A 271,565-nucleotide genomic window follows, 5' to 3' on the forward strand; every position below is an offset into this window, starting at 1 on the left:
GGCAGGCGGGCACGGGGGGCAGAGGGCAGCGTGCGGCTCCACATCCCACTCCCCCGGCCAGGACCACTCTGCCCCTGCCTGGCACCCAGCCGGTGCTCGGGCCGTGTCCCTCGGGGCAGTGACGGGCACACGTCCCAGTCCCAGCGAGCACCCGGGCCGAGCAGCTCCATCCCGGAGATGCCAGCACCCTTCCCAATTCCAGCCCGATCCCTCCTGTTGCCATGGCAACCCATGACCTCACCAAATTCCTTGGAGATCTGCCAGCATTTCCAGCGGAAACAAAGCTAATTAACACGGTTTTCCTGATGCCCTCCCTGTCTGCAGGGGCTGGGTCAGGCTTGGGGCAGGGGTTGGGGCTGGTTCCTCTGCCACCGTGGGCAGGCAGCTGCCGGTGGGCAGCAGGGCTCGTGCGCCGCCTCGCAGCCAAACCAGGTCTCAGGCGTGCCCATCGCCGCGGCATCTGACCCACGCAGTGCTCCTGGCTGCGGGGACCCCCTGGGGTGTGGGGAGCACCCGGGGCCCTCCCTGCCCTGCACAGGCTCCAGCTGCGGCCAGTGCCCAGTTTTCCCAGTTTTGCCCTGCTCGGCATAGCACACAATGCCAGGATGGAGGAGAGGGATTGAAGAGTGAGACGAAGAGAAATAAAAGGAGAAACTGGGTCCTCCTCTCTCCCACACGTGACATCTGTGAGTGGCTCCACAGTTACTGGGGTGTCCTCATGAGAGGTGGAGGGTGGGACGGCAGAGGACGGCCTCGAGGGGTGCCCATACTTCTGCATGCGGAGGGAGCACCCGGCCCGAGGGACGGCAGCGTTGGGGATCGCAGTGTGCAGGGCCTGGGTCAGCGCCACGGGCTGCGCGTGGGACTCGCCAAGGGCAAGGCCACGCGTGGGGACGTCCCACGGTCAGCAACAAGCGCAGGGGTGGACACAGGGGGTTTGTAGCAAGCCAGGGCTTGTGCCAGCCCGGGGCTGGTCTCAGACTGGGGGTCCCTGCTTGGCCTGGGGGTCACCCAGGAGTCCTGCTCTGCCTGGGGGTGCCATTTGTCCTAAGGTCCTTTCTGGCTTGAGGGTCCCTTTCGGCTCGGGGTCCCCACTTCACCCAAGGGCTCCCATCTGGTCTGGGGGTCCCACTTGGCACAGGGCTCCCACTGTGCCCAGGGATCCTGCCTGCCCTGGGGTTCCCATCCATCCCAGTGGTTCCTTTTGGTTCGGGGCTCCAGCTGTGGGCAGGGGTCCGTTCCAGCCTGGAGACCCCGTGTGCCCGGAGGTGCCTCTTGGCTGGAGGCTCCAGCTGCGCGCAGGTTCCATCCCTGCCCGGTGGTCCCGTGTGTGCCTCTCAGCTCGGGGCTCCAGCTGCGGGCAGGGGTCTGTCCCTGCCTTGGGGTGCCATATGCCCATGTGTGCCTCTTGGCTGGGGGCTCCAGCTGTGGGCAGGGGTCCGGCCCAGGGGTTCCATGTTCTTGGGGGTGCCTCTCAACTTGGGGCTCCAGCTGTGGGCAGGGGTCTGCCCCTTCCCGGGAGTCCTGTGCGTTTGGAAGTCCCGTGTGCCAGAGGGTGCCTCTTGGCTCGGGGTAGAGGTCTGTTCTGGCCTGGGGACCCCGTGTGCCCGGGGGTGCCTCTTGGCTGGAGGCTCCAGCTGCGCGCAGGGTCCATTCCTGCCCGGGGGTCCCGTGTGTGCCTCTCAGCTCGGGGCTCCAGCTGTGGGCAGGGGTCTGCCCCTTCCCCGGAGTGCTGTGCGTTTGGAAGTCCCGTGTGCCAGAAGGTGCCTCTTGGCTCGGGGTAGAGGTCCGTTCTGGCCTGGGGACCCCGTGTGCCCCTCTTGGCTGGAGGCTCCAGCTGCGCACAGGGGTCCGTCCCTGCCCGGGGGTCCCGTGTGTGCCCCTCAGCTCGGGGCTCCAGCTGCGGGCAGGGGTCTGTCCCTGCCCGGGGGTCCCGGTGCGGCGTCAGTGCCGGGACCCCCGGCGCGGTGTCCGTGCTGGCGGCGGGCGGGGCGGGCGCCCCGGCATCCCGCGGCCCGGGGGGCGGCCCCGGGGAGCGCGGCGCGGCCGCCCCCGCAGCCGGCGGCGGGGCAGGGCCAGCCCCGCACGGCGCGGCGCGGCGCGGCTCGGGCCGGCGCTGACGGGCTCCCGGTGCCGCCGCCGGCTCCGGCGTCACATGACTCGCCCCGTCTGCGGGAGACGCGGCTCCGGGACGCGGCGCTCCCCCGGCAGAGCCGCCGCCGCCGGCGCCGCGGGAGGCGAGCGCTGCGCGGGCAGGGCGGTGGGGCTCGGCCGCGCCATGAGCCGCCGCGGCGGCCGCCGGCTCCCCGGGGGCAGCGGGCGCCGCTGATGCGGGCGCGGGGGCTGCGGCTGCTCGCCAGGGACCCGCCCGCCGCCCGCCCGGCGGCGACCATGTGAGGAGCTGGCGGTGCCCACCAAGATGCAGAAGGGGATGCGGCTCAATGACGGGCACGTCACCTACCTGGGGCTGCTGGCGAAGAAGGACGGCGCCAGGAAGGGCTACCTGAGCAAGCGGAGCTCCGACAACACAAAATGGCACACCAAGTGGTTCGCGCTGCTGCAGAACATGCTCTTCTACTTCGAGACCGACTCCAGCTCCCGGCCCTCGGGGCTCTACCTGCTCGAGGGCTGCGTCTGCGACCGGGCGCCCTCCCCCAAGCCCTCCCTCTCGGCCAAGGACTCCCTGGAGAAGCAGGTGGGCGCCACGGGGGCCCGGGGCCGCCGCCTCCCCCCGCACCGGCCGCTGTCGGAGGGGGATGATGCCCCGGGGCCGCCCCTGCGCCCGCGGGGGGTCCCGGCCCCGGTCGCAGCTCCGTTTCCCCGCGGCGGAGCGGAGCGGACCTGCCCGGCGCCCCGCACCTGCCCCACGCGTGACCGGGGAGGGGGCGAGGCCGGCCGTGCCGGGGGCGGGGGGGATGCCGCCCGGGTCCGCGGTGCCGGTCCCCCGGCCGCGCTGCCAGCGCACCCCGGGGCGGCGGGTGAGTCCGTTGTGGGGGTGTCGGGCTCTGCGCGGCGCCCCCCTCCCCATCGCGGCTAATTAAACCGCCGGTAATTGTTGGCGGGGCTGCGGCGCGGGGCGCCCCCCGGCGGCCGCGGGCCGCGCTTTGCGCAGCGGAGCCCCGCGCCCCACGCGTGTCCGCGGCGCGGCCCCCCCGGCCCGGGCCAGCTTCGGGGACAGCGGCCACGGCGGAGCCCGGGGGTCCCGTGGGGCCGCTCCGTGCGTGCTGTGGCTCGGCCGTTCGGGCTCGGTGTTTCCCCGCCTGGCGCAGCCCCCCCCGTGTGCGCCCCCCTTGCGCCCCCCCGGGGTTTGGCGGCGTGCTGGGGGGCAAACCCGCCCGCGGCGTGGGCACTGCGGTGGCACACGGTGCTCGGCGCCGGGGGTGTGAAGGTGTCGCGGGGCCTTGTTTTCACACGGATTTCGCCCCGTTCCCGCTCCTCGCACGAGGGGTTCGTGCTCCTGTCCCTGACCCGGCTGGAAACGCCACGCGTCCCCTCCCCGGGCGGTGGGGAGCCGCGGAGCCGGGGCCCCCCATGCCACGCGCAGGGCTGGCACTTGTCTGCAGTGCTCCTCGCCAGATGCTAATGTCTGCAGGTGGCACCGCACTGAAACGGCAAAGCTGGTGTGAGGCCCTGGGAGATTTCGGGTCCCGCTCGGTCCCCGGTGGTGCGTGGGGACCCGGCTGCAGGGACGGCAGCCCCCGACGGGCCCGGGGGTGGGTTTCTGTCCCCTGGCTGCACCTTCCCCAGGTGGGCAGGGTGGCAACGAGCAGCGTGGTGTGCGACGCTGGCAACCTCTGGCTTGTTTGTCTGGTGTCGTTTGCTGGAGCTCGGGGGGCAGCCAGGCAGGGGAGGGGTTGGTGCCAGGAAGGGGGCTGCCAAGGGCTGGCTTCCAGCCTGGGGGGGTGCGAATCCCCGTCCATCGCTGCCGTAGCTCCCAAAATCACCTCCGGTCTCGTGAACGTGGAGAGGACCTCGTTGCTCGTGTTCGTTGCGTGGAGTGCGGCCGCACAGCCGGTGGGGTGCCCGTGTCGCAGAGGGCGCCGGGAAGCCCCTGGCGAGGAGGAGTGGGGGTGGCTTTCCCGGCGCGGGCAGCCCAGGCTGGGTGCTTGCAGGAGGCACCCTGCGTTTTGGGTCCAGCTCTGCAGGTCTTGCATAATGCCTGCCTGAGCAGGCTCCGGGGAGGTGGTGGGGAGCGCGGTGGGACAGGCCCTGTGAGGACCCCCCTGAGGCAGGGGGCTGGCTGCAAGGAAATGAGCCCCTTAATTGCCTCTGGCTACTCATGGCGTGCTCAGCACCCCAAAAAGCCCTGCTACGGGAGCGAGGTGGTGCAGCACCACCACTCCATGGCGCGTCTCCTCACTCCCGGCAGGGATCACGGCAATATTTCCCTGTTCCGATCAAAATACCCTTTTTTTTTTTTTTTTTGCGACAGCCGTGCCTCCTCGCAGCCCTGCTCCGGCACTGGAGCAGCCTCCGGCGTACTGCACGGTCGGCCACAGCAGCGAGGGAGGGTCTGCCTCTGCCGGGGGGTCACGCTGCTGTCCTGCTTTGTCAGCTGTGTCCCTTTGGGTAGCAGTGCCGTAGATGGTGTTGCGCGTTCCTGGTTCGGCTTCAATCCGCCTTGCCAGCCAGGTTTAGATCCAGCTCCCGCGCCAGGTTCTGGCTCCTCCTGGTTGTGCAGGGGGGATTTTCCACCGGGTGGGGATGTCACAGCCCCTTCCCAGTTCAAAACGTACCTGGAAGATTTATCCTCAGTGTCAATGAGGGGCTGCTGTCGCGGTGCAGGGAGATCCTGCCACACCAAATATTTCCCAGGCCGCTCATCTGCACCCATTTACCCAGCTTTAGCGGCTGGCTCATAATTTTGTATAAATCATTAGGACAAATTTAAATGAAAGTGCTCAAGCGCTTGAATGCCCGCTGCTTTGCGAACTAATTAATGGCATAGCAGATGAGAGAGGCAGCAGAATATTTATGGTGCGGATCTGCGGCACGGCGCGTGCGGGAGGTGGGAAGCGAGCGAAGGGCTCGCAGAGCCGGCAGGGCTCCCAAGGAAGGGCTGCGAGTCCTGCAAACCGGGGAAAGCGCTTTCTTCCAGCTCACCCGGTACCAGCCGTGTTCAGCAGCACCGGCTCCTCCTGCAAAGGGAAAGTGCTGAGGAAATTTCTAGCATTGTCTGTGATCACCATTAATTGTTTTCCGAGGGTATTTATCTATCTGGGCAGTTACAGCTGGAGCTATGGGGACAGTATTCCCTGCAGCAGAGGAGTTTCAGGTTTAGATGCCTTCTTCACTGGGGTGAAGCCTGAAAGGTTTCAAATTCTCCACTAAGGAAAAATTTTAAAAGGTTGGCCTTTCAAAACCCCCTCTTTTTTTAAAGTTTGCATATTTTGCTTTGCAGGGGGATTTTTTTTGCTGGGAATGCAGTGTATTTTTAGCATACAGTGCATGTGAGAATAAAGGAGCAAAGTTGTTTGAAAAACTGAAACACCGAAGAAGGGATTTGGATGCCTCCAGAAACTTTGTTTTCTGGTTTTGTTACGTTTTTCCGCAAATGAAATCTTCTTCACCCCAGTTTGATTTGGAAGATATTTAATGGTTGGGTGGGCGTCAGGCCGTGGCTGGGAGGAAGGGTCTGGGGGGCCGCCCGCCCCCGCGGGTGGGGATGCTGCGATGTGCCCTCACACAGCGCGTCTCCTGCCTCTCGGTGCCGTGTGCGACCCCCGGGGCCGTGCCGCGTTACAGGGGAGGGCGGGCAGGACGCGGGGTGCCCGGGGAGGGACTGTGGGTGGAGGGGCACAGCCGGAGCGCGATCCCGGCCGAGGAGCTGAGCAGGCGCGGGGACGTGGAGCTGATCCATCCCTGCGCTCCAGGCCGTGGGCTCCGGGCCGGGAAGGGGCTGGCGCGGGGTCCATCACACATCGGGCAGCAGGAATCCCAGCTGGGTTTGGTGCGTGGATCCAGCCTTGAGTCAGATTTGCAGACCCAGACTCCAGCGCCGTGAGTTATTCCTAACCAGCAGCCCTCTGTGTCTCAGGTGAGAGCCAAGAGGATGCTGAGTCAAGTGGTGGCACCGCGCGAAACCCTTGACTGGAGACTCGGAGGCTCTCTGGAGCCATGAGGCTTTTATTCCCGCGAAGCCTGGGCTGCTCGTGGGAGCGCGCAGCCTATGGCTGGAGAGTTTTCTTCCCCGTCTCTGAAGCGTTTGCCAGGGCTGGGTGTAACGTTTGTTGCCGGTGCTGTCGCGGGGCAGGGGAGGCTCGAGGAAGCGTTTTGTACCACGGCGCTGAGGACGAGCGGTCAGCGGGTGTGCGTGGCTGCGGTTTCCCATGGGATGGGAGGAGGCTTGTGGAAACAGTTCCCACCGGCACGTCGGGGACAGAGTTTGTCTTCCGCCTCCCTGAGGTGTGTCCAGCCCGGCTCGTTTCCCTGCATGGCCGAGGAGGGCACGAGGAAGCCACGTCTCAGCACCAGCAGCACAAAGAGTAGCGGGTGCCGAGCAGACATGAAGCACGGTCACCGCAGGCACCCTTTGCGGTGGCACCCATCCCCCAGCTGCTGGAATTGCTGGAGAGAAGCGGAGCTGGGGGACGCTGGGGCACCCTGGGGACACCTTCCCTCGCGGGGTGTAGGGAGGGAGGTCCCGGCAGCACGCCCAGCCACCCGGCAGCTCCAGCTCCCCACTGGGACCTGCCCTCTCTCTCGGCCCCGCTGACGGAGCCGTCGCTGGCGGCAGGAGAGCTCGGGCAGCGCTCCGCGGGTGCAAGCAGCTACGGGATCCAGCTCTGCCTGTCCCCGCATGGGGGGTTCACCCGGGCAGGGCTCCCGGTACCCTTGGAAAGGGCTGGATGGGGGAGCCAGGGGCAAACGCAGCCTCCCTCTGCGGGCTCGGGGCAGGCACCCGCTGCTGGTCCCTCTGAGGAAGAGGATGGTGATGGCCCTTCCGGAGCAGGCAGGCATTTGCCCAGACCTTCTCCTCCAGTGCTAGATGCGAGTGCCTTTGCTGGGTGCTGCTGTCCCAGCCCCCATGGCAATGACGTGTGCCCCCCAGACCCCGTGGCTCTTTCCAGCAGTGGCCAGAGGAGCCGCAGACGAGGGCTTCCCCTCCTGGCACCTCTGTTAAGTGCCCGGCTGGCCGCGGTTATCCAGGCCGTGCTCTGGGTGAGCGGGAGCAGCGGCAACGGCCACAAGAGCAGCTTGGAACGTGGTCGCAAGTTGAGGTGGGCAGGGAAGGGCTCGGGGCAGGGCACAGACCCCGTCCCGGTGGCAGGAGGGGACACATCCCGCCTGCAGACCAGCTTCTTGCTGGGGCGAGCAGGGCGTCCATGGACACAGCACTGTCCCCTCAGCCTGGGCACCCTCTGCTCCGCTCCGGACACGCGGGGCAGTGGGTGCGGGTGCTCCCACGCAGGGTGCGGGGCGGCCGCTCGCCCGCCGCAGCCCGGCACAAAGGCAGCAAAGCACAATCCGCAGGTTGGTGGGACAGGGCTAGCGGGCGATCCCCGCGCTAGCCGTGCATCCAGCCGCAGCCGAGTCTGCAAAACATGCTTTGCACAGGAGGGTAACGCGCTTCTCGTCTTCTAGAAAAGTCTGTTTTTTCTTCGGGGTACCCGTCTGAGCGTGCTGCTGCCCGATTGCCGTCGTTCTGATTATTCACATGCTGCTTATGCAAAGGACAGGATAATGTGGTGTGATCTGTGTGACTGATGGCGGCGGGGCGATTACAGCTGAGTGCAGGACACCTTGCCTCCGCGGGAGCTGCCTTTGTCAGAGGATGAAAAACTATTCCCCAAATTTGTCATATAAATCCAAACCAGGCAATTTCGGGGCAACACGGGCCTTCTTACCAAGTGAACAAAGGAGCCAAAGTCATGGAGTGAACTGTTCCCCCCGGCAGTACATGCACCGGGAGCGGGGGGATGCTGGGGGGTGCCGGGGGGTGCCGGGCAGGCTGCAGGTGGGGGCTGCAGCTGAGGTCGTGCCCGTCGCCGCAGCCCAGGCTGCTCCGCACTGCGCACGCCGGTGTGTGCGGGACGCGTGAGCCGAGCAGGGTGTGCGCGTTAACGGTGCTCCTCCAGCAGTGGCGGTCGGGGCTGTGGGGGTTCATAATACTGACTAACGGTTTTCCAGAAGGCTGAGGTGCGCCGTGATCGACAGCCGCCTTTCGCAGATCACGGCGAGTGCAAAGCGCGCGTCCCTGCACGGCCCCGAGGCTGGGGATGGCGACCGGGTACGTCGGGGTGTCGCGTACCCGCCTCTCCCAAGCCCCAGCGCAGGCGTTAAACGCCATCCCGAGGTTTTCCGGCTCCGGGGTTAAGTTTAGCATCGACGTCTCGGGTCCTCGAGCTCCAACTGCCAGGGTGCTCCGGCCCCCTCTGGGCAGGGGGAATCCTGGCGGAATGGTGGATGGTTGAGAAAAAAGTGGGTCTGTGCATCCCAGCTCCCAGCTGGAGTCGTGAAATAGGTATTGGAATGTTTTGGTTGCCAAAGACCGGGAGTCAGCAGAGGTTGGTGGTTTCTGATAAAGCAAAAGGGCCGAGAGCATTTTCACCTGCGAAACAAAAAAATCGGAAAAAGAAAATGGTATTAAAAAGTTTAAAAGGACATTTTTCAATATGATTTTTTTTTTTTTTTTAAATGCACGGACCATTTCTGATTAAGAGGTGTCTTGGCTGAAGCTGTTTGGCTCTTCCCATCACCTTGACTCGCTCGCTTGGGCCTTTGCCGTGGCAGCTGCCCTCTTACGTTGTCCTCTTGGGTTTTTGTAAACTCTTAATTAAAGGCTCCCTAGGCTTTTCCGAGGCTCGGGTACTCTTCCCAGGCTTTCTGCAATGAGCTGAGCACGTCGGTAACTCACCCTTCATACCAGCAGCACAGAAACCTGTGCGGATTTAAATACAATCTGACTTTTTTGAGCATAAATCACAAATGGTGAACCTAAACCTGAACTACTCATAAATTTGGAGATTACGCTGCTGATTTTTGTGTTTTAAACCTGATGCCAGTGCTTCCCCTTTACTCGCACGTTCTCATCCAACAGATTAATGAAATCTGTCACAGAAGCGGGGGGAGAGGGGAAGGAAAGCTCCCCCCAGCCCGGCCCCAGCAGCTCCGCAGCCCCGGAGGCATTTTCTCAGCGGCACACACACAGTTTGCAGATTTCTTGCATATACGAAGGTGCAGAGTCATTACAGCAATGGCAATATTCACGTGTAAAATCTGGCCGAGGTCCGAGTGTCTGATATACCCCGGGTCAGGGCTTTGGTGTAACGCCGGTTTCTTCATTAATTCCTGTACAGAGCGATGCCAGGGCTGTATTGCCAAGCCGTGGGCAGGGGGCTGCTCAGGATGCACGTACCACGCAGGCATCGCTGGATAGCACGCCAGAAAGGGGAAAAATCGATATATTTTTTTTTTATAGATGTTTCTGCCCAAGGCTTAGGGTGGGATTCACGCGGGGTGAAGCCTCCCGCTGCAGAGGGTCCCCTGCCTGCTGTTTGCTCCGCTCGCCGTCGCCCAAATCGGCTGATGCTCGGCTCTGCTGCCCGTGCGTGAGCATCCTTACGGCCCGTCCTGAGGCAGAGGAGAGAAATTGCAGCCTCTGGGATTTTTTCCTTCTTGTCAGCAAGCAAATGAGCTGCCGGAGCACCCACCTCCTCCTCTGAGTCCTGGGTCCTGTCTTCCCAGAGCACGCGCTATGTAGGTCAGGGAAGTTAAAAGCTGCCATTGCTGGCTGTGGATTTTTAGACTCATCCATCCAGAGCAGGAGAATTCTCCTCCCTTGCCCTTTATGTCAGCCGCAATAACCGTCAGCTCCGTGAGCAGGCGGCCGCGTACCTGCCTGCCGCGGGCGGGTGGGGGGCAGGCGGGTCCCGGCGCTGCAGAGGGGACGGCGGGGGGCACCTCCCGCGGAAGGGCCCCTGTGATGGCGCCACAAAACCGCGTTGTGCAGGAAGGGGTGACGGTCACCGCTTCTGCGCGGGCGGCGGCGCTGGGGGTGTTTCTGTCTCGGTCCCCTCGCCCTCCCGCAGCCCCCTCCCGCGGAGCCGGGCACCGTTGGTGACCAGCGCGGGTCTGCGGGAAACGTGCCCACCGCAGCGCTCACCGCGTCCCCAGCGGGCAGGCAAGTTCTTCAGGCTGGCAAATGCCCCACTCCAAATTTTTTAAAAAAATTTGGAATACGTTGGTTTCCCATTTTGGAGATAATGCGTCATTTGAAAGTTTATTTGAATTTATTTATTGTTTACTTAATAGAAAGCAAGAAGCAGAATGAAAGGAGCTCAGCTGGACTAGCAGCAGGGACATTGCTTGTGGCCACCCTGGCGCTGCTTTGCCCTTCTCTGGCTTTACTCTGACAAACGGGAGAATTTGCTGTTTTGTCCCCGGTGCTGCGGTGTCGGTGCCTGCCGGGGGGTCCCGGGGCACCGGGTCCTTGCTCCCTCTGGCCCCTGAGCTGGCACCGGGCGCTGGTGGGGTCTGCGTGGGCAGGGTGGGCTGACAGGGGCCAGGCGGGCGCCGGGAACTGGAGCCCCCGCGCGTGGGGAGCGGGGGGACACGGGGGGATGCTGGGGCCTGAGCCCAGCGGGGAGCCCGGCTCCCTGCACATGTGGAGCCCCACGGGAGCTCGCCGGCATCCCTGCGGAGACCCCACATGGCACATCCTCATGGCCGTGGGACACGGGGATCTGCGTCCCGGCAAGACCCCGGCATGGGAACCCCCAAGGCACAACGGCCGACGCGCTCTCTCTCGTCATCTCTCTGGCTTTTGGCGAGGATGTGGAGGATGGAGGAGCCTGAGCGCCCCAGCCACGGTGTGTGGGAACGGGCGTCAGACGGACACGGGCAAAGCACATCTTGGGGCGTGCAGGGACCCCCATCTTGGGGTCACCGGGGACCCATGTCCTGCCGTGCAGAGGGACCCGGGTCCCAGGGCGGCAGAGACCCACGTCGGGGGGTGCGCAGGCGGGAGGTTTTGCTTCTCTGGCACTGGGCACGGCAGGAGGGCAGAGCCGTCGCTGCGCTGACAGTGCCAGCCCAGGGACATCAGGCACATGGGAGGACATTTCTGGGGAGATAGTCCCTGCACATTAAGCACTCAGGTAGTCTCCTTCGTTAATTCAAAGTCATTTGTTGAGGTTCTGGAAGCAGAAATAGCTCCCGAGCAGCATTTTGCCATTGTACTCTCCTCTCAGTAAAAATAGCTGAGCTGGTGCTGGGGATTTTTGCAGAAAAAGCGACAGAGGGAGCAGAGTTTGGGGAGGGGGCTCGGGGGGGTCGGGGCTGTGGTGGGTTCTGAGCCAGATCCCTCCCCCTGGGGCCACCCTTGAGCAGAGCCCCAGGCACACGCGGCCGGGGCAGCCAGCGGCCAGCGCTGGGCATGGTCTCCTGAGCTGCCGGGGGTCCCTGGGGGAGCAGGGCATTGCCTGGCCCTCTCCTGCCTGCACCCCCTGAGCTGCGGACGTCCGACTCCTCTCACCGCAGTGCTCGGCGTCCCGGTGCGGGACTTTGCCAAACTCCCTGCTGGAGCCGAAGTTCTGCCCCGGCTGCTGGGACTGCACCGTGTCCTCCCCCAGTGAAGAGCTGGAGCAGCCTGTCGAGCCCTTAAGGTGGGAGAGAGGAGAGGCCCTGGGGGTCCCTGGCACCACAGGCGGTGTCTCACCCAGCCCGGGGGGCTCTGCACCTCAGGGGCGTCAGTAACTGCCCCCCTGGTGCCCAGCGCCTGCCCTGCGCCGCAGCAGGCAGGGTCCGAGCAGAGCCGGGCAGTGGTCGCAGGGCTGCGGCTGGCCCCGCGTGGGCTTCCTGAGTGTCACTTTGTGACCTGAAATGCTCCCGTGTTGCTCTTCCAGGAGAACTGCTGTGTCCGCCTGGCGTTTCCAGGCGTAACCCCCCCGCAGCACTGGGGTCCGGGGGGCGGTGTGTCCCGCAGCACCGGGGGACCGTGCATCCCGCAGCACCGGGGGGCCATACATCCCGCAGCAGGTGCTCAGGAGGCACCATGGAAATGGGGAAGGCTGGAAAATGCCCCGTAATGAGAGACTTTAGGAATTGCATCTGCTTAGTTTGCCAGGAAGCGGAGCGAGAGGTGGTTTGAGTGAGGGGTGTCAGTGCCTCCATGGCTGTGAGTTAACACAGTCTTCAGCCTCGTTAATGAGGTCTTCAAACGAGCAAAGGCGAGGGTGGGAAGCAGCAGATGGAAGCTGTGGGTGATTGTGCTCCGCAGTGGGCAGGGGTGGCCCAGCAGCACTAACTGCCCCGGGGGTGCCGGAGGCAGGGGCTGGTCCTGCTGCTCCCTGCCCGGTGCCGGTGGGTGGCCGGTCCTGTCCGTGGGTCTGTCCCGCTGCCGCCGAGCATCACCTCCCCCCCGCACGGTGAGTGCCGCTGGAAACGCTGCCGGGCTGTCGGGTTTGATGTGTCACTGTGATAACAGAGAAGGATCATAATTTAGGCAGAGATAAAAGGTGGTGGGAGTTTTATTATTCAAATATAAAACAACTTCCTCCTTGCAAGCGCGCTGCGCTTCCTGGGTATTGTATGGGGATAAACTGGAGTGACACGGGAGCTGCGGCGCGTGTGCTCGCAGGAACCGGATTTTAATTGCACGTGGAGCAGCCGTTGGGAGCGAACCCTCCTGGCCGCAGCCCCGCAGCGGCCGCCACAGCTGCCCCCGGGAAGCCTTCGGCCCCACATCCTCCGGCTCCGCTGCTGGCAGCCTCGAAACTGCCATTTGCGAAACCTTCAGGAGCTTCTGGGTTTAAATCAGATGAGCCAGAAGCCGCCTGACAAAACGCTTTTGGTGCTGGTGTGTCGGGAGGTGCCTCGGTGGCCCTGGTGGGCGCAGCAGGGGGAGAAGCAGGGGGGGTGCCTGTCCCACGTCCCTGCCCCGCTCCCTGCCCTTATGTTAAAATCCGACAAGTCCTGAAGCTGTGCGAGGTGCAGCTTTCCCTGAGGGCCCTCAGGGAAAATGATGCCCGGTCCTGCTCGCCCATGGGAGCACACAGGGGCCCTGCACCGTCCCCCGCATCCCCCAGGGACACGCAGCGCCCGGAAAGGGCAGCCCAGGGCTTGCCATCCCGTCCCCTCCCGCTGGGCAGGGACCGGTTTGGGGGAGCCCCAGAGGCACCTCCTGGTGTTTCTGGTCTCATGGGGACGTGGCTGAGCGCCGGCTGTCGGCATCGGTGGAGCGTGGGGCGGTGAATGCGTGTGCCGTGGCGTTGGGGCGGTTTGTCCCCACGGCACCGGGAGCTCGTGGGGGCACCGAGGCTGCGAAGGGCCTTTCCCAGCCCTGGTGTCCCTGCGGGCAGGACCTCGGGGCTGGGGAGCGGGGGCTCGGCAGTGCCCTGGCACGGCTGGTGATATTCCCGAGTCGCTGTTGAAGGGGGAGGATTTCCAGACTTGCCAATCTGACAGGCTCTTTTCAGTGCTGTTTGCAGGGGAACGGGTGTAAGAGGTGAGCATAAAGCAGAGAGGCGTAACTACCCGCACAGTTTCGGAGACCAGAAATTCCTGGTGAATTTTCTACCAGAGATGTCTTGTTGCCAATAAAAGCCTTTGGGGGTGGGAGGGAGAAGCAAAAGGGATGAGAAGCGAAGGGCTGTGGAGCTGCTGCAGCTCCAGACGTGTCCCGCAGACAGGGACGAGCTGCCGGCCCGGAGCTCTCGCCAGCCTGGCTGCGGCGGGATGGGGAAGGGGCGGGAGACGGACAATGATGTGTTTTACCATGGAGAAGGCTCCATAAGGAGAAAACTTGTCCACAGGCAATAAAAAGTTATTGCACCTAAAGGATCCTGGAGAGAAGTAAAGGAGGCGCATCTTTACAGGGTCGCAGGAACAACCAGTTGCCCCCCCCGGTTTCTGCAGGAGGGCTCTGGCATGGCCCCAAGGGCAGCGCGGCGTCCCCAGGCCCCCCCCTTCTCCTCCACAGGGCCCCCCTTTCTCCTCCGCAGGACCCCCACAGGCTGAGGGAGCTCAGAGGGCTCTTCTCAGCTGTCGCCCATTGAGACACGAGCCCTGGGTGGGCATGGTGCTGGGTGGGGGAGCTGGGTGTCCGTCTGTCCGTCCATCCGTGCTGCCTGCACCCACATCACCCGGGAGCAGCGACCGGCTGCGCCTCGGCTCCCCTGCGTCCCGGTGTCACTGAAAGCCTCCTGCGTCCACCCGCAGGTCCTTCTCCTGAGCGCCCCTGGGCCTGGCTGGGGATGGGAAGGGGGTGAGAATGAAGATGCCCGGGGAGGGAGTAGGACGGGGGAGCTGGAAGGGGCAGGGGTGGGAGATGTAGCCCTGTTTTGGGGAGGCGGCGTGAGCAGCTCCCCGGTGCTCAGCACGGGGGTGGTGATGGTGCTGGACCCCCTGGCTGTACTGGGTGGGTGCCAGCCCTGCCCTGCTGCAGCGCCCCGTTGCCCATCGTGCCTGCAGCCCGCGCCGGGGCAGGTTGCCGCGTGAGCTCCTGCCTGCCTTGCGGTGCCCGTCAGTGTTTTCGTGGCACGCCAGGGTCGGTGCTCGCAGCCGGGTGCTGCCTGCCGTCCCGGGGAGCCGGGGTGCACGCCAGGGAGCAAGCAGCTGCTGCAGGTTGGGTCTGGGTTGGTTTTTTTTGCCAAGATACCTGCTAATTCAGATCCCTCGTTAAAGCTAACAGAGGGGCAGATAATGCCAGGATGAGCTTTTTCTAGTGGGTTTCATTTTATCCCAGTTATTCCGGGCAGTATCCGGCATTGCAGCGTGGTACCTGTTTCCTAGGAGACTGCGGGGAAGCACAGGAGCAGCACAAACCCCAGCCGGTGTGGGCTGCCGCCGCGCACAATTAGCACAAATACTGTAAATGTCAAGGGAGGCTAAATATAGTCCTGCGCCGAGTCCTGTTCCAGCGCTGCCCATCGGAGCCGTGCGAGCACACGGGACCAGGGCTCTGCCCAGCGTCCAGCCCCCGGCAGCAGCGGGGCTTCATCTTGGTGCCCGAGGGCGCTCGATGCCTGCGCAGGCAGGGGTGCAGGCAGGGATGCCGGCAGGGGTACAGGCAGGGATGCCGACAGGGATGCCAGCAGGGGTGCAGGCAGGGATGCCGACAGGGATGCCGACAGGGATGCTAGCAGGGGTGCAGGCAGGGATACAGGCAGGGATACAGGCAGGGATGCCGGCAGGGGTGCCAGCAGGGGTGCCAGCAGGGGTGCAGGCAGGGATGCCAGCAGGGATGCCAGCAGGGATACAGGCAGGGATGCCGGCAGGGATGCCGACAGGGATGCTAGCAGGGGTGCAGGCAGGGGTGCAGGCAGGGATACAGGCAGGGATACAGGCAGGGATGCCAGCAGGGGTGCCAGCAGGGGTGCAGGCAGGGATGCCAGCAGGGATGCCAGCAGGGATACAGGCAGGGATGCCGGCAGGGATGCCAGCAGGGATACAGGCAGGGATACAGGCAGGAGTGCCGGCAGCCTGGTGCTGGGCCCGGCTGAACGCCCTTGCTCATCTGCCCCTGTCCCCAGGTGAGGGCTGTCCCAGGGCAATGGCCGCAGGCTCAGGCCTGCAGCCTCCTGCTCCTCAGTGGATTTAGGTTTATCCGAATCCCGGTGTTTGCCTGGAGGGGTTTCCCCTCACAGCGTTTCCCGGCCCCGTCCTCGCCTGTGGCACGGCTGCGCTGCCTCGCCAGCAAGGAGCAGCTTTTCCCCGAGCGCTGAGGGCAGCACGGCTCCGCCGGGCTCCTGCTGTTTCAAAACCTGTTTTTTTAAGTGAAGTGACCTGTGGGGGATCATAAAGCGCTTTTCTAATGGCCTTGAGCGAGCAAGCGGTAACCTCACCCTGTGTTTGCCCCCGCAGCATTACTTTACCGTTAATTTCAACCACGAGAACCAGAAGACCCTGGAGCTGAGGACCGAGGATGCCAAGGACTGCGACGAGTGGGTGGCAGCCATAGCGCACGCCAGGTACCGCGCTCCGCCCGCGCAGGCCTGGGGACGGGGGTGTCGGAGGCAAAGCCGTGCCCGGGGGCGGCTGCGGGCAGGGAGATGTTGGGCCAGGCGCTGCCGAGCACAGCACCTTTGGTCCCCAGCCCCGTGTCGGGGACCCTCCTGCAGAGCCGGAGGCCGCGTTCGGACGTGCCCCCGCTGTCCCCATGCCTGCCTGTCCCCGTCCCATCCCCATCAGGCCGCCCCGGCAGGCTGGCGCTGCCTGTCCCAGCCTGGTGCCAGAGGGACGCCCGATCCATCGTCAGGTTCAAAGATCATCAGGAAGGGTTTTGCCTGGAGTAGCAATGGGTCAGAGGAGTTTTTCCCAAGCCCGTGTTTCTCCACTGCAGCCCACGCGCTCGCTGTGGGAGAGCGGTCGGGAGCTGGCACGGCGTCACCGCGCGTCCGGCGAAGGGGGTGCCAGGCTGGCAGCCGGACGGGGCGCAGATGAGTGTTACATGCAGGAGAGCAGAGAAATATCATCTGCTGCAGCACCTTAATGAGAGCAGATGTTCCTACAAGCTTGTGCCACAAGTGTCCTCCTTCTCGTTAAACTTTTGGGACGTGGTAGGTGAGAGACGTTTGGCCTTGGCTGCTGGGGGTTTTTTGTCTCCTACCATTTCCTTAAAATTTGTGATGTCTTCTGTTAGCACCCTCACGGGGAACATGAGTCCCATCCAAATTGGTCAGTTACAAGTGGCAGCATCCCAAACTGCGAGAGCCGTCTCCCGGTTCCTCACCCTCTGGGTACCCCAGCTGGAGGGGCAAGGGCAGCGCGTAGGCAAGGGGGAGGGCAGGAGAAAACACCCCCCCCCCCCAGCAAACCGCAGCGTGCAGACACCTAATTTTGGTTGCACGTCCTGGGGAGGCCGTGGTGGCGGGGCCGGGGGAGGAGAGGTGCTCACGGCCGCGTCTGCCTGCAGCTACCGGAACCTGGCGACGGAGCACGAGGCGCTGATGCAGAAGTACCTCCATCTCCTGCAGATTGTGGAAACGGAGAAGACTGTTGCCAAGCAACTCCGCCAGCAGATCGAGGACGGGGAGATCGAGATCGAGCGCCTGAAGGCCGAGGTGAAGCGCCTGGCATCGCCCCGCAGATGCGCTGATGCTCCCCGGGGCGACCCGCGGGCTGGGGGCGGGCAGGCGGGTGGTGTTGCCGCGCTGGCAGGGACCGGGGGATGGCACACAGCAGGTGTATTTCTGCTTGTTTTAACGACATCGGGCTGGCCCCTTCTCTTGGAGAGAGGGGCGAGGGCATCACCTTCATTGGAGGTTTTTCTTGCGGGAGCCGTGAGCCCTGGCGCGGTGCGTGTGCGGGGCTCGCTGTGGTCCCCAGCGCCGGGATGCTGCAGGGAAGGGTTTGCTCCAGCAGCGAGCACTGGGGAACCGTCCCTTGGGTCCAGGAGTAGGTATTGGGGGACGGATGGAGACTCCTTGTCTTACCATTTCGCCTTCCTTATTTTCATCCTGGACACCTCGATCAGACCCCCTCTGCGTGCTGTGTGCCCGGTGGTGACATCTGCCAGGTGCTGCAGAGCCAGAGCAGTAACTGAGAAAGCACAGAGGCGTCTGCGGCCTCGGGAGGGGACCTGTGCCAGCTGCGAGCTGCACAACCCGAGTGCCTCAGGGAACTCGTGTGCACGGTGCTATAAACGCCAGGGACGCTTCGCTACGAAGGGAGCGTCTCTCCAGCGAGAGCCGCCCGTGGAGCCATTGCCCGCAGCTTGTCCCAGGAGCTCCCGCAGCCCTTTGCTGTTGGGCGCGGTGTGGCGCTGGGCTGTGGGCAGGGTGACGTGGGGCGGGTTACGGCAGACAAAGCGACAAAATGCAAAAGTGACTCAGCAGACGGTGCCGGGGGAAGCTGGCGTCTCGAAGGCGCCCGGGAGGACGATGCTGGCAGCTGTGGGGCTGCCCCGTGCCGCCCGGCCCCGGCGTCGCAGGGATGCAGCTGGCCGGGGGTACTCTTGCCGCCAGGGTTTCGCGTGCTGGTGGGTGCTGGTGCCAGTGGGCGTGGGGCACCCCAGAGCCGGTGCTGCCACCAGTACCATCCTCGTGTCTGGCAGGGAGGGTTGGGCAGGGGCTCCGGGGTGGAGGCAGCCGGGAGCGGGTCCGGCTGGGCTGCGACGTCCACCCCAAATCAGTCAAAATCACCACGGAGGAGGCAGCTGGAGAGGCAGCGAGGGCAGCAGTGGGCTGGCACATCCTTGTGGTGGTCTTTTCCTTAAATTTTGGGGGTTTGAGTTAAAAAGTGCAGGTGAATAGCAATCCCTGCCCATGAGTCGGGGCACGTTGAAGGCTGCCTTTAGTCTTGGGGGACTGGGCGAACCTTTCCCGGGAGTGGTTTCGGCACTGCTGAATTTTTGCTCTCCGACACAAATCAGCCCCAAAACCGCCCCGGCCGCAGCCCGTGGCACCCACTCAGTGCGGGGGTTCTCCTGGGGCTCTCCAGGTCCAGCCTGGAGCCGGGGCAAGCTCTGCTCCGTGGGGAGCATGGCCGGTGTCAGGGGCAGGGGGGTGAGCGGGGGGGCGATGAGCATCCCCAGGAGCTTTCACCGGGGGGTGGGAGGTGTGTTGTGAACCCTGAGGTTAGCGGAGGGCCGAGCCCAGAGGCGTCCGGCAGCGCCGCAGCCCGTCCCGTCCCCTGCGCCCACGTACTTGGGGCTTTTATCTTGTGTTGCGTTTTGGGTTTTTTGCTCTTCCACCTGCTTTGAAGCAGAGATCAAATAATCAGCATCTACTTTAAAGTGCAGATTTTGCTCACTCCATTTAAAAAAAAGAAACCGAAATAAAACCGTGGCAGCGGCAGACCCGCTCCGTGGGTCCCGGCCGAGACGCGGCTGGAGCCGGCGCAGGGAATGGCCTCGGTGCTCTCAAGCGCGTCAGTGCAGAGGGGATCAGCTGCTGGCGGTGTGACAACGTGCAGCTCCGTTACACTTCGGATTTTGTGCAAGTCGTCTCGTCTGCCTGGGCTGTGACCGTGCATCAGAAGCAGCTCCTGCCCCTGCCCTCCTCTCCCCGTTCCCTTCCCCGTTCCCTTTCCCGTTCCCCCGACACCAGACTCCGCAGGCGCGTGGTGGGCAGTGCAGTTCCTGCTGCTGGCAGCCCCGGCCTCGCTGGGGAGCTGAGTCTGCAACTGAGAAAGATCTCAACACCTTTTCTCTCCAAAACTTTTTGGAAAGTACTCTTGGAAGGTTGTTTTCTTATTTTTCTTATTTTCTATAAAATCAAAATTCAAATCGCATTCTTCCCAGTTTTCATTTGCTGTTTTCCTACCCTTTCCTGCAGCTTCCTAAATGGTGGCGGCGGTGGGGGGCAGGGACACGGCAACGAGCAGGGGAGTGAGAAAAAGTACAGGCGAGAAACAGTAAAAATTCAAATGCTCAAAGCTAACGAGATTCCGTCCAATTTGTGTTGGAAAGCTGTGACTGGATGGGAGTTTGTCCCTGTCTGCAAGTTTTAGGGTGCAAATGACTTGAGATTTTTCTGCCGCTTTCTCTCCAACTCGTTTTTTTACAGCTCGCCCATGAAGGTTCCTTAGGACAGAGGGATGCGCTTGGCATTGGGACCCAGCAGGGTTGCCAGGTCCCGTCTCTGTGGCGTGTTCGGGGGGTGCTGGGGGGCTGGCAGTGCCCTGACGGCTCTGCAGCGTTTCTTCCTCGGCTTCAGCTACCCGTGTCCGTGCAGACGGAATCAGCGCAGGGTGTCCCGCTGTCCATAGTTCAGCTGGAGGCACCCGCCGTTCCCTGGCGCCGCGTGGAAGTGGGTTTGTCCTCGGCTGCCGGGACGTGCCGGGATGTGCTGGGGCGGCCGCTCACCCCCCGCTGTGCCCGCAGATCGCCTCCCTGCTCAAGGACCACGAGCGCATCCAGGCCGGCCAGACCAGCGCGCCCAGCGACGACGACAGCGACATCAAGAAAATCAAGAAGGTGGGTGGTGGCGGCTGAGCGGTGCGGGGACGGCGGCAGCGGGGGACGGCGGCAGCGGGGGGATGGCAGCAGTGGGTCCTGCTCTCACCTGACCCCCAGAAAAGCCTCCACCGGCCCCAGGCACCCGCTGCCCCGTGCAGGGGAGGTGGGGATGAATCCTGCGGGCTTGGGGCAGCAGCCGCGGGCACGGACGGAGCTCTGGGCATGGACAGGGATGTGCTGCGGGCGCTCATTCACGTGAGGAAGGTTGGGAAGCTTTTCTAGGTGTCTTAATACACCTCTGTGTCTGTGGGTGCCCAGAGAGGTGCTGGCTCCAGGGGAGCTGTGGTGCCTGGATCCCCGGGCAGTCGGGGGATGCTGGGTAGGGCTGAGCCCCCGGCGGGCTGGGAGCCCCCGTACCCGCACGCTCCCGCTGGCGGGGAAGGGCCCGGCGGCGTGGCTGTGCCGGGGGAGGTCAGGAGCTGACACAGGGTCCTGGCTTCTCTTGCGGGTCTTCCAGGCACATCTGTCAAAGGGAAAAGGGGGCATTGTCTGCAATAAGAAGGTGCATTTAAATGAGTTATTGTTCATTTCCCAGCCGGGAGGATTCAGAGCACCAGTAACGGGCACATCGTGCGCACCCCAGCACAGAGCCAGGGAAACCTCACTGCAGGGCCGCGGCTGCTGCACTGTGCTGACCGTAGGGTGACCGTAGGGTGACCGTAGGGTGCCCGCTCGGCTCCTCATTCCGGAGCCTGACGCGGCCGCTGCTTCCCTGCAGGTGCAGAGCTTCCTGCGGGGCTGGCTGTGCCGGAGGAAGTGGAAGACGATCATCCAGGACTACATTAGGTCCCCCCACGCCGACAGCATGCGCAAGAGGAACCAGGTCGTCTTCAGCATGCTGGAGGCGGAGGCCGAGTACGTCCAGCAGCTCCACATCCTCGTCAACAACTTTCTGCGGCCGCTGCGGATGGCGGCCAGCTCCAAGAAGCCTCCCATCACGCATGACGACGTCAGCAGCATATTCCTCAACAGGTGAGTGCCATCCTGGGGGCCCTCTCCGAGGGCAGAGCTCTGCAGCTCCCTGATGGAGCTGGCAGCCTGCGGGCAGGCGCTGGTGTCCGCAGCCCACTGCCCTGCCCCGGGGATGGGTGTTGGGGTGCTTGGTGCTGGGGTCTCCCCAGGAGCCTGCAGCCTGGCCCCCAAAGCCACGGGTGGAAGCTCACCGTCCCCATGGGACGCCTGCGCAAGTGGCTTGCTGAGTGCTTGGCACTGACACGAGGAGGTGGCGTGGGGGCTGAAGGGAGCCCATCTGTATGAGGTCCTGGCTCTGGCGGTGGGGAGGACGCTGTCCTTTGGTGTCAACAGCAGCCCGTGGGTAGCGATGGATGAGCGTCGCGGGGAGGATGCGGCTCTCGGGGGAGGTGATGTGGAGGGGGAAGGCGTAGCCCCTCCTGCAGCTGCGACACAGGGTCACAGCCGCTGCAAAGTGAGCCAAGAGTGGCCGTGCCCGAGCGCTGGCAGGGACGGGGGGTGGCACTCACTGACCCCGGCCAGGCCGCGGTGGTGCCAAGTGTGTCAGCGGTACGTGCCAGGTTTAATGGCAGCTGCAACGGCTCCATCCCGCGGATGGTGCTGACACCAGAGATGTCTCACCAGCCAGCCCTGGGGGTGCCAGCCCTGGGGGTGCCAGCCCTGGGGTGCCGGCCACCCGTCCCTTGCGGTCCCAGGTCAAGTGGCGGGTGCTGGGGAGCCGATGGCACTTTCGCCCTGGCCAGTGGCACTCTGCGGGGCCGGGCTGGGACAGGGGGTGGCTCATTCCCCTGTGGGAAGGGGGGTCTGGACTCCCCTGCCTTTCAGGGTCAACTTCTGATGGGAGCTTCAGGCTGCTCAGTTCCTCCCTCTCCTCCGTCCTCGTCCAGCGTTCCCTGCGCGCCTCCGGGGACTCTCTCTGCACCCCACCTCCTGCAGCCACATCCCCAGCCAGCCCGAGGGCTCCCCGGCTCCCCCTCTGGGCTGGTGATTTCGTCTAATTACTCATTATTTGCCACTTGCTCATCTGTCTCTTCACCCCTTGGTGTATCTTTCAGCGAAACGATCATGTTTTTGCACCAGATCTTTTACCAAGGCCTGAAGGCGAGGATATCCAGCTGGCCCACGCTGGTGCTGGGTGAGTGCCTCTTGCCTCCTCGCCGCGTTTCCTTCCTGCTCGCTGCAGGAGCCCAGCCCACCCTCTTCCTCCTAATGCAACTCCCCGGGCGTTTCGCTAACCGGGGGCTGCGGGGAAATGCATTGCACAGCACGGCGGTGCTTCTCCATGTCAGTCGCGGCGGCGAGGACCAGAGCAAAAAACCCCGGAGAACCCCAGTTCCTGCGTTCCCGGTTCTGCCGGGCGGTGGGACGGGTGGCCTGGGCCGCGCACTGGAGAGACGGTGCTGAAGGGCATCGCTGTGCCTGACGAGACCCTCAGCTGGCACCACGGGGTGGCTTTAGAACCCCCACCGGGCAGCCCTGGGGCTTGCACTAGAGCAGGAGCCCTGGGGGTGCCCCGGTGGGATGCGGGGGTGAGGAGGGTCGGGAGCCGGGGGGCTGGACCAGCACGCCCACCTCCCCGCCACCTCTCTGCTCGCAGCCGACTTGTTCGACATCCTGCTGCCCATGCTGAACATCTACCAGGAGTTCGTGAGGAACCACCAGTACAGCCTGCAGATCCTGGCGCACTGCAAGCAGAACCGGGACTTCGACAAGCTGCTGAAGCACTACGAGGCCAAGCCCGACTGCGAGGAGAGGACCCTGGAGACCTTCCTGACCTACCCCATGTTCCAGGTGACCGCTGGCACCGGGATCGGCCCTGGAGATGCCACCGCAGTGCTGGCAGCGAGGGGTGGGCTGGGCAAACCCCAGCCCCGCAGGAGGCATCAGGTGGTGGGGAGGCAAAGCCTGGGTGACGATGGGCTGGGGCTGGGCCCCACATGGTCCCACGCTGCTCCTGGGACCTGCTTAGGCCATTGCTGGGCTCGTCGGTGAGGACTCTCTGTGTGAAGCTGCCGGCTTCCCGGTTACCCCGTGCTGCTGGGACAGGGACGGGCCACGGCAGAGCCCTAGGAAAACCCCACGCTGTTCCCCCTCTTCATTAAGTTTTAGCACGAAGAGCTTCGAAGCTTTCATAACCTCCCAGATCAGAGGGTCTGAGGCGCAGTGTCCCCAGCCACGGTGTCCCCGGGAGCAGCGCAGGGTGGGCACCACAGCCTCTGTGCCCCCTCCATCCCGCCCGCCCCCCCAGCCCCGCGGCTGATGCCCCGCTCCGGTCTGTTGTGCCGCAGATCCCCAGGTACATCCTGACGCTGCACGAGCTGCTGGCTCACACTCCCCACGAGCACGTGGAAAGGAACAGCCTGGATTACGCCAAATCCAAGCTGGAAGAGCTCTCCAGGTCAGACCCACCCCTGCCCGTCCCGGTGGCCGGGGCTGCGGGACCGGGGGCAGCGCTGGCACCTGGGCGGTGGGGGCTGGTGGAGGGGCTCTTGGCCGGGCTGCCGGCGTGGGGTCGGTGTGCTGCGCTTCGGGCGGGCAGGGAGCGGGGCTGGGGCGGGCAGACCCCGACCCACAGGGAGCGGAGAGGGCGCAGCGCGGACGGGACCGGGCTGGCCGGGGTGAAGCCGGTGGAGGTGGTGCCGGAGGGGCTGTGCTGTCCCGCTGGGGTGGGACGCAGGAGAAGCTCAGTCCTCGGTTCGCCGTTGGCCATCCCTGACAAGGATGAAGCCCGCCCTGAGCCGCCGGCACAGGGGGATCTGCCGGCTCGTGCTGTGGGTGCCATGGGGGGGAGCTCGTCCAGGTGCCCCTGGCTGCCCATACACCCCCCCCCAACTGCTCGGGCGCAGGCAGCGGGCAAAGGTGCTTTAGCCGGGACCCCCCTCCCACTGCCCTCGTCCTCTGCCTTTCGAAGGCTGAAACGTCCCGGTGCCATCTCCTGCCCTCCTGTGCCAATCCCCGCCGGCGGGAGGGGAGCCCGGCTGCTTCTGGCCAGGGGCTGCGTTTTCCAGGGCTCCTTAATGACGAAATCCGAGTTTTGGAGGGCTGGGACAGCTCTGAAGGTCTGGCTCCCTCCTCCTCTCTCTGGGACGGCTGGTGCTGGTGGGGCGGCCCCATGGGAAGGGGCCAAGTGCCTCCGAGGTCTCCGCAATGAGCAGCCGGGAATCAGCCGCGATTCCCTATTTCTGACCCTCTCCTTCCACAGACCGAAGCGTTCTGTGTGTCCCGTGACAGCATTTTGCGATGGTGTCAAACCCATCAGCGCTCCTTGGTCCCGAGGCCACCCATAAAAAGAGTTTTCATTGTTTGTCCTGCTCTTCAAGGAGCAGGGACGTTGGAGGGGGCTGGCGATGGGGGGTGTTCTGTCTGCCCTAAGTCTGAATTTTGTGATTTCTGAGCAAGGAGGACACATATTTCAATAATTTAGAAATCTGGAGGTGTGGTGCACGCTGATGTGTCGGTTACCTCCTGAGCGCCCGGGTCTGTACAGATCCTGGGGACGGCTGTAGTTCTCTTGGCATTCCTTCCGCTCGCGTCTCACCTCCTGCAGCCCCTCCCGCGTGGCCAGGGGCATCTGCTGGGAGAAGTGCAAATCTCAGCCGAGCTCCAGTTTCCCTCTTCTCCCTCCTCCAGGATAATGCACGATGAAGTGAGTGAGACCGAGAATATTCGGAAAAACCTGGCGATAGAGAGGATGATAATCGAAGGGTGTGAAATCCTGCTGGACACCAGCCAGACTTTCGTGAGACAAGGTACCGTGTCCCTCCCGCCGCGGGTTACGCCCAGCCCTGCAGCCCCCGGCCCCGCAGCCGCGGCGAGCCGTGACGTTTGACAATAGAACCCGTTTCTGGGTTTTCTCTGCTCCAAAGCGCTGCACCTGCAGACAGTCCCGGCGCTGCCTTTCGCTGCCGCACGGAGCAGAACGTGCTTTTAGCCGTTGTTGATTTCCTGCTGCCAGGGAAGCAGCGGGACGCGTCCTCACCTCCTGGGCACGTTGGGTCCCGGCGGGGCACCCGTGTGCTGTGGGTGCAAGGGTGGGCTGGGGGCCGTGGCCAGCGCCCGCCCGCTGTCTGGGCTCACGGGGCCAGTCCCGGTCCCAGCCCTGCCACGCCTGGGGACACGCTCGCCACTGCCCCGCTCCCGGGGACCATGCCCTGCAAAGCTGCCCCCGACGCCGGTGCCAGGGACGGGTCTCTCCCCTCCGTAGGGTCCCTCATCCAGGTGCCCATGTCGGAGAAAGGGAAGATCACGCGGGGGCGGCTGGGCTCCCTCTCGCTGAGGAAGGAGGGCGAGCGGCAGTGCTTCCTCTTCTCCAAGCACCTCATCATCTGCACCCGGGGCTCTGGAGGGAAGCTGCATCTCACCAAGGTGCGGAGGGCAGGGGGGGCTCGGCAGCCCCCGGCAAAGGGTCCGGCGGCTGCTGGGCTTGGAGCTGGTGCCGCTTCCCGGGGTGCGAGAGCACGGGGTCCTGCACGGGGAGGGGCAGAGGCTGGCACCGCGGCAGCCCGAGCTGGCTGGGCTCTCTGGGTGACACCGGGGGTCCAGGGACCACCTCGCCCTCCCCTGGCAGCAGCCTCCCGGGGGGGCCGGGCTGGGAGCAGGCGGTCGGTGGGATTTATTCCGCGTGGTCCAGACACCTTGTCAGTGATGTGCAGAGCTCTGAGTCACGGGCAAAGAGGAGAAATTGCACGTTCTCGATAAAAGAAGTTATCCTGATTTGCGGCAGAAACCTTGACAATCCATTCAGTGAGAAACTTAAATTATAGCCTAGGTTTGTACATAACGCTCGCAGTCTCCTCCTGGCCGCTCCCAAGGCTCACGCTTTTGTTGGTGGAAGTTTGGCAGTTAATTGAGCAAGAATCTTACAGAAATTGTTCATTACTGGCATTAAATTATCAGTTTGAAAAATTACAGTCCACGGCAAAGAGTTGATAATTACAACAACAGACTTTTGGAAAATTTAATTTAAAGCTCATATTAAATAATTTATAAACAGATTAGTTGACGGGTTATACAAGGAGAACCGCGATGTCCCAGCAGTCGGTAACTGCTTTTTTCCCAGTGAAAGCAGACGCTGCGCTGGCCGCGGGCTGCACGCAGCCGTGCCGAACCCCTCGCCTGCATCGCCCCGTCCCCGACCCCGGGGCGGTGGGCTGCGATGTGGGGCGGGGAACCGGGGCAGCCCCCAGCCTCCCGGAGGGGGGTCCTGCCGCTGAGCCCCGACTCCCGCCCCTGCAGAACGGCGTGATCTCCCTCATCGACTGCACGCTGGTGGAGGAGCAGGAGAGCACCGACGAGGACGGTAGGTGCCCCATGGCGGCAGAGTCCCCTCGGGGCACGGCCAGGGCCCTGCTCAGCCCCTGGCTGCGGGTGCGGGGTTGGGGGTGTCTCGTGCATCTCCCGGCGGCTGCAGCATACACGGGGGCATCTCAGAAAGCGAAGTTGCGGCTGCTCCAGGAGCCCCTGCGCTGAGGTTACCGCACGGCAGCCCAGCTCCCGCTGGGGGGTTCCAGGGCTGGCAGCGCGGTCCCCCCATTGCGGGGAGGGCAGAGCCGCGGCCAGGGCTCCAGGGAGGGGCCGGGGGTGCGGGTCCCGCTGGCGGCTGCGCTTAACGCCAGACCCTTGGCAGGAGGTTGCTGCCAACCCCTGGCGATGCCCCCCCCCGGCTGGAGGCAGCTGCCATGTGTCGTGGCTGGGGACCGATGGCAGCACGGCCAGCGCTGCCCGCGTCCCCTGTCACGGATGCGGAGTCCTCCTGACATTCCCGCCGTCCCTCCGTGCGGCGTAAAAACAAGCACAGCAAAGTTGGAGCAAATTCAGATGCTGAGTAGATTGGAGAAAGTCATGATCTACTGGCTGGATTTAATGAAGTAAATTATTTAGTGTGAACCAAGCAGATGCGTGTTGATGCCAGCCTGAGCTTCCTGCGGCAGGCAGCGTCGGTCACGGCTGGGCGCTAGCAACGGGAAAAAGGCGAAGATGCTGGGTGTCCTCGGCCATGCCTGCTTAACTGCAGACTTGTGAAAAACCACGGGCTCCTTTCTCTTGTGCTCCTGAGGAGTTTCCAGCCCACGCGGGGCAGCCGGGCTCTCCCCCGGCACGTGGCCGTGCCACCCTCCTGCTGTGCAGGCTTTACTTTGCAAACCCAGAGCCTTTGCCGAGCAAACCTGGCCCGTCCTCGCCGCAGACAACCCGCAAAATGCAACAAGCTCCTTAAAACCTTGAAAAAACCTCCGCCGGGGGAGAAGGGGTGGGGAGATCTTCTCACAGTCACTGTGTGTGGGTTTTTTTCTATTCCAAAGCAAAAGCATCGGGGCAAGACATCGACCATCTTGACTTCAAAATCGTGGTGGAGCCAAAAGATTCCTCGTCCTTTACGGTTATCCTCGTGGCCTCGTCCCGGCAGGAGAAGGCTGCGTGGACCAGCGACATCAGCCAGGTAGGACAGACCCGGCAGGGAGGAGATGTTGGGGCGCAGAGTCCCGGGGCCGAGCGGCCCCCGCGGGATTCCCCCAGGCAGGCTGCGGCGATGGCTTTGGGCACCCGGAATGAACATTTGGCGTTTGCTGTGCGGCTGCGGCTCTGCTGCCTGCCCGTGGGCTGGGCCTGCGGTGCCCCGCTTGGTCTGGCACCATCGGGGTGCTCGGGACCTGCCGCGGGCTGAGGTCGGACTGCGTGGGGCTGGTACGAACAGCACGGGAGGACCAGCAGCCCTGGGCACCCGGGGAGAGCGGGTCCACGCGGAGGGTGTCTTGGAGCTGGGGCGCACCGAGAGCCCGGCCATCGCCAAAAGCTTTTCTTGGAGAGGAAGAGGTGGGGTGGGAAGGTGACACGGGCGCAGCGGGGTTGTCCCGTCAGTGCCCTCCCTGCCCGTGGAGATGTGTGGTTTGGATATCCCCTCTGGCTCACGCCTGTGCTAGCAAATTGCACCTGCTCTTCGTTTGCTTTATGCAAATGGAGTTGAAGGTCTCTGTCCCCAGGTGGGAGGAAGAGAGAAAGTTATCGGTTAAACAGGGTTTGCCTCCTGGCCACCTCTGGGTACCATGTCCTTGTGTCCCCTTGCCAGAGGTGGGGGTTCCTGGCCGCAGTCAGCCAGCGGCACCTGCTCCCGCTGCCCGCCGGGGCCAGCCCTGCCCGCGCGGGGGTCTGCAGCCCCGCTCCTGCCCAGCAAAGCCGGGAAGGGACCGGTGCCGCTCTGCTGCTCGCTGCAACCCTCCAGCAGCGCGGGCCGGGGGGGGGGAAGTTTAATTATGGCGGTACAGGGTGAGGGGGTTTCTGGCAGTTCTGGCAATGCCTTTGTGTCTGCCAGCACACCCTGAGCCCGCGCCGGGCCCGTAGCGGGAGAGCTGGGAGCAGCTCTGGGTGAGGCTTCCCCCGCACAGGGATGCAGGACCGTGGTCGCGAAGCTCCTGTTTTCAGGCAGAAGCTCTTGCCCTTCCCCGCTGCGCGCTCCCGGCCGCGGTCTCCCATCACGCGTGGTGGATGCAGCCGGCAAGGGCTGTGTCTTGCCTGGCCGAGGCCGAGCTCAGGCTCTCTTACGGTGCGTCCGAGCCGGGTGGGCAGCGGGGCCGCCCTCGCCGCCGCCACCTTCTCCCATCTCCCCCCCGGGTCTCTTCCAGTGCGTGGACAACATCCGCTGCAACGGCCTCATGATGAACGCCTTCGAGGAGAACTCCAAGGTCACCGTCCCCCAGATGATCAAGTGAGTGCTGCCGCGGCCGGGTGCTGCGGAGGGTGCGGGGCTCTGCCCGGCCCCACGGCACAGCTCCCGCCGGTGCCAAACCCTGCCCAAAGCCCCGGCAGCCCGGCGGGGAACTGCTCTGTTCCCCAATAGTGATTAGGAGCAGTAATTAGCTGGGAGAGGGTGTTTGTCTGGGACTGTGCTGGGAGAGGTGGGAAGGTCAAAGGGGAGAGCTCAGAAAAAAAATAGTAAAAGGGGGGTGTGAAAGCCCCGGAGAGAGGGGTGCAGGGGGCTGCGGGGTCTGCGGGTGCTGGGGCTGCCCCAGCCCGAGGAGGGACACGTGGGGGACACGCACAGCCAGTGGGATGGGGCAGCACAGGGGTGTCCCCACCACATCAGCCGCCCGCACCGCTGTGGGAAGGGTCTTGGTTGACGGGTGTCCCTCAGGGACAGTCGTTCCCTGTGTTTTGCGCAAACCTCTGCCTGTTGAGCGCTGTGCAATGGTTCCGCCCAGGCTGGGGTGCGGATTCCTAGCTTTCCCCTGGAGGTGTTCCTGCCTGCCTTTGACGTGGGGACGCCCCGTTCCAACGAGGCTCCTTCGCTGCCGAGGACCCGAACTGCTTTCCGTGGTCCCCGCACGTCTCAGGGGAAGCCGCTCGCGTGAAGCGGCTCTTGGTTTCGTTCCAGGCTGGAACCACAGATATCTTGTTTCTCTGCAGGTCTGATGCCAGCTTGTATTGTGATGATGTTGACATTAGGTTCAGTAAAACGATGAATTCCTGCAAGGTCCTGCAGATCCGCTATGCAAGCGTGGAACGGCTCCTGGAGAGGCTGACGGACCTGCGGTTCCTGAGCATTGACTTTCTGAACACGTTCCTGCACTCGTACCGCGTCTTCACCACCGCCCTGGTCGTCCTCGACAAGCTCATCACCATCTACAAGAAGCCGATCAGTGCCATCCCCGCACGGTGAGGCTGCGCGCAGCATCGCTGCGGTGCCGGTGCCCGTGACCTGTCCTGCCCCTCAGGGACCGCGGGGTTCACGGGGGGGTCTGTGGCATCCCTCCTCCATCCCCTCTTCCTCCCGAGTCACTCCTCTGCTCCCCAGAGCTGCCCGGCCCCGGTGCCGCCCCAGGGCCATTCCACCTGGTCCCCGTGAGTTGTGACACCCGCGAATCGGGGCAGCAGATAAACCGGAGCACTGCGGGTGTCCCTGCTGCTGGGAGGGCCGAGCGGTGGGAGCGGGGCGGTGGGGGCTCTCGCTGGGGCGCTCCGGAGACCCAGCACTGCTGGAGCTGCCGCCGGGGATCTCCAGGAGCTCTCAGGCAGAGCAGGGGCAAGTTCAGGCTTTCCCTGTCTCTCCGCCAAGGTCCCTGGAGCTGCTGTTTGCAAACAGCCAGAACAACAAGCTGCTGTACGGCGAGCCCCCCAAGTCCCCCAGGGCCAACCGCAAGTTCTCCTCGCCTCCCCCCCTCTCCATCACCAAGTCCTCGTCCCCCAGCCGGCGGAGGAAGCTCTCCCTCAACATCCCCATCATCACGGGAGGGAAGGCGCTGGACCTGGCTGCTCTGAGCTGCTCCTCCAACGGCTATGCAAGCATGTACTCCTCCATGGCTCCCTTCAGTAAGACCACCCTGGACATAAACAAACTGTACGTGTCCAGTAACTACCCCAATAAAATCCCTGACGAAGGAGAAGCAGCCGCAGAAAAGCAGGAGGAGCCGCTGCCGAGCAAGCAAAGTAAGTCGCTGTGGGTTTGCAGCCGGGTGGGCAGGGAGGGGGCCGGTTTTGGTGGGTGCTCTGCAGGGGGGTGCAGGGATGGGGAGGGGGATTGCGCACACCGTGCCTGGGGGCTTTGCAGCAGCCCGGCCCCGGGCTGGGGCAGGGACCCGGCTGCATGCTGGCGAGGGGTGGGCGCGGGGAGCCCCTGCCCCATGAACACACACACAGCGACCCCCAAGTGCTGGGGAGACCAGTGGCGGTGGTGGCGGCGGCGGTGGCGGTGCTGCTGGCGATGCAGTGGCTGCTGTGGTGTGGCCTCCAGGAGGCTCAGCAATGGGGTACTGGGGGAAGAGAGCCGAAGCCGGGTGAGTGAGGCACCGCAAAGGCCACAGGTCATTGTCCCCTTGAGCATCCCTCTGTCGCTGCGGGTGGCCTGAGCCCCTTGTGCGCCCTGGTGCCGAGCAGGGGCTCGGAGGAGCGAAGCCGGTCTGTGGGCTGCGGGCGAGGGCAGAGCACAGCCCAGCCGGAGGCGGTGGGACAGGCTGCCCCAGCCCACCCCACAGCCCTTCGCTGCGTGATTCCCCATCCCCTGCCCCCTGCGAGGGAGGTGCCGCATCCCACCCCACCACGGTGCACGGGGTGCAGGGGCTGGAGCTCACCCGCGGTCGGTCGCTGTCGCCAGCCCCGGGCAGAGCCTCCGAGCTGGCCGTACGTGTCCCACGCACAGCACGGAGAGCTCCTGCTCCCGTGGATTCTGTGCTGCCTGAAAGCTGAGTAAGGTGTAATAACAAAAAAAAAAAAAACACACCAAAAAACCCCAGAGGAATCACAGGGCTCTGTACCTCTCTTGTTGGTTGCTGTGTGCCCAGCTGGAATGATTCAGACTTTAGGAAAATCTGGAAGAGCTAAAATATGGCTGCAACCTGCACGTGTCCCGTGGTGATGGTAACGGGGTTCCCTGTTCCTCCAGGCTCAGAGGTATCGGTCAGGGAAGAGTCAGACACAGATCCCAACCAGAGCGATGACGCAGAAGCTGAAACTTCCCCAACAAAATCTCCGACAACTCCAAAGTCCATCAAATGCAAAAATTCATCAGGTAACAAGTGAGCCGATACCTGTCCCCCTGGGGGTTACGCAGGGCCGGCTGCTGCCCCGGGACCTGGCCGTGCAGAGCCGCTCAGGGTGCGGGCGTGAAGCTAAAGCAGGTGTGAGAAGGAGCAGGAGTTCACCCCTTATTTTCCTGCAAGGGGAGAGGGAAATGCCGGGCTCTCTGGCCCGTATCGCAGAGCAGGTCTGCGCGTCTTACCGGCTCTTCTCACTCCTTTCCTCCCCTCCCGGGGCTGGTGTGGTGCTTTAGGAGTGAGTTACGCTGCTGGAGACGTGAGCCTGGACTGGCATCAAGCACTGATTTATCTGCTCGAGTCTCCCCCGTAGCTGTCGTCCCGCTCTCTGTAGCAGGTTGAATTCCTGCTAAAGCTGTGCTGGATAAATTCTTGCGCATGGTGGCATCCAAAGCTGCCCATCTCCTTTGCCCCAGCGCCGGTGGGGTGGAATCCAGCTCTCCGTGGGGAGCAGCCCCACATTGGCCATCTGCACCCACCTCCTCCATGAGCCCCGTTCCCATCCTGCCCCAGCCCGGGGAGAGCGGCCTGTGCGCCGGGGGGCTGGCGAGGGGTGTCCGGGGCTGGGGGAGGGGACCCGGCTGCGGCGGTGGCCTGGAGTGGTGTTGGCTTTCTTCTCCCCCACAGATTTCTCGTTGTTTTCTTACAACAACGGCGTGGTCATGACGTCCTGCCGGGAGCTCGACAGCACCCGCAGCGCCCTGTCTGCCGCCTCCGCCTTCGCCATCGCCACGGCGGGAGCCAACGAGGGGACCCCCACCAAGGAGAAGTACCGCAGGATGTCCCTCGCCAGCGCAGGTACCCTGCCCCGGGCCGCCGAGAGCGCGGGGATGCGTTTTTGGGGTGCCCTTTCTGCTCTACTGGGCTGGGTTGCCCTCGGCTGGGGGCAGCCCCCGCCAAGAGGCAGCTTAGGGATGCTTGGGAAGATGGGGCTGCTCCTTCCAGCAGTCCTGAAAATACCTGCAAGCGATTCCCAGCGGAGCTGTAGCTGCGCTAATGGATCACTGGCAGTTTCAGGCTTCCCGACGGACCAGCGGAATGGAGACAAGGAGTTTGTGATCCGGAGAGCGGCCACCAACCGGGTCCTCAACGTGCTGCGGCACTGGGTCTCCAAACACTCGCAGGTGGGTGTTGGGGGCCGGGGGGGGGTCGGTGCGGCAGGAGCCCTCCCTCCCCGCCAGCGCGAACTGGGCTGCGTGCCGGGTGGCTCAGCCAGGCTCCAGCTGGAAAGGCAATTTGGCACTTCTTTTTTAATTAAGCAAATGAGTGGACGTGGGGAGGAGATGAAGAGTGTGAAGCGGGGGAGCTGGGAGCCCCTGGTGCACGGCGGGGGGGCAGGCGTGGATTGCGGTGTTGGCGTATTCGGTGTGTGAAGGAAGGGAGCCGGGGGCCGCAGTCATCCCCCAGCCGGGCTCGGTGGGAATGCAGTAGCTGGGTTTGGCTCCTCGGAGGGGGCTTGAGGCTGGGGGCCGGGTCAGGAGACCGCGTGGCTTTCCCTGCTGCCACTTTCCCTCTGCCGCTGGTTGCCAGGAGCACTGGGAGCGGTGCCATACTGGTTGGCACTGGGAAACCCCTGCGCCTCTCCTGGGCCGGGTGATGCCAGTTCAATGGTACAGAATGAGCCCGGTGACTTCCCAACCAATTCCCGTTTGCTGGGCGCTGCAGGCTGGGATTTCGTGGGCCAGAGGCAGCTGAATTCACCGCAGGGCCATCGGGCCGGGCCGGGTTCAAACGGGCAGGGAGCGGAGCTGCTGGGAACCGGAGTTACTCGCGTTACAGCACATTAACACCCTGACTGTGCCGGCTTTGGCAGGACTTCGAAAGCAACGAGGAGCTGAAGTTCAGGGTGATCGGCTTTCTGGAGGAGGTTATCCACGATCCCGAGCTCCTGACCCAGGAGAGGAAAGCAGCTGCCAACATCATCAGGTGCGGAGCCGCGGGTGGGAGGCTGCTTTCCCTGCACCCTGGGCCGGGCTCCCGGCGCTGCTTCCCGCTGCCCTGCGGGATGGATGCGGTGCAGGGTGTCCAGCAGGGGCTGTGCCCGCCGGCGGGGCCTGGGGCACATCGGGACCTGGTCGGGGGCCATGGGCGAGGTGCGACCCCCACCCTCGTCCCCACGTGCGGGGCCAGCTGTGGCCTTGGTTAAGGGCTTTTTTCTCTTTAAAGCAGGAGATGGGACAGAAGTGTCCTCACGCACGCCGAGTGTTTAATCCGAAAACCCACGGAGTCGTGCTGCAGCCCGACCGCAGGGTGCAGCGCTGCTGCTCTCCCAGCTAAAGTAATGCTGTCTTTTCGTGCCGTAGGACCTTGACGCAGGAGGATCCCGGAGACAATCAGATAACCCTGGAGGAGGTCGTACAGATGGTAAATACCCTTTCCCTTCGCCCCTCTGCCTGGTAGCTCGGCGTGGCGGTGGGGGAACAGTTAAAGATTCCCACGCTCCGGTGCAACCGGCTCAGCGGAGAGCAGTTCTCCAAGCCCGCTGTCGGGGCCACAAAGCAGGGGAAGGTTTTCCCGTGACGGGGCCAGCTGTGAGCACAGCTGGATCTGTTACGGGCAGAGGCAGCGCTAACCCAGCCCCGCCGGCTGCTTCGCCCTCCTGCACCGTGGCAGGATGGCCCGAGCGGGCATGGAGATGCCTCTGCCAGCACCTGCCCAAGAGACACAGGAAAACCCCGGGCGTTCCCACCGTGTCCTCTGTGTCCCCAACCCTGCGCCAGTGCCACCACGTGCTGGTTCCAGGTGCCGGGCGCTGGCCCAGCTGGTGTCAGCGTGGCTCCCCTGGGAACCCGCGGTGGATTTAAAACCGTCAGGGTGGCTGCAGTGCGTTTGCCACCTTCCTGCGTTTAAAAAACCACAAAGTCTGCTCCCAGAAAGAACCGGGAGCCACTTTAAATTGGCCGGGTGCACCTGAAACAACAGCGGCTCTGTCCCCTGCTCTGCTGGCCGGCTTTGGAGGGGCTGGGGCCTCTTGGCGTTTTTTAAGCTTGTGTCCGTAACCAAGGGTGCTGCCAGCTTCCCCTGAAGAAGACAAATGAAACCGGAGGGTTTTGCTCTGCCCCTCGATCGGAGCAGCAGCGGCCTGCGGTCAGAGGGACACGGGGAGCCCTGGCTTATGGGGTGATGGGGGTTGTGGGTTTCCCGGCCCCCTCCTCGTGAGCTGGGGGTATGTGTTGTGCTGACCCCTAGGCTGGGGTGTCCTCCAGGGTGCTCCGTGCCCTCCCGCTCGGCACCGGTGCCGCTGAGTGCCACCCGTGCCACTTGCCCACCCAGGGTTTGCTGTCAGCAGCACCCCGTGCTCTGGCAGGGTGGCCCCAGTGTGCACCCCCCCAAACCCCTGCAGCCTGCACTGCCCCCCCAGTGTGCACCCACCTCCCAGTTTGCACACACACCCCGCCCCCAGCAGCCTGCACCCCACAGTGTGCGACCCCCTCCCCCCGGTAGCCTTTCCGTGGGCCCTTGAGGAAGCCCAGCTGGTGTTTGCTCCACAAGAGCCGCTTTCGCAACCCCCTTCCCACAGCCAGGAGGGATTTTGCAACAGGCTGATAAGTAGTTCTGGCCCGGGGGGGCGGTTTCCTGGGGCCAGCTCACCCTGGGGGGGCTGGAGCCGCTCTGCTTCACCAAACTCCTGCTTTGCAGAAGGTGCTGGAGGGAGGCGATGCCTCTTCCCGGGGCGAAGCAGCACCCCAGAGCAGGGGGCTCAGCCATCCCACGGCATTGCCTGCACGTCCTGCACCCCCAGGCACCCCACAGTGCTGGCCCCTTGCACCTCTGTCCCCGAGCACCGCTGGCTCTGGCCAGGGGACACCGCAATGGCAGCTCCTGTTGCAGTGCGGCATCCCTGAGGAGAACGGGGACAGGGCCATGCCATCCTGCAGGAAAGCTGGGGAGGGACTCTGGAGCAGGGAGGGGAGCCATGGGACGAGAGGGAACGGGTTTAAACTGGAAGAGAGGAGACTGAGATGGGATATTCGGAAGAAATTCTTGGCTGTGAGGGCGCTGAGCCCCTGGCCCAGGTTGCCCAGAGAAGCTGTGGCTGCCCCATCCCTGGAGGGGTTCAAGGCCAGGTTGGACGGGGCTTGGAGCAACCTGGGCTGGTGGGAGGTGTCCCTGCCCAGGGCAGGGGGTGCCACTGGGTGGGATTTATGGTCCCTTCCCACCCAAACCATTCTATGATTTGCTGTTTGCTTCCAGGCGGTGCTGGGGGGGCAGCGAGGAGGGTCCAGGCTGCCTGTGTCAGTAACTGGCCGGACTGGAGGCAGCGCAGGGCACCTGCACCCACCCTGTTCCCACCGCCCTGTGCACTCTGTGCTTCGCCCTCGGCCCTCACAGCTCAGTCCCCGGAGCCGCCTGCGGTTCCCGGTCGTGCTGTTCCATCCCGGCATGGTGCCAGCGTGGCCCCTCTTTCCCGCGCGCCCCCCATGCTGGGAGCTGCTCCATCCCCTCTCCCGGGACCCGGACAGGAGGGATGCTGCCGCTCCTTTCCAGGAGCAGGGATGCTGTGGCAGGATTTTAGACTGTTCCCTGCTGGGAAAACCCTGAGTTCGGGCTGTGTTTGGGCTGAACAGCGAAGTCCGTGCACACTCCGTGCAGGTCTGGGGCCGAGGCTCTCGCCATCAGCCCCGCTGGCTTCAAGCACGGGGCACCCCGAGTCCCCCACTGCAAACGCCACTCGGCCAGAGCCAGGCAGCAGGGACGGGGACTGTCCCGGTTCTCCTGCTTTTCTGGGCATCCCTTGGAAGAGCCGTCCCGACAGCAGCAGGGCCAGGAGCTGCCAGCCCCGGGGGCGCTGGCGGAGCAGTGCCGCGGCCGGGCAGGGGCAGCCGGGCACGGGGCAGTGGCTCAGCAGCACGGCTCCGGCTGGGGTCCCCTGGTGCTTTATTAATTAAACACACGTAGAGCAAAAAGGCAGCGGTTGCAGAAGCCGACGTAGGGGGATCCGTTCCGTAGCTGACACCTAATTACTTAAATAGAGGAGACGAGTTAATTTTGTGTCTGTACGTCTGCTGGGATGATAACGTAATTAAAACCATGGGGTTTGCAGGGCTGTGTGAGGCTGGCACTTCTCAGCACTGGCGGGATGCGGGATGCGGTGCCTCTGGACCGTTGGACCAGCGCGGCACCGCACACGCCAGCTCTGATGGGGAGAAGCCTTTGGCTTGGGAGTCCGGCTTTGGCTTTGATTTTGTGTGCAGGAAATGTGGAAGCTCTTACTGTGGTGTTAACTAATGAGCCCTCACCGTTGCCTTTGTCACTCAGGCCGAGGGAGTTAAAGCCGAACCTTTTGAAAATCACTCGGCCCTGGAAATAGCAGAACAGCTGACGCTGCTGGACCACCTCGTCTTCAAGAAGATCCCGTATGAGTGAGTGATGGCCACGAGTGAGGACAGGCTCTTCTGGTGGCCCGGGGCTCTGTGGCCACCCGCTGCCCTGCATCCAGCCTGGCCTGGGCTAAGCCCAGATGGTGCAAACCCTTCCCAGCTGCCGCCAGCTTCGCGGGTAGCCCGCGCTGGGCTCAACTCAAGCCCAGATTTGAGGCCTGACCCTGTGGTTCATCTGCTGGTGTCCCCGGGGTGACCGGCTTGGGGGGAGCCTCCCACATCCATCGCACTGTCAAGCCCATCCGTGTGGTCCCTTTCCGGCAGTGTGGGGGGCAGAGGCCCTGGCATCTCCGTCCCGTGCGGGTGTGGTGGAGCTTGCAGGGCTTGGGTGTCCCAGGAAGAATGGGAAATAAATGTTGACCTGAATGTTGTCATTTGCAGAGAGTTCTTCGGGCAAGGCTGGATGAAGCTCGAGAAGAACGAAAGGACTCCTTACATCATGAAGAACACAAAACACTTCAATGATGTAAGTGCAGCAGCCGCGGGGGACGGGGAGACAGGTCCCGGTGTCAGGTGGAGCATCTCCCGGTGCAGTTGCTCCTGCTGGGGCTGCTGCAGTGAAGGGAAATCTTTTTAAAAAACGCTGTGAGGCTGGAGGGCGCGTAGCTGTTGTCCAGAGCTGTCCTAACACATGGGCTGGGACCGGTGTCTCCCCGAAGGTCAGTAACTTGATAGCGTCGGAGATCCTCCGGAACGAGGAGATCAACGCGCGGGTGAGCGCCATCGAGAAGTGGGTGGCGGTGGCGGACATCTGCAGGTGCCTGCACAACTACAACGCGGTGCTGGAGATCACCTCCTCCCTCAACCGCAGTGCCATCTTCCGCCTGAAGAAAACCTGGCTCAAGGTCTCCAAGCAGGTAGGGGCGCGGGGGGGACCCGCTGCGGGCGGGCAGGGCAGGGCAGGATGTCACGGGCCGGGTGTGATGGTGTTGGGGTGACAGGAGGCACAGGCATTGAAAAAACAGTTAGAAAGCGGAGTAAGGTTTTTGTGGGTCTCCCCCAGGAGGGAGGCGGTGTGTGAGCAGCTCACCCCCTGCCCCGCTGTCGGGTTTGGTCGTCCTGCGGCTCAGATGTGCAGCTAGAGAAATCTTCTCTAAAGAGTCACTGTAGCTGCGCACACGCGCACACACACAGACACTTCTTTACCCTGGTTTTCTGGGCTTCTCAGACCAATTATGGCTGAGCAAAACGAATTCTTGTGCTGAGCTCCGTGGTACAGAAATAGCTTGGACCTGCCCGGTGCAGAGTCTGATGGAGGCCAGGGGCTGCCGAGCCAAACCGCTGCGTGGGCTCCTCGGAACATGGAACATGGTCTTTTTTCCTGCAAAGTGACAAATCTGTAAATTAAAACAGGCTCTGGCGAAGGTGGGAGGCGGGGAAGGGGGAAGGAAACAAGCACATAGCCTGTCTTCATTATGTGTTGGAGGAGCTTTACTTTCACGTGCTTGCTCGGCTCCTCTGGACGCCACCAGGAGCCAGGTGACGGCCAGGGCAGAATTTGTACCTGCGAAGGTGTCGAGCAGCCAGAGGGGGGGATGTGCGGGATGGGAACCACCCTGTGGCTCCACAGGCTTCACCCCGCCTGGCCGCGGGGATGGGGGTTCCTTCTGGGGCCTTCTCCAAGCGACGCTTTGGGTTTCTTGCAGACGAAGGCTCTGATCGATAAGCTGCAAAAGCTGGTGTCGTCGGAGGGCAGGTTCAAGAACCTGAGGGAGGCACTGAAAAAGTGAGTGACCGATGCTGCTGCTCCTGCGGCTGCTGCTGCGAGGGGGCTGCTGACGGCCAGACAGGCCCCCCCAGTGGCAGGGAGCCTGCATCCCACCCCGGCTCTCGCGCTGCGGGCTGCGGCGTTGCTCACAAGATGATTTCGGAGCCCGCACTAAGGTGCATCTTGTGCAGCGGGCACCAGGCAGTGGCTCACAAAGTGATCCCGAGTAATGAGCCGCTCCTTTGAGCAGTGGTGTGGAAAAATGTGAATAAAAGGGATTGTAAAGAGCCAAATCACTGCCAGGCACCCAGAAACTTCCCCCCCGCCTCCTGCCAGGCTGATAGTTTAAACCCCAAAGTGTGCCAGCTTTAGCTGTGGTTTCCCACCAGGCAGCGCGTGTCACTGCAGCCAGCCGGGACCTTTCTGGCAGCACAGGGGGTGGCTGCGAGTGAGGGCTCTCTTCAGCCGAGAGCGGGCAGTGCCGCAGCGGCCGCCAGCCCCGCGTCCTCCCGGACACGGCATCGGGATTCTCTGCCAGCGCACGGGCTCCCCAAACCGTCGTTGCCTGGTGTTCCCAAACCGTCGTTGCCTATCGTTCCCAAATCGTTGTTGCTTGGTGTTCCCAAATTGCTGTTGCTTGGTCGCGCAGTCGAGGAGCCCGGTGCCGTGGGTGCGGGGGGAGCGGGTGCCGAGCTGCCCTGGAGGGGGCTTGTGCCTCCCGGTGCCCACAGACCCCCGGGCTGTGGTCATCGGCAGCACACAGGGATCCTGCCTGGGGGCCGGGGTGGGGGGTGAAGGGGGGGGCGATCCCAGCGCCCGCACTGTCCCCAGCTCTCGGCGGGGTCTTGCTGGCTGCGGGGCCCGAGGCTGGCCCGGGGGAACCTTTAAAAGGTGTTTCCAACTCTCTGCCAAAGCTGCCCCGGAGTCACCTCCTGCAGCCTGCGGCTTCGTGCGGGGCATGGCCGGGCTCGTGCACCTCCTGCCCTGCCCGCAGGGACGGCGGCTACGGGGTGAGGTCCACTAGAGCAGCAGCCCTCCCGGGAGAGGCTTCCTTCTGGGGGCTCTGTATATTAGAGAGAATCCTTCAGGTTCTGCTAACTGGAGTCCGACCCTCCTCCCACTCCAAAGCCCCGGAGTAAGGCAGTTTTCTTTATTTATTTCTGGTTTGCTCCCAAAGTTGTGACCCTCCGTGTGTCCCCTACCTGGGAATGTACCTGACCGACCTGGCGTTCATCGAGGAGGGGACCCCGAATTACACGGAGGACGGCCTGGTGAACTTCTCCAAAATGAGGATGGTGAGTCTCCCGGCCGCGCTGCGGTGGGCGTGCGGGGCCGGGTTGAAGCGGTGTGGCTCGGTGCTGCGGTGCTGGCCTGGTCTGTGCCTGCCCCGTGCAGCCCCCGCAGCCAGCTGCCATCCGCACAGCACCAGGCAGCCACGCGTGTCCCCCTGCACGCCTGCGGGCAGCCAGCGTTGTCCCTGGTGAGGGATGGGGCTGGAAGAAAGAAGAAAGCCCTTTGCACCGTGCTCTGGTTGAAAGGTGGGGACGGGGTGTGCTCCGCCGGCCGCCTGTCGCCCTCCCAGGTGCGGGGACGCGGTGCCCGTGGGGGTGGCAGTGCTGGAAACGCTCCCGTGTTTTATCTCCGGACAGATTTCACATATCATCAGAGAGATCCGCCAGTTCCAGCAAACCTCCTACAAGATTGAGCACCAGCCTAAGGTACGGCCTTTGTCCGGAGAGCCACGCGCTCGCTCTCCTCGTCTCCCACTCCAGCTGCCGGGTCTAAGCCCCTTCAATTTCTGGCAGCTCCTTCGGGGAAGACGGGATGCTCCTGTAAGAAATGTAACACTGAAAATGCCAGCAGGACCAGTGCGGGTGTGGGGGCTTGTGTCAGGCAAGGCGTAACGGGGGGGGACGGGCAGGGGAGGTGGGTAGCGACCTCCCTGCTCCTCTGGGCACGCGTGTGCCCCGCCGTGCAGCCCGTAACGAGCCCCTCGCCCACGCAGCACTGCCGGCAGGGCAACAGGATCCGGCTCCCGCCCGCCCTCCAGGCTTTGCCCAGAACAAGCCAGCGCTGACCCTCTTGGTCCCCAGCTTCGCTGCCGCTTCTTCCCAGCAGACAGCGCTGCCCTTTCGCTCTGGTTCTTGCTACAAGCCACTGCCATCATGGGCATGGCGGGCAGCAGCCCGGCACGGTCTTGCCGAGCTGGGGCTGGCGTGTGGCCGCGGTCAGGCAGTGAGGCAGGGAGCAGCCTGGACAGGCTCCCGGGGCGCGGGTGGGTTCTGGGCATGGAGCCATCCTCCGCTGGGAGCCGCTTTTGGGCAAATGTCAGCCAAAGCGAAGACCTGCACGCTGTGAGAGCGTGGGTCTTGCTGTGGATGTCCCCGTCGTGCGGGAGAGCAGCTCCAGAACTCAGCCGGAGCCGGTGTTTTACCTGCAGGTGGAACGAGAAGCTGTACCTTCCCCATCCCTGCGGCCCTTCCATGGGAATGGGTAACAAGTGTCTGTGGCCCCTGGCACGGCCGCCCTCGCGCCCTGCGCTCCCTTGCCCTGTGCTGCCCGTCCGCGGCAGGAGCGTGGCGGGTGCCTCTGCGCCGGGAGCAGTGCCTGGGCCTTGCTGGTGGCTGTCGGCGGCGGGGCAGGGGACGGAGGGCACTGCAGCGGCTGCAGCAGGCTCCCCAGTGCCCCCCCGGCACGCTGCGGCGGAGGCATTGCTGCAGACAGCAGCCGTGCATGGACACAGCGGCCGTCGGCCGGGCGTGCGGCGTGTGGACGGCCAGAGCGCTGCTGGGGCTGCTCCGCCCGTTTGTAAAATGCAGGCGCTGCTCCTTGCCCGCACAGCCGGGACGCGGCGCCGGGGCCACCCCTCCGTCAGTGCCCCCCTTCCCTTGCAACAGAGCAGGGCCAGACTCTGCGTCCCCCTGGGTCGCTCCCAGCAGCTGGGTTATCCCAGAACCGGCAGAGCCCACCCGGCAGATGCTGAGGAATAGCAATTGTGGGGCAGCACCCCCTCCCCCGGCTGGGGCTGCAGGCTGGGGGCAGAGCGTGTCCCAGTCTCCCCTGCAGCCTGGTGCTGGGTAGAGTCTGCCTCGCGGTGGCCCCCACACGTGTGATGAGCTGAAAGGTCTCGGCCGCCCTCGCACTTCCTCTGCGGCAGCACTGCAGAGCCACCCCGGAACTGGGCTGGTTGCTGTGGGGGTTTCCACTATCTGCAGCGCTGCTCTTCTCCAAAACAGCAAACCCTCCTGCCCCGCAGGCATCTGCCAAACCTGCCCAGCGCCCGGCTGCTGCATTGCTGGCCATTGGGCCAGGGTAAACTGCCCTCCGATGACACCAGTGTCCGTGTGAGGTGGCAGGAACAGCCCCAGTCCCTCTGGACCATGACCCCTGGCTGGGCTGGCAGAGGTCGGGGAGCCACGGGCTTTGGTTTTAGCCTCCGCGGCACTGGGCGGCCCCAGCCCTGCCCTCCACACTGCCGGAGCAGGGCTCGCTCCGCAGCCTTTTCCCAGCGGGGCACAGCGAGTGATGCTGCCTCCTCCCGCCTCTCCTGCTCCAGCGTCTGCCAACGCAGCCCCCTGCTCTGGGAAACCTGCCTGAAACAGCCAACACCGAGTGCAGCGGGGAAGGGTAGCGCAGGTGGGGCCGTGCATGGCCGTGTGTCGCCCTGTGTCCCTGCAGAGGGGGGACACAGTCTCACACAACCTCCCGGACGCTGTTGTGGCTGGTGGGGTGAAGCGCCGTCCGTGCTGCTGGCCTTTCCCGGGCAGAAGGTCTCCTGCCAGCGGCTCCCCGCGCCCGCTGGCTCCGAGCCCCACGCGCGGCGCCTTGCCCTGGCACGGGCTGTGCCCATCTTCAGCATCAGCTGCACGTGCCGTGCTGCTAGCGAGGCCAAAGGTGCACTTGGGGAAAATTCTTGCAGGAATTGCAAGCAGGTTTTCTGCTAGCACTGGAGCAGATGTCCTGCCCCGTCAGCGGCGTTCCTGCAGCAAGAACGTCGTTTCCCAACTTGGGTGGTGCCTTAATTATCAGGGTTTTGTGTTCTCAACGGGAGAGAACTTTGTAGCTGATAAAATAGTACCAGAGAAGAAAACTAAGCAAGAAAACCAGAAGAGCAGCCGAGGCAGGAGCGCAGCCCAGGAGGAGATAAGCGCGTGCAACGCCTGTGTCGGTTGGCGGGAGCTGCAGCCACTTCTCTGCGACTTGTTCACTGCTCGGGCCTTTAGCATTTCCTAATTTTGGCATTTATCGTTGGCCGCAGCAGAGGTGAGTCCTCCCCGCTGACCCTTTGGCTCTCCTTGTTCCAGGTGACGCAGTACCTGCTGGACCACTCGTTTGTGATGGACGAAGAAACCCTTTACGAAGCTTCTCTGCGAATAGAGCCCAAACTGCCTTCCTGAGGCCGGAGCAGTGGCCGGTGGCCGCTGGTGTACACAGCTATACCATACTGTATATATCTCCTCTTTCTCTCGGACGCCCTGGCGTGACTCCCACCTTGTGCTTCTCCAAGCAAACCGTCCCCCTCCTTCTTAGCCCGCAGTAGACCTTGCGTAGGATTTCCCACATCGTTTAAGGTTTCACGCATCGACACTTTGCTGGAGTCCTGGTTTCTTTTTCGATGATGTTATTTTTGTCATTTGTTCTTCTCGAGGGGGCTGGCGGTCGGGCAGGTGAACCCCCGCGTTCCCCCGGGGCGCTCAGGCGGCGCGGAGCAGCTCTCGCTCGGACTTTATGGGCAGTAACATCCCTGGGCGAGCTCCGTAAGGCGGGGGAAGAGAACGCATTAAAGCTTATCCCTCCGTGCGAAGCTGCCCTCTCTCTGTGTGCCGCCCCCCGCGCTGGCCTGGCGCCGGGGGGGCCCTCGGCCGCTGCCCCCGTCCCTCCCAAGTCGGGAAGATGGAAACGTCCCTTTGGCTCCTCGCTGCGTACGGCTCATGACAAGCTTCTGTTGAAATGCTTTAGATCCGTATACCTTGTGACCACTATGAGTAACATGATGTAGAGTTAGAAAAAGATGACCGAGTGTTTTTATTACATATACTGTAATCCTGTCTAACCACCTTCTAGCAGGAATATAGTAATGTAGTGCTTATTCTGTGAATATTACCATGTATTTTTTACATTGTACAGTATATAAACACAGTTTAACTTTACAGTGGCAGGCATGCTCCACTCTGACAACCAGAACACTTTTGCTGTAAGCAATACCTCGTGGTATGAGAATTCTCTTTCAAAGCCCTAAAACTATTTCAACTTACAGCTTGTTTGGAAGGAAAAAAAAAAAAAAAAAAAAAAAAAAAAAAAAAATTATTTCCTTTTTTTTTTTTTTTTTTTTTTTTTTTTGTAAAAATATATGTTTCCTGATTACCTCTTGCTAATAAATCTATTCTATCTCAGGGTGAACCGGGGCTCGGCATGGTTTTTATCGGCGGGGCAACGCCGCTCCCGCGGGTACGCGTCCCCCCCCCACCAAGACCCCCCCCCCCCGCCCTCACCGGCCCCAAAATGGGGAGGGGCCGCCCGTGGGTTGCCCCGCCCCCTGCCCCACCCCCGGCGGCGGCTCGTCCCAGTTCATCGCGGCCATGCACTGGGGCGCTTTACTGGTTGCGGCCGCGCTCCTGGCGCCCACCGCCGCTTGGGAACCCACCGAGGAAGGTAAAGGGGTACAGGGGATGGGGGGGGGGAAAAGTTGGGGGGGGGCTCGGCTCGGTTCGGCTCGCCGTCCCGGGCGCTCGGAGAGCGCCCGGGGCGGCGAGCCGAGCCGAGCCGAGCCAGTCGCTGACTCCTCCCCGTTCCCCCCCCCCCCCCCGGCAGATGAGCTGCAATTCAAGGCCTGGATGTTGCAGGTAAAGCTCGGGGATGGGATGGGGACCCCTCGGGAGGGGTAGGGGTGTGGGTTTGATGAGTTTTTCCTCGCCCCCCCCCCCCCCCCAGAACAACCGGCGGTACGATGCCGGAGAGTATCCCCGCAGGCTGAGCATCTTCCTGGACAACAAGAGGCAGATCGAGGAGCACAACGCTGGCAACCACAGCTTCCAGAGTAGGAGCCGCTTCTTTCCCAGACCACCCACCCCCCTACAACCCCCCCCCCGCCCCGCATCCCGCTCTGGCTGGGAACTCCCAGCCTTAGCCAGCAAAACCTTCCCCTTCCCTCCTCCTCCTCCTTCTTCTAGTGGGCCTGAACCAGTTCTCGGATCTGACCTTCGCGGAATTTAAAAAGTTGTACCTGTGGAGGGAGCCCCAGGTGAGTCACGGGAGTGTGGGGATGGCGGGGGGTCCCCGAGCCGTGGGGGTCTCTTCTCCATGCTGCGCCGGGTCAGCGCCCCATCCCTGTGCTGCCTGAAATCCACTTTGCTCCATGCCCTGTCCCACCGGGATAAGAGCGAGGTGAACCCCCACGTCCCCTGCCTTCCCAGCTTTCAGCTGCCTCTGGCTCTTGACCCGGGCTCTAGCCAAACCGTCACTTCTGCTTTCAGCTTTGCAGGTTGGTCTGCATTTTTATGGGTAGACCCAAGGCCTGATCCCGGCTCTTTGGGGAGTTAAGAGCTCCCTGAGCAGCTCCGACACCGCTCCTGGGGGGTGCGGGCTGGCAGTGCCCTTCCAGGGCTGGCCCAGGTCTCCCAGCTGGTGTGGCCAGCACGCAGAGGGCCATGGTAGTCACTGCTCCCTCCACCCCGAGGAGGGTGGCTGCCTGCGGGCCACTGTCCCCCAGCATGGCGGCTGGCCACAGCCCTCCTGCCTCGCTTGCAGAACTGCTCAGCCACGAAGGGGAACTTCCTGCGCAGCTCGGGGCCGTATCCAGACTCCGTTGACTGGAGGAAGAAGGGAAATTTCGTGACGCCTGTGAAAAACCAGGTGAGGAGCGTGTGTCATCGGTGATGCAGCAAGAGGGTGAGGGGGGAGAGGGGGGCGAAACGCTGCAGGCAGGGCCCCGTGCCGGAGGAGGAGTGCGGGGTGCCCGCTGGGAAGCAGGCTCTCCCAGGACCCCCTCCGTGGCTGGGGCGAGGGTGGCCGGGGCAGGGGACAAGCAAGAGGCGAAGCCTGGCTGTGGGCAGGGAGTGGAAGCGCCGTGGTCCCGGTGTGCCCTTTAGCCCCGGCCCTGGCGTTTCGGGGAGGCCGGTGACCCCCGCGGCACATTATGGACTGTCCCCTCTCCGGTTCCTAACGCAGGGCCCCTGCGGGAGCTGCTGGACCTTTTCCACCACGGGGTGTTTGGAGTCCGCTATTGCGATTGCCACGGGAAAGCTCCTCTCTCTGGTAAGAGATTTCCCTCTCCTGCGCACTGACGGCGAGTCCTGCCTCCAGTTACCTGCCGGGGCAGCCAGCAGGGCCGGCCCGCTCCTGTCCGGGACAGCCGCTGGTGGCTTGTTCCGAGTCCGGCTGTACTGGCTGCGGTACTGTCAGGCACCCGTGGCCCTGCAGTGCCCGTGCAGCCCTTCGCAAGCCGAGCAGAGCTGCTGCAGGAGGCGCTGGGCAGCGCGGCCGGGAGCTCTCTCTGCCTCTTGCCATCCCCTCTCGGGGTCCGGTGTCCCGCTGCCCCGGGCTTGGGCAGAGCCCTTCTTGGAGCAGGACAAAACCGGAGGGGCCGGAGGCTGACGAATCCTGCCGCGGGGAGCAGGCGTGGATAGCCGGAGCCGTGTCTGGCACTGCCGGCTGGCAGGAGCTCCCTGCTGCGGAACAGCTTGCTGCAAGCAGCACGTTGTGAGACGGTTTATTTCTAAACTGCCAGAGGGTTTATATTCTTGAAGAACCAGAAAGACAGTAGCCACTTACACAACTTACCAGAATAGCTGAGGGCTGGGTGTAAGTGTTAAAAACAAACTTGACCTTTGAAAGAGATCCCAGCCAGCGCTCCGGCAGGTGGGACGGTGTCCCGGCAGGCGTGAGGAGGAATTGCCTCTGCAGCCCGAGCATCCCGGGCTGCCGGCTCGATGTCTTCCTCGTCCCACTCCTCGGGATGCGGAGCCGTTCAGCCGGGTGATTCCTGATGGCAGCGGGTGAACAGGCAGCTGCATGGGTCAAACCAGCGCTCTTTGGTTGCCCACTGCGCCGGCTGCGTTCTGTCTCACTTGTTCTGAACGCAGGTGTTGAATACGTGCTGACTCAGACCACTTTTCCGTAGGCAGAACAACAGTTGGTTGATTGCGCCCAGGCTTTTAACAACCACGGCTGCAGTGGGTAAGTAATATCAAGTAATAAAGAATAGAAAATGATTGACAGCCTTCCTCAGGATGTAGTGTCAGGATCTTGGAGTGGTTTTTGTTGCCCCTCGGCTGAGAGGTGTCAAGGAGAACAGTTACGGGTTGGGTTGGGTTTGGTTTGCTTATTTTAATTTCGCCCTCTCTAGAGGTTAGAATGTTTCACTGAATCTCCAGCATTTCCTAACCTCTGTTGTTCCTCTTGTTTATTAGTTTTTCTTCTCATATTTGTTTTGTTACAATGTCTTCTGATACCGCAGTCACGGGTGCGATGTGCTAGGCTTTAACGTGCTCAGGGAAAACAAGGGGAGTTTTATCTGTTGCTCTGCTCGCGAGTCACGCGCATCTCATGGTGCTTTAAGGAACCCACAGAAACCTCGGCTTCCCCTTTGGTAAACTCCTGCTGGCATTGCTAGAGAAGGCAGAAAATAAAGCTTTCTGAAATCTTACGTTTCCTGTAAGATAAGTGGTCCCCGAGGAATGTTCAGAACGTTGAGCAGAACCACTCTGGGTGCTTTTTATTTCTCTCGTGACTCCTCCTTAGTCCTCTCCCTGTGAGCACGCCCTGACCGCGCTCCCCTTGGCTCCCTTCTGCGAGATGCGCTCCCTGGAGGTGGCTGGGGAAAGAAGCAGCCCCTCGCTGAAGACGTGGGTCCCTCATCCTCACCCGTGCTGTGCCACCGGAGACCCCGGCCGGTCTGGGCAGAGGTCACCAAAAAACACCTTTTAGCGTGCGAGGCTGCAGAGCCGAGCTGGCCCAGCGGGCGCTGTGGGGGCGAGGTGACGTTCTCCCCCGGGGACTGGGCACCCCTGAGATCTTCCCGTGCCTGTGGAGGACCATCCCAACCAGCGCGATGGGCTGGGCCCAGAGTGCCGGCCGGGAGGATGCTGCAGGCACAGGCTGGAGTTTATGCCTTTAGAGGGCCTGGGACACGCACTGTCCTTCCCTTCCCCCTTTGCGGGAGCAGTCTGTAGGATGCAGGGGGGGCTGACGGCTTTGCTCCGCAGAAGCTGCGGCGTTACCCTCCGAATTAATCTGCTTGCTGGCTGTGTTGTCTTGCAGGGGCCTGCCAAGCCAAGCCTTTGAATACATACTGTATAACAAAGGGCTCATGGGGGAGGACACCTACCCGTACCGGGCCAAGGTACTTCCAGCGCAGCTTGGACGCGTTCCTGCGGCGGCAGAGCAGGGTCCCCAGCAGGCTCTGACACCGCTTCCTTCTGTCCCCACAGAACGGCACCTGCAAGTTCCAGCCGGAGAAGGCTATTGCGTTTGTCAAGGATGTTATCAATATCACCCAGGTGAGGCCGCAAGGGTTGTGTTTCCCAACAGCCAGGGCTGTGCCAAGCCTGCCCGGGGAGGTGCTGGGGTGCCCCGGGGTGTGCCGGGCTCCGCAGCGCTGCGCGGAGTGGAGCGAGGGGCTGGTGGGCACGCTCCTCCTCTCCTGCGCACCGCTGGCGCCCTGTGCTGGAGGTGGCACCGATGAAGTGCTGTGGGCAAGTACAGGCACGAGGTCTCTGCCTGCTTTCCACGGTGGGTGCACCTCCAGGCTCTAAGAAAGTCTTGGTTCTCATCTTTCAATGCAAACAGCGCTCGTTGTCCTGTCTGCGAGCAGAAAGCCAGGGTCAGCCATCCCCACTGCGCCCCAGCTGCTGGTCCAGCGATCCCGACTGGTCCCAGTGTAATCGGGACATAAATGACCCTGGGTTCTTCTTCTTGCAGTACGACGAGGATGGCATGGTAGAAGCTGTGGGGAGGCACAACCCGGTGAGCTTTGCGTTTGAGGTGACGGGTAACTTCATGCACTACAGAAAAGGCGTCTACTCCAAGTGAGTGTTTCTGAGCCTGGGGGTGAGGGGAAGGTGTAGGGCTGGAATCACTCCCATCCCCATTTCTCCTGCTTTGCGGCACTGGGCGCAGGGACACTGAACTGCATTCTTGCATTTTCTTTTAAACCGAAAATAGAAAGCATGAGTAAACTGAGCCTTGATATACCGATTTCCCAGGGGGATGAGAGCGCAGCGCAGGGAAGAGGGAACAGTGTGCTTGCAGCCCATTTACTGCTCAGAACCAGTCCAGCCTGAGGGCCGGGCTGTATTTGGAAGGAAGCTCAGCCATCAGTGAGCTCAGGAGGTGCCGCAGGGCCAGGGGAGGCCGTCCCAGGGCTGAGGTGTGTGTCTGAGCTGGGGGTGGTGGCGGGGACAGCCCTGGTGTTGCAGCTGGGACGTTTGCAGGCAGGGTCCCTGCAGGGCAGGCAGGGCCCGAGCACCCCCTGCCCATCCCACTTGGTGCTCCCCTGCCTCTGCCGCCGGAGCCGGACGGGGAAGAAAAGCGGCAGAGATGAAACAGTAGTTTGAGACATGAAGTGACCTCGCAGGAGGAGGTCTCAAGTGTTGCGTCAACTCTACAGCCAAGGCAAAGAACAACTTAAAAGGATGATTGTTGTATTTTGGAAAGACTACGGAAGCTAACTGCCGCAGGGTAGATTTCTATTAGGCAAGAAATGGGAAAAGTGCGTGTTTGGAGAGAACTAGAAAAATACTTTAGAGTAATGAATCCTCAGTCACGTAGAACTGCAGGGAAAATTAAACTAAGAGTCTAAGCATGAGTGCTCTGCCCCCGGGAGCTGCAAGGGAAGGTAGCAGGCAGCACCGTGAATTGGAGCGGCTTTGCTGTCGCGAGAACGACAGTAGTCTCAAAGGTAACTGCCAGCAAGAGGCAGGTGTCAGGGTGAAAGCAGGCAGATGGGCAAGATGCTTTGTGGTAGGATTCCAGTTTGAGGAAGAGACACCGAGTAAAGTTACCCTGTAGATTTGTAGTCTAAGGTAGATTTAAAGTCAGAGCCTATGGAATAATTGATGCTCCGGTGTTTTCAGCCTCTGCTCCCCAGACCAACTCAACAGGTTCAAGAAAAGTAAGTCTGTTGTGGGGATTATTGATCTTTTAGTTATCTGCCATTTGAAAATGTTTAAAACTAGGTGCTCTAGAGATGGGAGCTTGTACCTTGTGTTAGCTTGTTTTATACCACAGGCAGCAACTTTCATCAAGTGCCATTTAAAAGCTGGAAATTCAGAGGAAATACAAAGAAATGTGTATTTAGGCTGAAGAACTCGCTGTTCCCTGAGCAGAATGCGGAAGAGTGCCCCTGAACTTTGGGGCAGAACAAACCATTACTGGGATGTACTAAGGGCTTCTTGTTTTCATTGGAAACATTCTTCTGCTCAGTTTTTTCATTGTAGCTCGTTCTTGTGTGACAATGTTGATGTTAACTCTGAACAAAAGGCTGGGCCAGGTGCTCAGAGCGAAGGTCCACGTAGCCTACCAGCCTGACTTCAGATACAGCTGGTAATAATTCCTGAGGGAGAAAACAGAGCGGCATCTCCTTTTCCTGCCTTCTCTCCCTGCTCTCCACAACTGGAAGTTCAGAGTATTCATTAGTTCTTTTTGCAGCTGGAGCACGATCAAGAATGCCGGCTAATCCACGACTAATTATAGACTGTGTTTTTCATGTAACGAATCTGCATTATTTTTCCCTTTTCTTTGCAGCCCACGGTGTGAGCACACTCCTGACAAGGTGAACCATGCTGTCCTCGCTGTGGGGTACGGGGAAGAAAATGGAACTCCTTACTGGATTGTGAAGAACTCCTGGGGCCCGCACTGGGGCATGGACGGGTAAGGAGGTCCCAACGCTGCCAGACCCACCACGGTCTCCCTGTACCTGTACGAGGGCAGTGGTGTGCGTGGGCTTCCACCCACCCTCAGCAGCCCCCAGATGGCCCTTGCGCTCTCAAGCTGGTTCCGCAGCTGGTTCCTACTCTGGAGGGGCAGGGGAAATCATCCCAGCCTCGGCAGCAAAGGAGACGTGGCTCTACAACCAGTCCTGGGGTGACTGGGTAGGGCAGACCCTTAGGTCAGCAGACGTGCACGTTGTCACCAGGCGCTCGGCTGGTGTCTGCAGAGCTGCCATACCGCTGGCTCTCCTGGTGCCAGGAGAGCTCTGTGCCTCTTCTGTGCCAGGAGAGGAACGGGTTGTGCCGGGAATGAGTTTTTACTCCAGCTCTGCGAGTATTTCCAGCTGCAAGTGGAATTTTTTAGAGTCAGGTGCTAACTCTGCTGGTTTGAGATATGAGGGGGACGGGGAATAGCATTGTCTGGTGAAGTACTGGCGGTAACAGCTCTGTCACAGGTGTTTGCTCCTTGTGCAGGCAGGAGAAAGGAGCTTGCACATAACGAGCAGTTGCCTTACGCCAGCATCTGTCGTGGTGACTCTGACGGAGTAGGGGACGCTCACTCATACACATCTCTTCCTCTTTTTAGGTACTTCCTTATTGAACGTGGCAAGAATATGTGTGGCCTTGCCGCTTGTGCGTCTTACCCCGTTCCTCAGGTGTAAGAGGAGGGAGCAGGCTGGGGAGAGCGGGCATAGGAAGATGAATTGCATATGACTTTCTGAATGCTAAAAACCAAGGAAGTGAGAACCAGCTGAAATGCCAGCCTGCTGGAAGTCATCGCCCACAGGCACCTTCCTCGGCTCGCACACAGCTTCACGCGGTGGGAAGGCCCGTGCCTGCTCTCCCCAGCCAAAGGCAACTGTGCTCCTGCGCCGAGCGCCCGACTGCCGCCGTCTCCTCGTGGCTGCAGTGCCTCGCAGTGTGCCCCGCTCGCCTGGTGCCAGCCCAGGACCTGCGGCTCCGCTGGGGCTGGTGGCAGACGGGGCCACCGCTCGGAGCGTGGCAATGCCCCGCCGTTACCCAGTTTGAAGACGCTGCCCCAGCAAAGCTCACCCCTTCCTCCAGGCGGCCGCTTCCCAATCAACAGATGTAACTTCCTGGGATCTGAAGAAGGTTTTTCCTTTCTAGAGAGGAGTGCTGCGATTTGTACACTTTATCTATTTTGATGAAATGTTTTTAGTATTTTTTTTGTATTAAAAGGTAGGGTATTTTAATGCAAATAGAGAAGAAATGGATGATTTTCTTTTATGAATCAATGAAGCAAGCAAGAAGCTTATTGCTAATAGTTCATAAACAGGCGACGGTGAGAGAAGGCTGTGTCAGCTGGGGACACTTCTGTTGTGTGTTATTTCACGCTAAAACGGGCCACTGGCTGAATAAAGGCGGCTCGTCACGGGTGTGTGTTGTGCTCTCTGCGCCCTGCGTGTCACCAGCACGGTCGGGGCTGGGGGACGTGGCCTGAAGCCGGCGCTTTCCCACCGTAGGGCCGGACCCGACCCGAGGGTGCCTGGCGGGGGCACCCCCCCTTCTGACAGGGTTCCTCGACAGCCGCAGGGGGCCGCGCCGCGTTAAAACCTCCCTGGGGTTGCGCAGCTTGCTTTTATAACCAGCTTCAACACCTCGGGACAGGGCGGTGGTGCTCGGGGGCTGCCGGCCGCCGCTCTCCGCCCCGCGGCCCTGCCCCGCCGCCGCCATGTTGCGGGGCTGTCCGGGTGCCCTCCCCTCCCCGGGGCGGGGCGGAAGCCCGCCCTTGCCACGGAAGCGGAAGTTGCAACGCCACTTCCGCCGCGTCCATCCAATGGCGGGGCGGGCGGCGGTTTGGCGCTGAATGTGAAGGGAGCGCGCGGCGGCGGCGAGCGCGCGGTGAGCGCGGCCCCGCGGCGCCCCCTGCCGGCGGGGCGGCCCCGCCCCCTCCCGTCATGGCGGCCGTGCCTCAGAACAACCTGCGGGAGCAGCTGCGGCTCCACTCGGCCCGCGGAGCCCTCAGCGCCCTCCGCAACCCGCCCCCGCCGCGGCACCGCCTGGCGTGAGTACCGGGGGCCTCGGCGGGAGCGGGGGGCATCGGGCGGCAGGGCTTCACCCGGGCGGGAGGCGCTAACGAGGGGCTTGTCTCTTTCCAGGGGCTTTACCTTCAAGAAGACTTCTCCGGCCGGCGGCCCGCCCAGGGAGCCCCGGGGCCTCGTCGCCGCCTCCGCCTTGAGGGAGAAAGATGTTAACACCTCCCTGTCCGCGGTCACCTCGGCCCTCCCTGCCGCCAAGGACAAGAATACACAAATCCAGGATTTTTTTCCAGTGGTACCTGGTGGATGTGGTGTCCAGCCCGGTCCGGCGCTCGCCAGGCCTCGGGAGGCGTCAAGAGGCCCCGCGGCCTCTAGGCAGAGGAGCGTGAGTGAGGGGCTGCGCGGGGCCCCAGCGCCTCGTCCTGCGGCCGCCCCCGTCGTCGCCATAGGAGATGACTGGGATGACATCGACGACTTTGATTTGTCGGGAATTGAAAAGAAATACTGCAGGCCGCCCGTCCTGTCCCCCAAGGGTCAGCGGGCCACCCCCAAGGCTTCCCAGAGGCCAGACCCCCGCCTAGATGAGCCGACCGGCTCTTCCCCCGGCACCGTGGGCCAGGACACGGGGCTTCGCAGCCGCGGCTCTCCGGAGCACGGGGAGACCTCTCCAGCGGCCGAACAACAACCCTCCTCGCAGCAATCGGTGATCTGCCTTGAGGATTCAGCTCCCTGCAGCGGTAACAAGGCTGCGGGTGAAAGCCTTTGGGAGGATTTATCTGCTGACGTGATTTTGGATGATGACAGGGAAGAGGGTCACCCAGGTAACAATTTATTTCAAAGTACCAGTGAGATAGAGGAAAATATGTTCGTGTTTGCACGCAGAGGGCTTGACTTTTCAGAAATCAGAGGGAGCTGTATGCTCGTGTCTGACAAGCAGTTGTGGGTGCGTGGATTTTCCTTGGGTAACCAGCAAAATTTGTAAATGGTGGAGCATTGTCTCTGTGGCAGAAGTAGCAGCTGGTCGCATGGTAGTATTGGGAGCTGCAAGACTTCCCATAAGGCATTCCAGAAATGAAGAGCAATAGTCTATAGGGAAGTTATAGAAAGAAATGCACTTTTAAAATTCATACAAAAGAGGCATAAAAATCATCTTATGCCTAAACGTAATGATGAGAAATATTAAACTAGAAAAAGAGATATTTCAATTTAAAACAAAACAACAAAAAAAAAACTACCAAAAAGCTTCAACCCTTAATTATAACCAAAAAGTTTGTGATTATCAGTCAGAGTGCTTCCTTGGCAGCTCTGTGTTCCTTTGAAAGTTTTGATCTTCATTTGTGAAATTAATATGTTTATGCAACTGAATGATATTGAACAGTGTCCTGTGATGCTGCCGTTACACTAAATGGTGAAAGGCTTTGTGAACTGTATTTTTCTTAAGAATATTTTATTACCTTTTTCCCTCATTCTGTGAAATTAGTTTTAATATATTAATGATATTGGTCTTTCTTAGTGAGATTTGTCTTATAGGCAGTATACATGTAAATTTACCTTCTAGTTCCAGAATAGGGACTATATTAGTTGATGAGCCTACACTCTCTTGAAGCTAGTCTTTAATATACAATAGTTTTCGATAAAATCTCTTGTAGGAAAATATACCTCTTAAGGTTTTTCTCTTCTGACAGGGAGAGGTAACTACAGGCAACCTATGTAACTTTTCCACTTAAAAGAGGATTTGTGCGGGTTTTGTCTGTTTGTTTTTAATGGCGGAGAAAAAGATAGCAGTAATAATTTTATTATTTTTGTTGTCCTTTAAAAGTCAGAAACTGTATTTAACGAGTGTTTTGAAATCTGGCTATTAATTTTTTCCCTCAGTTCAGTTGCATTTTTGTTTATATCCAAATGAGTTTACGGTGTTACCCAACAGTATTAATACACTTCTCTTTCAGCTGCTGGCGCTAAAAGCGGAGCGAGCCAGAAGCCAGGCAGTGATGAGCAAAACAGCCCCCCAGAACTGGACGAGGTCGATGTCGAGCTGTTTGCAGGCACTGAGCTTGAAGAGGATGATTACTTAGATGTCGTTCCACCCTCCCCTGAAGAAGAGCTGCCTTCCTTCTTGCCTTCTGTAAAAAGCATCAGGTAAAACAAAGTTCATTGATAAAACTCTCTGTCTTTAGGATGATTTTTAAAGGTACCAAAAAAGAAATGAAACTAGCAATTGTTAAAAAGGTACAGATTGAGTTGACTGCGTCTGTTTGTTGCTTGGCAGGTTAGCAGTTGACAGCTGCTCTTAACGTTTTGTGAAATACTTTTTGGTTTATGGCCAATGATTAAGGTGGCTTTTGCTTCAGAAAAAGCAGTTATTTTTCCTTCTGTAATGGGAGGAAAAAAATATTATTGAAACAAGTCTCTGCACCTTGGCACATAGGATAAGTGACAAAGTGCTCAGCTACCTGTATTTTAACCGGGTTTTCAGAAATTTCATTGTCTTTTACACTCATCTTAAATGTTGTTATTCTAAAAGATAAACTTCTTTTATGGAAATGCCTTGATTTACAGATATCTGTATTTTAATGACTTTTTATTTTAATATTAGTAATATTTTGAAAGAATCTCCTACTGGTGGAAGATCCGCAGCTAGCAGCATTGAGTCCACGCCTGGGACGGTTGCCACAACGCAGCCTGGTGCTGAAAGTGATCCTGGTGTGGAGGATGCAGGTGCACGAAACATTTTGAAATTTTATGCCTCAGATTTTGGGGATGGTTTGCAACGAGTTGTTCTCCTGTGTACCCCATGTAATACTAGAGCATTCACTAACAGTGACCGATGGGGACAGGGAAGCAGGGGACTATCTCATACAGGATTTTCAGGTGTTGTATACACGTTGTGTAGGCGCGGGGGTGTTGTCTGATCGCGATTCTGGGTTTCTCAATACCAGTCTGGGGTACTGCACAGACCTCCTTTTCAGAATGTAAAAGCACAGATTGACCAAATTGATCCCAAAGTCACCTACGGCACAAAGACACATCACTGTAAGCTGGAGCTCTGTCAGTGCTTCATTTGCTTCCCAAGATGCCAGCTTTGGGAAACAGTGAGCTAAAATGTTTCTGAGATTCACTTGCAGGATGAAGAGTTACTAAGTATAGGTGTGGCACAGCCTGCCTTGGAGGCTGCAGGTTCAGACTGTTCTCCCAAGATACATAAAAATGTAGCTTATGGTACTGTTCTACGGTGTCATTTAAAATGTAGTGTTTATAAATGCTCAGAGCAGTATTTTGGTGTTCGTGTTTTAATGATGCTGTTCTGGAAATCAATTTAGTCAGGCTCTATCTCGTTGTACAGTAGTATGTCTATAGCACACGTCTGGGCATCGGGGATGGTTAGGTTGGTCCAGGAGGCACCCTGTGGACCACTGGGTAAATCGGTGTTCGGCAGCTGCAGCAGAGGCCAGCATTTAGTCTGAGGGATCACAGCCTGGCAGCAGCCTGAGGTCCGGTGCATTCGTTGGCAACATCCAGATGGTTTGCAGTGGTACCAGATTTGAAAAGGAAGGTCATGAGGTGACAAATGCCGACTTTCACCTCTGGGACATTTTCTGTGGTACTTTCTAGACTAGAATTGCAATGTAATATTTTATTTTGATAAAATGTGTTTCGGTGTGTTTGGGGAGGGGTTATTTGGGATTAGCAAAACATGTAATCTTGAGTGGTTTTTTGGAAATAAGTTTGAAAGAACTGTGGTGAGGTTTGGAAAATATATAAAGATGGATAATTAAAAGGCAAGGGCAAAAATATGTAGATTAGCTCAGTCTGTGCACACAGAAACAGTTTCTTTATGTGAACGGACTTTTTAAAAATATATTGAAAGTAAATTATTTAGACTTATTTATTGCAATTTACTGTCTTGTTATATATTCTAATAAAAAACTACTATTACGGCATGCTAAAATACACTCCATCTCACAGATAAGGGCTTGCATTTGGAACAGCAACTCTACGATGTCATGGATGATATCTGTAAATTGGTAGATACCATTCCGCTTCAGGAGCTTCAGTCTCTGTCCTGTGCAAAAGAACTTCTCCAGCAGAGAGATCTCAGGTACGCGTTAATAAGCAGCCTTCCACGTATCCGTGCTCTGTGTGAAGCAGTGTCATGCCTGCAGGTGTCTCCATCACACTGAGAAGATGAAACGGAAGGATTTTTTTTAAAACCTTAAAATTACTGACCAAATGAAGAAAAACAAAACCCTCAAAACTGCTGAAAGTGTTAACGATCACAGTGTTCTGCCAGAAGAAAGGGTCAGTTCCACATCCAGTCTGAGGCCCAGGTAGTCCCGTATCTTTTCTCTGAAAGGTGACTAGAACCAGATGCTTCCAAAGCAGCAGAGTGATGCAATATAACCTGCCAGGTGTCATCCTGATTTCTTGTAACCGGAGGCGTTAATTTAATATTCTCTCTATGAGACTCGCTCTCACTGACTACAGTGATTATGACTTCTCCTAATATGTGTGTACATGCCATCTCTCAGTCTCATCATTGCTGCTGCAGTCTGCTTCCTCAGCTTCTGCATAGTCTGATGACACAATACATAGACAAATTATTGTGATTTGGGATTTACTGGATTGGATCTATGTGCTTTTTCTGAACGTTCTCAGTAAAACTACTTTATTCCATTTCCTCTGATTACTGTAGTCAGACATAGTCTTTAGAAAGTACATAAAAACATAATTTGGTTCAAGCATATTTTTACTTTTTTAACTTCAGGTTTATGCCTCTCGAGATATTTTTTTTTTTTTTTTAACGCTCTACCTTGCCTGGATCAGTTCCTTGCTATTAAGAATTCTTTTATTTTATGTCTGCAGAGAAGATGTTGTAATTTTGTAATTATTTTGTTCAACTGAGTTCTGGTATTATTCTCCCTTCCCTAGATTTGTTTGAAATATCTTTAAAATATAGTGACACGGAATACGATGTAACCACCATATGTTACTATTTTTAATAGGACAGAGACTGTTTAATGTGTATTGTAGAACTTGATCAATCATTGCTTGTGACTAAATATTTTTTTTTTCTTCTTCCTTTCCTTGACGTCTCTTCCAGGAGGAAATTGCTAGCTAATTCTGTCACTTCGAACAAAAGTAGCATAAACAAGACTTCTCCTAGAATCTGGAAGGCGTGTGTGGAGCGGGGCCCTCCTGCGTGTCCTGGTGCTGCAAACCGGAGTTTCGGTTCTGACAGAAACTCGCCACAATCCCCAAACCTCCCACCTGTGCTTTCTGGGACTGTTAATTCAAAAAATTTTTCTACCAAAAAAAATCAAACCTTGGATACCTCTTATGCTTCAAAGCAAAGTATTGAGGAGATCACCTGCCCAGAAACTACAGCACTGTCTTCTTCCAAGGGAAATGGCAGAGATGGAGCTTCCCTCAGCCTTTGCTCTGAGATGTCCTTCGACAGCAGCTTCTGTGAGAAACCAGGGGGGAGAAACGGGGGAAACTGTCACCTGCTGGAGAGGCCTCTCACCAGCACAGCTCTGAAGGGTCAGAGCAAGGCTCCCACCGGCATTCCTGCAGAGGATGGTTTGGGTATAAATGATACGGACTTTGACCTTGATCACTTCGATATTGACGATTTTGATGAGGACTGGGAGAATTCGGTGAATGACTCAGCACCTGAGACTCCATCTATGCCGTTGTATCAGCCCGTTAAGGAAGGGCCGCCTGCCAAATCGCTCTTGTCAAAGATAATGTCCAGAGCCAAAGGATCTGCCGTTGTATCAAACCCTGCGGCTCCGAAATCCAGCTTCTTGATGGCGACAAAGAACCGCTCAGGTAAATTGTGCTCATTAGGATTACTGTCTTTCCCTTTCTAAATTTTTATTTACTTATTTTTATACCTAAAACCAAGTACTTTCCTGTAGGTTACATCAATGCCTTTTGTTTCTGGGGAAGTTTCTTTCGGTTTCTTTTTCCAGTCATCTTCTGCTTTTTTCCCTCCAAGTGATGCCAAACTTGTTGAATATTCATTTGCCATGCAGGTGGTGGGCTGTTGGGAAGATGAAGCTGCTAAAACTGGAAACTAGAATGTTTCTGCATTTTAATTAAATAATGACTCTGCAGTTGTTAATTCAAAGCTGTGCAACAGTTTTAGCTGTTTATGCAAAATGTTCAAAAACGGGCACTTGTTGAAGCAAACCTAATCCCTCTGGGGCACGGGGTGGGTCAGTATTACTTGGGGTTACTGTAGGAAGGGGTTGGTAAAGGGGGAGGTGAAAATGTTAACCCGTTTCACCAGCCTCTCTGTCACTGCTTCAGCTAGCACCTAGTTTTAGGTACCCATGAGCAGGGACCCTGTTAATAGTTGTTTGTGAAAAACGGAAGTTTGTCAGTGTAAGACATTTTATACAGTCATGGGTAAGAAGCTTGTTTCCAGAGATTTGCATATAATCAAAATTCACACTTTAGCTGGTCTTAAATTCTAGATGAATGCAATTTTTATTAGTAAGTCATGATTTGAATTGCAAAGGTTCAAAGGGCTGAAGTGGTGGCTAAGCCATGCGTTACAGTGAGGCAGTTTTATACCGTGAGGCAGGAGGGATAGCGCAACTTCACATTGTAACTTAGTCCGTTTTCTTTGCCTACTAGATCCTCCGGCTAATAACCCTGCACTAGAACGTTTCAGGGGCATGAAATTTTCCCATTCTGAAGGGATGATGACTACATTTCACAAGAAGTTTGGTTTGCACTATTTTCGGACAAATCAGCTGGAGGCCATCAATGCTGCTCTTCTGGGTGAAGACTGTTTCATCTTAATGCCCACAGGTAGGTGTCTCCACGCGCAGCCACAGGCTACTGAGGTCTGGCACAGGCTTGAGAAATAAAGACCTGAAGCTCCTTTTGCAGGGCCGTTGACAAACTTTTCTCTTTCTCTGTGCCTTTGTGGAGGTGGTGATAAATTGTGCTGCTTGAATTCTGTGGCTGCAAGATTTCTGGAATATTGTATGCTCTGTGGTATTTTGAATGAGGGGATTGAATTTCTGCCTGCCGTAATATTTCACATGCTATAGCTCTGCTTTATCCTACAGGTGTCATATCAAAGGCAGTCACTGGTAAAAGTTCATTGTTTCTGAAAGTGCTGTAAAATGGGAAATAAGAAATAGGTCTCCCCTCTTCCGCTCCTTCTCCACAGTCTCCCTTTCCTCTTGGTATCTAACGTTTGGTGTGTTCTGTTTAATCCTTGCAGGTGGTGGTAAAAGCTTGTGCTACCAGTTACCAGCGTGTGTCTCTGCTGGGGTCACTATTGTTATCTCTCCATTGAGGTCGCTGATAATAGATCAAGTTCAGAAACTGAAGACTTTAGATGTAAGTTCAAACAGCTTATTTTATTTAGTTAAACTGCAGAGAAGCCAACTAGAAATCTGGAATGTTACAGTAAATCTTATGTCTCAAATATAAATGGCAAAAATTGATTAGCTGGGAAGTGCAAAAGGCAGACGAAGTTGTTTAGGAAGAACTAAATTAGATGAACTGGACTATCTTGGCAGTCCAACTGCTAAACTTCCTGATGCTTGTGTGTATTTGTTACTGGAGCTTAGTTTTCACGTACAGATGCATATACTTTTTTTATCTGGTTTATAACTAGATGTAGGACTATATTTGGGGATGCTTCTGATTTGTGCATATTAAAACAATATTTTTTTTTTTTTTTTAAATATAGATTGCTGCCACATATCTGACTGGTGATAGAACAGATGCTGATGCTTCAAAAATATATACGCAATTGTCAAAAAAAGATCCTGTAATAAAGCTTCTGTATGTTACCCCCGAGAAGGTTTGTATTTAATTTGAATTGTAAAATCCTGAAGGCAACAAGAGGTGGATTACTATGAAGTATTAAAGGGGAAATGCTGAATTTAGAGTAGGCTTCTGGGGAAAAAAATTGTTAAATATTTTTTTGATAATTCAGTAAGACTCTGTACAGATGTAACTAATTTCAATTGGTAATTAACCAAGAATGAGAACTGAGTATGTCTGTACAATTTAAATTCTTAAAACAAAACCCCCATGCCCATCCATTTCAATATATCTTACAAGATATTAGTGGCTAATTACTGTCAAGTAGCTATTAAAATCTAGACTACTATGAGTAGGATAATACAGGGAAAAAAATGTAACTGTCAAGGTAATAGGTGATTGTCAAAAGATTGCCTTGTACTGAATTATATGTTGCCTTTGAAAATGCTGTTATTCCACAAGAGCTTTGTAAGAGGGCACTGTTTAGCGTGCTGATTACATTTCTCTCTTCAGCATTGTCTTTTCTTGTCTTTGGTGACATAAGTCATTTAAATTTACTGAGATTGTAGGACCTCTGGATGGATGATCCTGGAACCTTGTGGTAATCCCACGCCAGCTGCTTCGTTGCCAGTTAAAATGAAGCTGATTGCCATCTGCTTTATGCGCTCAAGCTTCACCTGTGCAGTCAAGATGAGCCTGGCTGTACAGAACAATCGTTTCTGTATTCTTAGTCAGGTAGGGTGAGGCTTGGCTCTGTTAGTTTGCTCTCTTAATGCCGCCGGTGGATGTGTACCTAGGTTTGTGCAAGCGGCCGGCTGATGTCAGCCCTGGAAAATCTCTACGACAGGAAACTCCTGGCGCGTTTTGTCATTGATGAGGCCCACTGTGTCAGCCAGGTAAAAACCTTCATTTGTTTTTCAAAATGGCAAAAGACTTAGTTGGAGCATCTTACTCAGTTACACGTAAATGTTGTTTTTGAACTAGTGGGGCCACGATTTTCGACAAGACTACAAACGGCTGAATATGCTCCGCAAGAAGTTTCACTCTGTTCCCATGATGGCTCTCACTGCCACTGCGAACCCCAGAGTCCAGAAGGATATTCAGAATCAGCTTGAGATGCTCAAACCACAAGTGTAAGTTTTTCAGCAGTTTCCTGATACAATTTGTTTGTGCTGCAGGAATTTGAGTGGAAAACTTAGTAAAGTAAGAAAAGCGTTACGGGTCCATCTGGAATACTTAGGTAGTTGTAGCTGATTACATGAGATTGTATGCATGGAATTTATGGTGAGCTATACGCAAAATATTAAAGTAAGAAGAAAAAAAACTTACTAAACTCTCCTGCATGAGCTGTTTAATAGAAAATAACATCACTGACAAAATATGCAAGTTGTATTTTAGGATGCTTTTCATGAGAATGCTGCAAAACTGAAAAGCTGGAAGTGTTTTTTAATTAGCGTTGGCAGTAATCTAGCTAATGAGGCACCTTTGGGCCTAGATTGAATTGTAGTGTTTTCATGGTACATGATGGAAAAATAAAGCATTCTGTTTGGTAGAATTTCTTATTTTAGCAATGTATTTTAGGGTGGAAGGAGGGAGGTGACACGTTATTTTGCAAATTTGATCAGTCAAATGTGGATGCAAGTATTCCAAAGGAAAATGAAGGCGAGGCAAATCACTCTCTGTGTTTGGTTTATGGGCATTTCTTCCTTCTACATAGTGCCGTATAGCTTTGTGTTTTTCACAGCCACAGGAAAAATGTAGGAATTTTAGACCCAAAGTATGGGGGACGTGAATCTCCATGGGCATAGGGGAACAATAATTCCTTTGCAGATAGTGCAGACCAAGTAGTAGTTAGTTGAACGTGGGACATTCCAGTCAACGCCCAGCTGCTGAAAGTGTTACTGCACCCATAAAGCTGACGAGCACCCATGAACTGTCATGTTTTAGGTTTACAATGAGCTTCAACAGGCATAACTTGAAATATGATGTGTTGCCCAAGAAGCCAAAGAAGGTGGCAATGGATTGCTTGGAATGGATTAAAAAATACCACCCACGTGAGTACTGAGCAGCATGGTGTGCCTGCATGTATATTTATGAACTACTATTTAAGGCAGGAAAAGCTTTTATAATGCTGTAAAACCCCCAAACTTGTGCCTTTCTGTAAGCGACTAATAGATTTACAAGAAAAACAAGTTGGAGGCAAAATGGTGTTATTGATAGTGGGAATCAGATTTATGGGAATCCTAAAGTTAAGAGTTCAAATTAAGATGGAAAAGTAAATTATGGTAATGCCCTTGAGTAATTGTTCTGGAGGCTGCCAGACCTTTTAGCATTTTGTCTTCAGAGCATAAAGATCATGTAATATCCATACCTTTTTAATTGTTTAATTCTCTTGGTCTCCTTATCTATGCTTCCCCTTGGAGATATCTTCAGAGATTCCTATCTTTCTAGTCTTTGTTTCGGAGTCCTGCTGCTGGAAGCTGGCTGCCCCAAGCTCCCTTCATGGCTCGCCTCGTGCTGTAACCTGGTGCATCACTGGTTAAACTGCTCTAGCTCTTCATTTCTGTAGTCCTTTACTCATGTATTTTAAATCCTAAGATTGCATGGTATTGAGCAGGAAAACTTTTCTTGATTCCACCTTACCAAAAAACCCCAGGAAACTGGGTGAGGAGAAACTAACAAAACATCTGATATTAATAGAATTACTTTTCTTTATTATTAAGCAGTTACTGCGTTACACTTACCAACCTCTCCCTGTTGGAATAAATGGATATGCTTGACAGGATGACTGTTAAGCAAGTGAAAGGGAATAAAGCTGTATTGTAGCACAAATCTCTTTATATGTTTGCAGATGACTCTGGAATAATTTATTGCCTTTCACGTCATGAATGTGACACAACAGCGGCTATTCTGCAGAAGGAAGGTCTTGCTGCACTCGCCTATCACGCTGGCCTCACTGACTCCAACAGAGATCTTGTACAGAAGAAGTGGATTAATCAAGAAGGATGCCAGGTAAAAGAAAAGCAACTGGAAGAAAAAAGTGAATAGTGCTTAGAGCGCCTTTATCCCTCTTGGCCTAGTAAATGAAAGCAAAGTTGTGTAACGCTATTGCCAAATCAGATGCAGTATTAAATAACTGATCCAGACAGATCTGCCAAAACAAACACATTAGCCATCTTTTTCTTGGGAATTTTATGAATCAAAGACTGCAGCACTGCCCCAAGGTATGATAGTCCAGGAGGAAGGAACTGAGCAGTACGAGGCTTCTGAAACAGTGCTAGGCACGCTGCTGAATCGTATATTGAGACTCAAATTTGGAGTTTTCCCTTTGTCTGGAATAACCCTTCTGAGAGGAGAGGTGGTTTTGCTATTTTGTACTCCTCGTGCAGGGTTACAATTGAAATTCTAGGTCCTGCAGTTTCATAATCCTGATCGCCGGTCTATTTTCGGTGCAGAGTGCTGCACGAATAACTTTCATAACTCTGTGTAACAAATTATTATCTCCTTCCTAGGTTATATGTGCAACAATTGCCTTTGGAATGGGAATTGACAAACCTGACGTCCGCTATGTTATCCACGCCTCTCTTCCTAAATCTATAGAAGGTTACTATCAGGAGTCTGGCAGAGCTGGGCGAGACGGGGAAATGTCTCACTGTCTGCTCTTCTACAGCTACAGTGATGTAACCAGGCTCAGACGGCTGATACTGAGTGAGTTCTCGTGTTCCTAACTTCATGGGGACAACATTAAAGCAGTCACTCGGTCACTGATCTCCGTTTCATTTAGACTGTGTTATTTTCTCGTGCAGAGGTGCCATATATAGTATGGTATTGCCAAGATGGGAGAACTGGGCGTCTTCACCTGAATGGTTCTCTGTAATGCAAGATTTTTGTCACTTGTACTTAATTTTAGCCAAAGCCATTTTGCTTCTTACATATCCATCTCTTGATTCTTGTCATTCTAGTCCTCTTTCTCTTCTCCAGTCTTTAAAATTTTAAAGGTAAAATCTGTCCTAGATTAATTCTGTCCTAACCTACTCAAAAAGAACATTGTGTTTTGTCTATCTGATAATATATAAAAATGCAGAGGTGCAGATTTAACAAATTCAATTGAATTTATTGTATTTCAGTGGAGAAAGATGGAAACAGTCACACAAGACAGACCCACTTTAACAACCTCTACAGTATGGTTCACTACTGTGAGAATTTAGTCGATTGCCGAAGAATTCAGCTTTTGGCCTATTTTGGGGAAACTGATTTTAATCCCACCTTCTGTAAAGATCACCCAGAAGTAACTTGTGATAACTGCAGTAGAAAGAAGGTAAAAATCATAGCTCTTATTTATAGTGTTGTTAAACTGATTTTGCGTTTAGCTGTGTTTAAAAAATGGTTACGTGACATTTGGGAAGGCAAATGGAGAAAATGGATAAGATGTCTCGTATTTATGTGATACTGGATGCTTCAAATTATTTCCAGGGATTAACCTAGAGTAGAATTACACGGACTATCCATGGACTATGATGCTCCTATTTCTGTCAGAGGAGGACTAGTGAGGTGTAAGGATGTTCCTTCGTGCCGATTTTCTTGGCTACAGTGCTTATAGGAGGCAGGAGCTGATAGAAGATCCGCAGGAGCGGCTGTGGGGGAGTCCCTTCAGCTGCCTATTCTGATGTTTTCGAGGCAGCGTTGTGCTGCCAGAGGAGCAAGTGCCACGTTAGGAGGTGCACGCTGCCTGAGGGGGCCCGAAGGCTAGGATTTGTGTGGCAAGGACTGAAGCAAACTTGTCAGTGGCATGAAGAGGAGTAGAAGAGAAGACAGTCATTGAAGCAGACAGGGAAGGTTACCGGTCTCTCCAGACCGGGTCAGTTTTATACCTGATGATATTGCTTCTCAGTCCTGCGTTTGAAGCGTTACCCTACATAGCTGCGATTGTAACCAAATTTGACTAGAATAATGCATGTTCAGTCCAGTCTCCTCATTTCAATGCATATTCAAAGTGTAAGTTCTAGTGCATGGCAGCAGAATAATTATGGAAGGCTTTCCAAACAATTTACCTTGATTACCAGTATTCACACAGCAATCTTGCAGCTCACTCTATAGACTTAACACAATAGAGATTATATATAATCAGTTGGTACGTATTATTGCATTTTTCAGAGTATTATCAAATGCAGAATGCCTATGACTATATTGTATCACTGTGATTGTACCAACTAGAAAATCATTATTTCTCTGTTTGGAACAAAACTAATTTATGACTGGAAAAAGCTCAACAATGAAAAATAAGGTTTTCGGTAACAACTTGCATTAGGACAGAACCCCATGACGTTATTTCCTGATCGAGTCTATTTTAATAGGATTACAAATCAAGAAATGTAACAGATGAGGTGAAGAGCATTATAAGATTTGTACAAGAGCACTGTGGACAAATGGGACGAATAAATGCAAAGAGAAATACAGGTTTTGGAAGATACACATTGAATATGATGGTAGACATTTTCTTAGGTAAGTACTGTTCTTCCAGAAACAGCACCTAGATAGACTCCGTGCATAAATTCCTGACTAAGCATCAGGAGGTCTGCGCAATACTAGCAGTCATTTAAAAGAAGGCATATTTTACAAAATTATTCTTCACAGGAATCTCTCGGTGGTAAATGATCCAAAATAAATGAAACTAAAGCTTTAATCTGTTTCAGGTTGCTATAGTGATAATATTAGTTTTCTGGTGGTGCTTGGAGTTTCTGGTGCTTAAATGCATTTATTTTTTTTATGGGCATAGACTATGGAATACCCTTGGGAATCTTCCACAGGTCTGTGAATACACACGTACGTAGGCTTTCTAATCACAGGCTAATCCCGTGATTTCTGTTGCACAGGTACAAAGAGCGCGAAGATTCAGACTGGAATATTTGGGAAGGGGGCTGCCTACTCAAGGCACAACGCTGAAAGACTCTTTAGAAAACTGGTCTTGGACAAGATTCTGGATGAAGACTTGTATATCACAGCTAACGACCAAGCGGTGGCGTATGTCACTCTAGGACAGAAAGCTCAGGCTGTGCTCGATGGGTCGCTACAGGTGTGTAACAGTTGGGTTTTTCTCTAACGTATCGTTATAGGGGACGTGCTACAGTTTTTCTGTAGCATATGCCCTAGCACAGTTTAAACATAGTTGGCCTACCAGCTGAAGTGCAGCAACTAATCTTTAGCAGATGCAAGGAACAGAATCCAACAAGCACGATTTCTAGTCCGGTACTCTAATAATAATGTTGTGAGGCAAAAGGTGAGTTTGAGAGGATTGGAGAGCGTTAAATCTTGCTCTTCTTCCCCCATCCACCTGATTCCAGCTTGGCAAGAAAGGAAAGTTATGACCAACACAGAAAAAGCTAGCTAAGAAGAAAAGAAGGAACAGCGCTACCTTCTCCTGCATCTTCTGCTCTATTTTTTTCCAGTCATTGGTGAGCTCTGATGGAAAATGCACTTCAAGAAGGTCATGGAACCAGTCCCAGAAATTCTTGAGGCAATGTCGCCTCTGCATGAGTGCTGTGTTTGGAGCAGAGAAGAGCCCTCAGCATTAGGCCTAGCGACCTTTGGGTTCTCAGGGTTTTTCCCTGTTGTGCATATTCTGCTAGTTCTTTGTAGAAGAAACTTAAGGATGGTTAAATACCCCGTAAAAAAAAAAATAATTTAAAAAGCGTATCCTGGGTAAATAGCTTTTTTTGGTCCATCAAAGAATACTTTTCGGTTTCCTTCCTTGTTTTCCTGTGTTATCAATCAATCTTCTCATGGTGGCTCTGCAGCGACTGCCCTGACAGAAGTTATTGCTTGGCTTGTTTTAACAGGTGGAGTTTCATGAAACAGAAAGTGCCAGTGCCATCAGAAAGCAAAGGGCTTCCGTGGCAAAAGTGTCCCAGCGGGAAGAGATGGTTAAAAAGTGCCTTGGGGAACTCACAGACACATGCAAAACGCTTGGGAAAGTCTTTGATGTGCATTACTTCAATATTTTCAGTACTTCAACTCTAAAGAAAATAGCAGGTAATGTCAGCTTCTCGTGTCTTGGAACCCCTGTCGGCAGTAGACTGCACGTGCAATTGTAGCCTTTCTGACAGAGAATCTACAGTTTCTCACATTTAGCGAGAAGAGGTTTAAGTACGTGTAACAGAGCGGGTCCTGGGGAAGCAGCAGACACAGCGCGTGTTCCTTGGGGCTGCAGGTTATGCTGTAGCGGTCCTGCTGGAAAAGTACGAGAGCTACCCAAGTAGTGATACTGCTAAACAAACTGTGAAACGTTTCAGAGAAAACTTTCAGACTAGTTTTTCTGGTAACCAACTAAAAGCAAGTCAGCTAGAAAAAAGGCTTACTTCCTTAAGGACTTAATGCGTCGGGTGGCGCTAAAAGGAATTAACTTCCTCCAGAATGCTCTACTGTGATCTCTCTTCGAAAAAAGTTAGTTTGTTTGACATGTCTAATTGGTACTTTGTTACATTACAGAAACCTTGTCATCTGATGTGGAGGTTTTACTGCAGATTGATGGTGTCACAGAAGATAAACTGGAAAAATATGGTGCAGAAATAATTAAAGTGATGGATAAGTACTCTGAATGGACCACACCAGGTTTAGTATACTCTGTACCTAAACGTGTGCTGTCCTCTTTAATACCCTTCTCTCCTCCCCATCAGAAGTTTCACTCAAAAGTTGCCTTGTTTTAAATACAAATAACTAATTCTTGCCACTTAATAATTACAAAAAGGGAGCAACTGCACATTTTCAGAATATACAAAGATCTTTGCTATCTTCTCACTCGTTAAATTCAGCATATCTCTGAAAGGCTAAAAGAGGAAAACGAGAACTAAGCAGACTGCTCTGCTCCTAACCTATTAGTTATTGGGATTTATGTAATGTGCTTAGTCATAACAAGAATTCTGACCTTAAAGTTAAAGGTCTTGCACCTCCTGCATGTTTTTACACCTGCATGTAATACGTATGGGGTAACGGCATAGCCTGGCAGAAAATCGATAACTGCTACCTTTTATTTTTCATAGTAATTGAGGTCAGCAAGTTCAGGTCTTCACCGACTAGCTCTTGCTCAAATGTGAAGCACTTCGAAAGCTCGGCGTAAAAAACACGATCGGGTTGGAAGGGCAGTATTGTACAACGCCTTTGCACAGCTCTAACCTCATATACAAAGTTCAGCTCAGTGGAGAATTGAGCCCCGAGACTGGTAAATCTGGTAACTTCACCTGAGCATAGCATGTAGCCTGTGTTGTAGTTAGACTATTTAATACAGCCTGGCTATCAGATGAGACATTGGGGCCTGCAATTTTAAAGCGGTTGATGTTTACATTTAAGGAGGCTGTGCTTTCATACACTGCAACGTGAATAAATGCACATCTACAAACTAGATTTTTTTAAAGTATTTTTTTCTACTGCCTGTGCAAAGAATCACGTCCCTCTTGATCGTGACTGATTGAGAAGGAGCTCTTGGCTCCCTGGGCGTTTCAGTGTCTCCTGAGGCTGTTTTTAAAAACAAGTGTCAGATTTGACTGTAGTATTTATGGTATATTCCATAATTCTTTCCAGATGACATGGGGAAGGGAGCATAACGGCAGAAAGCCCAGTGTTACCAAGATAGTTTAGACAAGAAGCCAAGCTAGAGAACATAGGACTGCCCGGTATTCGTGTATGTCATGAGGAGGCAAGGACAGAGGCAGGTTTGGTTTATGCCAACTTAGGAAACACCTTTAGCTGAGCCTGGAGCATCACCAGGATGAAGGCAGTGCCAGGGAGGATCTGAACAGCAAGGAGAGCAGTTTTGGCACAGTCGGTGTGTTCTGGCTGAAAGTTCTGACTGGCCCAGGCGATGCCTTGATTTCATTAGTTTTAACTCACTGTCCGTCTGCAGAAGACGCTGCCTGCCAAAGCCTGGACACCGCTACGGGCAGCACGGGCACACCTGAGAGCGATGAAGAAGCAGAAGATGTAGTTACAACCTCAAGCTATTTTTGCAATAACGCAAACCAAAGAAGGAAAAGGAAAAGGCTGCCAAACTTCAGAGACTCAAAGAGGAAAAAGACAAGTAATGGTGGTACCCAGCAGTTTCATCCCAAAGGGTACGTTGCTTGTGGTAATTTGTATCTTTTCTCTGTCCAGAATAGCATAATGGTGATCCCAGAACTGCAGCGTTATCCTGCTGCGTTTTCTTGAGTGAGCATGGGCTTTAAGAACGGCATTGAAGTGATGCAGGTACCTGGTAACAACTGCTCTGCTTTGGTTTCCTAGCGTTTTCTGTTGAAAAAGCTCCTGGTGAGGAAGGGTATTTAACAGTTGTTCTTTGTTTCTCACTCTTGACTGCCACAAGCTAAGTAGTGACACTAAATTTCAGTGTGCTGCCGTAACCGTCATTAGCAGAATGACTGGATTCTGGGCTTGGAAACATAAAGACAGCTTGGAACTCCAAAGATTTGATGCAATGTTTGAACTTCAGTTCCCAGTCCCCAATAGCAGCAGTTTGTGCTGAACGCCTCTGCTTCAAAACTTGATGATTAATCGGCCCTGAAAGGGAACAAACAAAAAAGGAGAAATGGTTGGAGAAATTCTGCCCGCCCCAAACCCTCTTTAAAAATGGGGAGGGGGTGTGTGTGACATGAGAAAACTTGAGCAATAAGTTGTTGTTTGGGTTTTCTAGTTGTGCCTTTTAAAGGTTTGCTGTGCTCATAGCTCGCCTTGCACAAAAAGGAAGTAAAGTTCCCTCACTGTGGTATGGTCAGGTTACTTAATCCCTCCGCCTAGAGATTTCACCTCGCTTGGTGCAGGAGATAGAGAACATGAGGTACGAAAGAGCAGTTATGTGAACAACCCATGTCTTGCATTTCTGAAATAATTCTTTGAATGGGTTTTTATTTGGTCTGTAAGTGTCACAGAAATCGTATTATCTTTCAGCCGGGAGGAGTTCAGGCCATGCGGAAGAGTCGGTCTAAATGGTACTAATGTGTTCTCCAGAACATTCTGTAAAGTCCCCACCTGAATTTTAAATGCCTGAATTTTAAAGACTGTTAGGGTTTATTGGTGTATTAACTGCTTATATTTTACTGCTTTAATATTGCGTTTATCACCAAAGAGAAGGCATGGTCTGCCTTATTCAAACTCATTGCTTTCTGCCACTGTCTGTTCTTTCCAAGGATGTCTCCACCTCTGCCCTGTTTTTCCTCATTCCGGTCTTTGTTTTTTGTAGCAAATACAAAAAATTTCCAGCTCTGCAGGTTTTACTCCCCCCCTTTTCACCTTCCACTCTGGTAAAATATTAGTCGTTAAATGCTGTTGACCCTGAACTGTCGCTTAATGTTGATACTCTAATTGGATTAATAGGAGTCAGGTTGGTTCAGCATTTCTGTCCCTGTTTCAGGCTGCTGCTTGCCCTTAGGCAGATGCCAGAGCAACAGCTACACTTGATTTACATTCCAAAGGTATTTTTGCAGCCATGCATATTAAAAAAAAAAAAAACTAAAAAACCAAAAACACACAAATAAACCAAAAGAAAAAAACAAAAATCTTTTTAAAAATGAAAGCATAGTCTTCTAGAATATCTATATGTAAGTATACTACGGGCGTAGGGAACGGGGCAAGCGAAGCAGATGTCTGACCCGTACCTTCCCTCTGCCCCTTGCAGTGGCTACAGCAAGTACCGCCGGCCCAGGAGGCAGCCCCGTTCCCAGGCTCCAGCCTCCTCTGGCTCCGCTTCAGCGTCCTACACGGGTAGAGCCGCGCAGGGAGCTGCTGGAAAGCTGGGGATTATGGCACCACCCAAACCCAAAACCAGACAGTTCCTTCAGCCTTCGTATTCAATACTGTAACTAGGAGAATGTAAATACTGTATAATAGCAAGCCCTGAAGATGTTTAATAAACCTTTGTTTCATTTGCTAAACCATCTGAGACTTGTACATTTGTCAAGTACGAAAACCTCACATTAAATAAATGTTTTTAAACTCATAAGCTTATTTGGCCCTTTCTACTGTAAACAAACCAGAGTTCTGACTGGCTCTAGAAACCCCGCTATTCCAGTGGAAACGATCAGCTACGATTACAGCTACCTCAGGGATACGCTTGAGACCATACATCAGAAGCGGTTGCTGGAACTGCGCATCCCAAAGCCGTGGTTGCCTCTGTTCCGCTCCCTTGCCACTTGCATAAGTACTTCAGAGCTCGAGAGCTGAGCTGCTCTTCTGAAAACGTAAGTCTCGGGATGTTCTCCAGAGATAGAAAATATAATTAATGTTTGGAAGTTTCAGATTTTATTCCCCAGGTACTGGGGCTGGAGAGCGGGTGCAGAGCCTCCTGAGAGCGCCCAGGCCTGCCCCAGGTGTGCTTTTTTCAGTTGTTCATTTTTTCATTATTTTTAAAACCTGTGATCTTATCACAGCCATGCTGAAGGGCATTTGAGCTGCCCTCGGCTCCCAGTGCCCTGCCTTGCACCAGGCAGGCTGGTGTGTTCAGACGAGGGCTGCAGAGACGCGCCTGTTGGTGCACGCACGTCCCCTGCCATGCCTGGCAGCGCCGGGCCAGGACCAGCCCTTTGCTCGCTTGACTGGAGCAGAGGATTTCATCAGCTATTTCTGAGCAACAACTCCACGAGAGCTGGTCTTGGGGATTTTATGACCCCTCTTTTGAGCCTTCAGGCCGTTTCAATTAACCTCAATGTTAAAAATGTTCACTTTTTCTCTCCTGAGCATGCCAAGCTTAGCGCTTATTTGGGGAGCATAAACACATCACTCTTCTCTGCTGGCCACAGTCTGTTGTAGAATCACAGAATGGTTTGGGTGGGAAGGGACCATAAAGTCCCCCCCCCAGTGGCGTAAAACCTCCCACCAGCCCAGGTTGCTCCAAGCCCCGTCCAACCTGGCCTTGAACCCCTCCAGGGATGGGGCAGCCACAGCTTCTCTGGGCAACCTGGGCCAGGGGCTCACCGCCCTCCCAGCCAAGAATTTCTTCCTCAGATCTCACCTAAATCTCCCCTCCTTCAGTTTAAAACCGTTTCCCCTCATCCTTTCACTCCGTGCCCTTGTAAAAAGTCCCTCCCCAGCTTTCTTGTAGGCCCCCTTCAGACACTGGCAGGGGCTCCAAGGTCTCCCCGGAGCCTTCTCCAGGCCGAACAGCCCCAGCTCCCTCAGGACTGTGCCCCCTCCCGCCGCAGCCCTGGGGTGCCGACGAGCGTGCGCTGGTGCCCGCGCGGGCCCCGGGCTCTCGAGGCGAACACGGCCTCCCGGGGCCCGGCGGGGCCGGACCGCGCGGCCGCCCTGGCGGGAAGGCGCCGTGGGCGGGAGCCCGCCCGGGCCGCCCCTCGCCGGAGCGGGAAGCGGCCGACTCCGCCCCCGCGCCCGGCCCGTCATGGCGCTCTCGCAGACCGCTACATCGGAGCCTGAGGAGGCTTCGCCGAGCACCTGGCAGCGGATGCAGGTCGGGGGCCGCCGTGAGAGCTGCCAGCCCGGGGCAGCGGGGAGAGCGGAGAGATGGCGGCAGGAAGGGGCCGGGGTTGTGAGGAGCGGGGCGGCGGGGGGAGCGGGGGCTGTGAGGAGGGGGGCGGGTCCACGAGGAGAGAGTCCGTGGGAGCCGGGCTGGGAGGAGGGGGGTCCGCAGGAGGCCGTGAGGAGATGGGAGGACGAGGGAGCCGGGTCCGTGAGGAGAAGGTCCGGGGGAGCCGGGGCTGGGAGGAGAGGGGACCGGGGCTGCGGGGAGAGGGACCTGGGGGGGACGGGGGCTGGGAGGAGAAGATCTGTGGGAGCCGGGGCTGGGAGGAGGGGGATCCGGGGGGGAGCGGGGGCTGTGAGGAAGGAGCCTGGGGGAGCCGGGGCTGGGAGGAGGGGGACCCGGGGGGGGCCGGGTGTATGAGGAGAAGGTCTGGGGGAGCCGGGGCTGGGAGGAGGGGGACCCGGGGGGGCCCGGGTGTATGAGGAGGAGGTCTGGGGGACCGCGGCTGCAAGGAGAGGGGTCCCGGGGATCCCGGGGCTGTGAGGAGCGGGGCGGGAAGGCGGGTGTCAGGCGGGGCGCGGCGGGCGCGGGAAGGGCCCTGGCAGCGGCTCCCCGCCGAGCTCCTTCCCGCTCTCCCCCCGCAGGAGTCCACCCCGCCGGGCACGGCCGCGCTGCGGCTCAGCCCGGGGAAGGGCGAGCGCCGGGCCGTGGCGACGCGGCAGCTGCGGGTGCTGCTCACGCCGCTCGCCGTGGCGGGCCGGCGGCTGCCCCAGAAGCGGTTGCTGAGCGCCTACGGCGGCGCGGAGGGCACGGCCCCGGCCGGCAAGAAGCTCTGCCCGGAGCCCAGCCCGCGGAAACCGGCCCCCGCCTCGCCCCCCGCCACCCCGCCCGCGGGCAGCCCGGCGGGCAACGGCTGGGACGGCGCGTGGGATGCGGAGAGCGACGGGAGCGATGCGGGGACGGACGCGCCTCCGGTGAGTGCCCGGCCCGAGCCGCTGCCCCAGCGCCGGGAGCTGTTGGCTCCTTGGCCGCAAACAGGCGGAGGTTTTGTTTATCCAAACCACAGGATGGTGGTTTTGGGGTTCTCGAGACACACGTGTATTATGTCTGTAGAAGTAAAGTTTGCACGTATCTTTCCTCTCTAAATCATCTTTCTTCCTGTTTCTTTTTAACCACTCTGACTGGCAGTATAAAACTTCATTTTACCCTTTCAGAATGTCTAAGGGATGAAAAAAAATGTTCTCGCTATCGGTCTGAGTATATAAAACCCGGTAGCAAAAGCACAAGCGTGTTCTTGTGCTGTCAAACCACCTTCCCGACGTTTTTACGGATGGATACTGTCATAAGATAGGAAAGTTTTGTCAATGTTCCTTTATATTTAAATCATCATTTTAACTTGTGAAGTCCACCTTCTCCTCTGTGAAGGATAAAAATGATCTAAGACCGTATTGTGTTTATGTGCAGTATTTAAGTTGTTTATTGATTCACTTCAGTGTTGTTTTCTTTCTACCAAGATTTTGATGATCTGACCCTTTTTGTAGAATTAATGCTAAGGAGTAAGTTTTGTAATGCAAAACATTGTATGGACGAGTTTTGGTATTGACATAGGATCACACCAGTTTGTATGGCTTTTTTTTTTTTTTTTTAACAAGTCTGTTGAACCACTTTAAAATGATTTAGACAATCGTTTTAGAGACTCACTTCCCAGAAGCCTGGGATGTCTCTTGCATGCCATGGAACTGTACATGGCAAGTACGGTTACATGGCATGTACAAAAGAGTAATTGGCTTTTCTTTTTGTAGGACGGACACTCGCAATTATCAGCTTATGAAAGGAAAAGACTGAAGAACATTACAGAAAATGCTAAATTCTTTGCTGCTTTAGAGCTGCATAAGGTTTGTATAGATTCTAAGTAGCTTCAAAATGTATTTCTCCAAGTGTGATGATAATTGTACTGTCATCCCTCTTGTTGTGAAGCCCTTCCCTAACAGTAGCAGGTGCATGAGGAAGGCCCTGAAAATGTTCTGAGACATCAGGACTGCCCTGACTGGGTAAAAAATTGGGAGTTTGTTCTGCTGGTTAACTTTTTCCAAAGGCAGGGGGGCATTGGTTAAACTGATAAAAAGTGAAGAAAGCAAAACCGCGCTGACACAGTATTCTGAACCAGTGGCACCCAGTTGTGTGGACCCACCCAGGCCAGATGAGGTGGCCCTGGGGTAAAATGCTCTCATGAAGGTGCTTGTTTGAGTGTGGTACACGCACCGTCCTGCTCGCTTGTGTAATGTGTGCTCCTTCCTGTGCACCCGCATTCCCCATCGAGGGCATTGAGCTCTTGTGTTTTAGACGCAGCGCACCCAGGTTATCTAACGGCAAGGCACCAGGTGGCAGGTCTGGGGCTGGTGGAGGGTTCAGCTCCCTGTCCGGTGCAGGTCTGGGGCTGGTGGAGGGTTCAGCTCACCGCCCGGTGCTGGAGAGGCTCCTGGGAAGAGCCCGCAGGGTGTGTGCTGCTGGAGTCCTTCCCCATGTCCTGTCTAGTCTGGGCCATAGGGTGGACGCAAGTGCATTATAGTTCTTCTCATGTTGGAGAAGTTGTCTAGAAAGTTAAGGTAGTGGGATTTGAAATGCTGTCACGTGAGTAGATCCAAATCTTTGCTCTTCTTTCTGCACTCTTTTATTCTCTCTTTTTTTTTTTTTTTCCTGTTTTCCAATTCATAATCTATCCCTTTTCTGGCAGCAGTGAGTGAATTACCTCCTTCAATGGCTGTGTGGTCACTGTACCAAGTCACAAGACGTGGGTGGGCCTGTCTGGTAGGCAATAAGACTTCTTACCACCGAGACTGAAACCTGAGTGAAAATAACTCCTTTTCTTCCAGTTACTCTCAGAGAGGTCGGTATAGACTAGGCAGTCTGACTGGAATTGCAGCACTGCCCACAGAGTAGCGGAGACTGGCAAAAGGAGCTCAGGCCATCTCTGTTACCGTTAGCCCTGGCCATTGTGGGCTCCAAGCCCAAGAACAGGTACCTCTTTTGCTGCCAGGGCTGGTGCTGCGTGGGCTGGAATGGTAGTGGAGCAGCAAGCGGTCTTAGCGGTGAGCTGGACGTGTGTAAGCTTTTCTGGAGTCCCAGTGAACTCAGTGCCTGTCTTCAAAATGTAATGGAGAAGAGGCTGTGAATGGAGGCCTCTGCGGTGACAGGTTCTGCTTTAAATGTCCTTCTGCGCCTGGTGCGTCGCGTTTGGAATATTTGATTTGTTCCATAAAAAGAACGGCTGCAGAACATCCAGACTGTGCTGTGCTGCGTCCCGTTCACAGCAGTCAGGGAAGTCTTGCTGGTACATGGAAGCAAAGCGGACACAACACAGCTCAATGCTTAAAAATCCCTTTTTATTATTGTGATAAATAATTGCAATATAGTTTATTGCAGCCTTTAGATAATTGTATTTACACAGGTTGATCTTTTATGCTTGTTATATATACTTTTAATCTTGTTTTTTTCTCTTTTAAGTCAGCTGCAAGACTTCACCAAATTGCAACTAAAAGCCAATCTCATGCCACCAAAAGGTAAAATAACTTTCTATGAGACTTGTGTCACTGTTCCTTCATCGTGTGTTTGCTGTTTTAGCACTTCCATCTGCTGATACTGTGAAGAGGGAGAGCTAGTGAGGAGTCGCCCTATAAAGCTAAATGGGAATAACTGGTTATCTTAAGCTGTGTGAATTCAGGAACGGGTAGCTCCTCTAGGCAGCGCCTCTCCTCTGCCTTCTTTGGAACGAAAATGACAGTAGTAATACCTTTGCCGTCAAATTACCGAATATGTTCTTTTTGTGATATTTGTATTAAGGTATTTCAAGACCATTTCTTCTTTCTGATGGTATTTTTGCACGATGGCTAAAGAGAGAAATGTTAAATGATAAAACAAATGATGGGAAAAGGCGTGGGAAAGAAAGGGGAGAGAGCTAGGTGCAAGGGATAGAGTAACCAATTAGCGTAGAAGAGAAGACGTTTGGCAGTGCCAGGCAAAGCAGGAAAACGAGCTTAAGTGCAAAACAAAGAATAAGATATATGATGAAAGAAAGCAGAGAAAGATGACTAGATCAATGAATGGAAGGATGAATTATAAATAAGGAGGGCTGGGAAGAAAAGTGACAGTGGCAGGATGTATTACAAGCAAAACTAAAACGCAGTACATATACATGCCTTGCGAAGTGCTCTTCTTGCTGATCGTTGCTGTTGCTGAAGGCAAAAGTAATCCCAGCCCTCCTAAAGTGAATCCGAGCGAGTTAGGCTGGAAGTCTGGGCCCAGGTGTTAGAGCTGTACGTCTGAACCTACTCTGTAGTCTCCTACTTAAATGCAGAGGGCTTGTCTTACTTTCCTGTGTCTGTAATTTTGAAATGTTTTAGTAGTTCTAGGGCTAAGCCTAAAAAGGCAGAAGATGAAACAGTGCGGCGAAGATCTATGCGCTTGCAAAGAGTAGAGCCATCGGGAGCTCCAATGCCGGAGATGCCTGCCCAGCCAGAAGCAGAGGAATATGTAAGATGGGGAGGGGTTAGAGATGTGTGCGCGTGTATACACAGCTTTATGAAAATACTGCTGGTGAAGCTGACTGATAACACTCGTCATTGCTGAGCTTATCGTAAAAACCTTCAGACATGTGGGAAGGTGCATTATACAGTGGCAATAATAAAAGGTCTGTTCTTTCACCCTCGAGCAGCCTGACTAGCAGGCTTCCCATGTCCTCGCTGAACGTTAGTCAATATTCTGTGACTGGGCTTGATGAAATAGTGCAGTTTTGGATGATCAGAAGGGTCCTGAGGTAAAATGTTACGCATTTTTCAACAGCCCATAGATTTGAGCAGATTTAAATTCAAAGTTTTATTACTCTGTTTTAATGTTGCTTCACTGTAACTTTTGATCTAGTTTATTTTCCTTTGCGATATTTACTACCTCTTTGAAGTAGTTATATAGCAGTAAGTAAAAATTCTATTGCTCGGAGAGATGGGAATTTAAATCTTCCATGGTGCCGTAGAATAAAGCTAAATCTCTGTAATATAGTTCTTGAAGATCAACCTCGGTGGGGTGTCAGAAAGGAGAGGAAAAAACATGAGGTAGCTGTTTGTCTTTGCTGCTGTGTTTACTGAAGTTCTATTTATCTTTTTAATAAGATTTGATACAAACTTTGTTGTTGTTATGTTTATTTCTTGTATTATCATAGGTGTGTTCTCAGAATATCTGCTGTGTGGAAAGTAACGATTCACCTTGTTTGTAGTTTTAGTTGATTTGAGTTATGGAAATTGCTAATGTCATTCCAGCCTCAGGTTCCAGCCGGACCTTTGCCAATGATTCCAGAAGATCAGATGGAGAATGGTAAATTGACAGAAGAATTATTGACTACATGGATGAGGATAAGCGAGGTATTACTAGTTACAATTAGTTATTTTTGGATAAAGTCATTTAGCTTGAGTTCTATGTAATCTAATTCGACTAAATATTTCCTTTCTGTCTGTAGATGAAAGCTAACGATACCGAAGAGCAGACGTGTGACATGAAAAGGTAATCTGAAGGCAGCAGCTAAAAACTGGGTATTGTCTTGTTCTCCTTCTTTCTTCTCTTGAATAGCTAACGTTTTAACGATGCTGTCTAGATACCAAGGCAGCCTGAACAGCATGGGCCTCAGTGAAGATAACGTTAAAAAGGTGGTGAAATACCGAGTGTGTTCTATGGCAATCCATCCTTCCGAAAGCATCATCTTTGTGGCAGCTGGAGACAAGTCCGGGCAGATCGGTCTCTGGAACGCGGTGAGCTGTTCGTGTGCTCTGCACCCGGCAGAGCTGTTTGCTGCAGGATGGGTGCAGATGGGGCGCAGCCTGGGGCGTTAGTTTGTCAGCCTCGCGGTGGTATTTTACACTTTCCCCATTCTTACGGATAACACTGGGGTGTCTCTTAAATTGAAGCTCACCAGAATTGCTTGAAAGGTCAGTCCTTGGCAAGGCCAGCTTTAATGGGAGGAAAGGTTGCTCTGGTAATTTTGGGGGGCAGAGCAGAAGAAAATGGATCACTATCTGAAACAATTTTATCAGTGAGGGTTAAAATTCTATTTTGCTGTTGAGAGATTGAGATTCTAATTCCAGTACCCTTGTAGCAATACCACAACTGAGTTTTGGAGAGTGAGACGAAATGGGTGCTCAAGTACTTGTGTTCTGAGTTTGTAGAGGTTTTGAGTAGCTGCAGTGAGTCACTGTTTTTTCCCAGGCAGCAGAGATGAAATTGCCATGCCAATATATGCTGGCACGTATTTACTTACGTTGTCTGGAAAACAGCTTAGCATTTGGTGCTTTGAAAACTTTTGAGGGCTCTGCAGATCGTCTCACCATCATTTCTGAATTGCCTTAATTACTCCTGCAGCGAGAATCTTTATTCATGCCCTTGACTTACACCTTTGTAACCTTCTTCCGCTTTGATCCCACGTCACCCAAGCCAGCTGCTTGAAGTTCACACCATGCAGGCTTTCTTCTCGTTTTTCGCAATGCCGTTAACCTCTTGAGTTTCTCTCGATCAATTTCTGCTTTGACAGCTTCAGGAAACTGATCAACTAAATTCAGCTCTGAGACTCTTATTCAATTATGAAGAAGTTTAAACTGCTCCGTACGATTCAGCTCTGACTGTGCAGCTGCATTACTGCCTGTCGAAGCGTGTGAGCTGGTGACGGGGAGGCTGAGGGCTCTGAGTGCTGCAGGCTCTCCTCGTGGCAGAGGAAGCCCAGAATTGCTAAATCTACTCTTTTCCCTTTTTTTTTATTCTCGTGAAGTGGGTTGGAATTGACCAAGTCTGGGAGCAGAGTAATCTTTGTGGAATGAACTGGTACTTGTTCCAAATGACCTATTCAGTTTCTTTTAAATTATCAGCTTGAATGATGCCAGAATTAGAAGAGAAGTTATAGGAGATTATGCTTTACTTTCAGTTTGTGTCACTATAGCTGGAGTTCAAAGTAACCTGATCTGTACGTATTTTGATGTAAAAGGCATAAACATACATTTGGTCCCCAGCAAGGTGGTGTTCAGCTGTGGTAACTGAGAAACCAGTTCTGTCAGTAAAAAAGCCAGATATTGATGTGCAGATACAGTAGTGATGGCTGCAGTCACAGAAGTGCGCTTAAATTACAGCAGGAAATGGCAGCTCTTCCTAATTAGGAAACACTTCTGAAACTGAGAGTAAATTCTTAGTGCTCTTTTGAGCTACGTTACTTGTATGGCGGTGAAAATGGTAGTGGGAGGGAGGCCGTAGCCTGGCGGCGCTGTGTCCGTGTGAGGGCAGTTCTCTCTTCCAATGCGAGCTGAGACTCCCTTTGTTGCAGTAAGACGTCAGCCTGGGCCAGCTGGGCCCCCGGGCGGGCTTGCTGCCTGTTACCTGTGCCGATGTCTCCACACATCAACACCCTACTGCCTCCTCCATACAGTTGTCCAGAGCGGACTGAGAGCATTTGGAAAACAGAGACTATTTTGAAAGTTGCAGTAATTAACAGAAATAACTACGGTGATTAGCACCTGTGTCCATTGAATCTCAATTGTTTTCCAGAGCTGTAAGTCCGAAGAAGGAGCGCGTGTCTTCATTCCGCACAGCTACTCGGTCACCTGCATGCATTTTTCTCCGTGCAATCCTGCTCACTTGCTGTCCCTAAGCATGGAGTCTCTGCGCTGTGGTGATGTTACCAGAGCTGTCTTCGATGAGGTGGGTGCTCCCGCGGTTGTGCTGCAGACGCCTTGGAAATCTCTTGGCGTGTCCTGCTGTGAGGCTTTAGTCTCCTTGTACCCAAGTCGTTGTGTGCTGATTGTTTTGTTAACAAGAGAGTTCAAGATTCCGTTTCCACAAGGACAGATGAAGTAACCTTTAATTAACATCATAAAAATGTGGAGATGCTTCTACTCAATTAAACATATTAACAACTTGGGCACTCCCAATTTCCTTCCTGGAGAGGCAGTTGCAGTTGTTGAATTTAATTTCATCTTTGTACTTAAGCAATACGTGTGTCTTTACAAAAGCAGTACCTTTTAATGGTGACAAACAAGAGTGATTTAAAGAACTAAATCTTAACAAAAAAACCCCCACCCAAATAAACGTTGTGAAACAACATAAAGCACGAGTTGACTTTGCTTTTCTCAGTCTTGAAGTGAGCAAAATGCTGTGACTGCCTTCCCGGTGAGCCAGACAGCTGAACGGAGGAGCTTCGTGAGGCTTGCTTGCTTTGCTTATATTTTGACAGATATGTCTGCATTGATCAGGTCTCTAATGTTGGAAAGTATAACGAGCCACAACAGCATAAAGAGCTTTTTTTCCCCAACCCGTACAAGCAGCGTAATTTTGGTGGGGTTGCAGGCAGGCCAGATGCGTGGGAAGTATCTGCAATGGGTCAGTCAGGAGGCCGGAAGGTCTTTCTTTGGGACAAAGGCTTGCAAGAATGTGTCTTTAGTGGTCGGGGGAAGAGAAAGGCCGTTCTTCTGCTCCATTTACCTTATGCCAGCTTACACGGCCTGGTGATAACCTCTGGGAGCGCTCCTGCCGTTGGGAAGAATACAGCTGCTGAGGAGGAGAGCCTGCGCACCTCCGGGGAGCTGGAGCAGGGAAGCTTTCCTGCAGCATTGTCCTTGTGGCTAATTGCTGCTGTGAGGGGAAACGTCCGTGGGATAAGATGGCCTGACATCCTGACCGATCTCCCAAATTACAGGAAGCCAAATTCGCATTTCTGCACCCGATCAAAGGTTTCCGTAGGGTTGGAGAAAGGGGTGCAATCATTAATCCTCACGTGCTCAAGGATAACAGCCATTTGATTACTGGAACGCAGAGGTGATAGCGTCTCCGAAGAGTTTTGACAGCATTCAGAGTCTGTTGTTGCCAGTTTGTTTTGGATGGTTAAATATCTGCTCTCTGGAAAGCGTACCAGTCTTACAGAAAGGTTACCTACCTGGATAGCTGAGGCTGGAGCTATCAAACTAGGTAGTTCTCATTAATTATTTTTAGTATATTAAAAAGGAAAAGCGTGAAATCTACAGCCCATAGAGCGTTGTGGGTATTGTGAATAACTCTGTGTATTTTGTTGAATAGTTTCAGTTACATTTGACCTTTTCTATGCTCAGGTATGCAGAAGTGAAGAAAACTTGTCTTCCTTTGACTTTTTGGAAGAGAATGGCTCCACTGCAGTAGTAGGATACTGGGACGGTGGCGTTGCTGTTGTGGACAGACGGACCCCAGGGACATCTTCAGAGCTTTCTGCAGACATTGGCTTCAAAAGAACGAGGACAGTCCACGTTCACCCAGTGAATAAACAGTATTTCATTGCTGCTGGCTCAGCGTACGTAGCTTAAAACGAACTGCATTATTTGGTGTTTTCAGTGTTCTCTCTGCGTCGATGTCTGAAGTCAGCCATAAATGGTGCGGCTGGAGGGCAGGAGCAGCTGCTGCTGGGGCAGTTTGTCAGCTTATAGTCAAAGCTTTCGTAATCTTTTTAGAAAACAAGTTTTTTGTTCTCAGTAGGATTTAAAATGCGATACACTTTTGCCTTTCGCTTTTGGTAACGGGTACAAAATGGTCTTACGACAGACCACACTGTGGAGGGGCTTTAATGAGCTGTTGCTTTGGGCTGGAGCCACTGGCCGTTTGAGTGAATATGCGCCGCCGAAGTCAACTTCTGAACACAACTTGCATAAAACCTGCGGTGTCTCGAGCATTTTTTGGTAAATGAAACATAAGAGTATTAGTTATTTAACTGTCACCTTGTGAAGTGTTCTCTGTGGTGTGTTCCAGGGACGTTTGTATTTATGATGTTCGATACCTGAAGTCCAACGGGAACAAGCCTGTGAGCTCTCTTAAAGGACACACAAAAAGTGTTGCTTCTGCCTATTTCTCGCCTGTCACTGGGAACAGAGTCGTGACAGTGTGTGCTGATGACAAGCTGAGGTAAGGTGGTGTGGGAAGGGATAATCTTTATGGAAAATACCAACTGGTGGGTTTTATTATTATTTCTTACCTGCATTGCCTATCATTGAGAGCTTCCTGCCTTTATCACCTTTTTTAAAAGTGACAAAGATTTACTTCCATTGGCATTTCTAATGTTGCGTGATTTTTTTGTGGTGGCTTTTTCCTAATTCTCGTTTTCCTCAAGAATATTTATCAGTGAACAGTAAAATATACAGGTGCTCTTAGCCTTTAAAACAAATGAACAAAAAAAAACCAAACCACAAACAAAAAACCCCAAACCAACCAAACAAAACGCAGCTGAAAACCTGGCTCATGAATACAAAATACTTAGAAACTGAGTTTATTTTTAGCTCCTGGTATATTAAAAGTATGACAATAGCAGCTCTTTTGTAACTGACTGCCGTTTGTTAGTTTTGACAGCCGTGAGTTGTGCTGCGTTCGAGATCTAGTTTTTCTTTCTACCTTGTAGTTTTATGCCCATAATTTAGGTAGTCTATCCCTGTAAATACCTGATCGCATCTGCATATTCACGGGGTACGTGTTTCAGAGTCCTCAACCGTGTCAAAGAACAGCAGGTACAAAAGGGGGGGCCCAGTGAAGGCCAGGCTGAGAATCGGGCCTCTGCTCCGCAGATTGTGCCTGTTTGTAAAAGATGGGTAACTGCATACATCCTGGGAGGAACCCGAATGTGGCGCAGTTGTAACGGCATTCTGTATTTTGTCCGGAAACCTGATTTTCTTTCTTCCCCCTCCACATACCCAGGAAAGAGTTCTTTTGTGTGCGCTGCTGTAATGCCACTTTTCCTGTGATTTAGTTACTGTAGGTAATTGAAGATTTGTTCTCCAGGTAGGCTTTGTTGTGAACGTTGTAAATCCTTGGTGCTAACAGAGCAAATGTCAGAGTAAAAACTGGATATGAGTAAACCAGAATATTTCTGCTCGACAGAATGGAGAAACAGATACAGGATCATTTATTCGCTGCCTCCTCCAAAGAAAAAAAAAAAAAAGCAGCTTTTAACCCAGCAGCTTTTGAACTTTCTGCTGTAGGGTTTTTGAGATCCTAAAAGTTCATTGGGGGTGAAGGAGAGCCCAGCACGGGAGAGCCGCTGATGGTTTCCCTGTCAGCACCTGTGCCTGCGTGAGGGAGTCCTGGCCCTGGAAGCTGTTAGTGGTGGGATTTCACCCCTGGCGCATCCCGTCTCTTGCTGGCGTGTGTCTCCTCTGGCGTTCTTCCCCCCGCAGCCGCTTTGTGCCGTGACTGAAGGGACAGGGCACTGGGGACGGGAGCCTCTGCCTTGTCCCAGCAAGCCGGTCGTCATCTTTTCTTAGAAAGCTTTCAGAAAGGGTGACCTTCGATTCTAGTGAAGAGCAAATCCAACTCAAAAGGCAAATTTAATAATTGCCAGTTGGGATGTTGGTACCTGGGAGCTGGGTGTCTGTGCTCTTCCTAACTGTGTTCCAGGCTCGTGTGGTCTGGCCTGTGCTCATCTCTGCGAGCTGCTTTAGGAGGAAAGGGCTGCCTTTTGTAACACGCGTGCGTTTTACTAACACGCCGTTCTGTGTTCTAGGGTCTATGACACCACCTCTTTGCCACCGACCATCCCAGTTCTCAGTACCATCAGGTGAGCTGAACACACCGGGGCGAGGACAGCCCTGGCTATGGCTGTTCTGCTCCAGGTACACTTGTGTGTGCGCACTGGGTGCGCGGAGGCCACGCGGCGCCGTGGTCCCAAACAGCCCCCGGGTCACCGGCACCTGTGGGAGCGAGCGCAGCCCTAGCGCCCTCCTAGCCCCAGAACTCGCCCTCGTCCTCGCGGGTGCCTTCTGTTCAGCCAGCACGACCGGGGCGTAGCCTGCTGTGCGTCTGCAGGGAAGCTTTCCTGTCGCCTTGACAGTAAAGCGCGTGGTTGTGGGCAGAGTCTCCACACTTGTAAAACACGTTTGTGCTCCAGAAGGGCGAACCACTGTCGGGGTTGGTTTGCTGAGGAGCTGGAACTAGATCAGTGACTGGCTTGAAAATTCTTAGTTTGCAGTTTATTGAAAGGCTTTATGCAGGTTTGTCCTATTTTTACTGACGTATGCAACCTTGAAGCCTAACTACTTTGACGAATAATCACTTACATCAAAGTACCCTCTGCTTTATCTTCTTGCTCCGTTACATTTTTTGTCCCATCCCAGCCACGCGCTGGGTGGAGCGGAGCAGCATCCACCCATCCAGTATGTGAATGCTGATGGTTTAGGAGGCGAGGAAAATGGGTTTAAGCAATCTGACGTAAATGATGATACTTAGGAATGCTGGATTCAAGAAGAGAAATGTTTATCTCTCCTTTTGTGTTTTTTTTTTTTTTTCTTCTCCCCGTTTGTTTCTCTGAAGACATAACTGTAACACGGGACGCTGGTTAACGAGGTTCAGAGCAATATGGGACCCTAAGCAGGAAGACTGCTTCGTGGTGGGCAGCATGGCGCGTCCCAGGCAAATACAAGTCTTCCAAGACACGGGAAAGCTGTTGCACTCCTTTTATAACATTGACTGCCTTAGTTCCGTGTGTTCCATCAACGTCGTTCATCCCACTAAGAACATCTTAGTGGGTGCCAACTCCAGTGGCCGCCTTCATGTGTTCAAAGAATAAAAAAAGTGGCTCAGATTTCTTCTTTTTTTTTTTTACCTTTTCCCATTAAATTTGTTTAATCTTTGTTAAGCTGTTTCTAAGCTAACTGTATTTTCTCAGGACAAAAGTGTATTTTAAAAGCTTTAAAATAAATCTTCTAAACTACCTTTGGCATTCACTTCTTTGATTTAAAAAAAAATAAATTAATCCTGCTATGACAGGCAGTTTGTACCGAAATAGAAATTTTTCCCCGATACTGAAGTCATTTTTCAAAAAAAGGAAAAGGGCTGGGTCAGTAGGATACTTGCTACAGGTACGAGGTGCTGCGTAATGATTGTCGTTAGCGAATGTGGAGCAGGCCTTCAGTATCCCTGTCTTCGGCAAAACGTGGCCCTGAAGATGTCTCGTGTCTAATTAAAGCCTTCCTGGAGGCAGAAGGGCGTCTCGGTGTGGGCCGATGCCGCTGCGCACAGTTTCCAGGGAAGCTCCGTGGTTCCGAGGGGAGCGTGGCGTTTTTGCGGTGCAGGCACTGCGGGGGGGGGGGTGGTCCTGCGCACCCCTCGGCGCGGGGCTGTGTTGGACCCGACCGAAACCGCTCACGTTAAAAATTGTGTCCTGGGTCAGTGACAGCAGACACGCTGCTAAACCTGACAGTGGCGAGAGGCTGGTGCTTTGATGAGCCTGTGCGCGGTGCCACGGTGCTGGCGGGGGGGGTCCTGGGGGGACCTGCCACCGCACGGCCACGGCGCGACCGAGCGGCTGCCCCACTGCAGATGGGGGGGGGGGGCTGTGTTGCATTTGCCCTGGGGTGGCAGGTTGGCCGAGTACATCCACGTCCACCCGTGTTGTTTCTGACACCTGACGGCGGGATGGGCGTCCCACTACGGCAGGACCCCCCCTCTGCCCCCAACAGGAACCCCCTTCAGTCCCGAGCCGGGGCTGGGGGCTGCTCCCTGGCCGCTGCTGGCGGTTTTGGCTCAGCTGAGCAACGAGAGGGGATTTTATCGGTGGTGAACAGCTGAGCGGAGCCGGGCTCAGGGGCAGACGGGGGTGTCTGTGTCTGGTTCACCTGGTGCTGGGCCGTGTCCGTGACCCCCCCGCAGCGATGCATGTCCGTAAGGCACCGCGCAGCCCCGGGTCGCTCCCCGCCGCGCTCGGGACGGGAGGTGACGCGGAGCTGGGGTGAGCCGGCTGCTAAAGGGCCAAATTCCTGCCGGGTTTTGAGCCGAGTTTTTAAACGCCGGTGACAAACCGGTACTGACACCATAAATACTGAACAAATCCCACACCAACGCTGGTGTTCATGATATTTAAATATTTATTTAAATTTAAAAATACTTTTCATGGCACCAATGATTTTATGCTAACTAAGATATTGACTATGTAGAAAAGGTACATTTTTGAAGGAAAAAATGTAACTTACAGTATTTGGCACATGAAAGGTTAATTTCTAGATTCTTTTTTTATGAAAACTAAGAAATTCACATTTTCAGGTATTTTACCGTCTACTGCTTAAAGATGCAGTATGCTATTACGAGATTTTTTTATTATTTTTTTTTTTCTGATATAAGAATCTATGGAAACAACATTTTAATATAAAGACAGGTAAAACTAACAGGTGGTGAAACACAAGACGTAATATGGAACGTACAGGAAAAAACAGACAACGAAAAATCACCAGTTCTCGTGGTTTTGCAGTAAAACGCTGGGTGAAAACTGCCGAGGTAAACTAGGGCTGGCATTAATGGCTAGTCTAGAGTAAGCCGCTGTGGAAGGTTTCCAAGGGCAGGACCGAGAGGCTGCGCTGGGGCTGGAAGGAGGACGGCTCGTGCCGGGGCGCGGGGCCGGGCACCGCGCTGGCGAGGGCTGTGCTGTCGGGACATCACCGGTACATCAGCAGTGGGGGGGGGAACACGCTGCATCTTTAACCCGGGGCGAGAAACATCAGGTTTGGGACTACCACGCACTGCATAGAAACACCATGAACTACGGACTGAGGTAGGAACACTACACTAAAAGTTAATTTTGCTATGTTGCATAAAACAGGATATCGTGTAAAAAAAAATTAAAATAAATCCATCCTCTGCCTCCTGGCAGCGCCCGTAGCGTCTCCTGCCTGCCCAAGAGCTGGGGGGGCTCCACGCCAAACCCTCCTCGGCCCTTCTGCTGGGAGCGGGGGCCACGGATGCATCCTCAGTGGTGAGACACAGCGGCTCGGGCCTTCATCCCCCCCGCCCCAACCCCGCCCGACAGTGGTTAACGAGCCCTCTCTCTTTATTGCAGGGACAGACGAGCCAAGTCTGGCCAACTTGTCGTGGGGTTGGATCGCCCACCGTCACCGTGGGGCTCCTTCGCCGGGCGCCGGCTGAGCGGCTCTGGAGCGGGCAGGAGCCGGCCTCGGCGTGGGGTGATGGATGGGGGATGCTCAGAGACAAGAACACGGAAATCAGGCTTTTTAAAACTGCAGTTATGGCCCCAGCTTGCGTAAAATCTCTCCCTGAGATGAAATAAAACTTGCTCACCTGTTTTCACCTTTTTTTTGTTAAGTTTGTCCAACTTCTCAACCAAAACTTAACAGAACTGGCTTTTATTGCTCCCTGTGTACATAGACTTCTGCTTCCCAGGTCACTGAAGGTCCTGGTGGTTATGTCACAAGTGTGATGAGTTGGTTTTTTATTGATTTTTGCTTAAGAACAGACAGGTCTAATGGTCGTCCACTGGCTTGTTCAGTGTCACCTCCACTCTTGTAGTTCTGTCCTTTTTATCGTCAGAAAAGTCACAAAATTATAGCTCCTTTCTCTATTCCAAAACTAGCAACGCGTTAATCTGGTGTTAGGCTTCCGGGCTACAAAAGCGTTTACTCCTAAACCATTTGCTCAACGTGAACCGCTTGGTACAGCGCACCTCTGTCACCCCATCCGGAAAGTAAAAAAAGACTTGATTAGATTCGATAACAAAATAGCATTTCGTTGTTAAAATAGACCTTGAAACAGTCTCTTTTTTTTTGTTGTTCTTTTTTTTTGTTTGTTTTGGTGTTGTGGTTTTTTTTTGTTGTTTTTTTTTTTTTTTTTTTGTACAAAACAGGTACGACTTTCGGAGGCTAAAGGTCTTCCTAATAAATCCGACACCGTCCCTACTGGCGACGCGCCCGGGCTTGGCCAGGGGTGCCGGGCGAGCTCTCCCTGCCCTGGGGAGCACCGGCGCTTCAAGGCTCAGCAGCCGTGAGGAGAGGCCGTGTGCGCCGCGCGGGGCGAGGGCGGCCCGTCGCTGGGCGATGCTGCGCCGCGGGGGCCGGTCGCGCGCCTGGGACCGGGCGACACTGGGCGTCCCCCGACAGCGTCACGCCGCGCATCGCCACGTAGGAGGCTCCGGGTAGCAGGGAGGGGATTCTGCAAAGCAGTACTTGGGAGGTGGCGGTGGTGGCGTGCGCCGTGCCGGATTTAATAACGTACCAGCACACGAGTGTTTAACTCAATACTCAGTAGCACCATTGCTAAAGCTCCTGCGTAACGCAGCATCGCGAGCCTCCCGGCTGATGCTCGCACGATGATGGGTGGCAAGAGTGAAATAAATTCCTCTCTTTGCTCGGTGCTTCCGCAGTCGTACGCGCGTCTGTGAGTCGGGGCGGTAGGGTGTTGTGCGGGCTCCAGGGGTGGGAGCAGCAGCGCGGCTGGGCGCGGGGAGGAGGAGGCCCCGGGGGCTGCGCCCACCCCCCCTCTTCCTCCCGGAAAGCCGCCTCCGGGGCCGCGCCGCGGGTCGGGAAGGGAGGATTAGTGAGTGTGCCGAAGGACGGCGGCGGGTCTCTCCCCAGGCCCCCGGCTAGTTACGGGCGACTCCTGCCTTCAGGTGTCAATGAGCAGGCTTACCACGGCGCGGACTTTGCAGGCAAACCATCGCCTGAGGGGACAAAAGTATTGGTAATGGAACTGCTCGAACTCGGGGGTCTGGCGGATATCACGGAAAAAGGCAGTGTCAAGGTCGGACTCGGTAAGGACGATCAGGAGGAGGAGCAAAACAAAGAGGAGTCCAACTGTCACAAGGAGCAAACGGAGGACACTTAAAACAAACTTATTCACCTGTTCGGCCTGCGCCGCCCCCAGGCCGCCGGCGCCCGGGCACAGGGCCCGCAGCTCGCCACCCGCCTCCTCCGCCTCGGCCGCCGCCGGCGTGCCGGCCTCCGACTCCTTCTCCTCCTCGATGCTGCACGGGGCTCCGTTCGCCTGCCGCGAGAGCAGCATCAGCTCCAGGCTGTGCTCGGCCACCGGCGTGGGCAGCACGCTGTCCGCCGGGCTGTAGTTCTCGTCGGCGATGACGGCCACCCGCTCGCTGCTCTCGGCGCGGCCGCTCCGGCCGGGGGCCGCGAAGGCGTCGCCGTGGGAGGCCGAGCGCACCGGGGTGGAGTGGGCGCTGTCACGCAGAGACTCCAGGCCTGGGGACAGCAGGGGAGAGAGGGGGGACACTCGGTGGTGTGGAGGGGGGGGGGGGGTGTCCCTCCCGTTGCAGGAAACCCCCCCTCGCCCAGCGCTGCCCTCGGCCCGGTGTTCCCCGCGGGGACAGGGCACGGCGGCCACCAGCTGCATTTTGTTGTTTTTGGACGCGTGGGCCGGCAGCCATAGCCTGGTGCCCGGCCGGAGCCCACAGCTCGTGACTGCAGTCAGTGACGCTCAAACACCCGCCTGACCCGTCACCGCCAGCCGCCGGCTGTCACTCTGGACCGCAGGCGGGCTGCAGGCAGGGGCCCGGGCTTGTCCCCAATCGATCACAAACACGTCCGCTGAGAGGTGACAGCCCCCCGGCAGCTGCCCGCGGTGCTTGAGGCCCCTCTGCCGTCGCGGTGCCAAGCCCTGTGCGGGAGCCACCATGGGCCGGCTGCCCACGCCGCTGCGCTGTGGGCAGGGATGAGCCGGGAAGCGCAGCCATGGCAGCGGTGGGGGGTGCAGGGATGGGATGGGGGGCAGGAAGGCACCCTGAGGGGTCTGCACTGGGGCAGACGGCGGGTCCCCACCAGCCCTGAGCTGGGGACCAGGGACGAGCTCGCCCTGCGGCACCACTGGAGATGGCTGAGCCTCTGCAGCCCACGGGGCAATCCTTAGGTGGTTATCCTTAGGGATGTACCTCCTGGCCCGCACAGACCTCCCACCTCCCACCCCAAAGAGGCGCAGTGGGGTCCCGACCGAGCCGCAGCCCAGGTGGGCAGCATGGCCGACCCCGCCGTGGGAGCCTGGGACAGGCCTCACCCGCCCGCCCTGCGCGGGGAACGGAGAGACGCCACCGGGCTGAGGAGTCTGGAGAGCGAGGGCTGCGCCTGCCCGGCCCAGCAGAGCGGGACGCTCAGGGACTGCGAGTCAGAATGCGGCACTAACAAACAGCTCTGATTTCTACTGATTCACCACCACAAAAAAAATGTTTTACACAAAAAAAACGTTTTACACCCACTGAGGCGCCCAGAGCAACAAAATCCGCACGAGGAGCCGTGTGCCAGCCCGCCCCGCTGGGCTGGAGTTACAGCCAGGCTCTGCCACGGCTGAGCACGTCCAGCAGGGCCGGGGGAGCTCCCCTCCCCACCGACTGCCCCCCCAGGTGCCAAATTCCAAGAAACCCCACAAATGTGGGACTTGTTCCTTGCAGTTTTCACAGCAAAAGGGGCAGGCAATGGCGGGGGGCTGGGGGGAGGAGGTGGTTCGGCCATTGCAGCCTCCAGCGTGCCAGGGAGGGTGTCTGGAGGTGGTGGTGGCCGGGACCAGCGGGTCCCCAGTGCCACCCGGCTGCCAGGGGGACGGGGCTGGGCACTTCCCCAGGTGGGGAGGGCACCAAAGCACCATGGCACGGTGGCACTGGCTGCCCTGGCCCCGCGCATTGCGAAGAGCCCGGGGCCTGTCCTGCCTGCGTTCCCCTGGACTTTGCAACCTCTTCCTTGTAAATACTCCCCGGATTCCTCCGGATCAGCTGGGCTTAACGCGAGTGCCGCTGCGGGCACCGAGCGCCAGGGGCAGCTCAGGCGATAAGCGCCGCAGAGGAATAAACGTGTTCTCACCCCGACAGCTATGTCTGCTGCCGGGGCACAAGACTCACGTGAACGTCCCCTCGCGGCACCCGCTGCGTCCCCGATGGGGCAGGCACCCTCCAGGGCGGGCAGCAGCCCCGCTCCCCGGGGAGGGCAGCTGATGGGGGTCCCCCTGCTCATCACTGCCATGAGAGCAGTGCCGGTGCCCCCCCCAGACCCAAACCTCCCTGCCACCTGCTTGCTCCGTGGGACTGCCATAAAAAGCTAGAGAATCTGGGGAAAGCTGGGTCCAGCCCCAAAACAAGAGCTGCTTCGTGGTAATAACGACCCCGGGTCCGGCCAGCAGCGGAGCCCCCAGCCCGCTCCCCATGGCACGTGTCCATCCCACATTCCCACATCCCCCCAGGGGCACACTCCTGCCGAAGAAGAGCCCAGACCCCGCACAGCCCCTTGGCGCAGCGTTACCTGGCACGAGGGTGTCCGCAGGGCCGTGCGGAGCATTGTGGCCGAGGCCGGGGAGAGCTGGGAGGAGCGGCAAAGCCCCCAGAGCCCGGGCCAGCAGCCGCGGCCCAAGGGCCAGCACCCGGACCCTCACCTCCCGGCAGCAGTGGTTGATGAGCCGCAGGTGGACGCTGACTTTGGTTTTAATCTTTATCAGGCACTTCACCATGGCGGCACGGGCAGCGGCTGGCCTGGCCCGTGGCACGGGGTGCCCGCGGGGACTGCGGTGGGGAGTGGGGACGGCTGCTCGCCCGCCGGCGCGGCTGACGCAAGCAGGGCTGGTGCCGCTGGCCCCCGAGTCAGGGCTATTTTGGGCTCCCACATTTCCACAGGACTCAGCTGAAGTGAGAGCGAAGAAAAGCAGCTGCCGGCAGGGCAAGAGCTGCCGGGACAGGGGTGGTGCCGGGAGCCTGCGCCAGCTCCGGTAATTTATTGTGGGAGGCTATTTAATGCTCTCGCCGCTTCTCAAGAGCACGCGTGGGAGGCGGGGGAGAGGGTGCTCACATTGACCAGGGCCCCAGAGGTGACCCTGTCTGCGGGGCTGCCGCAGCTGCCAGGCAGGCTCCCCACCCGAAAATCAGCACAGACGTCAGCCCTGGGCTCCCTCGAGGGAAAGAAATCCCTGTCCTGCTCCGAGAGACCCGTCCCTTTGGGCAGGCGGCGTTTCCAGACCCACACCCCGGGCAGCAGGACCCGCCTGGCTGTGCAGGGCAGGGGCTGGTGCCGCAGCCCGCTGGGAGCAGGGCACCACCGCAGGGTGCGCCCACCCCCTCGCTCCCGGCCGTCCCCGGTCCCTCATCCACCTCCCAGTTTCCCAAACTTCTGTTCATCGCCACATGGCCCCCGCACACGCCAGCAGCACCCACCACGCACACCGCTCTCCGTCACCCCAGCGTCACCAGGGGGCAGACACTGCTGTCACCGATGGGTGCCACAGCCAGAACCAGTGGCACAGCCACAGCCCCCAGCCTTGTCCCCAGCCCCGCGGGGCAGCTCCAGGGCTGGTCCCAGCATTTTGCCCTCTGACAACCCTCCTTCCCAGGTGCATCCCACCCTGGCTGCAGCTCCCGCCGCAGGCTGGCACAGCGATCCAGCAGACTGGCAGGCCATCGGCGGTGGCCATCGGCTGGCCAGGAGCAGCTCCCAGGTGGCTGATGAGTCCTTTTGCAGACCAGCTTGTACCCGGTCAGACCCTGCGGCTCTCAGTAACACCCTGCTCGCTGGGAGCCCACGGCCGCCGCGCCAGGCAGGTTTGCTTTGCTTTCACACCGTGGCCACGTTTGGAAGAGCAGAGCGAGGGGTGTGCGGGACCCGGCTGCCGTGGTACCTTCAAAGCAGGGCTCACTCCCCGCTCACCCGGCTCGGAGCTGTCAGCGCGACCTGGAGCCTTTTGCTGGATTTCCAATTTAATCTAAATGGAACATCGCTGAGAAATTCTCCTCTGCTTTGCTGCTGCACTGGAAACTTCTGCCCCACAACCAGCCCTCCACTTTGCCCCCAGCTCAGCTATCGATGCCAAACCAGCCCCGAGCTGCAAGAGCAACGTCTGGTGCCGTCCTGCCTGGCCGTAAGACCCTGGGGACAGGTCGGGGACCTTCCCTGCGCCGGCATCCCCACATCAGCATCAGGGGCTACGGAAATCAGCTGGGGGTGTGTGTCTGCTGTTTGTGGGTGCACATGTTTGCGTAAGTGGGGGTGTGTGCGCGCATGCGTGTGTGTGTCCCCAGTGCTGGGGCTGACCCGGCTCCGAGCCCCGGCAGTGCAGGGAGAGCGGCTCCATGCCCTACCTTCCATGATGGAGATGTGCACAGCTCTCCTCCGGGTGCGGGGCACGCTGCTCAGGCGGGGGCCGTGGGTGATGGAGGGGCAGCTCCGGCTCGGCACCAGCCCTGCCCTGGGGACGAGAACGGGGACGGTGTCAGAGCCCCAGAGGGCGCCGGAGCCCCGGGGGCACGGCAGCCCTCCTGCCCGCGGCTGCCGCGCTCTTACCGGTGAATCTCAGGGGGCTCCCTCTTGATCTTGGCGCTGGACTCCATCACCTCCTTTGCAACGCGGCCACTGCAGCAGGTGAAGAACAGCACCGTGAGGTGTGACCATCACACCGGCGAGCTGTGAGTTTCCCCCACGGCACACCGTGCCCCAGCCTGGCCCCCTCCCCACACACACGGGCCAGGGGAGTTCTCCCCACAGCTCCAGGAGAAAGCAGAGACATATCTGCTGGAAATAAGGGTGATGGGAAGAGTGGGGAAAGGCTGGGCTGACACCTCTGCCACCACGTTTTGCTGCTTCTCCTGGCCTGAGATGCTGGACACAGTGGGGTCACCTCCCCTCTGGGGGGACACATGCCACGGGCGCCCGAGCCCTCCCATGCCAGCAAGGAGGGTGCCGGCATCGTGCACCTCCCGGCCGGGGATGCGCTGGGGTCTCTCGTCCTGCAGAGATACGAGGTCCCAGGTCCAGGCTCTGGCTCCAGGCCCAGGGAGGAGCAACACCCCCCTGGAATTCAGGAATTGCAGTGCTTCGTTTCTCTCCTTGTTGTTCTCAAAAACCAAACCCCAGAGCCGCCCCCGTCCTCTCCTCTCCCCCACTCCTGTCCCTCCAAAGCTCTGCCGTTGTGGGGCTGAGGGGAGGGATGCCAGCCGTGAAACAGAGGACAACGCAGTGACGGCCTCGCTGAGGTGGCCGCGCTGCAGTGGGAGAACCTCTGGTGACAGAAGGACCCTCAGCAAGTCCCCAGACCACGGCAGCCCTGAACTGCTCCCCAAAGCGCGTCCAAAGGAGCATCCCAAAATATATCCAGTAACTGCTACTTACTGTCATTATTTACCTGTATCGGAACCGGCTTCCCTTGAAGAACAAGTTGCTGCTGGACACCGTCCGGACCTGGCTCGACTTCTCCAACCTGCAACAGCACCAAGAGCTGCGTGAGCGTCCTGCGCCGCCGGCCTGGCGCTGAGCACCCAGCAGGGCACGGCCGCCGGCACTGCCCCATGGCAAAGCCTTCGCCTGGTTTTGCGTCCCATGCACCGCGCCGGTGGCGAGGAGCGACTGCTCTGCTGATGCTGGTACAGCATCCTCCCCACCAGACGGGCCCCAGCATCAGAGGGAGGGAGCCCAGAGCCACTGGCAAACACCGGCGAGGCCAAATTAGGCGAAATTCCAGGAGCAAAGCCCTGGAGATGCAAAACACCACCAGGAATGAAGCAAGCCGCTGGCAGCAGGGGGTGCCTCTGCCTGGTGGCACCGAGCACCGGGACCATCATGGCATCACCTCGCCGCCTTCTCCGCCAGCATGGCACATCCCTGCCGGCAGCGGGAGCGTTGCCCAGCCCGCGCTCCCACACAGACCCGCTGCCAACGGCCTCCCCGGCGGCTGGAGGGGGCTCGGGCTGCAGCTCACACCGGGTCCCCCGGGGCCACCAGCGAGCGCCTGCAGGAGGGAGCTGCACAGGGCCGAGGGTCTCCGGGGCTAAACCCCTCCCCATGACCTCTGCGTCGCAGGGGTGCAGGCATCGCCCGTCCCAGGCGGGCTGGCACTCGCCGGGGCCAGTCGGGCCAGCGGTGGGTGACACTGCCGGGAGGGACAGTCCCGACTCCTCCTCAGCCCCGGGACCCCGTCCCTCACCCCGGGAGGAGCCTGGCAGCACCGCGGCCGAGCCCACGGTCCACTCCAGCGGGTGCACAATCCAGCGGTAATTTACTGACATGATTAATCATAAAGAGATTTGTAAAGCAATATCGCAATTTCATTTCATGTTAATATAATGAGAAATGAAACCTGCTGATTGCAGCTGCTGATTGCAGTATTCCCAAAGAGAATACATCACAGGCTTTATCTCGCATCTTGCTGATTAAAATAAAACTCATTACGAAGCACAAAGCAGGCTATTTTAAAGTAACAACACGAGCAGGATGCTAAAACCAAAGTGCTCCACCTGGCACCTCCCCGGTTTGCGGGCACAGTCCAGCCCTGTCTGACGGCCCAGTTAGCCACACCGGGGCAGAAAAGCCGCCTTGGTGGCCACGAGCCAGGCAGCCCCGAGCCCCGGGGGAAGGACAGACCCTTCCCCGTCCTTCCGCCCGCCGCCCGGTGACACCCCCCAGCCCGGAGGTGCCTGAAGCCGGGCAGCTGCAGGGACGCTCCCTCCAGCCACTGGCCCCAACGGCTCGCGGCCGCGGCCCAGGCTGCACGGCACCTCCCTGGTCCCCTGAATACTTCCCATGAATAATTAACTTGTTCCCAAAGAGCTCAGACACAGATTATTTCTGAAAGTTTGCGAGCCTTCCCCATTAAAAGGCAGGCTTTTCCAAAGCACCGCCGGGCACTGGCTCCACTTCAGTGGGGATTTTAGTGCTGGATTCAGCACAAACAGACCCTGCGAAGCCATTTTGAAAATCCATCCCTGAATATTAGGTCAGAAAACATTCCCTCAGTTTTGCCGGCATCCGTCCCTGCTGCCTCACGCCCCGGCCACACGCCGCACTCGCAGCTCCGGAGCATCTCCGTGTGCCGGCCAGCTCCGAGAATGCTGCCGTTAGCAGGGAAATGGTACCACACGCCTGCTGCTGCCGACAGGACGTGCTCCACTTGCTCAGCATTAAAGGCTTAATCTCCAAACAATTAATCTCCTGATTAAAGGTTTGCCCAGGGGGTATCGATGCTTTTGGTGGCTAGTGACTCTGCTGGGGCCACCGGGCCGGGGGTGCCATGCTGCCGGTGACAGCGAGTGCCTGAGCCCCCGGTGCTGGATGGAGCCCTCGGGCGGGTGCCGTGTGGGGCAGCACTGACCCATGGGGGGATGCAGAACACACACCCCCCCCCCGCCACGCCTGGGTGCCCCGGCACTTACTTGTAGAAAGCCTGGTTTTCTATCCCGCACTTCCAGAGGTGCTTGCAGGCTTCTGGCGTCGGGGCGAAATAGGTAAGAACAATTTTCTTTTCCTAAAGGAGAAAGACAAGGAATCGGCAGGGGAACAAGAGAGTGGTGCCCACCGGGCACGCGCTGGGAATGCGGACGGCGGCCAGAGCAGGAGAGCGGCGCTGGCGTGGGGCAGATCCTCCGCCGGAGCTCCTCGGGACACAGGGAGACGTTGGAGCATCAGCCGACACCCTGGCACGGCACCTCGCACGAGGGACGGGCAGCCGTGTGCGCCGGTGACCTGCCACCCACCGCCCCCCCTTACCCGCCTTTTTGAACATCCAGAAATACTTTTATTTGAAAATCATGCTCATGGCTTGCACGGGAGCCAATTTCAGCCAGAGGTTTTCAGGCTGGTTTCACTAACCAGGGCTGACCGAGCGGGATGGCGGTAACAAATCACCAGGATAATCCCAAACGCGGCACTTGGCCGTGGCGGGCAGGCACGGGGAGCAGCTGCCAGCGGTCCCGGGCTGCCCTGAGGGCAGAGCTCTCGCCACGGCACAACCAGGGGCTGACCCGGCGTCTGCAGGCTCCAACGCCCAGAGCGAGGTGCCAGCGGGAGCAGGGAGGTGACCCCAGCGCTGCCACCGAGCCGCGGCCCCCGCCACCCTGCCCGTGTCCCTGCAGCGCGGGCACAGGGCGACGCCACTGCAGCTGCCCTGTGCACCGGGGAACCCGCGGCAGCAACGGCCACGGCTGCGCTCGGGAAGTGCCACGGGAAGGGAGAGCACTCACCTCCTTCTGACTTACGTACAAATAGAAAGTCTTCCCTTCGAATTTCATTTTGGTCACCTCGTTCCTGAAAGGACAGGGACAGGCGGGTGAGGGGCGGCGTGGAGCCCAGCGCAGCCCGGCTGCCTGGCGGGGACAGCCCCGGCCGAGGCGCTTGCCGGGAGCCACAGGTCACGAGCTGGTGCTGCGGGGGGGCAGCGGGGCAGCCTCAAGACCTTGTTTGCCATCCCTGGGAGGTGCCACGGGGCCATGAGAGGAGCCCTGGCTCAGAAACCAGGAGCTGGTAAAGGGGGACGCCCTGGGGTGAAGCTGACGGTCAGCGGGGCACCCCAGAGTCACCGGGACCTCGTCACATGGGCACCGGCCGGGTGGCAATGCCAGCCCTGAGGGACACACCGGCCAAAACCTGAGACGCAGCGAAGAGCAATGCAGCCGGGTTCAGAGGGGCTGGGGGGGCGGTTTTGGGGGACTCGATCAACACATGGAGGATGCAGATTCATGTCAACAAACGCAGACAGTAAGAAGTCTGGGGGCAACAAAGCGGGAGCTCACTCAAGCACCCCCCGAGCACCCCGCGGTGACATGGGGCACTCATGGCCCTGGCCCCGCAGCACTGCGCGCATCTCGCCGAAGCGAGCCGGCCGGCGCGGCTCCAAGCGAGCAGGGCACCGCGGGCGATGCCGGGGCGGGAACTCACCACTTGATGAAGTGCACTCTCTTGTTTCCCTGCAGAACAACAAAACCAAAGGGAGTGAAGGCCAAAAACGCCGCGTTCCCCGACACGTCCTGGAAGACAACAGCAATTTCTCAGCAAAATGTTGCCAAGCCGGCAACGGTTACACACCACCAGCGGCCCCCAGCCCCAGAGGCGGGGGCGATGCAGAACCCACCGTGCCGACTGCGCCGGCGGGATGCTCCCGGCAGGTTCTCGTGGAGCGTGACCCCCCCCCCCCCCCCCCCATCAAACCCGCAGCCCAGTAACCAGCAGCTGGTCCAGCGGCGCTGATGGGGAGAAACCGCAGTACAGCTCCCAGCCCCAGCGCTCCCAGCCGCTTACTGGTGAGGAATAAACAGGGAGGGCAGTGCCTCGCCAACCCTTCTGCTAGCAATTACACCAGAAAATGGTAACAACCTGTTACGCTTGACTCCCTCAGAGCCCTGCACAGCCAGCGCGGCTGGGCGGCATCGAGACAGCTTAAAACCAATAATTAGTGTCATGTACGGAGCACAGCAGCAGTTTCACTTAATCATACCGTCTAGACTCCGGGGAAGTAATCATTAACTGCACTGGTTAACGCATGGAAGTGCACGGAAAAAACAGAGACACGCTGAATTTCAAAAATATTATGAAACAGTTGTGGCCGATCAGTAATTGTTAGACTCGCCCTGACTTTTATTTGTCTGGCAGATGTTCCGATGGCTTTCGAAGGATGCTGAGCAGATGGGAAGGTGCACGTGAGGCTCAGGATTGGTGGGGCACTGGGCAGGAAAAGCAAGGAAGCAATTTTACGGGGGCGGCTGCAGAAGCGCAATCCCTGTTTGGTGCCTGCGACGTTTCCTCGGGGGCTCTGCTGGCCCCTGGGACACCCCGTGCCCAGGATCTGCCCCACGCAGGAGTACAGCGCTCCCCTCTGCTCCCAGCTGTGCCCTTCCCAGCTTGACCGAGAGACAAGGCATCTTCTCTGCCGTTTGCTTTCCAGCCCGGGTGCCGGCTCTCGGTTGCTCTGCTGGCACGGGGCAGGGGCGGCCGCCTCCAGCGCCCGCCGGGGCTGCGCGGGGAGCCAGCGTTGTGATAAGATCTTCTGAATTTGAGCAGAGAACAAATTGGTTTTGAATCCAGATTAGATCAAAAGTCCATCTTAACCTGTCAAGGGTGAATGGCCGAAAGCAGAGCTCCCCCCGGGTCAGGGCGGGGGGGAGCTGGGGAGCCGGGTGTCCCGGGAAAGGTGGGGGATGCTGGGGGTGAGGATGGGAAGCAGGGCGTGCGGAGGCTCAACAGGGGTTGGGGATGCTAAATGGGAGACCCCCCCACCCAGGCCAGATATATTTACCACAATTGTGTATTTACGTGGCATAATTCAATTAAAAGCCCCGGGGGAGCACAGAGCAGGCACTGCCCTTCGAGTGAAAATTCTCTGTCTGCTTTGCATCCCGCATCCATCTGCATGCGATGGGACTATGAGGGACCAGAGCGAGCCAAACGCAATGACATCTACAGTCAATAAAAAGCTTTTCAAACAGAAAACTGGATTACTGGCCAGGGAAGAGCAGAGCGATAGACTCTCTCTGGCAGTTTAATGCTTGCTGGTTCCTCAGACACGTCACTGACCTTGTTCCTGCCTCCAAAGGACACGCTTTAGCAGAAGATGATCGGCCACTGTCTTTTATAGCTGTCTGCATGTGGAAACGCTTTCTTACGGCTTCCCTAAATGCTCTCTGGAAGGATTTTGAGTACTCGCCCTCCCGGCTCCCCCCTGCACACACACCCCCACCGGGGGCTGGTTTTCCAGGCTGGAGAGGGTCTGCTGGCTCCAGCGCATCCCGCGGAGCACGGCGCTGCCAGCGCCACAGCCCGCTGGTGACGAACGCCGCGCTGGGGACCGGTCACTGGTACCTCTGCAGCTTGGGACTGGCTGCAGCGAGAAATCCCGCGCAAGGAACAGCCCTCAGAAAAGCGTTTTACCTTGCAAGGGTGCGGGTCAACCCCGTAGGTCTCCAGAGTCTGGGCTTTCCTGAGGAAATTCAGCTCTGAAGTAGCTGGTGTCTGCCCACTACAGGAGGGAAAAAAGGGGGGGGGGGAAAAAAAGAGTATTCCATGGAAGACACGAAGATGAAAGTCAGCCCTCGGCTACAGGGCTTCTGTTCGCAAGAGGCATCAGTTGTGGCATATTCCCGTTCCACCCGCCAGCACCGCGGATCCGCAGCAGGAGCCCAGACCGAAACCCAGCCCTTCTCCTGCGGCCCCAGCCAGCCCCGGATCCGCTGAACCCGCGGCGCCAGGAAGGGCCGAAACCGAGGAGTATCTGCAAAACGTAGGGCTGGATTCCCCATACGGGATGCAGGCATTTCTTCACGGGGGGAGGAACGGGGAGTTTGCCGGGCAGAAGGCAGGAGCCCACAGCACGGAAGGGATGGCTCTGCCGGGTTTCTGGGAGGTTCAACCCCCTCCCCGTCCTCCCCAGGGACAGGCTCACGGCTGCCCGGTGCGACACGGCCCCCGCGGCACCGCCAGTGCCAGGCAGGACGGGGCTTTGCTGACAGTCTCTCGTGTCCCCAGAGCAGGGTGAAGGCGGGAGGGGAGATGGCAGGGGGGACCTATGGGGGTCCACCCCCCCTATGGACAGGGGGTGGTCACTGTCCCCGTCCCACTGGGGAAGACCAGGGACCCCCCCGGGCCGTGCTGGCTGAGTCAACAGGCAGGAGCAGGAGAAACCCCTTGGCCCTCCCTGGGGCAGGAGGGATCGGGGCTGATTTTGCCGCATTGACGGCGTATTTTTTTTATTTGTCTGCACTTTCTGCGGCTTGTCCTTGACCGCTTAATCACATTTTCCTTTCAGCGAGCAGAGGTTTGGCGGGACACGGCAGCTCCTCTTGCAGGGTGATTTGTTGTGACACCTCTACGCCACCAAATGGCCTGCATTCCCAAAGCCTGCTCCGCTCGGCATTTCTGCTGTCGGCAACGCTGCCCAGAGCACCGCTGGATCTGACAGACCGGAGCGGTGAGTGCTCATCCCATGGCACAGCTGAAAATCCCAAGCAGGGATAAAAACCAGCCGAGCGTCGGTAATCCCTACAGCAGCCGATGGTCCCGCCCAGCGAGGCCCCCGGCCGTACCTCAGCTCCGACTTGTGGATCTCTGCAATTTTCCTCTCCAGCTTCTCCGAGTGTTTGGGGAAGAACTGGAACTTGGAGCTGTAGCCTTCCGGGTGCTTCCCTGGGTCGTAGTCCCCGATCTCGGCTGGGGGGAGACAGAACCGGTCAGGAACAGCCCCGCAACCCAGTCCGCAGTGTGCACCCCGTCCCGGCATCCCCAACCCTTGGCAGCCGAGCCGGTGGCAACCAGGCACGGGATCAGGGCTGAGAGCATCCCAGGAATGCTGCTCCGACCCGGCTGAACTTCCCATTAGGAAGGATCATTTGTAAAGCATTAACTGCGTCCAATTAATTTCACCGTTTGCTTGGGAATCACCCGCCAGCAGATGGTCACTGTCCTGAATTTATTAATTCCTCAAGCTACTTGCCAAGAACCTGCCGGGAGCCGCGCTGGGGCCACGTGATGGCAGCCCTGCGGCCACCGGCCCCGAGCATCCCGGGGGCACCCCCAGCCCCCACCCCGAGCCCAGCTGGGAAGAAGGCAGCGAGCGGATTCTGCTCGCCCAGGGGATGTAACTGCGCCTTGAAAAAAATATAATTAGTTGGAAATCTGTAAAGTGACATTGAGAAAAGCTCCTTCCCGGCTTTACCTGCCCTGGGGAAGCGCTGCCAGGCACAGGCTGCCCCAGCAGCACGGCCCTGCGGCACGGCGGGGGGCTGCCTGCCATGGGATTGATCCCCCGCCTGGAAAACCCACCTCAAGCCTGGGCAAGCCACAAGCGCAGTGACAGGGGGTCCGTCCTCAAGCCATTCCCAGCAGCCCTGACCCCGAGCGCTGAGACCAGGGTGCAGAAATGCCCGAGACAACCCGGTTTCTGGGCTCAGCCCTGCTCTCTCCTGGGCACGGGCTGACGCAGCTCCGCTCCCTCTCCCAGCACCCGGCGGGAGCCCACAGCCATCGCCACCGCCATTTCGCTGTGGCTGGTGTCTCCCGCCGGGATTTACAGTAATCCGGCAGCCTCTGCCACTGGGGATGAAGGGGCCTTGCTCTGATTTCATTCCCTCCAGCCTCAGGCCCTGAGTGAAATGCAGATGTTGCATTCCTTTTTATGTTTCCTGCCTAATGCACTGGAAGGGGGGAAACACACCGGGCCCTGTGAAATAACTCAAAAATGCTTTGGCACTGACATTTGTCATTTTTGCTTGCTGAGGCACATCTCCACAGCTCGTCCTGGGGACACCAGGGGACTGCAGAGAGGGACCCGACAAGGTGCCGAGCCCCGCACCCCTGGGTTGGAAGCCCACCCGTGCGCCCGGCATCGCGGTGCCAACGCAAGCCAACGTGCTCTTCCACCACGCCGGGGCCACCTGGCTCCTCCAAACCTCCTGACAGTCCTCGCTAAGCACCACGCCGCAAGACGCCGGCCCCTCGGTGCTCTCCATGCCGCGGGCAGTGCAGGCAGGAGCAGGCAGAGCCACGCCGGCAGGGAAAGGGGCAGGAGGGCAGAGCAGGCAGAAGGTCTGCAGAGGTTTTCCCACCTCCTGCTCCCAACTTCATCAGCGCCTCAGTGACTTGCTGACAAAGGCGCTTTCTTCGCCGAGGGGCTCGGCAGCAAGCGCTGAGCTTGCCCAAGGCCACCTCCATCCGTCCCAGCAAGCAGCATCACCGCCGTTAGCCCCGGAGCCTCTGCGCAACTGCAAACCACAGTCCTGGCGCTTGCCGGAGCTACCGCGGGCCACGCACAGCCCCAGGGAGAGCAGTGCTGTCGCAGGGCTGCTGCTGCGCCGGGACAGGCACAGATCCAGGAGACAGGGGCTGGATTAGCCACGGGGACGCCTACGGGGATGCTGCACCCCAAATGCTGGCGGGACGGCTCGGGGAGCAGACGGCAGCGCGGTGCTTCTGCCGCGGGGGAGACCCCAACATCGATCCTCGCCCTCCGCCAGCCCAGCACAAGCACAGGCTTGAAGCAGGAGCCCCGCACCGGCGGGATGACATTTGTATGCTAGGTGCAGTGATCTGTTGTAAGTGAAATAATGTAATCAGTACTTAGCATGAAAAGCAAATTTATCTTGTCAAAAAGCATTACCTTGAAGGATATAGGCGGCCAACAAAGCAGCATCCGAAGTCTTGCAGAGGAGGCGGCCGTGGTAGAGATCCCTTTTTATCTGCAGGAAGACTAAATACCTGAGGACAGAAGAGATAGTCCATTTATTAAGCAAAGTTTAAATTACCTAAACAGGCAATTTAGACGTGGAATATCTGCCACGAGACACTTGCACTAACACTTCTCTCCCAGCAGCCCGTTTAGAAGACATTACACTTGCTAGGAGCGAACAAGGGCTAATTACCGGGCTGTTCCCCTGGCCAGGGCCGGGGCTGGGGCTCGGATCTACACGCCCCAGCCCGCTCCGGCCTGCAGGGACACGGTACCTGACCCCGGGGCTGATGGAGGTCCCCACCGGGCAGTTGCCCACCGGCATGGCCATGTGCCGCAGGGCAGAGCTGCTGCAGGGACAAAGAGCTCCCTCGGGCAGGGAGACACTGGGATGCGCGTTCCCACTAGGGAAAACACAGAAAGGAGGAAACTTACAGACAAGGAGGTGCTGGTGCCCTCGGCCCCCAGCATCCCCCATGATGCTTCACCCTGTTTTGGGCAGCACCCAAACGACTGCAACCGCCCCAGCCCATCCCAAGGCTGGGGATCCCCAGGGATGATGCTCTGAAGGGTTGTGGTCCTGAGCCCACCGGCGGCTGCTGCGCTTCCCAGGCCGGCATCCTCGCCCGGCTGCTCAGCTTCCCCCTAGTGCGATTTCTCCTTCCCCAACCTTCTGTACCCTGCCAGGTCCCCGCGTGCGCCCCCGCTCCCCTCCTCCCTGCTCGCCGACGCGCAACACGGCCTCCCCCAGCGCGAGGGACCCCCCAGCTCTGCCGCCACGCGCCAGAGCCCGGTGGAAAGATAAACTAGGTTGGAAGATCACATATTTGAATAAATTTAAACCCAAGTAACAGTTTGGGCCGAGTCCTGTGGCAATGCATTTGGGAAAACCTTTTGATGGTAAAACGCCAAGTTAGAGAGCGAAGGAGCAAAATGGAAATTGGAGCGCTCAGAAATGTGTTTAAATAATCAGACTTGCACTCTGCAATATCTCAGTCACGCTTCATTTCTCGAATCCGTATTTATGACGAGATAAACCACTAATTTTCGCAGATAAAATACATTAAAGAGAAATCCAGATACTAAAGTGCACTCGGTCCACGGGAAAGTGAATTTTAAGGCCAGGTTTCAGCTGCAGCTGCAGGCACCCCTCGAGCGGCGGCGAGCAGGGCAGCCCGCACACACGGTGGGCTCGTCCCAGTGCGCAGGGGACGCAAGGGGGACGCGAGGGGGACGCGAGGGGGACCGTCAGAGCCTGACCCCAGCCAGCCGGAGCCCGGCCGGGCTGCAGAGCTCCAGGCTCCCGTCAGCTGCAGGGCACAGAGGGGCCGGAGGTGCTGCAGCCTTGAAGCCGGGAGAATCCTTTATTCGCCCCCAGCGCCCCCCAGCACCTCTGAAGCGCTGGCGGTTGGTGGCCGGGGTGACAAACCCTGCTGCTGCCCGAGCACGGCGGGGGGGACAGTGGGGATGGAGACCTCAGGCTCGGCCGGCGACCACCGCCAGCACCTGGCCCAGCACAGACCTCACAAAATCGGTGTAACCGAGCGGGTCTAACCCTGCAATCCCCCCAGCCCCCCCGGTGTGCCCCCCCCGGAGCCCCCCTTCCCTTCGGGCCGGGAAGGTCTGCAGATCCGAGCTGGTTTTACAAACACAACCCCCCCAGCGGGTGCCACACCGGTTTGCCAAAGCCTTGCCTGTGCTTTGGAAACATCCTTGGAAAGGGGAGCTTCCCAGGCAGCGCTGGGCTGGGCGATGAGGCTGCCTTGGAAAAGGACATTGAAGAGGGGAAATACTCCTGCAGCCCCCGCGCTGGCTCCGTCCGGATGCTCCTGGGGTCCGGCTCCCCCCCTCCCTCCCAGGGCAAATCCCTGCCCTGCATTTCGATTCTCCTCACTGTGCCCGACAACTGCAGATGTTTGCTAATCTCCGATTAAAGAAAAGAAATACAATTAACATATTGTATGCGCAGCTTAATGCCCACATAATAGCTGTCATTACTCAGAGACTCGGCTTTGGCCATTTCACATTTAAATGAAGGCCTGGTGCCTGCACAGGGCCGCGGTTGCTGGGAGTGACTGTAAAATCTGCAAACTAAATAAACGCCTCTTGAGCAAAACAAGGAGATGTGTCCGTGTGAAACTATTCCTGGGCACTTCTCTGGGTCCCCTAAAACGTGTTTCTACGAAAAACCAGATCAATCGCACCCAAGACAGCTGACTGCAGCGCGTGTCCTGGCGGCGGCAGAGCGCGCGGCGTCCCGGACGCAAAGACACTTTCCAACAGGCCCAGCAAACGCGCGCGGGGCTCTTCATGAACACTTTCACCCCGACCCGCATCTCCCACCTGCCCTCACACCCACAGAACCACAACTTTCTCAGGCTTCCAAACGACATCTTAGGGTGGTTTTTAGTTCTGGTTTTTGGAAACACCTCCCCAGCCCCTGCTTCTTGGGACTGATCTGCCAAACAAACGTACAGAGTTCATTAATGCAAAGCTGAAGGAAAAAGCTGAGCCCAGGTATGTTCCAAACACGCTGCTTATCAGGCTGCAAAAGCCCAGACATCCTCTCTCATTTGCTGCCTACAGAAATAGACTGAAAATCCCAAGAATTAAATCCTGGAGTATATTTAGCTCTGTCAGTAAGCCTACTTAATTCTCGACGCGCTTAGCATGGACCCCGGCTATTCTTCGGGAATATTTAATGGCAGGCAGAGCAGGCAAATGGCGAAATGGCAGCCCAGCGCGGGAAATGGACGTGCAGAGGGATTCGGGGCTGTGTGGCTTCAGGCTGCCGAGACCGAGCCACTCCGAGGGAGGGACAAGGGCCACTTGCCACTGTTTGAGGGCATTTGGGGCCAAGACGTGGGGGGTCCTGCAGCAGCTCCAGGGGAAAAATGCAGAAACCCTCAGCAAAGGTGCCAGCCCCGCTGGCTCAGGCAGAGACCGACCCCCACGCCACGGCAGGGCTCGTTTTCAACACAGTCCACAGCCGCGGCTTGTTTTCCAAAGCTGCCGCAATTTCTCAGCGAGTGCTGAGAGTGTCCTTCCTTCTGGCAGGAAGAGCGGCATGAAGAGTCCCCGAAGACAGAAACTCGGGAGAAGCTCTGTCAGGTCTCCGCAGGGCAGTTTATCACCCGTTTCTCCCAGAGCGTTCATGCCCCTTTACGTAAAAGGGACGTGGCTAATTGCTTCCAGGGGATGGCAAGGGAACCGGAGACGCTCAAACCCTTCCCGACAGACCGAGCACACGGAACGACACCCTGAGCGGGGGACGTGCTGAGGCAGCGGCACTAACAGCTGATCAGAAGTGGCAGGAGCATCAGCAGAAATCGCTCTCGCGGGAGAGCTGCTGCTCCTGCTTGAACCCACCTTCCCGCACCAGCTGGGACCAGGGGGGTCCGTCCCAGTTGGAAGGAGAGATCTCGGAGAGCCACGGGGAAGTTCCTGGTGCAGCCCAGGAGCTGGTCTGCACTGGCAGGACGGCAGGGAAGTCGTGATGGACGTCACGGTGGGCAGCGCTCTACTGGGAGCGCTTTGCCCCGGGCACGTGGGTTTTGTGACGGACCGCAGCCAAAGCCCACGTCAGTGGGTTTAAACCCACCGCGAGCGCTCCCCGCCGGGCCCCAGGCGCACAGTGGGGATTTCTGCACTTTCCCCCCACAGCTGGGACAACCCAGAAACGTTGGGGTTGGTTTGGAAATCGACGTGGCTGTCGCTCTCCCCGGCCTGCAGCATGAATCTCGGCAGGGTGTGCTCCCCCCGGCAGGGTGTGCTCCCCCCGTGGCCCAGCCCTGGCCGGCCGGTCCCGCCGCGCGGGGTCTCACCTGGTGATCTCCTCCTTCAGGGCAGCGGGGTCCGTGGGGTAGAACTTCACGCGGAAGCACATGGTGAAGGGAGGCTGGGCTGCAGCGACAACAGCGACACCGCGGTCACCGAACGGCAGGGTTTGTCCCCTTCGCCCTCCCGGACAGCCCCGCTCGAGGAGGCGGCCAGATATTGCTGGGGGTGTCGCCTGCCCTCCCCGTTACCCCAAACGCACCCAGATACGCCGGGTAAGGAGGGAGCAGACGGGCAGGGGGCCGTTCCCCGCTGCGGTGGCCATGGGGAGAGCAGAGGTCCCCAGTAAAGCCGTGGGCAAACCTCGCTTTGCTCGTCCCAACCATTTCTGCCCCGGTCTCCGGCAGGGCCGGCGCCCGCGCGCTCGGGGGTCCTGGCCGGCTGCGACGGCAGGGGGAGCGGTGGGGAGCGATCCCACTTTCCACCCAGCAGAACAGCTTTGTGGATAACCGAAAAGGCCATTTTTTCTGGGAGATGTGCTGGGAATTGACCCCAGCGGGGAAGGGCTGGGGAAAATGGCCGTACATCTAAACCGAGGAGCACACGCTGCCTGTCCATCTGCTCGCAGCAATACTCACCCCTCATCTGCTTCACAACCGACTTGGTAAATTCCAGCCAATGCTGAAAAGAAAAAGACGACAATTAAAGTAACTCAGCAACAAATACGTTCCATTAATAATTGACTCTTCAGGGCAAAATTAAAGAAACAAAACTCCCCCCCTGCTTGAAATAGAAGCCTATGCTGAGGCGGGAGGGGGCTGCAGCCCCCGTCTGTCCCACCAGCAGCCAAGGGCCCCAGTCATTAAAATCACCCCTCACTGGTGCCACACGGGGGCACGGGCTGGGGGTGAAGAAGTGCGTGGACCGGTTTCTTGGAGATGGGATTTTTTAAAGCCTAAATCAAGGTCCTGCAGGCAAGAAGTACAGACCCACCTCCCCGCAGGCTGGCGGCTCCGGAGACCATGGGGCTCTGCCTGGGGTCCCGCTGACCCCCGTGGCGGCCGCGGGGACACGCAGCTCTGGGGCGCGGGGCTGGCCCTGCCGTGTGCTGCCGGGGAGCGCGACGGCTCCGCAGCGCCCGCTGAAACCACCCAGCCCAGCCCCAGCAGCACCCGGCACCCGTAGCTGCAGCGTGACACCGGGAAGGTTAAGCTCGAGCCTGTGTTTCTGAAATTGCACTTCTGTGCCGTCAAAGAAAAACCATCAAGCTCTGCCTGTAGCAAAGCCTCCGCAATAGCTGCTGCTTTGATCTGCCCTTGTTTGAGCAGGCGCGGCGAGGAAACAAAGTGCCGTCAGTCAAGAAACGGCTTCAGATGCCCCTGTGTTGGGAAGGGGGAACCCCAAAACACCAATACACTTCAGGCAAACACTAGCTCGCACAAAGGATTACAGACCTATAAAGACACATCACTGAAATCTGGGATTCCCATAAATATTAATGCCCACCACTGAGACAAAACCAGTCAGCGGTGGCTCCACGTGGCTGCACAAACTGGGCTGGGTTTCACGGGGGGGTTCCTGGGGTGCGTTTGGCACCTAGCGCAGATGCGCTGCTGGCAGCGCTGCAAAAGCCGGCGGCAGGGGCCGAGGGGCCCGGCATGCCCAGTCACCTGGGGTCTGCTCCCTGCCGCTGGTAACTCCTGCGACGGCACGGACGCAGCCCCCTGGGCGTGAGGAAGCCTGGGGGCATGGGGCAGCCCCGTAGGACCCCAGGGTCACTAGCGGCGAGTGGTCCCAGTGCTCCGACAGCGGTGCTGGGGATGGGGAACACCACGGGGGGCTCCTGTGGGAAACGCCTGTCCCAGTTCCAGGACCAAGGGAACCTCCAGGTCATGATGGTCCCCACCACGCTGGGAAGAAGCACGTTGTCTTTTGGACTGGGCTGAAATGGTTTGAACGCCGGCATCGGCATCCCCTGACCCAGAGCCAGCAGGGTGCTGGGACACGACGGGTAAGGAGGCAGGACTTTTTCTCTCTTTTTCTTCCCTTTTCAGCACCTCTGCTGCCCGTGGCCCTGTGATCTCCCTAGATGTGTCTCACCCATAGCAGCCCCAGGGCAGCGCACGGGCTCCTCCCGGCCATGCTTGAAAAGGACGAGTTTTTCAAAGACTGCCCATGCTGCAGCTCAGCCCGGAGCATGCCGCCGGCTGCGGCAGCCGCTCTCCTGCATCGCACGAATGCTGCGGCTCCCAGCCCAGCCCCGGGCAGGAGCAGAGTCCAGCCCCGCTCGCTGTGTGCCCCCCTGTCCCCTCCCCAGCCCAGGCTGCCATCGGGCATGGGGCAGAGCGCACTTTCAACAGGGAATATTGACTTGTGCATCAGAAATAATGGACTGAAGCGACAGCTTAGTTCATCACGGGCTTAAACGCAGCACTTTCAGCCGAGGAAATGCTAAACCCGGGCAGGTCTTCGGCAGCCGCTGTGTCCCTGAGCTGCAGGGTTGCGGCTGGCGCTCACACGGAGGGGTGTCCCCTCCCCAAGCTGTCCCGTCCTGGGATGCTCCTCAAAGCTGAGTGATGGCTCTTGCCTCAGCCCTTGTGGCCTGAACTGGATCGATTACGGCCAGGAGGAGCAAAGCATGGGTAAAAGGAGTGTCCTCGGCATCGCGCCCCTCTGCCCCTCTCCAGGGGTCTCCCAGGCTGCTGCGGCAGCCGCTGCCACCAGCTTTGGGCTGCGCATCCACGGCGCAGGAGAAGCAGGATCCAGCCCTGGGCACCGACCCACCACATGCGACTGCAGCGAAACGTCCTCTCCTTGCACCAGTTCGGACAAGACACGACCCTGCATTCTCCATCGGCCCCCTCGTTAGCCACAAGGGAATACGCTCCGAGAAAAGCCCCCCGTACTCCCCCTCCACGCAGTGACTGTGCCGCGGGGTTCCCCAGCGCGCCGCGCGGAGCTCTCGGTGAGCGCAGGCTTCAGCCGCGTGCTCTTCACCGACCCTGCCCGCAGAGACGATGCATCGTAATGCATTATGCACGGGGTTTTATTTCTACATGCGTTTAAAGAGGCGATTCACCAAAAAGCAGGGAAACAAAGAGCTGACACAAGTGGCGCGGCAGCTCGCGATCCCTCGGCACCACGCAGGAAAAATGCCACTCGCTGGCGCCGACGAGCCACCACTCCACAGCCCACGACAAACCCAGCCATCGGGTCCTGCATCAGCGTGACAACGACAGCCAGGAGGCAGGTCTGGAGAGACGGGAGACGGACGGAGAAGCCGGGAGGGAGAGAGCCACGAAAAGACAAGTTGGGGGGCACAGGTGAGGTGGGGGGCGATGGTCCAGAGACCCCACGAGAGGCAGCAGCATCACGCGCTCCCTGATGGCTCCAACTTAGCAAGGTGGGGAGGACGAGGAAGAGGAGGCTACTGCTCCGGGCGAGAAAAGCCACGTGAGTGTCGGTGGGTGCCCCTGGGAGGAGAAGGGGGAGCGAGGGGCTCAGACCGGCCCCGTCCTGCCGTGGGTGGCAGCGCGGGAGCAGCTCCCCGGCACCGGCAGCGATGCAGGGCCCAGCTCCAGCTGCTCCCTCGGCAGAGACGGCAGGAGGTGCTTCGGGGAGCAGAAATCGTTGGTTCCGGTGGCTTATACTGATCGGCAGGAAGCGCAACACAGGCCTGTTATTAATAGTTACGCCTGCGAGCGCGTTCACGGCGCTTCTCATTCACAAACCTCGAGCGCTCTAACGGCCAGCAGCGACTTCACCTGTGTTTGTGCAGAGCTCTGCTCTGCAGGCGTTGAGAAAGCACCGTGGGCAGATCACCCCGAGGAAGCGGCGGGACGCGCTCACACGACTCCTGCGTGGAAACGCAGCTCGCTGGGCGCGTGGCGGGGCCCTGTCCCTGCGGGAGCTGTGCCACCCTGCGCCTGGACCCGCTGCAGCCGCCGGGGACGCAGCGGGACCCGCAGAGACCCGTGCCGGGAGCTGCGCTGCTGGGCCAGAGCAGGTCCTGCCGCGGGGGCTCTCGGCTCCACGCACTCCCACGTCCTGTATCACTCTTCACTGCCTGAGGCAACAAGCCAAGTGTTTGGATTCTCACAACGCTGTCGCTTGCTTGGCCTAATCTTGGTGTTAAAACACATTTCTGCACTAGAAATAGTCCTGCAAACCCCGTGTCAGGAGATCTCCCTCCTTGCCTTGGCAATAGCACCAAACCCTCTCACTTTGCAAACACACGATGCTTTCGCACGCGATGCTGAGTCCCTCTGGCTCGCACACCCCCACCGACGCCGAGGACGCGCCAGCGGAGCCGGGACACTGAGGCTGCTGCTGCCAGCACCCGGGTGCACCCTGGCCCCCCCTCCCCGGGGCTGCAGCACCAGACCCAGCCCTGGCTCTGGCCGAAGAGATGGGAAGGGGCAGGGAGTCTCCCCAGGGTGCTCAGGGGGACCAGAAGTAGCTGTTCTTCCCACGGGCAAAGCAACAACCCTGTCAGGGCACCCGTCACCCGCCGGGCTTTGTCCCCTCCCAGCAGCAGGGCAGGGAGCATCGCCGGGGAAGGGCCCCCATTGCTGCCTAAACCGAATCTCACCGCAGCCATCGGCCTCGCGCTGCCGTTCCCAGCCCCGGCCAGGACATTTCTGAGAGCACCCAGCTGCAGGGACCCCAACAGCCAGCCCGGCCGGGAAGGGCTCTCACCCTTTGCTTGTCGGGGTCCACGAACCGAATGCCGAAGTAGTCCTTCTCCAGCAGGTTCAGGTGGTGGCAGAGAAGGTCGAAGAGGTACTGGCCCTTGGCATCTCTCTGCAAGACAAAGAAACTCATTTAGGAAGTGGCAGGAGGAGGCAGCGGGGCTGAGGCGCTCGGGGATGTTGAGTGGGTGAAGGGGCCGAATTTGTAAGGTGACAGCAAGGACGGTGCAAATCCCACCAACTTCCCTGGTGCTTCACCAGCAACACTTTCATCTCAGAAACCGTCTCCCATCCCACCCGAGGGGCAGCCCCACAGCAGCCGGGAGCAGGATGCTACGGAGTGCACAGGTCCCCGTCCCCGTCCCCACCCAGAGACCTGCGGCTCACGCCCCAGCGGGATGCTGAGGCCGCCCAGGACTTGACAGGAGACCTCAGCATCAGCCAAATCCCACATCTGCTTGGACAACACCTCTGTGTCCAGGCAACTCCGGGCAGCGGTGCCGAGGTGAAGCTGCCTGGACGGAGCACGGCGAGAACGCGGCGAGAACGTGGAGAGAGCACGAGGCAGGCAGCAGCACAGCAACCGCCCCAAACACCACGGAACACCCAGGGTGTTCTAAAAGCGTAAAGAAAAGGGGGACCAAGGTCAGAGTCTGCCTGGGAATCACCCTGCAGCTCGAGCGGCGCCGAAGCCCTGGGCGGGGAAGCTGTGAGCCCGGGGTCTGTTTTCAGGCCCACCAGCAAGGTGGCAGCTCTGCCTCCCGCGCCGCAGACACGGCACAGGTCACCTCAGCTCATCGCTTCCACTCTCTCCTGCCTCTGTCAAACACCTCCCCTGGTCTGGCACTTCTGCGTGAGCCCGGGGCCGACCTGCCTGGTTATAGCTTATTTTTTCGGTGCCTTTTTCTGCTATTGAGCTTTCAGGAAAAAACCTCCCCCACCTCCCAGCCCTGGGGCTGTGCACGGCCGCGGGCTGTGCCGCAGGGACTCCATGGATCTCTGCTTTCTCCAGGACCAGTCCCTGCTGCCAGACCCAGCTCTGGAGAGCACGGGAGCGTCCGGGCAATGAGAATTACAGCTTTATGAGGTCCTGTGTCAGCGCAACCTACAGACAGCGCTGGACTGAATGTTAATGGGGAATTTTAAAGTATTACAGTTATAAAATCTGATACATCTCAAAATTATTAAAAATTTAATTTCCAGTGATGCACAGACTGAAGCACACCCTTCATTTCAGCGCTGTGAGCTGCTCCCAGCAGCGCCGGGGCCAGGACACCATGGTCCTTCCTGCATTTGGTGTGGAAACGCAGCACCCAAGAGAGCCGGGGGCCCTGGGTCCCCAGTGACGCCCACTCACGGCCCCCCAGGGCCCCACTCGCAGCTCATCCAGCCCTGGGGGTCGCTGCTGCAGATGGGCCGTGCGTCCTCTCTGTCAAAAAGATGATCGCTATTTTTGCCAGAAAGGGTTTTCCTATGTGCTCAAGGTTTGAGGCCAGTAAGCCAAGAAGAATAAGGAGTTACAGCAAGGCTCTCCTGGCTCAACGCTTCCTCTGCTCTCCGGAGTCCAGGGGCCGCAGAGCCCCCCCCGAGAGCTGATTTATCAGCAATGGGATTTACCCAGACCGAGCATACAGCTGTGCAACGCTGTACATCGAACCCATTGTACCGCAGCGATTTAACTACTCCAAAATTTTCCATCCAATTTATAATCGACCGCTGTAACGCTGTGCTCGCGGACGAGAGCCCAGGCACGCCCCGTAACTCGGGAAGCCCTGCTCAGCGGAGCAGCCCGCAGGACGCGTGCCGGGGCAGCAGCCCCGCGCCGAGCAGAGACGTACCCCCACTGCGGCCTCAGCCCCCGAGGCTCGGCACCTGCCAAGAGTGGGGTCCTTCGGTCTGTGTCGGGTTTGGGATCGAACCCAGTATTTTATTTATTTCTGAAAAGCTTGAATCAGGTGATGCAGCCCTGGGAAACCCCCCTGTCTGGGGCCAGAGAGGGAGAAGAGATAAAACCGTTCGGAGCCTGCTGCCTCTGCCCCTTTATGGCAGAGCAAACAGCACGCAGGTGCCCAGGCTGGTGGGGAGGTGCTGGCAGGATCCGGCCCCTCGGCCCCCCATGCTGCCCACCCTCCGGGGTTTGCAGAAGGACCCGGGGACCGCTGCGCTGCCGTCGATGGGGACCCGCTTTACCCTGCAGACGATGGGGGACCCGCTTTACAGCATCGGTCTCCGCAGATCAAAGGCTGCTCCTGACAGCCCACGCTGCCTCCTTCAGATAACACAGGTTCCTGTTTCCCGACAAACGCATTTACCACCTGCATTATCTGATCAAATAATCACTCAGCAGACACAGGCCGTGCAATGGGGGAACCCCGCGGGGCTGGCATTAACCCGTTCCTGGGCCTTGGCACGGTATGATAAATGTCTCTGCATTTTAAACAAACGGCGCTTCGTTTGGAGAGCCGTGAAGTTCAGGCTGCGATCATGCAGCTGCTCAAACGACTCGCCCCCCGGCGCCAGAGGCCAGCAGGCACCAGGGCAGCCCCCAGGCAATGGGAGGCGGTGACCCCCGGGCAGGCTGCGGCGTCACCCCGGTCCCGGGGGGGGCAAACCCTGCCTGGGCAGCGGCTGTGGGGGGAGAGCCCCTCCATCCATCCACCCATCCATCCATCCACCCATCCATCCCACCCGCTGCAGCGCCAGCCCTCAGCCAGCAGCACCGGCGGATGGAGCATCCTGCGCACTCACACGCAGACGTCCACAGGGAGCAGAACGGGCCGTGCAGCACAGAGGAGAGGGCTGGGGGGGACGCGGGGTGTGCAGTGCCCCCTCCAGCTCCAGATGGAACAGAAGGAAGGGGAAGGAGAGACAGAACCTGCGCCCGGCGGAGGGAATCATCCCAGAACGGTGGGGGTGGGAAGGGCCCTCTGGAGATCACCCGTTCCCACCCCCTGCCAGAGCAGGGTCACCCAGAGCAGGTGGCACAGGAACGCGTCCAGGCGGGTTTGGAATGTCTCCAGAGATGGAGAAGACCGCAGTGCTGCCCAGCAGAGCTTGGCCAAGGGGTAGGGGGTGCTCACTGGGACTTGCTGCTCCCAGAAAACGATGGCCACAAAGCAATCGCTGATGTGAAGCCTCCTTTGGAAATCCTGCTGGTGACCAGGCCCCCACCTGCTGCCCCGGCACCGGTGCCACCATGGCTGTAGCCCAGCCCTCCCCTCGCTCCACTGCCTTCATCTCCTGGAGCCCAGCCCTGCGCTCGTGGCATCGGCACAGCAGTCTTGACAAAACACCTGGAGGCAACGGAGAGGATCCATCGGTTGCCTCCGAGGTTCATCCCTGCGGCCTCGGTGTCCCACCCTCCAGGGCTGTCCCAAGCCACCCCAAGGCACGGGCTGATCCGCACGGCCTGGGAGCAAGCCCCTGCTCCCCCCTCCTTCCCCCTCGCTCGCAGAACGGGGTGGGACTCACGTGGACATCAGCCAAGCCTAAGTCAAGTCTTAAAAAGCCTCCTGTGGCAAACGTGTTGGATGGGATCTGTCTGGGACGCAGCCAAGGGCGGGTTTCGATGCAGCGGCTGACGCAGCGCAGGGCAGAGGGTGTTACAGACACGCCGCCCGGCTGGGGGCTGGGCTGGAGCTGAGCAGGCAGCGGCTCTGCCAAACCCATCCCAGGCCCCGGGAGATGCTCAGACCACAAACACACACAACTCCCCGCAGGCGGCAAGTCCTGCCAGCCGACGGGAACCACGCTCTGACAGCTCAGAGCTAAAATTTCAGGAACCGTCTCTGCCTGCTCCCCTCTCCCGCATCCCCCCCCCCCGCCTCCTCCCCGGGCTGAGCAGCAAAGCTTGCCCCTTACCCTTGCCGTGATGTCCAAATGCCCCCAGCACTGGAAAAAACGAGAGATTCCCATTTCCATACACAGATATCGAAACTGGTATTTCAGCTGCCGCCAGCCGCGGGGTGCCCCGCACGCAGGACCCTGCCGGGGCCGGGCTGATGGTGCCCAGCCAGGTCGCCCTCGCCAGCCGCGCAGGGCAGCTGTGCCTGTGGCAGCCCCGCAGCCACGGCCGTTGGCCGGGGACCCGCTGGCAAAGCTGCAGGCTGGGCGCCAGCTCCACGAGGCTTCGATGCCTCGTGGCCATGAAGGACGGGCACCCGCGTAGCAGCTCCTGCGCGGCCCATGGGCACGGCCACCCCCGTGCTGCCCCGTGCTGGGGAAGCATCCCCAGACCCCCCCAGGGAGGGAGGAGATGCCAGCCCACGGTGGGCAGAGCAGACACACCGGGAGCAGGAGGGACCCCAGGGCCACCTGCACCAGCCACGTCCCCTTTGGCACGGCTCAAGGGCCAGAAACCCGGAGTCTGGGCACAACCTAAGCCAAAGGCGACTCCTTGGGCTGGCAAAGCTCCCATCCCCCGGCACCCCCAGGCACCCCACCCCACACCTCCCCAGCACAGAGACGCTCATTTAATGAGCTGGGAATGGGCAGGTCCCATCAGCTGCTGCTCCCGCGGGGAAGGCAGATATGGACGGCCCTGGGCTGGGTCCCCGCGGCTGCGGCGCCCACCCCGTCCCTCCCCAATGCAGACCCTTCAGGCTGGGGGTCCCCTCGACCACCGCCGCTGCGCCCGGGGACGCCCAGCACGGCTCGCACTGGTCACTGGCACCTGCCGGGGAAACGAGGCCGCTCGTTTCTGCGCCTGAATACAGATTTAGGTGCCGAGCTTGGAAAAGCGTGGCCCAGATTGTGCTTTATTAATAGGCTAATTGAGTCTCTGCGTGTATCATCCATCACTGTCGAACACAACCAGCGCCCGGTACAGGCTGCGCGCCCCGCTCAGGCACAAGGGCACAGAGTGGAAAGGAACCACGAAACCTGCCAGAATCCAAATCCCTTCTCCTGACTCAGAGCATGTTACCGGCCTTTCATTAAATAACGTTCGTTTTTTCAACGAGGAGTGCAGCAGCAACACGGAGCTTGTCAAGAGAGAAACTGCAGCATCTTCTGAGGAGCGGAACAAACAGCCGAGCCCTGCTCGCCATCGGCACGAAACAACCTTCCCGCACCAGCTGTTCCGTGCATCAGGAAGACTGGACCTCCTCCTGCATTATATAGAAAATAGTAATAAATACTGATTTTATTTTCTTCCCCTGGAAGAGATTACTCTTCAGGCTGAACTAAAGGGACATTTGACACAGCTGCGGAGGCTGAAACAACTGACCATGTAAGAGAAATTGTAGTTGCATAAATAAAGACGTCCTCGTCAGTTATTCCAAATTAGCCCTGAAGGGCTGCTGTAGCGGCGGCAGCTGCCGCGGCACCTGCAGCCCCCCGGCCCCCCTGCTGCCAGCGGTGCGCGGCACATCTGGCGGCCACACCGGGCCCCTGCCCCAGCCCCGCGCACTGCGGCAGGCGCCGTCCTGCTCTCGCTGACCCAGCCTCCACAGCCGGGAAGGGCTGCTCCAGCGACAGCCCCGGGAAACGCCGGAGAAAGCTGCCAAAGCATGACCCTCTCCGGCCAGGCGAGAAGGGCAGAGGGGGTGATTTCGCCACCCCCAGCATCACCCCCCTCCTCACCTCCCAAAGCCAGTTTGGCAGGGATTTGCTCCGGGCTCCTCTCCCTCTCCCTAACCCTGCCCCAAATTAGCACAAACGTCTGCATAATGCTTTTCTCTGCAATTTTAGCACAGAGAAATCGCAACGAAAGACAAATCAGACATCCCCCCCAGTCCAATGGAATATGGTGAGAGCGCAAAAACGCAAACAGCGTTACAGGGGGAAATGCTTTCTCTTTGATCTCTCTAACTTGAATTAAGCATATTCTAAATTAATCATTATGAGTATGTCTTTCAGGAAATTATCTGAACTGTCTTTACAAATCACAACTTGAAAGAGCTGTCTATTGCATAATAGCGGCTTAAATATTCTGTTTTGATCTTTATATGTTCTTATAAAATAAAGACTTAAATCTGTCTTAAGGTTTGCAAGTTTTGGGGGTCAGCCTTCCAGGGCACAGCAGTCTAACGGAGGGACTATTGCCAGCGGCACCACTGGCAGCACCGCGCGCCAGGCTGACGTGCACCACGCCAAGGTATTTGCTGCTGAATGCCAACGCCTGCCGACGACTTTCCTCTGCCTTAAACTTCCGTTAGACCCAAAAACTTGAACAACTGCAGAGAAGCACAGATCATGTCCCGGCACAGCCGGGCGCCGTAGGGCGGCGCATTGCCGATATCCGTGCCAGCTGTGCGCCGGAGCAGGACGAGGGGGAGCGCTCCCGGCGCAGGCTGGGCTGCAGAGGCCGCGCAGTGGCTGTGCCAGGGGCCGGCAGGGCCCTGCGGAGGATAATGCAGGTTGCCAGTCACTCCCGACGTACCACGTGGAAATGTTCTGATTCATAGTAGTCCCTATTTTTGCCGAGGCTGAGACGAAGACGTGCCACTGCTCGCAGAAGGCTGCGTTACGGCACAGGCGGGCAGAGAATCTGCAGACCTGAGTTTTTCTGCGACGGTCCCTGCAGCCGCCCCACGCATCGCCCCACAGCACGGGTGAAACCCGAATGGTCTCAGCGCTGCAGGGCAGCGCGGGGCGATGCTCCTGGGGGCCTGACCCCCCTCAGCTCAGCCCCTGCATCCTCCCCCGTGCCTGACTGTGGCGGTGGGTGCTGGGACCAGGTCTCGTGGAGATCTCTCCGCAGCCCCGAGCGCGCCCCAGTACCCCGACCCATGGCCCCGCGGGACCTCTGCAGACCGGCTGAGCTCCTTCGGGCAGTGTGGGTCTTGGGGACAGACTTGGGACAAGCCCGCCGTGGGGCTGGAAGGGCTCGGGGTGCACGTTGCCTCGAGACACAGCACCGTGCGCTCCTGGCAGCGGCCGCAGCAGCAGCAGCGCTCAGCCCGGCTCGCCGCCCTGCGCCCGTGGGGGGCACAAGCAAAGCCCCCCTGGGGACATGCCGTGGCCACCCAGCCCCCCCTCTACATTGGCGTTCCTCTGTAGCCGTGCCACAGGCTCTGCCAGCCCAGCTCTGCAGACCAGGGGCTGCTGCCCGCGGAGGAGAGGAGCCGGCTGAGGGACAAACCCTGCCGCAGGGGGACACTGCCATGGGAGAGGAGCGGTGCCGGCGCCGGGGATCCAGTGCCACCCGTGCTGCTGCTCTTCAATGCGCCCCAGAGCCATCCAGCCCCGCAGCATCTTTACGAGGTACCTGAGGAGCACTAAAGTGTCGGCAACAGCTTCACACGGAGACTTACTGCCTTCTGCTCGGGGAGGAGACGGGTTCCTCAGTGGCCTTGGGAACGAGCTCTTCCAGGGAGCTTTACGGTCCCTTTTAAGGGGGGACAGAAAGACAGCGCTGCGCTATGGCAGGGAGATCCTGCCCGGATTTTCCAGTGGTGAACGGTCCCCCCCACAGCTCTGTCCCGAGGACTGCAGCGTTTGCTGCTCGGCAAACTTCCACTGGGACCCATCTGGCCCCGGACCTGCAGGATGGCAGCAAGGACGCTCCCAGCCCAGCATCGTGGCTGCCCGCCCCCCAGCGCCTCGACACGCCGCTCAGAAACTGTAACGTTGCTGAAGATGAAAAGTGCAGAATGCTGAAATTTGGCACCCATCACTGCAAAAGTGTTTTTGAACGACACACGGCAAAACAGAAACAAGGTTTCTAGAGGAAGATAAGCGCCTCCAGCACTATCAAACAGAAGAATCCCAGATGATTTTTAAACTTTAAGAAGATTAAACTAACCTTGCATTCTTAGCTTTCCTAAGCTACTCAGCCAAAATTAGGGTCATCCACATCTAAAAAAAAAAAGAAAGAAAGAAAGAAGATATATTTAAAAATAGTAGCTCTCTGAAAATGAATGGTGTGCCTCACCTCAGGCAGGCGCGTTCCCCGTCCTGCCGAGCACGGCAGCTCTCCAGCAGCGCATCCATGTGCTCCGGCCACGCTCCGGAGCCCTGAACTTGCAACGAGAGGTGGCTTTGCATTGCAGGATGAGACCCAGGTCTGTCCTAAAGTCTTGCTTTTAGATACTGGTAGCACAGTTGGTTTTTAAACCAGTTACCATGTGCCACGATGGTTTTGTTTCCCTCCAGCTTCTTCCTCGGGTATCACGCGGCACCAAGCCCAAAGCGATATAAAAGCGTGAGCTTCCCACCTCAGCCCCAGCACCGCTGCCACCAAACCTGACACCTCCAGGACCAACGCCAGACCAGCAAGGCCAGTTTCCATGATGGGGCTGAGCACAACCAGCCCCTTCACCAGCCCAGCCCCTTCCCGCAGCCTGCCGATGGCTCCGGGGACGGCACAATGGTACGTCTGCTGGAAAACCCCCATCAGCCAGCCTTAAATGTGCTTCTTGCAAGGGGAAAGCGAGGGCTGGGTACCGCGTACTCACTCGAGCATCGCTACGCCCAGCGGTCTCATGGCGCGGGACATCTCTGAAATCCCCCAGCAGGTTCTTCCCATCTCCTTCAGCGCGCTCGCACTGCGCAACTCTGCTCTGAGATACAGAACAGCTTCTGACCCTGCACCAAACCAGACCCGCTCAGCTTCCCAGGGCTCCTCACAAAGGTCCTGCACCAGCCGGGAGCCTGGAGCTGGTCCCGTCCCAGGGAGGAGATGGAGGTGGTGGAGGAAGGGCCGGTCCCAGGGAGGAGATGGAGGTGGAGGAGCCCAGCAGAGCACAAGGGGCTGCAGAGAGCAGCTGATCCCCCAACTGCCGCCTCCACTTCCCAGCCACAGCGCTGCGAGGCAGAGGAGCAGGAGCGGCGATCACGGGGAGACGCAGGAAGGGTACTCGCTGCAGAGCAAAAGAAAAAGCAGGGGATCGTTCGCGTTCTTCAAGCAGCCACGCTGCACGCTTTGCGTGGCAGGGAAGCTCCCAGGAAGCGATTCCCACAGCCGCGGGCTGCTGGGGGGCTGGGAGTGGGGCTGGGGGCTTTCTACCTCCTGCCAGGGGAAAAAGGAAAAGGTGTCAGCAGAAGCTGTGGGGCATCCCGCACCTCCCCGCGCCCAGGGGGAGAGGAGCAGGTCGGATGCCCGGAGGCACAGACGAGTTCAAAGCTGCTCGGCGCAGGCTGGGAAACGCTGGGGAGGGGCGGTGGGGGCTCTGCTGCGCCTCAGCCCAATCAGCCACCCCAGACACTCAGCCGAGATCGCTCCAAACCGCGTAGTAACAGATTGACTCTTCCCCCCGCCGTGTAATAATTCCGCATTTCCTTCCACGCAAACTGGCGGGAACCTCTCCCCCGCTGTGCCCGTCTCCAGCAATGCCAGGCGGCTGCACCGAGCCAGGGCTCCGCGGCTCAGGGCAGAAAGGGGGTTCAGAGCCCTGAGCAGCCCGTCCGACCGGGCTCACGGCCTGGATCTGCTCCACGGATGTGGCCAAAAGGGACTGGAGAGCAGCAGGAGCGGGGTGAAGAGTGGCGTCGGGGCTTTGCAACCCGCCGGGCCGAACTCTCGCATCCCCTGGCTGCGTTTCGGCCGTTTGCAGAGTGTCCCCCGCGTCCCGGCTCTCCCACAGGGCACACGCCCGGGAGCCGGCACGCGGCAGCACCCCGAGCCCATGCGACGAGGGAAAATGCCGCTCACCCGGAGCAGCACCGGCCAGCGGCAGCCCCAGCCCGGCCCTGCCGCCCCCCAGCCCCACGGCAGTGTTGGAGCCTCTGGAGCTGCAGCGAGGAACTGCCCCAGCGCCGCTCTGCGGATTAAGCACGGGATTTACGGAAGAAATAGCAGCAGTTGAAAGCAGCTCCTTTCTGCACTATTTGGTTTGGAAATCTCATTGTGGGCCTGGCCATTCCTCCCCGCTTCCTGAGCTTAGGAGAAGATTATTTTTTAAAGGAAACCGTCAAAAAAAGTCTATTTTACAAAGTGAAGTTTAAGCTTAAGTCTCTTTGGCAGCAACATCTGAGCGGGGAGAGATCAAAGACCCACCAGCTCCACTGCCAACGCGAAGAGATTTTTGCTAGCAATTTGATTGCAATATTGTGGTTTAAATGCTTCATTTTCAAAATTCAGCGCTGTACTGTACGAGCCTGGGATTTATTATCCCTTGGACAAAGTTAATAGTTAATGTTCAGTTTGGAGGCAGGGCGAAGTCCTTCCAAGTGACAGCTCTTAGCCCTCAAGTCAGCCAGCGTCTCATCTGAGCTACGGCACGAGGAGGAAATGGGCAAAAATATGCCTGAGAATGTTCATTTCCAGCCAGGGAAGAAGCAGCTCGGGAATCTGTGACCATGCCTGGAGCAGAGCGCTCCAAGGGGGTGCGTGACCTGCCACAGCCCCTCTCTCCCTGTGTCCCCCAGGAGGGGCTGCGGGCAGCAGGAGCAGCCTCAGCGCTGGCCCGGAGAGTCCCCAGTGTCAGGGTGACCCCCCAACGTCAGCAGGGTGGCCCCGAGGGGGACAGCAGGGCACCGTGCAGCTCTCGCACCATCCGCTGCTCCTGCGCAGGAGCCGAGACCTTCCTCCTGCCGCTCCTGTCCTCTCCCCGTCCCCTGCTCCATCGCCACAGAAAGAAGCATTATTATTATTCATCACTAGTTTGATGTGTTATTACTGGCTATTTTGCTGCTGTTGCAGCTGATGCTCTGTGTGAGCAGGGCACCAGGCGCCCACCCGGGACCCTGCTGCCGGAGGAGGGGAGCGGGGGCAGCCCCTGCTCATGGCAGCCCCGACTCCAGGCCACGGAGAACCCGGCCGGCGCCGGAGCTCAGCAAGAAGCTGTTGTGCCCAAGTGTGCTGTGGCAGGAGCTTAAACCCTGTTCCCAGAAACTGCTGAGCAACACCAAGGAGCCTCAGTGTCACAAAGATCCCCTGGGAAGATGCTCTCGGATCCACCGGAGAAGGCAGGACTTCAGGAGAGCGCTGGGGGGCCGCTCCCAGGAATGGTGCCTTGGTTTCTGTGGAGACCCGGCCGGGGAAGAGCCCGGAGCAGGAGCAGCCCGATGCAGCAGGGAGGAGAGGGGTGAGCACGGGCACGTTTCCAGCCAGACCTCCGAGCCCCGGGCTGGTCCCCAGCTGCCGCAGTGATGCCGGCCCCGCCGCAGGGACCAGGAGGGGATGGAGGGACAAGGGTGAGAGGGAAATGATTTTTCCTGGGAGATGCCACGGACAGCTTCCCAAGGCAGCCCCAGTGCAGGGGAAAAGGAGGATAAAAGGCCATGGAGAACCAGGTGGCTGGGGAGGGCTCAGACCAGGGACACGCAGACCCCGAGGAGCACCGGCCCCCGGCGGCGAGCGGCTGAGGATGCGCTGCTGCCAGGCCCCAGCGAGCCCCCCCTGCCCACGAACAGGTCTCCATGAAACGCACGCAAAAAGCCCTCTCAGCACAGGTGGCAGCAGGAGCGGAGTCGCCTGACGAGCAAAGGGCAGCTGTGGGCAAGCAGCGAAGTGGGAAATGCGGAACGGTGCCCCGAGAGCCCCAGCTCCCACCAGCTCCCCTGCAGGCTGCAGCCCCCCGAGCCGCGCTGCCGCAGCCCCCCGCTGCCGTCCCACCCGCAGACCTGGAGTAAGGGAAAGGGGTTCTACATCGCACTCGAATGTAATCCTGCCGTGTTTACAGCATATGCTTTTCACTATTAATTCCCTGTTATCCGTAATCCTTCTTCCTAGCTGACACAGTAATTTCTGTCTTCAAGCCTTAGCAGGGCAGTTTGCTCCAGAAGTTTGTAAAGCTTTTGAGAAAGAAAGTTACTAATGAAGTAACTCTTGGAGCCTTAAACTCCAGACTATCAATTCCTTGTTTTAATCCACAAGCAGGCTTTTAAAACCCTTTGACGTGCTGGCGTATGCAAAAGGTCCTTCACGGCTCGCCATCACTGAATTTCAGCCGCTGATGCTTCTGCTTATGTCCCCATTTAGGAAAGAATCCACTTTGGGACAGCAGTTGAGCACGTTTTTAAATCCTAAATGACAATCAGGGACTTACTCCCCCTTGAACACGCCAGCCTCCTGTGAACCGATGCGGCTGTAACTGTTCCCACCTCACTGCTGCATCTCACTCTTATCTCCTCGTTTGAGGAAGTTTTCCTGGCAACTCGCTCTGTCCCTTCCCCTGACCCCACAAGGCCCACTGCCGACGCCGGCACCGCAGCTCTCCAGGCACAATCCCCGCAGCCCCGGCATCCCCTCAGCGAGGGGCAGGATCCCGCTGGAAACAGAGCAGAGAACAGCCACCGAGGCTGTGGCAGACCCCGGGGGATCGATGCACGGCGGGTCCCCATCCTCCCCGGGGGGCTGGGAGAGACCCCGGCCGGGCTAAAGGCACCTCGCTGCCGAGCCCCGTCTCTCCCAGGACGGCAGCTCCCTGCATGATCCAGCTCCATGAAAAGGCAGGGACGGAGGCACCGGAGCCGCTCTCGGCGCCGCTGGGCAGGGGTCCTGCCAGCGCACAGCAGAGCCCGGGCGGTGGGGACAGGGCTGCTAGCGACCACCGGCCACTGCACAGACCAAACCAGACGCCGGCGGTGCCATCAGACACGTCTCCCGCTCGGGCTCCAGTCCTCGGTGCCGGCGACAGGGCCATCTGTTTGCTCTTCTCGCAGCAAAATATTCGTCAGTGAGTCACTGCTAAGAACAAGCACGACACGAGTTTCTGCCAGAATGGTGAGTTTCACACCATTCAAATATTTATCGTGGATTAAATACAGGGGATTTTTAAGAATTAATTAAAGGGGGGAAAAAAATTATTTAAAAAAAAAAAATCCTGACAAGCGCTGCAGTCCCCAGCAGTCTCCAGGTGTGATGGAAAAGACAAACGTGAGGGTTTGGGGATAAGAAAAAAGACTCTGCTCTGCAAAGCCTGAGGTACTGGTGTCTTGTTTTGTGAAGAATCTACCACCCTCACCCATTTAAGGCAAGAAATAGTTTTTCCCTTGTTTACCCTGAACAGCCACGGGCTTACCTAGAGCCCCAGCGCTCTCAGTTAGTGATTTCTTTCATCACCAGAAATATAATTCCCTCCGTCCACCCCACCATCCGTCAGCACAAGGCAGGACGTCCCCATCTGCTCATCACGACCTGGGGTGACAAAATCCTTGCTGGCATCAGCCCGGGTCCTGCCGCAGAGCCTTCACCAGGATGCACACGGCATCCTCCAGCCCTGAACACGGCTCTCCAGCGATCCATACATTAAGTCCCAGTGACTGATGACATGTCACCTTACATTTTGCTACCGTGTAACTTTTATGAATTAAATTTAGAATTTATAAGTCTATAATTTAGAGGCACTGAAAAACCCTCTCCATAAAACCGAATTGGTTTTTCCAATAACTCAAACTCACTTTTTTCATTCATGCAAGCTCGGAGTGGCTCCCTGTGTGCTCTGGTTTGAATTGGCACCCTTCTTCCACCAGCACGCAGAATACTCTTGGGGCAACTAATTCCGGTATCTATTATTCAGAGGCTAATAAACATGTTCATAGTAATCATCCGGTGATGAATATTGCCTTGTCAGAAAGTCAGCCCTGCTTGCTGCATACAAGAAAGATACCTTTAAAGCACGTCACGCTGTTTGTAGCGCATACAACAAAAATGCTTTAGCGGCAGCTTCACTTGCAGTGGCTGCATCGCCCAGAGAACGGCAGAGCTCCTGGTTTTCCTTCTGTGGCCGGGACAGCTGCACTTCCAAGCTCAAGCAAGGAGCAACCGAAATCTGGGTGACCTCTGCAAAGCCGCACTAGATGCCACGTGGTTGGTGCCACGTACTGCTGTCCCTGAACTTTTGCGTTTGTACCCGGAGCCGCGCTGGCTGGGGAGTCGCTCTGGTACCCCCGCAAACTGGTAACCCCTGCTCGGAGCTGAGCCCCGTACGCCCACGGCATCCCCGAGCCGCCAGCTCCGGCTCAGCATCCTCTGGCTTCAGCAAAGCTGTCCCAGACCCCGCGCAGAGGAACGGGCAGCAATCGCCTCGGTTGTGCTAAGCAGCAGCCTCCCGTCTGTGCCACCGAAACCCTCAGAGAGGCACAGAGACGCCGGGAGAGCCCCCGGGACCCGGCAGCCCCGAGCTGCCAGCGGAGCCAGGGCCCTGCCCGCCACGGGCACCGGGATTTGCAGGGTCCCGGGGGGAATCTCCCTTTCCCAGCAGCGTCCTCTCCCACACCTTGCGGGAAAGAGCTCTGCGCCTTGCGGTCAGTGCCACTGCACACGCAGCCGAGGAAAAATAAAATAAACCGAACAGCAAAAATCCAAATCCGTGCGCGCTAGTCACAACCAGAAAACCAGGCACCTTCGGTTTTCTTGGCAACATTCCTGCCCAGAAGCTTGCTTCTCTTCCAGCAGCTGAACGCAGCAAAAAGCTCATGGGAGAAAAGAAAGAATAGTATAAATGGTTCATAAAAAATTTACTTTCATGAAAGCGAAGTGAGGCGCTGGAAGAAACACAGGGCGAGAGTTGCAGTGACTCCTAGTGAAGCCACAGCCCAGCCGAGCTCTCCCTGCGCCCTCCCCTCCACCGTCCCGGCCGTGGTGGAGCTGCCTCGTGGTGGAGCTGCCTCGGGGTCCCTGCAGCCCCACTGCGCCATCGCTCCAGCGCCGTGTCCCGGGGACGGAGCCGCGGGCGAGCCCGAGCGTCCCAGCATGCCCAGGACGATGGAACGAGCCATTTAATCTGTACTCCACGAGTGGCCACCAAAGCGTTACCACCACGCTGCACACGCCGCTGGAACGATTTGGTGCGAGGTGTCAGGGTGAAGCCCTGGGCCAGCAGCGTCTGTCAGAGTCTGCGTGAGCGGAGAGACCGTGAGCTGCCCGTACCCCATCCTCCGCCGAGGCCAACAGCTTGTCCCAGAAGCGTTCCCCAGGAAAGCCACTCGCCCCCGCAGCCCCCTTGGCGGGAGGGGAGGGGGCACAGCTCATGCTCCCAGAGACTTAAAAACAGAAACAAAGTAAAACACCAGAAGTAAGGGCGAATCCCAAATCCAAACACAAGGCGGGAATTCAAAACCCCAATTCAGAATCAAAACTAAGAACAGGTTCAAAAGCGATGAATATTTAAATCTCCCTGAGTTGCACCTCAAGAATAAAGATTGTCAGGCAAGGAAGCGAGGAGCACAAGCCTTGTGATTAAGGCAAAACAGATCTTATTTGTGCTACAGGAATGACCATATGTGGAATCCTTTTGGGAGACCGTAATCAGTCAGATTAACATGATAATGAACTCTGATTTACCCAGCGATGGGAAGATCTTTGTCCTGGGAGACATCCCGTTGCTCACTGAATATTAACAATGACGACTATTTTTTTTTTTTCTTATAACCATGGATATCACTTGACCGCAAAGATTATTAATCCTCCCAAAAGGAGACTTCCCAGGCAGAGGGAGAGAGCCATTTCAAGGTGTAAATGATCCACACTAATAGAGGGACAGACAGCAGAAGCTTTCCAATAAATCTGACGCTGCCTTCAGCAGAAAATAAGCTATAGACACAAGCACCAGGTGATGGAGATTTCACGACAACAAGGTTATTTTACCAATAACACCATGGCACAGGCCCTAGATAACACGCTGGGTGCCGTGCGGAGAGTACCCGCAACCTCTTGGAGAGTCCTTCCTAGGGGAGAGCAGCCCCTGACAGGGCTGGAAAAGCACGAGCTGGGGGAAAACGCTGCTGTGAGCCCTCTCCCAACACGGGGGCCCAGGGACGGCTGTGCCAACATCGGTCTGCGCTGGGACAGCCCCTCGCCGAGGGGGGACGCTGCGGGCACGGGGGGGAACAGCACCAGGAGCCGCTCGCTGCGGAGAGAGCCGTGCCACCGCCTGCTCCCCGCTCCAAGGCAGGGATGCTCTGCTCAGCGAGCCCGGCTCGGGGGATTGGGATGGGACACAGCAGACACCCTCAGCCCGTGCCCCGCCGCCAATCCTCATCGCCACCAGCGAGGATGGCTTGGCCAAGGGCAGCGGGGGCAGCTCACGCAGGCGCTGCCGGACAGCACTGGGGTGTACGAGAGACAAAGCGGAGAGACCCTTGGAAGGGGAATCCCCCCAGCATCACCTCCGAGGGACCGAGGGCTGTGTCCCCGCAGGGACGCGACAGCGTGGCTGGCCCCATGGTGCACGGACCGGCCGGCCCCTCCATGGCAGCAGGCAAGGGTGGGCAGCGCTGGCTGGCAGCGTGCACAAAGCAAGAGCGCTCCAAGGGAAGAGCGCCCGCACCAGCCCCTTTTCCCCGAAGCCGTGGCCAGGAGAAGCGGGCAGGGGCGCGGGGGCAGGCGGCGGGGGGCTGCCGGCAGCTGCGGGCACTGGGCCGGGGAGCGCGCGAGCGGAGACGGCAGGCACGTTTGATCACAGCCTGCTCCCCGACTAAACGCTTTACGAGCTTGTCGAGCAGCTGGGTGTCGACTTCAGAGCGCAGCAAAGAGCCTTGTTTTATTCATCAGAAGTCTGAGAGGGAAAAAGCGTTCGGGTGAGAACCCGTAATAGCAGCAGAGCTCCGTAACTGTTCATTTTACAGTGCCCGCTCCCCCGCAGAGCCACTCTGGTTTGTGCGGGACCACTGCCTGCTGCCTCCCCTGGCAAAGCCTGGCCAGTGGCCCCCGTAGCCCCTTGCCGTGCCACCCTGGCAGATGCCGCAGCTCCTGCGGGGAGGTGAGCTCTCATCTCCCCGGGTGCTCCAAGCGACGCCTGACACCAGCCCAGCGCCCACCGGGAATCAAAAGCACCAACTCAGCACTTCCCAGGTCACCCTGAACTGGCTTCCCCCCCTCAGCCCCAAAGAATTTTTTCTCTATTTATTAGGATTTTGGGATGAAAGAGAAGCTGACCTGCACCTGCAGAATGGCTCCATTCTCTGCACATCGCACACAGACCCTGCAAATCCACCAATTATTTTCTTTCATCATTGAAAGTTTCGATAGCTCAGGTCCACACCAAGTATTTACAGCAGGCTGTGGCTTTCAGAAAAGGAAAGGAAGAAAAACTGCTTTAGCTGATGTGGTTTTATTTCTAAAGGCTGGCATAATATCAGGAACAGGCAGGAGAAGCGACGTATTTGTCATCTCAGCAAGGCCTCCATTTCGCCCGTGGGTTTAATGTCTCAAAATACATATTCATTTAAATGCAAATTTCTGCCTTCACCTGGGACCCAACAAAAGCTTTTGCCGAAATGAATGTTGACCTTTCACACTGACTCTCCATCTCTCCCTGCTTTCCTCTGTAAATCAAAGCCTTTGAAGATGACCTGGGCTTTTGACCTCGCTGGGGAGAAAGCGGCGCTGGCGAACAGCAGCCACCAGCCTCCCACCCCTCTCCACCTGCCCCGGCCCACCCCGGGCAGCGTCCTGGTGATGGGCATTGCGGGATAACAGACTTCGGCAGGGAGAAGGCTCCCTGAAAACCCACCTCGACGTCCCACAGAGGTGGTCGGAGCTGGCCCACGCTGGTGCCCCGGCACCGTGGCACTGCCCCCAACCGCCGCAGGCTCTCGCCAGGGCATAAACCCCCGGAGCTGCCGAGCACCAGCAGCTCCTCAGAGGACGCTGCGGTCCCCTCCCCGGCGTGGCACGGGGACACCCAGGCAGCCACAGCATCGCTTGGGCCACCCGTCAGCCACGGAGGAGCCCCGGGGTCTACAGGGGCTGCACAGTCCCGTCACCCTCGTGTGTCCCTGCCCCGGGGAGGGCTGGTGGCTCTGCTCGGGGACGAGCTGCAGGAACAGGGGTCTGCAAGACACCGTCCTGCTGAACGGGCTCGTTCCCCACAGCCCCCCCGGGTGGCACAGCTGGTGCCCGGCTGTAGAGCAGCGTGGAGAGCACACGGCCACGGAGGAACAAGCCCAGAGGAGGGCTCGGCACAGAGCTCTCGTGGGACATCTCCAGCTGCAAGGGAGCGGGGCTTCGCTCAGCTGTTGCTATTTTTAAAGAAAAGACCCCAAAAGGCCTCTGTCCTTCCAGTCACACGCCAGTGTCACACACGACCTTTTCAGATCAACCCGAGAGGGCAAAAAACATTCTCTCGGTAACGTGATTTGGGGGATGGTTATGTGGGTTGACATCTTCCCCCGAAAACACCCACAGGACACAGCGCCTTGGTATTTTGCAGAAAACGTGTCAGGGAGCTTCAGGTCCTCCCGAGCTTGGAGCGGGCAGCCGGCAGGCGATGCTGCACCCAACGCCAGCCCCCCCCCATCACTGTCACCCCTCCTCCGGGGTGTCCCCCCACCTCCCCTCCGCGGCCAGGACTGCGTGGGGCAGCTGGGGGGCACTTAGGAATCCAGAGCCCGACACTGCAGGGAGCAAAACGCAGCCCAGCTTAAACCCCGGCTGGGGAAAAAAAAAAATAAAATTAACAGTTCCTCCGCAGACTCGAACACCGATAAGGAGTTTGTTTGATATTTCCAGCTATGGATTTAGGCTGGATCTGCAGTTAACATCTGCAGGAAGGATGTGCCATCCTTCATGGGAAGCTCTTGGGGAAGCGGAAAGAAAACTGTCATTCCATGCGTTTCCCAAGATTTCCGGCAGGATCCAATTATCCACAGCAAGCCATAAGCAGAATTACTTCCCCCCCCCCCCGCCCCCCGCAATAGGAACAAGTGACCTTATTTCTCTGTTCTGTCCGATTGCTGGGTATTTTACCCCCTCAGCCCCATCCCAGCCTCTGGCGGGGGGCGGTTGCAGAGAGCTGGGGGCTGTTCCCCGCTGCCGGGCAGGAGCTCACTCGCCTGCCCGTAGCAAGACGTCGTTCTAAGCCTGGATGGCCGTGTAAGCTCTACCGCAGCCACCATCAGGGGGTGAGACCTGCACGACCTAAAGGCTTGTCCCCACGTGCCACCAAGCCACGGAGGTTGCACCAGCCCCGCGGGGCTGAGTCCGTTCCCTGTTCACCCAGGGCTCCGAAGGCCTGTCCCAAACCCCGCACCCACACGGCGAAACACCCCGTCACCGCAGGGGGAAAGGTACAGGAAACAAGAGCCTCTTCGCAAAGCCCCCAGCCCATCACCAGCAGGCAGGTGGGGGGAGCACGGCCCTGAGGTCATGTACAAGAAAACCACACAAAACCGGCCTGGATTTTTAAAAGCAAAAGCATTTCCCACATTATATTCTGAAAAGTAAGTGATCTGATCCCTGCTAACACCATCGCAGGCAGCGTGTGGCTTTCGTCGCTCTCTACAGCAATTAAATTCCCCGCGTACGGTGTCGCCCCGCACACAGCGCCCCCGAACGCCGAACACTTGGGCAGCTTCAGAGGACGGCAGAGAAGGAGCCCAGCCCAGCCCCGCTGCACACGCAAACCCAACGCCGTCAGAAAGACGCCTTCATGTTAACTTGTTTACTTTCCATATCAAAAAGGGACAGAATAAAGGATTCTCAGCTCCGCTCAACAACAACAACAAAAATGTTTGACAAAGCATCATGTTTGGAGATGAGAAGCAGCGAGACGGGCTGAGGCGTTACAGAAGCCGTATTGCTGCATTTGCACAACAGAGAAGCAGCAGGAGCATCCCCAAGGGAGGGGGAGCCCCCCAGGACCCCATAACCGTGTGCCAAACCCAGCATCGCGCAGCCACCGCCTCCGGCTGCGCAGCAGAGGGGGAGCCGGCGGCGCTGCCACACGGCTAACGGGCAACCCGCCCGCGGGAAGAGAGCCCACGGCCTGGAAAGGGTAAAGCCACGAGCTCCAGGTGCCCTGAGCCCCGCGAAGCCCACTCCAGACCCCCCCGCCGAGCCCCTCCATGCGCAGTGCAGGTGCCGGGCGAGCAGCGGGGGCACGAGCAGCGCCGGGGGCAGCGTAAGGGTTCGGCTCCCCAGCACCGGGGGAAGCTCCGGCTTTCTGTAAAAGTGAGAAACAAGTCTCGACGTCTCCAAACCCTGCGGCTGCCCGCATGTGGAGGCACCCGGCTGAGCCACTCCGCAAGGCTGGGGCCCCCCCGGGCTCCGGGCCCCACAGAGAAGTCAGCTCCAGCATCCCCCATCCCACCCCGAACCCCGAGGACTCAAACCCAGCAGGTGGTTGGAGAACTGCAGCGTGAGATGACTTTGCCAAGGTCGCAAACAGGCACAGCCTCAGAAATGGCAGGTCCCAGGCTCCCGGGCCGCGGGGAGAGGCGCGCGGGGACCCGGGACCTGCCAGCTGCGGCTCTGACATTTCTGCAGAACCTTGAGTTACTAAAATTACAAATGCTCTTATGATTTAATCCCTGCGTTCTACATTGTACCTACGAGCAATACGCTAAACCCTGTCTCTGAGGCCACGCAGGAGCCCCGTTCCATCCCACGTGCACCCCAAGGCTGAGCCTCCCGGGGGTGCACCACCCTTCGGTGGCCCCACGGGTGTCCCGGCAGCGCCCGGCTCCCTGCCCCTTCCCCACGGGGGTCCCGGCAGCGCCCGGCTCCCTCCCCTTCCCCACGGGGGTCCCGGCAGCGCCCGGCTCCCTGCCCCTTCCCCACGGGGGTCCCGGCAGCGCTGGGCTCCGGGGTGCTCCCCGCCCAGCGCAGCCCGATGCCTATCAATTTACATGCCAATTAAAGATGCCACCTCTGCAACACCGAGCCGCAGCCTGTGCCCACCCCGGCACTTTCGGGTACCAGCAATCACAGGAGCGCATCCGAATCAACCCGCTGCCAGGCACAGCTCGTCCTCCGAAAAACCGCCTCTCCTGCGGGCAGGGGGCTGCAGGGAGAGCCAGGGAAGCACACTGCCAGCGGGCAGAGGGGTGAGGAGAAGTGTTTTAACAGTTAGTGAGATTTTCATTTTAACTTGAAATCCAAAGCCGCTCCCCCTCCCCAGGTGGGGAATGCTGGGGGAATCCCTGGGGGCGCTCCGGAGAGGGGGGCCGAGCCCCGGAGAATCCAGGCAGAGACCTTGGCCATAGCGTGGAGCGGGATGTACTCAGGCAGCACCTGTGGTGCCAGGAGGGTGCTCTGGGAATGCGATGGGTGGGAAAATTTGGAGACTGAAGTGCAGCCAGACGTGCAGCAGCACCCACAGACACCGCAGGACCCGTGCCCGGCTCCCACCTCTTCCCTCGCAGGAGGGAAACCAAGAGGCACCCAGGAACCCAGCGGGGCTACCCGGAGAAGGACACCCCGAGCAGGCTGAGCCGAGCAGCCACCTCATTACGCTAAGTGGGGCGAGGTCGTCCTTCCTAATTACCGCAATGCTTTATTGCCTGGCTAAAAACATGACAGCAGGATGACAGAGATGCCATTTGAACCTTCACTGCACAAACTGGGATGATTCCTTCGACACGAACCGCAGGGCCGCGCTGCAGAGCCCCTGTCCTGCCTGATGGGGCCCGTCCGAGCTGACTCTGGGGGAAGCAGGAGGGAGATGAGGTCCTGCTGGCAGGAGGGAGGGCAGCGCCAGCCAGGCAGAGCATCACCGCTGCCTGCAACAGGGCTCAAGGCAGCCACCATTTTCATTTTTCAATAATGAAGTGGATTTTTAGAAGTACCAATTAAACACAGCACCGAGACGAGCACAGCCAGGGGTCCCGCGGCCGGGCGCGGGCTGTGCCGCAGGGATGCAGCTGGGGTGGGTGCATTCCTGCTCCCTCTCCCAGGAGACCCCAGCTCCGCGAGTCACCTGCTGCTGATTTATTGCCCAGGAATATTTAGAGATGGGCTTAACGCGCTCCCACAGGCAGGCTGCGGGCTCCCGGGGATTTCTTCCCAGTACTGAAACGCAGCCCCCCCGGTGCAGCGCGGGGCTGGGAGCCGGGCACAGGCTGCAGAGCTGCTCTGGGGCCGTCGCGGGGTTCTGCTCGCCGAAGGAGCGTGGGAATTACAGACAGAGCACGATCATCCCCTGTGAGCTTGGCCAGTTCATTAAACAGACTCCAACAAGTTCAAACAAATTATCCCTTTTAAAAATCAACTCCTGGCAATACTAAAAATCATAGACATTAAAAGAAACGGTCTGAGCTCTCTTGCCAGCATCCACGCTTTCCATGTTCACTTTGGTGTCCCAGACAGCCACCACCGCCAGGGCAATGGCGTTAGTTTTATATGCTGCTTAGACAGAATTTCATATTTAGAGATAAAAATAATCCACAGAAACATGGCCCGGGGCTCTCCCATGGGCTCAGAAGCAGATGAGTTTGTACAAAACACAAGTTTTAGGACAGCTCTCCCCTGAGAGCAGCCGTTTCGAGCAGGGGCTGGCCCTGCTGCACCCCCTCGGGCACAGGGGTCCCAGGGACGCCTGCCCCGACCACCGTCACCACCAGGGACCTCCGCACCCCACCGCGCACATGGCCCTGCCCTCTCGCCACGGACCCCCTGCCCCACAGCCCCTGCGCTCGGGCACGGGGCCTTTGCCCTTCGCAGCAGCTCTGGGGACACAAACTGCACCCACGGCCCCCTGCAGTACGATGCATTCAGACAAAATACTGATTAAGTGATGTCAGGCAGGGGGATTACTCATGTTGGTGTAGGAAGTCATTGTTTTAAGCCCAGATGGCTGCATAAGCTTTACCGCAGCCCTGATCAGCGGATGAGAATTGCGCGACTTAATGGAAGGAGACTTCCGATCGAGCGCTTGACTGAAGCTAATGCCAGCTGAATATCCAAACGCCAACCACTGCATTGCTCTGCTAGCGACAGCTCGGGAGTAAACAGATTTTTTTTTTCCTGTTGTGCGCCCTGCAAAGCCGTTCTCCCTCTGCCTCCCCCAGGGCACACGTTGCACAGGAGCCAGTTGGGATGCCCGCAAAATGAACGTTTCCTTGCGAAATCCTTTGGGGTGAGCTGGGAGCCCGGCAAGGGCAGGCGAGGCTCAGCGCTGGGTGGGCACGCGGAGCGGCGGGATGCGCCGAGAGGCCACGCAGCTGGAGGAGGCTGCGCAGCGGAGCCAAAGCAGGCGCGAGCTCGCCAGCAGGTTTTATCTCGTGAAGTGAAACCAGAACTGGGTCGCAAGCCTAAAAAGCCCCACCTGTGAGTACTGTCCATCCCCCCCCAGCATGACGACGGGGTCCCAGCTTCAGCAGGAACACTTCCCATCCCTTAAAATCCTTAGCACAGCCTCGTGTGGCAATATCTGAGCCCACCCCAATAATCTGGAGAGGGTGGAAAGCAAGCAAAGCTGGGTAATCCTGGCACCGAGGAACAACTGAACATTCAGTCCTTTAGGCAAAATGAAATGACGGAGACGGAGATGTAACTCAGTGCAGTGGCTCCCGAGTTTATTTTCAAACACAGGCCTGAAGAAAAAATAAAAATAATTACAGAAACGAAGTCATTGTGGCTGCACTATCACATCCAATTATCTCAAGGTTGACAAAAGATCAGGCCCTGAGGAAGAGTCTCCCTTCACGCCGCGGAGCCAGCAGTGCTGCCAGGACACCCCGGCAGGGCTCCCCACTGCCACGCAGCTTTCATTTCACACGCCGTTTGCCTTCCTCCCTCCCCAGCAAGCTGCTGAAGCAGCGCATCCCTGCCCATCCCCGCGGGCGCAGGCTCTGCTCGGCAGCGGATGCTGGACCGCTCCGCTCCCCCCGTGCCACGCCAAAGGGCACCGACCTCCTCCCAGCGTGGGTCTCCTGCCCCACACACCGCAGAAACGCGCCTTTTCCATCCTCCCTGCTGCTGGCTGATACTTTATCTCAGGTGCCACCAAGTTCAAAGAGCCTCTGGCGTTATCTCTGAAAAGGCGCTCAGGGCTTCCCAGGCCGCACCAGGACTCGTTTAGCCCCAGGACTCCTGCGACAGCGCGGGTGCAGTGCCTCTGCCCCGTCAGCTCCCCCAGCCGGGCACGTTTCCCCCATCATCTGCTTTGCCAGCAATAAGGGAAAGGCAGACAGTGCACCCAAGGCCTCGGCAAGGCTGTGCCTCGGTGAGTACAGAGGAAAAATCCTCCCGTCGCAGGCTCCAACAACCTTAGCATATTCCATAAGACAGAACGACTCGTGGGAAAGTTCGGAGTTGTCACCGAGTTTCTCCGGAGCAAGGGGAGATGTGAAAGAGAGAAACCACTAAATGGTGACTCAGCGCTGACAAAGCAGCTCCGCGGCGACTATTTGAGAGACGCAAGAAAGGAGAACACGGGAGACCTAACAAAGAGAAGAGACAAAAGAGAAACCTCTCCTTTAGGCACAGGCAAAACTTCCAGCCTGGCTGGAGCTTCCCAGCATGGCTGGATTCTAGATGCCTCCACAAATGAGGCATCTGATCTGTCCCCAAAAGACATTTTTCTGAATTGAACCGTCTCCTGGCTGGGATCTGCAGGGCAGAGGACAACAGATGTGCCAACAGTTGATAATGAGTTTTCACCGACCGGGTGCAGCAGCAGCCGCCGAGACCTCTGCCAGCTGTCACAGCACCATCCCCACCGCTCCTCTCCACAGGTCCAAGGGCCTGCGCCCCCCATCGCTGCTCCCCACCAGCCCCACGGCAGGGATGCCCCGGCCCGCAGCCCCGGGCTCTCCTCCTTCCCCGTTTGACAGTTGTGCGATGCCAGACACCACAGCCCCGAGAAACGTCCTCAAAGTAAAGCTCTTATTTCCTCTACACCAACCAAATGCACGAATAACGAACACCACAACGTATCCCCGAAGGCAGGCAATTATGAGCAAACCTGCAATTACGCACTGCCGCTTCCACGCAAAGCGCGGCGTCAAACCCATTCCTCCGAAGGGTTTGGGGCCGGAGAGAGGTCTATAACCCAGCACGACACATCTGGATTTGGAGATCAATTGCCGTTTCAGATACAAAAAGGAAAAAGAAAACGGGATGAAACCACTTTTCGCAGCAGATGTTACTGGATCCACCCCAGGTGGAGCTGATCTTGTTTGAGCCCGGTCCTTGTAAGTGCCAAAGAGCATCAGTTCCCGTTCCCTTCTGCGACTGCTCCCCACCTGCGGCCGCAGCCAGGGGACAGCTTCAGGCAGCGAAACCTCCGTCAACGACAAACGGCACAACTGAAGCTGGCAGACAGGGAGAAACAGAACGGGGAGAAATAACACCGTCCCCAACGTGGCGAGCCCCCACCCGGCACCGCAGCCCCCGCCCTGAGCTGGCCCCAGGCGCCGCGTCATTTGCCATCTTCCCATCCGCAGAAGCCCCGTCCAACAGAGAGAAGGATTTCAGGAGACGTGTCGTGAAAAATGAGCATCACACCCCGCAGGATTTAGGTTTGGTTCTCCCTTTTTTTTTTTTTTCCCCTCCCAGTATGGGTGCGGACACGGAACAAAACCCCAGAGATTAGAAGAGAACAATATGGAGGAATTCACTAAAAAAAACCCCTCTGATTCTGACTGAACCATTGGGACACCCCCGTGTTCCTCAGCCGGGAGGAAGCAGCAGCGCGCGGGGCTGGGGCCGGGGCTCCCGCAGCGGGGTCTGGAGGGCAAAGCACTGACCCCAGGGGCAGAGACCCCCAGCCCTGCCAAGCCCCCCCTCCGGCGCTGGAGAGGCAGCAATAACAGCCTGGAGCTGCTTTCCCCTCCTGCTGCATCTTCTACTACCGAGTGCAGGTCTAATTACTCCTGTTAAAAAGGCCCCTCCACCCACATCGGCAATATTTACCTCCCTTAATTAAAGATGGCAGTAATAAACATGAAATACGGGCAGAAAAAAAAAAAGACTTTAATAAATACCGCCTCAGGGAGCGTGGAGTTGAGCTGGAAACACTTAATATCAGATATTGCATTGTTATGAAATTAAAACAATATACCGCCGCATAAAAGTGATATTAAAAATAATTATCATAAATTAGGCTCGGGTAGGCTGGAATCCCCCTGGGTGGGAGGGAAAGTGCGTTCCCGCAGTTTTCCCAGGAAAAGGCACATGCCGGCCCCGGATCTGCTCCTGCAACAGGACCCTCCAAGGGGAACCAACCATCCCTCTCGCCTTCCAGGAGCCCTGGCCATTACCCCCTTCCCCCCCCCCCCATTCCTACTCTCAGTCACCGATTTCAAGGTGACCAAAGCTGAAATAATTAGTCAATGCCTAATTAGCTTTCCTCTGCCCTGCAGAGCCTGCGGGGCAAGGACCCAGCTCACGGTTTGCATTCGATGGCAGAATTCAAATATTTGCATTCAGAAAGAGAAAACTCCCGTCAGAGTCTGGGTTTAAGCATTTACATTGCAATGTCTTTGGGAGAGGGACTGTCGGTCACTTCAGGGTTATGCAGTTTCCCTTACAGTCAGAAATTCTTCTCATCTCTGCACAAGAAAGCTCCGAAAGTCTGATGGAAGACAGGATTCTGCCAATAAATAGGGAGGACGGTGTCAGCACGGGCAAACGCCGTCCCTCCAGCCCGACGCCGACCCCGGGAGAAATGAAGGAACAAGCCACTGATACCAGAGAGCGGCCACCAAACACGGCTTGTGAAAAATGAACCCTGTCCAATCTATTTGATGTTTTGATGAGTTTAAAAATTGCTAATAACGGCAACGATGCTGATTTAATACATTTAGACTTCCGTCAGACACTTAACCTGGTATTGCATGACATTTTGATTAAAAATTAGAATGATACAACAGCAACATGACACGCACTAAATGGATTAAAAGCTGCCTGCAACGCAACGAGGATGCCGAAACCGCTGGGTGGGTGGTTAACTGGGATCCTTGAGAACACGCGTCCAATTCCCAAGATTTTAACCAAAAACCTATGAGGAAACGCAGCACTGCTGTGCAGCGGGCAGGCAGCACGGAGCAGCAAACAAGCAGACGCCGGGCCACTGGTACAGAGCAATCGGAATTGCTTGGTAAACTACATACTAATTAAAAATCAACATCATCTCTCTGCCAAGTGAAGCGCACGCACCTGGGAATGGGAAGCACATAGCTACTTCTCCTTCGTTAAGGTAACGGCGCGTCCCCGTCTCATGACGGAGAAGGGACTGAAGACCACGGGGTGGTGGGACGATGGATGGAGGGAACAGAGGAGCCACGGGTGCCAGCGGGACCCAGGCACCGAGGCAGAGACGTCACCTCCTGGCACCCACGGGAGCACCACCAGCCCCAGCGCCTCCACAGAAGCAACACAAGGACACTAAAAAAAATCAGAACACAAAAATATCCCCCTCAGGGCCAGAGCAGAGCTCGGGCCCAGCCTGCCCCGACACCGACTTGACAAAAGAACACAAGAAAGAGCACATAAAGTCAGCCTTCCCCTAACGTCTGCGCCCGGCCGGCCGCCGTGCAGGCTCCGGGGATACGCTCCCTACCAGTGGCCTCAGCCCCAAGCTCTCCCCAGGCACCAAACCCACGCGACCTCGGGGAAAAAGCTGGTTTTGAACGTGCTGCTGCCGGAGGCGCACGGCGTTCTGCTCCGCTCCTCCACCGCCCAGCCACCCGCTGCTCCCACCACCGTGCCTGTACTGCCGACGGGCCCTCGGGACCATTCTCCTGCACTTCACCTCCTCCGGTTTTACTCCGCCTGTGAGGACCCCCCTCACCTCCCAGCACGGACCCTCGCCATGTCCCACTGCAGCCCCTCCCTCGGAAAAATGGCCATTCCTGCCTTGTACCCTGTTGTAGCACAGCCACCGGCACCCCCAGCACCCCTTCCATCCCCCTCTGACAGCTTTAGCTAAAGGTCTCACTGGAAGTGGAGAAATCACAAGGGGATCTAAAGTAAAAATCCCCATGGATCCAGGAGAGATGCTTTCCTGACTGGGGGAATTCAAGCCAAGGCAGCTCTACAGCACATCACCGGGGAGGCAAGACGTCCCGGCTCCTTCTCTGAAAATAGCAGCTGAACGAGAGGCAGGACGAGTGGTGACAGTGAGGGTGGTGACACGGGCAGCGCTGCTGCAGGAACCGGAGGGATGGCAGGAGGAGGGATGCTGCCAGGGGACACATCCCCGCTCCTGCTGCGGGACCTGCTCCCCACAGGCTGAGCCTGCTGTGGGGGGGGGTGAGGAAAAGCACTAAGAGTCTGCCTGTACGGACCGAATTTCTCAAGTACATCCCTATCAACATTAGGATTTAAATATTTTTAAATCCACACCAGAGTTCTGACACGCTCTGAGGAGTTGACAACAACTTCAGACTTCCAGGATATTTACATCTAAGATAAAATTCAACAACAGAACTGAAGCGCATCACAGTTTATTTTGACTAAAAGGGATTTACTACGGCTTCTGGACCACAGTTTGGAGAGATTATTACAAATTATTCCTCTGGCCAGAGTGAGAGCAAAGAATTCCATGTCAGTAGAGGAAAGAGCACAGCTGAAGAAACCCGAGCGAGCAGAAGCTGAAGGCACCGTGCTGGCCGGCACCACTGCTCCCACCCGCACCGCTTGCTCCGCGGCCCCCCCGCCAGCCGCAGCCCCAGGACAAGGAGACCCTTCCCCGGCTCCAGGGAACGCAGCGCCCATGGGATGCACCTGCCTGCACCCGCTCAGCCCCTCCTGCCGCCTCACGGGGCTGACGAGAGCAGAGACCGACAGGAGCAGAGAGGGCACCCGACGACGGGGCTGGGGGGGGGGGAGCCCGGCTCAGAGACAACACCACGAGCTACCAGGTGCGAGAGCTATTTATAATCTTACAAAACCCCAGGCACTGGTGACTCAGCATCAGACACCATCCTGCGGACAGAAAACCACTCGCTACAAGATTTTGGAGTAGCTACCAGTAATCCATCCACTTTATCTTCATTGCAAACACCCAGAAGGGCATCGGTAGTGACGGCCACCGCAGCCGACGGTGCCGGAGGACCGCAGGAGGCACCAGACATCACCTTCTTTCCACCCGAGGCCATTGCTTGTTTTCTAACTGCAGTAAAGAAAAACACCCCCCGAGGTGCGAGATGGAAGCATAATGTGATTTCCAGCTGCCGCCTTTTTCTGGCTTTGCATTTTTTCCCCTATAAGGCCCAGGAAACGCAGCAGCCTGGGGTTTTGGTTCGGTGCCTCCTCCCCAGTCCGTGGGTGAGAGTTTCCATCCAGGGCCACTCCCACCCCCTGCTCCAGGCTCCCCAGGAGACAGCGCCGACTTTGTGCCGTCTTTCAGAAATAGAAAACCTGGCACCTGCACCCCGGGGGCTTTGCAGGACTCCCCCATGGTAGTGAGGGAAAGCGCTTGAGCTCCCAGGTCAGTGAGATGAGGGCTCTGAACAAACACCCTGCCTCCGCAGGAACCGGTGCTGCTTCTTCCTCCTGCTGCTTCAGCCCCCGAAAGCTCAGCTCTTTGGCAAAACCTTTGAGTCCCCACCAGCCCCAGCCTGACCCCACGCAGGGAGCCAAAGGCATCTCCCAGAGCGGGTCCCAGCTCACAGCCCTCATCCCGCCCCACAGATAACTGCCGTACAGCTCAAAAACAACCCACCCAGGCTCCTGGAGAGCCAAAGGGCCTCCCACCCCCCTGAGCTCAGCACGACCAGAGCCCGTTGTGCACAGCTTCGTACTCACCACACAGGCATCCTAGAGCAGCACACAGCCATCGGCTACCAACAGCTCCAAAGGGCTCCTGGCCCCACAGCTGCTCCCCATAAATACAGCCTGGTCCCACCCCCGTGGGGTGGAGCAGAGGTGGCCCAGCTGGGTCCACCTGGGACCCATTAGCACCAGGGAGGAGCCCCCACCCAGCCCTCGCCAGGAGGAAGGGGGCTGAGGATCTGCTGTGGGGCTGGGAGGCATCCCCGTGGGGTCAGGCTGCTGGGAGAGCCCATCCAGCTCGTCCTGGCCACGGACACCCCTTTCTCAGGGGGCTGAGCGCTGCGCCCGAGGTCTTACAGGCACAGCCTCGGTTTTCCATAACACACCTAAGAGGAAGAACCACCTCACCCCATACAAACCCCCATGATGTTTTCCCACGTTCCCGGGTAACGCTGGATTCTTTGCCACCCTCAAAGGGACCTCCCAGCAGACAGCAGCTCTCATCTCCAGATTTCCTCCTGGTGCTTTTGCATTTCGCCTCCGCTTCTGCCTTGCTGCCGGCGCCGCCTTCCCCCGTTTCACTGAGGAACGGTCTGAGGCTGCCAACGTCCAGCAAAGGCTCGTCCTTTGCTCCCACGGGGGTCCTGGGCCAGGCGCTGCGCTGCCGACTCACACTTCACCTCAATACACTGTGGAAAGGAAAAGCTTGTGCATGCGAGTGGCGATCTTTTTGGGGCATAAACCAGAGTTTTTCAGCCCTGCTAATGCTAGGAGAGTGAAGCTGATTTCTCGGTTCTGCACCTCCATCTCCTGTGTCCTCATGGTGGCATCCAAGTCCCCATCCTTGTCCACCGCGACTGCCGCCTTGGGCTTCATGTGATGCCTTCTCAGGTGTGAACTTCACTGTCAACGTTTGTCGTTGGGACACGTCCCAAAGATGAATGTGACGCTTTCGTTGTCTGACACCCAACTGAATAAAACCTCGCACCTCAGTAGCGTCAATGGAAGCGAAGGTAACCTCGTGGGACACGGAGAGCGCGCGGCGTCTCCCCATCACAAACCCAGCGCAGGTTGTGGCCGCACAGTTGTCACGGAGGCGGCGCGTGCCACGCCAAAATATTCCAGAGGAGCTTTACCATTGCACTGGCAAAAGCCCCTCACCGTACCTATCGCCCAACTTAAACCAGGCGCGAGATGAGCCTCGGAGCCCAGAGGGTGCAGCTGGCTGGGAATGAGGACAACGGCAGGGGGAGGCCAGGCTGTGGGTCCCGAGGGGGGGACACCCACCGCTGATGGGCCTCCCGGGGCGGCGAGGTGGGGGCGGGCTGGGGAGGGCTGTCTGCTGTCAGCGTCTGTGCTTAACACATCTCCGGCAGCCCTGCCTTTGCCAAGGCTGGGATACGATGCCAGAGGTGCCAAATTGCTGCACTCCGGCAGCTGAGGCGACAGTATCTGCTGAGTATTTATACACAGAACAACATATGGCCACTGGCAGTAACTGCGTATTAAGCAGAACGTTAAAACAGCTCCGCTCCATCCTTAGCAAACCCTCACCATCCATCAGCAGCGCAGATTATTATTAGTCACCTCTTCTGCCCTACCACTGAAGTCGATCAAATGGCAACGCTGGAAAATACTGTGCTGTGATGAACCTATTTTAGTGTTACTGGTGTTATCCATCATTATTTTAATATTATTGACACTTCACACTTCTGCAAAATAGAGGAGACTGGAGAATGGCTGGTTCTATCTCGTGCTTGTGTAGACAAAAAGTTAGGCCGGGGTCGCAGCTGCTGCAGCCCGGTTTAACCCAGGAGAGCAAGGAGGGTCTGGCCCGGCAGGGGCTCCGGGCTGAGCACCAGAAGGTCCCGCTGCCGGAGCGTGTTTGCGGGGGCAGCCACGTCCGTATCCTGCTCCTGATCTTCGCTTGTATGGGAAGAGGAAATAATGCTATGGCAGGACTTGCCCGCCCTTAGCAGATGAAAATAAAGCGCAAGAAGGGGTTTTCACATGGAAACGTCATCATTCGCAAGGGCTAAAGGCTGCACCCGTACCGCTGCAGATGCTGGGGGGGGGGAACAGGAGAGGTACCCGCAGGGGATGGGGCGCATCCCGCCCCCTGCCGCCGGCAGCAGCACTAAGCCCTCTCAGATTTGCCTGTGTGTCTTTAATGATGAGAAAAGATCCATCTCCCTGAAGGTATCTTCTCCGACATCACGGGCAACATCATCCGTCCCTCTGCAGTTCCAGGCAAAGGAAGACAAATGCCTCTTTTCTGCCCAATTCCACGGCTGGTGATGAAGGGGAGCAGCAGGCAGCGGCACGGAGCCGCCAGCCTGGCCCTGAGCATCCCCGGGGCACGGGCAGCTCAAACCCCCGTGCTCCTGCTCCTCCTGCTGCTGCTGCTGCTGCTGCTGCTGCGACCCACGCGCCCCACGCGCCCCACGCGCAGCAACAGTCACGGCTCCACCCCGTGTGAAAAACATTACACGGACTGCAGCAAGCTGCATAAATTCCATCTCGGCTTTCTGGGAAAAAAATCACAGACGACTCAAACTCCGCTCCAGCTCACCTCTTTCAAAGTCACCAGATAACTCTGACCTTCTAATTATATCTTATGAATAAAATAAGCCAACCCTCCCCCTGACAAAATGACATGGGTGCACGCGTATAATAAAACTAGGCCTGTGGCGTTTAGATAACTTGAATTAGACAGAGAGAGACAAAATCTCCACCATTTCCCGTGGTAAATTCTTTCCACACTTAAGTACGCTTCCTATGAGAGTAACGCGCGATCCCGCCAATGTTACACTAATGTCAGCCCCCACTGACTACATCTTGTAGCATTTTGGGGATTAACTGGGACTAAAAACACATTTAATATCTGGTTTCTTCCCCAGAACCCTCTACCTCCTTCCGCCTAGACCGAGCTTTTAAAATTACAGTTTCCAGTCTGAATTTTTTTTTTAATTTTCTTTTTTTTTCTATTTTGTGTAGTAGTCACTGCTGGGCCTGACTGAACAGTCTGGCTCCGACACGGGTCACAGCATCCCACCAGGTGCCTCAAAATGCAACTGCTCCTTGTAGGTAGAAAAAAGGGCCACGTTTTTGCCCTCGGGAGGAAACGTTCTAGCATTGGAGCCCAGCGCCCTCCTCCCCTGCTGCCGTGATTGCCACCTGCACAACCCGCAGAGCGGCGTCCGTCCTCACCCGCGCAGCAGGACGTGCAGCTACCAAACAGCAATCCCAGGGCAGCTTTGCCCAACACTCATCCCGGCCATACTTTTTGCCTAATTACTGCTATAAAAAGAAAAAAGCTGTCAAAGAGAATTATTCAAATTTTGCGATAGTGCAACAGAGACGTTTGTGATGGGAAATGGCGCCCCTTCAGACTCCAGTTGTGCCTGCAATAATTAAATCAACCCTCGCAGCACCTACTAATGATGATTTTTACCATACCCATCTTAAAATGCTCAAAATTCCCAGAAAATTTGGCAGAAGGCAGCTCGGGGCAGCAGGAGGGGCTTGGGCAGCATAATATCCAGCCAGATTTGACTCCAAGGCTTCTTCTCTTGCTGCAATAATCCAAATATTCCCCATTGCATCAGCAGAAGCCCCCGAGGGGTCGAGCCACGGCTTCATGGGACGGCAAATCCCAGCCCCCTGGGGATTCCGATTTGCCAGCCAACAAGCAGCTCGGAAAGCTTTAAACTCAGCATTTCATACCCACATGGAGCAAAGGAAGCTTCCTCCTCCTCAGACACCCTGCAGCGAAGCCATTTGTGAAGGGTAAGATTTAAACCCCAAACCTCTAGCACCAAAAAAGTGCATTTTCTGTCACAATCTCAGATGACGTAGCAAACTTCCTCGGCTGATGCCCTTGATTCCTCCGAGAGCAGCCCCCGTGCAGGCGCTGAAGCAGGAGAGAAGATGAACATCTCGGTGAAGCCCCAGCACGGAGCGTGACCCTGCTGAGACATTCGTGGGGTATTTAAAAATTCCAAATTGCAAACCACGGGGTCTCCTCAAAATGACACGTGGTGGGGATACGTGAAACTTGCTTTCTACAAGGTGAAATACCTGCACTTTTTCCTGTGTAAAATGCCATTTTCTTGCGGCCACCTTGTAATTTGAAAAGAATGTGCAATTTCAGATTTCAGAGTGACTCCAAGTAGTAATTATACAAGTGACTAATGGGTTTATTGGCCTCCACGGGACATTTGTGCCGTGTCCAGCTCCTCGGGTGTGATGGTGTCCATGGAAGCTCTCGGGTGCCTGGGCCAGGCCAGTCCCCAGCATCCTCACATGAAGCCAAGCTGGCCACCATCCGCCCTCGGGGGCTCCTCCTCCTTACCCCCGAGAACGGGGCTCCTGCAGGCACCGAAGAGGCAGCGCGGGGTGATTTGGTCGATAACGGACATCAGCAAAGGGCTGGGGAACAACGTGTCCTGGAGGTGATGTGGAAGGGGGCTTGCTCAGGTGGCGGCTGGACCCCCGTGGAAACCCCTGATCCTTGGGCAGCCTCCTCTGCCTTGGCCAGAGCCGAGGCAAACGCTCAGCCGGAGCGGGGGGGTTTGCTCCGGAGGTTTCCCAAGCGCACACTGGCCGGTGATGGGACACCACCGCTTCCTCTCCGGCTCTTCCAGCCCCTGACCGCCGGGAAATGGGGATTTTCCATTAGTTCTGGCAGCTGCTGAGAAGGAGGAAGGGCTAAACCTGCTTGAAAACTGAAATCCTGGAGAATTTGCTATTGGGATTTTGTCGTGAGTCCCAGGCAATGCACCAAATCCAGCCACGTGCAGGTCCATTCATCTTCGCGTCCCTTCCCTGCAGCGGTGGAAGCTGCTGTTTTTCCTGCCGCTCCCATGATGAAATAAACCCAGAGATGAACCCAGAGCCTCGGGGGTTTGTCCGAGCACGGGGACGGGAGCCAAAGGAGGCGATGCGGCGCTATGGCCCTGCACGCTGACCCCTGGGACAGTGGGGTGGCTCATGAAGATGGAGCTTGGGTCAATGGGCAGGTGTCCACAGAGGCCACCAGAGACGGGCGGAGGTGAGCGGGAGGTAACGGAGGAACAAGTTAACGAGATGGATGGGAAGGAGACCCAGGATCTGGGGCGATGGGGAAGCCTCTGCGGGGGGGCTCCTCCGCCATCACGGGGTGAACCCGGGGCTGCTGCCCTCGCTGCGTCCCGGGGGGGCTGCAGGGCGCGGACTGGGGCTGCCCACCGCTGCGCGGGGTTGAAAGGAGGCGGTTTGTTTTCCGAGGGTTTACTGTTCTGGCTGTGCAAACGCGGGGACTCAAGAGGCTGCTGGGGGAAGGCTGGCCGCCATCCTCGGCCCGGCGCTCCCCGTGCAGAGCAGCTCTAGACGGGAGCGTCTTCAAACAGCTACCACTGGCACGCTACAATTTCTCTTGGCTTGGCTTGGGGGGGGGGGGTGATGCGTAAGATGAATGAGATGAGAACAGAGAGAAATTAAGGCATTTGGGAACGGGCCCACATTATTAGGAGATCTCAGCGGAGCAAAGCTGCAGTGCCCGGAGCCCAGGGCTGCTGCTCCTTCGCCTCTGCAGGGGGGAGACAGGGAGGGGAGGGCTGAGCAACGCTTCCAAACACGACCTTTAGGTATCGCCCTAAAACCTCATTTATTACCAGCCAAGTCATCTGTGAACAGCGGCAGCGGCCTCATTCCCCATGTATTGCCCCTTTCAGGCAGAAAAGCCTGCCCTTCAGCAGCAAACTTACTTAAAATATTTCCCTGTAACTCTAAATATTGCCATCTGCTCTTTCTGCCAGTCCCCCTCCCCTTGAGTAATTAACCCCTGTCTCTCCATCCTTTCTGCCAAGCAGGAACTACAAATCCTCCCATCCCCTTCCTCCGTGCCCGGGCAGCACTGAGCCTTGCTCCGCCACCCGCCACACGCCACCCACCACCCACCACCCGCCACCCGCCACCCACCACCCACCACCCGCCACCCGCCACCCACCACCCACCACCCTGCCCGAGCCCAGCTGCCAGCCCCACGTCCCTCCTGCTCTCCTCTGACTGCACTGCCTCCTCCTCCTCCTCCTCCTCCTCCTCCTCCTTCTCCTCTTCCTCCTCGCTTACACCAGGGCAGCCTCGTCCCTGCCTCATGAATTAGCAACACGCCTCGGCACAGCATGTCCCCACGCTGCCACGCTCACGGAGTGACCCTCCGTAACAGCATCTGGATGAGCCTTCAAGATCATTTCAGTGCCTTATGCTGAAGCGCTGATGTCCTTTGTCACATAAGGTGACCTTGCAAAGGATTTGTAAAGACTGCATGTATAGTCTTTTTTTAAAAAAATAAATATATATATACGTGTGTGTGTATATTTGCCTCTACACACCCCCCGAGCAGGCACGGGCAGCACAGACCCGGCCGGGATGCGCAGCAGGAGGGGCAGGAGCCCAGGATGCCAAGGGGCAGCTCTCAGACAAGTTTTAAGAAGAAGAGCAGGATCTGGAAGAGGCAAAGAGAGCCCGTAGCCACCCCAGGACATGTGGCCACACCGCAGCTCCGCTCCCCGCAGTGAAGGGGCGCACAGGCACGCGCGTGCCGTCCGGAGGACGCTGCAAAGAGCGTTGCCTCCCCTCTCCCTCCTCCCCCGGCGCTGCCGAGCGCGAGGCCACGTCTCCCCAGGACACGCAGGCTCTGCCCAGGCCGTGGGCCAGCACCGAAGGGCTCGTTTGGAAATGCAAACGCTGGGGAGAGAAGAAAAGGGACAAAAGGGACACTTGCAGCTCACCCACCTCGACAGTCTTCCCCTAGTGCGTAACTACCATTGGCACCGTCACCCCAGGGCACAATACAAACAAGTGACGATCCTTTTGTCCCCCAACCCATTGGACGTCCATCGCGACCACGCCGTGGCTGCGCCTGCCCGCTGCCTCCCGCCAATGACTGGCAAAAATCAGATCTCGCAGTGTTAGAACCTCTTTTCTCTACCTCGCGCTCCTGGGGGAGACGGGCTCGGGATGAAAAAAATTATTAACTGCACACGACAATATGGAAATTCACTGCCGTGGGCACCGCGGCCGCAGATGCCCCAGATACGGCTGTTGCCGGCTGCGGCTGTACAAAGATCTCGATGGACAGCCATGAGTATTTTTATATGAGTGTGACATCATGCGCAAAAGTGTCACATTGTTTTATGTCACGCAGGCGGCCAGGAACGAGCCCCACGCCTGCCACGGGGAAGCGGCAATCTGCTGCTGCAGCCCGGCCAGAAGGAAATATCACAAACAAGCCCAGGCAGCTGCAAACAGCCCCTCGGGGCCGTCGGGCCGAGGGCACTTGGTGGGCAGTTGTCTTTCCAAAAATCTCCGCGACCCTTTCCTTCCTGGCAGCTGCCCGGGGGCCTGGGGACCAGCTCCCAAACTCCCTGGGTGAGGCATTCGCCAGCCGGTGCTGAGCCCCGAGAGCTTCGTGCCGGGTCTGCTCCCTCCATCCTCCTCCTCACCCGGCGTGGGGCCAGCCCAGACCTGCCAAGGCAGCCCCTCATTAAAATCAGAACCTCAAAACCAGAATCAGAGGGAGCAACAGGGGCGGAGTAAGCCAGAAGGCCCCTCAAAAATGTAGGAACTAATCATCCATTAATTGTCTTGGGGGGAAAAATGCAACCACCTCATTTTTGGCTGAGCTCTGTTTCTAACCACGCAATTTCGTGTACGTCACGGGCCTTTTCTCCTTGTTACACTGAGTTTGTTTTCCAATTTGTTTGCTCTAAAGCCTCTCTTTGTGTTTTCATTTAAATTTTCACCTTCACTGCTTTCCTGAGCAAAAAGCCGTTGGATGAGAAAGGAGCTGAGAGATGCTGCTCATGCACACGGGGATGCCACCGCCGTGCCCGCCGCTGGATTGAGCAGCTTCCGTCGAGGCGCTGCTCCGGGCTCTGAGATCAGATTCCTGACGGGAGGAGTATCCCAGCACCCAGGGCATCTCCTTCCCTGCGGCCAGGTCTGGATGCAATGAAGGGCAGCACCTCTGGCCCCCGGCTCGCTCCCCGGTGCAGGCAGGACCGCGGTGCCCGCGGCAGGACGGGCTGACTGCGGGCAGGAGGCTCCTTCCCGGTGCGGGGGGTGCCCACAGCCCCTGCCCACCGGCACCCGAGCCCTGCGCAGGCGGGCACAGCCTCCAACACCAGAGACAACTGGGTTTCCAATGTGCTTGTTCAAGGCTTCATGGTCTAAAATGTGTGCCGGCCGCTCTCTGGATTCTGAAAAACGATGTGGTTTGTGCAAACAGCACAAACTGAGCTTGCCAAGGAGCTGCCGTCCTTTCCCTGTGATTCTCACGGTGTTGTCACCTCCTGGTTCACAGACACGAGCCACCCCGGCATCCCCTGCCCGCTTCGCCAGGAGCCCTCCCCGCTCCTGCCCCCTCCGCCGGGAAGACACCCGCAGAAATAACGGTGCTTCTGACCTTTGCCGTTTGCACGTTCCATCTATTCAATTTAGCCCATCTGTACGTTTTTCTTCATGGTTTGCAAGTAAATTATAGGTGTACTTTGCTGAAGGAACCACTTATCTCAGCTTCTGTCTGTTCTCCGGTACAGAAAACATACTGCCACAGGATTTTGGCGTTATGCTGAGCTCTGCCCTCAGGCAGAAGCAGCGGGTTGCTCTCGGGGAGGGAGGCAGGCCCAGGGCGGGCTCCCCCAGGCTGCAGGGGACGTCGGCACCAAACAACGGGATTCAGACAGGCAGGAATCCAGATAAATGGCATTAATGCAAAATGGCAGGAGATTCATAGGAAGATGCTGTCAAAAGTGATAACTGGAAAAAAACACACACAGAAGAAACAAGAAACCCCATCAAACCCCTGCATTCCAACGCCACCTCCATCCTCGCGTCGGCTTTCACTACCAGGTCCCCACAGGGCTCCATCCCGGCAAGCGCCTTCGCAAGGTGAGGACACGCGGGGACGACGGGATAAACACGTGCCGTTTGGCAGATGCCGGAACAGCCCCGCGCACACGCCTGCCCGCGAGGGAGGCATCGTCGCTGAAGGCTGCTTGTGCAGCGTCAGCCCTGCTTTTGGCAAGTTTGCTCTTGAGGAGAGGGACTAGACGGGCCTGCACGTGCCACCCGGCGACGCCACCAGCGTGGTCACCGCGGCTCGGACCAGAGGTCCCCCAGTCCCTGCCCTGGGGACGGACGCAGAAGCAGACGGGACCTGCTGCGCTGAGTGCCTACAGAAGCAGTTTCCGCAAAATAAAAAATAATTACATAAAGGATGCAACAAGTTGGCGTCCCCGCTGCTCCCCGGGTGCGTTTGCAGAGCGGGGGCAGCCCCGGCACGGGCGGCGAGCAGCAGCGGGGCAGCTGGAGGGGCGAACTGGGGCTCCAGGTCAGCTGGGGGAGAGGCTTTTGCCTCCGCGCGGCCTCCCAGGGCGGGATGCTGGAAGGCTGCGCCCGGCCTCGGCCCCTGCATTGCCAACGGGGAGGTGAGAATACCGGGCAGGCTGCAAAAAGAGACAGAAATTGTTTGGGAGCCGGAGAAGCCACCTTGCAGTGGGAGCGCCGAAGAGCTCAGCCTCTCTAACACAGCCAAAAGAAGAGTGAGAGGTGACATGATTGTCATCGGTAAGTGCCTTCACAGAGAGAAAATACCAGCTACTAAAGGGCTCTTCAATCAAGTGAAGAAAAGCAGCACAAGAACCAGCCTCTGGGAGCTGGAAGCAGACAAATCTGAATTAGAAACAAGACGCAGTTTTTAAAAATAAGGGTGATTAAGTGGAGGAATAAACTGCACCGGGAGGTGGTGGATCCCGCAGCTCATGGTGTCCCCAAATCAAGACCAGCACCGCTCCGGATGCCGCCTCCAGACAACGTCCCCGGTGCTGGCTCCATGCTGCCACTCGCACCCACAGCCCCGGGCAGGTGACACAGGTCCGGGCGCCCAGCTTCTGGCCAGAGAGGTGACGGGGACACACGCCACGGGGACGCTCCACTGGCCCGGCATACGTATGCGTGCTGGACACCTCCCCGCAGGTCATCCCTGGTTTCAAATATTCTGATTTGCACCGTGCCTCTGAAGGAAGTTCCAGCGTGACCACCGCCGGCACGGGGCACGCGCGGCTGCCGTGTGAAGGAAACACGAGACGGGTGTGGAGGAAGGAATGGCGGGACAGGGGCCGAGGGAGGAGGCTGGTGGGACAGGGGCACCCAACCAGACCCCGCGACCGGCGCTGGAGCCACCCTCGCCTCTGCCACAGGGGCCAGTGAAGAGGTGGCCTTCTGGTACCAACCCACCCTCCGCCACCAACTTCCACATACACAGATCTTTAAACAAAGGCAAACGATCCGACACGCTGTACGTTTTCCCTTTGGAGACGGCTCTCCTCACCCGGCGGGGCGGTGGCACGCAGCACCCACACGAGCTTTGCCGCGAGGAAGGGTATTCCGCTCACAGCATTCAGGAAAGGAGGCAGGAATAAATGGGAATAGTTTGTAAAATGGATGCAAATGCGGCAGCTGGTGTGAAGGCATTCCTGATGGTTTAAAATGCAAATACCCCAGCCGAGGAGACACGGATCTGAGAAAGCGTTAATGGGAGCAGCTCGGAGGCAGCAGCTGGGAGCATCGCTGGAGGATGCTGTAGCCATGGCAACGGGAGGGAACACACTACCACACAAATCAAGGACACAATTTTACTGTCCAAGCACCGAGTTTTTTAGACCAGTTTCTAGGGACCGCGTGTTAATAACGGCTGCATCCTATTTATCATGGGCCTTTATTGTCTCCGTAATGAGCTCTCCAGGAAAACCTGGAGAGCGTTTCCTCAGAGGCTGAACGCCAGGAACGCAACTCCAAGTTAAGTGGTTTGCTTCGCTGGCAATTCCCTGCCATGCCCACATGCTTTGAAATACAGAGCAGGCTGATCAACTATTAATAACAGGACAGTTGCAAACAACATATTATGCCCCGTTTTGTGCCACTTTGCTCCGAAGGCACCCGCAGATTTCTCTTTTGCGGGCGCCGCCGGCGGCGCAGGAGGGCGAGCAGCGGCAGCCGGGCACCTCACCCCAGCACTTCACCCCATTTGCGCTTCCCAGCAAACCTTCAGCTGGTTCCCAGAGCCTCCACTGGTGTTTGCCGAGGGAACGGTGCTGGAGCAGCCCGGGGGTGCCCTGCCTGACGCCCAGGAGCTGCACGCTCCAGCACTTTGGGCAAGAATCAGCTCAGGTAGGATGACGATGATGATGAACGATGCGGCATGGCCATCCCTGGAGGCATTTAAAAGCCGGGCAGACGTGGTGCTGAGGGACATGGGTCACTGGTGGTTTTGGCAGAGTTGGGCCGATGGTTGGACTCGATGATCTGAAAGGTCCCTTCCAACACGGACCATTTGATGACTCCATGACTCTACGGCCATGCACACAAAGCCGCCCGGCGCACCTCAAGGATAACGCCAGAACCAGGTGAGTAAAGCCTGGAGTTACTTTCCTACTTCTAAATACGGCAATAACTTATTACTGTGCTGTTAAATTATAGATGGAATCCAGCAAGGTTCGCCTCCAACGAACGCAGTCCCCCATCCCTTCTGCATCGCACTGGCCACCCTTGCTGAAACCTGCCGTGAAACCAGGGACCTCCAGCGTGACCATCTCCGGCGAGCCCAGACACAGCCACGTACCCATCGGCGCTGAGGAGCCCTGCGCGTCTCTGCCTCAAAGAAACGCTCGTGCCGCTGTTGACCGTGACTTGTTTGAGTTTAGCGCTCCGTTTCTCGGAGGTCATTTTGGTCGGAGGAGCACCCTCAGGCTTTTCAGCCTTTCAGCAGGAGTGTAAATGTCACCCTGGAGCGCTGAACGTTGCCCAGGCGTGGCTGGAGATGGAATGCTGGTTGATGGTTGGGGTTATCCGTTTTTTCCCCCCCTGGATCCATCACTCCCGGCACCTTCCCAGCCTGAGCTGGAGATGCTTTCACCTCATTTGAGCTTAAATCCTGGCGGTGGTTGCAGCTCCGAGGAAGAGGGACCAGCTCGGCCAACCTGCCGGCAGCAGGCGCTTGCAAGCCCGGTTTTGCTTTACCTCCATCCCCACCATCCCGAGCCGCCCTTCATCCCAGCAACAGCCACGTTTCTCTATGACTTTGGCCGGCTGCAGAAGGTTCGGTTTTGCCTTCAGCACACTGTCACCCCTCCGCGGCGTTGCCAGCTTTCTGCCCCACGACCGACCCGAACCGACCGTGGTAAGCAGCTCGGCCGTTCAAACGCACGGAAAAGCTTTCTTTTCTTTTTTTAACCAACAAACACAGTCACTAAACCCCCTTTTCTGCTTAATGCAGTTTTGCATCAAAGCACCTTCGAGGCAATTCATTTACAGCAGGCAAACTTCTGAGGCTTGAATTTTCCCTGACGGCACCGCTGGAAGGCTACAATACCCCAGCAGGTCAACAAGTTGAAAGCGGTATTTCATCTGGCAATTTATTCAAATAAACCTTTCAAAAACATGAAATAAACTGTAAAGACGGAGACTGTCAAATCGACGGCACTCGCTGAGCTCCTGAGCAGAACGACCAAGCTCGAGGAGCAGCAGCGGCAGCCTGGGGGGCACGGAAGGCCACGGCCCAGCCAGCCCCGTGGGGCGGGAGGATCAACCAGCCAGAGCGCGCCGAGCACTCAGCGGGATAAAAGCAATAGGTTTAGAGATGAAAAAGTGTTTTCATTAATCACTATCATTGTCGTCATCGTAGCACTGGTGTTCTTCCTGCTACTCCCATCCAAAGCCATGGTCAGGAAAAGGGGAAGCCGCGTCCTTTGCCACACCTGGAAGGTTTTCCCTCAGCTCTCCCGCGATGGCCCCCTGGGGTACCCGCTCCCCCCGCCGAGGCTGCGCCTCCACCTCCCAGCTGCCTCAGGGGAACCTGCCACCAGCCTGCCACACACTGCACGGACCTGAAACAACACTCTCGCTCTATCGTTTACGGGGGGGGGATGGGACAGACCTGTGGGGTCTGGAGCAGGGTGGGTCAGGGACCCCCCGCGGGGGTCTGGGGACAGGACGGAGCCCCGCTCCCGGCTCCAGGCACAGGAGGTGCTGTCGCAGCAGCCGTAACAGGGCAAAACCATGGGTTTTCTCTCTCTGTTAGCACAGGACGGAAAGGGGCACCCACCGGCTGCAATGCGTGTTTGGGGCTGAGCCCCCGGGAGCGGCGCTGGGGGCTGCAAGGGGACGTGCAGGACGAGGACTCGCTCTGCCCCGGCTCACGCCACGGGGACGGGCACCACCTGGATGCCCGAGACACAAACTGACCGACTCGTGCGGAAAGTCACCAGCTGCCACCAGCTGCTCCTTGGCACAGGGTGGGTTTTTTTTAAAGAAGGCCACGAACCCCCCAGGCCTGAGCTCAGCCACGACCACGCAGCCCCTGGGCTGGGAGACGGTGAGAGCGACCGAGGGGAACTCCAGCGCAAATGGAGGGTTTCCTGCCATTGTTTGTGGGGGAGAGAGGAGCTGGAGCAAGCGGCCGTGCGTGCTTTGGGTGAAGAAAAGCCCCTTTGTGCCGCGCACATGGCGGGCATTGTTCGCTGGCCGCTCGCCCTCGCACCGGGGCTGCCAAGGGCAGCGGGAGCCTGAGTCACTGGTCACGTAAGAGCTGCCTCCATTTGTGCCATTTACTTCTCCTTTCTAACGTTTTACAATTAGGCTCGGCTCCCTCACTAATTCCTTCTTCCTCTTCACTCTGTTGCACTGAGGAAGAGAAGAAAGGATGGAGACTTACTAATAACACACACCAAATCATTAGCACTTACGTTGGATCCGTTGCGTACTCCAAAAATCTCAGCCTCATCCAAAGCTGGCAGAGGGAAACGGTTTTGCTAAAACCAGCAAAGGCTGACCCGGACTGGGCTCCTGCTTAATCAGGGATCCTGAAATGTGGAGGAAGAGGGAGCAGGCAGTTGTGTGTTTCTGCTTGTGATGTATCCCTCCCTGAGCGCAAGTAACTCTACCGACCGGCGGACGCTCGGGGCCCTCCCCGGTCGCCCCGATGGAAACACGGTGCCATCGTGGAGGCGCAGAGCCGTGGCCGGCGGCAGCGCTGCCCGTCGGATCAGCAGCTCCACGGCCCACGGCGCTGGGAAGAGAACGGGCTGCTCAGGGAAAACCAGGAGACAAAGGTTACTGCAGCAGCTGATGCGCCGACGGCTGCTGTGAAGATTAAAGACCCGGCAGGATTTGTGGTCTTTGCTCTTCCTTCACGAATCCCATAAAATTAAAAGCCATTTAGAAAATCCTGGATCCCACCGTGCGCATTTCATGGCCCCGACCCATTTCCGCAGCATCTGTCTGAGTCTGAAAAGGGGCTTTAGGACCTGCATCCCCGTTCCCCTCCAGCGGGGAGACCATCTCTCTCCTCCATCCCCCCTCGCAGGGGGGATCAGCACCCACCTCCCCACGGCGGGTCCCTGGGCACCCTCCCTGCCACGCCGCCCCTGCTCCCACCCCCCCGCTGCTCCCACGGCACGGCTTCACTGCGCCGGGCAAGTCACCCCGGTGATGCCCATTAGCTCTAATGGGAAGCTACGCCGCCATTACTCCCCATTACGGCTCAGATAACGCGGTTACCTCTGCGCTCCATGGCACCCTCCCCGCCAGCCAAACGGGCCATCAGGGGCACGAGCCACAGCTTAATTCTCTTTGATACAGGAACCAAATTGGTCCGTGCCATGGACTGCCGAAGAAGTTCATTAAAGCAGGACGACACAAGACGTGCGCTGGGCACCATCCTCCGTCCCGCAGCCCCCGCACTGCCCCCAAGCACAGGGAGACGTCCCGCGCCAAGGACCTGGGGCAGCCCCGCAACAGCCTCACCCCCCATCGCTCCAGTGGGACCCTGCAGGCTTTGACATCCTGAAAAATGTAAGTCTCCGGGCTTGTAAGAATCCTCTGCTCAGCGAGAGGGAGGGATGTGGGGGGGCAGACGTGTAGGTAGCACTCTTCCCACTCCAGCATCCCGCTCTGCCTGACCAGTTACTTCCCACTGTCCAGGCAGAAGGTAGGCAGGCTCCTTGTCCATTCATTTCTCACATTATTCACATTCACTTCAAGTTAATTCAGCGTGCCTACTGGGTCATGAAAGGATTTCCACATTTACCTCCCCTTGCAAATTCAGGATAAACTACAACTTGTTGTCAGGCCGCAGGGGGAGGGAGCCGCTTTTCATCCCCCCGGATCCAGCCCGACCTGCTCTCTGGAGCGGTTTGCAAGGCTGAACTCCTGATCCTCCCCAAACATCTTGGATTCTGAACAGAAACTTGATTGTTTCTGGGTCTACTTTGATGTTATGTTTTCATAATGAAGCCATTGGCAGCATGAGAATTAGGATTGTGTAACGATTTATACTGGAGATAACGGCTTTGCAGGAGCCGCTGAGAGCTCTGGCACCAAAGGAAACTTGCAAAGGAGGATCCCAGTCTTCGGAATTTTTTTTTTTTTTTAACTGTTAGTGTTTACTAAAAAAGAATTTGATTTCTAATTCCAGAAAAATACAGTAGCTGAAGAGATTTGCCGGTCTGATTTGGGCTTGCAACAGCCCGGCGTGGCCTGGAGGCTGGCACTGCTGCTTGGCAGGCTGACCCGGCAGCCTGCTCCCCTCCGGCAGCCCGCGGGCGATGGGAAGCCATCCAGAGCGCAAACCCAGGGAACGTTTCATTCCTTCCCTCCACAGACTCACCACCTTCATCCCCAGGAACGGAACGCAGAGACGCAGCCCTGTGCAGGAGACAAGGCTCCCGCCCGCCTGGAGGCGCATCGGGCACTCGCGGGCTGCCGCCAGCACTGACGTCTCCGGCGCGATGGAGCTGGAGCCCCCAGCCCCGCGCCGCCCAGCAGCCAGGGCAGGAGAGGGAGGAAGCCCAGGGAGACCCGCCTCGGCACGGCACAGCCCCACGCTCCAGCCCCTCTGCAAGCGCTAAGGAAGTGCTTTCACAACAAGGAGGTGGTGAAAATGATGCCTCTGCCCGTCCCGGTGGTGCCTGCCTGACGCTGCCGGGTGTCACCCTGTGCCCAGCTGCTCGGAGCCACCGGCACAGGCACCGCGGCAGCTGCTGCCCGAAAACCAAGAGCACGCGTTGGGAAGCCATTCCTGTGCTCTCTCCAATCCGCATGTGCCCTGCAAAACCAAGAGCACGCGTTGGGAAGCCATTCCTGCGCTCTCACGGATCCGCACGAGCCCTGCACAGCCCAGCCGTGGCCCACAGAACCTCAGAGACAGCCAGGTCAAGGCACCACTCCGAACACCCACCTCCTCCTCCAAGCAAAGGCAGAGGGGAACCCACAAAGCCACCAAAGCCCCCAAAGCCACTGCAGCGACCCAAGGAGCTGAAGCCAAGGGCACGGCTGTGCTTGGCCGCAGCTCCCCTGCTCCCCACCTTCCCACCCAACCTGGAGAGCCCCTGCACGGAGACGGGTGCTGCTCCTCCACGGGGATATTTCGGTAACCTGGGGAGGAGGAGCATTGTCTGTCAATGGGGATCAGGCTGATGGCTGCCAGCTCTGCCTGCTCCAGCGGCGTCGGCGTGTGGTGAACGGAAAACGAAGAGCAGAGGTGCATCACCTCAGCACGCATCATGGCCCCAAACCGCGTCTCTCTGACACTGGGGGTTTGCAGCCTGTTTTAACAGAAAATGCGCTACTTAAAAGGCTTGGGCACCTGTGCAGGAGCAGCACCTCAAAATCACCACGCTCGTGGCAGACGCAGGAACGCGCTGCTGGTCTGCGACAGCGAATTAACCTCAGGGCAGCTTCGGAGGCAGCTGGTACATGGAGGACTGCCTTGGTCTGCCCCTGGAGCTCCCAACCCAGCAGCGATATTTAGCTAAAAACCACGCGGGACAGACCAGGGAGGGACCCCACGAAGGGGCAGCACGAGGAACAACTTCTCGACCCCTGCAAAGGCAGCAGCCCCCCCGGCGTGGTACCGGAGCGGGGCTGGGGGTGACGTGGCCGAGACCGGGCGGACCTGTGTGTGCATGAGCACGTGAGCGTGCACCAGCGCTCCCCCAACCCCCCCAGGGCGCGGGACGGCCACCCAAACCTGCCTCGCAAACCCACACCGAGACTCTGACTGGATCAAACTAATAGTTATGAATAAAAATAGGACTGGAGTTTCTGGGTTGCATAACGAGGAACGGTGAAAGAACAAGCCTGGGGCACCAAGCCTGGGGGACGCTCGGCTTCGCTCAAACTGCTCTTCCAGCTCCAGCGCGGGCAGTGCTCCGCTGTGCTGCGGGAGCTGTGACCACAGCTGGGCTGGCAGCTGGGCCCGAAAAGAGGACAGAAAAGCTGCCACAGTCCAAAAAGTTGCAGATGGCCTGGAGCAGAGAGATGCTGGAGCGATGAGCTTATCTCTGCTCAAGTGCAGCTGCAGGGAGCGCGCGGCTGATCAACGCCGTGCCGGCAGCTCGTCCCGTCGGGATGCTCATCCCGCCACGGGGGCCGGGGCACAGGCAGGAGCCCCCCGGGAGGGCGGCACGAACCCACATTTAAGGCACAGCAGAAAGGGATGTTTATGAAGAAGTCAGGAAAGAGACCAACAAGGGGCTTTGCAAACAAGGGCAGCACAGTGAAATAATACCGGGACGGGAAACTCGGGATCCAGGTTTGCTTCCAAAATGGGAATGGTGGAAGAAAAGGGCTGGGCGTGCAGCCGGCGGCACCAGCTCTGCCCGTGCTGGAGAGGGGTCCAGCTCAGCTTTTATCTGGGGAAAAATCAGCTTGAATTGTGGCCGCCAGCCAGAAGCATCAGGAATCCTCACTGCCGCAGCTGGAAGGGTGATCCCGGCACCACCGCCCCCGCGGGGCTCCGAGGCAGAAGGGGCTCGGCAGAGCAGCGGGACTCGATCCTGGGAAACGGCCTCGTGTCCGTGTCCCTGCGGAGGAGCAGCCTGGCTCCCGCGGGCGGCTCTGCCCAGGACTCGCAGTGGGGAGGGCGGCAGGAGCCCGCGGACCCACCGGGACACGTGCCCCCCAGCAGACACCTGCCTGCGGGCAGCCCTTGCTTTGCCGGAGCAAAATAAACTCTGCGCTCGCCTAACATCGTACCAGCGGTGCGACGGCTCCGCGGCACGCACGCTCACAGCACGCGACGTGCAATTGAATATTTAAGCATCTCGTTAAACGTTCAAATTGAGGGTGACCCAATGGCATCACCACCGGCATCCGCCCGGGCAAGAAGATAATGAGTGCCGGCAACAAAACTTCAGCTGTAAAACCTGTGCGCAAAATCGCCCTCGGTTTTAGCGCCGGGTGATCAGAGGTTCCCAAATGCCCACGCAGGCTGGAGGATGGAGCACCACAGCCGGAGCACGCCGGCTTCTGCCCGGAGCCAGGGAACCCCGGCTGGGCACCGCTCCATGCCGGTGCCCGATTCCCTGCAAGGGGTAGATGCAGTTCGTGGGCTCACGGTGACAAATGGCACCACTTTCCCCCTCTGCGTTTGTCCATCATCCCCCACATCTCCTTATCCCTCCGCGATGGGCAGCAGCCCTTGCCTCGCGGCGGCGGCAGCAGTGCCAGCAGGGCGGGCAGGCCAGCGCAGGTGCGGCGGCGTTTCCTCGAAAGCCACTCGCCAGACGCCTGCCGAGAGGGATGGAGGCCAAGGGCAGGGCTGTGGCCGTGCTGGCTCCCTGCGCAGCCCGGGCCCGCGGCCCCAGCGCTCTGCCAGCCAGCCCCGCACCGCTCCCCCCCCAGCCCCGCTTCCCCACAGCCCCCCGCTGCCCCCCGCTCCTGCCACCGCTCCCCACCCAGCCCCGCACAGCGCACCAGCCTGCACGGCGTCCAGAGCATCCGAGGTTTAACCTTCCCGGGGCTCCGGCCACATCTTTCCCCATGTTCGTACCGTGTCGCTATACGAACATGCAACAAGGAGGACCACGGCGCAAATACCAAGTGCTGTTTGTACACCAGAGCCCTCCTCAAATACAGTTAAATCTCTGGCGCTCTCTGGGACTTTTGTGCGCACACTTTAAAACATCCCCTGGTTGCTCCTGCGCTGGGAAGCAAACTGTTTACAGCCCCACCGTCACCACCTGGAAGAATCCCCCCTCCCATTTTAACCCCACTAACGAGCTCCAGCATCCTCCCGGGCACCCGGACCGGGGCTGTGCCGGCGGCCTTCGCCCTGGCAGGTCGCCCATCACGTGCTCCACGAACTGCGGTTTACCACAAGAAGAAATATCATCCTAACATTCCCAAATCAATCCATTTGTAGCTGTATTTTGGCAAATACCCCGAAGCGCTGCGCCGAGCCCCGTGCTCCAGCAGAGCCGCGGCTGCCCAGCGCCACTCACCAGCACTAACGCTCCCGGCTCGGCTTGTACCCCGTCCGCTCGCGCGGCGACAGGAAATATAAGACAGGGGCTCTCCATGTAATTTCAGCTTTTAATTCCCGCCAGTGCTTATCAGCAGGGATGCAGACACCTGAACACGAGCCGGCTCCCATTCAAACCACAGCGTTTGTCACAGGCACTTCAGAGAAGCGATAAATGCCCTCCCCAGGCAGCCGCCGGGCCGTGCCCCACTGCCCACGCGCACCGGCCACGGGGCAACCAGCATTTGCAGCCCCGGCCCCGGCATTAAACTGGAAGCACAAAAGGGGAAGTTTATTGCGATGATCAGACCCCAGGAGCTGCCAGATCCCAAACCGAAGCCGACGTGCAGCTGCGATATGGGAGGAATTTTCCCGGGCGCCCAGCTCTCCTTCACCAAGGGACACGGGAGGAAGAGTCGCCACAAAGCCCGGCTGCTTTTCATCACCGTTATATAGAGAAAAACCATGTTATAGGCTGCAAATGTTCTTAGGCCAGTCTACTTAAATGGAATTTTTAATGTTTACTTTTTACCCCACCTTTCTGTGCAGCCAGTGCACTGAATCATCTCTGTTTGATTAATGCCTAATTAATTTTAAGAAGTCCATGCACCCTAAAGACACATTAACTGAAAAAGTCTGTCTGTGTGGGTGATGGTTACCGATCTGCCATTCATTTGCAAAGACAAATGCGTCGTTTTTAATTGGGACACGCAAAATGATTAATTGAAACCTTATCTTTCCTGCACAGACGGAAGCCCCCCAGCAGAGCTGCCGGTACGTCTCCCCCGGACGCGCACCTTTGCCCCGTGTGCGCAGGGTGCGAAGAGGCTGTCTCTGCAATAAACTAGAGAATTTGTTTCACGCACTGAAATTGACAACTTAGAGCTTTTCAAGTGGTGTTTATCCACTCCAAAGGAAACAAAATATTTATCTCTCAGTCTTTAAACCCAGCCTGGTACTGGAAGGAGACCCAGGAACTTACGACCCCGAGGCCCCCCAGAGCAAAGCAGGGACTCTCTCCTCTCCTGCGCTCGATGGTTGGCGTGATATCGGAGAAACTAGTCCAGCTCCACAATGGCACCAAAAAATCTCCTGTGAATTCTGGATCCAATTAAAATTATTTCAGGCTTAATGATTTGAGGTGCTGCTGCTGATGGCGAGCTCCAAACCTTATTGCAGTGCATAAATCCTATTTTTATGCTGTCCCTCAGAAGCAAACCAGAAAGGGAGCGTTCCCTGCAGCAACGGGTCTCCTGGACCCCGGTGAAAGCTCCGAAGACACCGGCAACAGCGAGAGACCCCGCGCCAGGGACCCTCGTGTCCCTGCCGGGGCGGGGGAAGGCGCCCGGCCAGCCCCATGCCTTCCAGTGGGGTGCAGGTTACCAGCTCCCCATCCACAGCACAGATTACTAAAGTGGGGAAAACGTGACGCTTTCCTCAATGAAATATAAGAAAAGCAAATTCTTACTCCCGGCGCCTGGTTACGGGCACCCACGTTTCAGCACACGGCACCGGGTGGGTGAGAAGAGCTGCCCCACAGGGCAGGAGAAGGCAGCACAGAGTCCTGCCGTGAGCGAGCCTTCCTGCATCCCTAACGTACCGCCAGACCCCGGAGCACTTCTCCGATGGAAAAGGAGAGTATTTAACGCACAGGCACGCAAGGAGCTCCTCTGACCCCCAGCCAAACCCTCCCTCCCCTGGCATGGCAGCCGTGATTAGCCGGGCACAGGCAGAGCCCGCAGCGGGCAGGGAGAGCAGCACGGCTCCGGGGGCAAGGGCAGACCCTGCCCCGCATCTGCGGGTGCATCCCGGGCGGATCGCCCTTCACGAGCCTCCCCAGAGCAGCCCAGCGTCTCCCAGTCCTGCCAGGGATCCTGCGGAGGTGGGAAGCGGAACGCAGAACTGCCGCCAACGCGCCGGACCATGAGTTACTCCAACATTTCACTGCACCGGGATGCCCTGGGAGACGGAGAGGATTTTTTGTTTGAGCTCAATCGGATCTGAGCACACAGCTCTCGAGCACTGTCCCAGGGGCTCCGCACATCGCAGCCATCCCCTCCTCTGGCTCGGCCATCTTTCTCACCCTCGTTTCTCCTTCCCCTCTTTGCTGTTCTAATATTTATCCAGGCTGACAGCCTCTTACCCTCCAGGAGCTCCTGCAAACGCTTTGCCCAGAGCTCTTAAACCTTAAAGACGCCACCCAGCCCGCAGGAACAAACGCTCCCAAGGCCTGCAGCCATCCCCTCCTGGCATCGGCCCCGCCAGCACCCCAAAGGGTACTTACAGACCAGGCATCAGGGGGGAGGTAACTCGGGTGGGTTTGCTGTTGTTGTTTGCGAGTCAAGGCTTTGTTCCCATAAAGCTGCCACTAACGGTTGTCCGCGGGACAAAGCTGGGACTGTGCCCCCGCCGGTGCCCCCGCTCTGCTGGCTCACCCCCAGCAAAGGGGGCCGAGGGACGCCGCGCTGGAAGCCCCCATGGCCAGGGGCTGAGCTGCGTTTGCCTTCACTGGGAATCCTGCAGGTGAAGAAATACCAGATGAAAGTCCAAATCGAACGTTTTATTTCAACCTTTGTCGATCTCCTGGAAGAGAGCGGGGCGAAGCTGCCTCCTCCTGTGCAGACCCACAGGAACAGCTCTGGGGGGGCATCGAGCCAGGAAGGGTGACTGCTCCCGTTTTCCACTGGCTTTTTCCCGGCGCTCGGCAGTGCTGGGAACCCTGCACGGGGGGTCCTGCCACCCAACCATCCCCCCACCCACCCCCAGGGCAGCTCCCACGGGAGGGACGGGGCAGACCCAGCCCCGGGGACGTGGTGTGAGCGAGGCAGCGGCACAGAGTGATGCTGGGAGGGGTCCCCCCGCCCCCCGAGCCCCGCTGAACCCCACCGGTCCTGGGCACGTCCCTGGCACCCCCCTGCCCCACATCCATCTTCCCACATCTCTGACCTGCGCCCGCCTCATGGCGTCTCCGTCCTGCAGCGTGTCACCCTGCCCGCACCGACCACGGCCCATCTCCTCCTCCTCCTCGGCAGCGATTCCTGCTGCGAGAGACCCTCGGCAGAAACCCCCTTTGCTTTGCTCCTGCTCATCTCCTTTTCCCTGACGCTTGCACGGAGCAACACCTCCGCGACCCACCGCAGGGGCCGTCTTCTGCCCTTCACCCCGGCTCTCTATCGGGGGTTTATCTTCTGCCTTAACCAAGAGGAGTTTGTTGTGACTTTGACCCGCCGGCGCTGGTGGGCTGAGCGCCCCCAGCGCTTCCTCCATCATCCGTCAGACAGAAAGCGATGGCTCCCGCTGGCTCCCCCGGCACCCCCCACTCAGCAGAGACCGGCTGCGGCCCCACGGGGACCTCCCGGGATGGGCCAGCACCACGACAGGTCACCTCCTGGACTTAACGGCCTCGGACACGGCCTCAGAAAAACCTACCCAAATGAGCTGCACTGAGAGTGATCAGATTGGAACAGATCCCACACCGGACAAAAGGATGCATTTGGGTTTTATGGCCACAAGAAAGCAAAAGGAGGGAACCTCTCCCAGCAGTTCAACCTCAGAATTCTCAGAAGGCGACCGAGCCGTGCTGTTGCAGAAGCGCAGCCGTGTACCCCGAGCACGCGTAAAGCCAAGGTATCATGTCTGCGGATAACACTCATCCAGCACAGGGTGTGCACAAGACTCTGCGACTCGAGTTTAATGTAAAAAAGGTTCTGCCTGTCTGTTCCACTTACTCACATCAGACCAGGCTTCACATATGATTAGAGAGTGTCTCCGCTAAAGGGAAGCAATGTTTTGTGAAACCTGCGGGGAGAAAAATGAAAACACACCTAAGGAATGCTCGCACGAGTTAGAGAAATCAATGCCAGTTGGACTAATTTGATCAAGAATAAACATTCCAATTACATTTTCCATCTCTGATGTATTACGTGTGCTACAAGAACCACTGACGGGTCTCAGACCAGTGTGCATTTACATGCACGTACGTGTAAGGGACAGAGAAATGAAGGTAAGAAGGTTCCTCAACCCTGACTTCAGAGAGGGGCCGGTCGATGCGCCCGCACCCAGGGGCCGTCCCAGTCCCGCGGCAGCACTCAGAAAAACAGCCTTCGGTCCCACCAGCAACCAGCTCCTGTCCTCGGTGCCCACCTCGATGCTTTGTGAGCCCAGCACTGCGACAGAGGAGCTCATCCCGCAGGCACTGCCCGCTCCGCTTGGAGACTGGAGATGGCACCTTCCCCGCTTCAGCCCCTCACCTGAACCCAAGCCCCATGTGAGGGCTGCGACCCCCAGCTCCCAGTCCCACAGCTACGGTGCTCATCGCACAGACATTGGGTTTGGCGGGGGTTGTTTTTTGGAAACTCCAACATTAGAAAACTCCTGGGGGTTGTCTTTCTTCAAAATGAAATGCTGTTGCTGACAACAGCAGTAAAAAATGCAACCAAGTGCTGCTACGCGTGGTCCTGCGAAGGAGATGCACTGCAGCACGGATGCGCTTCCCACCCACTGAACCTCTACAGAAGAATTTGGGCTTAAATAGCTGGGAAAGGGGGAGCTGAGAGGCCCCCTTCACTGCCGCCAGCGGAGCCCGGGGCAGCGTGCCTGAACTCCCCCACTGCAAAAGCGGGGACCTCGCCGGGGAAAACAGTCGGTGGAGCGACTCCACCAACTCAAACCGAGCCACTCTGGAGTGATGAGAGAAGAATTAAAGCCACGAGGACACAGGGGTCCCTAACTCCCTGGCAGGACAAAAGCCGTTGTGCAGAGAGCACCGGCCCCCTGCCTGCTGCCCGGGGCCAGCCGTGCTTCCTCACGGCACAACCGCAACCATACCAGCGCGTCGCGGCACAAATAAACGCAAAACACGGGGTGGTAGCAGATGAAGAGACAGAAGTGATTTTTGCACTATCTATGCACTGGAGAAAGTGGAGCCCTTAACAGTGATGTATGCGCACCTCACCCTGCCTTCCCCCACACGGCACTGCCCGGGAATCCTGCCCACCCTCCTCCCCCAACATCCCCCTCCTACCTCCCCAGCGGCTCCGGATGCGGGACCCTGGCTTCTGTATCCCGCAGGGAGCTCCCAGCATCCAGCAGGATCCCCAGGATGGCTCGGCGCATGAGCGTGGCCAGCAGCCGCCCCGCGTCCGTCCATCCGTCCCGCACAGACGCCGGGTTACAAGAAAGGCACCGCGCGTCCTGCGCCTGGGGCTGGTGCTGTCACTGCTGCCACCGAACCTCGCGGGCACGGCCTCACTGTTGCCATTTTCATTGATATATTTCTCTAAATCATGAAGACACAAGAAGCAGCTACCCCGGGGCATGAGTCTGCTTTGAAGCTGCTCTGCTGCCGCACTGAAATAACGGTGGGAAGGGAACAGCCAGCGCCCTGCCGGCGGCCCCAGGCAGTGCTGCGCCCACGACACCCCAACGCTCCTTAAAACTGGAGACCACCTTCAGGAAGGCTGAGGCATGTCCACATATGCATGGGCCGCTCAAGATGTTTTATTTCCTAGAATGTAGCTAAATCTGGGCAGTTTCTCCCCCTGCAGTGATCACAGAATCACAGAGTGGTTTGGGCTGGAAGGGACCTTAAAGCCCCCCCAGTGGCACCCCCTGCCCTGGGCAGGGACACCTCCCACCAGCCCAGGTTGCTCCAAGCCCCGTCCAACCTGGCCTTGAACCCCTCCAGGGATGGGTTGTGGTCCCTCGTGCCGATGCTGCTCCGGAGGGGGATGCAGGCGGGCACCATCCATCACCGTTCCCATCCCGCACCGTTCCCATCCCGCTCCCAGCCGACCTCCCCTGCCCACAGCCCCCCTCCCGCCACATGCCGGGTGGTTTCCAAGGAGTTTTGCTGTCATAAGGGGAAACAGGAGCCAGACCTTCCCGGCTACAGCCGGATCTGGTGCCACAGCTCAGTATCTGTGTGTGCGCGAAGTGCCGCCGCTGCTGCGGCGCATCACCCACAGCCCGGCAGGAAGGTGGGCAGCGCCGTCCTCTCCATCACCCGCCAGCTCGCCTTTGAAGGGCCCAGAATCGCTGCGCGGCGCACGGTCCGTGGTCTCAGCGTGCTGTCCTCAGCCCTCCGTGGGTCTCACTACAAACCCCCCCCGCCCAGGTTCTCCTCGGTGACCGCATGGAGCAGACAGACCACCGCGCTCCCGCCTCGAGGACACGGATCCCTTCTCAGCTGTTGCTTTTCATGGAGAAGCAGGAACGGTAAAGCAGAAGGGAAGCAGACCATCCCGCCACTCCAGTGAAGGCCAGCTTCGCGCAGACGATTCACACTGGGCTGGTTACGCACTGCACATTCCCGACCTTTAAAAACCCTCAAGGACTTTTCAAATTGTGTCAGTCACTCGCCTGATTAGACAACGCAATCGTACTTCGCTTAGCTACACAGGGGGGTGCTGGCTGGAGACTGCGCTTCTCCAGCTGCAAGGGCTGACGTTTGCACAGCCGGAACTACAGCACGTTACAGGAGGAACGGCTCCTCCGGGCTCAGCACGCGGCCAGAGCGGGTTTCCAAAGGTTTGCTAAGGGCTCTGCCCACCTCTGGGAGCGGGTGCTGGCTTCGCTCAGCATCTCCCGGGGAGCCGAGAGGCCACGCGAGGTCCGAGGCACCAGCGCCGAGCCGAGATCCCACCGAGGAACCACCCTGATCCTGCGAGCTCCGGGTCTCGCTGCCCTTTCCAAGGCGAATGGGGGTGTTTGCAGCGGGGATGTTTGCTGGGTTGCCCTGACCGTGCCAGGGAATGATCCTGCAATCCCTGGGGCCAAAGAGAACTTTCCCCAGGACCCTGTTCCCACGGTACAAACCAGTAACCCCCACATCGGGCACCGGAGACCCCTGGGCCCCCCCCCAGGATGCATGACCCGCGCTCGCCATCCACCAGTGACCGAGCGCCCTGCGCGGGCACACCGCAAATGGCTCAGAATAAAAAGCTTTCCCCAAAACATCAAGTGCTGCGCCATGGCTTTCCCGACCCGTTGGTTTGTACATTATTCGCTCAATTAGGTCCTCACTCTGCAGAAATAGATGGGTAAATAGACAGAGGAGTACAATCCTGTCATTCTCGGATGCTGAAAAATTAAGGCGGCTGCACGGTCAGCGCCGATCGCGTGTCAGAAATACGCGGGGAGGGGAGAGAGAGAGAAAGGCAAGCTTTGCCTGGCAGTTAGAAGAATTGTGATCTCCCCTGGCACTCACGGCAGCGCCTTTTGCTGCAAGCAAAGTCTTCGTATCAGGCCTGATACAGAAACACATTTTCAAACCGCTCGCTGTCTCCAAGATCACCGCTCCCCATCTGTCACTCAAAGTTCCTGGAGTTTAGCAAAGGAAACAGAGGCTCTGGACTCTCGGAGGTTGAATTCAAAGCCTCTGTGAAGAGGCACAAACCTGAACCGCCCTCAGAAACCCCCCCAGATTTTAGCAGGGCGCCAGGGCAGAGTCTCAGCACGCCCAGGGGCGCCTTTGCTGAGCCAGTCACCGACAAAACCACGTCCTTCGCAGCACCCCCCAGTGCACGCGGAGACGGTAAATGCAAACAAAAGGCGATGGAGGACAGCGGGGACCCACCAAGGGAAGCAGCAGTCGCCTGTCCCTCCCAGTGCTCCCAGCTCAGCCCTCAGAAGGGCAGACTGGGAGCAGGCAGACCGTGCCCAGCAGGATGCGGGCATTGCCCACGCAACCCGGGGACATTCTGGGGGGGGAAACACCAGAGAGGGGGAGCGGACTGGAAACAGCAGGAAGCTGGTCACGGGGTGTGGAGAAAGAGCTTTGTAACCAACCCAAAAATTCTCGCCACCTTCTCCCAACCCCGTCTGAACCAAAAACCCACCCGTCAGTAACTGCCAAAGGGCGTCTGCCTGCCAGCGTGGTGTCAAGCCAGCATCGAGAGCCCTTAAATTGGCCCTGGAAGCTCGGATGACAACACGCACCTCCGTCCCCAGCTGCTTTGCAACGCTCAGCTTGGTTTTGCAACATCCTATAAATCACATCTGAATCACCACTGGCGTGGAACCGCGATCGCCTGACCACCCCCGCTCCGCTTCGCAAACCTCCCGCTTCCAGAACCGTTTTGCACTCAATCAGCCTAAAAACACTGCGGCGTCTGCCCCGGCAGCGCAGGGCCTGTGCCGGCACGGGAACATGGCACGTGGGAGAGGAGCCGCTTCCCTACGGACGGAGCAGAGCCGAGCATCACCCCAGACCCTTGCGGGGGGGGTGGGCAGCCCCAGAGGCATCGGCGAGGCTGGGGGGCACAGGGGGCTCGAGGGGCGGCGCTGCTGGGGAGCACCCGCAGCCCCCGGGGACCTCCCTGGTCCCAGCAGCGCTCAGCGTACCACGTACTCGGAGCAAAACGCCTGGCGTCGAGCAAGCCAGCAGGAAGCCGCTTCGGATAAGGTGGGAGGGAGAAAAGCCTGCCCCCCGGTAGAGCAGCCCCTGGTTGTCATTCCCTGCTCTGGGCAGCGGGTCCTGCCCCCCATAAGGATGTGCAGGGGCTCCCGGCCGGCGCTGGGGGCCTGAGCGAGCTCCCGCTTCGGCGCGGGAGGGACGGGGGCTCCGCGCCGGCGCAGGGACAATCCCCACGGGGAGGCAGGAGGCAATTTCCCGGCAGCTCCCCCAACCCCGGCCCCGTGCCCTCACCAGCACCCCCGGCCCAGCGCCTTCCCGCAGCACCGAAACGGGCAGGTTCTGCTCTTTGGGGTCTAGTCTAAACCAAAGTGGTAATAAAAGGGACGAAAACTGCACAGGATGAAGGGCTTCCCACCGCATCCTCCAACAGACCTCTTCATCAGCATTAATTACAGCGAATGTCCTGCACCGGCTAAGGCAATGAAACACAGCGTTAACCAATTAAAAGATAAAGATTTCATGCCTTGGCCTGTAACCCCACGCTCTGAAACACGTATACGCCACTGCCACATCCTTCTAACAGCGCGGACCACGATTATTGTTAACTTAATTCTTTGCACACATTGATACCACATTACAGTTGTTATCTGCAAGCAACAGATCACTCCGCTTTTATTAGAGCGACGGTATTTGTATCGCAAAGGAGCCGCTCTAACGGCAGGAAGGCACCGCAGCCCCTTCCCTCGCACCCACAGCAACCCCTGCTCCGCGCGCTGCCTCCCCTTGAGGAGCTGCAGCAGCGTCAGGACGCCCACCCCGTCCTCCGCGGTGGGTTTGCTCCCCTGCCCCACCAGCCCCACGCCTGCTGGGGGGCAGCAGACCCCCGAGACGGGGACATGTAGGGACACAGCCGGGCAAAGGCACCCAGCCACGTCCCAGCCCCCTGCCAGCAGGCTCCCATTAACCACCGCCCGTCAGCGCCGTCAGTCCGTCCCACAGCGGCCGTCACCCCGCCGAGGGCGGTGAGGGAAGGGCTGGGATGCTGCCCGCTCCGCAGGCATTGCATAAGCAGCGGCTTTTGTCCTCGGAGCCGCACAGCCGGCAATGGCACGTCACGCGAACCGCGCTCCATCCTCCCTGACAGCTTCTTCCTGAAGAACAACGGCCACGACGCCGCTATTAAGCCTGACTTCTAATAAGGACCTTTCTTTTAAAGAAGGTTGTGCAAAATGATACGCAATGCTGACAGCCCAGGACTTCAAAACCCCATCGCTCGTGTTAGCCCAGGTCAGAAACACCAGCGGAGCACGAGGTGCCACGTGAAGGAGCGTGTTCCCAAACCACCCTCCGGTTCAGATTCTCTGGTGTCTGATAGAAAGCTCTAACTCGCAGCCACTGCCCTCACCGATGCCGGCAGGAGAGGGGTGGGTTTACAGGAGCACTTTACTGGCTATGGCCAGGTTTGGAAAAACCAGAAATATGAGGAAATCCTGTCTCCATAAAACATGAGTTACGGCTTTACAAGCTTTTTCCCTTTAGCAAGGCGCTCGCACACCTGGGGCAGCTGCAGAAACCCAAAGCTGGAGAGGTTATATCCCAGCATGGCCGGGTGGGAACAAAACTGCAGATACATAAATCTGGCCGTAATTGTGGAAATACATCGGAGACTGCGATAAAGAAAAGCCACAGGATTACACAGGATTGGGGAATGCATTGTACTGTAAGATCAGCACCTCTGCCTGACAAAAGGAAAATTGATTCAGACAAAAATGTTCTAAATGGTTTATATTCTTAATATGTTATCAAATTAGTTACAAAGATGTAACAGCAGTAGATGTAATTTACCTATTTCATGCAAGCACTAGATACTCTGCAACACTGGAAATTGATTTACAAAGCTGGGAGGCAAAGCAGTATTACAAGAGACTATTATTGACCCAGAGATAGCAGACCACGTGCGGGGGAAAGGGGGGTCCGTCCCCTCCCTGCCCGCTCCAGCAGCCCCCCGGCATGGAGGGCTGACGGGGGAGAGGCTCCGGAGGGTGCTCGGGGGGAGCGGTGGCTTTCAGGGTAACCTCTGGCAGGGCAAAGCTGGATAGAGCGGGTGGCATGTCGTACTTCCTCAATCTGTATCATAATTCCCGTTAAGATAACCCCTAGCCATGGAAAAGCACTTTCAGATACCGCTTCAAATAAATGAAATACATTAAAACACTCTTACGATTCCATGATGCTTTTATAGACGGGAAGCTGCAGGTGTCCACGTGGACAGCTGAATGCTGCCGCCTCCCCAGCCACCCCCCAGGTGACACTCGCCTTCCATGCACTCCGGATAACAAGCACGGCGACGACGCTACTGCTTATTCCAGGACTGCCCTTAAAAGCAGCGCAGGCCAGGGCGATGTGCCACGGAGGCCGCTTTTCCCCCCAGCGCCCCTGGAGAAATCCGGGAAGGGCCGATGTGCTACCGCCTGCCTTCCCGCAGGTGCTTCACCCCTGTGGGACGTCTGCCCTTCAAGGCCAGCACAGAATCCCTCAGGCCTCTTGAGCACCCTCTCCTTGTCAGCCACACGCACCCTGTCTTCAGCTCTTTCCCACCAAAAGGTAATTACCTTAAGAGCTCATTACGACTACAGGATGTGCAATTACTGCCTGGAAATAATGCACTATTTTTAGCACGTCAGAGTAAAAAGTGGCAGATTGACAGGAATTATCCCTCAAGCACTAAGGCAACTGGCTTGTTAAAACTGGCTTTTTTTTTTTTTTTTTTTTTTGCTAGAAAATAAGTCCCCACCCCTTCGGAGGGGGTGGGCACCACCAGCAGAGCTGGCGCAGGGTCCGCTGCTGCCGACCGTCCTCTCCTTCATCCCGCCCCACTCCCCCGGCTGGTGGACACGCCTGGGCTGGGGATCTACTGCTCTGATTCCACGTCTTCACGCATGGACTGGTTACAGCAACGCCTTCATGGTCCCAGGGCCACCCAGGACGGGTGTCACATCTCCCTTCCAGGGCTGGTGTGGAGCCACGCGTCCCCTGTCTGCAGTGACAGCCCCCTGGAGTGACCTATCCCATCGGAGCAACCCTGTCCCCTGCATGGATCCACGCAGAGATCCTGGGTGTCCTCAAGACCAGGGGAGGGAAACGGTCCAGTCTTGCTTTCCAGGCAGCCACCAAAATGCAAAGACAAATGGCCACGTGTCCAAGGAGGCAGGGACAGAGGATGACCCCAGGAACACAGTCTGGTGAAAAGGAAGATGCTCGACGGAACCCTCAAAACGACAAATATCCCAAAGACACCGCTCAGGTCTCCAGAATTGCCCCCTGTGTCTGAGGAGACCCTTTTGAATGTCCTGTTGCTCCTATCACCTCTTACGGACGTTGTCCCCATGACAAACACCAAGGTGTCATCCTGCACCAGCCCGGGGACGTGCACACGAGCTGGCAGCCGTGGTGGCCACCCCACCGCCCACTGCAGACCCCGACGGGGTAGACGAGGCTGCCCAGGGCTCACCGCTGCCCAGGGAGGGGCCACGGGGATGATCTTCCCAAAAAAGCAGCAGCCCTACTGCCCCATTCCCAGGGAGACCATCACGAGCACAAAACCCTCTCGTCGTGCTCCTCAGCCCCGGCGCACAACAGCCCGCGGTCACCACGGACGACTGCAGGCAGGCAGAAATATGTCTGGGTGAAGAAAAAGCCCAGGAGGTGAAACGCTTGGGAGATTTCAGCCTCCAAGGCAGAAAAAGGTAAAAGAAAGGGCCAATGCATATGCAAACAACGGTGTCCCTGGCTGGAAGCAGCCAACCTCCCCAGTCCCTGCCAGGAATTCCCTGTTCCCCTCCCCAGACCATGGGAACAGGCAATGGTCTCACACCACCTCCCCTCCCGCAGCTCCCAGCAGAGGTTCCTCTATTCCCACCCCCACGGCACAGCGTGTCCCTGCAGAGCACCGGGGCTTTCGCCACACTGACATGGCTCAGAAGGGCGGCACTGCTGCTCCCCAGCCTCAGCAGGCAGGTGGCACCGTGTCACACGCTCCATGGAGGGAAACCTATGCTATGGACACAATCAAATGGTCTCCCAGTACGTGATCCAGGGATGCAAGATAAATTCCAGCTGCAGCAGCCCCAGCAGCCACCAGCCACCCTTGGGCACCGCCACCACCCAGCCCACGTCCTCCTGGCCTCCAGCAGGTCCCCTGCCCCAGCTCAGAGCTTTGCAGGAGCTCCCTAAAAACAAGGAGAACCCGGCGGGGAGGCCACTGTGCCCGCAGCCGCGGACTCGGCAGGCACCGAGCTGCAGCTCTGCCACACGCACCGGCCACCCTGCCCCTCCCGTCACTGCTCCCAGCGGCTGAAGCAACTTCGGGAGAGGTTTCGTCCCGTGCAGCCGCCCAGCCGTGCCCTTCTCCTCTCCCAGGTCAGCTCGGCAGACGAATCCCAAGCCCAGAGCTACGCAGCCGGCAGCAGCCTCAGGCACGATGGAAGGGGCAGAAGGGAGGAGAGCGATGGAGGAGACACAGCGCAGAGGAAAAGGAAAGATGCTGGATTATGTCTGATGGAATCTGACACAAGAGGGTTTTCTCTGGGCTATCCTTTAAAAAAATTGGTTTACCATAAGAGAAAAAAATACAATCCAGGCAGTTTCTAAAGTAAAAAATGCACTCCTGTGCCATGGCAGAGAGGAAGGAGGCATTAACATTTCCAGGTCTGGTGATTTTTTAAATCTCCTGCATAGTAACCTTAGCCCAGTTTCCAAGGAACCAGCACTCGGTGGGGCCGGACCACACGCAGGCACTGGTGCCACCCCCGCCAGGCACCGGCACTGCCCGGGGAACCCGCAGCCCAGCGCCTGCCGCACGCCCGGCGCGGGACGCCCAGCCCGTCCCTTCCAACCAGCACCGCGCGCCCCGGCCCTCGGCAGCGCTTCCTCACCACGGGAGGAGGAGGAGGAGGAGGAGGAGGAGGCTGCTCTCTCGGGCAGGCGGGCCATGACCGAAAACCAGGGAGGGAGAGAAGGATGGAGGGAGGATGGAGGTAGGAGGGAGGAGGGAAGGAAGAGTGCTGCCTTGCAGCTGTGCAGGCAAATCGCCCAGCCGAAGAGATGATCCAACCCATTTAGTTGGGTCTTGATAGCTTCAAAGGAACCCGAAATCCTCCCAGCAGTGCCGAGAGCTGCACAGCTTCCCCAAAGCCGCCCGCTGCGACGTGACAGCCCCGAGGCCCCGCCGCTCGCAGCCACGGTGACAGGTCCTCCAGCACCCCTGGGCAGGGGAAGGCGCGCCGGGAACGCAGTGAATGACGGGGTGACACCGAGTCACTGAAGAAACGTCTGAGACGTCTTCTCCTCGGCTGCTTCACTTCCCCGCGGGTGACAGAGAGCCGGGGGGCGGCTGGGCGCCCAAGGAGGGGACGAGCCCCGCATCCCAACCCCACCCGCTGCAGGAGCAGTCAGCCACCTTCCCAAGCGCCGCACAGAGCTCCCCCCCCGCGCTATAAAGAGCTCTGTAGGAACAGACTTTACGGCTCCTTTCTAAATCTCAGCTATAAATACGCACATGCAATGCATGGCTACCTGCAGCTACCTCCTACCCGCCGTGCAGCCGTGCTCTCTGGAGTCTCTCCATAAGCAGTGACAGATACAAGGCAAGTGTAGGATGATGTCAAATATGCTTAAAATGTGTATGGATTACTACGCCATAAATATTTTAAGGGCTTGAGTGACTCTGTTGCTAACCGTGTACCGAGCTCCACTGGCCCTCTCAGCCCTTCCCTCGGCAGTGGATGCCATCCAGGAAAAAGCATCATATTTTTACCCTGGTGCTATCACCGTGTCTAACTGACACTCTAAATAAAGGCCAGAATAATTGTAGCACTTAGAGAAGAATCGAGTGCATTCAAAATAGTCTCTTTTAGCCTCTGTAGTCTATCAGGTGATTTTATTTCCCCAAACACACCTAAAAGGCAGCATGCCATAAGCACTCACCCTCTTCATGCTTGCTCTGTCTAAGTGTTATTTCATGCCCGCTTGCTCACTTGGAAGAACACAACAGCAAAATGGCACCATATTTCCTTTGCCCGGCCATGGAATAAATACCGGGAAAGGGAACGGCACAGCTCCTTCAGCAACATCGACCCGTCAACGCTTCCAGCACACGGCGTGGGGTGCGCCGGCACAGGTTTGCCCAGGAAGCTGCCGCAGGTCTTAAATCATCCCATCACTTGCAGACAAGTTGTCACCCCCACCAGGAACCATTTGGGTTGATTCTGGCCAACGCACCACTGCCGTCATGAACTTCCCTTCCCCCTCCCCGATTTAACAGATTCAAGAGAATCATTCAGATCCTCATTTTATCTATTATCATCCAAGTGTGGATACTGTTAGAACAGCACAAAGAGAAGGAAGCAGCAGCGCTGGCAGCTGCTTGCACTGCCTGCAGAATGGGGCAGGAGACCATTTCAGCAAGGCAGGCATAAAAAAATTCATCAAAACGACTAATGGTAACTGACAGGTGGCCGTAATTCAACACAGGCTCCGCAGGCCCTGCCGAAAAACCCCGCGCTGCAGCACACAGGCGGTCTCGGCCGTGCTCTCCTGTGCCTACCGCCAGCAAGTTCAGACCTGAGGACACGGCAGAGCTGAGCGTGCATCGCACCACCACGCTCTCCCAGCACCGGGGCAGTTACCAGCTTAGAACTGCGTGTTTCCTTATTCCAAAAGCGAGGCCAAAGGGCCTTATTTATTTACTTGCTTCCATGTTTACTCTTGCCTGCTTCGTTTGTCATTGTAACTAAGCTGGGTCCCTCCCCACGTGCCTTAAGGATGCTGCTCATCAGCCGCGTTTCTGAAGGTGCCTCCGCTGCGATGCTGCACCGGGATGCTCGCCCTGTGCAGTGGGATGCTCGCCCTGTGCACAGAATCACAGCATGGTTTGGGTTGGAAGGGACCTTACAGCCCCCCCAGTGGCACCCCCTGCCCTGGGCAGGGACACCTCCCACCAGCACAGGTTGCTCCAAGCCCCGTCCAACCTGGCCTTGAACCCCTCCAGGGATGGGGCAGCCACAGCTTCTCTGGGCAACCTGGGCCAGGGGCTCACCACCCTCACAGCCAACAATTTCTTCCCAATACCCCATCTCAGTCTCCCCTCTTTTAGTTTCAAACCAGAAGCGGTCCCACTCCACCCTGAGACACATCCTGCACGGGACAAAGGCCAACCCCCCCCATGTGGCCCCCAGGGTGATTTTTACCTCTAGCGCTGAACTCGGGTCTGCCCGCGAGTCCCTGCCCCTCGGAGAGCAGAGCCACGTCCCCTGGCACAGCACCCCCCAGCACCGCGGGGGCGGCAGCCCCGCCGCAGAACCGCTGCTGCCCCGCTGCCGGTGTCTTACAAACCATGGCAGGGCAAGGATTTTCAAGCAATAACTAATTTAAGGAGAGATTTATCTCCGGCACTGCTTAATCTGACTGCGTTAATTAAAGAAATGCTAATTTAGCACAACTTATTTGCCTAAATGGCTAAAGCCAGGTGACCCTTTCACAGGGCAGTGTCCACGGGAGTCCGTGTCTGCCCTCGGTGCTCCCCTGCATCAGGCAGCGCCACAACCCCCATCCCGCGGGAGCAGAGCTGGTGACCCACCCCGGGAGCCCCTGCCACAGGCGGGGACACCTCCCGCGCAGGCGGCAGCTCCACGCTTCAGCCTCCATGAACCGAGTGTCCCGCCCAGGGGAAACGGCAGGTTTTACAGATTAGATGGTAAAGAAGAGGGAGAAGATGAGGAGATCCCATCCGTCAGCGGTCCTAGTCCCCGGCACTAGATGTGGGCACCCCGAGCACCCATCGGGGGTGAGGTCCATGGAGGAGCTCGGCGTCCTCCTCCCTCCATCGCCGGCGCTGAGGACCCGGCCGATGCCGAGGGCCATGGTGGCACGGAGCCGGGGAGCTGCGGCGAGGAGCCCCCCCAGCCCAGCAGCTGGGACAAGGCTGGATCTGGACTAAGACCAGCTCCTCGTTGTCACTTCCAGGGGCTGGACGTGAAGCTCCAGCACGACGTCCCCGAAGCAGCAGTGGGGACCAGGGCATCTCCCCGGCGATGGCGGTGTCCCATGCTCACCATCAGCCCTGCTCCTCTGTTCCCATGGCAATCCCCGGCCCCGGCAGCTGCACCACAAGGCTGACTTTTCCTCTCTCTCCACAGAGATCCGTGGAACAAAGCAAAACAAAACAATTAGGCAGTGTCTGCAGGGGTCACCATGCAGTCACTCCTTTCAGGCTGATTTATGCTTTCCCGGGTCCCATGCAAAAGCCAATGCTGACGCCATCCTGGGATGCCTTTTACTCTTATCCCTGTCTCGTGGAAACTGCCCGGGATGTGAAACTCCAGCCCAGCTCAACTCACCTCCTAATCCTCGCGTTTACCCTACGGGCACCACGACCACCGCGCCACTGCCACCACCTCTGCCCAGCCCCCGGGGCACGGCCCCGCGGCGCTTCTCCGCAGGGGTGAGGAATGAGCAGACCAACAAAGAGAGGGAAGGGCTCTGCATTCAGTGGCGCTGGGGGTTCCTAAGGAAAGCCTCAACCTTATTCCTTTCCTCCAAGCCCTGTTGGTTGTGTCTGTCTTTAATTCTGGGGGACTTTGCCAAGGGGCCGCTGTGGTAGCGCTGACAGTGGGAAGCATCCTGTAAGGGCAGAGAGAAATCACCGCCATCGTTATTTAAGGGCCGCTACACTGGGATCAATTTTGCATTAGCACCTTAGTCGTGTCTATAGCAAAAAGCAGCCGTGAAGCTGGGGGATGTGGTACCCAAGTGATACCAAGGCAGCACTAAGGGGACACGCAAGGCACAGCTGGGGCAGCAGGGCCGGCCAGAAGGCAGGTCGCCAGCCATCCCTCCTCCTCGCCAACGGCAGTGCCCCGAGGGCCCCCTGCGTTATTCCGAAACCCCAGAGGAAGAAATCCATCATCGGAAAGCAGAAGCCACAACCAGTTAAAGCCCCGTGGGTGGGATGAAGGAGCTGCTCCCCAGAAGCGGTGACAGGCTGGGAATCCTTCCCTGCAGGTTTGGGGTTTTTGTATCAACGTGCAAACGAGAAGGATGCAAAACTGTAAACACAGAGGTACTAAATGCAAGCAGGAGAAGGAAGGACAGCAGTAATGCAGACCTGGACCAGGAGACAGAAATGTCCATTCTGCATCAGGAGAAGAACCTTAATGTTGAGGAACGGCCCAGGAACGCCGAGGGTTTGGCAGGAGCGTGGTCCAAGAGTCACCATCGGAGGGAGGTGCAACGGTGCCACCGCAGGGGCAGGGGCCGAGGCTTGGCCCAGACAGCAGCGCCGGTGGCGCGGGGGTCCCGGCGTCCCCGCGGGATGGAGGAGGATGGCCCGTCACGGCGGGGGACACTCACCAACGTCTGTCACACCCCAACTGCCCTGGCCCTGTCCCACCATCACCTCCACTCACCCCTCTCCTCCGCTGCTTGCTCTTGCCCTCGCGTTTTCTCTTCCCCACTCCCAATAGCCCCAGGTTTTCAGGTCCCAAAGACATTCTGTTCTCATTACACATTTCCTTTGGAAAGCCATTGTTGTTTGCACGCCAGAAATATTAGTCAGCATGCTATACAGTGCAACGCTAACGAGAATTAAATCGATTCATGAAAAGTACCTGCTCAGCATGTTTCTTATCTATTTTTCAAACACAACTATATTGGATTCCGGCTTTTTTTTGCCGGTCCCAATATACTGTCCATTCTATGAGCTAAGTATCTAGATAACGTATAGTCACAATCGCTACGAACTACCTAATCTATATATTCCTAAAGTCTCTCTCTAGCTCCAGAACACCTTCATCAATTTTTGTAATTTTTTTATTAAGGAAAAATTTCATATAGGCAGCTAGATGGATATTTCCTTCGGGATCCAAGCTTACGTGCCAAGCTAAAAGCCAATACGCTCTGAAACAGCCCTGCTATAAACCCCTGAAAAATAGAAAAGCCTCATCGATATGACAGATATGCCACTATAATTAAAGTCTTTGGTAACAGACATTACGCAGCCAAAATATTCTATTTCCAGCTGCAGCATTGATCAAATTTTGACATCCCACATTAACTAGTTGAGGCCTCTCTGCCTTCACAAAGCACAACGCCACAGGGCTTTTGTTAATTACCATCCATAAAAATGCCCCGTGTCCCTGGTGAGACACCGGTACCTGGCGGGTGCTGACCCACCGTATGGCACCCCGTCCCGCAGCATCCCCACCCAGCCCGAGACCTTTCTCCGTGCTCAGGAGTCCAGCGCTTATATTCCTTACGGCCAGATAGGAAAGATTAAAATGTGCCAGCCTTGACTTCCCGATGAGACGCTCGGTCCGTGCAGAAACCCGCCTCTCCCAGGGAAAAAATCCGGCTGGGAGCGGAGGGAGGCTGCCAGCTCAGACATCTAAAGAAAATATGTCAATACATTAAAATTATCAGGGGGCAGCTGGCCCGTGGCTCTGAGCCCTGCAAGTCTCTCCTCTTCGGGAGAGGCTTCCTAACCTTGGCATTCTCACAGCGCGAGGTACGTCCTACCAACCCAGACAGGTCTGTTCCCTTCTCTGCAGAAGGGCAGCTTCCATTTACGCCAGCGTTATTGCAACTCCCCTGCTCAGCCTTTGGTCCTGACCAACTAATTTGGGAGCACAGATCCCCCCAGTTTGCATCAGGAGAACCAGGATCATCCACTAATGGAAGGACAAAGTCGATCCTCAGGGCACCTAAAAGATCCCGTGGCTTAAACCACGGCTCTGCTCCACAAACGGATTATATAAAAATGGCCCCGTCTTGCTCAGTAGCGCAGACCCTGACATGTATCTGCAGAGACAGCTGCTGACTTTGTTGAGTAAAATAAGATTTTACTGTATTTTACCCCTGCTGTCCCCTACGGAAAACGAGCCAGAGGAAGCACGACGGCATCTTGCATTTTGTCTGTGCGCAGAATAAACTGCATTCCTCGCGAAATTTCAGCTGCCGAGTCACTTCTGCAAACGAAGACGGTGGTTACCAGTGAAGGTAATCTACCCAGACGGTAATTGCCAAAGTGTAATTAAGGGCAAAGTACAGTCTGCATCTTTAAAACGATGATGCGGGAGGAACAAAGCGCCCAGCTGCTTCCCAGGACCACGGCAGATCGGTCCACTGGCAGTTACAAAAATCCTGGTTTTGCTTAGAAAAAAGAGCCGCTCTCCGCCGGCCGGTCACACCACTTCCCTCGGCACTGGCCCTTTTCAGAAAAAAAATCAGACTCCACGGACTGGCCATTTTTTGCAGATACTCCCTTCACTCCTGGCCATAATTACCCAACAGCCGCGACACCCTCTGCACCGCGCGCAGGAAAACCGCCTGGCCAGCCCCGAATCCCACAGGCCACTTTAGAAACAACCGTATCCCAATACATCTCACCCGGTAAATGCCTGGGAAACCAGATCATGGCAAAATCCGCGCCACGGAGCAACAAGAGAGAAAGACTGCGCGCGACTGTCGCGTATTCACCCACCGACCGCGCGCCCGGGGGACGAGGCTGCAGCGACTTCAGACCTCGCCACTCCTCCTCGTTTCCAAACGCCACCGAACGCACAAGGCAGCAGTTACTCCTCTGCCTAGAAATGAAAACGCCGTAATGGATATTTAATAGCTGCCTTCAACTGCGAGAACCCCTCGTGTCAATGGCCCACAATACACAAAATGAGAGACAGCCCTGTTTGAATAGGAGGCGGGTGGAGACACGCACAATTTGAGCGTGGAGCTCAAAAATATGTTTTCATTTGAGATGGGCAGGTGGGCACGTGCCCCCAGCCCGGGGGTGGTTTCTGGGCAGGGATTTCACGCACTCACAGACCCCTGAATGACAACACCCCATGGGAACGACAGAGGAGAACCATGTCCCACCACCTCCCGACCCCGCCGCCGGCACAGACGGGCGCAGAAATCTGGAAAGAAAGATGCTTCCGAACACGTCCTTTTCTGGAGAGGAAGCAGCTGATCTTCGGGATTTGTGCAGAAGAGCCGACACATCTCCTGTCCCGCTCCTGCCGCTGCCCCATCCACCAGGCTCCTGCCCCCACCACCCCTGAACACAAACCACACAGGCAAATGCACTGCTGGGGTGACATATATCTAATGTGGTTTTATTTCTATTTTAATTGGGTTTTGGCGTTTGTTTTTTTGTTTTTTTTTTTTTTACAAGCAAAATATTGTAAACATAGATAAAAACTAATACCCCCATTTTTATTTTCTAGAAGCGCCAGTATTTTACACGCCGAGGGAGCACGGCTCAGCGAACCGGCAGTGACAGGTGAAGCCGGGGATCTTCACTCTGCCATTTCAACCCACAGCGTGACAACAAGAAGCTCCCGTGGCCGTTGAGTCCCTGCAAACACATTCCCACATGGGCCCGGCTCGCCCGTGGCGCTCCTCCTCCTCACCCTGCGGACACGCCGGCAGCGGGGCTCGGGCAGGGAGCTGCTCACGCCTCGGCCCGCGCCGCTCCATCCTCCGAAGCCGCTGTCGCCCGGGCAGGCAGGGCTGTGACGGCGGGCGGTTGGGCTCGGGGCATCGCCCAGCCTGTGGGAACGTCGGCCCGCGGGCTCCGGAGCTGGTCTGGCAGAACTTCACCTCCCAAAGAGAAACCCCCGCTGTGCTGCGGGCTCCGAAGATACGCCTAGGCTTCCGTACAAACGCAGGCGACCGCATAAACTTCAATTCTGACGTCCTTACTTGCGCGCACGGAGCCTTCTGTTTCTTCAGACCTTTCTGAAAACTCACCCCGTTTCTGCCCCGTCTCCTCCTCTGTCCTTCGCTCAGCGCGACGCGACCTCCGCTGCAGCCCAGCCTCCGCAGCAGCCGCCCCACAGCCCTGGGTCGCGCTGCAGCCGGTCACCCACTTCTGCAAGGAACGTAAGAAAACCAGCTAACAGCACCTCCTGCAAAATTAGGGGTGGTTAAGGTGTTGCCGTGTTTAGGCAAAACCTCAAAAAACCCATATTAATTCCTTTCTGTCACGACCGAAGACGGCGGGTTTGCCTTTCTCCTGGGCTCTGGCCAAGCTCTGCCGACACGGGGAAGGAGCACAAGCCAAAACGTCTCCTGGGATGGTGAAGGTGCCACAGAAACATGAGTAGATCTCAGGAAGTCCCCAGGAGCCACAGCAGCTGTAACCCCCTTGCAAATACAAGGGGGGGAACCCCCAAGAGGTGGCTGATGAAGAACCAAATCAGGATGAATTTCCCCGAGTTCTGGAGCTTCTAAGAGGACGGCAGGAACAACAACCAACAAGAAATAACCACAAATTCTGCCGCAAGAGGGAATTTAGCCCCATCCTTTCAAATCATGCCCCCAGCCCTGGCAGGGGGACCCCCAGAGCAGGCCCACGGACACACACATGAACCGTAGCGCGGCTGCCCCCGTCGGAACCTGCTCCCCGTCTCCTCCTTGCCATGCAGGAGCCACCGCCTCTGCAGCCACTGGCTGTGGATTCATCGGCCGCGCAGGCAAGCCCAGATCATCAATATGAAATTGCTCTCATACGGCTGGGATAATTTACTCTGGAAAGATTTCAAAGAAACGAATTTGACCTGAAACCTTCTTATTTGCAGAAGCAACTCCAAAGCTTTCTCTAACCAAACAATAACGGGTTTTTTTTGACCACAACCAAGCGGCTGATGACAGACGCACCGTTCAGTTCTCTCTGCGACGGCACCGACGTCTGACCCCTGCGCTAACGAGGCATTGTCTATTCTTGACAAAACTGATAGCAAATAGAGTGCAGCACTTCTTGCATGGCAAATCCCTGCTTGTTCCCCAGCCTTCTCCAGCAGCGCGCTGTCATTTCTCGCAAGTGACAGCGGTGCCGCTTCCTCTGCCGTTCGGAAGCCAGGAGGGCGGTGATTTCGGAAGTTTGCTCGGAGACACGGTTCCCCTGCGCGAGGCAGAGGGAGTGCACGCGTGTTCTGCTCCGCGTGCCGGGTCGGGACTCCCGCCAGTCCTGCACAACCCGTGTTCACCACGGGCTACGTGACAGTCGTACAAGTCCTCCGGCAGGTTGAAGCGTTGAGCAGTAAAATCTGCTTGGGGTGGATTTTACCACAGGGCTTGGGTTTTCCCACGGGCAAACTCCAACCTCCCACAGCGCAAGACACAGAGAAGCACACACCATCCTCGAGCACGTAAGACCACGGCTATCGAGTAGCCAGCCCCCAAGCCAGCAGGGACTCCACTTTCCACTGATGCCCAAATTCACCCAACGCAGAGGCCACCCTCAGTGCCCCCGTGGTGCTGGGGAACCACCTTCACACACGGTGCCACACACCCCAGGAGGACACCCACCCCCACGCCAGCACTGGAGGAGCTTCCACACACCGATGGCGTCTCCATCAGGACCTTGCCCGCTACCGCCGACGGCATCTCAGTGAGGGTCTTACTCCCTGCGCAGCCTTTGCCCGTCCTCATACATAGGAGAAGCCAACCCGCACGGTTTCAGCGTGAGAACGGATCTGCCAGGTACCAACAGACGCTGTCGGTGCCCCCCGTCTTGCACGGGGCAAACCGAGGCATTGCGCGAGTTTCCACGGAAGGAGGTGGCTCTGCTGGAATGTGGCCACAGACGTCATTCCCATACACACCATCACTTTAAGCTCCTGAAGAATGAGTCAAAAATTAAAAATAAGTGGGTTGCTCAAGGCACTTTTACTATTCCCCAGACAGCTTAAAAAAGGCCTCCTACTGTGCATTACCTAATTTTTACGACAGAAGCAGCAAATTTCTTCTTTCATGATGCTATTGTACATATCTTTTGACAGCGCTATTACCGTGTGTGTGTGTGTATCTATATTTGTCTTCAACATCTTATGTGGCAAAGTGATAACCAAAGCAGTTCCTTCAGGAGAGTGGCTCCTAGGAGGGGGACAGCCGGCAGTTCACAGCAGGTAACACCGTAAAACAGGTATGGAAAGTTAACGGAAAACAGGGATTTCAGGTGGTGAAGAAACAGCAGCACTAGAAGTATTTTCAACGGGTCTCCATAACAACTTGTGTTTCTGCCTCCCATTAAAATGCGAGTAAATATGTCACCAGTTTTTCAGTGGACATTTGGCGGATGTTTTCCTCAGCTGCCTTTTGTATCCTTCCTATTTAGAATTATATACTTGGAAATGAATTTAAAAGGGAAACGGAGATGAAACCCGAGAAACTCTCAGCTTGGACTGGCTACTTGGTCTTCAAACTTGCTGTGCATCCCCGGCAGGTTTCTTCCGAGCCCACAAACCACACGGGTGTAAACGTTTGAGCAGGGAATGAAGGAGGCAGCCCTGACAGCGTGCAGCGCTGCTGAGATTTAGCTGAGTAAGAACGATGGGTTTCTGTTGCAAGTACATTTCCAATGCTATAAATAAGAACATTACTTTGAATAGAGTCAACAGCCAACCGGCCAAAGAAACCTGTCGGTACTGCTTTGGCCCCCGGGACGCGCAGGCTGGGAGGGGTGCGCTCCTGCACCCGCTGCGGCCCCAAGACTCTGGGGATGAACCTCTCCGGGGCCAGGACTCCTCCTCGCTGCCCCAAGGCACCAGCGACGCTGCGTTGGCTCTGCCGGAGCCCGGCTGGCGCTGGACCGCGGGAGCAGGGGATGCTCGGAGCGCCCGACCCGCAGCCTTGGACCCCAACCCGCCGCCTCCGCATTTCGGACGGGGGGTCGGGGACCAGCCGCGGTCACTGCGGGAGGGAAGGGGGGCTCTGGGAGCAGGCGCGAGCTGCGTGGCAGGAAGCCTGGCGGCTCCTGGCGCTGTCGGCAGCGGGGAGCGACCTCCGGAGCAGAGCATCACCCGTGCTCGGGACTTCGGACGAGAGACCCCCCCTGCGTCAGCAGCGGGCTGCTAACCTATTTCCCAGCAAAAGCAATTGGAAACTCTCAGAAGATAAAAAGATAATGAACAAATAACCTTCACAGTAACCGGCGCTGCAAAAACCCACGGTTCCCCTTTGCGTCGACTGCCTGTTATTAATGATCCTGTCGGGTCCTCTAATGAACTTTGCGCTTCATAGGGAAAACGCAGGGTTTGTCCAAGAGTGTCGTCAAGAGCTTGTTTGCATTTATTTCCAATCTTATGCAAGAAAGTTCTTACATCCTGAATCTAAGAAACCATATTTTTATTTTCTCACATCTCCACGTTCTCGTAGTACTACTGAGGTTTGAAACAACACACCACTGTCTTTTCAGGAAAATGCCTGATGCATCAAGCAATGGCAAATCATTAATTATTTCAAGCCTTTTATACCACCACTGACACCACAGCAAAGAATTTAAAACATTTCCTCAGACAAGCAGCTCAGTCACAGCAAAACCGCAGCACAAGAGCATTGCTCTGGTTTTTTCAAAGCTGGCTTTATTCTAACGGCAGCGGCAAGGCTGCCTGCGCCGGCAAACGGCTTCACGTTTGTCCTCAGAGACAGGGAGCACGAGGTGGTAAATACGAATGAAATACACTGCCAGGCCAGCCCCTTGCCGTGGGGATGGACAAAAAGCCTCCGGGAACGGCTGCCCCTCTCTGCCGGCCGAGCCCCCCCCGGGGACGCGGCTCGGGGCAGGGACCCCCACGGCAGCGGGGACCCAGCGCCCGCGGGCAGCATCGCCCAGCGCCGGGGACGGGGCATCAGGGGGCACCGCTGCCTCCGCGCATCTGACGGGCCCCACGCTGCAAACTACTGCCCGTATTGCTTTTAGAAGATGCCTCCGCGGCACGTAATATTATTAAAACATAAGCTTTTCTGAGTCGAGAAAGCCCAACACCTTCCTGTTCAGGCAGCTCACGAGTCCCGGCAAGCGGCTGAGACCCGCAGCCCCCCTGGGACCCGCAGCCCACCTCGCTGGCAGACACACACCGTCCCCGGAGCCAGCAGAGACGGATGCTGGGACAGCGTCCTCCCCAAAGCGGCAAACTACTGGGATATATAATGAAAACCCCAACCACAAACCCACGTACGAGGCGCAGCCCCAGCCACCGCACACCCTCCCTCTGCCTGCAGCGGCTCCGGCCCTCAGCCCGCCCGGGCCGGGGGACCGGGACGAGCTCTCCAGGCTCCTCCGCCAGCTCGGACGGGCTGTTCCGGAGTGGAAATGAGGGCAGAAGAGAGGAAGGATTCATCCAAGCTCAGACAAGGAACCCTTCCCTCAACATGGGAATATTACCAAAGTAAACTTCCAATAATCAAATAAAAAAGGTTTATTTAGAAACAGAGTATTCAGGTATTATCTAGCAGCACAAAATAAGGCACTCACGCACCTTTATCAAGCACAGCCAGAGGTTAATTTTGTTGACAGGTTTAACCAGTGCCGTTATCTCAAACATAAATAAGACCTCTTAAAATCAGCTCTACCTCCAAGTGCTGCTTCTTTCTCTTCCCAGCAATGGAGAAGCCAGATGACACGTCAGCCGGGCCACCCTTCGGGAAGGGTATGAAGCCCACCCACATCCCACACGCTGCCGGGGCGAGCGGCACAAACACATGGGTACAGCAGCAAAAATACCCGTTACAAACTTCCAGCGAGCAGCTTTGCTCCCCAGATGCGCGCCGTGATTAACGGCACTGCGTATGAAAATGATGACTTATGCTTTGGACAGTTTCTCCGTATCTAAGTAAAAATAGAAATACATAAATTAGAAACAACAGGCGTAGAAACAGCCTGGGTGAGGAAACACTATGGATCTCAGCAAGACGGGAAATATCTGCGCTCGTGAGGGAATGACCTTCAAAACTCATTCACCGCTCGCAGCCTGGATGGTGACGGGTTTTCTCACTTGCAAGACATTATACATTCCTACTATGTACGCTTTAATTTTGCACGGACTATAAATACTTGGCTTATAAGGCAGCATGAAAGCAATAGAAAACAAATATTTAAGTGGGGTAACCTTGATTGTGAGGGTAATACCAGCTAATTCTTTATACCTTAGGTCATGCATACTAAATAGCAGGATTCACTATTTACTATGCTGAACATAAAATAAGCCACTGAAAGATGTGATCAAGTAGCGCTTTCTCTAAATAAAAAAAAAAAAAGAAGACATCAAAACGACGACACTTTGTTAAATTACCTTAAGGACAGAAAATCCAGATTTTTCTTAACTGCATTGCCTACGCTTTCTCTCCCAAAGTATTGATTTCCATGTAATTTGTATCAAAAACAACCTCTGAGAGACGAATTAGTTTTGCTTATGCAAAATAAACTAGGTTGCCGTTATCATTGTTTACTGGGTCACACTTTACAACCCAGGTGGGGGAGGAACGAGCGGCATTAGCATTCTTCAGCCGTTATTGGCACAAAACACCGTATTTATCTATTTCTGACTATTTAAGCAAAAACAACGGTGCCTCCGTAGCCTGCAGCGTCCCTCGGTACCCATCCTTCAGCAGTCTCATTTAAAGCCTGTTTCCGCCCGTAAGTGGAAAGATGCTCCCTGCTCCCGGGAGCTGCAGGACAGGGAGAAGCGGGGAGAGCCGTCGCTATTTACACCTTGAGTCACCTTTACTGAAAACTCTGCCCTGAATTTTCCACTGCCTCCGGACTGGGCTGGAGCCAGCTGACACCGGCAGGAAGAGTTGCGAGTGCCACAGGGCTCAGGCTCTGGGCGACCTCCCTGTCCCAGACCGTGGCAATTGAAGGAATGAAGCGTGAAAGCAGCCGGGGCCAGGGATGCCCCTCTCAGCCTCCCCCCTCCCCCCCGCCAAGGTCCCGGTATCTAACGGGGTGCAGCGCGGACAGTGCGCGGGTTCTGCTGGTTTTTAAGAAATACGACATCCCACGGTCCCTGCGCGCTGAGCGTTGGCTCCGCGCACCCCCCCCCCGCCCTCGGTGAGGCAGCCCCGGGTGGCGGTCGCGGTCCTGCCCCGGCCGGCACAGGGGGAGCGGGAGATGCGCAGCCCGGCCCCGCCGCTCCGGACTATCGCAAACCGCAGCCGCTCATTAGGGCAGAGCTGGGCGCTAATGAGAGAGGCCGAGCGGGCACCCCGGGATGCGGCGGCGGCCGGGGAGAGTCCATCCACCCCCCCGCCTCCAGCAGCATCCCCTGCGCATCCCTGCCCAGCAGCATCGCCGCCACTTCACTTCGCACCCAAGTCCTCCCCGCGCTGCGCGGAGCCTCCGCAGCCGCCGGAGGAGGACGAGCACCGCCCGGCTCCGCGGGGCACGGCCGAGGCTCTCCCCGGCGCCGCGGTGGCCGTGCCGGGCTGCCCCTGCCCCGCTCCGGCTCCGGGGCTGCGGACGCCCCCGCGCCGGCTGACGGTTCTCCGCGCCATCTCCGCACGCCTCCGCGGCGGGGGGCGGCGGGGAGCGGCGGAACGTGGCGGGGGGGACTCTGCCCCGGGGCTCCCCGCCGCCGGCAGCCGCGGTTCGTCTCCCGCAGCGACGCTCCGAGGGCCGGGGGTGGGGGGGCCACGGTCGGCGGGAGCCGGGCTGTGCGTGGAGGGGGGTCGCCTTTGTTCGCGGCGGCGGGGCAGGAGCGGGCCGCCCCCGCCGCTCCGCTCCTTTTGTCTGCCGGCTCCGGCGGCAGCGCGACCCCGGCGGGGGGCTGTCCCGCCCCCGCGGCCCCCCAAGCCCCGCGGGGCGCTGACCTGGATGGTGCAGGTGTACTCGCTGTCGTCCAGCAGCCGCACGGTGCAGTTGTACTCGCGGTCCAGGTTCCTGCTGCTGCCACTCATCCACCTGCTCAGCATCTTCCCGGGGCGCGGAGCGGGCGCGGAGCGGCGGGCGCTGCCGGCGGAGCCTCCGCTCACATCCCCGCGGTGCGGTGCGGTGCGGTGCGGTGCGGTGCGGTGCGGTGCGGTGGGCGCGCCCCCCCCCCCCGCCCGGCTCGGCCCGGCCCGGCCCGGCCCTGCCCCCGCTGCGGGGCCGAGCGGAGCCCTGCGCGGAGCGGCGCGGAGCGAAGCGCAGTGCCCGTGCCCGGGCCGCGGCGCACGGCGGGCGGGGTGGAGGCCGGCCCGCCGCGGGAGGGGGGGGGCGACCGGCGCCGTCTGCGGGGGCCAATCTCGGCGCGGCGGCGGTGACGGGCTCCGCCGCAAACCAATGCGGCAGGGGCGGCGCGGATCCGCCGCCTCCGCTGGGCAGCCCCGCGCGGGAGGGGGCTCCGCGGGCGCGGAGGGGCGGGAGGGGGCCGGGGGCGCGGCGCCGCGCCGGGCGGCGGGGGTGCGGGGCTCCCCGGGGACAGCGGGGACGCTGCGGGGCTCGGCTGCGGGGGGGGGGGCTTCACCTCCTCTTGCAACTTCTGGCCCCGCAGCCCGACGCCCACAGAGGGGTCCCCCCACCTTGCACCGCACCCGGGGCAGGGAAGTGGGGGCAGCCCCCAGTTTGTGGGGGCAGCCGGCGCTGAGAGCGCTGCTGCTGGGCTGAGCCTTGCGTGTGGCGGGCGGTGGGGAGCAGCGGGGGTGCGTGTGGCCAGGTGCATCCTCGCCCTGCACCCGCTAAACGGGGAGGTGGGGAGCGGCCTTCGCCAGCTGTGGGAGACGAACGGCATCCCTGGGGACAGCAGGTGAACAATGCGAGGGGTAACGGCTTCAAACTGGAAGAGGGGGGGTTTAGGTTAGGTATCAGGAAGAAATTCTTGGCTGGGAGGGCGCTGAGCCCCTGGCCCAGGTTGCCCAGAGAAGCTGTGGCTGCCCCATCCCTGGAGGGGTTCAAGGCCAGGTTGGACGGGGCTTGGAGCAACCTGGGCTGGTGGGAGGTGTCCCTGCCCAGGGCAGGGGGTGCCACTGGGGGGGCTGTAAGGTCCCCTCCCACCCAAACCACTCTGTGATTCTGTGACCCCACAGGCCTGCAAGTCGCTGCTGAAGCACCAGCCGGCGCCCGGCTCTCTCACCAGAGACAGGCTGGGGTTAATGGGCTGGTGTTCCCATAGAGGGGTCGCCTATCACAGCCCTTTGAGCAGAGGTACGCCAGCCCAAACGCTGAGGTGGTCCCCAGGGCACGAGCTTCTCTCTTAGTGTTCATTTGCTATGCAAGGAAACTTTTAAATCTCTAGTTATTAAATAAAACGGACTCTAGAAATGATCAGTGTTTGCTTGGAAGCAGTTGGTGGTACTCTGGAGAAGTGACAGACCTGGTGGCAGCGTCAGCGGTGACCGGCGGCGGGAGCCCAGCCGGCAGCACTGCAGATCTCTGCCTCCAGCCCTGGCCATTCCCCGCCTGGGCGTCACGCTCTCCATGGCCATCCCTGCACACAGGGGTTCCCAATGCTCCCGCCACCACCCCGGCCCCGCACACGCTGACAAATGCCTGAACCAAAGAGGGCACAGCGGGGGTCTGTGTTAAGCTGCCTCCAGTCTGTCCCCACTGCACAACAGGCCCGCTGCACCTCCTGATGCAGCTCCTCTTTGCCTGGAGACTCCTGTTCCTCCCCTCAGGTGCACTCACAGGCTGCAGTGCAGCTCCCCTCCTCCCTTCAGGAGCCCCAGCCCATGAAGGGGCTGGGATCCTGGTGCTTTTCTTCGGGGACAGACAGTTCAAGGGTTGTCCCCACGACGGGTGACAAGAGACGAGTCTTTCCCAGCCCCTGCCTCCCCGTCCCCAGCCGGGCTGGCTGCACCCCCAGGGCGGCTGTGCTCGGGAGGGACCACAGAGGAGGACCAGACTCGGTTATCTCAGTGTCCAATAGGCAATTAATGTCCAGTTAATGTAAATGACAGAGCGGGAACGCGACGTTGCAGGCAGCGGTGGCTGCAGCAGTGAGGCAGAGGCAGTGGGCAGCACCTCGGAGTGGACGTGCTTCTGCGGGAAAAAACGATGGCAAACTCAGAGACTTGGCCTGTGTGGGACGTCTGTCGGGAGACTGAATTTTGCAGTTCCCCAGGAAGATGGGCTGCGCCCGGCACGTTGTTAGGAGGCGTGATGCAGAGCCCAGAACAACAACGGCGCTTTTCACAAAGAATGGGACTCGCTCCTGAACCATCTGGGCACTTTTACAAAGATGCTTGTATTCACTAAAGTAGCTGCTACTTTGTCATGTATCCCACTCTGCATAAATTGTTCATCTGCCTCAGAGCTCCCCTTCTGAACCAGCTGAACTGTTAATGAAGAATAGGATGCTCAGCATTAGCAGGTGCTGCTTTCATCAAGAACAGAAGCTTCTGAGCCAGCTGAGCGGCTTAATGAAGAGAGCATTCATGCCACGGCAGCCGCGGCTTTGTCGGGGAGCCTCTCGCCCATGCCACAGCTCGGCTGCTAACTTCGTTCCTCCACCAAGGGAACAGTTTTGCTGAGCTTCCAGTTTTCGGCAGAGAAAGTGCAATTTTTTTTCTAAAGCCCCCGGCAGAGGCAATGCAGGAGCCCCCTGGCTGAGCTCATCCCCCTCCGCTGCCTCCGGCTCGGCCTCAGAACAGGGAGCGCTGCTGGAGCCAGACATCTGAGAGCAGCTCTACGCTTCTCCCTCAGACTACCTGAAAAGGTTTCCATCGAGCGTATCAAAGGCTGGGAGATGCCTTTATAAAAATACTCGCTGTTCCCCAGCTTTCATCGACAAGAATGCAGTTTTGATGAGTAATGTCTTCTTTTTTTTTCTTTTTAATAATTAATACAGTAAATCGTACAAATTCTCCATATTTGGATTCTCCGTTACTTGCAGTTTTGAGCTCAAAAATCCAAAACGCAGCTTTTCAAATGTATATTTAAAGTGAATTCTTAGATGTATTTGTCTTCCAGTAGGTTACATTTCACTAAGAGCTTGTGTTTAAAGCCCCGGGAGGAGGGAGCGCGGTCTCTCTGCTGGGACGTGGCTCACAGGGGCAGGGAGAGCCACCGTCCGGGGGTGGCACCCGCACCGCACGCCACTGCAGAGCCCCCGGCACAGCGCAGGACGAGCGCCTGCAGCGCCGTGCCCCAGAACCTGTGCCCGGGAGCGGTCAGGGCGCTCCTCGCCTCCGCTGCGGGGCACAAACCTTGGTTTCAGGGGAAGGACCAAGGCTGCACCAGCAGCCCCATCCCATCACGCCCAGTTTGCTGGCCTGTCTCAGCTCTGTGCCCGTTTAACCCATCAGGCCGAAGCGTCTCTGAGATATTTCCAAGTACAAACAGCCAGTTACGTGCCTGGCTTTGCATTTATTCGGCGCAATAACAGATGGGTGCACTGACGAAGTTAACGCCAATCAAGCCCGGTGTGTTCAGGTGGTGTTTGGGAAGTACTCAGCTGTCTGAATATTTAATGGTAACAGAAGCAAAGATGCAATAACTGCTTTAAATTCAAAAGTAATGCATTGCTCTTTACCTGTCTCAGCTATTCCAATAGAAGGTGTCACGCTTTATCTATTTATCATCCATAATCCATATATCTATCATCCATAATAATTTCTCATCCACAGCTAGCTGTCGCTTTGCGAGCGGATGCAGAGGTGTGAGAGCCAGAGCCGGGTGCTCCCGCCGGTGGGGCTGGCAGCAGACACCCGCCTGCGGGGGGGCCCGGGCGCCCGGCCCCGGGGCTGCCGCCGGAGACCCCCATTTAACCACCCGCCACGCTCTGGCGGGGCACGGCATTGAACGGTGACTGTTCATCTTTAAATTAATGCTAATGTTTGTAAGTAATAGCTACTTATTGTGCTCAAGGTGACCAAAATACGGACCTCTGCTTTAGCTGGCATTTCTTGTTTACCTGCAGCCTGTTCTGTTGACACACTTTCTGCACTGTCTTCCTCCAGAGCCGGGAAAAGGGGCTGTCAGCTTTGCTTTGCTTTGCTTTTCAGCAGGTACCTGAACCTGAAATTATAGAAAGACAAAGGTTGTTACCATCTGAGCTCCGACACGAGCCCAGCGCCATCCAGATGAGATGTCCAAATGTGTCCCAGCTCGCGGGGCCTGCCTGTAATTTCAATGGCCCAGAGCTCTGCCAGCGTTAGCGTTACACTCCCGAACCAGCTGCACTCCCAGCCCCAGTCCTGCTCTCCCAAGCCATCCGCAGCGTCAAGCGGACGCTGATTCACCAGTTCGCACTTGCTCTCAGTTTTCTTACACACTGAGAAGAGATGGAAACAGGAGACCAAATTCTCTGTTATCCCTGAATTACTTTTTGTTGATGAAAAGTTTTGGGAAAGAAGACAACCTTTTCTGGAAAGAGGGTCGCCCAGGTATCACAACCAGCCCACTGCCTGCCTCAGTCCCCTTACATTTACCTGACCGGAATCTGGAATAAATGCTTGTACATTCTTCATGTAGTATTTTTCTACAATAATGAATAATTACAACACTATGGTAACCAACAAGGAACCCATCTCTGGCTTTAGGCCCGTATTTTAGAATTGCATGTTGGCTACAGACAGGAGTTTTTCCCAGAGGGTGCAGACGAGGGAGTGTTCCACCATCAGTTGATCTTTGTGGAGCGCGGAAGCCCTTTAGCTCGTGTTTGTACTCCTTCCATCCTCAGCTGGGCGCCAATGGCCACGGGAAGCATCTGGACCAGCAACTGAGTTACCTCCTCCAGCAAAATCAGCTCAGTAAGGTGCAGTTGTTCAGGCTCAGACGGTGTCCCTCAGACACGCCGTACCAAGAAACCCCCCAGCTCTTATATCTCCCAGGATTTCTCCCAGCACGGGGGGAAGGAGGATGACATGCCCCGTGTGTATTTGTACGTGTGTCTTCGGTCCCTTTATTGTTTCTGTATATCCTGATATTATTTCTAGCAGCACCATCTGATGGGAAGGGGCTGCTGTTCTCAGAGGTGGCTTCATGTGCCCCAAGGGACGATCGCGTCCCACCATGCTCCTGGAGGGTGCTTCATGCTCAGCTGAAGAGAATGGCAATGAAGGGTGAGGAAAGGAGGAGACTCGAGAGATAAAGAGCGGGAAAGGGGATGAGGGAGGAGAATAAGGCGGTGAGGGTGGAAGTCAGCTGTAAGAGGCCAGGAGTGAAAGAAGGGGCTGAAGCCGTCCCAGCAACGTCCCCACGCGTACCCATGGGGGAACAGGCTCTAGCATCCAGCTTCCTGACTCCCAGGCATTTAAAATTTTAACCATAATTTGCAATTATAACCAGAGGATAAAATTTCAGCCTGTTAGGAGGAGGTGGGAACCTGCAGGGCGATGCACGTTAATTACTGCTGACATACAGGGACAGGCTCATTAGACGGAGGTCTCCTTCAGTTCTAGCACGCAATTTTTGGCTCGAGGCAGGTATTTCAGGCCGTAGTTCTACAGCCTGTGCTGCTAGGCAGGTCACAGTAGTCGCCACATAGACCTTTTCACTGCTCCTTGAGCTGCAGGGATGCAGAGCAGCTCTCGGGGCCGGGAAGGTGCTGGCAAGAGCCAGGCAAGGAGCCGTGGGGAAGCTCAGAGCTCCTCTCTGCAGCCCCACGCACGGCGGGGTCCGTGCAGGTCCTCACCGCAGGTCCCCTGTGGCGCTGATGATGGAGAAAGAACAGCAGGGGGGTTCCTGCGCTCAGGGACCACCATCCCGGGTACGGTCTGGGGACAACCTTGCTCAGCCTCAGCTCTGAGCAGGGGGATTTGTTGCCAAAGAGCCTCTGCTCGGCAGGACCGGCAACACGCCTCCATAAACAACCTGGTTCACAGCAACGTAATTTCCACGCTAGCAATGCTTAGAAGTCCCCACCTGATGTCACACCCTATAACACACTGTTTCTCTGTCACAATCTGTCACCCCACCAAAGGAGGTGCGTCCCTCCAGAGGGTGTTTGCTGCCACGCTCCCCAGCAAACAGCAGGACAAGGCAGAATTCCCTCCAGAGGCGTTCCTCCCGGCTGAAGGATGCCTGCCCGGGATGGAGCCCTCTTGCAGCAGATCCAGTCTGTACCACTGGGTCGCTCCGGAGCATCTTGTTCGTTCTCCTCCACCAGCATTGCTGCGGGGCGGCACCTCGCCATGGGACCCCTACCTCGCCATGGGACCCCTACCAAGCTCCGCGGGCGGATCTGGATGCCCTGCAATGCCTCGAGCCCCGGGCAGTGTCAGATGTATCTCCCCACCTTCGCTTCTGGTTGCACCCAACTGGGCTTGGGTCTTCTCGGGAAATGGTCTCCTCTGCGAGGCAGAGCCTGTATCTTCTACCAGGCTCCCTGTGGGATCAAAGTCACCAGCCTTTTTTTGGTCCTAAAGATCCTTTTTAGGCTCTTCATCCCTGGATTTCTGCACTTCCCTTAGGGAGCTCTTTCTGGCGGAGCCCCTCGTGGTGGGGAGCTCGCTGCCTGCTCCGGGCATCGCACCCGCGGTGCCGCCGTGTCTCCCCTCGTGGAGGAAGGCGCTTGCGAACAGAGAGACAGCACGACGTGTGACTGTTTGAGTCGGCAACTCACAACAATTGCTTTGACTTTTTTCCCTGCTTGCAGAGCTAATCATAAGTGTGTCAGAAAAAGCTTTGCTCCGTGCGCTCGCGGCAGAGACTCCAGATTGGAGGCACTGTGCTTCTGCCTGGCTAGATGGGGCACGCAGGGTTTTCTCCTCGTTCTGAGTCACTGGTTTGGCAGACATTTACATCACCGATCCATAAAAGTGCAAATACAACTTTCAGTCTCCTTGGGTACTCACAGAGGTAACGCTGAAAAACACTCTTGGCAGTTTTTTGCTAGCAAGATGCGCTCTGGTTTATATTTAGAGAATACAAATAGGGAATAGTTCTGAATCCAGCCCAGAAATCCATTTAAAATATTCCTATAATTCTATCTACAGACCCTTTCTGAAAATGTTGTAACAGGCAGAGAGAAGGGTATCTCTGTCTCTGTGTCTGGGGACTGGGGGGGTCCGTACAAACGCGTTACTGGGGTCGCGTGTCCCCACCAACACACCCAGGGAAATTTTGCCATGACCCGCCACCGTGCATCATGGCCAGCGCCTGTGATTTCTTCTATGATTCTCATGATATTTAGTGGTGTTTTTCTGAAAGTCCTGCTTCTTGCTCTCCATGACTAAGAAGTAATCACAGTCTCTGTCAAAAAAAGAAATAATCTATCCCTCCTGATTGCAAAAGAAGGCTTGAAAATGTGAGGCATATGGACCAGAGGGTGCCCAGCAGGGGCCAGAAATAAGACAGCAGGAAAAGCAGCCCTGGGGATTTTTGCTCTCCATCTCGGGCTCTGCACCCCTGGCTCCTGATTTTCAGCCATGAGGTCTGAGATTTGCTAGTGCTGTCCCTGATGTGTGTGCAAAAATTTCAGTGTAAGGAAATACTTACTTTTCAAGGACGCTTGAGGGGCTTGGGAATATAATCCAACAAGATTTGGGCACCCTAACTCCGTTCAGCTCTGCTGAAGCCCCATCCTGTAAGTGCCTGTGGGAGCCCTCGTCCGTGCGGGGCTCCCGTCCTGCCGCCTCCCCAGGACCGGGCTCCCCGGGCATCTGCAGGCACTGAGAGGCGGCAGAAAAGCCCTCACAACACCAGAGCCAGTCTCCAAACGGACCAAAACGAGTGGGAGGGTTGTAGTATGGGAGGACCCAGGCACTGCAGGAATTTGGGTGGCCTTTCATTGCAGGGGAGGATGGTAATAACTCGGAGCAGCTGCCAAGGGCAGGCACGTGGGACCCTCCAGGGCTGGGGCTGGGAGCTGTAGCGCTGGGGCTGGGGCCAGGATGAGCAGAAGAAGCCGAACATGTGGTCCTGGGTCCTGCTGCGCGTGATGTGATGGGTGGGATGTCACCAAGTGAGGATGGCACCGGGAGACGGGGGCAGGGTTTGGGGGGGCAGGTATCAGGTACGACTCTTCTCACCTTAACCAGACAGGCCACCCCATAGCGAGACACTTGATGAGCCCTTGCAAAAAAAACAACCCACAATTGCCTGAACTCTGTGTTTTTCCGAGCCGCAGAAGAGCAGCCGCTGCTGCCACTGCGGGCCCCATCTGCCTGCGGGCTGCCAGCCACGTTTCGAGCTGCCCCAGCTCCGAGCTGTGCACAGAGCGCAGCCAAGCTGGCGGATTTCCCACAGAAAGGATTCAAGCTTGCTCCCCAGCCTCTGCGAGGGGATGGCAGGACACGAGCCTTTGGGAACCCTCCTGAAACCTCTCTTTCCTCGAGGAAGGCAGGAGGTGTGCTGCCCCGAGGTACAGCCGGTCTGCTCAGCAGCAGCCTGACCCTATTAACAGCAAATAGCCCAGCACTCCGCCCCCGCCGCTCCTCCGAATAGCACAAGGCTTGACAAGCATTGGAATTAATTTGGATTTAATCTAAACTACTCGTGGCGTTTCTGCTTTGAACTCTGCCTGCTTCTTCCAGCAGCAGGCGGAGGGGCTGTCGCTTCGGCTCTCGTACGGGTGAAACACCCCCAAGTTCCGTGGTACCGGGAGCTGCGCCGCGGGCCGGGCAGGACAGCCGCAGAGCAGGGCTCCTGGTACCACCTGGGCTGCAGGAGTACCTCTGTGGCCGGAGCCTCTTCCTTCCCATTTGTAAAACATCTTCCTAGCCTTGGTGGGGGAGGAGGTCTGCTCCCGCAGCCCCCGCGCGCGGCTGGAGGCGATGGCTCCGCAGAGAGATGGGGAATGACAACTGCCCGCCCTGGCGCGCTCCCCGCTCGGGTCTCATCCTGCCACCCTCCATCCAGCCGGGATGCGATGCCGAGGGGATGTCGGCGGGGGACGGCAGTGTCCCACCGACGTGCGGGAAATCAAATGCTCAATTAGTATTTTTCCAAAGGAAGAAGGAATGGGAGAACCTCCGTAACTGAAGCACACATTGTGCAGATCCGAGAGAGTTTAAAACAACGCTTGCCGAGGGAGGAGAGGGCAGGGAGTCAGCCTCAGCCGTCTTGCTGAAACGACCAGGGCTTGGGCACCGCGGAAAGAAAATGCATTTGCGTGATGAGCGTTTCAGGCAATGGGCGTTGCTTTTCCTAACTTGCTTTTGTTTTACTCTTAAATATGTTTAAAATTACTATCTTCAAAATATTTCTAGTAGAACCCTGTTGTCTGAAGAAAATGGACTCCCAGGGTGCTTCTGCACCTAAAAATTCAGCAGCCTGGGTTGAATAGTTACTGCTTATTACCTTCATTTTATATAAAGATGTTTTGGCAATTGTAGCTGCAAGAGAACCGCAAAGATAATTTGCGCGTGTGCGGACAGGCCGTTGGGCTGCCAGCAGGGAGGGGATAATCCCGTGCATTTCTGGGGCTGTGCGTTTACTGCACGTGTCGGGTGGAAAGAGCTGAAGAGATTTGTGAGAGCTGTTCAGGGCCCACCTGGAAAGGCAGCAAGCACACCCTCTGACATGCTGCTGCCCCGACAAATTATCTTCAAAAATTGTGGCATTTTGATGACACCAGCGCATTTGACCATTTCAGAGCGCGCAGCCAGCCGGGAGAACGAGCCTCGGGCCGGGCGAGGTGGGCGAGCAGGCGGGGGCCGTGTGCGATGCAGCCAGCCAGCTCCGCCGGCATCCCGCCGGTCTTCGTTCTGCCCTTCTGAGAACACGCTGCTGCGGAGCTGGCTTTCGTTAGAGCCTAACAAGGGCAATCCAGTGCGTTAGTCCACAGCCTCCAGTCTGCCCGAGTTACTTAATGCTGTTTCTATCGATAAGACCCTGGAAAATCAATGCAGCGATGATGCCCACTTGTTATTTCAGTAAATGGCCTTTTCTCCACAAAACAGATCCTTTTTACAGGTTAATGAATCATAAGGCAAAAGACGCCTTTCAAAGGATTTCACCCGCAGGAGAGGACGGGGAGGATGCGCGCTTGGGCAGTCTCGGGGCTGCGGCAGGGCACTTCTCTGGGAGCTACAGCAGCGGCGCCGGGAAACAAACTAAACCTTCCTTTCCACTTTCGGAAACCCTGGGGCTTTTGCTTCTGCTTTGTTTGGATTTTTTTTTCTGTGTGTAAAGTTACCTTTTTATTTAGAGTCAATATGAAATTCTCTTGCCCCTGCGGATTTCTGAGTGCTGTCTGGGAGTCAGAGATTGTGCCGAGCTGCAGAAAAGAAATTAAAAAGTAGGTATTGTGCCCAGGAACCGTAAGTAGTTCCCGTAAGAAAAAGTACCCTAGTGGGATCATAGTTAGGAAAGGAATTGGTGTCTGTAGTAGCTGGTTTCCAAATGCAAGGAGCCCGTTTATCTGGGCTATTATCACAACATTGGTATTCCCTTTTAGGTTCACAATACCGACAGCTTTCCTCTTCCCTTCGGGCTGCGTCCTCACTGCCTTGTCCTAACCCGGCCCGGAGGGGCCGCATCCTGGCTCCAGCAGCTCGGTGCTGGGGGACGCGGGTTCCTCAGGCCTGAGAGCGACCCCGAAGGCTGCAGCTCTTTTCTGGGCTTTCTCAGGAGGAACAGAAAGGAACTGAGCAGCACACGGGGAGCGCGGGGCCGCCCAGGGATCCCAGTCACCACCCGATGGCGTTCAGCGTGAGAAGGGGATGGTCCAGCCCAGAAGGTACACAGGGGTGTATCCACAGACGTGCTGAATGCTCTGAAGAGGTCACTTTATGTCTAATTGCAATAAGAATATTGTCTGCACTAAGCCAAACCTTTACGAAAATGAAGGTGCACTGCAATTCCACAGCTGGAGCTAACATGGTATGAAATACACCTACTAGACACATTTATTACATGACGACATCCATCAACTGCAGTAATATTTTTATACACTTGATGTTTCTAATGAGGTGAATTAGGAACAAAGAGATTGAGAAAGAGAAGAGGGAGGAAGACGTGAGTGAAAGCTAACACTTGGAGAGGAGCTCCCCAGGCAGCCGATCACCGCCACGCTGCAGTCAAGAGCAAAGTATTTCTGAGCAGAAATGTATTCTTGTTCCGAGTCTGCGCTGGGAAATGAAACCCCAGTACCTGGCAAATGAGAAACGGGGAAGCAGACACGAGCTGATCGATTAGAAGTCACAAAATATAAAAAACTGATGAAGAGAAAAAAACCCATCGGATGGAAAGGATCAGAAACAACAATAAGACCTGCGTGTTTACCGGGAGCAATGGGATAACAACATGTTGGACCACAGCCCCTCCGAAATAGCGGGGCCGTTGATTTCTGTGCCCACAGATCAGACGGGGCAGTGAGCATTGTCTTCTGCAGCCGGCAAGGGGCAGGGGGCAGTGCCTCAACCACAGAACGACAAACACGTTTCCAATCTACTGGCAACCAGCGGAGACGGAAAACAGCCACAATCGGGAACACCTGGATCTGAAAAGAGTCGGTTGACCCAATGCCGTTGATTTTGAATACGCTTTTGAATACTGGGGAAAATCCGAAAGAAAGCAAAGTGCTGATGCTTTATTGATATTCAAGCAGACTGGCAGGTTTCTAGATAGGAAATCTAATGGAAAAATCGAGACAGAATTAAGGGACAAAAGTATAATTATTGCCAATACAGTTTTACAGACAGCAGATTCTGTCAAATAAACGTGTTTTCACTCCTTGATTAGATGACAATTGAGCGAAGTTGTGCAGATGTGCTGTAATACGGGGTTTGCAAAGACGAGCATCACCCAGAGGTCGGGGCTGAGGCGGTGCTGGCCAGCTGGCAGGTCTGTGCCACGGCGCCGCTTCCGGAGGGGCTCGCCAGCCACCGCTAGTAATCTTTTTTAATCAGCAAATTGTTAGCAAATGCAAGATCACTGCTGATAAAACATATGGATGATTAACAGCCTGGCAGGACAGTCACTAACAAGGAAGAGCAGCTGAGGCACACGGGGCTCTGAAATGCTCCGCTCACACAAATGGAGAGCGTTTTAAACGGATGACGATAAAATCGGACACGTGAGAGCAAGGTGCACTGGCCGTGCCCGGGCGGTGGGGCATGGTAAGGGTGCCGGCGAGTGCTCCTGGAGAGCCTTGGGAGAGCACAGCGGGAGCGCCCAGGGTGCTCCTGGCAAGCAAAGCCAACGGCGAGAGGAGCAGGGCAGTGAATTTGCCCATGGAAAATTCAATTATCCGGTGTTTAGGCCAAAACTGGAAATCTGCATTCAGGTTTGGTGTTTGAGTTCTTAACAGAGACGTGCAGAGAGCACAGAAGAGAAAGAATAAAACCACTGAGAGGCTGGTAAAAATACCCTACGAGCTCCATCTGTTTAACTGATAAAGAATACCGAGAGTTGACTTTATTATATAAATATCTTTACGGTAAGAAAACACCTGACGGCTAAAGGCTCTTTTATTTAACACAGAAAGGCAGAGGTGGTGCCGAGGGCTGGGAGTCAAAGCTGAGAAGCTGAGAGGAGAGACAAAGCACACGGGGTTCACAGTGGGGCCAGGCGCGATGACTCCCCACACCCTTAAAACACGTTTCTACAAAATCTGTCCCACTGGAAGGCAGGTTCCTGCACAGGGGACCGCCGCAGCCCTGAGATGGGTCTCCTGTGTCTATTCTCACTGGTCCTGAACCTGCGACGGGTTTGGAGCCTGAAAAACAGATTTCTAAATGCCGCTCTTCAAAAAGCAGACAGGGAAGATGAAAGAGAGAGAAGTTAAAAAAAGAGATAAAGGCTTTGCAAGCAAATAGCAATTAACCTTCCTGTTCCGAAAACCTGGCTTCCCAGAGCTCGGCCGCATGGCAGCAGGGAGGGGGAGCGCCAGGAGCCTCGGCTGCAGCACAGCCCTGCCGGGGATGCAGGGCTGGCTGAGCACCGCGGCGGCACGGTTCGGCTTTCGCACTGGCTCCGGTGCGACCATGGGTGCTGCCGCATGCGTACCGGGAGCAGGGACATCACCTCCGCGCCCCAGCTGGCACTGACAGCAGGGCACAGTGCTCCACGTCCCAGCTCTGTGAAGCCAAGGTGATGGAGAGGGGAGGCTTTTTTGCCTGTGCCTGCTGGGCTCTGGCCCGGCTGCTGCCACGGCCATGGGGGGCCGGTGGGGATGGGAGCACAACCCAGCGGCGCCCGGATGGAGCTCCACCAGCCTGAGCGTGACGGTGCTGCAGGGAACGGTGTGCCAGGGGGACAGCGGGCACGTGGGGATTTAGTGTCCATATGCACCTCCCAGCGGAACAGAAAGATTGCAGCATGCAGTGCTGCGTTTTATTAATCAGCTGAAACGACTGTATTACACCCTTGCATAATAAATCCACTCCTGTGCCACTGAAGAAACCCTACCCAACACGGAGCATCGGATGCGCTTCAGCAGGAGACACCGTGGCAGGGCAGAAATCACCAGCGGCTGCATCCACAAGTACTGGCAGGATCCGAGAGGCAAGCCTGTGGCTATAGGGTCAGGAGGAGCCAGGGGTGCGGGACGGTGACAGCGGGGGCTCAGCACGGCCAGCCTGGCACGGGGCGGGCATGGCCACGAGGACCTGGGCAGGCAGCCTCGTGGAGCTCTTCCCTTTGGCACCGGGGACAATGACCGGGGCGGTCTCTGGTTCTCAGCTCCGACACGCGGGCAGCTCTGACAAGCTGCAATTGCATTTTTGCATCTGCCAAGCAATTAGCAAAAATAGCTCCCACTAGAGAGTAATGATGGCACCTTCCCACTGCACAGCACCTTGGAACCAGGAGCTTGGCCATTAGAAAGGTCTCGTGCAAAATAAAGGAGCTGAGAAACCAAGCGAGACAAGCAGAAAAAGGTGGAGATTCCCCAGCACGTGTTGCGAGCGAGGGCAGCTTGCGGGGAAGGGCCTCTGGAAGGCATCTCAGTGCATCGGTGGTGGGACCCTGACCTCAGCGTCACTTCTCAGGCTGGTACCGCAGCACGGTGCGTGTCCTGGCTCCCACCGTCCATGACCTGCGTGCTGGGCGCAGACAGACCTGCAGACAAATTCCCTCTGCCCAGCAGAAACAGGGGTACAGGCGCAGGGCATTAGCAGTACCTGGAAGAGCTGTCAGCATCCTTCAGGAGTGGGAATACTCATAAATATGGAGTGAAAAATAGTTCAGTCAATAGGAGCAGCAGCTCCGAAGAGCGGCACAGCTTCTCGCAGAGCCCATTGCCATGGTACCTGTCAGCAGTTCGCAGCATTGTTTCACACGTCCTACTGCTCTGAAAGGATCTTTTTTAAGAAGCAGCATTTTAAAACTGAGCAATGAAGATAACTATCTTGTCACCCCACCTTGGCACCCATAAACCCAGTGACCTCAGCGTGTGTTTGGTGAATGATATTAACTCAATATATTCCAGAATATAAAACCCGAGAAGTACTGACTGGCTGAACCTCACAAAGTCCATTACTGATACTTTATCCCATTACAGATGACTTCAGTAGCGAATGGATCCTCCTAACTTGGTTCCTAACTTGGAGGTATTTAACAGTAGCAAAATCAGGCTTTTACTCTGAAAACGTGAGTTTCATCATGAAAAAGGCATCTCAACACGGTGCTTATGTATCTGCCACGTTTCCCTTCATGCTGGGAAGATCCTGTGCTCCCCCATGAGATCACCGGGAACTTCCAAGAGGGCTATCAGTCAGGCCCATAACTGTTTTCAATCAGCTTCTGACCCCTTCTCCCAGTCGCCCTGTTGCTGCGCTGCCCCTGCGAGCCCTGACCTGCGCCGGGCTGGGCCGCTGCGGGGCGGTCGGGGGAGCAGGATGTGGGGCGGTCGGGGGAGCAGGACGTGGGGCAGTCGGGGGAGAAGGACGTGGGGCGATCAGGGGAGCAGGACGTGGGGTGGTCAGGGGAGCAGGACATGGGGCAGTCGGGAGAGCAGGATACGGGGCAGTCGGGGGAGCAGGACGTGGGGTGATCGGGGGAGCAGGATGTGGGGTGATCGGGGGAGCAGGATGTGGGGTGGTCAGGGGAGCAGGACGTGGGGCAATCAGGGGAGCAGGACGTGGGGCGGTTGGGGGAGCAGGACGTGGGGTGGTCAGGGGAGCAGGACGTGGGGCGGTCAGGGGAGCAGGACATGGGGTGGTCGGGGGAGCAGGATGTGGAGCAAGGACCGGGGCTGCGCCGTCCATCCCTCTGCACTGAGCCGTGAGCCAGGACCGGGCAGCGCACACTTCCAGAAAGACCACAGTCCCGCCAGCCCCAGCATCTTTACATGCACCGGCGTGCCAATGGAGAAGACAGGGTTCCCATGGGAACGGAAAGTGCTGACATTTCTAAACTAAAAAAGGCAAGAAGCAGCGAAGTATGTGCTCAGCAGGACTCCATGGACATGGACGTGTGGGTATATTGCCTTTTTCCCTCTCCTGTGCGTGAAGATAAATAAAATAATTCACATTAGGACACCGGCACGGTTCATAGCCACGATGCAAGCAAAGTTTCTCTTTATCTGGTTTGGGTGTTTTCATTCAGGCCATTTGCCTGCAAGATTAATTTTTACGCAGGGGTGTATTGCGCAGCCTTTACCTGTAACCACATTACAGGAGACGAAGCGTCCACGTGAAAACATGCTGGAGCATTTGTCGCTCTCATGCAAAATGATTGAGATAAATAAGGCAAATTAAACTGCCATATTGTCGTAGCTAAATTATTTGTAATGGCAATATAGAACGTACTTGCTGCATGGTAATTAAGTGTCCTAGAGTTTCAGATGGGAAGATCTTTAGCTCAGAGAGATGCTTCTCTTTCTGTCAGATCCAAGTGACAGTAGAAGTGGATGGTGACTCAAGGGAGATGCTGACGTTGGACACCCATTTCTCCAGCGCTGCCCCAGATGCAGCTGGTCCCCAATGGACTGGAAGAGGTGCTGCAATCTGGGCTCTTCTGTACAGCTTCACCATTTAAAATACAATAATTTTTTTTCAAAGTGAAGAAGTCGATGAAGAAGCTGGTGGTTAGCTTCTGCTCGCTCCAATCCATAGGCAGAGAAAGGAGCTGAAGAGGGCAGAGAGGGTGCATCTAGCCAAGGAAAAGAGGGGGTTGAAAGTGCCTGGAAAGCAGCCCGAAGAAGGGAAGAGAAACAAAAAGGAATTACCACGTGTTTCTGACAGAGCGAATAAAAATAGCAAATGATTAATGTCATCATTTAGGAATATCAAAAAGTGCCAGTTCTTGTGATCAGGGACCGATTTTAGAGGGAAGGTTGTGCTGCTGCCAGCTGGAAGGGTTACCTGCAGGACCCAAAGCTCCCACAACGAACAGACACTTTCCCCATTCGAAAATCTGAAGACTGAAAAAAGCTGCATCTAATTCCCCGGTGACCAGAGGGGGATCTCCTGGTACAAGGCAAAGAAAAATTGACTAAACTGGCTAATTTTTTTCTTTAGGACTCACAGCACAGTTAAAGCAAAGACACTGCCTCCTCTCTGGAGACAGAAAGCTAAGAGCATCCTCAAGCTCATATGGATAAAAGAAGGGATAAAATCAGGCGTTTGCTGGAAAGTAAGCCCCCAAAGCCTGGAAGCAAACCGTAGCTGTAGCTACTGCCCTCAGAGCACAAGGGCTGCTGGTGCATCGGAACAGATGCCGTCCAGTCCCGGTCCCCCGGGCAGAGCCCAGCGAGCTCGGGGCCATCTCCTGAAGCGCGGTACCCAGTGCCAGTCCTGCGCGCACACACGCACTCTCCATCTCCTCCTGACCCCAAGGCCAAGTGCTGTGAGCCGAGGGGAGCGCTCCTCCATCCCCGCCCCTGCAGCCCCTCCAGGATGGGATCCAGCCGCAGGGCGCTGGGGAGGAGAGCGGCTGGCGCCCAGCGAAGCTGCTCTGAAGCACGCAGATGGCCTGCCTCCCACCCACCAGCCCAAACGCCAAACCCCCTTATGACTAGCTCCTTTTGAACGTTTCTGTCTCTCCTGTTGGCAGCAAGAAGAAACACATCACTCTGGGTGAGCTACTGAGGGAAGCCCAGATGAATCACACACAGACCATTTCACCAAGTCCATTGAGAGGTGTTTAAACTTTCTAAATTTTTATTAAATCATGAATTTTTAAGGAAACGCTTGAATTTCTCTCCTGGTAGAGCAAGTTTCTCCAATCGAGCAGAGTCCCACAGGCTGCCCAGCTCTGCTACAGCAGCAGGGCCCTTCTGGGAGGTTTCATGGGGAAATGCGGGTCCCTCATCGTGCTCCGAAGGCGATGCTCCGGCAGGCTGCACGCTTGCTCCGCGCCCGGCACTGCAGAAGGGGGCAGCTTTCCTCACCCCGTTCCACTGCACACAGAGCGAAGGCAGGGAGTCCTCTGTGTCCCCAGCCTTTTGCATCCCCCCAGCACATGGCACTGACGTCTCCTCACCTTAGCCGGAGACCCTGGAGGCATCTGTCCTCACAAATATATCGGTTAAAATCTCCCTGGTATAAATGTGCCTGAGAGATCCATATGGGAGCAGGGGGAAGGTCCCTCGCCTCAGCCAGGGTTTAGGGGCAGAACCCACCTAAGCCCTTCCAGTGCTCCTCCTGGTCGCCCGGTGAAACCCCGGCCCTGGGAAGTCAGTGGAAATTCATCACTTATTTCTGCGGGGCCAAAATTTCCTCTCCAGAGCCCAGCAGACTACAGCCCGGAGCACACATCCACACGATTCCTAGTCTGTTTCTCTGATGCTGCACGTGAAAACACAAATATTTTCAGGTACTTGTTCTCACAAAGTGTTCTGGAATATTTCCATCCCTTTTCTGTGCTTTTTCTTGCACCTGTGCTGGGTTTTAAGATGCCCCATCACGACATTGCCTTTTTGGAAGGCAGAACCACTGTACTGAAGATGCGGATGCAGAGGGAGTGGTTTCCCAAGCAACAGTAACCAGGTGAGAGCAGGGTCCTTCCTCCTCCTCCTCCTCCTCCTCGGCGGTGGGGCTCCCGGCGCAGGCTGGGCAGCCGGGTCCCTCTCCAGCCACCAGCGCCGCCACCGAAGCGGGAGAGGCAGTGGGGGTGCAAATTACTCATCCCGCTCACTAGCCCGTGGGTGGCATTTGACAACTTGCTGCTGTCACACAGGTCAGTACACCTCTAATTACACCAGGGCCACTTACAATAACTGTGCATTATTCAGCTCCAAGGAGAGACAGCCAGCTTCGTGCACGCACGCTCCCGAACGCTGCAGAGCCTGTTTTCTAAATCAGCTCATGCCTTGCTCCCACCCTCCTCCCCTAGCCTGCTTTCCCGAGTCTGTCTCACTTCGTGACTGCTAAATGACGGCAGCAGGTTTATTGATGCCGAGCAAAGCTACTCCTAAAATAAGCATCGAAGATGGGCACGGGCATCTCCTGCCTCCTGCGGCCACGCTCCCCGCGAGGCAGGAGGTCCCTGGGTGGGTGCAGAGGCACCCCTGCTCCCAGTGAACCCCGCGACCGGCCCGGGGGCTCTGCAGACCCGTGCACACCAAGATCCCCATGACCAACCGAAAAAGCACCTTCAGCATGGCGAGCTCCTCCCCGGGAGGGACCAAACAGGGAAGAGTCCCCAGCTGAGGAGCACCCAGCCGCACACCTGGCTTCCCTGCGTCTTTGCATCAATGCAGCACCAAGTGAGCACGGTGAGTCATGGACTGGGCAGCATCCCTCAGCTGGAGAGACTGACTCATCACAGAGCACCACGCACTCCTGTCCATCCACCAGACAGCTGACCTGGCTCTCCCTGCGGAAGGGAGCAAGCCGGCCAGGAAATGTCGCGCTTCCAGTACTTCAGGGCTTTCAGCATAATAAAGAAGAGTAAGGGTAAAGCCCCTCCTGCCCACTGCAAGTCCACTGCTGGTAGCACCCTAATGAAACCCAGAGCAAGGAGCTACAGATCTGCCCTGTACATTTTGAGATAATATTCCCCCAGCTGGCCGCGACTAAGAGGCTCCACGCGGAACCACCCGGCGTTTGTACGGGCAGAGGCACTGAGCAGCATCCCTGCTCCTCGGACCCTCACAGCAACCACTGCCCATCCCACCCACAGCGCAGCAATCTGCTGCTGCCTTCAGGAAGAGTTAGTGACAGTCCTGACATGGAGATACTATCAGGTACAGTAGCTTCCATCCCACTCCCACATATTTTAGAGGCAGGAGGACAAGAGACATCTGCAATTCCTGCAGGGCCTCCCTAGTCGGCCACAGTGCTGCTCAGAGCTTGCTTTGGGTGCAGGCAGGGCAGGCAGCTGCCTGGAGCACCAGATCTCCAGGGTGGCCAAAGGAAATGGTTGTCATGGACTTGCTGTCTATTTTGCTTGTGCTGGAGGAGACTGGAGGAGTTCTTTTGTCTTCATCCTTTGGATGCCAACATCCGTGCTGCTGAGGGGCTCCTGCCGCACCTGGCAGCGAGTGATGGATGCCCCGTAGACAGCGTTCCTGGAGGGAGAGTCCCTCGGCTGCTTCACTGGGCCTCTCTCCTTAAACTACAAAGTGGTCTTATTTGTTTGATTGGCTTAGGCTATAATCCTCTTTTATTGCCAGATGAATACAGGGAGCTGTTTTCTGCCATTGCTTTCATGGCTCAGGGGCAGAGTTTCCAATCTGGAGTGAGAAGCAAATCCACTCCCCCTTTGGGACGTGGCTGTGTTGAAGGAAGACAATCTGCTCTTGCCAAGGATGACTTTCCAGTGATGGGACCATGAAGACATGCTGACAGACTCTGCTTGGCACTAACGGTGCTTGCTCCATGATTGCTTGTTTGGGGACTGAAGACGCAGGAATCTGTAGTAGGGGACAGTAGCATTGCAACAGCTTTTTGTTTTGAGCCAAATTCTGAGCTGAGCTGGGCTGTGCTGGGACAACCCTGGTGGAGCCTCACAGGAGTCTGTGAGGATAGCTCAGGGTTACTCCATCCCAATGTGGGTATGAACTCAGCTTGAAATCTTGATTTGTCCCATTTCAAATCGCTTTTGCAGACAGTGAGAGTGCACCCCTCAGTGTCACCTCCCCAGGCACCAGGGGAAGGAAGGAGGCAGCTCGTCTGTATTCATGAGGCCACATCAGTACCTGCATTAAGCTTCAAATGGCAGTGCCAGCCTGTAGAAAAACAATATGGTCTCACACCCATCAGATGCTGCTGCAGTAATATTGAACTCAGTGAAAACGAGAGGGGTCCCTTCAGCTGAGAGGTCAGTTTGCTGCAGCAGATACAAACGGGACTGAGAAAATGAGGATCCGTGCTAAGGATCAGAGCAGTCTTCCTGCGTGGAACCAGGTATGGGGCACGGCAACACAGGCTGGTTCAGCAGCACACTGGAGCATACCGTGCAGGGAGCAATTTTACCTCAGTGGAGATCTCTTCCACCTCTCCTTTCTTTCCAAACTCAAGCCGCCATCGAATGGATTCCTTTCCTTGGGAACCACACCTCAAGGTAGCCTGTTTCCACCTCAGTAGCTGCTAAAAAAGATTTAAAGACTTTGCGTTGTCTCTGCACAGGGTAGGAAGTGACAGAAACCTTGTCAAAAGGGAATATGCAAAAATAAGCAAGAAAAAAAAAGGTGTACGAAGATCTCGGTACAACCTGTCCTTGAACCATCCTGCCTGGCAACACTCGGCTGAAGGTTTTGAGTGCAAAGACGAGGCTTCTCGGGCAGCCTCTGAGCCGTCGCTTCTGCCCTTCATCCGAGGCGCAACCTCGCTTCCTGCAGGAGATCAGGCTGACGGCAGCTGGAGCACCGAGCGGGATCTGAAAGCAAAATGAAACTTCTCACTTGTAAACATGAGGGGTTTGCTCTTGGCCAAACTTTTTTGAACATAAAAGGGAGCTGTTAGAGTAAGTCATGATTGTAATGGCTCGTCTTCCCACTCATACCGACCTCATCATCAAGCAGTAAAATGAGAAACGGAGCCTGCCTGAGCGCACAGCGTTCTGCTGGAGACCTCCCTGCTCAAGCAATCGCTTGGCTTAGTCAAGAGAGCCGCGTGTTCACATTAAGGACGCCAGACAACCACGGCCGCCAGCACACGCATCAGAAGCAACCTTCTTGCTGCCCAAAGGGTAGCCGGACTCTACAGCCAATGATTACGAGCTGGGATTGCCATGCCACGCTTTGCACTCTTCCTGGTGCGCATCTGATGGGGCTCTCCACAGATCCGTGAAAACATGCAAGGGGCTGAAAGCAGCCCTGCTAAAATACTAACTTAAAAAAAAAAAAAAAAAGATCCCAGGAGAATGAGTTTGTCATCTGCAGGTGAATTTTTTTTTTAACTTGTAGAATTCAAAATTACTGAAATAAGGAAAGAGTTTAGGTTCCAGTGCACTCTAACTGCTTTTGGTAGCTTAAAAAATAAGTTTGTTAAGATATGTTTTATGATGTTTTCTATGACGTACCCATTTGTCTACGTGTGTAATTCTGTGATAGACCACAAAAGCGTTTTCAGCATCAATATCATCTCCTTGGGGAGGAAGTATCACTCTTTTTTAAATTGCATAATCCGACCCATGAGCCGGCCGCCAGGGAGCTGTGAGGTTGCACACTCACGTCAGTGGCAGATGCTCAGAGACCCAACAGCGGCGCAGGGTCACTCTGCTCGCCGGTGGCAAAGCTCCAGTGGGGTGGTCACGTAGGGATCGCAAACGGGGTTTGGCCCTTCGCCCGTCTACTGGAAAAAAGAGGAATACAGACAGTGCATGGACATACATCACGTCAGTCGCAGAAGTGGACTCAGAAGTCCTGGCTTCAGTTCCCTTGAACTACAGTACGAATATTTTATAACAAGGCAAAAAACAGGCATGCAAAACTACCTGGCTTTCAAATTCCTCCACACAAAGTGGGCCACAAAGCTCAAAGGGGGTTATAAGAGTAATCCCACCCTTAACTCCAAACATTCTGCTCCTCATGGTTTCAATCTAATGACTTGTGCTATTTTAATGCACTTTTAAAGTATGTCATCTGTATTCTAACCACTGACCTTTTCCTAACGCCCTTCAGGCATCCAACAAATAGGTTACATCTGTCGCTTCAGAAGCAAGACAAGATGCGAAGGCCAACATCTCCTGGGGTTTTGCGCGAAGCAGCTTTATCTTTGTTCTTTAGCATAACCTGGAAGGCACGAATGCGAGCACCCGGGCTGCAGAGTCTGTACGGGCTCACCAAGGGGTCCACACAGAGCGCCAGCCCGGGCCTCCCACTTCTGTATGTTTTCAAGATCATCTTATGCTGAGTAACCCATCACAAAGCACAGAGTTAGATTTTTGCCTACTTTTATTATTTTTAATCTTCAGAGTTCAACTGTCTCATTCTCTAGCATCATCTTCTGTTCACAAAGTGAAATGCTAGAGAAGATGGCAGTTGCTGCGAGTAACCATCCAACCGACCTACTAGGTGTGAAGATGCCTGTAGTGTCCAACTGAGGTGGAAGCTTTTAATCCAAATACGCTCTGCTGAGAGCCAGCAGCCCACAAATCCAGCTCACGCCTCTGTCAGCTTCTCTTTACAATCCTGGGCACTGGCACTGCCCCACCATCGAGGAGATCCATATCTGCTCTGGAGTAGACTCAGGCCACCCATTCTGTAAGTTCACTGAAACGCTGGACAAGATCATCTTCTGCCCAGGGCAGGCACGAGCTGTGCTGCAACAGCTCACAGATGCAGAGGCTGACTGTGTCACTCCATGTCCTCAGTTAATCCATCTCTAGCCACCACAGTAATTCCTCCTTGAGCCAAGGAAAAAATTCTCATGTCAAGTAAGATTTTCTGCTCCTGCCATGACCAACGAAAAGTAACCCTCTGCTGGTAGCAGAGCTCTAGAGGTGGTTATAACATACTGTCACCACCAGCTTTGGCTCTTACCTCACTCTGTGCAAGCTGGGGATGGAATCTGATGAGATGGAAACCCATCTGATGACCCATGGGAGGGCGTTAGGGATCCCCACTGGAAACAGCTTCCCAAGACTCTGCAAACTGGTTTATTTAACTTCCATGAGGAGAAAAACCTTTCTTAATCCAGTTTTATGATTGAAAACTCCTTAAAGGCTGCCTCCTATGACATGAGATGTAACTAAACTCTGATGTGTCACTGTTCATCACTCACCATATGCTTTGATGGCTGGAAATGCGCATGACCAGGAAAAAACCTGAGATGCCCTCTTTCTCTTGTGTGGCTTTTTTTATGAGAAAGCTCTTTGTAAAGGGTTATGACTATTTTTCCCCACTTTTAAGAGGGTTAGCAAGTTCAACATGCAGGAGAGCAATAAAACACCCTTGATGTCTTCTCACGGACTAACTTGCTGTTGAAGAACACGGCTGGCGCCCCTAAGTCTCCTCCTGCCCGAAGGGGCTGACAGCAGAGGAGGACGCATGGGGCACAGCAGCACCCTCCCTCCCCCATGGCTCAGGACAACGCCGTAGCCTTAGAGCACATCCAAAGAGAACTTAGGCATCAAACCAGTGCCAATATTCTAACAGAAACAGTCAATGAGAGATGTCTGGTGCCCATCACCTGAAAGAATGAAAGCATTCACCAGACCTGGTTTAATTCATGTTTGGATTTTTCTAACACCGTTTGCCAGCATTAAAAGGCCATGAAAAAATGTCAAACTGTTGCAAAGTGCGAAGCACTTTTGTTCTCACTTTTCACTGGAGATTGGAAACCCAGCTGTCTTCCCACTGGAGAAGCTAATGGTAGAGCAGACTGATGTGCTTTTGCGATAGTTCTGTGTGTGGACAAGTAAATTCACAGTCGATATTTAGACCTTGCCCAGAGGCCCCAAATCCCACAGGAGAGGGTCTCCAGAATGAGGAAAGTCTGGCCAACCAGACCTGAACTTCCCTGGGTGTGGGGACGGTGAAACACACAGGGGCTCCTGCGGTCCACCCAGCGCTGGAGGTGGTGCTGCTCTACCAGCAGCGGTTCCCTGCTGGGTCTTGCTGAAGCCCAGCGGGAGCTTTGTATTTCCGTGGATTTCCAAGTGGCTGTCTGAGGAGATGCTGGCTGCTAAATGCCCTTGTTTGTGTGTTTGGGAGGCTTCAAATGCCTTGACTGTTTCCATGCCTGTCTATGCCATCAGAGGAAAACTCAGCCCAGTGTTTAAGCCCTGGCTTTGTCTCATCACCACCCAGGGTTGTTTATTGTGGTCCTGAAACATGAAAGTACACAAAGCCCAAGAGGCTGGGACAAACCACGTCTGCAGGTCAGAGATGAGGCTGGTGCACGGATTTGCCATCACGCACACAAAACCACACATCATGCAATACTGCCAAATTTCATAAATGTACCGTGACACAATGGTTACATCTGGAAGCTATTTCTGTAAAAAGCACGTAGATGATGTGACCCTGTCTACTCGAGAAACACACTGCTTTGATGCACACAGTGTCCCACAGTCCATCTTGAAATATGATGTTTAAAAAGCAACCAAGATTTCAAGTTAAATGTTATCATAGCTGTAGGTTTCCTATTAAGGCACCACAAGGGTTTCTGCTCTGGTTATAGACGGGGTGGGGTAGGTGAGGCAGTATTATGCTCTGGTTTAGTCTGATCAGGATGTGGAGTAAGGTAAATTTGGCCCAGCCTCTGTATATTACTTCCATCACCTCTCTCCAGAAGGCTGTGTGTTCACTCACTGGCTTGTGCGTCACTACAGCAAGTCCTCATAATGGCAGCAGACATGTCAGTAGGCTGTGGAATATATTCATTTGCCAACGAAGACAGTGGGAATGAAGTGAGCTCAGCTCCTCGCAGGATCAGGCCCATCAATACAACTTTTTTCCTATTTCAAGGAAATGTGTTTAGACAGTAAAGGTGTTCAGACATGTAAAGCAACATGGATTTTCCTGCAAAGTTCATGTGCTGAGAAGTTCTGTTCATCAATGCTGGCAACGGCCGGTAAGTGAGACAGACCCAGGACGCAGGGTGGGGGACAACGAGAGTCTACATATGCCCGTAGAGAAGCCAACAGGTCAACCACATAGGAGCTAAAGCAGGTAGGAGTCGTTCCTAGTAACTCTGTCAGATTTGATTTACCCTTGTGTGTCTCGTGCAGCGTAGGCTCGTTCCTGCATGGCATGGCAAATTCTGACCCAATTCAGCCAACGACTAAACAAGGTGTTACGCACTTTTCTAGACCACAGCTGAAGAGCTCAGCACTTGAAGGACAGGTCCGTAAGAATCCAACCCCTGGTAAATACAACACAATAAGATGCTGGAGGCACATTCGGGGTGTCAAGAGGCCAGATGGCAGGCAGCATCCCACCGGAGAACCGTGATCCCCCGGGCGCAGTCCCCAGGCTGAATGCCGTATTCAGAGCTGCCTCTCCTCTCCCCTCCCAGAAGGCCTTCGCATCCTCAACGGGACGCAGTAATTAAGCTGACATGGAAGAATACAACCATTCTTCAAAGGGCTGGCAGATTGTTTGGGGATTTCTCCTGTAGTTGCACAGCTGCACTTGGGGGGAATATGAATATTGGAAAAGACAAAAAAAGGAAAAGGAAGAAAGTAGAAACAGGGGAACATCAGCAAATGAGGAAGAACAGAGGAGTGTAGTGGAGAGAGCGTGCAGGAAAGATAGACAGAATAAAAATCTGTTCTCTTTGCACAAAGTAGCACAGAGAAAGTCAGGAATAAACGGAGCACATCTGACTGCCGCTACGCTAACCCAGATGTTCAGAGAGAAAAGTAGCTGGTATCAGATTGAATTGTACTGGACTGTAAGTTTAAAGTCTCCATAAATGCTGTGTCGAGGGCTGGAATTCGCATCTTGCTTGTTAAAGAAACGAGTGACATATGGCAGTATGGGCTCTTGCTCTGAGTCTCGCGACAGGGACGCCCCTGTCCCAGCAGCCAGCTCCCACGAAACTGCCGAGTGATACAGCCACCAACACACACATCACACAAGTGACTGCACTATTTAAAAGCAGGGTTGCAAATGAATCAAAGAGTGACATACACGGTTAAAAGCAGTTTGGTTTCTCAAGGTGAGCAGAGGGCCTTGCCCTGTGCACAGGGTCGGGCTCAGGCGCAGTCCGGGAGAGCCCACTTTGATTTGTGCTAGCCCCTGGCCACTCAAACCCTGCCCACTTAATGGCAGACACCAGAAATCACAAGCACCTCCAGACACTGTATGATACCTCATGCGTATCACCCAATATAGGAGCAGTACAAATATTATTGTCAGGATATAGATACTGCAAGCTTAGGGGGAAGCCCCGAAAAGCCACACAGCAAGTGGCAGTGCTTGGGAGGAGACGGGAAGGGACCAAACGCCGAAGAGCTGCAGGTGATGGTTTGCTGCACCCCACTGTGCGAGTTTGGGACAGTGCTTTGGTGGTTTCCACAGGGTACAGCACAGCGGCAGAGAGAGCACAGGCACCTGCTCGTGGGTACAGCACCGCTTGTGTCTCGGGCAGCTAAATGGGAAAGCAAGGCCAGTACACAATGGAAAAACTCCCCTGAATTCGCAGGGAAATGGAGGGGTTTGGGCATATATTCTTAAACCTGAAGGCCAGCCATAATATATCCTTCATCCTTCCTGACTCATGTTTATTAAACTGCATCACGGGCGGGTGGTATTCAGGTTGGAGATAGCAGGGCAACAGGAGGAGTCGTGGTGCTCGCGGGTGGGAGAGCACCCTCATGTTCAGAAGCAGCTTCTGTCCTTATTTATAAAGAGCGACGGGTCTGGGGGTGACTGGGTGGCCTGCGGTGCTTGCAGTGCACCACCCCCCCTGCACCGTTACCAGAAGCTGCTGCCCAGCTGTGCCCGGCAGGGAGAGCAAAAGAGGTCCGTTCCCTCGGGGCTCTGCCGGCGGACCCAAGGCAGTGCATGTTCTGGGCGCATTTCATTAAAAATATTTACCAAATGTGTTTATGACCACGGTTTGGCTTGGTTTCATCCATAACAAATAAATTTCCAGAAAAACACAAAGAAGAAGAAATCCTCTGAGGTAAGGAGCAATAGAGAGATAAGTCTGATTAGGAAGACAACTATTAATAGCAATTATGCTTTAATTACTGTGCCTAATCTTTTTGAACCAGCAGTTTCTAGCATGTCCTCTACCAGGCAAAGAACTTAACTCTTCTGATTCCGTGTTCAATGAGATGTAGGAGGAAAATGAGTTGATCCGCTAGCAGCTTGATATAAAATGGCTTTCAGAATGTTTACACAAACTACGTATGATAGAAGATGGCCTCGAAGAAAGGCTGGAGTTGTTCTTCATGGGTATAACACTCATGCGAGCACAAACAGTCCTAACACTTTGTCTTGACGGCTGTTTCTCCAGGGCAAGGGTATTATACTCCCAGGCTGCTGCCACAAAATTCTGGACATAAAAAAGGCACTGAAAAGGACATGAAATAGTCTAGACAGAGGGAAGCATTTCAATACTGCTGGAAGGAAACGCAGACTGTGGCTCGAAGCCACAGCATTCGATGTTCTTACTGCCCGGCAATCCAGGCTCGCGGCAGGCTCGAGCCACGGAACATGTCCAACCCCTCTTCAGCGGCAAGGCGGTGGAGGGACAGAGCCCTCCCAGAGTGGCTGCCCCCACCTCAGTCACAACCGGCACAGAACGGGCAAGAAGGCAAAAAAAATCAAGTTCCACTGATCCCTGCGGGTCACAGCCAGGTATCCTCACAACTCCCGGCACTTCGTAATTACAAAGCTTTAGCTAACCCATGGGTGGAAAGCGAAGGTGAGGATTAGCTTGTTAGATGGACACAACTACATTGTGACTATACCAAAATGTACATAAAAGTCCCCACTGAGAAATCACAACATTTTCCAGTATGTTCTCATATACTTGATACAACTTGGTGTGTATCTCAGGAGCCTATTTCTATTCTGTCCTGTTCCCCCACTGCCTGTGGGGTAAATATTTTTAAATGTAAACTTCACTAGTATTAACTTTTGAAAAATACTTAAGTATATCAGAAGCAAGAAGACTTTAAAAAAAAATACTACATTTCAAAGCATTCTCCAATCTTGTAGATGCTGGATCTTGGGTTAATGCAACAGGATAGGAATTGAGGGTAGGAGGGGAAGTGTCTTCTTTCTTCATAGAAAACTGATGAACAAGAAGTTGCTTGTCTAATGCTAAAACCAAATCTTTTTGTACATGTGAATAAACAGTCCTACCCAGCACTGTGGAACAATTGACCTTTGCTTTGAAATCACACATAAATCTAAAGCATACAGAAAGAGTAATTGGTGTATCTCAGAACTACCAATAATTCAAATGTCTGGCCCAAATTAAAGAGACGCCCCAAGATCAAACTTGGCACAAAGACGCTGAAAGTTAACACCGTGGAATGGTCAGAATAAAAACCTTGCAGCGGTGAGGAAAGTAAAGCTGTCAGCAGCGTTTCACCCCGCAGAGAGACAGGCTCCTCTGCACGCACAGGGTGCCGTGCTGCCCTGGGGGCTCGTTTTCAGCATACACGGCAAGGTTAGAGCCACCGCAATCTGTACTCAAGGGCTCTCGGCAATTTAATCCAGCCTTAAAAAGAAATTAATTAAAGAACCTGCTTGGGAAGAGACAGGGATTCTCGCTGCTCTTCACTTGGCCGGGTAAGGCACAACGGAGCGGGCAGACGCAGGGGACAGCCGGGGCAGAGCCCAGCTCCAGCGGGATGCGTGTGCAGGGCACAGCCGGGACTGGGCTGCGGTTCCCCAGTGTGGAAAGCGCCGCTGCCCGGTCCTGGCCCAGAGCAGGGCACGTCCCAGCAGGGTGGGCTGTGGAGAAACCGAGAGGAAGGAGTCAGGCTCAGAAAGGACTGAATGAGGGGTACATCACAGGTACAGTCCTAGTTACAAACAGAAATATCTCTAAGTAAGCAGCAGAGAGTGTCCAGACCCTTACCTGTTCTTTGGAGAGAAAGAACAGTAATTCAGTGAACAGCAGAACTAAAGACGCTTGATTTCCAAAGCACCTGTGTTCTGCCCCTACACACACCTCCTGACGGGTCTGCAGTGCTTCCCTCGCCCTTCGGCTAACGGGAAAATCCCTCTGGGTCTGTCTGACAGCAGTTATCCACTTTCTCTATCCACAGTTATCCACGATCCACAGGAACGCCAGGCTTTGCAGACCCGCACGCTTCTGCACAAGCAGACCAGAGGCACAAAAGCTCTCAGAGGGGGACTTGCAGACAGATGGTGTGACTGTAAAGCTTCAATTCTTGGAAAAACTGGGCTAAAAATGTAGATCACTGTAACAGAAACAGTCTTGAGGAACAGGCTTAAGAAGCTGTACTAAAACCATCTGAGGTTGACCTTTCTGGAAGAGGTCCCCAGGAACAATTACTCCTCTCTGGCCGCCTGCTGTTTGCTCCTCCCTTTATCCCCAGCAGGATCATGCCCCTGGTGTCTGCTCTTTGGCTGCAGACACCTCCACACTGCCCAGGCCCACACAGGACACGGGCGATGGTGGCAGCACCGGGCGTATCGCTTTGCCTACGCGCAGCCTGCCGCACATCTCCGTGCACCCTGAGCACTGTGATGCCATTAACCTGAAGGGGTTTATTATTAAATCCCAGTCACTCTGAAGTAACTGAATTATCCAAGGTTTAGTTGAACCAATTAACTGATATAATGCACGACTCTTGCTTTCTTAAATGAAGAGAAGGATCTCGCTTTCTGCTCATGTCTCACTGTGGCAGTGATTTTTTAAACACTTTAATCTAATTAACTTTTTAAGACTGAGCATCTGTTGAAGGAGCTCAGGTGATGAGAACTGGATGTTGCTGTATGTGGTGCTAACCAAGGAGAAAAAAGTTGCGAGGATGACAGGGGGCTTAGAAAAAGAAACGTCCTCCTTAGGATACACTAGTTTAAAGTCAGAGAGGTCTTGCTGACTGACCTCCTGTTCTTCCAAAATATGGCTGGAAAGACAAAGCAATCAGGAAGAGGTATTTTCAGAATGCACTGGCTCTGGTTGTCCTCCAGAGAGTAAAGATAAATAAAGGGGGGTGTGTGACTGAGAGCAGAGCTCCAGCTGCAACAGGGAAGCCAAGGGTGCGCAGACACGTGTGCAGACTGACCCCAGCACTGCCCCATCCCAACTGCTTCACCACGGAAATACAGCGTTCCCTCAGTCAGCTGAACGCTCCCTTCGGAGTTTTCCCTGCTTTGCTGTGATGCAGCACGAAAGGAGCGTCCTCGGCGTCGGTCGTTTTGCACAGGCAGATATTTCAAACTGCAGTTGGAAGGTGCCCAACGTGGAGCTGGATGCTGCAGAGCTCTGCAAGAGCAGGTAGCAGAGTCCCCGGGCGTCCAGCGTGAATCATCCCCATAGCAATGACCTTGGAAGCGTTTGTTACAGGAAATTACAAGAGTACAGCCCTTGATTAGTTCACTGCGAATTAAACGGCCATTGTATCGCCTCTTATGTGGCCTGAAGGCAGCACTGGATTACAAAGGGAAAGTAATTGTACTGGCCCACACAGGCAAGGTGATAAGGAACACAGGTCAAAGTGTGGTGTGTGGTAAATAAAAACTGTATTTAATGTAAATTATCTGCCAGCGTTTCTCTCTAGAAATCAACGGTGAAGCAGAGGGAAGCATCATGGATTAATTCTGACTGGCCCTTGCAATGTTATTATAACATAAAGGATGAGATATTCCAAATGATACTCCAAATGAAAGAAATAAAAAAAGGAAGCAGATTAAATTACACATTTGTTACTAATGTTTACAAGCATGATACTGAATCTCACAACCTACACTCTTCCGCTGTCTTTCAATTAGGACAAAAATAGAGGTTTTCTTCTTTTTCTTACGGTGGCATTTGAGCCCCCGTGGTTACACCCTGGGGCACACACTGATGCCGGTCAAACCAGATCACCCAGGATTTCCTCTGCTGAGCACATCAGCCCAGAGTGGTTGGGGTAATACCTATGTCAGGCTGGGACAAGGTCATAGGAGTCCTGGTGGCACTGCTCCCCATCTGCCCCAGCCTGCCAAGCACAGCCCTGACACTGGATGTCCCTATCTAGTCCCTCGGTCCTCTCCACTGTGGCTTTTAACAGGAGATGGGCAAATGCAGCCTCACACGAGGGCACTGCCTGGGGTGGTCTCTGTACCCCACCTGGGCACCCCACAAAACAGCACTTTCATTGGGTCAGAACACGGGCAATAAGGGGCCAGGGCCACTCTCCATGAGAGGAACCAGACCTTCTGGCAGGCTGCAGAAGGCAAGAGGAGCAGGAGGTCTGCAGCATCTTCTCTTCCCCAGGGCAGCCAGCCCTTCCGCCTAGACCACGGCCAGGCAGAAGAAGCCTGGCTGCCATGGCTCCTGCTAGTGAGGACAACGAGCCACCAATGGAGGCCAGCCCAGGAGCGGGGCTTTGGAGGACACAACATACATGTCATTCCCTTGGCCATCTGAGGCAGTGGCCCGGTCAATCTCAAGTGACACTGGGCCTGAGGACACTCCACTCTCTAAGCCCACAAGCTTCCACCCCAGATGGGTCCTCACACTGGACTTCATTCCCCCTTCAAGCCTGTCCCACCAAATGACTTGTGGTAGAGAAGAGGAGACAAGAGAGGGGTGAGGGGTGGTCACATCCCAAATGTAGACGAAATTTGTGCTCCCCTGGTACTTTCAGACTCTAGCTAGATGCAGGGATGAGATGAGGGCATTGAGGGCATCTAGTTGCTCAGCTGCTGCATAAGCAGATTAACTTTACGTGCGGCTGATCCATGGAGAAATGGATCAGCAGGAGTCCCTGACAAAGACAGATTTCTCCCGACTCACATTCTGCTTGCTCACAGTAAACACCCTGGATGATGTTATTTACGTGACCTATCTTCTCTTCTCTGACTTGCACCACTTTACTACTCAACCTCCAACCTGGGTCGCAGCCATCCTATTAAATTAGGCCCCTTGCTGAAGCAGCCCTGACAGTCATTTTTTCTTCCTGACCTCTCTGTTCACCCCAGGAATGCTCTTGACACCAACTGCAGTCCACTGGAAAAAGGATTTAGAAGACAGAAAAGTAAACCAATTGCTGTGAGAAGCTCCTTCACTTTTCCTCACCAGAGGAACAAGAACTGAACTCCTAACATGCCCTCCACGAAGCAGGGAGCGAGGTTAGAAGACACCAGTCCCGTTCTGCTCTCGGGAAGACAGAAGCTAACTCTTGAAGAGACCACTCCTGTCTCTGCCAGGCAGCAACTGCTGCGATGGGCTTCTCTGCCCCGTGGGAAACTCCTGTGTGTGCCACAGGTACCGTAAAGGAAGGTAGGAGGACACAGGTGCAGGTATCTCCCGGAGAGGGAAAGCAGCTATGGCCGTTCAAGGTGTTTCCCTACACCCACTTGTCCTCCTTTTCCCTCTCCCAGCACCTGACACCATGCGCCTCCTTCAAACCGGCATTCCCAAGGACCCCTGGGAATGAGGCAGCCTGGCTGTCTCCCATGGCATTTTCCTTTTCTCATGCCCATGCAGTATAACAGCTTCCCGTCAGAAGCTCCTCGTGGTAATGGCTTGTCTTCAGTGCCCTTCTGAGGCTCTGAGTGGTTTGAGTCAGCTCACCCTGAACCGCCAGCCCAGAGCAACGCTGCTGGAGCGAATGGAAATTTACTGCCGTGCATTCAGCGGAGTTACTCCAGGCTCACACCATGGAAGTGGGAGCACAATTGACCCTCTTGTTCTGCATCTCTTGGCTCAGAGGGCTTAATTAGACTGAACATTTAAAAAAATAATTGAGTGATGAGAGGGAAGCTATTTGGCAATTAAAGAGCAACAAAAAATTTGAAGCGGGTATGTGGCAGAGGACAAGGAGCAAAGGCAAGAATAGGAAGAATCATATTCACAGTGGTAAGGAAATATGAATTTTCTCTGGAAGCATTATTTAAATAATTTGTAACCTAATTCAGCACATCAAAGACTGTTCAGCTTTTCAGTGCCCTGGACGGACACAGTACTTCAGGCCAGCTCTAACTTCCAAGGACACAAGCACTTCCCTGGACTTAATGGAACCATTTGCTCTTGAAAGCGTATCACATTACTGACCCATGTCGGCTTTTCCTTAGGCTGGCTCACTATTCCTTTTGCTTTCGGGGGAGCAGCTACACGTCTGCTTCCATTTCCTTTAAGGTTAGAGACCAGGATTAGGATTTTACTACAGTGATTTATGTTTAACAGACCCAGAAGAGATTTGGGAAGCCGCCTCCTCCACCTTAAAGCATGTATCCTGTATGCTGTCCCGCTAAGGAAAGACTGCAGCACCTCCAGTTTTTGAGGCTTCTGTAAACCATACCCACCTGATCCGTCCCCAGGCACATCAGTGAGCTGGGAGATTGCTGCAAAGAGCTTCCTCTCTCCTCCTCCTCCTCCTCCTCCCCTGCCCAGGCTGCCTGAGCTATTCACCACTCTCTGGAAGCTTCCCAGACCAGAGAAGTCCCAGGGAAGATGAGCCCTGTATTATGTGATGAGCATAATGGGAGTAGGGTTGAGTATAGCTCTGGGCTGGAAAGGCAGTAAATATCAACTGTTGCAATGGCTGCTATTTTATTGACACCTAAATTAAATTAGAAATGCACACATTTCGTATAATTGAAAATATGTTAATGCACAGTGGACACAGACAGCTCTTCTCGTCCTCAGCTCAATAAACTGTTGCTTTTCCTATACTGAAATGCCAATTCCTCTTAGAGCAATAAAGAAAATCTGCAAAAATTCTGATCAGTAGCCTATAATTAAAATCCTGGTTTTTCTACTGTGAAGGAAGAAATAAATACATAAGATTCTCAAGTACGATAATAAGTGTTTTCCAATCCATCTGTTGTAATAATAATTTGGTCAATAATTAGGACAAAGGAAGGTGTTCTTAAATTACATGTGGGAATACAAAAGCACGTTTCAAATTCAGGTCACGGTTTGACAGACGGAGCAACAATCTATGATGCTCAATTTGTGACTTGCTTAGTCTACGAGAAAAAAAAACCCAAACCCTAACCTAGGAATCAAAACTGTAAACCAAATGAGGTGCAGAAAGAGCAGAAGGGATGGGTCCATTGAGAGAGCGGTATTCCTGCACGCAGGTACACCAACCGTAATCCCCTGCTTGCAACAAATGACTCCGCGCTGTAGAGCTCTTCCCCTGGAATGGCCATTTCCAATTGTCCGCCCGAGCATGAGTGGTAAATAGCAGCAGACAATTGTGTGGAAGTTGGGAAAAGCAAAAGAATTAGCCAGGCTCCAGTACCACTCCTTACGGCCCAGTGAGCTCTCATTGTATCTCTTAATCCTTAATAAGCGTTTGGCCTTAATTGCTGATTATATCTTAACCTAGTACTTATGCCATAATTGATGAACATTGTTTGCAGCAGAGTTTTGTAGCTCTTCAATACAGCTGGAAAGTCTTGCTTCAGTGCCCGTGCAATTGGATCCTCTCTGCATCCCGCGTCGCACGGTGGTGCCTGGCACCATCTAGTGCCGAGATGCCAGGCCGTGGCACGGCCCAACAGGCGCTGGCATGTCATCGCTCCAAGAGGTAACTGCTCCTCTTTAGAGCAGCTCTCATCAGCTGGAGTCAAAAAATCGTCTCAAAACCCAGCGTGAAACGGCCCTGGGTGCAGTGCAGAGCCCTTCTGCAACACAGGCGTCCGGGAAGGGCTGGACAAATTTCAACGTGAGCTCGACAGGCGAGTGGTTTAGTCTGCACAATGCGGAATATGCTCAACTCCTCCAGGTTTCTCGGTGACTTAGCACTGCTCCGTATAGGACTGGCTCCAGGGACAATAAAGAGAGATTTTGTTATGTGAACCTTTACAGATTATGATGAAACTGCTGGGGGTTTTGATGGATAGAGCAGAAGATTCCCTGATGAAGCTGGGGATGCTTTAATGCCTTAAAATCCTGGTCTCAAGCAACTATTAAACTTAGTACAGGCAACAGACAAACCCGCCACCATCCCAACCACTTCACAAATCAATGATTTTGGCAGCACTCATATTATCAAATTAATCTTTTTTAAAAAGATGTTTCATGACAGTCTGTTTGAAACCAACGCGATATAATACAATGTACCAAACAGAAGCCTTTTTTGGAATAAGACAGGCTAATATAACGGAGAATTGCCTGCTATCTTTTTGAACCTCATATGAAATAGAGTCCAATTAAGTCTACTGTAACCAGCATAATTTTGCAGATGGGGTCTTTATTAGAAGGCAATTCCAGCAACCATAGTCGAAAAAGGTCTTCACTGTCTTGGGGAGGATAAAATACCTGCCCTTGGAATATACAAATGTATATATTGTGACCATAATCACCTCAGGAAAGTGAGGTAATACGTACATTTTGATACATTTTTTTAAAACTTCAAGGGCATGGTTTGAAATTTGTATCATCCTGGACTCTCTGTAATTCCCACAAATAAATCCAGTAACAATTAGCAATACGTGGATATAGTTGCATGTGACTTCAAGAACAATCACATACACTCCTGGAGGCAATGGCTGTATTTGTGCTGCCTAAAATATTTTTATAAAAACGCTTACAATATTTTTTTAAGATGCTCCAAGAATTTTATTTGCAGTAGTAAGGCCTTTGAAATCTGGCACAGCAATACCCCCTCAAGCTAGAGAAGTCTTTGTCCCATGAAATCTCATTTATATTTAGCAGAGTTAAATTTAAATTATTATTTCCCTTCTCTGCTTGTGTTCCCCAGCAACAAAACAAAAGAGCAATTGCATATGAATGCTTTGCGAAACCACAACCACCCTGTAAGACAAAAGCACCAGACCACCGCTATATTAAAATACTTGTCTTCACTCTTGCTGAGCCACAGCTGCTTTTTCACAGTGCGTGTAACCTTCTCCCTCTGGAAGCAGGGAATCCCCAAAAGCTTTCGGCACGTACTCAGGGGCCACAGCTACACCCATCTCCAAAGATTTTTATTTTTTTCCCTGGGGGCTCTTTGCAGCCTTTATAACCAGCTCTCCTCCTGCTGCGCTGGGCATTGAGCGGCATTCTCTTCCGAAAGCTTCCCAAGCACGAGGGAGCACCCAGGTTTTCCACAGGTGCTGTTTTGCGGAGCAGGCGGGAGTTCACTCCGTTGGGCTGATGGGAACCTCCCTGGCGCCTGCTCCGGCTGGGCACTGCGGGGCACCCCGGACTGCTCCCAACAGCTACGCGCCGCCCTGCTGCAGCTCTGCTCCTCTGAAGTTCAGCTCTTTCCAGGGACATCTGCAGCAACGCCTTCCCCTTTCTGCAACCGCTCCTGCTCCAGGGGAAAAGGGGCAGTTTTGTCCCTCGCCTGCCCAGCTCCTCTGGGAGAGCTGAACAGAGCAGCCACCCTGGGCTGCCAGCGCCAGCTTCCCTCTGGAGCACAGCTATAAAGCCATTTCCAGCGCCACATTCACTCCTCATTTCCCACACAGACAGTTCTTGGGTATTAGAGTGCAAACAGGGAAGCTAAATCAATGCTTTGCCTTTTCAATACTTATTCACTCCTATAGGAGTTCCTGACAACATTTGTGGTTTCCATCCATTGCTGCAAATGTCATTTGTTATTAAAGGAATTTCACAGGCCCCTCAGAGCTGCACACATGGCTGTGACTGCTTCTGTTAAAAAAGAAAACAAACTTACTTCTGGAGAAATGCTATTCAGAGAAAACACCTTTTTTCAAAATGCCAAACTCTGCACTGAATGTCCCCAGCTGCTTCTCACGAACAGATGTGCTTCCTGCTCCTGACCTGGATAGCAACTTCAAGCCAAACACTATTCCCTGGGCACAGGCGTACTCTTCAGACTAGTTTTTCTTCAGAAAGTGCTGCCATTTGATGAGTCAATCCCAGACGTTCCTTGGCTTGTTTTCATAATGCAACATGTTTTAAGAGATTAATTCGGATACCTCGCTCCAAATTACTTATTCTCAGAAAGATTTCCAAATCTTACATGTCCATAAATAAACTTAATCCCATTTCAGCTATAAAAAAAGGTACTGATTCTATTGTGCCTTCTTTCCAAGTTGATCCAAGTGCCGTCTTAAGAGATAAAAGCAAACATTTGCCCTAGAAGTCAACGTGCCTTAATTGTCTTCTGCAGCCAAAGTTACATTTTATTTCAGAGATGAGAAAGATGTAGCTGAGATGCTTCTGAATCAAAATGAGAACCAAGTGGCTCTGTGCCTCCTGATCCCTCTCTGCCAAAGATTCCTTATCTTGACCAGGCATCGCAAACCACCTAGTCTTGCTTCCCCCACCCTCCTGTTTTCTTTCCAGCTTTCCCTCCCATGTCTTTTATTTTTTCCCCCGTGTTTGAGTGGGTTTGCATAGCTCCAATTCCTACTTTATGTTGCCCTCCATCCCTATAAAACGATCCCGTGCTGAGTAGATGTACCCAAGGATGTGCTACAAAGAGAAGCCTGAACTGAGGGGCTGCCTGTCTGACCTCACCGGCGGCAGTTCCCCTTGTCGTTACTCCAAGAATAAAAGATGCTTCTGATGCGTGATAGGAGTGCCTATGTGTGGAATAAATACTAAATTGGCTAAAAAATACAAAAGTACAGCATTGTTCACACATTAAGGAAAAGTATAAAATCAAGAGGCTTCTGAGGTAGAAAATAGCCGCAGCTGGCATGAAGGACACAACATCTGTGGTTCCCTGATAAGCTACATGAGGTACGGGACGGGATGCAATTATTCCGTGGCTTTACCTTATGATGTATAGCGGATACAGGAATGGGATGATACCATGAAACAGATAAGCTGCCAATTAGCTGCCCGCTAGATGCTCAGAGCCAACTTTTTGTCAAATTTTGATGAAATGCTGTCCTTTGTGCGAACTTTGCTCATTATAATGTCATTATAATACCAAAACACACCTCCATCCCGAAGGCTACCCGCCTCCAAGGTGCGACCACTCCTTCTTGAGTCTGCGCCCTGAATTTCTTGTAAACTATACCTTTAATTGTGAAGCGAGAGAAATTTACACCAATCATGATAAAAGTATGTATGACTAAAGTCACTCAAACTCCACCTTGAAGATAACAAATAGTATAAAAATAGCCCAAGAGAGGGGGGATACCCGGGGAAGACACCATCACAAAGAATTACATCACTGACTTCTGGGATCAGTCGACGGGCTGAGCCTCTCTTCCCCCCCCATAGGGACGCCTTTGGGTAAGACTTAGATTATACCGAGTGCTTCCTCGGGAAACTTAGAAATTTCTCTAGAGACTCTCTTTTCCTACATTTAAAGCCAGGCTGTATCGTTTATAACTTTGTCGCGCGTTTTGTATATGTAACAATACTTTCATTTGCACGTGCTTTGCAGACAGTGTATTTATCACCGGCAATCCTAAGAACCTATATATCTGTTGTTTAAATAAACTGCACTTTTTTAAGTAGCTAGTCGTTTTGGTTTCTCACTGAACGCGACCAAAGACTCGAGAGTGGCCGTGCTAGTTCATGAGCACGACTAGACTGAAGGTGCAGTCCACTATTAGTGTATCCAAATCGTAATAGTTTAATACATATTAAACGCGATTGGACTGATAGTGCTGAATTGGGCATCACTCAGAATTTAAACCTAGCCGCACCTAGCCTCCCACCTCAGTGAGGAGTGTTAGAACGCAAGGGGGTTTATCTTCTGCCAAAACCGCTTTGCCCCTTTTCACGCAACACTATGCAGTTGCTCAAACACAGCAAGCTAACTGAAAATAAGGCAGAGAAAGCAGCAGCACAGAATCTGACTAGCTAATACACACGGCTTTCTTCCAATGTACACTTGTGAGGAGCACGCGGATGTGCCGGTACACCTGTGTGCACGGATGTGAAGATGTGAGCTTCTGTGGCTTTTTTCGCTTCTTTTTATGCACTCCAAGAGTACCAGCCCACCCCTCCACGCTTTCTCTGGAGCAATGCAAGGGAAGTAGCACCTGAGCCTTCTGAAAGCGGTGGAAGAATGGGAGCCATTTGTGACTTTGACGAGACCATTTTACCTATAAATGAGATGAAGTCTCTTCCAAGACGTGTCGCTAATAAACCTCAAAACATTGTTTAATGTTGTTGTAATGAGTTTTGATAAAATCTCAAATGAAGAAAGAGTTGTTGGGAAAGTATACAATTACTCTAATACAGCATCAGATGGCAAGGTGTACAAGCAAACCGATGCAAACAGAAGTATGCCCATGATACATAATTATATGTCACCATTTCTTCATCGTTATGCTTTGCTGTTTTGCTTTAAGAGGAGGAAATGTCTTGCCTTTTTGCTGAGCGCTGTGTAAGTTTGCAGCGCTAAATACACTCATTTGAATATATATTTACAGTGTTGATTTTGAGGTAGACTGCTGTTGAGTTTAATTAAAATATGTAGTTTACCTGTGCTCCGACTTAACAAAGTTTTATGTGAACAAACCCATCAAAGTTATTGCTTTCAAACCTGAAGACGAACCAATCAGACAATGGGAATCAGAATATCAGTAGTGCTCAACCCAGAAATGGTAAACTACGGATTTCAAAGAATTACGTTTCTGTGATACCTGTCTTTCTCGAGCTGAGAAAAATGCAGCCTGGGACTGCATGGCAGGGCAACCCACCCTTAAAAAGATCTCAAAAGTATGCTGCAAAATGACCACTCACTCATAAAATGTGCTGAAATTGAAATGTAACTATTTTTACTAATTACTATTCTTGCAAATTAGCAACCAAAACGGTTCATAGATCCAGCTCTAAGATAAGTAGGTGGCAGTCACTTTGCAAGACAACTGTACTTTAAGCATCCATCTCATCCACCAGCTGAAACAACCAATATTGGGAAAAAACCCCTCACCACTCCCCTGCTAGGTGCTATTTTGGTATTAATACCTTGCTACTTTAACTGTAGTCTCACAAATCTACATGGAAATGTTAGTAGGCTCTGCTGCTCATTTTGACAGTTGTTCAGCTTACCAACAGATGGAGTATGTTAATCAGTTTTTAATGTATATGCTAAAAGTCTGGGATAATGTAAGTTCTGCATTCAGAATGTTTGCAAAAATACAAGCTTGTAATACATGCAAAAAAAAAAAAAAGCTTCATTCTGCCGCAGTTGGAAGGAAACAGATCTTAGAATATTCATTATATACTTCTAAAATCACTAATTTTCTGTAATGATGAATAGATTATTAAATCAGCATGTTCTCTTATGCAGTTTTCACTATTCTATATATAAAAATTTTAACTCTACAGTGGTATTTCCACTACTTAGAAAGAGGAAAAAGTCTGGAGTGAGTCAGAGCAACACCCCAGCCAAGAAACACGAAATGAAGTCCCTGAAGGCAATTCAGCCTAGGAATATTTTCTTAAGGCTTATTAACAGAAGAATAATTCCAGTGAATTAATACAGCTCCAGACCTTTGGCCATGGCTGGACCTGGTAGCCTGCAGTCAGAGCTGATGAAAACAGTAACAAAGCCACCACGTTTGCCCTGAGGGGAGGCTCTTCAATGCCACCCCAGCATCCTCCGCCTCCTCCTGCTGTCCCACTTTCTGGAAACCCCGCTGCTCGTGCTGGCTGTGGGTGGGTGGGTGATCATCTCTCCCCCAGGCTCCGAATCCCCAATCTCATTCTCCAATGTACTTCACCAAAATGACTTTCATCAAAATCCTTGTGAACTTCCTGGCCAAACCAGTTGCCTCAATTCTCTACATTGGCCTTAATTGCCCTGCTCAGCCTGACCCGCGATGCCATCCACATCCTCCCCACGGGCTGGGAGCTCCAGTGAAGCCATCTGAGATGCAACCTGGGTATTATCTACTCTGCTTGGCCCATGCCACATGCATGTCTCAGATCTTGTCCCCAGCTCTGTCACTAGCTGTTCAGAAATGGTATTCTGGGGCTCCTTCATGGCCTCGCCTCGCCTGGCACCGCAGAGGAGCCCGTCGCTGCTCCTGCTCTGCACCTTGCCGGTGAGGGCTGCCACCACTCAACTTCCCTTTTGCTGCTCCCTGATGACCTACTCCTCAATCACTCAGAGACAATTTTTCTGGATGCTGATAACTTACTGATGTTTTTTCTATCAGGACCTGTTTTCTTCTGCCTGAACTCAAATCTAAGCCTATCTTTCTGATAGTTCTTCCTGAACATCCAACTATTGTCTTTTATAGAGTGCCTTTTCTCTTAGCTTTGAGTTAGATTATGCACAAAAAATAAATAAATATTAAAATCTAAAATTTATCTTAAATCTTTATCTTAAAATCTAAATTTATCTTTCATTTCAAAACTTGCTTCGGATTCTGAAGGGATCAAAATACTTGAATGGAACAAGAACTCAGACTTCTTTGTTGGTTTAAATGATAAAAATGTCACAGCAATAACAATACAGAACACTAGTTCTAAAAATACCACACATGGGGCTCTTAAAATTCCCAACTTCACACTAGAAGAGAAAAAAAAAAAGGGGAAATAAATAATCAACCTCCCTCTGCAAAGTAAAACGTCTGAAGGGAAAAAGAAAATCAAACGTATGTTACGCATTTCATCAGCAAAACCATCCTACTTAGGGAAACCAACCAAGGAGAACGTCTGTGCCTCGCCTGTAAATGCTGTGGAAGGACGTGCTGCCCGAGCAGCTCTGGGGAGCTCTGCATGCCACGCAGGAGGCTGTGCCAGGCAACAGCCCGGGGAGCTTCAGGTACTTGGAAGTCAGCGTGCGTATTCCTGAAAGTCAGTAAGCCTTTAGGAACTTCACTGGGTATCTGTTCATCAAGAGACATGCCCTAGATCCATACCAGGAACTAATGAAATGTGTTTTCCCCCTCGACCTGTCTAGTCTTAGAGCATCCAGCAGCATTTGATTTCTCAGTTACCCTTTTTACCACTGTCTGCATTTTTCCAGTGCACGATCGTTTCCTAACGCAGTGCGCCCTCAGCTGAGAGTGACTTCAGTAAATGTTTTCTGCTCACCACTGTACTGATTAATAGACCAGGAGAGAGGAGGCATTTTTCAGGCTATTAGCATTCAGGCCTTAATTATGAAATGCAGGGCACGCAAGAATACATTGTTCTAGGCAGTAACAGTACATAGATCAAACCAGCAGTTTCTTAGCTTATGAGGTTACTTTGAATGATTTCTTCATTTACAAGCGCTCACACGCTGCAGCTCATCCTCCTCTACAGTTACCACTCGGTTCCAACCACTCTTCTTTGGAAAATGTTAACACCTTCCAGAATGACTGTAATTTTATATTATCAAATCTCTCTGCACTTTTATAACACCCTAGTAATGCTAACAGAAAATTAATTCAATTAATTCATTTTTCTTCCCCGTGACTTACAAAAAAATCCATAAATACTGTCTGCATTACTTTTTCTTGATCATCTTAATGAATATGCTGTAAGAATTTGCTATTTTATTGCTATTCATTTGTTAATAACACTTGTGTATATTAATATTATCAGCAGCAGACAAGAGGTCTACAGAAGCTCAGCAAATGGCAACCCCTCTCTGCAGAGACTCCGGGTAAGTTCTGAATCTTCAGTGAACACACCTTCCCTCTGCAGTTCCTCTCTGCCCTCCAGGCTTCACAGCCTGGCAAGGAAAAGCTGTTCCAAACTGGTATTTTTTGATTGCTGCAGCATTTACCAAGAGCCCCGCTTGCCACTGCAGGAGTACCATCAAGGACAGTGTGTTTCCGCACCTCGTTACACGATCTGTCGGTTATCGCCAATGTTCTTTATGCTTCACTGTTTTTTCCAGACTCTACACTCCCCAGAACACCTCATTTATCCCCAAGAGGACCATGTCCCAGGGGTGGTTTTGCATCGCTTTACGCTTTGGCTCTCAGTCCCCAGAAATACGTTCCTGTAGGAAAGGCCACACGGTGTCACAGGGAAGGTCCATCCCTGGAAACGCTTAGGAGTAAAGTACACAGTGACCCTTTGCCTCCTGTGCCCTCTACGTGGTTTAGGTTAGGAACACAGCTTGAATCTCCACCCTGTGTTTAGCAGTCCTTGAGGAACTGCTCCTCTGCTGATTTACGTAACAGCTTTTAAAATTCATTTGTATTTGTGACCTCCACAACTCAGCAGTGGTGATGCACAATTAAATTGTGCAGTGTGTGGAAAAAGTATGTCCTTCTCTTTAATCCTGCTGCCTAGTAATTCCAGCCAGCGCCTGTTAGTTGTACTGGCAAAAGAAACACTAAATAATCTTTGCTATTCATCTTCTCCATACCATTCATCATTTTAAATATCATTATCACAGTCCTTCTCCCTGTCCTCCTTTCCAAACTCCCTTGCTATCTCCTTGAACAAAAGCCATTCAACACCTTTGATCACCTCTCATTTCGTAACCTTTTTATAACCTTGCGATTGGAACCATCATGTTCATGATGCAGAAGAGCAGTGAAAATTCGCACGCTGACAGTGTCTTCCATTTTATTCTTAATTTATATCTTGCCAGTTCCCGGCATTTACTTCACCTTCCCTGCCCGTTTTTTTAAACACCCATGAGGATAAAGGAGACGTTACCAGAGAGCGCCAAGAGCCCACCGCGTGTGTGGCGCTGCAATCATTTTCTTTCTCCTGTATGCATTATTTGACATTTATAAAAATTGAATTCCTCTGCTGTTCTATTTACTCAGTTACGTAGTGTCATGAAATTCATTAACCCTTTCTCGTCAGCTTCACTTTTGATTATCATGAAAAATGACATATAGCTCCCCAAATTACATTGCCTTGCTATTAATTATTTTCCTCAGCTCACTTATGAATATGTGGAAAAAGACGGGTCACAAACTGTCACTAGCAAACAAGTTACTTACTCCATTCTTCCTAGATTTTATCTAACTGCTAATCCATTAGCAAGCTTCTCCTCTTGCTTTATAGCTTAATAGTTCGAGAACCTTTGGCAAGGGACCTCAAGAAAACTTCCTTAAAAATTCAAGTGCATTGTGACGATCATATCAACCACAAGCATTTGCTTTTTGACTCCTTCAGAAATCTCCAGGAAGATGTGGAGAACTGACCTTCCCCCAGAAGAGCTGCGCTGGCTCTCCCCAAACACACCATCTGGTGACTGACTCTTTCCCGTACCCGTAGCTTGGACCAACCTGCCTGGGCAGGCTTCTCTTCTGTAGTTCTTCGGGTCACTGCTGGAGAGCAGTTAAACCAGCGTCCCGGCCACCCAGACGGAACAACTGCTAGCAGCTAAGCAGTGTCGTGTCCGAGTTCCTTTAAAATCCTCTGTTGTGGTCCCGAATATCTCGTCAGTCACTTCAAAGCTTTAACTCCACTGACATTTCCTCTGACACACACCCACCCCAAGAAAAGGCTCTGCTCTGAGGAGAATCCTTGGCAGTGAATGGAAATGCAGCGTCCTTTCAGCTACAGCCTTGTTTCTCCTTGATCGCTTCTTTTTACACTTTTGTCAAAGCTGGTAAAATGGCGAGTGGTCAGGTATCAATTTTACTGAAGGTGGATGTTTTTGTACGCCTTCAGCAAGCTTCTCTCTGAGGTCGTTCTGGTTGCCACACAGTAGTTCTACATTTAACTTGACAGATGATTGCCTTTTCTATTTTCTTTGTTCAGACACAACTTCTGTTTCTGAGGAAGATGGCTTTTAACGTTAAATAGCCTCTCCAGCTCTGTTAAACTGCACTGTTATTCCTGAGATCTTCCCCAGTGTTTTGGTAAGTGACCTGCCCCTGGGCCAAGTTTCTAATACTCCGTCTTGAAGCCATCTCCGCATTACAACAGCTTAAACACTTTTCTTTTGACAAACCTCCTTGTTTTGCATAGCTCCCCATTCCAAAGTTAAACATTACTATTGCATATTTTGATTTTTTTTTATTTCTACAAGGATGCTAGATCTGAATACCTTATTGCTACTCTTACAGAGCAGCTCCTCAATAGAAAGATCTGGAGCATGTAAGGTTTTGATACAATCCTGAATCAATTTTCTTTTTTGTGTCCTTCAGTTTGTGCAAGATAAGTAGAGCGTTTTGTGCTTGCACTGTGTTTCACGATGACAACTGTGCAGTGTGCACCACACAACGGCCCACAGCGATAAGGTCAAGAGCCAAAGAAGCCAAGACAAACCGTTCTGAAGGACTAGCCAAGATCCTGGTCAGAGGTTGAGCTGAAGATGCCAAGAGATAGGTTATTCCAACACACAATTTAAGATTACAGTCAGAAGCTCAGGAAGAGGGAGCAGGAACACAGCCTTTCCAACCAGGAAAAGAATAGACCAGGACTGGATCATGGGGCTTTGAACATGGCTGAAATTAAATGGCAAATTAATTGGAAAAAGAAAACTGCCTGGTATTGTCTCATCTTGCAGATATGCAAAGGCAACCACAAAAAACGCGCAGGGCCCAGTTCTTACCCTGGCTCACGCAGTCCCTGTTGGGACGGAGATTGTTTGCTGCCAGCTACGGAGCCGGGAGCTCGCACAAACCCCACCTGAACCACCTCCAACAGGAGGGGGGGAAATATCTCTGAGCACTACGTGAAGAGAGATTTCTGAGCAGAATTTTACAGGTTGGGAAGAAATCAACGTGTGTGAAATCCAGGTATAGTTCTGAGCTCAGTTTTGTTATGTTTATATTGTATTTACATTATTTAGACAAACATTTCCTTTCTCAAGGTGTTCAGGTTTGCACCGTGTATCCAAACAGAACAAGCTTAACAGAGCGGACTCAAAACCCTGTAACTGTCTAGCTTCACAATGAAGTAAAATTTGCAAGACTAGATTTATAATGTGAATCTACACCGCCATCTGCAGAAAGCAGATTGGCAAATTAATTGGCTACCAGTATAGCGGCAATTGAAAGTGCCAAAATGCAAATATTGGGATGCAAGTACGGTATACAATCAGGTGGAAAAGGGATATATATGACACCATTATCACAGCTGGCAGATTGTGCACAACGTATGCTGTACATCAGGAAAGGAACACAGTTTCTTCCTTAATTGTCGTTCTTTTCCCTCCTTTTAGGAGGAAAACTGATCCCTGTTTCTCCCACATCCCCTCAGCACCGTTTTGCAACTTGAAGCTATGGCGATTGGATCATGGATGAGCATTAAAAACATACAAAGTGCATGAGCACGGCCGGGGCCTGCTGCTGCGATGCGCCCCATGTCCCGAGCCCGGCCACCAGCTGTTTCAGAGCAGTTCTATCCCACTCTCCCCCTGGGAGGCCGATGTCCACAGCGGCAAGAGATTAATGGTTTGTGAGGCAATCTGATGAAGAATCAATGCTTTATCCGAGTACTTCTTATTAAACAAAGCACTGCTCTCCTCACACAATTTCGAAGGTACGCTGTGTTTCCTCAGGAAACACCTTTCAGGAGAAGCACCAAGTGTGCTACTCCACCTCTCCCCTCCAACCACCCGTTATTTCGGACCAGCCCGTCCCCTTGATGTCCCGGTGCCGCCGGGGGGGGCGGGTGTGTGTGCCTGTGTGTGCTACCGGCGGTGCAAACCCGCCCTCCCCGGTCACTGACCCGCCCGGGCCGCCCCTCTCCCCACCCCCGGCAGAAAATGGCGCCGCGCGGGCGGCGGGGGGCTGCGCTCTCGCGAGAGGCGGCGGCGGAAGGGGCGGGGCGCGGCGGCCGGGCTCGCTGCCGGCCTGTCCCTCCCCGCGGGGCGGCCACGGCAGCGCGGCCAGAGCCCGGCCCCCGCCCGGCCTCCCCTCCCCTCGCCCCGCTCCTCCCCGGGCAGCCCGCTCTCCATTGCTCTCCCTCAGGGTCCGCCGCTGCCGGGGATGCGCCCGGCCCCCCGGAGCAACCAGGCGCCCTGAGCAGTCTTCCTGACCCCCCCCCCCCCCCCCCCGCTCCGTCCCTGCTTCTCCCCTCTCAGGCGCGGGCGGAGGCGGTGAGCGGGTGAAGCCTCCCCCATGGTGGGCTTCGGGGCCAACCGGAGGGGCGGCCGTCTGCCTTCCCTCGTCTTCGTGGCGCTGCTGGTGGTGATCGCCATCCTCGCCTTCAACTGCTGGAACGCCTCGTCCCGCCAGGCCCTGCTGCAGGAGGAGCTGGCCGAGCTGCAGAGCCAGGCCAAGCGCACCGAGGTGGCCCGGGGGCGCCTGGAGAAGAGGAACTCGGACCTGATGGGCAAGGTGGACTCCCACAAGAAGCAGCTGGAGCAGAAGGAGGCCGACTACAGCCAGCTGAGCAGCCAGCTGCAGGCCCGGGACGGCCAGGTGAAGAAGTGCGAGGACAGCAAGGTAAAGCGGAGGGGGCAGCCGGGCCCGGGCTCGGCGGGGGGATCCCCCGGCGCCCTGCGGGGTGCCTCTGCCCCGGGGACAGCGATTGCTCTGGCCCGGTGGTGGCCGGTGGCCCCGCAGCGTCCGCAGCCCGGCCTGGGGGTGAAATAAGTCCCGGAGGCACCGGTGCCTGGAGCTTTGGCCGCTGTGGAGACATTGCAGCGCGCCCGGGTTTCCGCACGCACCCCAGAAAAGAGCTGCAAGCGTCCAGCAAAGGCAGTGTCTGCGCTCACAAGGAAAACGCTGAGAGCTCGCTGTTTTGCAGATGTCTACTTTAAATTTTTATACTTTTTTTTGAGCTTTTTTCCTCTGCTGAGCTTATTTGATCTTTTGTGATCAGTCGGAAAGCTATACGCAGCCCTAAAACCACCGTTTGCTTGTCCTCAAGGGAAACGAACCAAGTATAGCATTGCAGTGTAGCACCCCTGAGCTTGTCTCTCAAAATGCCCTGCACGTCAGGGGCTGGTTCATATGCTGCCAGTGTATACCTGAAAAAAAATTAAATTCTTGCTGCTGACGTAACGTGTCATTTTCATTAGCTACAATGCTAATCCAAAATTCAGCTTGCCCTTTCATGCGGAGGTGGCCTGGGGATTTCTTTTGTTGTGGAAGGGAAAATGAGTGAATGCATCAACTTTCACTGTTCCACTTTCATCATCATCATCACAGGCAACTCTTCACAAAGGAGTTAAGCAGACAAGTTCTTTTACTTAGTCATGTATGGAAGCGTGTACTCTATTTGCATGCAGTTCGTAATTCTGCTAATTGAACACTTTATCACAGTAGGATTTATGGAAATATCACAGTTAGGCTTATTACTGGCTGTGTTTGTTTTTCTGGCCCTTTCATATCACTTACTTGATGAGCAGAATAAGGAAATGCATTTAATTGTCACAGAAAAACTGAATACATGCATGTCTCATTACAGAATTACAGCTTTCTTCAAATTGACTTAGTGTTAAAGTTATGTTTTATTTCCTACCAAATCATTAAAATTAAGCCATTTGTGTGTTCAGCAAACTTGATTTTTTTCATTTCTTAGTTTTTTCTGAGATTGGGATAAAAAGCCTGATTAGATATGCAGTGGTGAGTACTGGTGCTCTCCGTTGGAAATAAATGCAACTAACACCGTTATACTATAAATCTGCTTTGATTTACAAATAAGTACTCTATTCAGATATCAGAATATCAAAAGTCTGATGAGTAAGAGAAGCTGAACTCAAACCAGGTAGGCTTTAACAAAGATGTAAAAGAAAAGTTGTAGTTTTCTAAACTGTTGGGATTTTTGGTTTGGCTTTTTTCTTGTTTTGTGTTTTGTTTTTTTTTTTTAATTGAAGAGGGCAGATAGGTTTACTTGTTCTTTGCCCTCCTCAATAATAGCAAGCATCCAAAGACGGTAGTAGCTTGAAAACACAGGAGGTGGTCAGTCATGGCACCGCATGTGAACGCCCTTTCACAGCCAGACTGGACAAATTAATGGAGGAAGTCTGCTGAAGGTAGATAAATACACTGAAACAGCCTCCGAGCTGCAGACTGCTGGAGAAGTGGTTAAGGATATTCAAGTGAAGTAATATAGGTGGGTATTTGTAGTATGGCTGTTCTTTAGGTAGGTGAAGTTGATTTTGTGTTCCTGTTATTTAGCCTGTGTTCATAGGGCAATGAACTTGTTTCATGCATGCCTGCAACTCACTGCCAGGTGTAAAACTCCACTGTTCAGGTAAGCTATCAGTTACGGGGTTGCATGGCAAGGCTTGCGTTTAATACAAGAAATTTGTATATATTTTTTTAAATCTGTGAGTCTTTACTGTAGGACACCAGGAGAGAAAATGCAAGTGCTAAGTCAGGGTGTCTCGCAGGGGTTACTGGAAGCCAGAGCCCGCTTTGGGGCACAGGATAGAAACCGAGGTCTGCCTGCTGACGGCTTCGCTGCTCTGCGTACTCTGGCTGGGCTCTGGACACGCTGGCAGCCTGACGTCTCACAGGGCAGAGCAGGGGGGGAGCAAGGGAAATGTGATGAGTAAACCTCACAAATTAATCTTATCGTTAATTGTATGCATACTGCAGTATATGCTCTGTGTCTTTGTTCTTTGTTCCAGAAGCTGCCATTTAAGGTCATGCGAGCTAGTAGCTTTTGGAATATCCTCCCTTCTCAACTTGTGCTGAAAATGTTCAGTGTGCCTTAACAGGCAAGAATAGCAGTATGTTTTATCAGTAACCACTCACTGTCCCTTTCTCTTTTTCCTCCCGTGTGAGCTACTGTCATGTTCTCAGTGGCAACAATCCTATTTTTTTTCTAAAAAAAAAAAAACCAAACCCTTTAAGTGACTATACTTTAGAGAGTAGAGAATAAAGCTCTGTTTTAGAGAATAAAGGTCTGTTAAAAAAAAAAAGTAGTAGGCATAAAGTGTCTGCTTAAAAAAGGCTTGACTGATAATTTTTTTTCCTCTCAACAAACTGTTTTTTACCAATGATCTTACTCCATTTGTGAAATGTAGGAGCTATAATAAAACACCAACACAGGTAATTCCCAGGGTATCGAGTGATTGCAACAGATCTAGACTTGTGTCATAGAAAACTTATTTGAAAGATGCTACTCTGGTGGTTATCATGGTGTCAGTTCTGCTTTATGCTCCTTTGTCTTCATAAGAGAGTCTTTGCCTTGTGGTTATGTAAATCAAGTGTGCGTTCCCCCAGTGTTGAGGTGACTTGAATTTCCACAGGCAACTTCCTCCTGGCTCAGTGATATCTGTAGTGGAGCCCAGACCCTTGTCTCTGCCCTCCCTCCCCTGCGTGCGTACGAGCCAGCCACACTGCACCGCAATATTCTGTGCTCTGAGGAGCAAGTGGAGTAGTGTGACCTGGTGTCTTGCGTTTAAAAAAAAAAAAAAAAAAAAAAAAAAAGGAAAACAACAAACCCCCCCCGCCCCGGTGAGTTCTTGGGAATTATTCTCTTCTCCTCTCAGCCTCTGCTCATCTTGATGAGCTCATGATGGTCTGCTGGGCCTTGGAACAAACCAGAGGAGTTCTCCTGGGGCTCCTTCTGGGAGGTTGACAGGGGTGGCGGTTGCCCCAGCATTTGGGGGGGGTGATGTGTGCAGACTTAGCTTTAGTTTCCTGAGCATTTCATGCTGGTTTGCAGCATGCTGTGAGGATACTCTTTTTTTTTTTTTTTCCTATAACTTTACACATCCCTTTGCAATAAGCACAATAAAATGATTGAATGGCAGGCATTTGTGGTGGAGAGCTTCCAAGTGGCAACCATCCAGCGTGTAGGGGCTGGTAGCTCTGTGTTTGCTGTTGCAGCTCTCGGAGCATGCCTTTCTCATTCCAGAGCCATTGCTGGCAGTGCCAGGTATGTAATACTGCCTTGCCCCTTAGCTGGTGCCTAGAAATGGTGCTTCACAGGATGACACTGTTTAGTAACCATCCCTGGGAGCAGCCAGTTACGTTCTTCATTGCCAAAACTCCTTGACAGCTCTCAGTTTGCAAAGCTGTAACTTTACAGCAGTGATGTTGAGAGCATCTTCTGATCTTGCTGTATGTTCCTGATGATCACATTGTCATCTCCGGTGCTGTGCTCACTGCTTGATGATAGCACTGCCTATTCTGAAAAAGGCAGTCGACAACAGTATAAAGATCATGGAATCGTGGCATATAGACCCCTGTCCAAACAGACTTGGAAAGACTTCCCTGTGCTCTTCCAGCACATGCCCTGGTAATGTGCTGGGAGTGCCCGGGCTGGGGAAGCGGCACAGAGGAGTACGGACCCTCGTTTGAGCTGATTCCACAGGCAGTTCGGAGGGTGTTCTTGTGCGATAAATGAGTCACAGGGAAATACGGGTGGATGTTTACGGTTTACCACTTATTTCAATGGAAAGCAATACCACCTGTGTGCTGCCCTGCCACAGAACGAGCTAAGCTCCAGCCTTTGTAACTTTTTTCCTTACAGTGCCTTTCAATATAAGACCTTTAACAATTCAGCCAGCGCTGCAAGGTTGCCTTGCATGTACATAGCTCCAGCATGCACAGGACTTCTGATGGTTTTTTCCTGTGCACAGCTCATTGGGTTACAGATGATTTGTTTTATACATCCCAACTGCTTTGGAAAGGATCTGAAAAGCCGCTGAGAAATATGAACAGTACAAATAAGTCTAGACTCAAGGAGGACACAGCTCAGAAAGAACTGGACTTGTGCCATGGTTTGTGGAGTGTGTTTTTTTGCATGTGTAGGTGGAACAGATCCCATGAATCATAAAAAAGCTTCTTCCCTTTCTATCCTTCAGATAAGGGACATTTGCTGTCAGCTGAGCTGTTTTGGATGTAAATTCTGTCACTTTTCTCTGAAACTCAAAATTGCCAAAATGAAAGATTGTGTTATAAAACTGATGCTATCTTCAACTCAAACTCCTGTTAACAGACAGGCAGCCCTCCCCCAGCCTGTTGCAAGTCAAATGTGTTCTAGGATGAGCAGAAGCAAGCCAGTAGGGAGGCTTTAGTCTGAATTCTGATAGCTGAAGGTTTGAAAACAAGCCGCTACTTCCCAGGATCTCCTTTGGTTGTAGACTTACTGGGTTCTGAGAAAGAACTGCATTACAGTGGAGGATGGGGAAAATTTGGTGATTATTGCCAGTGGCTTTGTAAAATAGGGAGAGATACTTTTTCATTAACACTCAACAAATCACTCTATTTGTCTCTTCCCCTGTCCCGGTGTCTGTTGGACGCAGAGCTGGCGGGCTGGGTGCCTGGTGGAGTAGACAGTCTCAGTGGTGACTTTCCTGTTGCGCTTCTGTGCAGGGGTTGCTTGCGCTTTTGAAATAAAGCAGGGGAAGCCCAACCGGGGCTTTCCTTTGACTGAGTATTGTTCGTTGTGCACCCTGTAACCAGAGTGTCTTGGTGGGCAGAGCACGTGTATAAGGGCGTCACAAACGCGTGGCTCAACCACGCTCCTGAAGAGTCCCTGTTGGGTGTTTTCCCTTTGTATCCTATTCTAGAGCAGTATGGTCAGCGTTCTCAGGTTACCAAAAGATTGCATCATCTGCCACTCTGGCTTCTTTTTTGCGGGGGAGAGCCTTGTGAAGTGGCTGGGTGGGCCTCTCCAGGCTCCAGAAGCCTTCTTGGCCAGTGTCCCCGGCCGGGGCCAGGGTTTGCTGCCAGCACTGCCCGTGTGCGTCGCTGCTCGGGGTGAGCCAGGATGCTGCAGTCTGGCACGGACCACGCTCTCCATGAGCACTCTCCTTCCGAAGGAGCGCCTGTTATGTGAGCGGAGCTGTTGGATGCGTGCCCCCGTGTACACGCTGTTCTGCAGAAAATCACGATTTCAGCAGTTCTTGCATGGCCGTACTTGCTAAAGTTAGAAATGCCTGTCTCAACCCATACGGGACACATTGAGTCAGACAGTCCAGAGGCTGAGTGCCTCTTAAAAACAAACACGATATGAAACATTTCTAAAGAAATTAACAATTTGATAAAAGGGAAGGTAGAGGTGGGTGGAGGAAGTCTTAAAATAAGGGCACATGTCTTTTTTGTTTGTTTTGACAGGAAATGTAGGTAAGTGACTCAGACAGGGAGGTTCAGAATGCGTGTGGGAATTGAAGCAGCCCGTGTGCCCCACGGCAGCGTCGCTGTGCTGGTACTTCAGCCTGGGATTCCCACAGGCAATGCTGACCTTGTAAGCCAGGAATGGCAACCCTCCCAGCACCCTTTCTAGAGTTTACATCGATCATGAACTTACAAGAAAAATAACTACAGCATCAGCGTTGCCTGGTGACAGTTGTGGATTTTTTCACCCTTTCTCAGTATCCTCTACATGTGCCTCTTTCTCTTCATTTCTGCTGGTTTTTGTCTTGGTGTATGTCTTTACGTAAGAACAAGACAAAGCCTCTTTCCTTAATGACTTTGTGTACATGCATTTCTTTTTGATTGTAACTGCTATTTTTTTCCTTACTAAAAATACCAAATGAAAAGCTGTTGTGGAAGCCTACTGGTGTCAGATTCTCTCTTAAAAATAAAATGTGTATTATGAATATTAGGTAATATCACATTAAAAAATTACTTTAAATATACGTTAGGTAAAAATTGTTTTAGCTGATGATGCTGTGTGATTATTTTAATGCACTTATGCTTCGGCATTGGAAATTCCCTGTCTCCTGCAGTATCAGAATGCAGAGCGTTTATTTTAGTCCTGACAGAATCTACTTTTTTTGATAGAAATATGTTCTGGAAATTAATTTAAGTCCTTGTTAGCAAAACCTAAAGATAGTGTTTAGATTGGTGATATCACACAGGTAACTAAATACACATTTCCTGTATTTACAGGAACTTTGTATGCGTCATTCTGATAATCCTTTACATACTTTGTCTTTACAATGAAAACAAACGCACCTGTGTCTTCACAGTCTGACCCCTCTCTCACCTGCTGATTGTCTGTATTTACGCAGCCATTTCTTCCTTTCAGATTAAGCTGCAGAACAACATATCCTATCAAATGGCAGACATACATCGTTTAAAGGGTAAGGAATTTATGGCCAAAAGGTGATCTGGCAGACTGTGAGTTGTGTGGTTTTTACCTGCCAAAGTACTGTGGAATACATTTTAAATGAAAGATCAAGTGATGCTGGAACGTGGCATAACGTGAAATTTCATTATATTTGTTTATTACCTAGTCTGGTTAAGAGTAGGGTTGGCTCTCGTCGGCTTTGCTCTGCTGACTGCAGAAAGAACACGCATTCTGGCACTGCTTACTTCCAAGATACTAGAAACGTTTGCATGACCAAATGCACAATTTCGTATAGTTTGGATCAGCAATGTTGTGATACTTAGGCTGGGTTAGAAAAGGTCCAGAAAACAGCTTTTAAGGCTGATATATACAGACACGATTGCAATCTTACTCTGTGGGTTTCAGAGTGACCTGGAACAGCTAATGCCGAAATTTGAACATGCCTGCAGACAACATATTTGGCATTTCTGCCTATATCTGTCTAGCTGCAATTTAAAATAGTAGAAGCTTAACAGTAATTTGTAGCCTGAGGAGCAGGGAGAACAACTTCTAGAAAAATTACTTGTGAAGATAGGAATATGTATTGGTTTTATAGGAATATGTATTGGTTTTATAGGAATATGTATTGGTTTTATGGATAGTGTGAAGGTACCTTCTTTTGTACATTTATTACAGAACAAGAATATTTGACCATTGAGCCTACAGTCACCTAGTAGTACTTTTATGTTACTCAGAATAACAGAATCTTTCATGAAATTAAGGAGGTTTCCAACAGATAGGTGAAATAGCACTGTGTAAGTCTTCTGAATGAAAAGGTAAAGAAAAATTTAGGGGGGTTGGCACAGTATCAGAAGAATTGTTCTAAAATTCGTAGTGACATCTGGCATACGTGAGTAAATTGGCATCTTTTTCAAGTTAGTTTGAGAATCTTTAAAGTATATCTAGAAGAAATAATGTAAAACTTGAGCAAATTTTTAACTTACGTAGCAATATTGCAAGTTGTATCTGCCGTGGGGCATTTTTTCTTGTATTTCTATATTCATGTTGATTTTTGCTTTTTGGTCTAGAGCAACTAGCAGAACTACGTCAGGAATTCATTCGCCAGGAAGATCAGCTTCACGAGTACAAGAAGAACAATACTTACCTTACACGGAGATTGGAATATGATAGGTATGTCTTCAGCAGTGTTAGTAACTGTAGGCTCCTGTGTGTGTGATGGAAGTCTGGATTTATTAAAAAGTGCAAACAAATCCTGTTCCTGCTAATCCTCAAACGGGAGTGTGCTCGCTTGGTGATGTAACTCTGGCTTAGCTAGTTGTTTGATTTTAAAATTCTGGTTTTTTGTGATGTTCTGCTCCTCTCCCAAAACAGAAATATGATCTAAGAAAAATCTGACTTACTGGAATTGTTCAGCATGGGACAATTTTAAGCCAATGCACTTTTTATAACGTGGAGATCTTGGTTAACAAATACTTGGAAGAGTTTAATCAACACAGTTCTGTAAGCCGCCAGGCTTGTTAATTGCTGTCTTTCTATAAATGTAATTTTATTTTTATCAACTGAGGTTGAAAGCATTGTCTATACTGAAATTTTAAGTTGACCTCAGCCTTTTCAGTTTATGATGGAGAAGCAGAGAGAACAACTACTTCTGAAGCTATGAGGGAGGTTAACACTTTGAGAAAATGTTTCAAACTTTCACATAAAAAACAATCTCCTTTGCTCTGTGTGCTATGTTGAGTACTTGCGGGTTTGTAGGAGGCTGGAATTTTGTGGAATTGGGTTGATCTCGCTGTGACTTGTCAGAGAAGTTGGGACACTGAGCGGTGTCATTCGCATCTTGTTATTTGAGTTGGTAGCAGTAACTGATAGTAGTAGTTGTGCATCGTCTGCGTTGACAGCCGTGGGAGATACATTGCTTCCCTAGTGGAATTAATATATGCTGTTAGGTTAACTGTTAACTGTGACAGGTTAACTGTGAAGCTGGATTTTTCGGTTGCTTTCCAGGTTTTGCAGGAAATATGTTCAAGGCCATTCTGTTTATGTTACTGTTTTTCTGCTCTGTCCCTATTTTTTCCAGTTCTGCTTTCTTTCTGTATTCAGTCCATTTCCACTCCATACACATTCCAGGACAAGGCTTTTTGGACAGACTATTCTAGTTATATCTCAGGTTTGGCTTTTTGTGCCACTTCATTTTTTTTTTTTTTTTACCCTTATTTTATTTATGGGAGAGCGGATACAACAAATTAAATGTAACTAACAATGTGTTTCTAATCAAGTCTGCAGTGTGGGCAACAGATCAAGGAAATGAGACTGCAACATGAAGAAAACATGAAGAAATTAATGGACCAAATTATGCGGGAACAAAAGGTAACGCACAGCTAAGTTTCTTTGTTGAATTAGAAGAGCGTGAAGTCTGCTGTTTGTTTGACTCAGCATTTGAGATGTATGGAGGCCCTGGACATTTCTTCCCTAACTTTTTGTTAAATACCGTCCTGAGCAGCCCTAAGTGAGTATTAGTATAAGAACAGCTGGCTGTTTTGCTCCATCAGCGAGCTGAGCCTTGAAGAACAGGCTGAATTCTTTGCTCCTGCCTGCATGACATCACTGCGAGGGATTTCAGTTTCTTCTCTGTAAAATGGATATTACTTTATAGCTCTCCAGCGGACGATCTGTGTTCTTACAACCTTATATAGGTTATTGCAAAGGGGAACCTGATCTCTGTTGAGGCCTCGAGGTGCTAATGTGATGCAAATAACAATGGCATTGGAATGGTATCAAGGGTGTAATTATGTGGCGCAAGCTGCCAGTAGAATATGGGCCTCTTTCCTACAAACAGATGAAATAACCCGCACTTCTTAAAATTTCATTTCCTTACTTCGTCTGTTTACAAACATTTCAAAAGGCAAACTTCAAGTAGATTTCAGTCAGATCTTTCTTAAAATCTAGAATTGTTTCAAAGTCTGTGACCTGAGGTTTAAGGCCAATGATACCTTAACCTATTTGCGTTACACTTAAGAGTTAGATATGCCAATATAAATGTCATGCAGCCATGCTGTATTTTACATTTTCTGTTCAGTTTTGTGTCCATATTCTCATCTCCTACCCTCAGGATTCAGGTTTGTATATAGAGGACTTCTGCTGTTGTTTGCTTTGGTGATCATCTAATTCATAAATGCGATTTTGCTTACGCAAAGTAAGCAAATTTTAATTTGAGGGGGTTTGTTTTGTAATTTTCAGGGATGTGCTTAATATTGGTTCCTTATGAATTTGTTCTAACAGGCCACACAAAAAATTCAGTCCAGTAAAGACACCGAAGTAAGTCCCAATAATGATGACCAGGCAATATCTAAGACTGCTCCAGAGGCAGAAGATAAAAACACAGTAAAGAATGAGCAGCCTTCAGACCATGTTGTAAATGGGAAAGGTATTTCCTTTTTTTTTTTTGTCATTCCTGATGGATAGTGGGCCACTTGTGTTGTATCCTTTGCCATCAACATAGAATTGTGCCTTTCTGTGAAGTAGAGCAATGAATTATTTGGCTAAGATAACTTGATTAACTGCATGTGATTGTAGTAAGTTAGAGTTTATAGGTATCCAGAGACTGGCATGTCAATTCTCTGGGTCCTGTTACGAACGTAGTTTCTTGCATGGTTTTGGGTTCACGTTGGTTCATTTGGCATCTCCTTCCTCATGTGGGCAGTTGTGAACTGGGGCTGCCTCTCCGCTCCCACTAAGGAGCATTGGGATGAGCTGGGGAAGGGTGTGCTGTTGGAGAGCTGGGATCCGCGCAGAGGAGGTGGCTGGCGGTGAGGAGAAGTCTCCACTTGGGGAAGTTGGCAGGAACAGCAGGGACCTTCGGCTATCAGGAGCTGTACAGGAGGCTCTCAGCGAGTAACTATTGCAGTTGTTTCCTCCTTGTAGGCCTCTCCGAAAGGCACATGGGTTCCCTTCATTGCTACTTCTTGAGCTGCTGAACCAGCACCTTCTTGTACGAGTTCAGTGTCTGTTCCGGCCGGCCCTTGCAGCAGGCTCCGCTTACGCGGCTACAAAGGGCGGCGTGTCTGTTTCCCCTCCTTTTCTGAAGATTGCACGGACCTTGGGAGCGCTGCTCCAAAGCAGTCTTCAGTGGCTTTGACAGAACAATATAGGAGTGCTGTAGTTGCGTTATCAATATGGGACATGTTCTGTGGATAAAGGACTTTTCTTCTGGTCTTAGAGCCTTCCACAAGAGGGAAAGTCACTGTTCAGACTTCAAGGTTAATAAGGCAGAGTGTCCTATTCGTGTTTTACAGAGAAAATCAAACCAGGAGGAGATGCAGGCATGCCTGAAATAGAAGATAATGATCCTGCTAAAGCTGAAGATACTCCCACCGGTTAGGAGAAATATTTTAATACTTCCACATTTGGGTTCTTGGTGTATATATTCTGTTTGAATACCATGTGTTTCATAGTGAATGCAAAGTTTTAAAATCTCTCTATGATAATAAAATTCAAGTGGGGTGAAAATCTGATAATTTTTACTGTGCTTTAGAGGTTTATTTTCCAAACTGAATGCTTCTCATATTATCATTTATCCCAGAAATCTTGTATTTTATATTTTCATCTATGGTTTGAACACAAGAAAACAACAAGAAAAAGTTTACAGGATTGTTGGAGGAAGACCTGGTATATACTGTCTGTTCGTTTCACGTTAATGCTTTTATCTGTGTATTTTATTTTAGCTTTAAAGAAGCCACTTATTTCAGCTCCTAAAAGCGAAGTTCATCAGCCTGTTATAAATCTTCCAACTGAACAGCCCCACGCCCCAAATCTGGCACCAGGTAAATTCTTATTAGCATGTGACAAGTCAACATTTTGTAGGAAACTTACCATTCAGTATCTGCTGCCATATCAGGAATGATAGAGGTACGTGGCCAGCCCCTTGTTCGGGTTTGATGTGGGCACAAAAGAAAAACAAGGATCAGTTTCTGCAGGATCCAAAATTGAGTGTATTCTTAGTCCGGCCTCCTGAGGCACTGGGGTTGCTGGTTGTGCGAGCTCTTTTTGTGTCCGTGTCCCGTCCTTCTTCCAGTAATTTCTGAGCCTTTTGACCAACTTCAGCCAAATTTGAGAGTTAGACGTTTCAAAGGTAAGTGCTTCAAGATTTCTCCACTGGCAGAGGAGAGTAATTGAAATTAATACTCTTACTTAGGGATACTAATTAGGTGGGGCTGCAACATACCATCAAGAGCTGGCTGTTGGTCTGTCGGTAGCCAGTTAGAGATTAAACGTCGGTACTGTCACTTGCTCAGTGTCCTCCTGTTTCTGTGACCAGCTCACTGGAGGGTGATGTGAGGGAGGTTTAGGACATGTGAGAAGTAACAGTACTGCAGTGAAAGGGTTTAGAAGAATTGCAATTAGAAAGGACGGAAATCCATAGAAAATACACTTAATTTTAATCCTGGCAGATCAAGTCACTTTGCTTTAATGTGAAAGAGAATGTTAGGTTATAGCTGCACTGTGAATGTCATATTCAGATACTGACCGGCTAAAAATCATCAAATATAATGTACTTGATATATTTGTGACGTGACCAAACAGCTTGAAGCTTTTTGTTATGTCCATTATCGGTTCTTCTGAAAAAAGGCAACAGAAGTATTTCTTAATTTCTTTCCTTTTGCAGTGGTTCTGTAAGCAGATTAGAATACCAAAATTAGTTCAAAGTCTGTATATGCATTTCCAAATGTCAAGTCTTTTAAATAGTTTGGGCTGTTTTGTTCTTCTGAGGTAGTCCTTCATTTTGACTCTTATTAATGAGAAAACATGAAAAATAGTGAGTGAAATGCTTGCTTCATCAAATTTAGAGTTTATCAGCAGAAGTTGATGTGAATTTCGAGGGGACCAGGGTTTTCTCTATTCCTTGATTATGTAGTCCTGTGATTCTGCTTATTATTTTTAGCATAACTTCTGTGACCTACTGCAACCTTCTCCTCAGATCGCAGCTCTTGAAACAATAAATGCTGCTTAATAGATTTGAAAAGCAGAATCAGCAGGAGGAAAAAAAAATACATAAATGCGTTATTGTTTTAGGCTTCATCAAGCACTTAAGTACATATACAAATGCAGCTGAGAAGGTAACAAGTTAGGATTAATTACGTATTAAAATGTGATGAATTAACTTTTGTGGTAGCCTTCTTCTGGAACTATGGAAAAACCAAACGCGCTTCCTCATTCTCTAGGTTTGCACAGTGACAATGATGGAAATGCCGACATTGCAAAGCAGATACCTCCAAATTCTCTCCAGCACTTAAATTTTGAAGAAAATATGGAAAATCAGAACGAACACAAAATTGAAACGGACCATATAAAAATTCCAAAGAGCAGAGTTAGTGACTTGCAGAAGATGAAGCAAAGTAAGTTGGCCAGTCGCGCGTACTTCGGTATATTAAGCTACTCACTTTATTTTCTATCTGTAGTAGTGCCTCTCTGGAAAATAGGAACCATTTCAGCAGGTGGCCTTCTGCAGAGGGAGCCTGAAAAGAAATGTTATATGTTACTGTGTAAAAGATATGCCTTAATGTCGCACCTTTCATATATATATTCAGCCATTTTAAAAAGTCATTTGCTTATAGGAATTTAAAATGTGTAGTAATTTCCAAAAGCGTTTAAATAGATTAAGTGAAGACTTCTGATACAAGCATGACACTGAGTGACTTATATTCACACTGTATTACTTGACTTAAATACGACGGTTTGGACAATACTGTAAGAATTCAGCCCGTACGTAGGGGGTCTTTGTGGTGGTATATGTGTTTTGGCCAGAAGTTTTTTCTTCTGCATGAGGAAGTTTTCCAGAACCCTTCTCTGCCATGTCTGCTGGAGGAGGAAGCCTTCAGACGGCAGCAAACCATGGATTTGTGTCGTCTGTGGGTAATACTGCTGAGGCTCAGTGGGCAGACAGCAGGAAAGAACTCCAAATCCACACACATCAGTCTGCGAACTGGGGGGTTGGAGGTGCCTCTGCCTCATGGCTGATTCCGTAACGGTGGGAGAGTGTCATCCCTACAGCATTTCATTTAGCGTCTTCCTATAGGATCGTTATGTGCAAACAAGTTTGTTATGGTATCAGTGGAGATACCATAGGTATCTCCTAGGCATACCTTACGTATACCTTAACCCTGTTATTTTTAGAGAACTAATTCCAATTTTTTGGCGTTTGGGTGGGGAATGGGCAGTAAAAACAGGAATGTGACTTTGTCGTAGGCAAATTAATAGAGACCTGTCAGGAATAACTTGCTATTTGGTGGGTGCACAACTTTAAGAAAAGAGTATTCAGAGCATGGGTATCACTACAGTTTTATTTGAAAAGCCTCTGTGAGGTTTACAAAGATGCAGCCTTTGCCTGGCACCGATTGGCATTTTGAGTGCTGGATGATAAACACCGTCTGAGATGTGGCTTTGGCAAGACAAATGTTTGTAAATGTAAAAGTAGTCTGCAGTTAAGAATGGAGAATGACATGCCCAGAGTAAGTGGCAAATAGCAAGTGAGCAGTTCAGTCAAAACCGATGTGGTCAACAGTGGGTATCAGTCACTAATAAATGTTTGAAGTGAGGTTTTTCTTCTGGGATGTGTTAACAGGAATGTCAAATAAGGTAATAAGATGGAGTAACTAACTCTGTTTTACCTAGTGGTTGCGAGGCCGTCCTCTGGCTTCAAATGGCAAAGAAAGATGATGGGAAGCTGGAAGGAATTTAGAGGAGAGAAGGAAGAAAAAAAAAAAAAGGTTTTTGTATAAGGGGGAAAAAAAGCTCTAAAAAGACCCGGGTTGAAGAGGTAGGGAGCAGAGATCGATTCACTGTTGTTTTTTAGAAACAGATCCTCAGGGAAGGCTTCAGTTATTTTAATATCACTCGTGAATCTCTCTGATGAAGTGGGGATAGGTGTATCAGAATTGGCATGTGGCCTCTGCGAGCTTTTCTTCTACTCGGTGTATCCTGAGATGTGCAAGATGATTTAGTTTATCAAAGGAGCTTCTTGAAGATCCTGCCCTTGTCTGGCTGAGCAGCTACAGCTGAAGTGACAGAGCTTCGTGTTTCACTTGTTGGGGTTTTGCACGGATTGTCTGTCTTCCCTGGTGATGGATGAAATGATGAGGGGGCCCAGCGTTGTAGACACAAGCAGTGAATGAAACGTCTCCGTTGTAGGCTGTGAAGGGCTACCCCGGAGTCAGCAATTGTCACTGACTAGTCTTTTCCTTTTCTCTTTGCTCCTTCGTATCTGGAATAACTTACATTGTACACTGTAATGATGCAGTGAGGGAGAGACTGTATCACGTATGGAAATAGCTAATCCAGGTTTGTAGAAGATTTGTTTCCTGATGGATCGGCAGTGGGTGCTCTGAAAGGTCCATTGGGGATAAATTCATCCCTCCGGTGTAGGGGAGCCCAGCTGCGGTGCACAGCTCTCCCTGCAAGTGCCTGGCTGGGGTTTGGGTACCGAGCGCTTCAAAACGCGCTGTGCATCAGCCCATGGGACGAGCCCAGTAACCAGCGTTGGTCAGGGCATCTGGCATATCTGTCTGGTTCCAGAATCGGGGAACTTCTTCCCAGAAGATATTTTCCGTCTTTATTTTGAAAGCGCTGGTAGAGGTACAGAGCTGGGCACATCGCAGCTGTTATGTTTCAGAAGCAGCAGAACCTGAAAGCGACTCCAGCAGCGTCGCTGTTTGTGCTCTCTCCTGGAACAGAGCCGGGTGCAGCCACCTCCAGCCCACGCTGCTGTGTCTGGCTGTGCTGTAAGCGGGTCCTTGGTGAGCAGCGCGTGGACAGCCGCTCTGAGGAATGTGTTTAAGGATCCAGCTCTGAGTAATACCCCGTGTGGCTATTCAGAATTCATCTCGGGAAATGTTACCTGCAGATTTTAGCATCGGCGACGTCCGTATGGGGCATCCCGTGCTGTCACTAACCCCTTGTGCTTCAGGACGACATACCCCCCTGTGCCTGAAATAGCGAGTTGGCGTAATGCTGGCGTTACGCAAGCTGACTCGTGTCGTGGCTGGGGTGATCTGAGAGATCCACAATGTGTCAGGATTCCAGATCCTGTCTGGCTGTTTCAGAAAGCGATGGCTGTGTTGCTGGCTCCAGCTACCAGCGACTCTTGTTCCGGTGTAGCCTGAAGTCTCGCTATGCCAGACCATTACATGTGCCTTTGTTAGAGTACGGGTGTTCTCCCGCTGTTGTGCGGGAAGTCATCTGCTGCCTGCGTCCCTTGTACGCCTGGTGCTGGAGCCGCTGCCGACCCCCGGGCCCAAACCGACTGCTGGTGCGGTGTGTGCGCTCAGCCTTTCCTCCCGTGGTTCGAAGTAGCTTGAGCTAAAAGACCGAACGCTTAAAGCGGGGCGAAGCACCGTAGTGAAGGAGTAGCTGTGTCCCGAAGCTGTGCTGGGATCCTCGCCAGGGCCGGCCCGTGCGCCGGGCTGCGCGTGAGCTCGGCTGACGGGCAGGTAGGGCTCGCCGTGCTTCCTAGCGTCTCTTTTCTAATACTGTAACCTTTCCTTCTGTCAGTTTAAATTTATTCAGTACTTGTTTGTCACGCTATTTCTGGCATATATACAGGCTGGTTTTTTTGTAAGTTAGGTGCATTCAATTGTCTTTCCCTAGCTTGTTTTATATTTAACATGTGTGAATCGTACCGTTCTGTCTGCTTTTTATATATAATGCAGTGTGCAAAAATACAAACAGTAATAGCGGGGATTACTCAACTAGAGATGAATAGAGAATGAATAATATATTAGACTTCTGATTTCTAAACAGATCATAGTTCTTGCTTATTTTATGAAATTAACTGAAACTTCTGTTTCTGTACATTTGAGCTGCACGAGATGTGATTCTTCTGCTTTTCTTCCCCACCCAGATGGGCACTATGTTATTGTTTCTGTCCTCACTTTTATATACCGCCACATGTGACGAGTTTTCATTGTTTTAAGAAATAATTTCATTTTTACATCTGTCCTCTGTCAGCGCAACCTCCTTTTTAATCCTAATGTTGAAATCGCATTCTTCAGTTTTACTTCTCTGTTTAATGGCTTCCACTGCGAATCCCTTACCATCTGCCTTGGCAGAGTTTTTTTTCTGAGTCCGTTTCCAGTCTGTAAGGATTGTATCGCACTTTAATCCTATTTTTTCCGTTTATACATAATCCCTCCAGATCTGTATCCTCTGCAGACTCAGTGTGGTGTTCTTTAAGCGATGGGCGAGCAGACTGTGCTGCGTTGGACTTGAACACGTCTCCCTGTATCCCATTAAACACCAGCTCCCAACTTGACATCACACCATTAATCTTTGACTGTGTGCTTGGTTGACTGTGTGGTCATTTCCGAGTTCCAGCTAATTCTCTTTTTTTGTGCATTGTTTCAGTATCAGTATCTGGAACTATTTTTAATTCTTTGCTGGGAGACAGAAATTCTGAGTTCAGAACATTTTGAAAACTGTTAAAGCTTAATAGGAAACCAGAGTGCAAAGCCAAATTAATTAGGTAGTTAAAAAAATCAGTTCAGAGATGCAAGGCAGATCTTTGCTGGATTTTTACCCTTGACAGAATGGTACGCGCTCTGCAGACATTACCGTGTATGAAGTCAGCAATATATTGCTCTGTCGTGCGTAGAAAAATGCCAGTCCTCAGAAAAAAGTCTGGATAGAAAAACTTCCTCTGTATGCTCTTCAGCATTTTAAAAAACTTTAATTAGTGTTTGTAGGTAACCAAAGTTGGAGCTTTTTGTTTGGGTGCTTACTCTAGCTCTTTTCTCCAAAGAGTGAAGCTTACAACGATCCGATTTCACAGGACCCAAGTGCTGAGCGGCCGCGTGCATCCCTTCGGCACGGAGGTGTTCCCCCCTCGCCCCTTCCTCCTCCTGCTGAGCCTGCCCCAGAACCCCCACTGTCCGACCTGCGCCTGCTTTCGGTTAGAATCTTCCTGTTTCTTTCCTCTCTGCTTCTGACTTAATCCTTTGCCTACTTCACAGGCCGATTCTTTGATGAGAATGAGTCCCCTGTTGATCCGCAGCAGGGTTCTAAACTGGCAGATTATAATGGGGATGATGGTAACGTGGGTGAGTATGAGGCAGACAAACAGGCCGAGCTGGCTTACAATGAGGAAGAGGATGGTGATGGTGGAGAAGAAGACGTCCAAGGTGAGCTTGGGCCTTATCTCCATCCCATTGTAATAAAATCCACGCTGAGTTTTCTTGTTGAATTTGTGTAAAGCCTTGCTATTTTTAGCTGATCAAAAATTTCCAATATAGACTAAATAAGCTTTAGGCAATCTTTAAAATTCGGCTTTCCCTCCCTGTGAAAGCAATGTTACAGCCGTTCGCAGGGAGAGGGTGTTGATACCTCCTTTCAGTCGTGTGTACGGTTTCTGCTAGGAAAATCGAGGCACTTCAAATTTCGGAAACGGTTTTGTCTGAACCCCCCAACCTGGTATCTGGCGAGTTGGGATGCAGTCTTTGCCATCACGGAAGCAGTTTTCAAATACAGAACCGTCGGTTTTTGACTACTGCTTTTGTCCCAGCTTGACAAAACCGTGGTGGTACGCAGCGAGGTCTCAGCAACTCTAAGCGTGATTTTCGTGCGTTGTACACAGATTCAACAGGCTTCTGGTTTTCCTTGCTAACCAAACTCCAACACTCACGACTCTGGCGCTGCCCTAATCCCCATGTGTGCATGTTCCCTCCTCGTTCTGCATGTGCTCCGTGCGTCACCCTCCCAGCGCGTACCTGCCCTCTGTCTGCCGTGTGTTCTCCCATCCTCCATCTACTTGTTTGGGAATATTTTGTGGAAGGCTTGCATGTCTCTAGGGTGAAAATGTTTATGTAAACATATACGGTATTGCCAACTAAGGAAAGTGCAAAATAAAAAGGGGAAAAAAACCAAACCCCAAATACCATGATTTAAGTTCTACAGGCACCCAGATTTTGATTTTTAGCTGGTAGTTTTTCAGACCTGTCTCTAACTGGTATCCAAGCATAATTAATGGGAAAAGCTGATAAAAAATCAGCTGATTTCTGTGGGCATGCATCTAACTGTGCAATGTGAGCATTTTTTGGCTGGGCTGGTAGTTTGAAACTCATGAACAAGCAAAAGAAAAGTATGGATCGGAACCCCGGGCAATTAATTTACTGATAAAAATGAAAACGCCGTTGCTGCTCCTGAAGATGTGGCCTGTTTTGTTACACGTGCTCAAACTAGCGGCGGATTTCAGTCACCCCGGATCGCTAATGCCTGTTCCTCTGGATGGGTTGTTAGTGGGTTGTAATTACTTGTACAAGCCAACTTCCAAGGGCCGGTACAAGAGTGCGCACAGCTGCTGCTCTCCGTGCTGCGCGGGGGAGCCGCTGCTGATGACGGAGGTGTAATGCAAAGGAGAGCCGGGATGTCCCGTGTGTGTGTGTGTCCAGGCTCTGCTCTGCAAATCCAAGCAGTTTGTGGGTCGTGTTTTTCATGGTTTTTCAGGTTCAGTTCCTCATCGTTAAGCGGTGGGTGATGCCCGGCTCCTCACCCCTGCAGTTCCTTAACTGGGTGGACTTCAGAGTACAGTTCTTGAGGTTTTAACCGAGGCCACGTAACTGTTACTGACTCTGTGCTGACTTCTGCCGATTGCCTCGCCGGCCTCTGGGCTCCTCTCTCCCCACAGACCCCCGGGAGGTGGAGGGGGTGGACGGGGCTGCCCAGGCCGTGTGGGACACGACGGTGTTCCCGCTGCTGGCAGCCCTCGCTGTAGCTCCGGGCTCCATGCCGCTTGGCTTACCGGCACAAATACGTTGCTGTGGTGGCCTTTACGGGGACACTAATGGCTTTAGGTAGCAAGAGTTAGTATCGCGTATGCTGTAAAGTGTTACCAGTAACACGAAGAGCATTCCTGTGTGTGCTTACGGAAGGGCAGGCACCATATGGGAGTAAGTGGTGGGAAAATTAAAAACCATAGTGTTGGTGTTTATGTAGCTACGCGAGGGGTGTTGGGCAAAACAGGAGCTGTAACTGAAAGTTGCCGCATAAAACTGTTTCCCATTTAGACGTGGTACCTTGTCCCTTCACCGCTTGGGTGGCTTCACAGTTGGACTTGGCAAAAATGTTTTTGCTGACCAACCCCTCCGTATATCTGTGTAGGCGTAACGGATTTAATACCTGGTACTAAATATTGAAGAGGGACTTCTGGAAGCCTTGTAAAGAAGAATAGCCGGAGCAGCATTGTGTTACTACCTCAAACTTAATTTTCGAAGCCCTTCGTTGTCTGCTAATAACCCGTTGACATGACTTGCGATACAAGTGCGAGCGCGTGGCAAGGGGTACTGCCAGAAGCAGCATTTGAGAAAAAGCGTCTGCTTTAGTCTTTAGATGAATTTGTTTGCAGGGTAGGAGAGGGTAGGACTGTGGGGGTTTGGAGGGAGGGTGGTTGTAATTGTTTAGGCAGGGAAAAAAATGAATTTCTGTCTAAAAACTATTAGAAAAACATCACATGGTTTTGTGTCAGGCTAGAACAAAGCATGTGGCATGTGCAAACAAAGCAGTTTAATTAAACATGTTTTTCTGTTGCCACTAGAAATGTGTGGGCCTCAGATTGGAATTATCAGAGGCAAATACACAGCGGTGGGAGATGGGCTGAGGCGAGCGGCAGGATCCAGCCTGGCCTTCCTTCTCGCAGGCCACCTGCTCGGAAGGCAAGGTGATACGTGAAACTTGTTGGCTTCTGCTGCAGCAAACCTGGTTTGTGATGGCTGGAGGACTACAGAGCGCAAGCGATAGCCACGTGCTGCATTAGTAGTTTCTTAGACCAAAGGCGCGTGTCATGCAGATGGCCGTCAGCCTCCCGCTGCTGGGAGCAGGGTGCCATCGGGCACCCCCTCGCTGCGGGGGGGACAACTCTTGTAACGGTGGGGCAGAGCTTCAGACAGCTTAGCATCTGCTCGCAGACTTAGTGAACTTCAGCTTTGCTTTCCATTCCTATGAACAAGCGTCTTCCCTGAACATAAAGCGACCTGGCTTTGAAATGCAGGAGAAGCTTTTTAACTGAAACAAAGTGCAGTTTTAGGGTTTTTCACTTATTGCGGGAAGGCGGCTGGGGGCCCACACAGGAGAGATCTGCATGATGGCAGGTAGAATGCACAATATTATAATGCATTTTAAAACATCACTTGAAAAAAATGTGCGTTTTCTTGATGGATTTCTTCTGTGTGTGCTACAGGAAATGGTTATACTGAGGATGCACAAGTTTGGGGTGGCTTTTTTTTAATACCATGATTTTTCATGAGGCTCAGAAACCAAACGCCAGGGAGCAGCAGTCAAGCAGCAGGACAGAGTAGAGCGGTGGGGAGAGACAGTCATTCTGGGTCTGAAGGACGAGATGAGACACCTCCGCACTTCCAGCCACGGCCGGAGCTGTGGATGTGTTGTAAGGATGAGCCCAGCGCAGCCGGGACGGCCGAGGCCCCTGCACGGCCGCTTACGGAGCATCGTCCCTGCCCGGCTCCGCTCCCGCCGCGCGTTCCGCAGCATGGCGACGGCTGGGCTGTTCGTCGCGTGGGAGCCTGGCTGGATGGGGCTGCTCCAGTTGTTTCAGAGCAGCGGTGACAAATATTGTGTTGATTCTCCGGCGGTGCTGAGAGAATGTTGATTTCCGTTGACAAGAGGCTGGAAAAGGCTGAGAGCTGCCTTTTACTTGTCTAAGTCTCTCTTCAAATTTCACCCTCAAGTTTGAGACACCAGATAGCAGCACGTGAAAATGCTGGCAGCAAAGTCAACTCCAGCCTTAGTAAAAATCCCCTCACTGAAAATGCGGGGTGCCAGCTGGGTGCGGAGGTACCGTCTGTCCGCTCGGAGCAGCGGGTGGTATCGCCTCCGTGCGGAGGGGCTCACGCCGACTTCTCTGCTCCACCCGGGAGGTGCCCACCTTCCCGTGAAACCTCACAATGTATCGGCTCTAGAACGGGTGAAGAAACGGCAATGTACCTTGCCAGAGTAGGTGACTCCGTAGTTGGGGTGTAGTGGGAGAGTTTGAAACCTTTGAAGGAACATTCTCCAATTACAGTAGTAAGTGTAACTAGTTCCGCAGTCTTTTAAATCAATAAACCTCTGGAACACGGTTGCGATAAAGCCAAGGATATTGAATAGTGCGAAGCCCCAGTCCCTCAGGAGGGACGACTCCCCGAGCGCTGACAGCTGGGCTTGCGATTGCAGGCCCAGGGGGGTTCTCCCTCTTTTCCCGGTGCCTCCGTTCCCATCCGGAACGCGGCTGATCCGGTGGGGATGTCTGCGTGGGCTGAGAAAACATGTTGAAATATACTTTTTTTTTTTTTTTTTTTCAGCAGTATCACATCAGATTTGATCTGAATGTTTCAATTGCAGATGATGAAGAAAGAGACCTACAGAACGACCTGGTTGATTACGGCAAGCCACGCTTCAGCGACGGGGTCCTGTGAGGCTGGAGTCGGCAGGAGCTGGGGATGGGGAGAGATCGCAACTGAGGAACTTGAAGTGCTGCAAACCTGAACCATTTTTACTTGTTACTTTAAAGGAAGCTGATAATTAAAAGTGATGCGTAAGCTCAAAGTCAGCCAAGTACCAGAAGGAACCAGTTCTGTACATATGTACATAGTTGTACTATTGCAAATTGTATTAAAACTACATTTTTGTTGTTACATTGAGCCAACTACTTAGACTGTACCTTATCTGTAATAATCTTTACATTTAAAACCGATATTATAAATACGGGCTGAATTGTTTCTGCAATTTAGAAAACTTTGTAAACTGGAGAACTTGTACAGTTTGTATCTCATGTAACAAATACACTGTGGAGACAATGTACAGCCAAAGGACTCCTTTTCTACAGCGACACCTGTGCGAGCAGCGATCCTCCCGCGTACCTCGCGAGCGCTGTGGGTTTGTGTCTTGCAGGTGAGCTTTCAGTGGGGAATGAGAACGGAATGTTTAAAAAAGTGCTCCTCCCTTAACGTAAGCGAGGGAAGGCTGCGAGAGTCTTCGGAAGCAAGTACCGTTTTAACTCTCCTAGGCCGTGACCAAATCTCGTCGCTAGAGCTGGAAATCGGTGGAATTAGAATTTTAATAATTCGATACGTCCTGAAGTTGTGTAACTAATAGCTTATTTTAAAAGGTAATATAAATAGTTCAGCGCAGCTTGTAGGAAATCTCTGTGTATGTGCTAAAGAGAGCGAGTGTGTTAATGCGGAACAGACCAACCTCCATCAGCTCTGAGGGGACCGTGGCGCGAGGGTCGGCGCTGCCCCTCGGGGGACGCGGTGGGGGCACCCCTTACTGTCCCGAGACCATCCATCCCGTCTTGCAGACGCTCAAGTTAATTTACGGTTTAATTCTTTGATAGAGATCTCTAACCATCTGCCACGTTCCATGTTTTGATTTTCTATACGGAAGGTTTGTAAGTTAGATACTTTTTGTATTCTATGTTTAAGCACTTTCTGAATTTTATGGAAATGATTCTGTTGATCTGCAGTAGTGGAAATTAAGGTTATTAACCCAGCCTGCTTCTCCAAAAGGGCTACTGTGAAAAGAAATTATAGGGCCTATGAGGTGGGTGATTGTACTTTATCTCTGCGCGCAGGTTCCCGCTTGACGTAACGGTTAAGGTTTGCCTGATGCCAGTCCTGGGAAACCTCTTCAGTAATTTCAACAGTCATACAAATCGGGGGGGTTTGGCTACAGGGGTCTTCTACCAATCAGTCTTAAATATAAAAGAAATAAAAATTTCAGATGCTGGCAACGTATCTCAAGTGTTTTTTTGTTGAAGGCTTGAGCTCTGCATTCCGTGCGCCGGGAGGCAGGTGGGGGAATAGCCCTTTGCGTGGTGGGATCTCCTTTCAGTTGAAAATAAAATGCTGAACCTGCCGAGAATTAGATGCCGTACTAATACCACGGGATAAGTATAAACTTGTACCAGGATTCTAAGGCTAGCAGTCTTCAGTAAATACTGTATTTAAGAACCACAATTTTTTTGTTTGTCTTAAAATGTAATTTCACCCTGAATTAGGTGTTAACTTGATTCTTCTAATGAAAGCAACGTTCATGGGTTCTAATAAATTAAGTTGTTTAAAGTATGTGAAGCTTCTCATTGTTTTTTTTTTTCTTTTGACTTTTTAAAATTGATTAACGAGGGGCTTCCCAGGAGCGGAGGTATTTTGCCGTAGGAGCGATGGCCACAGCTGTTTGATGAAGGCCAGCCCTGGGCAGTGACGGAGACGAGGACCCCGCTCCGTGTCCTACAGCTCGGTGCTGTCACCAGCGCCTGCGCCCAAAAGTCTCCTCCAGCGCCCGGACCCGCGCGCTCGGGGGAACCAGCACAGCAGCGCAGGCACCGGCTGTGTGGGGGGCAGGGAGGGACACCCCGGCGGTGCTGCGAGTCTCCCCGCAGCCCGGCGCTGCCGGAGAAACCTCTGGTGCTTTGCCCAGTCCTCCCTGCGCGGCACCTGCTGGCCCCGCTGCTTCCCACCCCTCGGAGCCGGAGACGTTTGGCCACGCACACGCATCACCGAGAAGGGGCGCGAGGCGAAGCGTGCGACAAACGCGCTGCCCTTTGCTAAACGCCCGCGTCCCCGCTCTCGCGCACGAGGCCGTGACTTCTGTTAGGAAAGGAGGGAACCTGCCTCGGGGTGGGGAACCCGCCAAGGCGCCGGTGCCCATCTTCACCCCAGCTCAGTTTTCCGTAGGTCCTGGGACCGTACCCTGCCTCAGCCTGGCCTTTCCCTGCTTCCCAGTAACGTGACGGGGAGATGCATAATCAAATTCGATTTTAGCTTCTTGTCTTCTGTAATACTAAACCATTTCATGTTATTTCTTTGAATCTACCAGTGTGGTGCTTTGGAAAACAACACACCAAAAAACCCCCTTCTCTAGCAAAAGCAGAACGTCCCGTTAGTGCTCAGGGACCGTTTCAGTGTTCTCCGTGGAGAGGGTCGGTGACGGGAAGGATTCCTCAACGCGCTTCCGTTCATTCCGGTTTGTGTATGATACAGAATGGTGTTACCCGCCATTTCTAGACAAAATCATCGGATAACTGATGTTGGGCAGTAGGTGAATTTTATGATAGTCTCGCTATAACTATTTTATGCATAATCAGTTTCTTATTACGTCTAACTCTTCTTGCTTTCTTGTACGCCGCAGGCTGTCTCTTACTTCATGTTTAGAAGGGTCCCGCGTTAAGATTCTTTAGGTCTAACGACAAGAAACATTAACACAACATTCATGCTGGCACCACCCTTTAACTGCGATAGCGGCCACCTCCCCTGGGCCGTGAATCGCTCTGGAAGTGGCCACTTTGCCGTCACCTGGCGGGGGTTTGAGCGAGGCCGAGTCGAGCCGGCACCAACCGCGCGTCTGCAACAAACATCCCGGCAGGCGGCTTCGGCCATCGCTGAAAGGTGACAAAGCCCTCTGCGTCTCCCGGTCCCAGGAAACATCCCCAGCTCTGCACCCACCTTCCGTACGGCTTCAAATTGGTCCGGCCAGATGAGAAAAATGACTGGTTTTCATCCTATTTGAAGGAGATGGTGAAATGGCAAGATACCAGCCCAGATGGACGTTAGCTCTCAACCGGTACACTTACTTCTTGTGTTTTCTGTTTATTCCTTGAGAAATTGATACAGTTTTATGGCTTATTTCATACTCGGCCAAGGGGGAAATGCAGAGTCGTGAAGGAGAGACACGAGCAGGTGACTTGGAAGAAAATTCCCTCTCGGGTCTGGTTGTGTCTCCTCGGCAGAAGGAGCAGCGCTGCCGCCGCACCCGCAGACTCAGCGAAGCTTTGACACAAGGGAAACACTCCCGGTGCCCGTTTGCTGGGTGAGAAGTGCCGGGAGACTCGGCAGACTGCCGGCATGAACCGCAGACTCGGTTTGCCGCTGTATTTTGGGAAAATATTTGGCTTAAGTATGGCCCATATAGAAACACAGTTTGATCTAAGCGGGTATCCTTTTAAGGAATCTAATTTAGGTCACTAAGCGCTTTACCCTTCGTTATTTAGTGACCCAATGTTTAAAGAATTTTATTTCTAAGGGGAATTGTTCTGTCAAACAAATTCCACTTTAGTGAAGAAAAAGAAAAAAAAAAGCCTGCGTTCTTTTGGGAAACTGCCAATGTTTGTAGAGCAGCGTTCCTCGCTCGTTGGTAGATGGCTTTGTCACCGCTCCTTCCTGAGCCATCTCCATCTCCCCGCTCGCACCCGTGCGGCTCCTGCTGCTCCCTCCCCCCAACAGTCAGTCCCGGGCCACCTTCTCCCCCCGGCCGGCGCTTCTGCCTCCCCACCCTCCTCCTCCTCGCACAACACCAGTCTCTTTGGGACCGCGCTCACGGCGGGTTCCCCCGGCGCAGCCCTGCCCACAGCACAACGCCGCGGCCCCGCTGGTGACGCCTTCTCCTGCCTCCTCCAGCGCTCCACGGCTCCACGGCTGTAGAACCTCCTCCGCTCTGGGTCGCATCCCAGCAGCCCTCCGCCAGCCGGGAACGTGGCTCCAGAGCACGCGGGAAACTTGATCGGCAGCGAAGAAAGGCCTCAGCTGGAAAACACACGTCTGAATAATCAAACTGAAGACGCAAGACAACAAATGGCATTTTTCAGGAATTCCTGGAGCTCCTTGTCCTCCACGTCACGCGAGGTTTGCTGTGTGTACAATATCCTGGGAAGCACCAAGCCCCGCTAGCCCCATCCTATGTTTTAATGCTGCAGCGATGCTGACCTGGGGCAACTCCTTCGGCTGGAAGTAGGCTACCCCTAAAGCAAACGTCCCCAAAGGCAAACTCGCCCAAAAAACGGGGCTTGCTTCATTTTCACACTCTGCTAAAGATTGCAAACGCACAAATTATCAGTTCAGTGTTTCATAAGCCTCTTCATATATTCATTTCTCAGGTGCAGTTTGCCAACCAGCTGAGATCCGCAGCTCTCACCCAATACATAGTTCACCTCTTTCCAGGAAGGTGGAGGCCTAAAGACGGGATAAAGCCGCGCTCGCCTTCAAGTACGTAGAAGAGCGTGTGCTGAGCAAAACGCCGTAAATGCACGTCTTTCTAATAAAGTTCCATCAAACACTAGCTCAGTTTTTAAAAGCATTAATTTAAAATATTAATCACTGACCTGCCGATTCGCGTGACCGTACCCAATCCGTCCCGAAGGCAGGCTGCGTTCAGCACCACTAGCAGTGTTTGTGAGTAAACCCAAGAATGACTAACCTATCTGGATTTTGGTTTTTAAAATGCAATTTTGAAATCCCTATGCCATTTCTGCTGAGCCAATACCCGTTTCCATGGAAATCGCAGCACACAGACCGCTGCCACATTTCAGAGCGAGCGAGCCACTTCAACATCTGCGTCCCCGAAACCCCCAGCTAGACTTTGAAACGAAACCAGCTCTCACGTTTGGTGGAACTGGTTTACAGGAAAAATCAAACAGAGCGTCTTTACACGACAGCCCAGCCCAGATCTTTCTAAACAGTCTGTCCCCATCGCTAAAGCGGCACGCGGCTCACGGAATTCTTGCTTTAAGGCTCGTGTTATAAATAATCTACATGGCAACACACGCAAGGAGTAGCCTCTTAGTAAAAGCAGCCAACGGGGCCGACAAACCTTCTCATCGGTTCTCATACAGGCTTTTAAGCGCTTCTCTTCACCTGCCAGTTCTGCATTGCCAAGTTGTCCCCGGTAAGAAAACTGGTAAGTGTGGTAAAGACGAGCACCTGCTTCTCCCCAGCGCCCAACTTGCACCACGGCGGTGTGAAAAAGCGGGTATTGAAAACAGAATTCAGGGCAGATTTACTTATCAGCAATTGCTTCAGGCAGCCAGGCTGCCCTTCTAGAGCCCACGTTGGCTGAATTCTAATACAATTCTTTAAACTGGGAGAAAAAAAAAAGAGGGGGGGGAAAAAAAAAGCATCAGCTGATAAAAGGGGTAGAGCATACTTTGATTTCTAGACTGATTTCTGGTTAGTTCAACCTTTTCCCTACCCTTCCTTTTTAAGCCCATGCAGAACAGCAGCTCCACCCCACCGCCACCCGGCGAACACACACCGAACAGGGTTAAACACATTTATTGAAAAACGGGCTCCCTACTGACTTGAGATTAGGGGGGAAAAGAAAAAGCACTGTTCACAAGCAACGTGAAAAATCCATTTACGCTCTCATGTTTCCCCCCAGTCTATACCTGAGCAACCTGCATCGACCCGTGAGACACCGGTGGGCAAGGGCTCTCTCCTTCTCAGAGACACCGCGTACTTCCAAAAGCGCACACGTTTATTTTTTACAAGGTCGAAGAAAATAGCACATTTGGAGTAAAAAGGACCTTTGCTGATAAACCTCAATTTCTCCTTCTGCCCCTGCCCCTTAAATGACCTTTTCCCCTGCTGGAGCGCGCCGTGGCTAACAGCGTGGCTAACAGCGTGGCTAACAGCGTGGCTAACGACGCCCAAGTCGCCCGGCGGCCGGGGCCAGAACTCCCAGCAGCGCAATGAAGGGCTCCCTCCCCCCCGGGCTCAGCCAGTACAAGTGGCTTCAACCACACTGGGAACCTCCGGCAGAAAAATTAAAATAGCTTTTAAAAAAGTAAAGTGTGACACTCTGCTCTGGCAAAAGGTGCAGAAATCGGTGTTTTATGAAAACACGAACCGCACACGATACAGCATTTCGGCGTTACGAACCGTGGCTGTTGACATTATTCGAAGAGAAAGGTGATCCACTCCTTGCTTTGTAAGCCGGACGCTCTTCCCTCTTCCCTTCCCGCACGTTGGCTGGGTACATAGCTCCGTAGGCAGGAAGAGAGGGACTATTCCCAAGCACGCAGAATTCCATCTGCGCATCATCTTCACAGAAAACTTAGAAAATTGGACAGAGAACGAATGGTCTTGGGCTGTGCGTAACCGACGTCTTTTCAAATGTTAAAAATCCTCCCACTTAGAGTGTGATTAAGCGCACAGGAAGGACACTTGCATCAAGAGACTCACTTTTTGATAGTCTAAAAAAATACTTTTAAAACATAAGGAACACCCTAACGTGCTAAATTTTCCTGTTGTATTTATGCTTTGGAAGTAAGTGCCACAACGTCGGAACCACTGGCAGGGCCAGCAGTGACTACACGCAGCCCGAATTATCCAAGTCATTTTGCAATACATCATAATATTGCAAAAATTCTACTAGGGGGTCAAAGCCTTTACCCCCCATTTCATTCCCCACACTTAATTTTTCAATCTACTAATCAAAATGATACCGAAAGTTGTAATAAACTGGAGACCTGGTTATGTGGAGAACAGAAGGCAGAGACACGCAGCGACTCCGGGAGCAGCACTAAGCTGATTTCTGGTACACAGGCTTCGGATCACGCTGCTCGCCTCTAGGCACTCAGCAAGGGTAAGCTGTGAAGCGTCTAATTGTTCTGGGCTTCTTATTACGGTTCGTGGAAAGGACCAGGCTGCTCCAAACGGAGACCGAGCACTCTCCTGCTTCCCATGGAATACGTGAGCGAGGGCTCCCAATCCCGCCATCGAGGCAAAGTGCCTGCAGAGAGGGGGGATGACTCCCGAGAAGGGAGCGGTTGAACCCACTCGCATCTTGCTTTAGCGGGACCCTTCTGTTGGGACCAGTTACAATATCCTTAGCAAGGGCACCCGGCAAACCAATTTCCATCGAAGAACGGCGTATAGCCTTCACCAAGAGAGGCCCCGGTGAGCAGCGTAAGCACCGACTGCACCTCCACGCTGGCTGACGCTGCTCTGCTGCCAGCCGAGAACTTTTAGGGTGGGTGAAACGAGTGTTCAGAAACGCCCGCAGTGATTCCGTTATCTGCCTCCAAAACTCACTAGAACTGTGCAAGCTGCGTGGGTTCAATGAAGTAAACACCGGTACACATGGGACTGGGTGTGAGGGTACAATGACCCAACGGCAGGCATCGGGATGTCTTCACCCTTTAGGGACAAGAGGCAAACCCCAGATTTTGGCATCCAGCAGAATAACGGGGTAATTATAACACAGACCGCGGCAGCAGGGCTACTGGTAGAATTGCTTTGAATGTATGGTGAATTATCTGCATCCGTTTAGACACGGTGATCTCTACCAATTTTTTAACTAAAGAGTAACAACACTTTACAGCTTCATAGTACAGTACAGATATAAACTAATTAACATAAAACAACTGTGTGAGGAACTTTAGGAAAATACCGAATGCCTCAAACACCGAGAGCTGATACCATATCAAAGACCAAGAAAATTCTTGAAACTGCCCCATTTCCTAAAGATTTCCGGGGCAAGATTACAAGAGAAAACCCCTATACACTTTGCATAAATAACCAAACTTTAAAAACCCTAATTATAAAAGGCCATACTTTAAAAGCAGTCACAAGTCCACGCAAATGAATGCTGTGATGCCAAAAATATTTTGCCCAAGGTTAAACCGAGAAAATACATATTCCTAAGTCATTTCTGATCAGCAAGTGATTGCAGTACTTTGTTTTTATGCCCAGCCCTGCAGAGCAATCTCAATCTGACTCGAAGAGCCATTAGCATACAAATGGGGTACGAACTTTCAAAGCTTATGCAACAGTTACTCCATTACAGACAGCTCAAATCAACTAGGCTGTTAAAAATCAGAGAATAAATCTTTGTTTCAGTTTAAAATACGAGTATTCCCTTATACCTCAGAGACATACATGAAATCTGAAGCTGGTAAAAATTCAGCTTGTTGTGTGTGTGGGGGGGAAACAACCAGAATTCACTTGATGTTCTCTCTGCCACTGTTATTTTCCTCCCTCCCCTCCTCCTTACTTCAGTGTCCCTTTCCCTCTCTCCCCCCAAAAAAAAGGATGGAGAAAAGGAGACAAAGTTTTCCTCTTAAGACAATTTGATTGAGTCTTCAAACCTACTAACTGTGAAATTAGAGAGGTGTTTATCCTGCTTACTGGGAAAAACCTCAGCACAGGCATGACTACATAAATTCCAAGTACCTCTGTAACGAACAGAAGGAAAACAATTAAGAGCAAGCCGAAGACTTGCTGCCAAGACTGAAGGATGATTTCAACAAGCATGAGAAATGCAGGCACCTACAACTAACAGTCAAAGAATTTTAGTGAGTCCCAACTGTCCAATTTTGTAGGTTTTCAGTAAACAGGCTTTGCCAGAGCTTTCTCAAAGTTACATGGATCTCACAAAAGACTCACTGATGAACCTATTTTAGTTTAAACATTAGGAAAACCAAACAAACTGATGGGTACTATCTCACCGAAAGGTAAAAAATGGCTCTATATGAAACAAATTTGAAATAACAGCATTTTTCAGAATTGTAATGTCCGCAAAGAATATACTGCTTAAAATACTTTGAAGACTAAAGTGACAAGATGAAAACAGATACTAAATATCTAATGGTGTATGTATTTTATTAAATGTTATCATTTTACATTTTCATACAAACAAAATCATGAACAGTGAAAAATCCAAAGCCTGCAGAACAAAAGATCTCTTGTAAGCAAGTACTTTGCAATAGAACATTAAACGTTTTCAGCGAATCCCAGCATGATTTGCCTGGGAAATACCCAAGGTTGACTAGACTTCACACACGTCGTCAGGCGCTTCTGCTTCAGTTTAACATTAATACACGCAGTAGACCCTCTGCATAAACGCTTTTCAAAAATGCAGTTGTAAAACACCACACCAAAATCTCTCCTCCCCCCAGCTCAATACATGACCTGCCAGAGGCCAAACCAATACCAAAAGAGGAAGAGGAGTCGGGTCTCTTATCTGTCACTTCACGATACATCCGCTAACCGGGCACTTTTCTGCACACACAGCCCTTTACCGCTCACTTCGAGCTCTCCTGGATTTGCCTGAACAGATCTACATGTGGTGTGTACTTGTGGTATGTGGAGAACTCCCCTCCACAAGTTCACTCTTTCCCAAATATCTTACAGCAACTCAAGAAATTACGTACTCGCACATACCACAACAAAGCATCAAAAAAAAGTGATTTCTTCAGCTTCCGTATGCCGCAAGAGAAGCCCAAATCTTATTTGTACTCATGACATTTTATTACCCTAAAACGGTGTTTCTCAGGTAGCAACAATAACATTGTTAGTACAAACAGTCCCTTATTACGCTTGCTCAAAACACGGTGAGCATTATCAACATTAGCTGCACATCCCCAAAACAGTCAATCAACAGCACCGATTAACAGCTGTCAGAATGTTCTTACATGTTCCCAAGGCAAAGAAATATATGTAATGGAGTGTATAAAAGGTTTTGTTCTCTATAAATATATTTAATACCACTATTTTGTTTGCATATTGGAGAAAAGCTGGATCGAAACATGCTATTTTACTTGAAGCAAGGTTTTTGAGGTCCTAAGTTCTTAGCAGAATCCATTTTACTGTTCAACACCAGCCTCTGAGGAAATTCTGTATCTGACAACTTTCTGTTTTATCGGTATTACGGAGAATTTCAGCACGCCATAAATCTAGCTGTCAATTGCAATCCTTACTCCAGGATACATACAGAACTTCAGGTAATCCAGGAGCCAAGTATGTTAACTTTAAGTTAAACTTTAAGTAACATGGGACCCTTTTTTGAGGAGAAAGACCAGAATATTCAGTAGGATCAAAACTCTTGCTGCAATACACTAGAAAATGTGAGATTGCGGGCTTTGTACCACTGTGGAGAAACAGCTCCGTGTTCTGCATTAGCTAGAGCTTTCTAGCTGACTCTAGGACCCAGATGACTGTATTTCTCCAATACAGCACTGGTCTAAATAAAACAGAAAACAAACAAAAAACCGGGGGCATATATACCTATTTACTAGAATGCAGTGGAATTTGCAAGCCAACCAGAAACAGGGTTATGATATTTATGCAAGAACTTCCTGCCAATATAGAAACCACAATACTCTAATTCCTCAGTTCCTCAGCCCATATCAAACTCTTCCCATGTAGCCACAACGGGATTGCCAGCACGGATACCCTACAGTTTAACTTCCTAAAACTGGGCTTGACTACTTGTGGATGTGTATTTCTGTCCCTAGAGGATTGTTTTATGACAAGCTTCAGTGATGCACTGTGCTAGATCAAACACACATAAAGGTTCATTTAACTTTGCGCTCGCCTTTGTTTCTGTAGGGGGATACGGTACCATATGAATTCTGGTTCCTGTCAGCTGAAGTGTCAGCAGCGAGAACAGCAAGTCTGTAGCTGGTCCTGGACAGACAGATTGGATCACAGACGTCTAGGCACAACGGAGCAAGCACAGCCTGCTAGCCGCTTCTCATTTCAGTCAAGTGCATCGGTCTGTTTACCTATTAAACAAAACTTATTCCCTTCAGATAAGCAAAAGAAACAACAATTACTAGAAATAAACCCAAACAAGAATAGTTTTGCTTATACAACTGTCTCTCAGTCATGTCACAGTTGTTTTCACTTTGGCAAAATAAACCGGACCGAACTGCTGCGCTCAGAGTACCAACTGGTATCTGCAAGAAGGATGCTGAAATATTAGAGGGAAGTTAAAGGAAGACCCTCCCCCAAAAATTAGCCAGGGAATTAAACTCTTTCCCCCGAAAAAGCAAAGCCCGCAGGGCAACACTTAGGATTTTAGCGCTTATGAAACAGAATTCTGGGGGATGATCTGATCCCTACACGTGGGTCCTGACACATGAAAGAGGAACTCCAGCAGTGCATGACTTTTGAATCTTGCTGAGAGGCGTAAGATGCAATAGCAGGAAGTTAAACTCAAACCTGAAATGAAATACAAAAAACCCTAACTGCAGATATCTGAAACAGCTTACCAAGAGAAACCGGTGGACTCACAATACTTAATCTCTACAACAAACAGGGAAGTCACTCCAAAGCCTGTCATTTTAAATGAGCATATAAACACAAAGCTAATGGATAGGCAAGACTTAGAAAGAAAAAAAATTGCGAAGAAATCATAAAATACGAAGAACGGCCTTTCTAATGAACATTCAGAGTACAACATTTCAAGAATGTGTAATATTCTGGCAACTATACATTTTTTGCTTCAGTTTCTCTGTAAAGTGAAGAAAACAGGCACCTCGGAAATCTCAGTCTGACAGAGTGCCTGAAATCCACTGTCAGGGGGAAAACCCACGGCTGCCAATACAGGAGCCTCTTCTTTGAACGGAATACACGTTCAAAGCTTCTAATGCTTCATGTGTACACAGGCAGACATGGCATTATTTAGCGGTTTTACATTTTACACACAGAGCTAATGCTCTTTTCATGGTATACGTTATAACGTGGGGAACAGGTTACAGCAGGTGGACCTTTGAACTTCTGCCTTCACAGCAATGTCAATTAGCAATATGATTTCACATATTCCCACCTGACATGCGGCAAAGTTCACAATGCTGCTGCTCCACAATACCCTGACACAGCTCAGGATCAGGTGACTCGAGGACACCACAAAACCACTGTGGAAGACACATTTTAATATTCTGTAACACAGAAACGTACAATTCTCACTCCCATAAAGATTAGTTTGAACCCTGAGTCATATGCTTTAATCTCTCTTCTAAATGTTTTTTGGCTTTCATTACAAAGGCACTAGACCATTTTGGTATTCATATAAATATCTGCTTGCTTTGAATCTTGCTGAATGATTTCCGCTGGCAGCTAGTTTCATTCTAATTACATGGTTTGAAAAAGTATTTCCACCTACCATTTTTCAAAACTCCCACTTTCTGCATATCAGTGAATGTCCTTTTGGGCTTGCACTATGAGACATCACGAAGTTATCCTGCCATACGAGTTCCTCTTAATGGACTGACAAACAATCTTAATTAAGTTTTAACATGTCCAAGCTATCCCTTTTCACTGCTGATCATACAAAAAATATTCAAGTACTATGGTTAATGAGTGTGTTTAGAAATACTTTAATGTTCTAAAGTAATACGGCTCCCTGTTCTGAATGAGGACTGTCTTTTCACGACCACTTTCCTTAAGAAATTATGGCAAAATTAGCTTTATAATGTCTTCTGCTAAAGAATATGGGAGTCCTGCGATAGAATTCTAAAACAAATCTCGGCTTCACAGCAGCAGATGTGGTTCGGTTTAACAAGCTAATAAATATTTTAAGTGACTAGAGAGCTGGGACTTTTATAATATGATCCAGGTTTAAAAGCTAAGAAGGGAGTCAACAGGTACTAGAAAGAGAAAACACACAATACCTGTGTGGGTTTCTGGCTACTGCTAAATTAGAGAAAGTGGATACAAGCCATTTTTGTAAAAACATTCCATTTTCGGCAATTCCTTGGGAAGTTATCCTAATGTAACACATTAACCTGCCAACTGAAGACTTCCGTTTAAAAAGATCGGTGAATAAAAGTGATCACCAAGGGGAAAAATAAATAGATATACAAGTTCAGTAGGATGCAAATAACAAATCTAACCTTGCTACGTGCTCTTAGGCTTTACTGCGTGAGATGGTCAAGCTGCTTCATTAAGTCATTCAAACACTACAGCATGCAGCATCCTCAACATTTCACACCAAAAGAGACTGCCTAAAAAAAAAAAACCAAAATAAAAAAGAGAAAGTGGAAATAAAACTTCACACTATACTCCACAGGCGTCTTAAAACAGCAGCTCAAATCACAAAACTAGCGCTGCCCTACGCTCTGGAGCAGAAGGCAAGGCTACCCAAGCCGAGCAATCCGAAACCCAGCGGGCAGGGCCGGCGAGCGGGCACCGGGACGGCCGCCATGGCGCTCCCTCCTGTAAAAGGCCAGACCGGACAGCCGGGGGGACGCTCTGAGGCTGCCAGAGGGGCAGGAGAACCGCCGGGCAGGGGAGTGGGCGGCCGGAGCGGCGGGGACCGGGGGCGGCCTCCCCCGCCGGAGCACCCCCGAGGCGCAGCGACGGGGCCGAGCCCTACCGCCGCCCGGGGGCCCCGCCGGCTGCAGCGGCGGCCACGGCGAACCCTCCCCGGGGAGCGCAGAAAAGCGCTACTCCCGCCCCGCCCGCCCTCCGCCGGGAGACGCTCCCTCCCAGCGGCAGCGGCTTCGCCGAGCTGCGCCCGGCCCCGGCGGGCGAGGTCTTCCCCGGCGCGCCCGCCTCCTCCGGAGGGGGAAGAACGGAGCCGGACGGCGGGCGGGCGCCCGCTCACCCCCGCGCCGCTGCCGGCGGGGCCCCGGGGGCCGCCGCCACCCGGCCGGGCAGCGAGCGCTCCTCGATCGGGGCCGCCGGCGGCGGCTCCTCCCCCACCCGCTCGCCTCACGGTGCCTCACCTCAGAGCGCGGCGGGACCCCGCACCGCTCGCGCCCCGCACGTCTCCTCACAGCTCCCCCCCCGCCTCACCTCAGGGCGCGGCGGGCCGGCGGTAGGCTCGGCCCGGCGCCAAGAAAGCGAGGCGGCCGCTGCCTCCTCCGCCGGAGGCA

At 54.6% G+C, this 271,565-nt stretch overlaps 6 protein-coding genes across 16 annotated transcripts; 5 read left to right on the forward strand and 1 right to left on the reverse strand.

The window, feature by feature from the left end:
* The first annotated feature begins 2,285 nt into the window (after positions 1-2,285).
* On the forward strand, positions 2,286-43,879 carry RASGRF1 (Ras protein specific guanine nucleotide releasing factor 1). Of its 4 annotated transcripts, none has more exons than XM_074601867.1 (27): positions 2,286-2,695; positions 15,805-15,911; positions 16,856-17,003; positions 19,766-19,858; positions 20,619-20,872; positions 21,928-22,007; positions 22,470-22,663; positions 23,161-23,270; positions 24,503-24,621; positions 25,077-25,237; positions 26,108-26,171; positions 27,172-27,308; positions 28,489-28,571; positions 29,270-29,518; positions 29,919-30,289; positions 31,242-31,367; positions 32,020-32,190; positions 32,404-32,516; positions 33,206-33,318; positions 33,696-33,756; positions 36,652-36,755; positions 37,155-37,239; positions 37,433-37,630; positions 38,420-38,499; positions 39,659-39,776; positions 40,131-40,199; positions 42,786-43,879. In XM_074601867.1, exons 1-27 carry the CDS (start codon positions 2,420-2,422, stop codon positions 42,876-42,878), a joined length of 3,777 nt encoding a protein of 1,258 aa, XP_074457968.1. In that variant the 5' UTR covers positions 2,286-2,419; the 3' UTR covers positions 42,879-43,879. The 4 variants fall into 4 exon arrangements, with proteins under 4 accessions (XP_074457968.1, XP_074457969.1, XP_074457970.1 ...); XM_074601868.1 differs by having other exon boundaries at positions 32,410-32,516; XM_074601869.1 differs by having other exon boundaries at positions 29,309-29,518.
* Positions 43,880-44,005: 126 nt separating this feature from the next.
* Positions 44,006-51,801, forward strand: CTSH (cathepsin H). The gene is made up of 12 exons (XM_074601871.1): positions 44,006-44,133; positions 44,293-44,324; positions 44,413-44,518; positions 44,652-44,722; positions 45,229-45,333; positions 45,649-45,735; positions 46,601-46,656; positions 47,740-47,821; positions 47,910-47,978; positions 48,400-48,506; positions 50,224-50,349; positions 50,995-51,801. The coding sequence occupies exons 1-12, from the start codon at positions 44,061-44,063 to the stop codon at positions 51,068-51,070; spliced, it is 990 nt and encodes a 329-aa protein (XP_074457972.1). The 5' UTR covers positions 44,006-44,060; the 3' UTR covers positions 51,071-51,801.
* Positions 51,802-52,305: 504 nt separating this feature from the next.
* BLM (BLM RecQ like helicase) lies at positions 52,306-71,191 on the forward strand. The gene is made up of 21 exons (XM_074601873.1): positions 52,306-52,434; positions 52,529-53,229; positions 54,358-54,547; positions 55,005-55,126; positions 56,375-56,507; positions 57,510-58,240; positions 59,054-59,230; positions 59,652-59,770; positions 60,126-60,239; positions 61,000-61,098; positions 61,187-61,335; positions 62,150-62,256; positions 63,054-63,214; positions 63,715-63,910; positions 64,330-64,520; positions 65,557-65,704; positions 66,076-66,275; positions 67,039-67,231; positions 67,688-67,810; positions 69,099-69,306; positions 70,863-71,191. The coding sequence occupies exons 1-21, from the start codon at positions 52,328-52,330 to the stop codon at positions 71,044-71,046; spliced, it is 4,353 nt and encodes a 1,450-aa protein (XP_074457974.1). The 5' UTR covers positions 52,306-52,327; the 3' UTR covers positions 71,047-71,191.
* A 1,368-nt stretch (positions 71,192-72,559) lies between these two features.
* WDR76 (WD repeat domain 76) lies at positions 72,560-85,402 on the forward strand. Of its 4 annotated transcripts, none has more exons than XM_074601236.1 (13): positions 72,560-72,647; positions 73,304-73,633; positions 74,462-74,554; positions 76,164-76,219; positions 77,060-77,189; positions 77,969-78,070; positions 78,166-78,209; positions 78,301-78,454; positions 80,232-80,384; positions 81,788-82,002; positions 82,455-82,607; positions 84,196-84,249; positions 85,002-85,402. In XM_074601236.1, exons 1-13 carry the CDS (start codon positions 72,579-72,581, stop codon positions 85,255-85,257), a joined length of 1,809 nt encoding a protein of 602 aa, XP_074457337.1. In that variant the 5' UTR covers positions 72,560-72,578; the 3' UTR covers positions 85,258-85,402. The 4 variants fall into 4 exon arrangements, with proteins under 4 accessions (XP_074457337.1, XP_074457339.1, XP_074457340.1 ...); XM_074601238.1 differs by having other exon boundaries at positions 77,063-77,189; XM_074601239.1 differs by lacking the exon at positions 72,560-72,647 and adding an exon at positions 72,818-72,877.
* A 920-nt stretch (positions 85,403-86,322) lies between these two features.
* Positions 86,323-188,671, reverse strand: FRMD5 (FERM domain containing 5). 2 transcript variants are annotated; one of them, XM_074601026.1, is made up of 15 exons: positions 188,450-188,671; positions 111,843-111,947; positions 107,783-107,825; positions 107,192-107,270; positions 103,299-103,396; positions 101,230-101,353; positions 100,079-100,166; positions 98,093-98,181; positions 97,399-97,462; positions 96,592-96,683; positions 94,569-94,643; positions 93,731-93,799; positions 93,529-93,635; positions 89,313-89,665; positions 86,323-89,133 (listed from the first exon to the last, which is right to left on the reverse strand). In XM_074601026.1, the coding sequence occupies exons 1-15, from the start codon at positions 188,549-188,551 to the stop codon at positions 89,086-89,088; spliced, it is 1,536 nt and encodes a 511-aa protein (XP_074457127.1). In that variant the 5' UTR covers positions 188,552-188,671; the 3' UTR covers positions 86,323-89,085. The 2 variants fall into 2 exon arrangements, with proteins under 2 accessions (XP_074457127.1, XP_074457126.1); XM_074601025.1 differs by having other exon boundaries at positions 86,324-89,665.
* Positions 188,672-234,992: 46,321 nt separating this feature from the next.
* Positions 234,993-259,257, forward strand: GOLM2 (golgi membrane protein 2). 4 transcript variants are annotated; one of them, XM_074601961.1, is made up of 10 exons: positions 234,993-235,620; positions 242,114-242,168; positions 243,223-243,325; positions 244,432-244,522; positions 245,435-245,579; positions 246,448-246,528; positions 246,877-246,975; positions 248,374-248,547; positions 253,156-253,323; positions 257,534-259,257. In XM_074601961.1, the coding sequence occupies exons 1-10, from the start codon at positions 235,294-235,296 to the stop codon at positions 257,605-257,607; spliced, it is 1,317 nt and encodes a 438-aa protein (XP_074458062.1). In that variant the 5' UTR covers positions 234,993-235,293; the 3' UTR covers positions 257,608-259,257. The 4 variants fall into 4 exon arrangements, with proteins under 4 accessions (XP_074458062.1, XP_074458064.1, XP_074458065.1 ...); XM_074601963.1 differs by lacking the exon at positions 253,156-253,323 and having other exon boundaries at positions 257,494-259,257; XM_074601964.1 differs by lacking the exon at positions 253,156-253,323 and having other exon boundaries at positions 257,497-259,257.
* Positions 259,258-271,565: the final 12,308 nt, after the last annotated feature.

Source organism: Larus michahellis, chromosome 9 (assembly GCF_964199755.1).
Source record: "Larus michahellis chromosome 9, bLarMic1.1, whole genome shotgun sequence".
Lineage (NCBI taxonomy): Eukaryota > Metazoa > Chordata > Aves > Charadriiformes > Laridae > Larus > Larus michahellis.

Bases quoted from the DNA above. Each gene is read 5' to 3' on its own strand.
- RASGRF1 (XM_074601867.1), top strand. From the start codon at position 2,420: ATGCAGAAGGGGATGCGGCTCAATGACGGGCACGTCACCTACCTGGGG. The intron at 32,191-32,403 runs GTACCCTGCCCC...GATCACTGGCAG, and splicing joins GATGTCCCTCGCCAGCGCAG to TTTCAGGCTTCCCGACGGAC. The intron at 39,777-40,130 runs GTGAGTCTCCCG...ATCTCCGGACAG, and splicing joins ACTTCTCCAAAATGAGGATG to ATTTCACATATCATCAGAGA.
- CTSH (XM_074601871.1), top strand. From the start codon at position 44,061: ATGCACTGGGGCGCTTTACTGGTTGCGGCCGCGCTCCTGGCGCCCACC. The intron at 44,519-44,651 runs GTAGGAGCCGCT...TCCTTCTTCTAG, and splicing joins TGGCAACCACAGCTTCCAGA to TGGGCCTGAACCAGTTCTCG. The intron at 48,507-50,223 runs GTGAGTGTTTCT...TTTTCTTTGCAG, and splicing joins AGAAAAGGCGTCTACTCCAA to CCCACGGTGTGAGCACACTC.
- BLM (XM_074601873.1), top strand. From the start codon at position 52,328: ATGGCGGCCGTGCCTCAGAACAACCTGCGGGAGCAGCTGCGGCTCCAC. The intron at 53,230-54,357 runs GTAACAATTTAT...CTTCTCTTTCAG, and splicing joins CAGGGAAGAGGGTCACCCAG to CTGCTGGCGCTAAAAGCGGA. The intron at 63,215-63,714 runs GTAAAAGAAAAG...TCTCCTTCCTAG, and splicing joins TTAATCAAGAAGGATGCCAG to GTTATATGTGCAACAATTGC.
- WDR76 (XM_074601236.1), top strand. From the start codon at position 72,579: ATGGCGCTCTCGCAGACCGCTACATCGGAGCCTGAGGAGGCTTCGCCG. The intron at 77,190-77,968 runs GTAAGATGGGGA...ATGTCATTCCAG, and splicing joins AGCCAGAAGCAGAGGAATAT to CCTCAGGTTCCAGCCGGACC. The intron at 78,210-78,300 runs GTAATCTGAAGG...GATGCTGTCTAG, and splicing joins CAGACGTGTGACATGAAAAG to ATACCAAGGCAGCCTGAACA.
- FRMD5 (XM_074601025.1), bottom strand. From the start codon at position 188,551: ATGCTGAGCAGGTGGATGAGTGGCAGCAGCAGGAACCTGGACCGCGAG. The intron at 107,271-107,782 runs GTGAGTATTGCT...TTGTCGCTGCAG, and splicing joins GGTTGTGAAGCAGATGAGGG to CCCAGCCTCCCTTCACCATG. The intron at 101,354-103,298 runs GTAATGCTTTTT...GTCTCCCCCCAG, and splicing joins GGCCGCCTATATCCTTCAAG to CCGAGATCGGGGACTACGAC.
- GOLM2 (XM_074601961.1), top strand. From the start codon at position 235,294: ATGGTGGGCTTCGGGGCCAACCGGAGGGGCGGCCGTCTGCCTTCCCTC. The intron at 243,326-244,431 runs GTATGTCTTCAG...TTTCTAATCAAG, and splicing joins CGGAGATTGGAATATGATAG to TCTGCAGTGTGGGCAACAGA. The intron at 245,580-246,447 runs GTATTTCCTTTT...CGTGTTTTACAG, and splicing joins CCATGTTGTAAATGGGAAAG to AGAAAATCAAACCAGGAGGA.